The sequence below is a fragment of the Fistularia commersonii genome, chromosome 1, assembly GCF_037954325.1.
Source record: "Fistularia commersonii isolate RoL2024-O1a breed Wild chromosome 1, RoL_Fcom_v1.0, whole genome shotgun sequence".
Classification (NCBI taxonomy): domain Eukaryota; kingdom Metazoa; phylum Chordata; class Actinopteri; order Syngnathiformes; family Fistulariidae; genus Fistularia; species Fistularia commersonii.
Genome location: NC_141284.1, coordinates 29,104,717 through 29,338,139, shown reverse-complemented (window position 1 = coordinate 29,338,139; position 233,423 = coordinate 29,104,717). Strand labels below are relative to the sequence as shown.

Sequence of the window (233,423 nt, the reverse complement as noted above, 5' to 3'; positions counted from 1 at the left end):
CTCATCTCCCACACAGATGTTAATGCTGCATGCAGTTTGTGGTTCCCATTTTAAAGACACACACATCCTCAAGTCCAGTAGTCAAGCAAGAAAACCGAAATGTGGTGTTGATGTGCTTGATCAACAGCTGCGGGCTCACACAGTGCGCACCAGAGCACGGAGATAGCCCAAACACACACATACAGGTTATTGAACAGGAAAACCAGAAAGCAGAAAGCTACGTGAAATGAAAAGGGTTTTTGAAGGGAAAACGACAACACGCCAAGTGCGTTGCAGTTGCAACAGAAATTGTAGTTCAGAAAAATGTGTCATTTGCTCCATGTTCACCTGTAGGAAATGTAGAAACGGATCTCCAATTGTGTGTCAAATTGCTAAAAAAATGCTAAAAACGAAAAAAGGTGTGGAAAATGCTCACAATTTGTTTTCAAGGCAATTTATTTGGAATAGTTTTCATTATAAAGTAAATGTTTTTCTTATTCACTCACATCCTTTGTTTGCTTTCTCAATACTTTTACCCGTTTCCTCTTTCGACCAGAGGGGGGGGGACTGATCGAATTTGCAACTGCAAAGACCAGATGATAACTTTAACACTTCTTGGGTCTGCAGGGGAAGCGGAAATTTCCAGAACTTTGAGTGTTAAACTAGTAACCCATTCGAAAGGTTCTGTCTTGATTTTATAATACCTTGATTTAGTTGTGATCTTATCTTGTCGTGATCGGTGTCACGAATGTCGGGGTTTATGTTGTTGCTTGTTTTCTGAGTGATTTTGGGGTGCAAGGAACTCTGTTTGTGTTTCCCTGGAATGGAGCGGGAGCAGAGAGTTGTGTTGCAGGCTGAGGCCAACAACACCTATTGCTTGTTGAACAGACGTTTTACCGTCCCAGGCGTGTTTCCCCGACTAAAACACTACAATATGGAGGCCCAGAGGACAAACCGTCAAGAAAAATCAGAAGGCAAAAGACCGACACGTTCAATGGAAAGATTCAACGTGTACAATATGCATTGTGTTTTCAGGTATGTCGGTTTATTTCAATCTTTTAGAGGCACAACAAGGTGAAATCATACAGCAGTTTCAAAATGAAAGAAAAATATCAAAGGGATGTTCAACTCGCAGTCAATCAAAAAGAAACGTTTTCATTTCAAGCCAATAATCTTGAGTTCGGGATGTCGATTTTGTCATCTTTGGTCATTCCTAACACACAACTGCAAGCCTGAATTCCAACCTTCATAAATAGGCTGTTGATCCAACACAATGCACGTCATTTATAACAAGCAAAATAATTAAGACTGGAGAAATTAATTTGTGAAACAAAAACAAAATATAACAAAGACCTGAAAAATATAACAGACCTTCAAACAATTGCTGGCTGTTCACCTCAAAAACAACGGCTCTATTTACAATGTTTTGCACAAACCGGTGAAAAAATATTTTGATGTAATTTGTATATACTTTATAATCTCTATCGGCACAAATGTTATTTGACGGTGTCTGCAGCTGAATTTGCCCCATTTAATTTCATAGATGTCCATTTATTCTAAACAAAGAGAGAGAACTGATCATGTCATAACTTCACCTCAACCATCTCAAAATCATTTAAATCTAGTTTAGTTCAAAACTCAGCTTCAGCTCAAGTTTCTGCCGTCCGAGTCCCGGCGGTGGAACGCCACCTCGCGGTGGAGCGACGCCGCCGCAGACGGCCGGCGGTGGACTGACGTGCAGGGACACGAACGCAACCCAGGAAAACCAGTCGCAGAAGGTTTGAGGTCAGCGAAAGAAAAGAACCGCTGCCGTCGCAGGAGAATCGCGGTCCGCCGCCGCCCGTCAGACACTTCGGAAAACACAAGGAGGCACCGATCAAATGACTGCGACAACCTTTCCAGAGAGCAAACCTTAGAACTGGGGGACGAAACTGTAAAAGCTACGGACGCCCGAATATTTAACTTCCTTCCCTTTCCCCGGGTCACATGACAGTGATCTCGTCATCGAGAAACAAAACACACTTTCCTCAGATTATAAGAGAACAGATCAAGATGTTTTGGTGTCTTTGAGCTGGGTGGTTGGAACAAAGGGTCGTTTCCTGCGACGAGTGGGTTCTCTGTGGGAGTTCTTCACGTTCTCCTGCCCGGGTTCTCGCTCTTTCTCCCACAGACCCAAAGAATCCAGCAGGTTCAGTGAAGACTCCTCAGCGCGAACCAGGCCGTTTCTCCCCAAAGGCAGCCGGACTGGCTTTCCCTTCCCTTGCGCTGCGGGCAGGATGACCGGTGAAAATGAAGAACAACCAAAAACGTCACTTCTATAAATATAGAAAACCAGGGCCGCTTCCCTCTCTGCAGCGTTTGCGCTTTTTGTGTTGATGACGTTTGTCATTCAGCGTGACGTTTGTCGCACGAGAAGCAAATAAAGTAAACCCGGGTTCATTCGATCCCGATCTATGGCGGTGAGGAGAAAATAAAACTCGTAAATTCATGGTCTCTAAAAAAAGGATGGCGTGTCCTTGAAAGGTTTTAGTCTTGTTTGTACAAAACATTGAGTTCGCTGCCCAGAGGAGGCGGGAAGCTGCTGAGCTCCCGGCGGATCCTCTAGCCCAGGTTGATCTGCCCGGCGTACAAGGTGATCAGCAGGATGATGGTGAAGCCGGTCAGCAGCCCGCCGTTCTGGATCAGGAAGAAGACGATCTTGTCGGATGTTCGCTTCTGTTCGCGTGCGATGCTGTCCATCTCTGGAAACTGGGGAGAAGCAGAAGCGTTCATGTTCAACCTGCACTTCTGTGGAAAGGTTGTGTCACCACAGCACTCGGTGCAGATGTTCTGCAGGTTCCTGACCAACACAAACATCTCGAACGTCTTAAGTCCAGGGTTGACCGTGTTTGTAAGATGTGACGAGTATGATACTTCTTCTTCTCCTTCTCCTGCCGTCTTTCCCCTTCAGGGTCCACCTTCTCCATCTGAACCTGTTCTCTGGATCCTCCTCTCTCACACCAACTACCTTCATATCTTCCCTCACCACGTCCATCCATCTTCTCTTTGTTCTTCCTCTAGACCTCCAATTCCAGCACCCGTCTACCAATACATTCACCGTCCCTCCTCCGTCCATGACCAGACCATATCAGTCTATGTCCAGAACATCTAACATGTCCCTCTGATGGACTCCTTCCTGATCCTCTCCATCCTGGTCTCTCCCAAATGGAACCTCAGCATCTTCATCTCTACCACCTCCAGCTCTGCCCCCTGTCTTCTGGTCCCTGTCAAGTGTTTGTAGATCATCTCACCAGCGTCTCCTCCACCTTTACTTTCCTTCTGGCTGATGTTCTTCTATCTCTCTGAACCCCTGACACTTTTCTCCACCCATTCCAACCTACTGGAACCCGTTTCTTCACCTTCACCTCCACACTCTCCAGCGTCTTCTTGATCTCCAGCGTTCCTCATTCACACACAAATCTTCTGTCTTGCTGCCACTAAACCTTCCTTCCTCTCCTGTAGTGTACTAGTGTACTAGTGTACTAATGTACGAGTGTACTAATGTACTAGTGTACTAGTGCACTAGTGTACTAGTGTACTAGTGTACTAATGTACTAGTGTACTAGTGTACTAGTGTACTAGTGTACTAGTGTACTAGTGTACTAGTGTACTAGTGTACATCATCACTCTTAAAAACATACATGCAGACCTTTTTTTTTGCAGCCTGGATCTAAAGCACATGTTGATATCAAAACCAAATCATTGGAAATATTTAGCTTCTGCTTTTGTTGGTCCAAGCTGTTCTTCCCCCCACGGAGGGACGGATCAACAGAAAGTAACTTTTTAGTTGAAATACTCTTTTATAAACCGCTCTGACTCACTTGTACTCGAGTATTTTACCACAAGAGTCTCTTTTACTTCCCGCCCACTACATTTCAGAGGAAAACACGACTCACTGTTCCACCTGCTGACATTTACTGACAACTTGATTTTTGGACAAACATTTGACGTCAAATTCCAAATATCTGATTGATTTCATGATTTCTTTTTTTATTGTGCTTTTTTCAGCAACTGCGGGCAGCGATGTATTATTTACCTATATTCTGTCGGTGAAATGACCCGCCTCGATCAGAGCGCTTTGCCATTTGCATCGGATTGCAAATCACAGAAGGACCGTTTTTCCAAGCGGCCTTTTCTGGGGGTTCAAGAAGACGTCGGCGGCGTCACTCACCATGTCTGCCAGGGAGATGTACAGGAACATTCCTCCGGCCACGGCGAAGATGGGGTTGGGGGCGAAGTTGCTCCCGACCAGGATGCCGAGCACCAGGCCGACGTAGCAGGACATGGCGGAGAGCAGGTTGAAGAAGATGGCCTGCGGGACCGTCATCCCGGCACTCAGTAGGATGACGAAATCACCTGGAGGCGGGTGTGACAAATATTATCCGGTAAATCCACCGGTGTTTGGAAGGTCCCGCACACCTGCGACGCCACCACAGCCGCTTCGGGACGAAATTTCTCCTGAGGCCGAAACTACGGAAACGTTCTCCTGATAGAAACGGTCCGCGGGCGGCGGCCACGTGCCGACGTGGTCATTGAACGTGGCGTCTCCACGACTGCACTTGATTCATATGTTCATTTTTCACCATCGCTTGACTCATCTTGGTGCTCAAATCAAATTCACCTGGTTGTTAACCTGCCGACTTTAAGTCTGCTGGAACAAATCAACGCCTTTTCATCTCCAATCATTAAAAAGCACTTCTAAGAAAAAAAAAAAAAATCACAGTTTTCACTTTATCTCCTCGAGTTCATTCGAGGCTGAGGACCATGACAGCTTGAAAAAAGCATGAAGCAAAGCGTCTCATAACTCCTTCTCTTTGTGTTTCTAGATAGGTGGTGGAATCGGACACCAGGACTGAGGCGTCCCGGTGGACCCTCCAGCAGGGGGCGCTACAGACCGAAGCCTCTTCACTGTGAATTCCAGACAGACTCCCAGTGACGCCAGAACAAGTTGTCCCTGCGACGCCGTGAACACCGACTGTTTAAAGGACAGGATTCACCGGCGTAAACTACGGCTCATCAAGTTCTAATCCACGTCCCGACATCGAGGAGCGAGTTTGAAATGATTAGAAAGAGCAGATTTCAGCCGCAATTGTTGAACAGGACAGAAAGATAACAAGTGATTAAATCAATTGATTGACTGGTCAGTCGGTCGCGGGGCGATAAGAGGCCGGCCGGTGTTCCAGGCGAGGCCAGGACTTTGAAACGCTCGTCATGTTTGCCGTTGAGATTCCTGGCAGGAGGGCAGTTTTGTGCAAAAAGAAGTTGATCAGACAGGGATGAAAATCCAAGAGGCTCTGGGTGGAATAAAAAAAGGTAATATTCAAGGACATGTTGGTCAGCCTGTAAGGAGACGTCTAAAAAGCCTGAGAAGAAATATACCAAACTCCTTTGCTCTTTGTGACCTGTCAGGTCAAAGTGTTGCGCCTGGCGGTGAACCTGGACGAGCGGATGTCTGGAGCCTTGGCGGCGTCTCCCCGCCGACCTTCTTGTCATCCAGTTTTAACGTTTACACAGCGGGACCTTTGCGAAACCAGGGCCTCATCCGGCGCCGAGCCTTTTCAGTCCACGTCACCCCGACTCATGACGCTTTCATGACCCGAAAACCTCAGCTAAGTTCAAATTTCAATGTCAAAGTCATCAAATGACCCTCAGAAAAGCGTGACGGTCAAATATCTTATCACTTCTGCAGACGTCGGGATCTTTTTGAGTTACCCTTCAATAACAGAACTGAAAAATATCCGAAAGGTCAGGATTTTCAACCCCCTCCTTAAATATATCTATTGTAGTGCTCTATCGTAAGTCGCTTTGGATAAAAGCGTCTGCCAAATGCAATGTAATGTAATGTAATGTAATGTAATGTAGTAATGTAATGTAATGTAATGTAATATCCACGACCCGTCCGATCCGTCGAACCGACCCGCGACCGCTTTTCTGGGCGCTGTGGACTCACCCAGCTCGTGGGGGAACTCCTCACACACGATGGCGGTGGACGTGCTGAAGCCCGCCAGGACCGAAACGGTGAAGGAGGCCCCGATGGCCAGGCCGTCGATGAAGTTGTGCACGGCGTCGCTCAGCGTGATCATCCACGCCACCGTCTTGATGCTTTTGAAGCGCGTCCATCGCAGACACCTGCACAGGAGGAAGGAGTTCTGGGACAGAAACGCATGAGCGAGCGTGAGAAGACGATACAGACGTAAAGTCAAGAGGACCGACGACGATGGCCGTCGTCCGCGGATCGACGGTGCAGAACGATCCATCTATGCGTCCGTCCATCTTCTCCTGCTCTTCCAGCACAGAGACCCCGGTCCTCCTTCCGGGTGAGACGGCCTGAGCTCCTCGCCTGGACGCCTTCAGGAGGCGTCCCGACAAGATGCCTGAGGTGCACCCGCCCAGCGGAGATACGTTTCCTCCGAACTCACAAACAAGACGCTACATGTCCTTCATGGCTGAGATGCTGAGATGTTTTAACTTCATCTTTACATCAACACGGCCGGACCTTTAGTGTTGCCGATTTTCATCCCGGCCACTTCGCCTTCTGCCGCAAAACCACAGGAGTGACGACCGGAGATGGTGGGCAAAAAGCGGAGGCCGTCCTCCCGAGGCGAGCGAGCGACCCCCTCCAAACCCCCGACCGCGTCCAGGACTTCCCTCCGTAAAGGTGACGAACAGAATCGACGGGTTCAAACTGGTTCCTCACAGAGCCAGGAAAACAAATACAGAAAACGAAACTTTGGCACGTTTCTTTATTTTCCTGTTTTGAGTTTGTACTTTGAGCCTCCAAACGGTTGTGTTTGTGTGTCTCATCCTCGTGTCGGCTCGATGTAAAATAGGTTTATGTCTTGAAGTGTTTCCCCGGAGGCTCGGTTTGCTCAAACAACACCGCCGAACGGTAAGAGGAGAAACAAAGCGTGGCGCCGGCGCGGGTGAAACCTGAGCGCCGGCGGACGCGACGCAGCCTGGAGGATTTTTCGGAGGAAACTCTGCCAGATGACAAGCCTCCTCTTTCAGCCGCCGCGAGACACGAACAAGGAGTCTTTGTCCGGCGGCCTGATTATTCCGGCGTTCACCGGGAGGAGAGCGAGCGGACGCCTTCGGCTCGGGCGCCGCTCCTCCGAGGCGACCGACCGGAGCAGCTCGGGTGGAACCAGAACGTCCGGAAAGCTTCTCAAGGTTTGTTCAACCTAAAAGAGCCGCGAGATGCAATTCTTTCCATCTCGGAGGTGGAACTCGGCGTGGATCGTGCTAAGCTAGCTCCGGGTCGCTAAGGACAGGCGTCCCCGCCTTTCACCGCCGCGCCGTCAGAGCAAAGCAAAAACCAAAGACGGGGAGAAATGACGGATCAAAACCGTGAAAGAGGAACAAATCAACGACGAAATAAATGAAGTGTAAAAACCAGAACAGCCGAAACAATCCAAAGGAAATAGTTTAACTACATGTACAACAAAATACGGCCATATGGCTCAAAATGAACAGGCCTTGTTTTGGCCATTATTTCTTTCATTTGTTTCTATTTAGGCGATGTTGAATAATATAGAACACGTCAAAGGTCGCGTGTTCTTCATCCTCGCCGGTCTCTCTGGGTGTTCACGACGTCGCCGTTCATCAATGCTGTTTTTGGATTCTGCTGGACTCACTGAGAAGAGCAGCGATTTCTGGAGCTGGTCGTCGGGCTGCGACGGAGGCGCGGCGAGTGTGAACGCTCTCCCCGCCACAGGGCTTCAGCCACGCCGCTCCATCTGTTTGTCTTGTCCTTCCGTCCTTCCGCCCCAGCGAGACGTCCGGAGTATTGGGTTAAACATTAACGCTGCCGCTGATCACGTCATTCCTCCGATAAAAGAGGCTTCAAAGGAACGGCTTCGCCGGCCGACCCGCCCGACTTCGGGTTTGACAGTTTCTCTGTTTCCTGATATAAACTGGATGTGAAACCAGCGATGGGATGATAGTGGGGGAGTCGGCCGGTCGGAGTCCACCGAGGATCCCGACGGCCGTGTCGCTGATAATGTGGCTCTCGGGCTAATAATTGCCGGCGCAGAGCGATAAGCTGTGGAGGCGGACGGGACGGGAACCGCGAGGGAGGCGGCGTGGGACGGACCCACGGACGGGACCCACGGACGGGACCGACGCCACGAGGAGCGGCGTCCCGCTCCGAGGAGTCCCGGCCTCCGACCAACTCTGACCGATGTAGCGGTGAGACGAACACGTCGGGAATATCGGTTTAAATTATGAAGAACCAAAAGAACACATCGATATGTTTGCTTCAGGATTCAGTGCGTTTGCTTCTCATGGAAGAAAAACTCAAACGGGAAATTCTAGGAGGAAATTCTAGGAGCAGCGAACAAACATTTACGTACGAGGACGAGGGCTTCAGCATTTGCATCGATGTAAAAAATAAAAATAAAAAACAGGTTTAACAACTAAAACGACAGACTTTCTAAATATCTGGACCTGCCGCTGAGGCGGCCCGTTGTTTCTACATGTTTCTACACCGGGATACTTCTGCTGCTCCGACTGGGAGCCAAAACACCCCGACGAAGGCGGCGTGAGGATCCCCTCCAAGAAAGCAATGAAAATGTTTGGACCCTCATTTGGGGACTCTGGGTCGCAACTAGAGAAGGAATACTGAAATTCAGTATTTCTGGCTTGCAAATATTAGCAAAAACAGAAAAAATTCTATTCAATTTGCAAAAAAAAAAATCGCTTAGGAAGAATCAGGATATTCCCCCAAAACTTAGACATCTTTCAGAAAATGTGTTCTGAAAGCGGTGTGGATGGGCTGCACGGCGCTGCACGGCGGCCCGGCGCCGCTCGGTGCTTCGGCTTCAGAGCAGGAAGGACCGCGGCTGGATTCCGACAGGAGGATCTCGGTGCAGTTTGCACGTTCTCCCAGCGGCTGCCTGGGTTTCCTCCCGCGGCCCAAAAAAATTCACCCTGAATCTGCGAGCGAATAGATTGTCTGTCTGTATTTGAGACCCGCCAACTGACTGGAACCAACCAGGCAGAACCCGCCTCTCCACCCCTCACAGCTGGGATAGGATGAAGATTCCACGCACACAGAGTGCACGATAACAGGCAGAAGATGGATGGATGGATGGATGGATGGAGTGGGGTGGAGTGGGGTGAGTGGGGTGAGTGGGGTGAGTGGGGTGAGTGGGGTGAGTGGGGTGAGTGGGGTGGTACCTGGGCCAGGCTGAGGTTCACATCGGACTGGCTCTTCTCGGCGCCCACGATGTTGGCGGTGCTGAGGATGACGGAGTCCTTCCTCCCCAGGACGTCTCCGTTGTGGATGGAGTTCTCGGGCGACGGATCCGGGAAGTGATTGTGTCCGTGCTGAAGACAGATCGCAGAATTTAAACCAAACGTGAAAAAACTAGGATCTTCCTTTGAGACACACACACACACACACACACACACACACACACACACACACACACACACACACACACGGAATAAAACAAATATCGATAATTAAGGTCAAACTTGGAATGGGTCAAAAGTGCGGCATGAGATTGGAAGGATTGATCTTAAAGAGAACAGGAAGTGAGTCCCTTGCAGGACTTGATCTAAACACGGGCCTCTAATCAATGACCAACTCAGCCAATCAGCTGCCAATCACGTTGTCATGAGTGGCTTTTACCGATCGTTCGTTGACTGTCACCTAAGATGTACGTGCGAGCGCGTGATAAATGATTAAACGCCGCCTTGACCTCGGCGACGCGTTCATGTCCTGCGTCCTATCGGAGCCTCCGAATCAGCAAACATCTTGAAATCGTCAGTGGAATCGTTATCAAGGCCTGATAAAAGATGGCGTCTTCGGCCGTGGACCCGATCGACTTGTTATCTCACCTCGTGTTCCACCCGCAGGATCATCTTCAGGATCCTCTCCACAAAGAAGAGCAGATAAAACCCTCCGAATATCCCCACGGCGTTCTTCACGTAGTTGTCCGACTTGGGGTCGAAACCCAGCGCCTGCGGGTCGAACGGGAAAATGATGCCGGAGCGGATTCTCCAAAGATAAAACAGAATAAAAACCGTTGGCCGAATCTCTATGACGTCATCGTTTCGTGACAATTTCTAGGCGGCGCTCATGTTGAGGCCGATTCGAGCCGTCGTTCGGTCGGGACGGGATCTCGGGGTCGGACCTCGGGGATGAGCTGGAGGACGGCGTTGGAGAAGAGGGTCCCGATGGCCAGGCCGATGAAGTAGGTCAGCACTTTGGGGAAGTAAGACTTCCTGGTGAAGGGGATCAGCAGGAGGCCGAGGAGCGACGCCAGGTTGATGAAGGTGACGGCCAGGAACCCGTAACCCCACACTGTCAGGGGGCGACAAGCCGTTATTACACTGTTATTACACTGTTATTACACCGTCGACGATCCACGGAACGGACCGTTTCTCGGACGCCCGTTCGTGTATCGGAACGCTCGCCGAAGTTTCATCCCCGAAGGCACCGTTGGCTCACCTGGAGTGTTTTTGTCCCTGAAGGAGCGTCTCGTCCTCGGAGGGCGGGCCCCGCCCCACCGCCAACGGTAGTAATAACACGCTCATAATCGGCGGGCCAAGATAAACATGTCAGAGCAGCGGTCAGAGTTTATGATGGCCTTAAAATGAGTTCAAGGGAAGCCACACACGTCTCTGTGACCTTAAATCAGCACATAATTACCTGCGAGAAGTCGTCGTTGTCTCGATACGAACCACAAGAATGTTCAAAAATGTCAATAAACAATTTAAAAGAAAAGAATCGTTCCGTTTCCAGTTGACGGCGTCCATAACCAGTTATACGTTTGACTTTTAGAGCCGCCGTAGTTCATGTTTTTACCTGTTTACGCCTGTAAAATTGCACATTTCCAGATGGAGGGTTTTTTTCCTGCGCGTCCGTGGGAGTCACTGTTTTTCTGTCGACTTCGACGACACGATCGCAGCGGTAAACGTCCGGCTGTTGGAAGGGAAAGCGCGGCGCGCATCTCCGAACTGTTCCTTCCTTCCTGTCTCTGCTGCGGCGAGCGCGGCGAGCGTCCCGGCCGCGGAGCTCACCAAGGACAGGCTCGTCTCAAGAGAAGGCGGTCGGTCTTCACCCGCAGCTCTGATTCGCTGGCAGCCGTCTCACGTACGGATGGTCAAAGGGACCTCTTCTACCCACGGATGTACATTTCTGCCGACTGATCGAGACGCGATTTGATCCTTTTTCTAGATCTGGAAATTCAGTGAAGCCAGTTTGAAGGGTCGCGTTACGTCCGGTCAAGTCGTTCGATGACGTTGGCTTGTGCGCTCAGAAACTGCATTCTAAAGCCTTTAAAAAGGCACTTTATGCGCGTCCACGTTGGCCCGGGAACTGTCGTTACATTCCAGGATACTTGAAATGTTTCTTACAGCAGAAAAACCAAACAGACACGTGTATTTATTGTCTGTTCACGAGGCCAGCGGGGAAACAGCAGGCGGCGTGGACAACAACAGGCCCTGTGGGCTGCAGCACACTGAGGACAGGCGTGTGTGTGTGTGTGTGTGTGTGTGTGTGTGTGAAAGGTCAGCAGGACTGGCAGTCAGTCCAGGTCAAAGAGGCAGGATGACCGGGTTTTTGAAAAATAACCTTGGGTTCCTTAACGACGGAAAAATAACCAGGGCGCTGAAAGCGAGCGCTGGGTTTAAAACAAGGGCTGATTCTTGATCCTTCACAAGACTCGGCATTCAGAACAAACCGTGGCGCCAAATGAAAGAAAAAAAAAAAACACAAAAAATCAAACGCGGACCCTGAGTTAGTGCAAACATGATGGAAATTAGCAAGAAAAAATGAAATAAATGTCTAAAGATGTGAAGGAAGAAATCTCTTTAAAAACACAAACAAAGGGTCTTTAAAATGAGCGGAATGTTGGGGTAAATAACGTGAGGGCGTCCAAATGACCGGGGAGAAACTTACATTTCTTGGTGTTTTTTTAGATGTATGAATATAGAATCCGTAACCTCGGCGCGGCGGGTCGGAGCTCGCCGCGGAAGGAGGAAGCCGAGGCGCCGGACGCATTTTGGGACGAAGCGACTCACCGGAATTGTCCAAGGACGGCGCCTCTGTGGGGGGGGTGAAGGGGCAGGAGGGCAGCAGCACCTGGGTCAACACGGCGGGGCAGATCCGCCCCAGGTGGGCCGCCGTCAGCTGGCTGGCGTTGCTCAGCTGGTAGTGGCTCAGGATCTGCTCCGCCGACAGACACTGAGGACGGCGGCATCGAGAACTTTGTCAACGGCTTGGAAGGGAAGCGACGTAACATCTGGAAAACCTTCCGACCCACGTCCGGCGCCGCCCGTCCGTCCCGTCGTACCGTCTTTTCCGTCGACCTACTGGGGTTCTGTTTCGAGACGCCGCGGTCTCCGATCGCCGATCGATCGTTCCATCAACACAAACCTCTAAATCGCGAAACGATCGATTGGCTTTGTTTTGCTCCGTGCACGAGGCTTTGTTCAAGTCCACCTCCAAACCCACACGACTTCTCTCTGGTCCTCCGGCACAAACTGCAACGTACTTTAAGACACTGCAACGCTTCAACAGTCTGTCCAAGAGTAGCTGAGACACTGGTCCCACTGGGAGTGGACTAGGAGTGGACTAGGAGTGGACTTGGAGCGGACTGGCAACCTACTGGCAACCTACTGGCAGCCCACTGGCAGCCCACTGCTCATGGAGCATCCAGGATGGCGTCATTGCTGAGAACCAATTTCCCCACGGGGCTGAATAAGGGATAGATTAAATGTCTGACATTAAAACTAGCTGCTGATCAGTGATCATTTGAAAACACTGAGAAGGTTCCCAGGCTTTGACTTGCACCCGTGGTTTTTTTCTGATGGAGGCTGAGCTTCGAGCCGCAGCCTCGCGCCGGCATCCCTGTCGCTGCACGGCGTTTCTTTGCTAATGCAATTCTACATTTTGAAGCGGCTCAATCATGAGCAGAGCCGCCGCTGCAGAGGAGGAGGAAGGAAGGTAGGAAGGAAGGAAGGAAGGAAGGAAGGAAGGAAGGAAGGAAGGAAGGAAGGAAGGGGAAGAGAAGGAAGGGGAAGAGAAGGACGCAGAGTTGAGCCGAGCCCCACATCGGCCGACTCATTTATCGATTCATTGATTATCTTCTGCGCTCCGGCCGCGGTCCATCCCGGAGTTGAACCCCGGACCCGTCGCCGAGCCCCTATCACGTCCACGCACATCTGACCGTTCACACGGCCGGGGGATTCGAGGTCTCCTGAGAACCTGCTGCTTGTTTCTGGACACGGAGGAACCCAGGCAGACATGGGGAGACCATGCATGACGGGACCTTCTGGGACCTTCTTAGACCTTCTCGCTTACAGCAGCTAAAAGGCTCCTTGGCAGCAAGAAGCTGCTGTAAGAAGCTGCGCACACACACACACACACAAACACACACATATACACACACACACACCATGGCTCACCTGACGGTACCAAGTTGTTATTATGGTTTGCGTGTTCAATTATTGGACATTGTGTCGCCTCTGGTTGCGTGTGTGCAGAACCTCGGACGATCTAAAGGAGGCGCTGCGAGGCCAACAACCCCCCCCCCCCAACACACACACACACACACACACACACACACACTGAAGCCCAGCGCTGTTTGCATCCCGGGGTAAAAGCGCAGTTCGAAGCCTCTTTGCTGTTTTATTCCGGTGGCGGAAGTTTTTTTCAGGTTATAATTCGGGTTAAAGTTAAATTGTTGACTTTCTTCGAGGACACGATATTCAAAGTGGAAGTTTGGCGTGAGTCTCCGTGCGTGGGGCCCCGCGGGGCGGGAAGCAGCGCGCCGTCTCTTTCTGAATGAAAGACAATCCGGTAAAAACCGTGCACAGAAACGTCCGGTCTCCGGTGCACCGGCGGGCCGCGGACGCGCTCACCTCTTTACCGGCCAGCGGGTTGTCGTGCGTGATGGACTCGGGTCTCCGCGCCGCGATCAGCTGCAGCAAATCCTCCAGTTCTCGCGTGGAAATGGACGCATTCTGGCCGTAATAATGCAGAATGTTTTCCAGGAAGCCGCTTTCCAGCCGCGCGTCCGCGTGCCAGCCGTCGGACATCGCGACGCACGCCAGCGCGAAGCAGCTCAGAGCGAACATCGCGCGCGGAAGTCTCGCCAAACTCCACGAGGAACCGAAGAGAAGAAGAAGAGGAGTCATCTAAGTGTGCGTGAGTGACAGCATCGTGCACGCAGATGAAGATCCGTGGGGTTCTTTGTGGCCACGCGCGGGTTCTGCGCCTCCAGCCGCTTAAAGGGCCTTTTGAAGAGGGAGGGGGAGATAAGGGGGGGGGGGGCGTTATCAGACGAGCACGGAATCAAAGGAAAAAAAAGCGGGAGCGGCGGAGGTGAAGGAGCTGCTGAGCGCGTCCACGTCCGCGCGCGCCGGCGTGCACGCGGCGGACTTTCCTCCCGGAGCCGCCGCTTCATCCGGCGGCGGAGAACAAACTGCACGCGCCCGGAACCGGCACTGCTTTGGGTTTTTGTCAGTTTTCCTCAAAGGCAGCCGCGGCGGGCCGGACGGGAAGGAAAGAGCTCGAAGAAAAGCAAAGAAAGAAGGAAGAAAGAAAGATATTTGCGCGAGGATCCGGCGCGCAGGTGTGCGCGGGAAGGCGCGCCCCCTGGTGGCCGCGCGTCACCGCCTCCGCGGGAATTCCGCCCAAGTCAACAATAAATCAGCGTTATTACAACTTGTTCTTTCTAAGAATAAAGGGGATGTGCAGAATTGTGGCAACTATAGAGGGATAAAGTGGATGAGCCATACAATGAAGTTATGGGAAAGAGTAGTGGAAACTAGACTGAGAGCAGAAGTCAGCATTTGTGAACAGCAGTATGGCTTCATGCCTAGAGTACTACAAAGAGTACTACAGATGCAGTATTTGCGTTGAGAATGCTAATAGAAAAGTACACAGAGGGCCAGAGGGAGTTGCATTGCGTTTTTGTAGACCTAGAAAAAGCATATGACAGGGTGCCAAGAGAGGAGCTCTGGTATTGTATGAGGAAGTCTGGAGTGGCAGAGAAGTATGTTAGACTGGTGCAGGACATGTATGCTAGCTGTGAGACACTGGTACGGTGTGCCGTAGGGGTAACCGAGAAGTTCAAGGTGGAGGTGGGACTCCATCAGGGATCAGCTCTGAGCCCCTTCTTGTTCGCAGTGGTGATGGACAGGCTGACAGATGAGGTTAGACAGGAATCCCCATGGACCATGATGTTTGCGGATGACATTGTGATCTGTAGTGAGAGCAGACAACAGGTAGAGGAAAATCTAGAGAGGTGGAGGTATGCTCTGGAAAGGAGAGGAATGAAAGTTAGTCGCAGCAAGACAGAATATTTGTGTGTGAATGAGAGGAACTCGGGTGGAACGGTGAGGCTACAGGGAGTGGAGATCAAGAAGCTGGAGGATTTCAGGTACTTAGGGTCAACAGTCCAGAGCGTAGGAGAGTGTGGAGAAGAGGTGAAGAGACGGTCCGAGCAGGTTGGAATGGGTGGAGAAAAGTGTCAGGGGTACCAAGAGATAGAAGAACATCAGCCAGAATAAAAGGAAAGGTGGAGGAGACAGTGGTGAGACCAGCGATGATGTTTGGACTAGAAACTGTTCCAATGACCAAAAGACAGCAGGCAGAACTAGAGGTTGCAGAGATGAAGATGTTGAGGTTCTCTTTGGGAGTGACCAGGATGGAGAGGATCAGGAATGAGTCTATCAGAGGAACAGCACATGTTAGATGTTTTGGAGAGAAGGTCAGAGAAGCCAGACGGAGATGGTTGGGTCATGGACAGAGGAGGGATGGAGAATATATTGGTAGACGGATGCTGGAATTGGAGCTGCCAGGCAAGAGGTCTGGAGGAAGACCAAAGAGAAGATTTATGGACGTCGTGAGAGAAGATATGAAGGTAGTTGGTGTGAGAGAGGAGGATCCAGAGAATAGGGTGAGATGGAGAAAGTGGACTCGCTGTGGCGACACCTGAAGGGAAAAGCCGAAAGAAGAAGATTACAACTTGTTCTTTCTAACACTCTTCTTGTGACCCGTGGATTTTTAACACGCGTGTTCTTGACCCGGAGGCGATGCTTCCCTCTGGGCTGAACGTCTTTCCAGATGTTTCCAGGCCTTTTCTCTCCCTGCAACTTGCAAACTTGTTTCGGGGTTCACATTTTATCTCATCGTGCTTATTTCTGTAGGGATCGTACCCGTGTTTATGCTGCATACTTTACTTACTATTAGACCTATTTTCATTTTAAAATCAGTTTTGCACTTTTGCGGCTAAATAGAATAAAAGCGGATGAGTCTTTCTCTCAGGATTTAAAAGTCAACTGAAGTCGGTGAAAGTTTCACCGGAGGACGAGGAGGAGGGTAAATTCATTGTTAGCTCAGCGTCAGTAAAATGATCCGGTGTTCTTCCAGCGCGGACCGGAAAATAAATCGACTCAGAAGATCCGTGAAGTCTCAGCCCGTTTGAATGCTAATAAAAACATATTAAACGGCCACAAACTGTTCTACTGCAAGATGCGCCATCAACCATCAGTCACCAATGATCACCCTTTAATTTTAACGTTTTTTTTGAGGCGAGAAAACAAAACAAACCCGGTGTCTCTTGAGTTATTCATTTTTATTTTTACAGTATTCAGTCATTTGTGCTTGTACTTTGTGTCGAGTGAAATATATACATATAATCATGAGTCTGAAAGACGGCCTTATCTTGGAATGATAAGTGACTCAGTGCAAAATGACATCCGTAACGTCCGGTGTTCAGTCTCCGATACCAAAACCATGTAAACAGAAGGCACGTTCAGCACGCTCAGCACGTTCAGCACGCTCAGCACGCTCAGCACGCCGTCCCAGCGTCGCACTATTATCACATCTAAAGTCTCAAGGGCACAATTTGACATTTAAGACCGGATGTTTACAAATAATCAGCGGGGAAACGATCGCGATCGGACGAAAATTATTGCATTCTAATAACGATCGGCGACGACGGCTTTCGGTTAATTCTTATCCATGTTGTCATTCTGTTATCTGTTCCTTCCCTCGTCACGGTCTTTGGCCTTTTAATTGTCTCTTCTATTAATATCGATTGATATTATTGTGCTGCTGTGACAAATTTATTTCCCCTAAGAGGATCAATAAAGCCATTTCCTTTCTTATCTGTTTTCATAAAAGCTATTCCCTCCGTTTAGCAGGTTTGGTTTCCGCTGGTTTCCCGGCCATTTTCATCTGACGTGTAAAAGTTTTATTGAACGGACTTATTTGTCACCACGGCTGTGAGACGAGGCCTCCAGCCTGTGACCTCTGAGACGCAGGGCTCCCGCTGAGCCTCCGGCCGCAGCTTTCAACATGGATTCTGAGGAAGATTTAAGACTCGGAGGACTCGGACGCTTGTTTTGGGACCGTCGGGCACTTAGAAAAACCAAAGCTCCGACCGCTCGTTTATTTAAATCCACGGAACTTTTGACCGGTTGCCTTTTAGGAGCAGCGAAGCGACAGCGGCTCATCTGCGTTCGAACCGGCAGGTTGTAAAAATCAGGTTCGAGACCCTCGGACGGCGCCGAGCGAACGCTCGTCCTCGCCGCCGCCCGGTCAGTACACGTCCCGCAGCGACGTCACGCTCAGGGATCGGGAGAGTTCGTCGACGCTGGTGGGACGCCACGCTTCGAAGCTCACCGTCGTGTTTCTAGAAACCATCAGGAAGCCGTTGTCGCCGAACCGGCCCGGGACGGCGCCCGCGTCCAGCCAGACGAAGGCGGCGACCGAGGAGGAGCGAAGGGTGACGGCGAATCGGGCCGAGTCCCGCCGCACCTCCGCCTGCGTGGGGAAACACACACACACACACACCGCCGACTGAGTATCGAGCCGCGGTCGTGACGCCGGAGCCAAAAACCTACAAAACCAAATTCATTCGCAGTTCCGACAATCCAAAAGCTCGCCGGCTCTCCACCAATCGGGAGCCGGCTCCCGTCCGGACGCTTTTTTTCTCTTGAAAGCGCACGTGATTGGTCAACCCGCGTGGCGTCTCGGTGTCTGCACTGTGTTTCTAAATCCAAATCCTCAGTAGAGACGGCTCATCTTTTTCTTTTTGTTTTACACATATTAATTTATATTTTTTGCGTGTTTTTCAGGAGTTCTGTGTTGTTTCAGTCTGAATTGGTTAGAAGTTGATGGGTAAATAGTTAAAAGTTCTTGTATTTTATAGTTTATTTATAGCACTGAAGAGTTCATATTCTTAATTTTTAATTATTTTATTTTGTTGTTTTGCATTTTTTTCAGGGATTCTGTGTTGCTTGACTTTAAAGTTGCTTAGAGTAAAAAAGTTAAAAGTTTAAATTCGTCAAAAGTTCACTGTAGAGCGAAAAAATAAAGGCTACTATAATATAGTCGTATAATACTTTTTTTAAAATTAATTATGAATTCATTTTGTGCATAATGTTATATTATCATTGGTAATATGTCGATTAAAGCAACCAAAAAATCTGAAGAGCCGTTTAGGAGCCGAAAGCGTCGGCTCTTTATAGCGAGCAGAGTCGGAAGAGCCGGTTCTCTCAAAAGAGCCGGAATTCCCGTCCCGACTCGCGGCTCCTGGTGCAGCCACCAACGTCCCAACGAGGGATTAATAAAGTATGAATAACTATTATTATTATAGTTCTTATTAAATCCATATATCTAAGGATTATTCCCCGTTTGTTGTGAACACGTTTGTGAGACACGACTTCAAATACAATCCCTTCGGTCCGGGTGTCGGGTCACCCCAAAAAGAGGCGTGCGCTGCTCCGCTGCCAACGGAGACAGGAAAGGATCGGCGAGCACGATTTAGTCAAACGTAATTGATTTCGGCTTTCGTATGTTCTACGTTTCCGACACTTCTGATATCCTTTTTCTATTATTCTTGGATGTCGGACGCGAGCGCGCACGGCGATACGGGATTAGAAATCCATCTGACCGTGATGTTGGCTTTCTGGAGCCCCTGCGCGTCCTTGGGGGAGGACAGGAAGTGGTAGTTGGAGGGTCCTCGCCGCCGCCCGCCGTCCTCCAGGTGGTAGGTGAGCAGGCAGGTGAGCGGCGTGCAGCGTCCGCAGCCCGCCAGCAGGCCGTCCACCGACCCTTTGAAGACGGGCGCGGCGCTGCCTCCGCGCACCAGGAGCGGGTCGGATTTGAAGGAGCACACGGGGTCCTGGTGAGCCCAGGAGTAAACGGATACCTGGCCCACACAGCAGAACATGCCGTTACACAGAAAAATAAGAGAAACGATATACTTCCGACAGCAGCTGGATTCCTTCCTGCAAGGAGCCTTTCTGCGCGGCGTCTGCCTGGGCTTCCCCCGGACTCCCCGGCTTCCTCTCGCCGTCCAAACACACTCAGAAGGCCCTTTTGGAAAACTTGGGAAAATGTCCTTTTTGCAGGTCGCCTCTAAATGTGGCGGCGCTACTTTCAAGTCGGCTTCTTATCGACGAATGACATTTTTTTCTTGACCGATGACGCATTTTTCAACTCCGTTTTACGCCCTTGATTGCAATTTTTATGTTGAAATCTTCATCCGGGAAACATCCAAAAAGAAAACTAACCGCAGCCTGGAGCTCCAGGTCCCGGCTCAGGTCCGAGACGGCGTAGATGAACAGCGTGTCGTCGTCCTGGAAGCTGACGGGCAGGACGGCGGCGAAGAACCTCCGCGCAAAATAATGCAGCATTTTCCACTTCCCTCCAAACTCTGCAGACACACGGAGCGACGGAGATGCCGATCGGTGAACGCGACTCGCTTCACCGCCGCAAACACTTTTTCTGCATCGCAGTTTTTAAATCCAGACTCTCAGCAGTCGTGAAGGAGCGGCAACATTCAGGAGGCCGTGATCGGACGCTACACGGCTTGAAGTTAAAAATAAAATCACAAATAAATAAACCCAGCTTGGCAGCTGAGGTGTCCGAGCGTTGCTCCACAAGTCATTTGGTACCGGACCGCAAAGAAAACCCGTCTTGGTACAAAAGATAGCTTTTTCATTTGACCTCCTGGATCTTATTTAAAAACCACAGTTTCCGCCTTCGCGTCACAGCCGCACTTCATGCTGTAATGGCGTAATATAAAGAGTAACGGCTGTATTCAGATTAAATACTGTGAACTGACAAAACCGGCGCGTCTAAGCGGTCGATGAAACATTTTCATGTATAAAACCGGTCACTGATTAAAAAAGGTTGAGGACGACAATATTTTCAAATCAGGATTAGGAATTATTTTTAAGGTAAATGTGACAAAATGTGTGTGAAACAAGTATCTGACGGGTAGCTGGAACAATGGGACTTTTGCCCGTAGATTTGGACACTTTGCCAATTTGTGAGGAAGGAAAAGTAAAACTTTATCTGAGCTTTCACACCAACTCTGCCTCCACACATCTGATCCTTAACAAAATAAAAACCCGACCCGTTGACGGGATCCTGTCGCTCACCAAGAGAGGACCAGGACGGCGCCTGCCAGATGTCGTTGAGCTGCCAGTAGAGGGCGCCCATGGTGTGACCTTTGCCCTCCACGATCTCGCTCCGACTCCGGCGGTAAAACTCGGTCTGAGCCTTCACACACTCGGCCTGCATCACCTGCACAGCGCAGACGGCTCGCTGACGCCTCCACAGAGAGTCTCGGAGGCCGTTTGTCTTGGCGTGGCCGAGACGGTAACGGCAAGTTAACAACAAAACGACAGTGTGTGTGAGCGTGTGAGTGTGTGTGTGTGTTCGGGGAAATAGAACCGCCCTTTCCGGGGCCTCCGTGGACTCCGGCTCTGAAACCGCTGTATTGTGCGCTAATTCCTGGTTGAGGGTTCACGTGTGCAGACGTGCGTGGCGAGAGGCCAGTGTGTGTGCGTCACCTGTGTGAGGTAGAGTGTGTGTGTGAATCTCCTGAGCGGGTCTGAGGCGTCGGGCAGGTGGAAGTGCAAAGCGGCCTGCTGCAGCATCTGCTGGTTTCCGTGCACGTGGTGCTGCCGATGGGACGTGAAGTTACTGTCGTAGCTCCAGTCTTGGCTGGTGGAGACCTGCGGAAGCACCCGCGCCAAGGATTACACGTCGCACTCTCCGGATCGCTTCACTTTTCCCGGCAATTCAAGTTTCTTCACATTAGCCGACCAGATATCGATGTGTCACAGCCGCCGTGACAAAGACGCTGCGTTGGAATCACCTTCCGAGCAGACCGTTTGAGGGTAAAAGCCCTCAAGGTTCAAACTTCAAGGTTCAAGAGGCCGTTTTTCCAGCGGAAAAGTTTCCTGTGATTCCCCTTCTTTCCAAAGAGGTTTTGTTATATTTAACGTATTCACGTACTCATTCACTGAAATGAAAAATGCAGCGTAAATCCATGGTTGCAACTGCTCTTTCATACTGCCATCAAGCTTTTTGCAACTGCACTTTAAAAATCAAACCCTTCAATTTCTACCTCCGCAATACTTGTCGTTGCTCGTTGTTCTGTGACAAATCATTTCTAATGTTTTATACTTTTGCACCGTGGGTCTTAGAGAAACGCTATTTCAGTGCCTTGTATGCGTGAACACACGGCAGATTGACCATAAAGTTGACTTGGGATTTTTTGGGACTAAAGTGATGTGAAAAAAAATGTGTGTGTCTTGTTCTGAGTGACCAGGAACGCTGCGTGTTTGTGTGTGTTCAAGGTTTACTTACTTTTTCTAAAGTGGAGAAGGAAGGCCAGGACTGGAAGCCATATTCGGAGGCGAAGCGGGTTCGAGGGAAACGTGTCCAGTCCCGGCAGTCGAGGTCGTAGCTGTAGTAGTGCGTGTCCCCGTAGCGCGGGTCGTAAGGGTTCGCCGCCACCCAGCCCTCCTGCGCCGACTCGTCCCCGTTGGTCGGGCTGGAGACGATGAAGGGCCGACTCTGGTCCTCCTGGAGGACAGAATGGAGCGGCGGAACACCTTAGCCTTCCGTTTGGGACACATTTCAGGGATAAACAGGACGAACGCGGGGAGTTTCGTTGCAAAATGTTAGCGCGTCGGCTAATCGAGAAAGAACAGCCTCTTCGTTTGACTTCGGCTTTCACGAAGACCCCGTGAGAATCATGTTTTCATCGCTTTACGACGGATTCGACACCGTCCGTCCGGCCGGACCGGGTGAGCGGACGCAGGCGGACTCCGCCTCGTGTCCTGGATTGGAGACGTGACGGGCAGAAAGCAGCACGGCGGCACTGGGGACGTCCTCCCTCCTTCAGCTACCGCGCACACACCGCTCACCTCCACAGGTTTAATGATCACTTGGTGGCGGTTGGACGGATCGGCCGGAGCGACCAGCTTGGCCGGACGACTCGGTCGCGTGGCGCCAGCCGAACCGTCCGCGGCTCAATGAGGCAAAGACGAAGCTCCCGGCGGTGGAGCTGAGGCCCGGCTCCACTTCTGAGGCGTCCGAGGTCCTCTAGCACCTGTAGAACCATGCTCAGACGGCTCCACGAGCCTGCGGTGGCCAGCGGCGGCCTCAGGACACGGGACGTCTTTCACCGCAATGTACGAATGGACTCAGGTGCACTCAGCCCCTTCTGTGCAATAACCAGGTATATACAGTATATCTTTGGAAATAGAATTGTATTCACACCTCATACATAGTTTACTTTCCTTTGTTTTTAATCTTATCTTGAGTTTTATTTGTGTTCTTTCATGTTTATATTTTGCAATTTCCCCCTCGGGGATGAATAAGGTATTCTGATTCTGAACTTCGAACCACGAATCGGCGCCCACCTCCTGAACGATCGCCCTTATGTTGTCAATGTACAGCGTGACGTAGTCCCTCAGGTACGTGGGCCGCCGAGACACCGGGATGTCGAACCAGTCCGTGGCCAGAGCCGCCTCGTTTTCATTGTTTCCGCTCCAAACGACGATGGAAGGGTGAGACTTCAGGCGCCGGAGCTGAAGACAAAGATGGAATTGGCGATCAGACCGCGAATTACCGGTCGTCAGGGTCATTAGCCATTCATAAACATGCCTTCTAATTGTAGCACGTTTCACTTGAGAAGCAGAAATACACCGATTTAAAGCGAGACAAAATGCGGAGCGAGTGACGGTTCTGTCCGGACCTGCGGCCTGCAGAGACCTTATCTCTGATAAATTGATGGAACGGATACGTTTCATGACAATCACTGCTTTGGACAGAGAAAGACGCTCCTCCACTTGGTGAGACAAGATCCTCACTCAGTCAAGACAATCACAGGCCGGCGTGACAGCAGAGGCCGAGATACCGAGAGGACAGAGATACAGAGATACAGAGATACAGAGATACAGAGAGGACAAGATGGCAGGACGGCAGGACGGCAGGACGGCCTGCTGCAAAAGACAGAGGGTCGATGCAGAAAACCACGGTTTTAAAGACGAATGGACGCCTCATGCACTCTGAAAACATGGCAGGAATTAAACGTGGCGACACGAAGCACGGCTCTTCCATCGAACACGCGTGTTCGGCGCGACATCGTGCAAACCAACGGTCGCTGAAGGGGTCGTGGATTTGCGGGCAACGTGAAAAAGGAAATGATTAAAAAAAGAATTGAAAGAGAAAAGCTGGTTTTCAAAGCTCTGTTTTCATGTTTCCCTGAAAACAGCCACTTTTTATTCCTTGTTTTCTGAAGACTTTTTTGACTTGAAAAGAAAACTTCTGTTTTTTGATGCTGCGACGACGCTCTTTAATAAAAAAGGAGAGGAAAGCGTTTAGCCGATGCTCTTTTGGCACCTGTTCTTTCCCAAAAGAGACACTTTTTATCCATTATTCTCTGAGGATGTTGACGATGTCTTTAATTTAAGAGGAAAAGGGGTTATTTGGCTCTGTTTGCACTTTTTAAATCTATTTATTTACATAAAGGCCTTAAATTCCTTGACCCGGAGCAACTTTGACTTATGATCCAAATCTAGCAGTTGACCGCACTCCGTTCAAAGATTCCTGCATTGAAAATCGACGACACGTTGTTAAAATGTGGACACGGGGTGTGTCGGCCAGGAGACACCGGCTCCTCGCACGGACTTCGGCTCCGACCTTTTACTTCGAGGAGATTTAGTAACTTCTGATTGAACAACCTTAAATAAACAAAGAGTCTCCCGACCTGCTGGACGACCTCCTCTCGAACCGTCTGAAGGAAGTCTTCCTGGGTCGGATACATGGCGCAGGCAAACATGAAGTCCTGCCACACCTGGAGGCACACGTGACACTCAGACACACTACCACACACTACCACACACTCCGACACACTAAGAGACACTCCGACACACTACCACACACTAAGAGACACTAAGAGACACTAAGAGACACTAAGAGACACTAAGAGACACTAAGAGACACTAAGAGACACTCTGACACACTACCACACATTCCGACACACTACCACACACTAAGAGACACTCCGACTCACTACCACACATTCCGACACACTACCACACACTAAGAGACACTCAGACACCGTGGGACAGGATTCTGCAAAGCCATTAATCCATCAGCAACTAGAAAATTGACACGTGGAAGGTTTGAGAGGAACACGCTGACGGACTCGTCATGTCACACTGGACGTTCAGAGGGTTTGTTCCAGATTCTCCTCGATCAGGAAACTTCTGAATATCTTTCAGCAGAGGATCATCTCCCCTACTGGGTTTTTTGTTTTTTGCCCATGTGGAAACAAAATAAAAAGGAAGTCAGAAATACATAACGCACAGAACCGCAGGCGGGTTTGTTAAATTCAAAACAAGCTGAGGTGTTTACGTCCTGGTTTTGGTGTATTTTTCCAGAGTTTTTGTAGATTCCTATCGATTTTAATCTCATTGTTGAATGGATTCTTTTTTTATTTGTTTTTTTTTTTTTACAAACACACATATCACAGCTTTTTTTTGGGAGTGAAGGAAACTTTAGAACTTAAAATGAACTTCTGAACATCTTACGGATGAGGAAACCACATAGTTGTTGTTTAAAGGATTTCTGTCTTCAAACCCGACTCTCTTCTAGATCAGGCTCAGGAAAAGCCTCCAAAAAAAGGACAGACTGAGATATAAGCTGGGATATTCACTCTATTTACAATCACTGGCACAAACTCATTTGGCCACATTGTGATTGACCGCTGTAAGGATGTGTGTGTGTGTGTGTGTGTGTGTTACCATGATGCCCATCTCATCGCAGGTACTGTAGAAGACCTCCTGCTCATAGATTCCACCTCCCCAAACCCTCAGAGCGTTCATGTTCGCATCCACTGCGGATTGCAATAAGTTCTTAATGCTGCAGACACACACACATACACACACACACACACACACATACACACACACAGAGGGAATATTCATGTCGCCATGACAACAACAATGACTGTAGATCTAACCATCTGATGAAGCAAAATACAAATATTCACACAGTCGTGTGCCTTAAATCATATCCAGGGTCTACTTTCATACGCCGACCTCTTTTTCCTGCACCTGAGCTGAAGTATTTTCAGGCCAGCACATCACAGGGAAACACAAGCCATAGAATAAATTTGCCGAGATGTCCCACTCCAACGTTAATCAATGCTCTGAAGAACCGGCCCAACAGAAATGAAAGGGCTCACGTGTCGGGGGTGACGCGGTCCTGGAACGAGTGGGCCGGGATCCAGTTGGAGCCTTTGAGGAAGATTGGTTTCCCGTTGACCCGGAAATAAAAGCTGAGGCCCGGAGAGCCGGCGACGGGCTCCTGGACCAGCTCCACCCGACGGAAGTACACCTGGAGAAGATGCGTCCGTCAGATGAGGCCACGGTGAACCTGCTGCCGTGAAGGGCATGATTGTTTACAGTTTTCTTTGTGGTATTTAAGGCAATTTTTGGTACATTCCTTAAATTTAAAGGTGATCTGAACATTTGAATGGGATTTTTTTAATGGTTTCTTTATATTTACAACTCGTGCCTTTTGATGCGATTTGTAAAATATTCCTTTGTTTAATTTGCTCAAGCCATTTTGAATGTTTTTCCAGAACGGAAGTCAATCTATTTGGATAGACAAGGATGGAAAATTGGTGAAAGTGATGACGGGATTTGCTCATTATATCCCGACAATTCAAAATAAAAGAATTACACCGTGAATCAAAAAGCGGAAGACAGAATCTCATCATCCTCTTAAACACACGGTGAAACAAATCCGATATCCACTGACCTTTGCCTCTGAGCTCAGGAGTAAAGATCTGTGTTGGAGGCCGCTGACGGCCAGGCGGTAGGACGGCCGGTCTCCGTGACCGTTTGGCCACCAAAGCGCCGGCTGGCTGCTCTGGAGGAAAGGCTACCGTTTTAAAACCCGCATGATCTCCGTGTGGAAATTCTTCTCTTGGAAATCCCTTTCCGTCCGCCGCACCTCGTTGATATGGAGGACGAAGGTGTTCCTGGTGGTTCCCGGGAGGAACTGAACCTGGAGGTCCTGCTGTGAGTGCAGCTCGGGGACGGAGAGCCTCAGCTGCACCGCCAGCGTCCGGACGGCGTCCACGTGGAGCTCGATCTGGACCCGCCAGCGAGAGGCACCCGCATCTGGACAGGTGGATACCATGAATCAAGAATAAAACTAAATGCCCCGAGGGATAATTCACTGTCTGGATAAATAACTTCTCGTCCAAACCCGAGGTTTTGCATCCTGAAATAAGATGTCATCGTCAGGAAAACAAATTTCAACTAGAAAATGCATCAATTCAAATGTTTTCACTGTAAATTGTCTGAATGTTTCTGTAATTGATCCATTTTCATTTGAGGGGATTCCTTCTTTTAATAACATCCAGTGAGTCTGGGGGGGGGGGGGGTTATTTTCCAGGTCTGAATGGCGAGCCTGTGGACAAGGGACGTTTTGCCAGGAAATAAAAGATGAGGACTGTTACCATAGAGAGGAACCGCAGAGACACGGAGGAGCCGCAGCACGTCAAAGGCCTCCAGACCGACGTCCTTCCACAGCCCCATGGTGGGAAACGCCGGGCCCCAGTCCCAGCTGAAGGAGCTCTGCTCCTGCAACGGAAAACAGATCGGACCGGTCCGACACCTGGGAGCCCCAGGAATATATAGGAACGCCACATGTTCAGACAAATGATGGGATCAAAACTGAGGAAAGTGACAGAAATCGTCCCAACGAATGGCTTCGCAAAGGAAAAAGGCGTCCGTGACATGATCTGTAGAAGCAAGCATTTCCATATTTTCTACACTTTAGCCTTATTTTATCCGCCTGATGAGCGTTGCCATCAACCCACAGCTTCACTCCCCTGCAAAAGGATGGGAACGGTGAGGCTAATTCTTAAGGCTTTGCCGTAAACTAGAAACTTTTGGTTTTAACATCGAATGTATTTTAGACAAGAGAACAACATTTGAGCTTTTCCTTCCAAGTAATTACATCTGGATCTGAAACAAAACTGGAAATATGAAATGTGAGGTGATTTTAGCCAATCAGACACGTCTCGTTACATTACCTTGTCAAAGGACATACAGTGGGTTTTAGCCGTGCACACGGCATTTAATTCTAGCTCTGTGACCCACGTGCAAATCCGGCAGATGTCTTTCAGTGATAGATAAGTAATTGTGAAGATGACAGAAAGAAAATCAGTCAGAGCTGTTGCATAAACATAGGTATCCCAATCTGCTGTTCACAGAATACTTGAGGAAAAGGACGGCGACGGCGTAGCCGCCTCTCGGCCAATGACAGGCGAGCGCAGGGAGAGGAAAAGCGCTGAATAACGGATGGGTTGGATTAAATTGTCCATCCAGTGGCTGATATTTCCCCAGGCTGTTCAAACAGGTTTCAAAGTGGGAAAAACAAACCACAGAAGCCCAGTGTTTTCATTTCATGTCAGACGCTCTCACCGCTGGCTGTCCAAAGTCAGCTCGTACTCACTTTCCTGATGAAGTTGACGTGACACTGCCCTCGCTGGACGTCTGGAGGACATTCAGGAGGAACTCTGTACGCAGCATGAGCTTCCCTGCGTTCGGACGCGTAAACCACCGGGGACAGAAAGGCCACTTCCAAGATGTTGTCGCCATCCTTCAGCAGGTCCCTGACAGGGAACTCCTGCACGGGGAAAGAACCGTATCATTCAGAGGATGCAAGCGTGAGGAGAACGTGCGGCGAAGGGACACGTTGCAGGCAAACATACATATCGGCGGAACATGTTGTCCGTGTTGCCTAAATGGACTCCGTTGAGCCGAACGGCGGCCACAGTGTCGACGCCCGCAAAGACGAGGACCACCTTCTGCTTCTGCCTGTTCACGTCACATAAAGACATCCTCATTAACTTCTTCTCAATGCTGGTTTCATTTACTTGGAAATCAAATTTGTCTTAGGATTTGCTTCTCCTGAAGACGTGTCGTGTGTGACGCACACATGCGAGAGCTTTATGCAGTTATCATGATGGGAGAATAATGGTCTGCCAGGTGGTTCTGACCTGAGCAGGGGGGACGCAGTAAATACGGTCGTGTACGTCCAGTTGTCAAGAGAAATCCACGCATACGACACATCGTTGAATCGGAAATACGGGTCCTGGACGAAGAAAAAATAAACGATAGACGCGAAATTAGCTCACAGGAATAGCAATGAATTCAATATATGCTTGAAAAAGAGTTGAACATTTCAAAAAGGGGGATTGCAGCACTCAGGTGAAGAGTCTCAGACACGGTGGCATGAACAGGTGCGCCATCTACATTTTGTTCACTTTCTCCACCAATAAAATCAATGAATTAATCCTATGATATGGATCACACAACATCCTAACAGTGATTCAAACACACATAACTAAAGGTACATTTAATTCAGATCTCATTGCTGTGACTTTTGAATATACAATTTAAAATATGCAGGCCTATTTTTTCTTGAGGTCGCCCCAAATGTTTAGATTTTCACAATCTAAAATCTACTTTAATTTCTGCACGAGTTTTGTAATGCATGATAACCAATGCATGCATTAGCAGTCAAAAAAACAGTGAAAACAGAAACGATCTCACATTTTCTAACATGAGACGTCAATGTTGTCACATGATCATCATGTGACCTGAAAGGAAGAAAAACAAACCAAAACAAAAAAGATTGGCTGCAATTCAACATACTGTCAGCAAACATCTTCGGAATTTCCTTGCTGAAAATAAAAGGCAGTTTCACGTGTTGGAAAGAGGAAAAGTAAAGACATGAAGTGAAATAAAGCGACCTGGATGATTTTTTGCAGGTGAAGAGCGGAATGGACACATCCGGGAACCTCCGCCGCCACGGACACGGACCGGTTACCGTTGAAGAGCGACCATTTTCCGTTCAGGCTAACGGACGTCTGATGAAGAGCACAGGGAAACACACCAAAAAACAACAAAAACAAACAGAAGAAGGCTTCTGGAGCCCCGGAGCCTCGGGAGCGCACAGAAGGCATCCTATCTTCGGGTCTGCCGCTTCCTGTGCGCTTCCGGCTCTATGACGTCACTTCCCCCGGTCACGTGTCCGGCGCTGGCGCCTTCAGGCCAGATGCTGGCGCGGGAAAGTTGAGGTTTAGACACTTTCGGTTTGAGATTTGAAAAAGTAAAAGCTTTAATGACAATCCCTTTCAGCTCGTTTAGTTTAAGGAATAAAATCTAATTTATGAGGAACGCGTTTCCTGTGAAAATCCAAGCTGTAAGCAAAGTATCAACAATTCAATCTTACACATCATCTGTGTTTTGTTTTAAAAGTTAAACTTCTCTCTCTCTCTCTCTCTCTCTATATATATATATATATATATATACACTCACTGGCCACTTTATTAGGTACACCATGCTAGTAACGGGTTGGACCCCCTTTTGCCTTCAGAACTGCCTCAATTCTTCATGGCATAGATTCAACAAGGTGCTGGAAGCATTCCTCAGAGAGTTTGGTCCATATTGACATGATGGCATCACACAGTTGGCGCAGATTTGTCGGCTGCACATCCATGATGCCAATCTCCCGTTCCACCACATCCCAAAGATGCTCTATTGGATTGAGATCTGGTGACTGTGGAGGCCATTTGAGTCCAGTGAACTCATTGTCATGTTCAAGCAACCAGTCTGAGATGATTCCAGCTTTATGACGTGGCGCATTATCCTGCTGAAAGTAGCCATCAGAAGTTGGGTACATTGTGGTCATAAAGGGATGGACATGGTCAGCACCAATACTCAGGTAGGCTGTGGCGTTGCAACGATGCTCAGTTGGTACCAAGGGGCCCAAAGAGTGCCAGGAAAATATTCCCCACACTGTTACACCTCCACCACCAGCCTGAACCGTTGATACAAGGCAGGACGGATCCATGCTTTCATGTTGTTGACGTCAAATTCTGACCCGACCGTCCGAACGTCGCGGCAGAAATCGAGACACATCAGACCAGGCGACGTTTTTCCAATCTTCTATTGTCCAATTTCGATGAGCTCGTGCAAATTGTAGCCTCAGTTTCCTGTTCTTAGCTGAAAGGAGTGACACCCGGCGTGGTCTTCTGCTGCTGTAGCCCATCTGCCTCAGAGTTGGACGTCCTGTGCGTTCAGAGATGCTCTTCTGCCTACCTTGGTTGTAATGGGTGGTTATTTGAGTCACTGTTGACTTTCTATCAGCTGGAACCAGTCTGGCCGTTCTCCTCTGACCTCTGGCATCGACAAGGCATTTCCGCCCACAGAACTGCCGCTCACTGGATATTTTTTCCTTTGCGGAGCATTCTCTGGAAACCCTAGAGATGGTTGTGCGTGAAAATCCCAGTTGATCAGCAGTTTCTGAAATACTCAGACCAGCCCTTCTGGCACCAACAACCATGCCACGTTCAAAGTCACTCAAATCACCTTCTTCTCCAAACTGATGCTCGGTTTGAACTGCAGGAGATTGTCTTGACCACGTCTACATGCCTAAATGCACTGAGTTGCCGCCATGCGATTGGCTGATTAGAGGTGTACCTAATAAAGTGGCCGGTGAGTATATATATATATATATATATATATATATATAACTACTGCTTTAGAAAAGAAAAACATGAGCAGAATCAAATGGTATGCAAAGATCAAGATCTGGAAAACAAGTTTACCCCACTGAATATTTTTTTTAACATTCTCACGTCACACTTTTTGTCCATTCTGAGGGCTCATTGTCTCAATCTCTGTCTGACTTTTTCTTGAGATTCATGTGAGTGTCAAAGCAGCTGGAACATCCATATGGTAAACCTACTGGTAATTACATGACCGGATAGCATACTTAAGTGTTTAATACAACTTTTAAATACAGCACTGAACCCGCAAATCAAACCACAGCTTGATATGACTTATAAGGACTTTAAATTACAGATTCTCCATCCATGCAGGAGTTATATTCAAAAAAACAAGACCGGCTTGTTAAACAAAAAAACTAATATATATAGAAATCAGTCACAAGAGCTTGATAGAAACTATAGTTTGAGAGTTGAAACTTGGAAATGAAAACATTATGGAATCAGCAGATATCTGACCTGTATTTAAACATTTGTCAACAGGTTATTTTCAGCCAATACTTCAGTTTGACAATCAGTTGCGCACGAGTTTGATGACCGAAAAACAGCGACTGACTTCTAGTGAGATATAAAACCAGCTGCACATTAAAAAGGTGGGGAGGTGATTAAAAAGTGTCCAATAAGTGGAGGTCCACATTTGAAAAGGTTGGTTACAACAGAATATTAACTTTCAGCAAGAACGTGTTGGAAATAAAGATCAGGATATTGAATTTATAAGCCACATTCAAAGGCTTATCAGGACCCAGACATTCGTGTCCAGGTATGCCTGTCTGTTTGCAAATCTGTTAGTAATGTATTTAACAGTGTATTTCTGTGAGATTACGCAAAAATCAGCTGACTGACAAATCGGTCGGGCTCAAATGCACTATGTTCAGTGGGTTTGCAAAGAAAAGCTCAAACACAGCGTTTTATAGTTTAAGTAACTTTATTGAAGGGAGAACTAAAAACAGAGCCACAAGTTGATTATCAACCATGAGCTCTGCATCATTATTTTAGGGCTACAAGAAGACAGTGTTCATGTGGGCATAAAACTAAGAGCTCAACTACTGGCTTCTAGGTAACAAAAGAAACAGAAAGCCTTTGAGGGGAACCAAATTCATCCAGCTGTTCAACCTTACAATGCATTTAATTTGCAGAGACATCAGATATAGTAGCCTACCTTTATTAACATGCATAAAATACAACATTGAAGTTCATTATATTTTGCTTCCTTAACATTGATATATAATGCTGTGCTTCTCTGTACACACACTTTGATAGTGGAATAAGATACACTTCTTTCCTCAGGTATAATAGAGTCCTATACTAATGATCAGAAGAACATCACCAGTCCAGGAGGCAGAGACAGGAGCCACGAACCAGTTTCTTAAAACTTCCAATATTGGCACGTTCCCATTCACCCAATTTAAAACAGATCAGATCTTGCTAGATGGACAGCGGATTTGATTTTTTCTTTTTAGAAATTGAACGGTTCGGTGTGAGCGTTCCATACGTAGAGAAACTAAGCCTACGATAAGGTTATGAACCACCTCACAGAGTCCTGCGAGATTTCCTACGGGACAACTGGAAGTGACCAGAGACCGGCTGCATCAGATTCTACAAAGTGTGTGCAGAGTAATGACTAGAATTCCACTGGTTTAAATGGCTGACTGGGGCATGCTGGAGAGTTTACAAACTACGGTGACCTTTGAGACTTCAGAAACTGGCACGTGTCCTGAGAGAAAACACTATCTTCTTATGAGCGCAGAAGTGGAAAAAGGAAGGGGGGGAGGGGTAATTCTGATTAACCGAGAAAAAAAAATAAAAAATAGAGAGAGAGAAGGGGAGGGGGACCAAACAAACAAACAAACAAAAAAAAAAAGAAAAAGAAAAACAGAATCCCGGAATTTTAAGTTTGAATCAGCGACAACATTTTTTGTCCACCATGTTTTTCAACAATGCCATCACATTGCATATTTTTGTGTCCATTCTTTTGCCATTCTGGTGTATCTGGGGAAGGAGAATAAAAGAAGAATTAAAGTTTCCATCTTTAAAAAAAAAAAAAAAAAAAATCTGCATGACCAAATGTACTTGCACTCTCATCTATGAGGTTTTAAAATCGGAGCACATGCACTTAAGCATGTTGCCACATCAAAACAACATGGCAAGCTGAGTTAGCATCCAGACACACTGTCAGTACTCGGGGTGGAAGTGTTTGCTTTACTCATCAGTCCGACACTATTGCACTTTGTAGACAATACTGTGAAAGTACTGCCTCCTGATGCATGCACTTCCAGAGGAAAACATACTAAAAGCAAAAGTCAAGGCCATTTTTGGTGCTTTTCGGTTTGCAAACAAAACACCACTATTTGGATAAAACATGACTTGAGAGCTTTGCCATGAGAGGACTGACACGTCCACCGGAAAGAGCATATTGACGCTGCCAGCAGGAGGGGGAATGAAAAGCTGCTTCTGAAACCATGCCCCTTCTGAATCAGATAAAATATTCTATTCAGATTTGCTGGGGGGGTTCAGGGTTTGGTCAAAGTGCTTTAGTGGCACAAAAACATCCCCCTTCATTGACACCACTCGTAACAACATACAAGGAGAACTTCTAAGACGCTCTGAAAATCTCTGACTTAAATTGTGTTTTCCATACTGCGGCTGTTTTTAAGTAGGCATTGAGACTTAATAATTTTACAAAACCAAACTACATTTTTTAATCTGCACAGGTAGGGGATTAGATAAATGTATTCTCCCAATTCTAGGTGGAATCTTGAGGCAAAAGTTCGATTTAACAACGTAAATGAACATTTGAAAATCAGTAAAATGAAATGATTATGAACTGAACCCCCAACTGTGTTCCACCCCTAGTAGGTACAGTAGGTGCACAAAAGCAACCCTTTCAAGAAATGGCACAGTCATGTAAATTCTCAGGCATCTTCCACAGCAAAGAAGTAAAAAAAAAAAAATCATAACTTTTTTTTTGCAAGAAAACAGTCCTTTTCATGCTGGAGATAGGGACTACATCTGGATGCAAAGAGAAGACTTACTGAAATTACATAAGTTTTGGGTCACTTATATATTCGCTACTGTAAAACACAAGATTGTGTTTTTCTTCCTCAATTAGAAATGTAAATTAAATATTATACACTGCTCTGGGATATGGAGTTGATTGATTTCCCCTTTGCCAGGGCCTCCCTGTTGTCTAATCCTACATTAGCACGATAGGACGAATGGGGCACATTGAAGAGAAGCAACAACATGAACTACTTCATCGGTATTACGATGATTAACCATACTCCAAAGAAGTTTGATGCCAGGCTTCCTTATTCACAACATGTTTAATGTTGTCTGGTTACCAACTTTTGACTACCTTATTTTCCGCACCATAAGGCGCACCTAAAAGCCTGTAATTTTCTCAAAAACCGTCATTGCGCCTATTTATCCGATGCGCCTTACATATGGATCAATATTGGTTAATTATGGCTACTGTAGTCAGGGGGCGTCGCCGAAGTAGCAGCAGTAAAAACGGTAAAGGGGAATTCCAGTCCCACACCACTTGTGTGTGTAGAAAGACCCCAAAATGGCACCTTTCAAGAGACACGCTTACAACACAGAGTTCAAACTCAAGGCCATCAGTCACGCAGTAGAACATGGGAATAGAGCAGCAGCGAGAGAAGTCAACATCAATGAATCAATGGCATGGAAGTGGAGGAAGCAACAAGATGACCTGCGCCGAGTAAAGAAGACTACACAGAATTTCCGAGGGTACAAAGCGAAACGGCCACAGTTGGAGGACAAACTCTAACAGTGGGTTGTTGAACAAAGAGCTGCAAGTAGATGTGTCTATACAGTCACTATTTGAATGAAGGCAACAGCGCTAGCAAGCGACATGAACATCAATGAATTTAGAGGCGGTCTTTCTTGGTGCTTTTGTTTTATGAAACGCTTGAAACTGTGACAAATAGAGTTGGAAAAAAATTGTTTTCAACAAAGGCGGCGCAAATACCGGCAATACACTACGTACGGTGCCGTATTGTGAATCCACTACCTTGTTTTGGGAGTGAATGGAGTTGTCAGAACGTCGGTTTGTATTCTATTAATGAAGTTTGACTGACTTCTCTGACTGTTGTTGTTATTCCCTTTAGCGCAGCTTCATCTGGTGGATGCATAACATAACCACAATAGTTTTATTCTATGCTCCTTATAGTGCAGAAAATACGGTGAGTAAAATTATAAGTTATTTAGGAAATTCGCCTTAATTTCTTTTGAAAAACATAGTTGAAAATATCACGGTCTGGCATATCCATGTGAAACCTTGACTTGCACTTAAAGGGGAGACATGTGAAAAAGGGGACTGATTATCAAAACATTTGCACTGAATCCATGGCATGCAGTCATTCATGCTTATTTCAAGACGATTGTGGAAATCGGTTCACATTAGAAAAAAAAATGAACGTTAAAGCTTTTTCCCAGTAGTATAAGTCATGTCAAAACGCTCGAGGTCAACATCAGCCTCAACTGTGATATTTCAACACAAGCTTGCGTTATACTAAGTGTTTGCCCGAGTATCAAACATCATAGTTTTTGAATCGTGGGCTTCTTGGCAGCTGTCTCTTAGCGTGTCCTCGAAAGCACCATGAGTAACATTTTTCAGAGTGGTCCCTGCTGACAACTGCCTTGCTACGCAATAGCGGACAAACCATTATGAATTACCCATCTGAAGCATAAGTCACTGAAAGTTGACTTCTCAATCAAGAATGACTGCGTCAGGGAGTTCAGCTGTGTGCCAAATGTAAACTCAAGAGAAAAAAAAACAACTTTCCAATTATTCTGTTTGTCTTCCAAGTTTCATTGCATTAGGCATCTTTGAGATTGATGCTGTTTCTTCATTTTGATGGCTCTTTTTGACAGCACAGCCCACAACCATTCTACTGCACAACCGCTTTGGCTGTGGCTTAGACCAGCGCAGGGAGTCTATTACAGGGTTCCCGTCATACATTTCTGTAAGAATACATTGCCATGGCTATAAAGCAAATTCACATGACCATATTCTTTGCATATGCAAAAATGTAACTATTTTTTGTTACAGTAGTTTTACAATTAATGAGCAGTTAGCTTCAGAAAAAAAAAACTACATTTGATTAGTTTATTTTACAATGAAGGAATTCAAGTCCAGTTGCCACGACAAGAATTCAACATGACCTGGATGACTGAGAACCTCCACAGACATCTAAATTTGGATGCACCAACTTTTTTTCCCCCTCAGCCTTATATGTTCTGTAAAAGAGATGTTTGTAGAGCTTTTCCTCAAACTTTGTCTTTACCCTTAGTGGAACTTCTCGCCCTGAAAACTGTCACTTTTAAATTCCATGACACGCTTCCTACACGTCAAGGATAATTTTCAGCAACCATAAACATTGGTTGAAATGAAAGGATATGTTCTTTTCTGTGACAGTGCAGTAGATAATCTTAAGTACCAGCTATTTATTAGAAAACATTTTTTTAATTTGTACTGGTAGTTCATTCTAAAAATCTTATCACACCTGGATACACCTGAACCCAATTCACGCATTTTAACTTTTTTCAAACACTAATTTTACCATTCACCGAGCAAGACCCATTGAAAATCTCACCCGAAAGTATCAGTTTTAAGGAAACAATATTTAAATACATGGAAAAGAGTTTTCCCAAGACATTTTATATTCTTTCATTTGTTTGTATTCTTGCATTTGTTTTGTGACAAAGAAATTCAAGGTCTTTTCTGACCAAATAAACCCTATGAACAATGGCTGCTGCCTGCAGGTTGGCAAGATGCATTTCGATGTTTAAGTCAAGATCTGAGAAATGCATGGAGATAATGAGCTAATGGAAACACGGCAAGTGATTAGTCAAACAATAAAAATTGCATCCATGTGTTTCGTAAGATGGCTCAAGGCTGAATTTTTGCCACGGAGCATAACAAACACACGCACGATGCAGCACTGGTTCCTGGTCTTACCCTAAAGCATGGCGTACTTTGCTGTCCACTCCTGAGCTAGTTTATTGTACCTAGTAGAGTGAAACTGGGTCACACCCTGCATTTAAGTAATGTTTGCACGCTTGAATGTTTAAATCTCTTTCAAACCATTTAATCTAAGAAAAGTTTACTTGGGGGGTGGGGGTGGGGGGGGTAGCAGTCCCTTTTGGAAAGAACAGATTTTCTGTATGATGAATAACAGACATGGAGCACAGACTTACTTCTGACTATCTGTTTTGTAGATTCGTGCAATCTCTGGCACTAGTGGGTCATCGGGGTTGGGGTCACATAAGAGTGAGCAAATGGAGAGAAGAACTACATGGGGAAAAGGAGCAAATTATGTTTAAACATATCACTGTGAAATGACGTTTGGACTTCCATGAAATACTTATAACCTGGGACCTAATGAAACCCACAACTTGAGACAAAAAAACCTAGTTAAATGACAAAATTGATAGCACTGTAACCTACGACATACTTTTCCTCGCATAACATTTAGCGGCACATTTAAATTTTGGCCAGTTAGAGAACATAAGAAACAGGGTATACACATCACAGTTTAGCCAATAATATTTCCAAAGTGCTTCGCCAACTTGGCACTATATTTGAATATCTGCTATGCTGTTTAGGAACATCAACAAAAAACAAGTTATTTATTCCCTACCTTTAGAAATAGTAAGTGCAGGAGACCACTGTGATCTGAGAATATCCAGACAGATACTGCCGTTACTGTTAATATTTGGGTGGTAAATTCTTGTTGTGAATGCAACCTGAAAATGAGACAAAGGGAGGGAGGAGAGGAAAAAAAAAATCCAGTTGAGAGGCTTGCTCACAGGCAAACACTTGCAACAGTTAACAGATTTAAAGCTCTGACAGGACATGGCATAAGGGGACATCAGGTGGGAATACTGACAGGCATGACTTAAAAATAAGACCAGCTGCATGCAAACATTAAGAATGACAGACATGTTAATTTAAGATATGTCTGTGAGCAATGAGCATTTTTCTGTTTAACATAAAACTGATCATAACAGTACTTAAAATTAAATGTAGTGGAAAATGTAGCATTTATGTCAAATTAATTCTCAAAGAATTCAAGTAAACGGAAGGCTTTGTTTTTGGTAATATAGACCTTATCCACTTACCTTGGGTGGTTTGAAGGGGTAGTCTGTGGGAAAATGAATAGTCAAAAAGAAAACACCTCCCTGATATGGACTGTCACTCTGAAAAGCAAGAATGACATTTAAGAGGAAAAGTAAAGCCAAACAAACCTCTTGCTTCCCTTTATAAAAAAAAAAAAAAAAAAAAAAAAAAAAAAAAAAAATCAAATTTAAACCTTTATTTTGTGAACTCATTACAGCAGCTAGCAACATAACTTCAGACCTGTTGCAGTGCAACGCTACTTTTAAGACAATAGAGTAAGGATTCTATTGAAGAATTTACTTACAGGTCCCATGATTGTTGCCTGCCAATGAAACACTGTAGACAAAAGAAAGTGAAAGTGGCCAAAGGTTACAGATGTACCAAAACAAGAGGATTACCTTCATGACAAGATGAACATTGGCAGCATTCGGTTTCAGGCATAATGATGTCCTGTTTTTTGTTCATTGAGTAACTTTTGCCGCAGCCTGATACACACCTGTTTTACCTTCAGTATAATTTTTCACTTGTAAAGTGTAAATTAGGATCAACGATGAGAAAAAAATATGTTACGAGAGGTTTATGTTGAGAGAAAAATAAACATTTAAAATGTTCCACAATTGTTGGCAACCTCCCATACAGAGGCAGTTTTCCTTTGACCTTCACAAATATAGATTTATAACCGTTATCAAATGGCATCTCTTGACCAGGAACCAAAACTCAAATGGCTGGAATGGTTGAGGTTTAATCTCCTTAGTGGCAGTGGAATACATTTTACAAGCTTGGCACCTAATCATCAATTTTGGCGGAATCATTTAAAGTAAAATATGCTATTTATTAGATAAGCCTAGACAACTCGACCATTATTTCTTAGTTTCTATTACCAGAGAATAAATGGCTATTGTCTTCTTTGCCAAAAGTGTTGATTTGACCATGAATGTCATTTTTTTTTAGAAATTAGCCAACATTGGTCAATTGCTTGACCCTCAGCTTAAAAATAGAGTCAAGCAATTGTCTTATTTCCCCCCTTCTCTATTCAACAGAGCACACGCCCCAAAAAAGATCATAAAAAACAAATTTGTAGCTTGCCACTTCAACTGGCCGGTGGGTAATGGGCTGATAAATTTGTCTCATCTATGAATTATAAATACCCAATTAAAATACCCAATAAACTTGTCTAAAGAAGATTTTAACAATTTAAGTGACTTAATCGATCAGACTCGAAACCAAAAAACATTCGCCACATACTTCAATATGCCAAGAAGTGCTGGGCAATCTTGTGCTTGAATTTTTCACATACCATTACACAGGTATGAGTGGCTGAAACATTGACAGCGATTCTTCAAAAGGTTGCAGAATGTGCGTTGCTATCGGCATCAAGGGAATGTTTTGCAAACGGCTTGGTGGATTTTGATCATTCGTGGCACCAGGCAAGCCCTTCAGTTATCAGAGCCTTGGGTACATGTTTGCTTTGAAAAATATACGTAAATTCTATGTTCCGTTGAGCGTACAATTCCCTGCAAATCAACATTAAAGGGCGAAGACATGTTCGAGGAAAGGGGAAATAAAGATGGCCTGTGATAGTGTGGAACAAAAACAGCCTAAAAAATCGTGAGATGGCGCTTTCAGTCTGACTACCAGTAGCCGAGGCCTCTGAGAGACAAAGGATTTCAGGTTTAAATAAGGGTGATTTGATTTATGGGTGAAAAACATGCCCAGCAAGAACACCAAAGTCACAAAACAGTATGAAGAGCATACTTTAATTTGTCAGACATATCTGAAAAGGAAATAAAGACCCCCAGGCTTCATAAAGGGCTTCAGCATGAAGTTTATATGTGCCTAACAGTGAGGGTGGAAAAAAAAATTAAAGATAAAATAAATAAATTACTTTTACCACCATTTCCAATTTTATTATTTTCAGGGATAGCCTCATTAGTCTTAAGTTGGAAAAACAGGTGGGGGATTTTAAACTGTTGCAAAAAGCCCAAGATGACAGCCTAAAATCTGCACCCTGAACATTTTCAACTTGGCGCCTTGAAAATGTTCAGGGTGCAGAGTTCATTTCTTTTCATTTGTTCTAATTTGACAAGCTGATACAGGTAAAAGAGGGTCATTTTCAAAGGTCACCACCCATCAATGAATCATGGCAGCCTCATTCTAAAATGTTACGGGGATTATGTGATGACTCTTCTCTAGATTGTTGAAACGGTTGGGCAGGTCAGGAGAAACTTACTGTCATCACCTACAGGACCGGCCGAGCACTGTGCCGGAGGGTCACGGGACAGGTCGTTCAGCTCCTGAAATAAAAAGGGGTTTGTGAAAAACACCAAACAAGATTCAGAGTGACATTTAAGAAGTGGCCAGAGAGGCGGTGGACACTCCGTAATTTGGATCCAGGTAGCAACATGCTACATGGCTGCCCCGGTAGTCTGTGTGCACTTTCACTTGTTTCACAACTGCCTCCCGTTTGTGTTTTTATCTCCCCGCATTCAAGTTGAGCTTTGCAGGGGCCTGGAGGAGGCATGGGGCCAGCTTGTTATCGTTAGCAGCAAGATGAGACCTGAGCCTATAACATTAAACACACACACACACACACACACACACACACACACACAGGGCAGCCTCCACCTTTATTTTTAGTACTACGGCTATTTTAAAGTGAGGTGGGGACGACAGCCCCACCCGTCCCGCTGTGACAAACACTTTCTCAACCAAGTTGAAGGATTTCTTCGCAACTTAAATGGAGTCCGTGGCAGCCAGGAGGTTTAGTTGTAAAGTCTGCCGAGGTTTGACTTTTACTTGCGTTTTCGACCGACAGACAAGAAGAGGATCCACCGCGACGTGAACACAGAACAAACACGGTTACATACCAAGGAAATGTATCATGACCGCAGCGTTGACGTTCAACGCAGATCCAGCGATATGAGTCATGGGTTCTCGTAACACCAAGTGTCGTGACTTTAAAAACTGCGTTTTTGAGCCATTCGATCGATCTTTAGAAGATCACCAAGCCCCTTATAGTGGCGGGGTCAGTTTGCGCGGTGACCCGGCGGCATTCCGATAGATGTGCTCACGAAACCGAATCAAGTGTTGGGCAATTCGTGCGGCCTTTCTGTCGTCAATCCACTTGGACGCGAACACTGAACCTGTAACCGAAACTACCGTTAGCATACGGAGCCCCACCGAATCCTGTTGGAGTTGTGTTCAACTACGGTAACTGTCGAACATCGGACAAATGTCGACAAACAACTCAACGTGCGACACGCAGAACATTCACACGGGTTCGAATGACGTGCGGACGGATTCCCCCGAACACATTTGGCAGGTTACGAGAAGCACAAACAGCGTTATATTGAAAGAAGCTACACGGCTAGCCAGCGAGCTAGCAAGCTAGCTACCGAGCGAGCTAGCTAGCAAAACGCTTGCGACATTTTTCTTACCTTGTGGATCCTTTTCAAAGCCATCCTCTTTCGGTGTTCTACCCTGTAAGTTTTCCAATCCGAGCGGCGACGGGCGAGCGTGATATGCCAGGATGAGTCGCTACTTCTGAAATAATCGCCGCGGTCAACTCGACGGCCTTTTTCTTTCGGAGCTAGCGCAGTTAGCTCAAACTACGTATGCGCGGCGTCGCGAACGAAGCTAGCAAGCTAGCTAGCTAAGGAACCCAGCCTATTCTCACCAACGAACCGCGCTCGGAAGGGTTTTTCGCTCCCCGATGCGGGCGGACAATTCGCGTCCCCGCTAAAGAATAAAACAATCCCGGCCGAGAGAAAAGGCGGCTCCTCTCGTCCGTCGACGCCGTTAGTCAGTAGCGGTCCTCGACATGGATTTGAAGCTTTCTGACGCGAAGGCGGCGCAGCAGCTCGCTGACTGACGGGAGGATGTGATGGCAGATTGGTTACAAGCCCGTGGAAGGAGGGGAGAAAAAAACAGAAAGAACAAGACGGAAGAAGAACTGCGAGTGTCGGAGCTGCAGGGACGCTCCGACACACTCACAGAAAAACACGCCTAACACACTCCAATCACACTCTTTCTCACTCCTTCTCTGTCTCACACGGCTCACTCAGGCGTTGGGATTATAAAAGAAAAAAATAGAGAAATCAATTATTGATTAGGAATGTAAGGACGCGCTCCTGATATTTTCTTTCTGTTTTTTTGTTATGAGCGTGAACACAATGTTGGGAACCGGCCGGTGATTCAAACAAGTGTTTCAAAAATTAATCTTAAAAAACAGCACAGAAAAGCTTGCAAATGAATCTTAATCAGCGAGGGATTCCGTGAAAGGGATGGAAACATGGAGTGAAATGTGTGTGAGACTGCATGAAGGGACACAACACGACCCGAGGGGTTGCACATACTGTAGGATCGAGGATTGATGCGGAAAAATAGAAATAAATTACCTTCACTTTGACCAATATTTTTAGGAAATGTCAAAAATCAGTAAGCCGTTCTTCACATGTATAAGAGATGTTGTCCTCTTTCGTGAGAAGATATTATATTTTTCAGTACAAACGCACATATAAAGGCCAAAGTATAGATTCATTTTCTTTAGCATTTGATTTATTCGGGATTAAGCATTCAAATTCGAGTAAACTCTTTACTAAATAAGAACGGCATAAGTTTTGTTCCTCCATGTACTAATAACATATTGATTTTATTACTGATATTGCGAGACCTGTAAAACATCATTGCCATAATTCATACCAAAATTTGGATCACTTCACATGGTAACTACCCAAATAACCTCATTTCCTTTCCTATAGTCTCAAGTTGAGTTAGAGTTCTTTGTGGCAATATTTGTTTTTCCTCCTGGTTTTAAACTCTTTACACTGTGTTTAGAATAAGATAAGAACAACTTTATTTATCCCGAAGGAAATTGTTGTGCCAGAGTTTCAAGCAAAAACATAACAATAATAGATAATGGTAGGAAGGAGGGAGACTAAGCAATACAATAAAATATAAATTGTCAAGGTTTAGGCTATCAAGTGTTTTAAGGTCTTAAGTACAAAGATTTGAAGATTCCCTGCGGCTGAAGGAAGAGGAATTAAAAAGTCTGATAGCCTCAGGTAGCAAAGACCTCCTACACGTAAACCTTCAAACTTCAATGAAATAATGAAAAGCGCTTGAATTTTATTTTCCTTGTGATTTGCTGCAAGTCTCCCCGCTTCAAAACGTCGCTATTGAAGTAGTTGTTTTCAGGAGACTCCTGTCTGTGAAAAAGAAATAAATAAACCCTTGGAAAATGGCTGTTTTATCTGTCAGTTGTTCAAGGGGATCCCCCGACCTTGTGGACGGTTTCATTGATACACACAAAAAGTAGCGACCCAGGTATATTTACTTAACCCTGAAGTAGAAAGATTATTTCTTGGTCTAACTTTGACCCATCTCTTGGTTTTAGCAGACACACTCAAACACTGTCCTCTAGCTCTGTATATTATGGCAGATGTACGCCGATCAGTCAAGGATCTGACCGATTTATTGTATCGACCCCTCGGCCGGACACCGTCATCGTTTAGACATTTATGTTTGGTGGGATGTAGATTGTGATGACGCGTGGACTTCTGCTGTCAATCATTTACTCCAAAGTCCTGAGGAAGCAGGAACCTGATATTGTATAAAGTTGTGTTATTAACTAACTGTAACACAGCCTCTGCACAACATGTCATTTTGTCAACTTCTGACACCGACGCTCAGAAGGTTTGACATTTAGCGTCTGATTTTAGCGTCAGTCTCCTCCCGCAATGTATTTCAAGTATAAAGAACATCAGACGAGATGAAAAGAAATCCTCGTTTCCCTTATCGAGTTTCGATTTATTTTTTTTGCAAGGTTTTTATACAGCCATGTTTTAACATTGTATTAATGAATGAGAGATCATAGATCAGAATACTGAGCATTTACGCATGTATCTTGTTATCAAATGACACCTGCCTCATGATTCTATTCTCATACCGACTTCAGAAAATAAAAGTTCATATCTGTAATTCAACACTGTTATTATTTGAGGTACAAAAGTCCGATTGATGACCAACCAAGAGAAAAACATGATTTTCTTGCTTTTTTGCCACTTTCTTTCCTTCCACATGAATCTTCGAAGGACAATGAAAACCAAGTCCAAAAACGGGACTCTTTGCAACCTGCTGGCATGACATAATGACTGGAGCAAGTTAAATCAAACTGATTTTTGCATGTTTTTAATCATTTCTGTACAGATGTACATTTTGAAACCACATCATTTAGTCTCTAGATGCAGATACGTTACTTGCCCAAGTGAAGCACATTCATCGACGCCCACCGGTAGAAGGATATGTGATGTTCTTCGCGGTTCAGGGAGAAGGCAAATGCGTTTCTATCAACCTGTCAAGGCACTGATCCGGGGCGTTCGCTCGGTGCGGTCCGTGCTTGTGCAAGAAGAGAAGGAGGCGCCCGAGGACCACCGAGTCGCTCCGAGTTTGAAAGTGTGCTGTCGTGACTTTGATCGCTGAGTTCTGAGCTTCCTGGACGTGATGCGACGGGCGCGGGGTCGTCGCCGGGACTGAAACCCGACGCGACAGTCGCGCCGCTTTCCTTATGTTTGACTGTTCCTCCTGATTCGGAGCTGCCCGCTGAGTCCGGCGTCCCGACCCGGCGGTTTTCTCCCACCGAAGGTAAGGGGGAGGAGGCGCTGTCGATGACTCCGTTACAGTCAGGTCTGCGCTGCTCGCTCTCCTCCCCCAGGGAGTTTAAAGTGTGGCAGCTCCGGCCCTCTCCCTCTGAGGAGCCGTCCAGCGGGCCAACAGAGCCCTCATGGTCTCCTCTGGAGCTACAGCCCGGCCCCTGGACGGCGTCTCCGTCTTCATCCGACTGGCTTCCGTCAGCAGCCCCCCCGGCTCCCTCCTCGGCGTCCTGTGTGTCCTCAGTTTGGGGTACCCCGTCACCCCGCGTCCCACCGGGCGCCCCGTCGTTTGCCCCGTCGTTTGCCCCGTCGTTTGCCCCGTCGTTCGCGCCCTCTCGTCCTTCCCGTGCAGCCCGATCAGGTCGGGGTTCCCTCTGAGGCGGCGGTGGCGGATCCTCCCCTGCGTCCGGGCCCGGGCTCTGGGGCGAGGGCTGGACCCTTTGGTGGCACATGGGACACGTCTCCTGAACGTAGAGCCACTTGCGGAGACAGTTGCCGTGGAAGAAGTGGCCGCAGTGGGTGATGACTGCGGATGTCATCTCCTGGAAACAGACACATGTTGTATCAGACGTACCAAAGACGCAGCTTCCAGAACCTCTGCGATGCCGCTTCGGCCGAGGAACACTCAAGTAATGATAAACGGGTTCTCTAAAGCTCTCTGACCAAACTTCTTGACGTTGCCGCCAGCATTCCAACATATAATAAGAGTCATTTATCCTTTATTGATCCCTGTGGGTAAATTGCTTCTCTGCAATGAAGCCATCATGGATGCACCAGGAGCAGCGGCTGCAGGGCAGCAGCAGGGCTTCAGCGTGTTGCTCTGCAACACTCGGACACACTGGGAATCCAACCGGGAATGTTCGGTTCCAAAAACAATCGCTCGACCTCCTGCGCCGCCACGCCGCCCCCAAATATCCGCCCAAATATCTCACCACCTGCTGCGACACGTGCCATCGGCTCAGTCCAAACATCAGATTTGACCAAAGTTTTACCGTGGTAAAAATACTTTGACTAAAGTGCTACAGTTGGTTTCGAAGAGGACAAAATGTGGAATTTTCACCCATCTCTTATCGCATTTTTCTTTTACATTTCAGTTTTACATTTTCTCAAAAATTCAAGTCACGTAGCATTAAGGTAGTCATTCCGTTTATGGCTGTTGTGGAATTAACACGTAACTTTACATCCCCAAGCTCTGCTTGTGATCCATATAGTTGGAAAACCATGTGCTCCTGAACATCCTGATCATTTGTTTCCAGCAAATCACTCAGATCTACTCCACTTGTCAAGTTTTTGGGACAATTTGGGATTTCTGGAAAAGTCAGCCGCCATTTTTAAGCCTCTGAATAAAAGTGATGCTAATAAAAAGGGGGGTTGTTGCCATGATGTGCCAGATTGTATTCAACCCGGGCAGTAAATCATCTGTTCCATGGAGGTGAAAAACGGCAGCCCTGCTCGCCGACGCACCGTCGGTCGATGTGGTCATTGCGACGGAGGCCGACTCGGCAGCGCTGATGAACCCGATGTGACGCGGCTGCAGGAACCACCAACAGGAAGGGAGAGGATTCAGAGAAGGAACAGAAGGCACAGCTAACGGACAAAGGCAGAGCCAAACTGGAAAAACTGGCCGAACGGGGATTTTAAGCGCTGAAACGCAGGGCTGGATGTCACCGGCTCACAGACGTCAACATCAGGAACATCGCAACGCAGCATTCTTTCCACTCAAGGGCCTTGTCATGGGTTTGAAAAGTGATTTTTTCCTTTCATATAAAGTTGGAACTAACATCTTTAATCACAAGCTATTGTCACTTGTAAATGTAGGATGTTAAAAGAACGCTTTGACCGTTCCTTGTTCTCTGGATTTAAATCTAATGTCCTTTTTGTTTCGTGTTTTTTTGCAGTTCCTATTTGATTCCTGGGAACCACCAGGAGTCCCAGAGTGTTCGGCAAGTTGTTACATAAATACATTTTTCCATGAGCAGACGTTTTCCTCAGCAAGTCTTGCAGGTTTGGTTTCTTCCGGCATGACAACAAAGTAGTGAAAATGCCCATAATAATTTGCGAGCGTAGAAGCTGCAGAAGGGCGGTGCGTGCCCCGATCAACACGGTGGAGACGGCGGGGTTTTGTTTCGGGGCCAGACCATAATTTGGTCACAAAAAGGCCTCCCGCACTTCAGTTTCTGTATCATATATTAATATATATGCATCATATGTTGTTTCATCCTCCGCCGAGGAGTGAAACTTAAACACGTTAACATACGGGCACATATCAAACTTTGGAAAAAAAATCTTGGAAAAACCTTATTTGCCCTGGAATTGGTAAATAGAGACCTTTTTTAAAAAGTCATCAACGGGAAATGATCAGTAAACAAAAAGAAATTCCCCAGTAAATCATGAGGATCTTACCTACAACCACTCTGGAAACTGCGAAGGCAATAACTGACAATATACCTTGAAAAATCATCAAGATACTCCTTATAAATTAGGAACAAGCGTTTCTGACGTTCTGATTTTGTGAGGGTTGTTTTTTTTTTTTTTTTTCCCCAGAACTTCCCCCGGCCATCTGACCTATCTTACTGACAGCGTGTCCTCGGGTCACGGGACGCACCTGGAAACAGATGGCGCAGACGTCGTTGTGCTGCCGCAGCTGCTGATCCGAGGCCCTGGGCAGGGACTTGATCTTCTTGGCCGCTTCTTGCCTGAGCAGGAAGCTCCTCCAGCCGGACTGAGCCCTGAGCCAGACGTTGAAGTACGAGTGGATGATAATGACGGAGGCGCCCATCCAGCTCCACTCTCCGAACAGCGACTCCCAGGTGCCGTAGGCGACCACGCACAGCGCCACCACGAACTCCAGCACCCTGCTGACGGCGTTGACCCAGTAGATGACCTCGTCCAGGCTGTCGATGGGGTCGCGACACAGCAGCTCCACCATGAAGAGCGAGTAGATCAGCATGGTGCCCGTAACCTGGACGCACAGCCGCCCGTTTAGCACTTGATTTAAGCATCCCGAACCTCAAGGGTGACCGACCAACCGTCACCCCTAGAGATAATGGATTAAGCCAAAAGTTAAAGTTAAAGCACAGGCCGTCAGCAATGTATGAGGGTAAAAATGGTGCTGACTTTGAGTTCAAACCAGAAGTAACTAAGTATTCCGAGTAAAACGGATTCAAAGTATTTTGGCTATTTTTGTGTCATTAGTAGTTTTAGGAGTGCAAATATTTCAGACTTAAATCTATAAACGTCACTAAGGAAATATTATCAGCAAATGATAGAATTCGACCCGAACGCGGTATCATCAGAATCCACCCGTCTGATATGAGGAAGATGTCCGGCAGGCGTGACGTTTTGTCTGGCAACGATAAACGGGAGGAAGTCAAAGGCCACGCTGAAACCTCATTCAGCACATTTCTGTTGACGCGTCAAACTGGAAAGACTGGGATTGGTAGACGACCGGGTTTCAGTGAAAAGCCGAGGATACCGATCAAACACGGTAAGACCTGATATCCCTGACTCCCAACGAGGGACCGAGGTAATGGTATGTTGTGACAGACCCTTTTAAAATGATGTGAAAGTGACATTCGAAATGTAGCCGAACCAAATGAGAGAAACTGTCAAATGTCAAAACTGGACTGAAAACCAAAAGCGTGTAAATTGAACATCGGACGTCACAAGCCTTCATCAAGCGCCGACCGCCGACTCTGACATCAGGGACATCGAGACGTTCGGAAACATTTCCTCCCAAAGGGGAGCGGAAAAAATGATTTGGTCCTGTTGCCAAGGCTAGAAAAGCGCTTGTGTTATTTTGAAGAGGAAAGGAGGCCCGGCGTGGGCGTTTCCTCCTACCTGGAGGGAGGTCAGCACGCAGCTCGACACCAGGATGAGCAGCCAGAAGTCCATGTGGAAGAACTGAGAGATCTTATAGGCCATGAAAAGAGGGAAGGCCAGCAGCAGGAGACACATGCTGATGCCGCGGAAGTGTTTCCACAGACTCCTGGAGGCAAATAAATAATAGCGCTTAAAACACCGGAGGCCTTTTCTTCTTTTCTCGGGGGTCAAAAAGCAGGGTTTCCACTTTATATTTGGAGTGGGCTTGCCAGGACTTTATCAACAACACTCCGGCTGATTTATGTCCCTCCTACCGGTAAAATGTTCCCCTTCTCTCTCAAGTTAAAAGTTACTCCTTCATCGTTTTCAGATTTTTCTTTGTTTAGGTTTTTTCAACTCTCCGCTGCCTTAAGTAAGTCAGCTCTTTTCAAGCTCTTCATAAGCTTTCGAGGGAGTGACAGACAACACCAACAACAACAACACGGATGTTACCTGTTGCGGGAAGCGCCCAGTGCCAGAATGACAGGATCTGTGATCTCTATCATGGACTGCAGAGTGGAGGTGACCACGATGAACAGGATGATGCTGAGGAGGAAGGTCCGCTGAAGGGCCTGCATGTCCAGCAGTCCCGTCTGGAGGGCGAGGAGCAGCAGGGTGACGCCCTCGGTCACGCCTCTGCTCCCCGAGGCCACAGCATGGAGAGCAGGAGGAATGAGTTACAACGACGGAACCACGCTTCCACGTCAGGCAATCCAAGAAATGATGTTCTCTGACGATCTGGACCAAAGCTCACATCGGCCTTTTGAAGCGTGACGCGTTACTACATTATAATGACCTCGCCTTTTCAACTCATTAAATGGATAATGAGAAATACTTTATACAGAACTGACAGGAGGCAAGCCTCTTAAGCCTCCTGTTCTTTCTTGGAAAAAACAACAACTAGTTAAACTTTGAAAACTTCTTTTATCCGAGATCCATCAAGTTATGGTTGCAAATCTCTGAGAAGAAAACAGTGCATATTTCTCGAACTGGTCAATATAAGGTAAGAATGCACATGTTAAACTCTTCTATTGTAATGTTTATATATCTTGTTTTTGACGTTGATCGGTACGAGTAAGTTGAAAGGAAAGTGTTGATCTGGAGAGAATTCAAAGGATGGCTGAGGCAGCTGATCCTCTCAGCGCTGGGCTTTAGCACCGTCCTGTGGTCACAGGGGCGACTGCAGCTCAGCGGGGAAGGCTGGAGGGTCAATCCGTTTTACGGAAGCAATGAAGGGGCGCTTTCATATTTTGCTTACTCATGTCGTACTGTTGCACGGGCGTCAAACACTTGCTCTGGGTTGTAAATACCAGCTCCGTACGGTAAATGTTTTTATCACATTGAATCATGCAGGAATCTGACTGGGAAACAACCAGTGTGAAGAGATTGTAAATGGTATGATGGTATGATACCGTTGGGGCAACTTCACCTGTGCATGACGTTCTCATTCTGCACCGCGGCGTATCCTCCAAGGTAGAACTTGCATAGGTTGAGCAGCCCGAGAGCCAGGTAGGAAACCACGAAGGTCAGACCCAGGAGAGAGTAAGGTGTGGCGCAGCATTCGGAGACACTGCGGAACACACACGGCCAGCTCGGGGTCAAAAGGTCAAAGGGAGGTGGGGTGGCGGGGTAGACGGAGGGGCCGGCAGAGCGCCCGCACCTCGTGAGCAGGAAGAACATGATTCCCTGATGCACTGTAGAGGCGCCGCCGGACATGGCGTCCGAGCACAGATGGACGGTGAACAGGACGAACCAGAAGACGCTGAAGAGCACGGGGACCGCAAACTGGTTCCATAGGGAGATCCCCACGGCCAGCAGTCTGTACAGCTCCATCACCTGCGGGACAGGAAGCAGACGGGACCAACGTACGCCTTTACCCAAAGCCTGTGTCTTCTCAAAAATGGGTTTTTAATTCCGCGCGGATTCGGTCCTTTAACCCACGGAAGTGTTTGTTGATTTAGTGAAACCCAGGACATCCACAGGTAAAAATTGGTTGGACAAAAGATAAATGTGTTTGTAAATCTGTGAAAACTTGACAATCTGGAAATTTGCAGGGTACAAGCATGACAAAACAGAGAAAATGATGTGTGGATAAATAGAAACATTGATTAAAAAAGCAGAAAATCACCTCAAATGTGCAAGCAATTACCTTTGTATTACCTTTGTAACAACAAAGAGATGATTAAAAAAAAATGGGATTTCTAGTCAATGTTAAAGGACCAAAAAGTTTTTTTTTAAAACGACCTAGATTTTGTTCCAAAAAAAAAAAGAAAGGCTCCCGAGAAATATCACAAAATTAAGACAAACATGAGAATCTCCCCGCCGAGGAGACGGCGTCGCACCTCCAGCTGCAGCAGCTCCGAGTAGGCGGCCCTGGCGAGGCGATACGGCACGAAGAGATTGGAGAGGAGGAAGGCTGCGATCCCGGCTCCCGTCAGCCCCATGGAGAAGGTGTTGACCGTGACCAACGTCGGCGGAGGAACGGCACAGAGCCGGGCCAGGAGAGGAAGCATGTGAGCGGAGAAGAGCCACACCTTTCTGGTCTTCATCAGGAAGGCACACAGCGTGCTGAGGATGATCTGGCCTGGGAGGAAAGCAAGTGTCCAAGTCGATCATCGACTTTCAGAAGTTTAGACAAACTAAAGGAGGAGGCGCGCACACCTCCTCATCTTTGTTTTTACGGATGATGGGAAATGATGTGTCGCAGTTTACTTCAGTTGTCACATTATTTCAGACCAAAATCTGGTGTTAATCTAAAGTGATGGCTTCGGATCACGTGTTGGAAAGCCTGATTTTCAACGTCATTTTCAAAATCCTCGATACATAAAAGACAACACTCGTCACCGGATTCCTAAGAACGGTGCTTCCCGGTTTTGATTCCCGTGCAGGTTTTAATACTTTTGTAAAAAGATTTCAAAAGCCTACACTGAACAACCAAATCGATCATTTCAGTGTGTTTTTTCATTCTGACTGAGAGAAACTGAGAAAAGATCGAAGCGCGTCTCCTGGAGAATTGGGAAATCTGAAACCTCGGCTGAAAAGGCCACGCGGCGCAGATGACAGATGACAATTTGCCCTTTGCGAAACTCACTTGTCAATGCGGAGAAAAATCTGTTGAAAGCCAGAGCATCAAGGTACGCCGCCCTTTCGTAGCCGTACTGCAGCTCCTCGCGGACATAGTCTCTGGGAAGAGGCAGGAGAGGGAGGCGGGTCAGATGTGTCATGTAACAGAAGGTTCCCTCTGGACAGTTGGAGAACATATTGATGATATTTAGGGAAAACATTGTAAAGTACAAAGATTGTTGATATTCTTGACGCAAGTTATTTCCCGACAATGCTGCTGGTTGGTCAATAACACAGAGGGAAAAGGTATCGCCTCTCCGACACAGGAGGGTTTGGGAGGCTCTTTTCTCACATTTCCTCCTCTTTCAGTGAACTTCATTTCACAGGAAAATTAGGATTTCACGTTTGCTTATTTTTCCACTCCTCTTCCATAAAGTCACTGAAGCTGAGTGCCCAAACCCCTTACAGATATCAAACTAACATTTTGTTTGATCATTTGATCGAACTTTTAATTCACCTGACATTTTTCTATATCTTTTTTCCCTTAATTTTCCACTCTGTGTTTTAAGACAAAAAAAAAAAAAAACACACAAAAATTCCAAGGGAATCAAAGTTTCTATTATTTCCCCGTTAAACTGTCTGAGTTTGTTAAACTTCAAGTCATTAAACCTGTGTTATTATCAAAAATGATTGCTATTATTAAAAATATCATCAGTTAGTAATGATAACAGTATAAGGTGTATCAGTACAAATGGGTGGTAGCAGGAGTCGTGGTTACAATATGAGTAGCTGTCACAGCATCAGTGGCAAAGTCCGTATTAGTTGCAGTCGTCGTCGTCGTTGTATCCACGGCAGTAGCGGGTGTGGTTGCGTTATTCGTACTAGTTGGTTGAAGTAGCAGTTCCTATAGTACTAGTCACAGTATTGGTCGTGGAAGATTTATGAGTCGTGGTAGCAGAAAGAGTGTTATCAGCAGGTGGCAGCATCTCACTTGGAGATCTGGTGGCCCATGTAGAGCAGCAGGGCTGCCAGGATGTGGAGGTAGAGCGTCACAATGTGTCTCAGTGGCAGAACCAGCACCACGGCGTTTAGCAGGTGACCTGGAAGGAAAACAGGCCCGTTGGCGACTGGCTGCTCTCCGAGGCTTTGAGGAAAATCATCGGACAACGGTCAGACAACTGCCCTCCTCTCACACCGGCTAACTTCATGTCCAATACACGATCCCATTTAAAATGTACCGCACTACTGTGTTGTGCAATCTGAATCACGTTATTGACACTTCATATTCATACTGCATCTGATGAACTCTCAGCTCGAGCGTGAAAACCCCACTTTAAATACATGCTCGCACAGGTACTTACCGATGTAGTACATGTTCCAGATGACATACTTGTATTTGAAGAGCATGTCCTCATTTTTGGCCTTGAGGTGATCCGTTAACCCTTCAATGTCGCATTTGTAGAGCAGGTCCAGCACCAGGATGCTCGGCACCCTCAGCGCCACGTTGGCCAGCTCTTCCAGACGGGGCATCGTCGAACCGGACTTGGTTTGTGCAGAAAGAGCTGAGGGTTTCGGTCGTCACATGGTGTTTCCTGGCAGTTTCGACGCATCACCTGTGAGACAAACAGGCACTCAGGTCTCGCATCCATGAACAGTTAGCAACCTATATGGCATGGAAGGTATAAAAATGTTGTAATAGGGACCATCTTTCAGTAAAATTCCCTTGCTTTCTGTCTAAGTCGGCCAAGAGACACACACACGAAAAACAAACACAATATATGACCTTTGAACCCATTTTTACTATCATCTATAATTCTGTTGTTAATCTGGTGAGTTATTTTGTATGTCGCAGCATACGCCATGGAAAATGAACGCTTTTTAACATGGGCTTCTGAATATCATGTTAATCTCATTCAAAGTCATCCAGTCCTGAGCGGTTCTGATTTCAAGAACCCATGGGAGAGCAGTGACATACCTTCAAACTCATCAAGAAAGGATCTGAAAATTGGAACAAAATGTAAAAGAAATAAAATGTACGGTGAAAAGTCATCACAGACATTTTTGCAAGAAACTGAGCGTGAAAGCTGCAAAAAAGAAAACGCAAAACAGCAAGAAATGCCACATGACATAGAAAATGTCCAAGAAGTTGGGTTGGTGCTTCTAGAGAACACTCGCTTTTCTGCAACACCCCTTCAGAAATGAAGCCACTTCTCCCTGTTAAGTTGTCAGCGGCGTAAAGGCTTCAAAAGCACAATTTACCGCCGAGGGACATTGAAAAACGAAGTCCTAAATGTGTCAAAACGTTGAAGAAGCGATTGTTCCAACGGAAGCTCACCTCCCGAGCAGCGACGCACGGCGCAGCCGAACAGCCATATGCTAGCTCGTAGCAGCTGGCTAGCTTTCACCGCGGATACAAACATGTTTTCATGGCTTTGCGAGAAATTTATTTCCCATTCCTGAATCCTTGCGTTTCGCAAATACTTATTCGTGGACGTCACGTTGAAATTGGGAGTAAGACATCCATGATTTCTGCCGATAAGGCGATTGAGAGTCGAGGCATCAGAGGCAATGTTATGATTCCAGCCGCCTGCGTGGCTACTTCCGGTGTATACGTCACGATCAAATGGACCAATTAGGTCGCGGAAGCACTGGTCGAAAAATAGAAGCATTATTATTATTATTGTCACTACTATTATTATCATTGTTATTGCTTCTTTTTCTTTTTCTTTTTCTTTTTCTTTTTCTTTTTCTTTTTCTTTTTCTTTTTCTTTTTCTTTTTCTTTTTCTTCTTCTTTGGTCTTTCCCCTTCAGATGTCGCCACAGGGAATCCACTTTTCCATCTCACCCTGATCTCTGAATCCTCCTCTCTCACACCAACTACCTTCATATCCTTATTACTGTTATTGCTATCAGATAATAATCACAAATTGGGTAGAATTGTATAGCATATGCTTTTTTCCACATTGGTTGAAGACCTCCAAAAACTTCAAGTTGTACTATTTTCTTTGACACTTTTTTTTTGTGTGAGATTTTGAGTTAGTTTTCCAAACGTCAGTGTATTTTGCCTCTCTTGATTGTTCAAAAAAAACAAAGATGTCGTGCTAAGAAGCAAAACCTGCAAGTATTAATCTGTGAATCACAAAATACGTCAAGACATTTAGCCCGCAAGAAATCAGATAAATAGGAGCGAGATTTTAGCATTTTAATTGAGAATGCATATAATTTTGAAAATACAGCAAGTAGTCAATAAGTATGTCCAAGCAATAGGTGGTAACTAGCCTGTTTGGAACTAAATGAGAAAAAGACCTGTTATTTCAGTTGGAAATATATGTTTGGGACAGTCATACTCTGAATAGGAATCTTGAAATCTGAATGACAGTCAGTTAAACAGTTAAGTAGATCTAGAGCTCACAAGACAAGTATGACTTAAATAAGACATTTCTAGGCAACATCTACTACTCCTGCCGTGTTCTGATCTGAGACTTAAACTATAGGTGTGATAAATAGTCCATGATTATTCAGATTTAGTGATTTCTCATTTGACATTTACTCAGTTACATTCTGCTTTATCAAACAGGAGACAGTGTTTTATTTCAGTCCATGAAAAGGCATCGAGAGGATCAGGTTGACAGTTGGAGGGTCACCAGGAAATGCTTCTGATACACTTTCTGAGCAGATTTATAATTTCCTATCACCCTCCAATTAGTTTTGTGAAGAAAAAAATAACAGATAATACTCACAGAATCTGTTGGATTAGACTTTTTGTCAGTTGATACTTTCTGCAGCTGAGAGATGGACTGATATGAAAGAAATGCACTTCCTGTGTTGCTGGGTGAGCAGCTGCTTGACTCACTTCATCTCAAACTGCTTTTTGTGCATCATATTCTTCATGCTGGGTTCCATGGTGCTGTCCTCTATCAAAATACAGTAAATTTCAAACCCAAATCAAAGTTGGATTAGATCTGGTAAGAGCTGAGACTGGGCTCTAGACTCAGAGGGCAGGGGCCAACCCATGAGAGCAAGAACTGAATCATTACAATATCTTTTCTTTAAAATCACCGTTTAAGGGAAGCCTCTATTAGTGCAACAAAGAAAAATCACTCCATAAGATTAAACTTAAACGAGCCATCCAAACTGTACAGCCACCCACCATCCATCCATCCATCTTCTACCACTCATCCTTATCTGGGGCGCGGTGGTACAGGGGACCAGCACTACTGCTTCAAGTCCAAGTCTAAAGGAAAGAACCTCAATTTTATCCTTTTAATCACTGAGATATTAGCATGTGGAAATTTTTTTTTCTCAAAAACCAAACTTTACCCCTCTTAAAAGCCCCACCAACAGTCATAAACTCTAAATACCTCAAAGGCCAAAGTCTCAAAACAGTTTTTGTGATCAAACCTAAGATTTGATATATATAGAATTGCGTTATCACGACGCGTCCCAGCACCACCGCAACAAAACACACGTCTGTAGACGACAGATAAAGTGACGCGGGAATGAGGACGGGAGCGTTCATTTCCTCATCCCAGTCACATCTGGGGTGTGAGCACCTAAGATATGTTGGGGGCCAACTGCTCCGATGCCTACATTCACCATGGTTATTCACCATGTATAAAAATAAGCATCATTTCAAAACCCTCAAAACGGAAGAAAATTCCATAATATTAAATCAAATGAACACGAAAGCGGTTGCACAATTTTGGATGTATCACATTTTGATGCCCTACATTTCATTTTTCACTGCCGTCACTTCAACAATGTTCAATCACTTAAATGCACTCCTTCAATAGTCTTTTAGTAGTAGTTTTATTAAACATGTAAAAATGATGTAAAGCGCGAGATGTATTAGTATTGAGAAAGTAGGTTGCTATGATGTGAAATGCAAAACCCACTTTAAAAAATAAGTCTTCTGCCTCTAACCCATGCAGCCGATGAGGATCCAGTGTAGCGTTCTAGTTGTTCTCACACAAAACTTGTGAGATTGTAGAGTTTTCGAAGCAATAAGTGACAATAATGCACGTGTTGGAGCCGGGCTGTAATTGTTTAAACCATAATCCCTTTTGGAAAGGCTGCAAACCTCAATGCCCACATATGCATAAATGTCTATCGGCATTCATTATTTTTTGCTTTTTCTTGTTTGTATAGTTCCCTCTATAAAGGTTTGGGATGTATTTGGAGATTGAGGTATATTTACGGAAAACTGTAGCACCTTGTTGACTCCTTGTGTGTCTTCCCTGCCTCGTGGTCTTTCCCCCCCAAAACTATCTGTCAGGGGGTGCGAGATGCCTTATTGTACATCCAGTGAAGGGAAGGAAACTCGGGATTAAAATGTAGCCTAATCCCCCATCAGTGTCTGGAAAGTGAAATCTCAAGGGTTTGTGTTTTTAAAAAAAGTGGTCAGTGGTGTGTGTTCAGTATTATACACACAAGGAAAGTTCTTTAAGCCGGTGATACCTTGGCACCACCATCAGGGCAAACTGTCAAGGTGCAGAGTAGCAACCCGGTCCTGTTAGCCTGCTGATACTGCCAATACCCCAAAGTTACATTTGACCCCGCTGAACTGGAGGGGAGACGCTGGCTTGTTTTTATAACTGCAAAAACCAATGCGTCTGTGCCGCTGTCAGCCAAATATCAAGCGTTGCAGTTATTCACATTATTTAACAATCCTAGAAATTGTACGGAATTGTCCCCAAATTCCAAATTATATGTATAGAATATGTTTACATACATTTTACATTTCATTATTTAATAGTTCATAAACTATATGATCATCTGATAGATAGATAGATAGATAGATAGATAGATAGATAGATAGATAGATAGATAGATAGATAGATAGATATACAATAAACGACAAACAAAAACGCTTGAGAATTACAATTGAAAGAGAAGTTGTCCGTCCAGAAGAAAAGCCCTGCAGATATTGTATAATGCTTAGATGCAATCTGTTATTAAACATTTGGCAGGAAATGGCTGTGTATTTTTTTTTAACTTTATATCTGACTAAATCCCAGGCAGGCGAAGGAGGATATGATTCACGGGATCACTCCGAGTTTTAGAAAACAGAGAGGATCCAGCCGGAGGGGAGAGTCGACCGCTGATATCGTGTCAAACTGAAAATTCCCCGTTTGTAAAAGAAAGAAAAGCATGGAAATGAAATCCTTCCTTCCAAACACACCTGTTGGAGATTATCTGGAAGAAACAGTGTCAACTCCTCTCAGCTGAAATGCAGGAATGTTTGAAATGGATTCCACTTCCTGAATGCCAAGAAGGATCCAAGTCACAAAGGAAAAAGATAACATTGTGTGTTTATAGATATTTTTGGGTTCGAGGGAGGTCCACTGCAGGCTCCAAAAAAAGCATAAAAAGCATCTGAAAGGTTGCAGGGAGAACGTTGAGGTTACAGAGAGTCCAGATAATGGACTCATTCCTGATCCTGTCCATCCTTGTCACATCAACAAGTTACCGCCATTCTGCACATTATTCTTAAAAACATATCAGCACAGATCCTCTCCATTCCTCAGGCATCTTCTCACTCTCTAAGATCCTGTTGAATAATCTAGTCAGAAAATCTACCGCTGCCTCTCCTAGACACTTCCACACCTCCACAGGTATATCATCATCAGGACCAACTGCTTTTCCACTCTTCATCCTCTTCAGTTCCTTCCTCACTTCACTTTTACTAATCTCTGCAACTTTGTGGTCTACAATAGTTGCCTCTTTCATTTTCCACATTCATCAGCTCTTCAAAGTACTCTTTCCATCTTCCCATCACTCTTCAAGCATCTGTCAATACATTTCCCTCTCTGTCGTTAATCACCCGGACCTGTTTGTACCTCCTTTCCATCTTTATCTCTCTGTTTCACCAACCTGTATAGATCATTCTCACCCTCCTTACTATCCAACCGAGCATACAAGTCTGCAATTTCCTTCGGGATTAATAAAGTTGTTCTTATGCTACGCTCTTTGTTTTGCCTTTGCTACCTCTATCTTTACCTTTCGCCGCATCTCGCTGAACTCCTGTCTGTTCTTTTCAGTCCTCTCAGTATCTTCTTTGCTAACCTCTTTCTCTGTTTACACTCCTGCACTTCCTCATTCCACCACCAAATCTCCTTATCTACTTTCCTTCCAGCTGAAGTACTCTCCTACCTGCCTATCTGATCACACTAGCTGTTGTTGTCCAATCATCTGGAAGCTCTCCCTGACCACCCAGAGCCTTTCTCAACTCCTCCCTTTTCAGCTTCCACCATTTTGTGCTCTGCTCCTCCTTTGTCCTCTTGATCTTCCTTGACACCAGAGTCATCCTACAAACCAGCATGCTATGGTGTCTGGCTACACTCTCACCTACCTCTGCTTTGCATTCACCCATCTCCTTCAGATTACATTGTCTATACAAGATGTGGACGATGTGTGTGCTCCTACCTGGGTTCTTATCAGACTTGAGGTAGGAGCTACATTTCTGCCATTTTTGGTCAAAACAAATGAACTACAGCAGTTTCCATCCTTGTTACAACATCTAAGTGTCTCGCTTCCTTTCCACCTGGTCTCCTGGACACAGAGTATGTCCTCCTTCCTTCTCTGCATCATGTCGACCAACCAACTTTTCCCGTCGTCGTCCAAATACCCAAAAGTCTTTCCTTCCTCTGCTCTCTGGAGCAGCCTTGTTTCCACCGCCACCCTTTAGGTCATCGGCACCGGCGGCGGTCGTGGTTTAGCCGGGCCTCCGCCGAGCCGGGACGAGAGCCATAGGTCCGATTCTCATATTTGGTTTTGCCGCAAGATTTACGCTGGACGCCCTCCTCGATGCGACCCTCTGCACTTGTCTGGGCTCGGAGAGACGCCGGCCCGTGGCCCCCGAGGCCCCCGAGGCCCCCGAGGCCCCTGATGACCCCCGAGGCCCCCGTGGCCACACTGGCTGGAGGAAGACCGAGGAGATTTATGGACGTGGTGGAAGAGGACGCCAGGGACGTCGTGCGAGGGAGCAGGTCGGACTGAAGACGTTGGTTCACCGAAGGCGACAGTGCTGAGGTGAGAAGAAGAAATACCAAAACAGATCAAAATAAATCAGAAATAAGAAGATATTGTCAAAAAAATCACCAAAACCTGAAATGAGCAACCAATAATTACATTTTAATACTGAAAAAAAAAAAAGTGAAAATATTTTCCGGAATTTAACGTTCATGAAAAACGTAAGAAATGAAAGATATTTTTGCAAAAAATATGGAAAAAATGAAAAACCAAATGGTGAGATGCCTTTTCAATGAATGAATGACTGCATTACATTTAAATGTAAAAAAGGGATAAATTAATGGGAGCAGAAACGAGCCAAGTTAGTCCTGCAAACTCGTCCCAAAAAGCATCGAAAAACAAGGAAAAGTTCCCATGAGATCAGAACGGATGCAAATCTCATGAGGGGCAAAAATGGGGGGCATTTCCTGCAGAGGGGAGATGAAGTGTGGAGGGTTTGAGGGCTTCGGGAGGAAGAGGAGGAGGAGCAGCGTGGGGAGGAAGAGGAGGAGGAGGAAGAAGAAGAAGAAGGAGGAGGAGGAGAAGAAGGAGGAGGAGAAGAAGGAGGAGGAGGTCTTCCACGGCGGTCCCGCTCCCTCCCGCCTCAGACCCTCCGACGGCGGCGGGATGGACGGGCCTCTGCTCCTCACGGCGGCTCTGCTGCTCCTGGCCGCCGCGGCGAAGGCCCAGGCGGACCACAAGCCAGACCCGCTGGCCGCAGAGCCGCGGGGTCGAGCGGGACCCGGACCGGGACCGGGATCCCTCCCCCCCGCCGCGGACGACCGGGAAAACAAGGAGGCGAAAACTGGCGAAAGCAAAGAGGAAGAAAAGGAAGAGGAGGAGAAGAAGGAGGAGGAGGAAGGAGAGAGGAAGAGGAAAGCGGGTAGGAGGGAGAGGATCGGAGGGAGAGGATCGGATGATCGAATGATCGGATGATCGGATGAGCGAGTTCCTCCGCCCGGTTTAAGATGCAAAAAATGGCAATTATATGTGTTGTGTTTGATTTTAGTGGGAATCCAAAAGCAGTTTTAAAGTCATTGCAGTGACTTGCAACTTATTACTAAGTATCTCTTACTTACTTAGTTAAGAAAATTTAGTTTTGTTTTTTTTTAAAAATCCGTCTTTATGATAGTTCTTTCCATGTTTTTATTGTTATTTAAGGTGATCTCATAATGGATAAGTTGCAGTTTAATTGATCGAAGCTAATTGCTCGCTAATTGGAAGCTGTGAGAAACTGAGGCAACAACATGAGAGATGAGATGAGATGAGAACAACTTTATTTATCCCGAAGGAAATTGTTGTGCCAGAGTTTCAAGTAAAAAACATAACAGTAATAGATAATAGTAAAAAAAGGAGGAAGAATAAGAAATATAATGAAATATGAATTGTCTTAACTAACTTAACATGTGGTAGAAAGACGTCCTGCTGTGACACCGAGCCTTTTTCCTTTCCCAGCGAGCGTCCGTCGGCCGTAAAGGCAGCAAATGGACTGTAATCCATCCTGACCGCGACTCGTTCTCCAGCTGTTCGCCGACAATCCAGATGTTGCGATAACGACGACAAAGGAGTCGAAGGCTCGATTCTTCCCGAGCCGAATCCGTGTCCCGGTCGTCCCGGCCTGCGGCTCATTGTCTGTTTGTGTTTCATGATCGGATCTGCTTTTTTCTCTCGCCGGCTCTCGCTCATTTTGTGGTTTTAAGCCGGAACGCCGGATCGAATCGATCCGGACCGAATATCTGGAGAAACAAAGGCTTTTATTCTTCGTAGAGGAAAAAAACCGACCCGCTGATTCGAACGATAAACACAAGTCAGTCTTGCCTAATTTCACCTCCCGATGAAAAGTACTTTCTATCCCAGAGAAGTAAAACAAACAGTAATATTGCAAAACATTTGGCGTCAAATCCGAGCTCAGCGGTGAAGTTCAGTTTCGTGGGTTTTGCCGGTTTCGCTCGAAAATCACGAGAAAGAAAAGGGTTGTTTTAGTTTCCCTCCCTCCCCGGCGTCGGTCATCGCTGTTTGCCGAATTCAAAAACCGAGATGGAGGGAGGAAGAAAAACTAATGGGGCTCTGCAACAGGGCGAGTCAGAGATCCTGACCTTTCACCTAAAAAGACGGATTCAGGGACCCGGAAACACGTCCCGCGATGCCGTCGAAAGGAAACGAAACGTGTCGCCATGAGACTTTTGGCGAAGACGGCGGCGGCGGTGGACTTCTGAAATTAGTTGTGCAAAAAGCTTGGAAAAGCAAAAGATATCTAATGGCGTGAACGCGGTTGGTGGTCGAAAGGGAGCGCACACCAAGACAGATGCATAGTTTACATGGATTTATGGTTTTTTGTTTATTTCCATCTGAACAAACCTACAGTAGATGTGTGTGAGAGGGAACACGTGAGCCATGTAGCGCTCAGGCTGGAATCACCCTGGTTTACATCATCTATCAAAGGGGCAACTTGTTTAAGCCCCAAACGTGTTCACTTTGTCCAGCGTTTGTTAAACCTGAACCTTATTAGCCGACAAAGTTTGTCTTTAAGACGAGGCTTTTGAAAATGTTTATCTTGTTTATCTTTCCCGATGGACGGGACGATTATCGGTTGTTCTTCAGAGCGGCCGTTTCTCGGCTCGGCTTCAGACGCTCCGTCTCAAGTTACACCCAAAGCCTCCTCGCGATCCTCCATCTCCCCTCCCAGTTTCCTGCGGGGCCTCCTGACCCAGAGCGAGTCCGGCTCTCCGGCATAACAGAGAATCTCAGATGACATCGCCGGTGTTTTTCCAGGAAACGAATGCTTCTCCGCTTCTCCAGGCCTTGGAACTGCAAAGGTTTCACCTCTTCCAACCTGTTTTCTCCTTGCAGACTGTCCGCCCCTCGGCCTGGAGTCCATGGGGGTGGAGGACAGCCAGCTCCAGGCCTCGTCCTTCCTTCGGACGGGCCTGGGTCCCCACAGGGGCCGGCTCAACATCCAGGTGGGTCGGATTCGGGTCAAAGGTCAACTGCGGAGGAACGCCGCTCCGTGCGGAGGTTTAACCCCCCGGATGTTTGGGCTCCTGATGTCACAATGAACCGACAGGATGGAGATGACGTAAAAAGGAAAGGAATTCATCAAATCAGAATCGACCGCTGCGATCGTGAAATCTGGATTGGCGCTAAAGCTTGGTCGTCGCTTTGAGAGACCGCGTAGTTTTGCATTTCTCAGACAACCGCCGTTGAAATGTATGTCGTGGCCGCCGGCTTCATGGGAGCGAGGAGGCGCTGGACTTCCTACTGTACCGCTTTAAACGAGCCCAGATAAGATAAACTTTAGCGATACGGCAGCGGGGAAGTTCAGTTGTCACAGCGGCTTTGTGAAAGTAACAGTTGTCGTCCTGAGAAAAAGCACAACATGTAACTAAACACAAGCGTCGCACAGATGATGAACCACAGATTATGACACGCTCTCCTTTTGCTGATCGTCCGACTGAGCGTCCGTTTCTCTCGACTCAGCGGCGAGTCGACGCGTCTCGATCCGGTTCGGTTTCGCCGTCACCCGCTGCTTTTTGCCCCCTTTGCGGTTTTCTGTTGACCGATCAGCTTGGTATTCGGTTCTGTTTGGAATTCCTTCTGAGCTGTGAGTCTCACTCCACGTCCAGATAGAAGACGATATTCCAAATCTAGCGGGTACAACTGCTCTTGAGAATACGCTCTCGGCGATGGCCTGCCTCAGCCTGCAGAGAGCAGGGAAGCATCAGAATGCTTGCAAACACCAACACGCCAGGCTCGAAATCAAAGGATCACATTAGGTTTTGTCTGCGACAGGAAAAAACTTTTCCTCGAGGCGTGATTAAAACATAAAAATAGATTGAATGTTGCTAAAGATCCGCCTGGGCGCCAGATTCCGCACAATCAGCTCATCGGTTAATCCTGAAGGGGTTTGATCATGAAGAGTCCACTTCCTGCTGCGCCGCTTTTTAGCCGAGCCCCTAAAAACCATGATAGCGGTTCTCCTCGCGTTCAGAACCGAGTCATTTTTGACGTGCGTGAGCGTTGCTGACATTTCTCTGGTTTCTGGAAAGAAATGCAGAGGGGGAACGGCCGGCTGAAGGCGATTTCATTTTTTTTAAAATAATAACAGCTTTACGGAGCAGCCACGGAGGAAAGCGCTGAGCCCGACGTTCAGCTAAACCTTAAGAGGGCCTTCGCAGAACGTGGAGGAAACCTGAACTGTAAAAAGAAAACACGGAGGTGGCGGCGCTGCACTCACAAGAGCGTAATATTATCCGTAAAGAGCGGCGCCCGCCCTCCCCCGGCCGGCCGGCCTGCCGTCCAGGAGCAATTATCCCATAATCGGGTCACGAGCGGCAGGTTACGCAACGCTTGGCGCTGAAGCCGAGCCAACCGCTTTGAGTTCCCTCAACTCTGCTGGCTCTCAGAAAAAAAAGAAAAAATTACTTTTTTTTTAACAGTCTGGCATCCAGGACGGCGACGAGTACGACGGCGCCTGGTGCGCGGATTACAAGGACCGCCACCAGTGGCTGGAGGTGGACGCCATCTACCTGACGCTCTTCACCGGGGTCATCTTGCAGGGACGCAACTCCATCTGGAGGTCAGGTAGTGTCTGAATCAGTAAACCCAAGGGGGTTTGTGGTTCCCTTCCATTTCAGGACATCGTATAGAGACACACACACACACACACACACACACGGTCTGTCCAGTTTTTAACTGTGGAAAAAACAGCCTGATAAAGACAGTGAATTCATCTTTTCAAGTTCACCAGAAGTTCCCGAATGTTAGATTTGACGAGGCGGTGAATCGTCGGCGGCCGTCTCCTCGGGGTCGTCACCAAACCAGCTCGCTCAACTATTTTTATACAGTCAGGACTTTTTTCCAAAGTGTTGTTGCTGTGTGTTGCTGCAGCTGGGACTGGGTCCAGACCTACAAGGTCCAGCTGAGCAACGACTCTGTGAAATGGCAAACCTGCATGAACGGGACCAAGGAAGCGGTAAGAACCCGCCTCGCCGTCGCTCCATGCCAGCGCATGGCGAAAGCGCACGCCGCTTGAAAACATATTTTCCAAGAGTAACGTGCGCGTGGAAGGAACGGTTTGTGTCAAAAAGCCAAAGGAAAGAAAATTAAGAGAAGGCATTGCGCTTTATGGTTGCGATTATAATAGTTTTACTGTCTTTTGCAAACTTTTTTATTTTCCAAATTGAGTTAGTTCATTTTCTCCCAAAAGGAATGCCGTGTGTATGTGTGTGAGTGTGTGTGAGTGTGTGTGTGTGGGGGGGGGGGAGGAATTTTTGGGAAATTGTACTTTTCTTTTTGTGCTTTCTTCATTGGAAGTCCTGGCTGCCTGCTGAGGTTTGTGTGTTCATAGAAATGTTGACACACTGACTCAACGGACGATCGGAGGCAGGAAAGGGGATTTCTGATTATTGCAATACAGATGTTGAAAGAAATCCTGGAATTTTCCACCAGTGTGTGTTTGTGGCTGATTCACGCTCAGATGTAAAGTGCAGAGACTCATGGGTTTTCAATGCTAACAAACAGTCTATCACTAGTAGTCATTAGTCTGCATGCAAAGACCGCTCATGTCAACGCGCACCAAAAACAGAGGGGTTTCAGGAAAATCCAAATATTCGAGCAGATGCCGGCAGTCTGTCCGGTGCATTTTGGAATTCATATTTTTAATTGTCTTGCACTCGGTTCTCTGGCTTGGAAAATCCCAACACCTTGTCCTGTCATGACGAGACGTCACCGAGGAGACTCCTAGTGACTCTTAGTGACTTCTTGCTTCGTCTTCCTGCGCAGATATTTGAGGGGAACAAGGATCCGGAGACGCCGGTTCTCGGGCTGCTTCCCGTTCCCACCCCGGCCCGTTTCATCCGCATCAACCCGCAGACCTGGTACCCCAACGGGACCGTCTGCCTCCGGGCCGAGATACTGGGCTGTCGCATGGAAGGCAAGTAGGACGACGCAGTGACGCCGGCGCCGGGAGCGGGAACGGATTTAAATGTTAGCCTGGCAGATACTCAGAAAAGGTATAGAAATGACTCGGTCACTTCTATTCTTCTATTCAAGCCAACCCGGTTGAACGGCGGAAGCTTCCGGTGACCACAGTCAATGTCGGGAAGTGCGTTTTGCCGCTGCGCCGCAAGGCTCGGGTGTTTGCTGAGGATAAGCTGAACGCCAACACCCGCCGCGCCGCTAACGCCGGTTAGCCATCGGTTATGGATTCGACATGTTTGCTAACTCAAAAAAGTTTGAAGACACGAGGAATTTCTCCGCGTCTGCACGTGGACGTTTCCTCGTGTTGAGTCCCGGCGCAGGAGCTGCTCTGAGTCCCCATTTATTCCCCCGACTCAAACGTAAGCCGCTGTACGGATGTCTTGGTCTGCTTGGAAAAAAATGGAATCCAGCAGGGGGGGTTCTGAGGATAATCCTGAAACCTGAGCAGCTGGCAGTTTGTTGGTTTGCAAATCCTAAGAGGCCAAACCCTGTCCCCATAGATGCCAGGGACGTCTTCTCCCCGGGAGGGATTCAGGGCTCGCAGGACGGCCTGGACTTCAGGCACCACAATTACAAAGAGATGAGGAAGGTGAGGACCAGCCCCCCCCCCGTCCTCCTCGCCGCCCAGCCGTTCCTCCTCAGGCCGCTAACAGCCCCGCTTATCTCCCCCGAACCCCAAAGCTGATGAAGGCGGTGACGGAGCGGTGCCCGGACATCACCCGCATCTACACCATCGGGAAAAGCTACATGGGCCTCAAGCTGTACGTGATGGAGATATCGGACAACCCGGGGAAACACGAGCTCGGTGAGATCAATGCGGCGGTAGGCCAGGACAGAATTACGGAAAAAAAGTCAACGTAAACAAAGCAGGAAAATGACATGGAAGAAATATCCGGAGGGGATACGAAAACATATCCGCGAAGCGTTACCCAATAAAATGCTGACTTTCTGCATCTACTTGGAGATCAGGACTGTGAATCAGCTAAATCTGGCCACGAGTCACAGAAAGCAGGTGAATTTTCCACATGTGGCATTGAAGACGTTAATTCCCAGTCGCGGCTCGGCGCTCATGTTCCCGCTGTCTGAACTTACTCTCCTCATCAGGCCAGGGTCGCAGAGTTCAGGGGCCCTGCTGTAAAAGTCCAAGAGGACCGAGTTCACTGCCGAGCAAAGGGCCGATTCCAGGCGGGGCGGGGGGGCAGATCCAGGACGGGTGGGGGAGGGGAGTCGGGTTTTACCGCCGGCCTTTTACACGCCGTTGTTACTCAACACAATGAAAAAAAAAGCGTTTATCCGAGAGATTTAATGCGTTCCCGATGTCTCTGTCGCTTCCCGCAAATCCAGCTGCAGTTGTTCCTGGATATTTACTGGCTGACAGAAAAAAGGGATTTTTTTATTTTGCTGACTTTGGAAAGCGGCAGATGCTCTGAACATTTTCGGACAGAGATCAGCGCTGCGGGGTTTCTTATTGCCTTCTTTCAAAGAGGACAGGGAAATACCACGGCTAAATTTGGAGCAAAAAAAGACACCTTCCAAACATTACTTAGAAATAAAGGGATTTTATCCGGGCGGGATCAAAACATCACCTTAAAAATTGACAAAATATGACCTCAAAATTAGCCAAAGAAATCCTCAAATAGATTCAAATTTATCAGAAAGTCTAGCCCATCATTTTAGTTCATATTTTCTGCTATTAAAAAAAAATAGACAGCATCAACCCCAGGGCCCAGAGGCTCTGCAGCCCGAATTCACGGCCCAGGATGGCGCCAGCAGCTAGAGATTCATTCATTCATCAGAAGCGTAAATAAACCCGCATTTACAAAGCTATTGATCGTGCGACCGACCGTCCCGGCAGGTGAGCCGGAGTTCCGGTACGTGGCCGGGATGCACGGGAACGAGGTTCTCGGCCGAGAGCTGGTGCTCAACCTCATGGAGTTCATTTGTCGGGAATACAAGAAGGGCAACAAACGCATCGTCCGGCTGGTGACGGAGACCCGGATCCACCTCCTGCCCTCCATGAACCCCGACGGATACGAGGTCGCCTACGAGAAGGTACAGTTGCCGTCGGGCCGAAAAGGCGTCGTGTTTTTTGTGTGTTTCCCGCCGGCTGGCCGTCCAGAAGATGGAGAAACAGCCGTTTGTGCGATTGCCTTTTTTAAACAGGTGAAAATGCTGAATTAAAAGAATTCATTCACTTAAAACTCACTTGAAACAAACGGTTAGAAAATGAAAGGAAAGGAGATCCAACCGATACGACTAAAACCTCCGCGGGCTGCGGAGCATCGGAGCCTCCAGCCGACCGGAGGAGAAGCAGCTTTGTTTCAGGAAGTGCATCACTATTAAAGGCCTTCAGAACGGCAAGGAAGGACCAACGCATTTTATTTTGGAAACATTTGTTTAACCCTCATGCGATCTTAACACTGTGTTTACTCCCCTTGTCCTACAGGTCAAAAATGACCCATAAGACAATCTTTGTACCCTCGTGGTGTACAGCCACCATGGAAACAGAAACAAAAAAGAAGTATCACTTTCTCTAATTATGGGGTCTCTCTAGGAAAAGTCATAAAATTTCAAGTTGGAAAAAAATAGGTTAAGGTGTTTTTTCTACAGCTAAACATGGCAGTGGGTCACTTTTGACCCGCAAGACACCACCAGGGTTAAATATTTGGGTGTATCAGCAAACTAAGTACTTTAGTTATACTCTTTATAGGGCGGGCTGATTTTTATATCTATGTATATTTCCGTGGTGGCTAAACGGATTGGCTGTGTATATGGATTTGTTAATAATAGTAAAAAAAAAAAAACCTCCTCGTAGGAGGTCAAAGGTCACCATGCACGGCGCCCCACGCGCACGGAGACGAAAAAACAGAGGTAGCTTCGTCAGACGAGACGCGGCTCACGAACATCTGGAGAGGTTGGACAAAATAACCAAATAAAACGGGAAAGTGACGGACGGCGGACCGACACCGGAGGACAAACGAGATCTGTTGCTATGGTGATATTTTAAAGAATAGTCATTATTCTAGTGGCACGTGAAGCTAAAGTGTCGCGGCTTTCTGCTCATTTACTTTATAATAAACGCCAAACTTCTTCATGTCCGACATGGAGAGGGGAAAAATAAAAGATTTCTGATTGAGCCAAGATTTAATAAAAAAAAAAAAAGAAAGCCAACAGTCTAAAAGCGGGACAGTTTTGACCACGTCATTATTTATCATTTGATTTAAACATTACCATACCTTTGAACAGATCACTGAGGCGACTTTTTAGATTTGTTTCATTTTCGTTCGTTTGAATTGTGAGAAACAAATCAATCGCATCTCCTTTTTGGCGGGTCGGTCAGAGACTTTTAAGAGGTTTTGGAGCGCCGGCGTGCGAGACGGAGGGCGGGCAGGTCGGAGGTCGTGGCGTCGCAGGTCACTCACGCCACGATGCTCCCCAGGGCTCCGAGCTGGCCGGCTGGGCGGAGGGACGATACACCGTCGACGGCATCGACCTGAATCACAACTTCCCGGACCTGAACAACATCATGTGGGACTCCCAGGAGGCGGCGGCCGACCCGTCCAAAGTGGCCAACCACTACATCCCCATCCCAGAATACTACACCCAGGAGAACGCCACGGTGAGGAAACTGATCGTCACGCCTTTATCATCCTCACCGCTGACACAAATATCACGGTGAATGGATCGATTCCACCGATCAGGTCTGATCAGAAGAGGCTCGGCATTGAGATTCACTTTGTCCATCTTGGTTTTTAATTTCACTCATGGTTGTTGCTTCTTCTTCTTCTTCTTCTTCTTCTTTCGTCTTTTCCCTTCAGGTGTCTCCACAGCGAGTCAACTTTCTCCATCTCACCCTATTCTCTGGATCCTCCTCTCTCACACCAACGACCTTCATATCTTCTCTCACGACGTCCATCCATCTCCTTTTTGGTCTTCCTCCAGACCTCTTGCTTGGCAGCTCCAATTCCAGCATCCGTCTACCAATATATTCTCTATCCCTCCTCTGTCCATGACCCAACCATCTCCGTCTGGCTTCTCTGACCTTCTCACCAAAACATCTAACATGTGCTGGTCCTCTGATGGACTCATTCCTGATCCTCTCCATCCTGGTCACTCCCAAAGAGAACCTCAACATCTTCATCTCTGCAACCTCTAGTTCTGCCTGCTGTCTTTTGGTCATTGGAACAGTTTCTAGTCCAAACATCATCGCTGGTCTCACCACTGTCTTGTACACCTTTCCTTTCCTTCTGGCTGATGTTCTTCTATCTCTTGGTACCCCTGACACTTTTCTCCACCCATTCCAACCTGCTCGGACCGTCTCTTCACCTCTTCTCCACACTCTCCTACGCTCTGGATTGTTGACCCCAAGTACCTGAAATCCTCCAGCTTCTTGATCTCCACTCCCTGTAGCCTCACCGTTCCACCCGAGTTCCTCTCCTTCACACACATCTATTCTGTCTTGCTGCGACTAACTTTCATTCCTCCTGCTCGTTGCTCACACTTAATATTTGTTTCCACAGATTCTAGGGGTATTTGTTGGCTGTTGCCATGGTGACTCGATATATGTGTGTGTGTGTGTGTCAGGTGGCTCCAGAGACTCGTGCCGTCATCAGCTGGATGCAGGACATTCCCTTCGTGCTGAGCGCCAACCTCCACGGCGGCGAGCTGGTGGTCACGTACCCGTACGACGGCACGCGGGACTGGGCCCCGCAGGAGAACACGCCCACCGCCGACAACGACTTCTTCCGCTGGCTGGCCACCGTCTACGCCTCCAGCAGCCTGACGCTCTCCAACCCCGACCGCCGCATCTGCCACTACGACGACTTCCGGCGGCACAACAGCATCATCAACGGCGCCGCCTGGCACACCGTTCCCGGCAGTGAGTTCCCGCTGCAGCCACGCAAGGCGGCGCTTCCTCTACTTTGGATAAAAAGGGAACGTCATCGGCGTTTAAGACAATCGTGAAATATGATCTTAAATCTGGACGCAGACCGCGGTCTTGATTGTCTGCAGGAATTCCTCCTGCTTGTTTCGGACGGTTCCTCACTAAATGTTCCAGAAATGTTCTTTTTCAAATTCGACATCGCATTTTGGTTTGGTCAGTAAACGATCTTTGGAAAATAAGTTAAAGAACAAACTAAGAACAGGCTTTAAAAACATGTTGTGATTCATTTAAAAAAAAACAAAACATATATATAAATTTATATATAAGGAAAATTGGAAGAAAGCATTGAATGATTTTGAAATTCACATGAAAATGAGTCAAAATCAGAACAATATTATTGTTAATAATAGATGTAAAAGGAAAGAACATGGGATATTGTCAAACAGTTGAGATGATCCCAGTTCTCTCTCACACACACACACGCACACACACGCACACACACACACACACACACACACACACACTCACACACACACACTTTTCCAAACTTTCCCTCCGTCTTCCAGGCATGAATGACTTCAGCTACCTGCACACCAACTGCTTCGAAGTGACGGTCGAACTCTCCTGCGACAAGTTCCCCCACGCCAGCCAGCTGCCCGTCGAGTGGGAGGTCAACAAGGAGCCCCTCCTGCTCTACATGGAGCAGGTCAGTGTATCTGACACACACACACACACACACACACACACACACACACACACATGCCGTGACTGTGGCGTTCTCCGTCCTCAGATCCACCGTGGGCTGAAAGGTGTGGTGAGAGATAAGCTGAGCAGGGAAGGGATCGCTGACGCCGTGATCAAGGTGGACGGCAACGAGCACGACATCCGGACAGGTGAGGCCCGAGATCAGCTCGTCTTTTAGACACTTATTGTGAGGAACTGGAGACAAAACTGGTCCTCAACTCACTGCTGATGGCTTTTCTCAAAGTACTGGGTAAGATATCCACAGTATTTTACACACTTGTACAGCTAGGATACTACAAGTACACTTCCTTACACACTTGTACAGCTAGGATACTACAAGTACACTTCTTTACACACTTGTACAGCTAGGATACTACAAGTACACTTCCTTACACACTTGTAGAGGTAGGATACTACAAGTACACTTCTTTACACACTTGTACAGCTAGGATACTACAAGTACACTTCTTTACACACTTGTAGAGTTAGGATACTACAAGTACACTTCCTTACAAACTTGTACAGCTAGGATACTACAAGTACACTTCCTTACACACTTGTACAGCTAGGATACTACAAGTACACTTCCTTACACACTTGTACAGCTAGGATACTACAAGTACACTTCCTTACACACTTGTAGAGTTAGGATACTACAAGTACACCTCTTTACACACTTGTAGAGGTAGGATACTACAAGTACACTTCCTTACACACTTGTAGAGGTAGGATACTACAAGTACACTTCCTTACACACTTGTAGAGGTAGGATACTACAAGTACACTTCCTTACACACTTGTAGAGTTAGGATACTACAAGTACACTTCTTTACACACTTGTAGAGGTAGGATACTACAAGTACACTTCTTTACACACTTGTAGAGTTAGGATACTACAAGTACACTTCCTTACACACTTGTACAGCTAGGATACTACAAGTACACTTCCTTACACACTTGTACAGCTAGGATACTACAAGTACACTTCCTTACACACTTGTACAGCTAGGATACTACAAGTACACTTCCTTACACACTTGTAGAGTTAGGATACTACAAGTACACCTCTTTACACACTTGTACAGCTAGGATACTACAAGTACACTTCCTTACACACTTGTACAGCTAGGATACTACAAGTACACTTCCTTACACACTTGTAGAGGTAGGATACTACAAGTACACTTCCTTACACACTTGTAGAGGTAGGATACTACAAGTACACTTCCTTACACACTTGTACAGCTAGGATACTACAAGTACACTTCCTTACACACTTGTAGAGTTAGGATACTACAAGTACACTTCTTTACACACTTGTACAGCTAGGATACTACAAGTACACTTCTTTACACACTTGTACAGCTAGGATACTACAAGTACACTTCTTTACACACTTGTAGAGGTAGGATACTACAAGTACACTTCTTTACACACTTGTACAGCTAGGATACTACAAGTACACTTCCTTACACACTTGTAGAGTTAGGATACTACAAGTACACTTCTTTACACACTTGTAGAGGTAGGATACTACAAGTACACTTCTTTACACACTTGTAGAGGTAGGATACTACAAGTACACTTCTTTACACACTTGTAGAGTTAGGATACTACAAGTACACTTCTTTACACACTTGTACAGCTAGGATACTACAAGTACACTTCTTTACACACTTGTACAGCTAGGATACTACAAGTACACTTCTTTACACACTTGTAGAGGTAGGATACTACAAGTACACTTCTTTACACACTTGTACAGCTAGGATACTACAAGTACACTTCCTTACACACTTGTAGAGGTAGGATACTACAAGTACACTTCCTTACACACTTGTACAGCTAGGATACTACAAGTACACTTCCTTACACACTTGTAGAGTTAGGATACTACAAGTACACCTCTTTACACACTTGTACAGCTAGGATACTACAAGTACACTTCCTTACACACTTGTAGAGGTAGGATACTACAAGTACACTTCCTTACACACTTGTAGAGGTAGGATACTACAAGTACACTTCCTTACACACTTGTAGAGGTAGGATACTACAAGTACACTTCCTTACACACTTGTAGAGGTAGGATACTACAAGTACACTTCCTTACACACTTGTAGAGGTAGGATACTACAAGTACACTTCCTTACACACTTGTAGAGGTAGGATACTACAAGTACACTTCCTTACACACTTGTAGAGGTAGGATACTACAAGTACACTTCCTTACACACTTGTAGAGTTAGGATACTACAAGTACACTTCCTTACACACTTGTAGAGGTAGGATACTACAAGTACACTTCCTTACACACTTGTAGAGGTAGGATACTACAAGTACACTTCCTTACACACTTGTACAGCTAGGATACTACAAGTACACTTCCTTACACACTTGTAGAGGTAGGATACTACGAGTACACTTCCTTACACACTTGTAGAGTTAGGATACTACGAGTACACCTCTTTACACACTTGTACAGCTAGGATACTACAAGTACACTTCCTTACACACTTGTACAGCTAGGATACTACAAGTACACTTCCTTACACACTTGTAGAGTTAGGATACTACAAGTACACCTCTTTACACACTTGTACAGCTAGGATACTACAAGTACACTTCCTTACACACTTGTACAGCTAGGATACTACAAGTACACTTCCTTACACACTTGTAGAGGTAGGATACTACAAGTACACTTCCTTACACACTTGTACAGCTAGGATACTACAAGTACACTTCCTTACACACTTGTAGAGTTAGGATACTACAAGTACACCTCTTTACACACTTGTACAGCTAGGATACTACAAGTACACTTCCTTACACACTTGTACAGCTAGGATACTACAAGTACACTTCTTTACACACTTGTAGAGGTAGGATACTACAAGTACACTTCCTTACACACTTGTAGAGGTAGGATACTACAAGTACACTTCCTTACACACTTGTAGAGGTAGGATACTACAAGTACACTTCCTTACACACTTGTAGAGGTAGGATACTACAAGTACACTTCCTTACACACTTGTACAGCTAGGATACTACAAGTACACTTCCTTACACACTTGTACAGCTAGGATACTACAAGTACACTTCCTTACACACTTGTAGAGTTAGAATACTACAAGTACACCTCTTTACACACTTGTACAGCTAGGATACTACAAGTACACTTCCTTACACACTTGTACAGCTAGGATACTACAAGTACACTTCCTTACACACTTGTAGAGGTAGGATACTACAAGTACACTTCCTTACACACTTGTAGAGGTAGGATACTACAAGTACACTTCCTTACACACTTGTAGAGGTAGGATACTACAAGTACACTTCCTTACACACTTGTAGAGTTAGGATACTACAAGTACACTTCCTTACACACTTGTAGAGGTAGGATACTACAAGTACACTTCCTTGCACACTTGTACAGCTAGGATACTACAAGTACACTTCCTTACACACTTGTAGAGGTAGGATACTACAAGTACACTTCCGGCGCGACGCCAGTCTCGGTACAGAACTACTGCACGCAACTGGCTGTATACTCAGACTAGCAAGCCTCTTCCAGTACACAACTCTGCACGTCGTATAACGTGGCCGGCCGGCGTACGCTCAATAGTACACGGCTAAAGAACGCCCTAAACCGATGCACTCCTCGCGGTACTTACCTTCCAGAGAAGTGCTACTGTTACACCATTTAAAGGGTACTTTAAAAGTAACACGTGCCCATCGTGACCCTCGAAGCTCCGAACGTTGTACCTGCGGTTCTTTATTAGCCGACAAATAATCGTGTGACTTTAGCCAGGATACACCGCGAGCTGCATTTTGCTAATGCTAGGCTGAGCAGAACATTACCGGAGTACTTTTACCTGTGAGAAACCACCCAGGTGAGAATTTTCAAACTACGATTCTTGACGCCGGGCTCCAAACGTCACCTCTTTACCGCCGTTTACCCGGCGGCACCCTCCGGCCGACGCCTCGGATTCGTCTCGCGTATTTTTCGATTCGGTTCCGAAACTCCAGGCTTCAAAACGGGACTTTTAGCCCTCCCCTGCCCTGGCAAATATGACAAATGTTTGCATTCACATCCCGCAGCCTCCGGCGGGGACTACTGGCGCCTCCTGAACCCCGGCGAGTACAAGGTGGTGGTCTGGGCGGAGGGCTACCTCCCCGCCGTGCGGCACTGCTATGTGGGGATGGAGCCCAATCCCACCATCTGCGACTTCACCCTGATGAAGACCCCCGTCCAGCGGCTCAAGGAAATCCGAGCCAAAGGCGGTAAAATCCCACAGGACCTCCAGCTGCGTCTGCGCGCCCTCAGGCTGCGCAAACTGCGCGCCAGCACCAAAGCCATCAACCGGCGGCGCGAGAGCCAACAGCAGCGTCTGCAGAGGAGGACGGCCCGGGCCTCCGGAGCGCCCAGGTCATGAGGAGACCATCCAGCGCCGGCCGGTCTGTGAAACACATCCCTGCTCCGAGGACACGCTGCCGCATCATCCACGCCATCTGGTGTCTTCCGCATGAAATCCGGCAGGTTTGCCATCCTGGATGTCCAGAGGACTCAAATATATATGTATGTTTTCATGGCTGGACGGACGGACGGATGTTTAGACACCAAAACCAAAGCGATGAAAACGATGTTTCAGCCTTTTCATGCAAACAAAATGTTTCAAGTGTCAGACGAGTTCAGAATTCCACAAGTTTGAGAATCTCACAGGTTGTTTTGACACAAAAAAATGGGATTTGAAGTTTTTAATCAGTATTTTTACCACAAAGATGATTTGGACTGGTGTCATTGGTTTTGCCTGAAGTTTAGTTTCATCGCAGAGTTGTTTTATTTCCCCGTTTGAAGCCTCGTGGTTCGCCGGACGTGACGGCTCCGGCGACGAGACACGGCACGAGGAAAAATCCAAATAAAAACGGCGGTTGGATTTAGCGAGCACTGAGATTTACAAAAACAGGGGAAGTGAAAAAAGATCCCGTTCGAACTTTCAAGCCAGAACGACGACACGTTCCGAGTCACTTGAATCATGTTTTTTTTTGGGATCGTTTCCCGTTTTTAATATGTATGAACTCCCACCTTTCTTTGTGATCGTCCTGCAGTTTGTATAGTTTAATTGTAGTTGAAGAGTCAGCCGGTCTGATGTACCTTTGAGACTGAAGCCCCGCAGGAACACCGACATTTGAATAAAAATCATTTTCAAAAATGTCTATATTATTGTTTTGAGGGAGCGTAAGGGGACGGGATGTCGCTTTACGGTCAAACAAAGATGAGGGCAGTCATCGGTGCAAAAGAAGCCGCTAACCTTTTTATTGAAGTTACTTTAAGTACCGTTTTAGTTCCATGGTTGTGATCACTCGCTCCGCCGAGACGCCACAAAACTACAGCGCTAACAACACCGTTTGGTCCCGCCCTCCTCCGGCTGCCACAAAGCCATGGATCCGCCGGCAAAATGCACAAAACACACAATTAAACAAAAAGAAATAAAGCATAAAAAAAGAGAAAAATAAAATCACCTCAGAGTGAAAAGCAGAAAAAGACACACAAACACAAGATGCCAAATTGAAAGTTATCATGTTTTTTCATTATCTATGGGGGACCTGGACGCGACATTAAATTTTCATATCATCTTATTAAAATAAGTCAAGAGTAATAAACCGCAGTTAAAAGAAATTCAGATATTAAATTAATTCTCTCACATCTAGAAATCAAAACCAATAGATTTCAATTAAAGGTTTAGGTCGGTCTTTATTATTCTTAATAATATAGTCCTCAAAATCGCTTAAATTCGGTATGTGAATTTGATCCGACCAATCCAAGGACATTATATATATATAGATATATATCTATATATATAAAAGGCTTGAATTATTTTCTGTTTTGAATTTCTGAATGTCGCTTTTTTTTCTTTCTTCGAAAAAGCAGAATTTGGAAGAAGAAACCAAAAAATGTCAAATCTTTTGTTCTTAAATTAAAAGACAAATATGGCCGTGGCTGAGACGCCAGTGAAGCGAAACTCGTTCCTCGGAAGAATCAGGCGACGGCGCCGAAGGCGACTTTAAGGCCAAAAGAGAAAGTGGAGATCCAGCAGGGTCGCTTCTCAGTGAAAAAGAATGATGTGAATTTAATTGGCGATGCCACTTTACCTCCATCGCTGTTATTGATATGTAATAATAGGATTATCATCATTATTAAAATCCGTTTTAAATATTCCATGCATGGTTAAGCATAAGGAAAATGCTATTTGTGCTCCGAATAAGATCTTTAAATTTCCGAGGGCACCGTCAGATATTTCAATTTCGACGGTTCACATGTTTCCGAAAAAGCAAACATTTCATTTGAAAAAACGTCTGGCCTCTACTTTCCTGGACGAGCACATTTTTTTGGCTATTTTTAGGCAAAATGCTGTTTTTTACAAGATTATTGTTGTTCAAAGGTTATTTCTTCATTAGCGTTTACTTGAGTCCTAAATATATTATTTCGATATTGTAATCTTTTTTTTTACAAATATCATTTTAGTGATACATTCCTACTTATCACAGTTCATTAAATCCATGTTTTATTGAATTTATAATTTTGGAATTTTGCGTACATTCTAGGTAATTTCTCTTGATGCAGTTTTTTTAAGGGTAATTTCTAAGTGTTCTTGCTAAATCTCATTTTCAAGTCCATTTCAAGAACTTACTCATCTCAGTGTTTTCCAAGGAAACTGGAAAAGTAAGAGGGGGTTTGGAGGAGGAGGAGGAAGAAGATGGAGACGCTGCTTTTCTCTCGTCTTTCTCAGTGGAACCAATCCAAGGTGCCGACGGGACCTCCACGCAAAACTAAAGGAAAAGGAGACGTGGGGGAGCGAGGAGGTCCACACTGAGGCGGGGAGGCGCTGGCAACGAGGGGTCAAAGTTCAGATTGTATGAGCAGCAGAAAGCAGCACCTGTGTGTGTGTGTGTGTGTGTGTGTGTGTTTTAGCGGTCAGAGTGGACTGAGAGACAAGAAGCGCCTGCTTCTCTTTTGGTCCAATGAGGACTCCATATTTTTCTGTCCTGCTCGAGTCCGTCTCTGGAAAACAAGCCTGACGGGCGCCGCCGCCGCCGCCGCACGTCTCTCAATCGAGAGCTTCCTGGTTCTGCTTCCCGTCTTTCGGCCGGTGGTCAGTGTTTCTGTCCGGCCGGCGTCACGGCTGAGCGCCTGGCGAATGAGTCTTTTTGAGATTTCTTTGTCCCGCCCGCGGCCCGGACGGCTGGGGTTCTTTGCCGCAGCCCGCCGCCAATAAGACGCGGCGGTGGCGCTGACATCCTGCCGCCGCTCCGGCGCAGAGAGCACTTTGACACAAATGCCGAGGGCTTCTTAATCAGGGTTCCTGCACATTGTAATGCTTTGTTTTTCGGCGGAGTTTCATATTTGAATGGCTGATCTTGAAACTGCGATGCGATGTTTGAGGCGACCGTCATCTCGGCGTCCAGAGTCTCTTTTTAATCAAAGACTAGAAAAGGCACAGGCAGATATTTGGCCTGATCACAACCACGCTGGCGGAGACGCAAGGAGACGCACATCCATCTACTGCAGGTCGGCTCAGCACACAGGATGGAAGCCTACGATATCTGTGACACACAGATCTTCCGGGTGCTCGCACACTCCCTCCGACAACACAAACCTCTCTTAAGCTCACGTTGTCAGTCTGCCATCAAATAACCAGGTCGGAGCTTTCCTTGCCGGAACTACTTTCTCGACAAACGTCCGGGCGGAAGCGGCACGCCGGCGGAGTGGGGAAGACAAGCTCGCCGGGCGGAGAAAGGAAAAAGACGGAAGCGATGCAAAAAGTCCAAACGGCGCAATGCCGAATTCTATTCGACGTTAATTACTGATCTGGAACGGCTGAGCGCAAAACAAGAGGCGCACGACTTTCAAATCGCTGGATTATCGAACGGAATCCAAACGCTAACAAGCAAGAGACGGCGGCGCAGAAGGAAAGTGGAGCGCAGAGATGAGGAAGAAGCTCTGTGGCGTCCTCTGCTGCAGGATCATGGCCACAAATGCTTCACCTCCAAAATTGCAAACAGCTTTATCGAGGCGTTTGCAGCCAGTTCTTGCCAAAAAAAGGAGAAAAGGAACATGGACTTCATCATGTCTAGCTTATAATCTGTTAGCAGAACATCTCTGCAGCACCAGTGCTTTACTTGACTTTAGTTTTGCCGACTCGCTCGCCATCTTTCAAAAGCATCGCTCCTTCGAGACGCTTGAAAAAACACGAAAAAAATTCCTACCGCAGTTTCCCATTTCGTCTTCTATCCGTTTTTGTTTAGGTTGTCGTGCGACGCTGTCGGATTTGTGCAGGAACCCCGATTATGTAAGCGCCGCGCGCTCGGGTTTCCGGCGCCTCCGACTCGGAGGCTAAAACTTGGGCTGGTAAAGAGCCACGCGGCCGCTGAGGCAGCCGGAGGCGAGCTGGCAGTGCGTGGGGGAGAACTTGGTGGTGAGGACCACGTCGCTGTGCGAGTAGATGGAACGGATCTCTCGGAGGCAGCTGGTCTGGACGGGGAGGCAGTCCTCCAGCTCGCCGCACTGCTCGTCGAAGGCCAGCAGACGGACGCCGTAGCCGTACGGGGAGCAGATGAGGCGTCCGTCGGGGCTGAAGCACAGCTCCTTGATGTAGCCTCGCCCCACGTTGGCCTCCTCGATGTAGTGTGTGAGTCGCAGGGAGCAGCGCGGGGAAACCAGCGGGCGGGTCGGCGCTCCTTCCTGGAACTCGTACACGCAGGTCCACTGAGGGAACCGGGAGGAAGGAGGCGGTGAGGCGGCGCTTCATCCAACCGGTAACAGATCAGCGCGCCGCTTTGTACGCAGTCCTAACTACCGGCGCGACGTCGGACTCCGTATTTGCTGCCGCGCACGTCCAGACTTCAGCGGCAAGATTCGGCTGAGGCTTTTCAGCGTCAGTGTCATTAACTCAGCGAAATAAAACGTCTCCCAAACGTCCGGACATCGTTTATATAAACTTGTCATATAAACACACAAGGTGTATATCGACTTTCGATACTTTGTGGGTGAAAAACACGAGCCGTAAATTCCGGCATATAAGCCACGACTTTTCACACGAGAACTGCGGCTTTTAGGACGACGCGGCTAATTTATGCAAGTGCAATTTCTTTTTTCTTTTAAAAATGAGCAGGTGCGGCCAATATAAAGGTGCGCTCTGCTGTCTGGACTTTACGGAATCTGTATTCTATCGAATCTCACTGCTGGTGATTTACGATCATATCGCTGCACGCGACGCAAATGTCTTCAGGCTTCGTTCTATTGGGTTGCGACCACGTTACGATCGCTGGACTTTGAATGCGTGATGGCGGCGGTGCGGGGCGTCCTGCGTCCTACCTCCTGGTCGTCCATGTTGCTGGAGCAGCGGATGAGCGTGGCCCAGCCCTTGGGGTGGAGCTGCAGCGAGGTGATGCAGTTCCCTCGGTCCCTCTCCCCGGGGATCTCCGGCGTCAGGACCTCCAGGCTGTTCCTTGGGGACAGACCTGCCGGTGCGCGGAGCGTTAGCAGAGGTCACGGAGGCGAGGCTCCCGTTTCCCGGCCGCTCGCCGCTCACCTTCTCGATGTGGGTGGAGTTTGCCGGAGTCGTTTCCCTGGCGGGGGGTTCCGGCCGACCTGGACGCCGACGGGCCTCCGTCTGACGAGAAATGAAATACATCTGTGAATCTTAACGTCCCGCGGCCGGCGCGGCGTGTTTACAATCCGGCCACGATCGTCTCGTCAGACGCCTTTCAGGCACTTCCAGTATCGTGGAATCAACCGAACGGAGGGATGGAGGCGGATGTCGCACCTGAGCTGAGCGGGGTGCGCCGAGCTCGCAGCATGCGGTAGCTGCCCACCTCCAGGGACTGGGTGAGGTCCAGGTCGTGCAGGATGAGCAGGTATCCGGAGGAGGTGGAGATCAGCATCTTGGAGCAGTCGGGCGTCAGACGCATCCTCATCAGGTACCGGGTGTGGAAGAACTTCTTGTGCGGGCAGCCGTCCTCCGTGAACCTGCGGGTCAGCGGCCCACCGAGTCAGCGACACGGCGAGTCTTTCCTTTACGACGTCCGTCCGTCAAACGCAGAGCTGCCGGATCTTTCTGTCGCTACCCTTTCGTTCCAAACAGATGCGACTCCGGGCCGGCGGTCGCGGGAGGAGACCGACTGCGCCCTCTTGTGTCGGCGTTCACCCGGCACGCCGGCGGTAACGTGGAAACTGCGTTGAGCGGAGCGACGCTCCGACGCCGGGGTTGTGCCGTGACGCACGGGAAATCGAACCCGCGACTTTATCGGACGCCCCGGGCGAACGACGAAAAATGCAAGCGTCGGAGCACCGACCTGTTGGTGTCCCACGTGATGACGTTGCCGTCGAAGCCCGACGTGACGAGGAGGCGGGTGTTGGTGTCGTACTCGATGTTCTTGACCCAGCTGGCGTGGCCGTGCAGCGAGCAGACCTTGGAGCTCAGCTTCCTGAGGTCCCACAACGCGATGGTGGTGTCGTCGGAGCAGGTGGCGAACAGGCGATTGTCCAGAAACCTGCCGAGGGCGGGAGCGGTCCACGTCAGGCGCGCGTCGGGATCGCGGCCGGCGCCGACGACCGGCCGAATGTAGTTCTGGACGTCTGGCGTCGATCGTCACGCTCAGATCCCGACTACAGCGGCCGCTGTTTGTCTATTCAGGTGTGAGCATTTGTTTCTTGAAAGCGCTGACGCGTCGCTGGTTCGGAGACCTACAGCTAAACTTCAGCCCCGCTTTTTCCACTTCCTGCTGAAATGCAACATCAGGTCAAAGTCAAACGGCTTTTTAACGCTTGATTTGGACGATATCCCTCTTCTTTTACGTTCTAAAACCACCACAGCAAATCATCCCCCCCCGCCTCCACATCATCCTCTCCTCTTCATCCACACCGACCACCTTCAGATCCTCTCACAGCATCCATCAACCTTCTCCTTGGTCTTCCAGCATGCGTCTACCAAGATATCCACGCTCCCTCCTCTGTCCGTGACTCAACCATCTCAGCCTGACCTTCTCTCCAGATCACCCACCATGAGTCCTTCCTCTGATGGACTCCATCCTGATCCTCTCCATCCTGGTCGCTCCCAAAGAGAACCTCAGCATCTTCATCTCTGCCTCCTGTCTTTTCCTCAGTGCCGCTGTCTCTCACCCCTTCCACGTCGCTGGTCTGACGAGCATCTTCTACACCTTCCTTTCTTTCTGGCTGATAGTCTGTTCTGCAACATGAGCCCTGACACTGTTCTCCCCCTGTTCTAACCTGCAGGAACGCAGTTCTTCCCCTCTTTTGCGCTGCTCCAGGCCGCTGAGAAGTACGTGGAATCCTCCACCTTCATCACAAACCTCGCCGCTCCAGCTGTCTTTCCCCCTCCCTTCCAGGTCGTTCCACCACCTGCACCTGCTGTCACTCCAGATCACGACATCCGCTGCAAACCTCACGGTCCGCTAGCGTTCCGTCTCACCTCTTCTGACCAGCGCCACCGCAAACAAGGGTCTCTTTCCATTTCTTGCTCATATGCACCGTCAGGCAAAAATAAAACATCATATTAACATTTGATTTTTCTGATATACTCATTTTTAAACGACAAACATGAGTGTGTGTGTGTGTGTGTGTGTGTGTGTGTGTGTGTTCACTAACGAAAGAAAATCAAGTACCAGTCAGGCTCTACTCAAAAACCTCCTCCTCCTTCTAAAAACAGGATATATATAATATGAAAACATTGTTGTCTGTTGTTGTTCTGATCTGGAAAGAGGTTTTGACTCATCTAAACCGCGATGATTCACAGAGAAGATGGAAAAGAGCACCTGATGTTGTTGACACAGTCCTCGTGGGCCTCCGTCAGGGTTTTGATGTGTCGGGACGAGACGGGGTCAAACAGCAGGACCTCGGTCTGCTCACAGGCCACCGTCAGCACCGATCTGGAGACACACACACACACACACACACACACACACACACACACACACACACACTTGTGCGTTGGCCCCTGCAGAAGCTTAAAGCTGATAAACAAGATCAGTGGGTGGAGTATCAGTTCGCTAAATGTAATATCACATTTGAAACAGACCCAAATCTAAATGTATGACTGTATTCCAAGGAGGAGCTCAAAAAGTGACAAACTGCAAATGTAGATTGGACAACAAACATAAATACACATATATATTCATACACACATGACACTATTAAAATAAATAACGATAAATTGTAATTTAGTTTCTCCTGGCCTGGTTGTCCATCTTTTCATCTTTACAATGAAGAATCAGTGGAGAAAGTGCTCTTTACACTGTGTGCAAATACTTCTATCTATACTACTATCATGACAAAAGCGTTTGAGCGGAGGTGTGTGTGTGTGTGTGTGTGTGTGTGTGTGTGTGTGTGTGTGTGTGTGTGTGTGTGTGTGTGTGTGTGTGTGTGTGTGTGTGTGCGTGTGTTGGTTCCCGCCGTGTTTACCCGTCAGGTGAATACTCCAGGTTGAACACGGCTCCGTGGGTCTTGGTGTTGAGGTTGAGCGACTCCACGGCGGGGTTCATGGAGCAGTAGAGGCTGGTCATGGTCCTGAAGTTGTCCCGGGCGGGATCCACCGCCACCCCGCGTCTGATAGTCCTGTTCCGCAGCCAGGAAAACAGGCTGCAGCGCCGGCTCGCCTCCGCGCCGGAGCCCCCGGAGCCTCCGGAGCCGCCGGAGCCGCCCGGCGTCGCCGTGCCGAGGCCCGCTTCCTCCCCGCTCCGCCGCGGTCCGGGCGGCGGGGAGCTGTCCGTCCTCTCCGGCGGGGAAGCGGAGCGTCTCCGGGCGGTGTCGTCTTCCTTGTCCGAGTCGCCGTCTTTGTCGTCGCCGCCGCCGCCGCCGTCGCCGCCGCCGCCGTCGGGCCTGTCCCGCGACTCGTCGGCGTCCTCGCCGTCGCTCATCGCGGCCGCTCCGGCGTCCGCCCGGCCGTCCGTGGTGTCGCGGCCGCCTAGCGAGGAGCCCCCCGGCCCTTCACGCCGCCGCGGCGCGGTCGCATTCGGGCTTCGCCGGCCGAGGATTCGGTGGTCGGACTTTGCGGCGCTAAACCGCCGCGCGTCAAGTCAGACGAGACGAGCCGTGGCGCGACCGGAAGTGCGCGGAGGCGTCCTTCAAAATAAAAGCCCGCGTCCTCAGGCCGCTGCGAGTTGGGCCAAAGAACGAGAAGGCGTGCGTGTAAAGATGAGCGCTCGCAAACGTCCTTCGAGACGAGGGAGATCTTTTAAACGTCGGCCGCCGCCATTCTAAGGAGCCGCCCCATCCCCGCACGGAGTCAACACCGCCACAGGAAACCACGCTCTCATCACGGTGCACTTGACACTTTCCTGCGGCCGTAAACAAATACAAAGGAAAAAGAAACGACGAAGTTCCGCTTCCTCGTCGGGTCGCCACGCCGGGCAGCAGGCCCGCTGCCGCCCCCTGCTGCCTGGAGCTGCTGCGTGGAGCTGCTGCGTGGAGCTGCTGCGTGGAGCTGCTGCGTGGAGCTGCTGCGTGGAGCTGCTGCGTGGAGCTGCTGCGTGGAGCTGCTGCTTGGGGCTTCCATGCAGCTTCTCAGTCCTCCAGCTCTTGTCCAAGTCTTCTTGTCGTGGCAACTGGACTTGAACTTTTTCACTTGAACCCTGAATCCCTTTTTCCACAATTTTGTATAGTATTTATATTAAGTTATGGGAATCCGTATATATTATTTTCTCTCTCTATATATATGTATATGTTATTCTATTCTCATGGAGAGGATCAGGAATGAGTCCATCAGAGGAACAGCACATGTTAGATGTTTTGGAGAGAAGGTCAGAGAAGCCAGACTGAGATGGTTGGGTCATGGACAGAGGAGGGATAGAGAATATATTAGTAGACACTGGGATGCTGGAATTGGAGCTGCCAGGCAAGAGGTCTGAAGGAAGACCAAAGAGAAGATTTATGGACGTCGTGAGAGAAGATATGAAGGTAGTTGGTGTGAGAGAGGAGGATCCAGAGAATAGGGTTAGATGGAGAGAGTTGACTCGCTGTGGCGACACCTGAAGGGGAAAGCCGAAAAAAGAAGAGGAAGATATGTTATTCTATTCTTATTATATGTTATTCTCTTTTTTCTTATTGATTTTTTTCATTTTATTCTTGATGTTTACATACATACATACATACATACATACATACATACATGCATGGATGGATGGATGGATGGATGGATGGATGGATGGATGGATGGATGGATAGATAGATAGATAGATAGATAGATAGATAGATAGATAGATAGACAGACAGACAGACAGACAGACAGACAGACAGACAGATAGATAGATAGATAGATAGATAGATAGATAGCCCTGCCAGGGCTGCACCTCCAGGCTTACTAGCAGCCTACTCGCTGCTCATGTTCATCCACGATGGCTTCATTGCAGAGAAACAATTTCCCCGTGGGGAATAATAAAGGATAAACAATAATAAGAATTATTATTATTATTATTATCAGTTCATGGTGAATGACAAGGCCTCTGTAACACCGGTGGTGCCGTGATACTGACAAGTTTTTAAGAAAAGTTTTCAAAGACAATACCTTTATCTTATGACGTTGTATAACATCACAACAAATACTTTAACAAGTAACACTAATAAATAATTGTAGTCATTGTAGGGTGTTGGAAGGGGGGTTGACTCAATGAGCAGAAAAGACCAGAAAGGTTTCAAACGTGTACCAATATAGTACTGAGCGAGCGAGCGAGCGAGCGTAACCAGTATTTTTCCTCGGTTTGAGGCGTCCAGGAGCGCTGGCCTTTCGCCGCCCACCTCTCCGATGCGCTCCGGTCAGGAAGCTTCCCGGCCTCTGCTTCAGCTTCTGCTCCGGGTTCTACCGGGAGCGTCGCCGCGTGGTGAAGTACCTGACGGTGAACCGGCGGCGGCGGGACAGCAGCGAGCTGGATGCGTCCCCGTTCTGCGGCGTGGCGGACCTCCCCGACCGGGACTACCGCTACCCCCGTGTCCTCAGGAGCCCCGGCCTCAACCGCAACCTGGGCCAGGTGGACCCCGAGGGCTGCCGAGGCCCCGCCGACAACCTCAGGGACCCTGTGCTGATGCTGCACAGCAGAGACGACAAGTACCACATGTTTGTCGCCGAACGTGTCGGCTTCGACGGACGGCAGGCGGCTAAAGTGACTGGAGCGACTGGAACGGGCCTTCCTGGACGTGAGCAGGGAGGCGCTCGGGGACGAGCGGGGCTTCCCGGGCGTGGCCTTCCACCCGGCCTTCCACCCGGCGTACAGATGCAACGGCCGCTTCTTCATCTGTTACTCCAACCTTGTCGACCTCAAAGCCCAGAAGGTCAGAGTGAGCGAGTCGAGTGTCCAAACAAGACGTGAACGCGGCGGATGCTCTCTGAGAGGTACGAGCGTCGGCTGGGGTTTTACAACCTGGTAAGATTGGCTGACAACTTATCTCGGCGAGCCCAAAGACAGCAAAGCCCTGCGCGGTTTTCACCCGAGGCTGTGAACGCAAAGCAGCCTGCATCGACACGCGGCGTCCTCCGTGCGCTTTCATACGCGGCGTGCGCTTTGAAAAGCCATCTGAGCACACGAGCGCCATAAAAGCCAAAAGACTGACTATTTTCATCTCACAGATTGAAATCCATTTCGACGAAAAACTGGGAGGGATCTTGGAAATAAAGGCCCCAGAAATGAGCTGCGGAGATCATTCGGCGGTAGCGCGCGACGTGCAAATCCCTTGAATTTCCCGGCGTTGTCGAGTCACTACAGCGAACTAATAAAAGATGGGCTGAAGCGATCAGGAGACGGGATCAGTTCTGCAAACAGCCGGCACCGACGTGCCCGCAGGAAGTCCATTCTCTCGGTTTTTATTGACTAATCTGCTCCAGTTGGCCTGCAACGTTGTGTGTGAGTGAGTGTTTCCAATCAAACTGACAGCGGGGGGGAAAAATAAGAAACAAACAAGCAAGAAATCCGCCTCCCCCTCGTTAGCTTAGCTTAGCTTAGCACGATGACTGTCTGTGGCCTATGGTATCAGTAGGCTAATAATCCTCAAACGTGCGCGCCAACCGTTTCCGGGCTATACTTAATCAATGTTTTGACTCGTGAGAAATGAAAAGATATTTTCATTTTCAAAGTAAATAAAAGTGACTGGATCTCCTTCTGTTTTACTGGACGCAGAGTCGCTCAAAATCAAGCATTTGTTTGCTTCAAATATTCATCCAAGCTCCTTTTCCATTTGTTTGAAAGTCCATTTGATATTTTTATTATTTGAAAAAGGTAGGCAAAGACGCTCTGAGCTGACATGACGGCGGGCGTCCAGCCTCCTTTCACCGATGGAGAAGAGTAGGGCATCCATCTTCTGCCGGGAATCATGGCGAACTGAAATATCCCTCGTTTCTTCGACTCCATCCTTTACATGTCGATTTCGGGGTCACGTTAGAGGCCGAGGAGCCGGGCGCCGACCACAGCGGTGGCCGGCTGCTCTTCGGTCTGGATGGGCGTTTGTACATTTTCACCGGCGACGGCGGAAAAGCGGGGGACCGTTGGGGAAGTACAAGTAAGCTCGGTAACCTCGGGTATGTTTGACGCGCCGCCTTCTCTGACGCCGCAGGGTTTGCGTGGCCCTGCACAGCAGCGCAACGCTGGGAAAAGTGCTCGACAGGGATGAGCGAGATGTTTGTTTATGGCCGGTGGTGCTTTTGTTAAAAAAAGGTGCTGCCTTCAAATCAAGTGTTTTCTTTCTGTCTTCATTTCACCGAAAACTCAGCGGTCGGCCCGAACGACCAAAGATCGCTAATATAACGGGTCGGGACAGCGACTCCCATGTCAGATGTGGAGCCGCCGTCCCCCATGGCGGCTCCAGACGCCCCAAACATAAATAAAAAGACAGCGAGATCAAGCCGGCACCGAGGAGGAAGCTGAACACGCAGCAAAGGGAGGAGGGTTACCGGAATCAAATACTCATTTTAGGCAGAATCTCTCCAAAGCGAAACAAGCGAACACCGCAGGGTGGTTTACACCGGGGTCTCAAATAAGAAAAAATACAAAGAGTTAAATGTGAGCACCGGAGCCAAAGCGGCAGGTCCGTCTCGCAGGTTCGCAGCGGCCCGGCGGCGCCTGGCGCCGCAGCCTGCAGGTCGGCTGGCTCGCGCCGACACATTTCCCTCCGGTGTCGTCCTCCTCCAAGTCCCAAGGCTCCGGCCACCTGTCCGTCCCGGCGCTTCTAATCTGCTCCGGATCAGATCCAGTCAGTCTTTTTTCAAATTTCCTCTCCACCAGATGACACCCTCCCCATGCACGCGTCCAGCCACCACGTGGGGGAATCTGTGACGGGGGGTTTGAGTGCCGAGGATGCGCGTCACACCATCTGAACGGGCTGTACTTCACGAGTGGGTAAGATTAGCTCACCGCGACCGTTTCAGAAGGGAAGACTTGGGAGTGGAGTTGAGGTGAAGGTCAGAATAAAATAACCAGCATTTCAAAAAGGCCTGGTCCTCTGAAAACAGTTAGTCGGCACAAAACGTCAGCAAACACGGTTATCATTCAAGCTGAGAGGGTGACCCCCGGTGGGAAGCAGGACTCCCCTCCTTCTACTAAAGATCAGATTTGGAGTTTTCTGCGCTCAGGTCATGCGGGGTTTAGCGCCACCTCGTGGCGGGGCTGCAGATTGCAATGTTGTGCATATAAACAGCATATAAACAACATCAGACAAAGATCATAGTTTACGTAACAATGTCAAACATCAGTCTGGCATTCCATCGGAATTCTTCTCACTGTTATAACGGATCTATTCACTGTTTGATTTTAATTTAAGAGATAATCTGTTGAAATGGACTGATTTCACTTTACCGATCGTGATCTCCGGCCTCTATTTGGACAAAGAGATCAAAAGAGATTGAATGACCTACTGAAGCTGAATCTTGACGTTTTAGTTATTTTATTGTCCTATTTTTTCATGCAAATCTGTTATTTGCTCTTTAAACAAGTGTTTCACTCAATATTTCTCACCCTCTTGTTATATGGGTTTATACGTTTATATGTCACGAGTAAGAACCTGTTATGCATTTGGTAAAAAAAAAAAAAAAAAAAAAAACCAACAAAAGCCCTTCATTTAGAAACATTATTGTCTTTTATTCAAGACTTATCATGGATCAGACTTATTTAAACATTATGAGCTGTGTTATTGTTTGTTGGAGGAGCGGTGATATTCCTCTTGTGCAAGATAAACATATTCTAATAAAGAAATAACTGTTAAACTATCAATACAAGCATTTTTCAATGTCTTCAATGTGTGTGTGTGTGTGTGGGGGGGGGAGATATTGTCATATCAATTATCCATTAAAAATATGTAAAAATGCAATCCTATTGGTTTTCCCATGAAATTCATGAAGCAAATATTTTTTGTTTTTGACTTCTTTAGAAATGAATGACGAGCACCAGGATTCCAACTCAACCAGTGGGAAAACTAAAAACATGATCTCAAAAAAGGAGTCTGGTGTAATGAAATATATCACACCTTGCGTTTATTAAACACCGTTTGGTGACCGAGCGACTTCACAACATTGTTTAGCGAGCAGGACGCAAACCTTTCCACGAGGGATCGGTCAGCAAGCGCCGAGACAACGTTGCGTGTCTTCAGCCAGCTGTTTCTTTTCCCTCCATTAGTGTTTCGCCGTTCTTTTCCGACCATCCACAAATAACGGCGTCGGACCAGGTCGTGCCGAGACATCAAAAATAATTAATAACCAGCCGGGACACGAGAGCTCAGTGGACTGCGTGCAGCTTGTAGGAGAAAATACATCTTCAATACATTCATGCATGTATTAAACACATTAAACCCGACCTTTTAACCTCAGTTCATTAGCTCCGTGTATCTGAACGATCCATTTTAAAGTGCTACTTTTCCCCGTGCACAAATTGGAAAAGAATTATCGATAGGGGCCATTTTTATACCACGTAGGGTTTAAGTGCTTTTGTTCGTGTGCGGCTTCAGCGCTCCTTACAACCACCTCGTCTTCGACGTCTTCACCTCCCCGGCCCGTGACCTCCGGCGTTCAGCGGCTGATCTTGAAGACCTCGTCTCCGACCCGCAGGACCCCCGTCTTCTTCACAGAGAGCAGCTGTCCGAACAACGGCGCCGATTTGTAGATGTGCTTCTCGGACGGTTTGCACAGCCGGTAGCTGCGGTGGCATTGGGACGCAAAGTCAGGCCCGATAGCGGGCGGAAACAGGACAACTCAGACATACTCGGTCATGAACATCTCAGGACTCTGCATCTGCGCCGGGACTTTTGACATTTTTATTTCTATTTCCTTTCGTACTATTGCCTCATCCATTGCACCTTCGCCGCAATATTGCATGTGCGTTTGCGTGTGTGTGTGTTGCAGAACAAGCAGAAGCATATGGCGCCCTCTAGTGGTCTGGAGGACCGCTCGCTCACGTGGCTGTTTTTCCAATCACGACACAGTCGATTAATAAATCCACTTTGTCGTTCGAGCGCCAGAATATTTTTTTTTTTTTCCAAGTTCACTTTCATTATCATTCAACGCGGGGGGATGACGATCTCCGAAATGCCCCTTAAAGAGATTAACAAGTAAATATTGTACCTTTTCAGCGTTTCCAGGGGCTCCTTTCTGTTTATGATACCAGTTTCGGGGTCGACGGTGGTGAAAATACACCTGGAAAACAAACCAAAAAACAGAGCGCGGGTTAGATCGCAACCACCGAGCCGCACTCAGACATAGAAACGTTTTGTGTCGCCAACTCCTTTCCGGGCCGGTCTGCCGGAGATGAAACCGCACATGGCGGCGGCCCGGGACTCGCCGAACGGTTGGAATACGCGCCGCATTACCTTCCACACGACATTACACGCTGCAGCCGCACGCCGCCAATCTGGATGAGCTCCCACGAATCCTGAGGAAACAGAGCATTTGGTTGATGAGCTGGGAGATAAAATTAGCCCGAGCCGCTCGCAGCTGAAAAGGGCGAGGTATTAGTCAGCGCGCGGTGCCGTTCTGACTCCTTCTGTTTGGAGATGCACGAAGGCGGCGCGCGGCCCTCCGTCCAACACAGTCTAACAAAGATATAGAGCCGGAGGTGGCCGGGATCCGTACTTCGTCGAAGGCTTCGCAGTCGCTGACGACGATGTTGGGGCGGAAACGTTCGGCGGTCACGTCGCCCTCCAGCTTGCTGCTGAGGTTCCTGACGGAGGCCTCGGACAGAAGCATCACGGGTCCGGCGTCTGGGTACGCCACCTGACGGGGGAGGCGGGGAACCCCACGACAATTATCAGACAGAAAATACAGCCGTGGGTTCGGGACGGGTTTTGTTCCCGTGCCGCAGGGGTCGGGAACCGGTTTGGCCTCAACAAACAGTTTTCTCAAAGGTGTTTTTATCCAGTCTGAAATGAGTTCTATGTTAACGACTCCCGTCCCGGATGATTAACTGTACTTTTATATCTTTCGTGGTATAAAAATGTGGGCCGTGCCAGACTTCTACTTTGATTGATGAGCCAGATTCAAACAATCTCTCGTCAGTAAATCCTCAGATCGCGCCATACACAGCTTCCGTCACCATGGCGACCTGCAAACGCAGCCTTTTGCCGGTTCGGGCCGAGCCGCGGGTCAGAACACGTACCGTGTTTAAGTTGGAGGCGTTTTGAGTTCCATCTGAGCCGAACGGCGGACCTGCAGTTTCCCCTCCAATGACAAACAGACATGACGGGCTGCGGGGGAAATTTACCTGATCGGGCGAGAAGGGAGGCTCGCTCTCCATCGGCCTCCTGGTCTGCATCTGGGGCTCGAAGTGCACCAGGCGAAAGGTTTTACCCGCCGCGAGGTACCGGCTCAGCCAGAGAGACGCCTCTGCGCCGCAGTCTCGGCCCTGGATGTCGGCACCGAACACCCTGCGGCCAAAACACAAGCGTCGGAGCGAAAGGAGAACGACCTTCTTATTGACTGCGGATTTTAAAGTTGGATTATTCCCTGAAGAGCTTCACATTCTATCCGATTCAATGTCTTCATAGTTTTTGGAATTGTTTTTGCTTTATTTATTTGAGGATTGTCTTGCTTCCTTGATAACTCAAAGGGGAACAAAACAAATCCATGAAGTGATTTCGATATTTTACACACACGTGAATCTACAGTTAAAACCAAATATCGATCTTTTAACAGCGGTGTGAGATCCCGAAGCCGAACCTGCAGTTGAGGACGGGGTTTTCGGGCTGTGTGATTGGAAAACTCAGCTCCTCCATGCCGGGTCCGTTCAGACACACCTTCCTCCCCGTGCAGGTCAGAGAGACCAGCACCAGCCGGGGTTCCTGCCGGCCCGTCACCATGTGACCGTCCTCCGTCACCACCAGCCAGTGCCTGCCGGTCAAACGCCAGTCACTTCCTGCGGCCTCCGGGTCCGAAATGCCAAACTCTCACACTTCCGGCAAAGTCAACACGGGCGTTACGAAAAGGAAAGGGAGCGGACGACATCGCGACCGAATCGTGCTGAAATCCCAGGTTTGCATCTCGGGTTGGACTTTCCCGATCGGGGGTCATTTAAGCGGGAACCTGGCCGAGAAATTAAAACAGATGTTTGTTTCCTTCATCAGTTTTTCCTGGGATGAATCTTCACTGCGATACAGACTTGGGTTACGTCCCCTCTTAGCGTCAACACGCTTCGCAGTTTATGTTACTTACTTCATTGTTATCTTAAATGGCAGAAAGTTCAGAGGAGTTTCTCTATGGAGCTGCAGATGTGACGAGAAACCGTCCAGGTAGGAGTTAAAAACAACTGACGATGACAACCAAGACCTTACTTTCCAAATTGTATTTCTAACGGTGCTTTGTTTGTTTGTTTAGAAGTTTATTAGGACAGTGTACAAATACATTAAGCACAGAGGCAGAGATGTTTGTACCAGATTATAGCTCATAGCTAATTTCCATCTGTAGTCCTGGGCAATACAAATATAAAACTGTATAAAATAGACAATATATATATAAAATATACAGATAAAATAACTATAAAATATATAAACAGGCAATAAAATATGTATTTTGCAAGTTGAAAGTGCTATTGTTGTGATATTGTTACTTTGGTCATCCGGGGGCCATCAGATGTTACCTTCTGGGTAACATCTGATCTCTTTGCATTTAACTGATCTGACAGAAGGCTTTGGCTTATTTTTTTCCCAATATATTTTCTTGATAACTTTAATTTGAGCGCCGACGTCTCTATTTCACAGCACTGACGGTTGGTGTCGCGTCATCGCTCCTCCTCCAGGTGCATCCTGGGATGTGCAGTTTTCACGTCCCGGTGTGCGTGAACGGAAACCACCACGGTCACCCCGCACGCTAAACGTCCCACGGGACTTTTTTTTTCCTTTTATGACAGCTTTGATACCGTTCGCCATGGGCTTTTCACGCCGTCACTCACCGATCCCGCAGCTCCCCGCACGCCAGGCCGAGCGGGCGGCACTCCGCCGCGGACACCGACAGCGCTTTGCCGGACTTGAGGGGGTGGACGAGGAGCTGCGACACGACTCCCACTCGGACCAGTTTTTCTGGCGTCCTAAAGTATTTATATCCGAGTCCCAGCCCCAGCGCGGCGGCCGCGACGAGCACGGCGGTTTTGTTGTGCGCCAAAGCGCCGGCCAGCGTTTCTCTCCCGGCCATCGAGACGGAGAGCAAAGTTTGTGCGCCCGAAGCTCCGCCCCGTCCAGTGGACTTCTACCGGACAGGCCACGCCCCCTGGCTACACCACGCCCCCGGACAGGCCACGCCCCCAGACAGACTCCGCCCACAAACGTTAAACTTCCGGTTCGAAAAATCTGTTTCCCGGCAAAAAAAAAAAAAAAATTAAAAAAAGACAACATACACTTCTATCTCGTCTAACTCTCATCATAATGAATGGAAAACGTTTAAGAATAAGAATAAGAATAAGAATAAGAATAAGAATAAGAATAAGAATAAGAATAATGTAGCCGAGTTATTGGGGGAAGTGGCCTGATTCAATGAATCCACAAAACAATTAAAGCGAAGACTCCAGAGCTCTCTGGGGTAACGATCCCGTCTCTTTTTATTCTTGTTCAAGTCCGTTGCACCGTCAGTTTTCCAAACCCGCAGCATGCCACACTGCCGCCCTCTCTTAGGGTTTCACAATAAGAGCCCTAAGCATCTATTGTGGTTACTGCTTACAATCGGAACAAGAAAAGAAAGATATGCTACATTAAGAATAAGAATAAGAATAAGAACAACTTTATTTATCCTGAAGGAAATTGTTGTGCCAGAGTTTCAAGTAAAACATAACAATAATAAATCTTCTTCTTCTTCTTTCGGCTTTTCCCTTCAGGTGTTGCCACAGCGAGTCAACCTTCTCCATCTCACCCTATTCTCTGGATCCTCCTCTCTCACACCAACTACCTTCATATCTTCTCTCACGACGTCCATAAATCTTCTCTTTGGTCTTCCTCCAGACCTCTTGCCTGGCAGCTCCAATTCCAGCATCCGTCTACCAATATATTCTCTATCCCTCCTCTGTCCATGACCCAACCATCTCAGTCTGGCTTCTCTGACCTTCTCTCCAAAACATCGAACATGTGCCGTTCCTCTGATGGACTCATTCCTGATCCTCTCCATCCTGGTCACTCCCAAAGAGAACCTCAGCATCTTCATCTCTGCAACCTCTAGTTCTGCCTGCTGTCTTTTGGTCATTGGAACAGTTTCTAGTCCATCCAGCATCGCTGGTCTCACCACTGTCTTGTACACCTTTCCTTTGAATAACTTTATTTATCTCGAAGGAAATTGTTGTGCCAGAGTTTCAAGTAAAACATAACAATAATAAATAATTGGAGAAATTGTATGAGCAGTAAAAAAAAAGGGGGGAGAAAAAAAAGTCAAGTGTGTCTGTAATGTTATCAACCCATGATGGGTGAAACCAGTTTACCACCCAAACAATTGTTTAAGCTGTACCGATTTTGCTGATATACATGAATTAATTCATGAGCATGTCACTCTGATTGTAACTAAGTATATAGGAAACTATCAGATACAAATTAAATGTTGGTTTTTCCCAAACATCAAACCCTGTATCAAATCTGCACAGATTTTTTGATTTACTCATGTTTGAAGCATCTTCTTCTCCTTTGGTCTTTTCCCTTCAGGGTCTCCACAGTGAGTCCACCTCCTCCATCCAACCCTGTTCTCTGGATCCTCCTCTCTCACACCAACTACCTTCATATCCTCTCTCTCCACGTCCATCCATCTTCTCCTTGGTCTTCTTCTAGACCTCCGATTCCAGCATCCATCTACCAATATAGTCCCATCATTTATCATTTATTCATTGTAAATTAGTTAACACTTTAAAAATTGCACTTTGAGCAGAACACAGTGAAAAACCCTGTGAATAGATCAAGTGTCCAACACAGCAAGTGACATTTTTGCAACGTCATGTTTTCACAAATCTCATCTTTTCAGGTGTCACCTGAATGTCCAGATTGGAAAAATTTGATCAGGAAGAAAAGGTCAGTCTTGGCACTTCTCTCATTTTGTTGTCCATCACCACAGTCATTGTTGCCTTCTTCTTTTCTGTAAATGAAGAACATGGGGTGTTAATAGTGATAGTAATGTTGTGAGGATTATTTGGATATATCATGGCGGGACAAGGAAAGATACAGAATGCCAGAATAACACAACACAGTGCTACTTTAGAGTGCAATTTCCTGTCCGAGGGAAACAAAGGGAGCGATGTAAGTCATCAGCGCTCTCCAAGGGAAAAGAAGAGAAGGCGGGGGCGGGAAATATCCTGTGGAGGTTCCAAACTTCCTGCCGACCCGCGGCCGCTCGCTCGCCGCTTCCCCCCGGACGCATGTGACGCTTGAAGGAGGAGCTGGAAGAGCTAACGGGCGCTGCTACTTTTTCAGTCGATATGTATAAATGTATATATCTATATATATATATATGTGAAATAGGTTGTTTTTTTTTTTCTTTTGTTTTTTTTCAAAGTCATCTTTCAATGACACATTCAGGGGATTGAAATAATAATCTATCCTTTATTAATCCCCATGGGTAAAGTGTTGGTCCTCAGTGAAGCCATCATGGCTGAACATGAGCAGGAGGCTGCAGAGGAGCAGCCACCGCTTCAATGTGTTGCTCAGCAACGCTCCGACACGCCGGGAGGAGCCGGGAATCCAACCAGGAATGTTCACTTCCAAAGGCGATTGCCGAGCCTCCTGCGCCACGCCGCCTCCATGGCGTTTCTACCATGGTCCTAATGTACTAAAAATTGTAAAAATAATAAAAGATGATTAATAATATCACAGACAACAGCACGTTATGATACAGGGGTGGTCCACGGTGCAGGCTTTGAGTCCGTGGGGGTCTGTAGCCCTCGCCACAGCCTGGGAATGTTTAAAACAGTGTGCGATCCTCCTTGAGGACTGACTCCGAGTCTCTGAGTCTCTGAATCTCCAAGTATCTGAGTCTCCGAGTCTCTGAGTCTCTGAGTCTCTGAATCACTGAGTCTTTGAATCTCTGAGTCTCTGAGTCTTCAAATCTCCAAGTCTCTGAGTCTCTGAGTCCCTGAGTCTCTGAAACTAGGAGTCAGTTAGTCTCTGAGTCGCCGAGTCTCCGAGTCTCTGAGCCGCTGATGAACCTGCTCCACACAGTCCTACTTTGCACCTTCTGAACTCGGAACAAACTTTCATCGGCTTTGTTTGCTCTGCGAGGGGAAAGAAAACAAGCCCAAAAGCTCTGGCACTTCAGCAGAGGCTCTCTCACATGCATGCTCACACACACACACACACACACACACACACACACACACATGTCCGCTCAGGGTTGTGACTTGTAGGCTTCAAGTACCTGTTTTGCATTTGCATACTTTGTATGTCAAAGTCTTGGCTAACATTGTTTCTCCTCAGTGAAGCCCAGAAGAATGTGGGGAAACATATTTAGAGGGAAAGAACTTTAATAAGATCAAGTGAAAAGGATCAAACCGAACCGGCCCGAGCTTCCACAGTCTGTTTGCTGGCTGCGCCACCTGACGGACACAATCTTTTGAAACCCCGCGAGCGGTGACGTAATGGCGCCGCCGACCTTCTCGGGGGAACTATTTCTGTCCTTGACACAGATACCCGGGTCCGAGGCCCGAGTATAAACAGCAGATGCTCCGGACGCGGGGGGTCAATACAGGGATTTGTCGAGTGGATGCTCCTTCTGTTTCGGTTCTGAGAGCGTCTAATGGCCGGAGGCTGATCTCGGGGCGCCCGGCCAGGCCTCGCCAGCTGGTTTGATGTTGCGGTGGCACACACATTTTGGATAACAAGATATAATTAGTCCGTTCATTCTCTGCAAGGCGTGCAGGGCGGTCCGGCCCGTGTGGCTCATCCTCGCTCGTCCCTGGCGTATTATCTGTTTAGTCATTGGCTCGCCGCGAGCCCCGGTCCGGTTCAGGCGGACGGGCGAAGCCGTCCTGGCGATGAACGTAACGCGCTCCAGAACTCAGAGTTGGACGGTGGGTCTTTTATTTGTGGGTCTTTTTTTTTTTCTTTTTTTTTTGGATGCCGTCTTTCTTTTGAGCAAAAGTTCTTGCGGGTTTTTTATGACTTTTATTCCCATTTCTATCAGGGAGCTCCACACCGGCCGTCAGAACTGGGAAAGCGTCTGGAGGAGGGCTGAAGCGTCTTCAAGTGAACACATTTGAGAAGATTTTTCAACAAGAAACCCCGTTTAAACTCAAACTCTTGCTAGTTTCTGGCAGGAATGGGATTTTCTTTGGTTTAAAAATAACTTTGGTGATTTAATTTTCTTGTGAGTTTGATTTTTTAAACCGCTACAACAAAGATAGTGAGATAAGACAAATATCAACTTAAAATAAAACCGAACGTTTCTCCCCGTGCAGCCGACATACTTTATCATTTCAGCGAAATCAGACAAAGCAGCTTCTTCCGGTTCTTTCGAATCTCGTGCGTCCCGTCGCCGCGGAGGTCCTCGGTTCACCACGAGCAGTTTGGCATAAAGTTTGCCATTAAAAAGGAAAACCGAACAGGTAATCCATTACACGAGTTCCAAAAAGCAGAATAACATGATGCTGCCAGAGTATTATTGGAAGACAATCATTCTGTAGAATTTGCCATTTTTGTGGGTGAGCTCAACAACAGGGACAGGCTTTGTGTTTGCTTCGGTCCTGTGTGTGTGTGTTTGTGTGTGTGTGTGTGTGTGTGGGCGTGCGTGTGTGGTGTGCATGTGTGTGTGTGTGTGTGTGTGTGTGATGATGGAGACTATATGTTCTGCCACAAACTGACACACCGTCACTCTGAAGCCGTGACTAACCTGCTGTAGGTCGTCCGGAACTGGACCTCAGACAAGCTCCCCAGGTGGGACCATCTGGGCCGGCCGGGCTTTTCTATACGTTCTGCTGCTTTTTCTGGCCCGCCTCATGTTTCCGAGCTGCCGGAGCCCAGCGAGAGAGCAGCCGCTCCCCGATGTCTCGTGTGGAAATTAATTTTAGAAGGCTTGCATGTGGATTACGATAATTATAGCCGATGATTAGTCGAAGGGAAAACGACAATAAAACCCAAAAGCTGCTATGCGGGTCACAGTCGTTGACATTTTTTGGAGTGATTAGAGCCGGTCGGTGAGTTTATAAGCGTGAGGCGGTGATTTTGTTTAAAATCGGTGTAGTTATGGCTAAAATGGTGACAGAAAAATGACTCGCTGCCTAACATTCATCCTTTATGGTCTTTTTTGAATGCTTTTCCTCATTTTCATTGAATTCTATTCCTTTGCCCTCATCCGTGTTGTTTTCAAAGACGATGCTGTACAGCAGGTCACCGGGATGGATATCTTGCTGGGTAAAGAAAACATCGCTTGGGTCGATGTCTTACGATTGACACGTTCTCTGAGATTTCATCAAAATGTGCCAAAAGATGCTTTTCAGTGAAGGTCGGTGTTACTCGGAGCCGCGCACGCGCACGTCAGTGAATCCTCGGTGGGGGGAATGTTTCGGCTTCTGCGTACATTCCAGTAAAAAAGGAAATATCTAAAAGAATGATTTGCTGGCGGTCAGAGTCTGTGGAGGCATGATGGCCTCCGATCGACGGGCAGATTCTGATCGGCGGTGCAAAAGAGGTAAAACCCTCCCATCCGCTCGCTGCAACGCCTGCTAAAGACACCCCGAGTCCCGTTTGACCTAGATGCGACTGGAACGGCTCCGTTCGCCCGAAATCCGAAACGCCCGTTTGCCCGCCGTCGGCCTGAGAGTCGTCTCTCCTGCTCGGCGGGTCGCCGGGCCGAACCCGGCTGACACCGGGCCGGAGGTCAGACGTAACCCGGGCGTTCACAACTTCATTCTGGCCAATTTAGAGACTTCAAGGAATCTGCGGACTGTTTTTGACGTGTGGGAGCAAAACAAGGAAGACGCCATGAGGGCGGGACAAGAACATAGAGAACCCGGACACAATTCAACCCAGAACCTGCTCGCGGCAAAACCAGCGCCTTCGTCAAGGTTTGGCTCACAAACTTCTCGCTGCTGTATCTTGGGGTCGGACGCAGAAACAGGAGAAGCCGCGCCGCCAGAGTACAACACTATGATGCATTTGTGCATTGATTAATTAGTCCGGTAGTTTTGTAATGTTATTGCAGCCGCCGTCCAAACTTATTTCTTGGTACGTTCCATTTCCCTCAATTTCCAAAAAGCAAGAATAATGATTTTGTAATTTTGCTAAATCATCTGATTTGCAATCTGAGACATCCGTCAAACCTCGCCGCAAACTTTCCGGTCTCCCGTCATTCAGAAATATTTGACAGCAATCAGAAAAGACGAGAACTCCCCCGCCTCCTCCTCCGCCAGAGAGGACGTGCGAGCCGACGAACCTTCGAATACAATTTAAATACAACGATGGCGGCGCCGACAAAGGTTTGCCGTCTTGCCAAGTTTGGACAACTTTTCATGATTTGCTTCTTCGTAAGCGTTTCGATCCGGTTTCTGTATCCTCAGTGGCGGCTCGGCTCTCCACCCCAGTGGCGGCTCCGCTCTCCACCCCAGCGCCCACTGACGAGTAAAGAGCTAAAGTCCCGCCCAGATGGAAACCCTGAGGATCGACAGCGACCGTGAAGCTGCTCGCCGTGCTTTTGCTCCAGTAAGAGGCTTCCACTAGATCTTTTATCAAGAGAAGACAACGGCCGGTGAAGATCTCCCGGAGTCCCCCTGCGCCCCCCTGACCCCCCGACCCCCCCGACCCGCCGGAGCTCCTCGCATTGTAGGGAACCTCAGCGACCGGCGGCGAGGACGCCCACGAGGCCCGCTGGAGGGCCTGAATCATTTCGGCACAAGTGCTTCGTCACGGCGCTGAGCAAAGACCACGTGGTGTGTGTGTGTGTGTGTGTGTGTGTGTGTGTGTGTGTGTGTGTGTGTGTTCCTGAGTGTGTACTCGTGATCATTGTAGTTCTTTACTGATACAGATTTTTTCCCTCCTTCTCAACTTTCCACGTTACATAATTTAGCACTTTGTGACTGATTACCAGAAGAGGTAGCAACACCGGTGAGTCAGGTGAAGGTGCAGGGTTTGTGTGGGTGTGTGTGTGTGGGTGTGTGTGTGTGTGCATGTGTGTGTGTGTGTGTGTGTGTCAGAGTCACCATGTGAGTGTAAGGCAACTTAAAAGTGCTGCATTAGTCACCGCTCTGCTGGACTGAGCCAGAAAAATTCGAAAATGCTAAAAATAACATAAAATTTCATTTTGTTCCTTTCTGGCTTTAAATGTAATTATTGCTGTCGTATCGTTTAAGATGTGAAAATAGTAAAAATCTAAAGAAACCAGCCTGCCAGTTCACTTCCTGCTTTCTTATTTTCTCGCTGATGTTTTTCTTCCTTCTTTATTTATGATTTTGTCTGCCTTGCTTGTTGAAAATCAAACTACAAAAAATAGAATAATATAAAGCAACCAAAACAACTTCTGAAGACAAATGTAAGAATCTCAAATGAGATAAAAAGTTGTTGTTTTTTTTTTTAACTTTTCATTGTATTGTGTAAAAAAAAATCTCTTGAACTTATTTTTATAATTTCCTGGCAACTTAGTTGAAGCTATTCTTCTTTGCCTGAAAAAATGACATCAAATTAAACAAACGCAAAATCTAAATAATACTTAAATAAACAAAACTTTTATTTAAAAAAAACCTGCTGGATCCGGTAGTGGAACAGTTAAACTGCTTCTCTCCTCAGCCGCGCCGGCGACTTACGGCCCGTCACGGGACGCCGATGTTGCCGGCGCGACCTTTGACCCTTGACCTCGAACGCATGGCTGGAAAGTCCGGCGTTCCAGCCGACGCATGCGCCGCCTTGCGCCGCCTTGCGCCGCCTTGCGCCGCCTTGCGCCGCCTTGCGCCGCCTTGCGCCCGCCTTGCGCCGCCTTGCGCCGCCTTGCCTTCAAACCTGGCCGAAAAAAACCTCGGCTACGCAAACGCAGGTCACGGCGCCTGCGCACACGTGCACGAGCGTTCATTTCTCCCTGGCGTTTGAGACGATTTAGCACCGATTGCTTTGAGCGGTCCGGCCCCCCCGCCCCAGCCTTCTGTGGTTGAGGTTCTCTAGACGGAGCTGCGCCTCTTGAAGACCCTGAAGGGGGACAGGAAGTGGAGCCCCGACGCGATGGAGCCGACGCCGGCGCAGCGGCGCGGGCCGCACACGCAGCCCGTGGACGCCGGCTCGGCGTAGAGCGCGTCCCGCGGCAGGTAGGGGTCGGAGAGGGCGAGCTCCGGGGGGGTTCCCGGCGAGCCGCGGGCGCCGTCTTTGCTGCGGTACCACAGGCAGGAGCAGATGGTCTGGAAGTGGAGCACCTCGGTGTAGGCGCCGTGTAAGTCCCGCGCCTCGGCCGGACCGGCGCGCGGCGCGAGCGGCACCAGGCGCGCCGCCTCCCCGCCGAAAGTCTTCCCCGCGGCCGCCTTCCGCTCGGCGTCCCGCGCCTCGTCCTCCGCGTTGATGGTGAGGAAGCGCAGCACCACCAGGTTGAGGAAGGCGCCGATCACCGTCAGGCCCGTCAGGATGTAGACGAAGCAGAAGGCCACGTAGCGCGGGTGGCGCTGCAGCGCGTCGTCCCGCTGCAGCGCCACGTAGTCCCCGAAGCCGATGGTGGTCAGCGTGATGAAGCAGTAGTAGAAGGCGTGCAGGAAGCTCCAGCCCTCGCTGCGGGAGAACGCCGCCGCGCCCACGCACAGCGTGCTCAGGCAGGAGAAGAAGCCCACGGCCACCATGTTGGCCATGGAGACCTCGGTGTGGCGCAGGCCCACGCACCTCTTGGCCTGGTGCAGCAGGTGCCGGACCAGCGTGTTGATCCGCTCGCCGAGGCTCTGGAACATCACCAGGGTGAGCGGGATCCCCAGGAGGGCGTAGAACATGCAGAACACCTTCCCCGAGTCCGTGCTGGGGGCGGCGTGGCCGTAACCTTTGCACACACACACACACACACACACGCACACGTCACACACACGTCACACTCTTGCGATCAGCTGATCGGATGAAAGAGGTTGACGCTTGAGGAGGGGATCCTTCCGCACGCCTTCCTGACTGACATATTGTCACACAACATGCAAACTGAAAATAAATAACTCGATCAATCGACCAGATGGCTCAGAGACATGACCTAAAAATGTGGTGGGGAAAAAAAAAGATAAATGAAATTAAGCAGAAAAAAGGGTTAAAAAGTCAGTAAAATTGATTATTTAAGAAAAATTAAATTAAACCTAAAAAACAGGACTATTGAAAGATAAATGTTTGCAAATCACTGTAATTTAAAAGATAAGGCTAAAACGTCGCGCCTCCCAAAAAGACAAGAAACGTAAAATGTAAAAAAAAATCACCCAATTTAAGAGGAAAGCAAAAAAAACAAACATTTATAAAGACTTTGTCTAAAAGCAGTGAAAGGGTTTGAGTCTTGATTTGAGATGACTTTCTACAAATGAACACGTAATCACTTTATTAAATGTCTCTGTGATTCAATGCAGATCCGGGAAAAATAAACCTCAAGGGATCCATTTGGCAACACAGGGGTTAATTTACCGTCCATTTTTTAATTAATTGATTATAAGCATTTTGTTTAATGAATGTCACCCAAATTCGTACCCGATTTTTCGGAAGATTTCTTGTTGACGTCGATGTTAATTTAAGATCGGTATCAGTAAATATTGGGTCATCGAGTGCAAATATCAGAATCGGAATACACTTCGCTTATCCCCGAGGGGAAATCGGACAACGTATTTTTTGCTAACACATATGTGGGAGGGTTCAGTGAGTAAATAGTTTAAAATAAATAAAAAGTTTGAAAAATCCCCCCCGGGAAAAATGGAAATCTTCTAAATGTCCAGCTTTTTTTTTTTAACCTCAAATTAAAATGGCAAATATAAATTCATCGATAAGTAAGCCAACATTCCTTACTTATTTGCAGTGCTTATGTCCTCTATTGTAAGTCGCTTTGGATAAAAGCGTCTGCCAAATGTAATGTGATGTAATTTGATGTAATGTAATGTAATCATCGTGGGAAGAAAGACCCCCGACTATTTCAAAATGAAAAATGAGTTAAAAAGAGGAAAAAAGGCTGAGCAGAAATGACTGTCACCGACAGCAGCTCGGAACACATTTTCCAGACTATTTGCATCCGCAAACAGACGAGCCTCACGATTCAGCTTTTCCAACTTGAAACGTCAAGTTGCGGAGCTGTACCCCCCCGCCCCCCCCCTCGCCGGGGTCACCCACCTATGGTCGTGATCACCGTGATGGCAAAGTAGAAGGAGCCGGCGAACCTCCACTGCACCCCCGCCTTGTGCGGCTTGAGCTGCAGCACCACCTGCTCCAGCTCCTCCAAGCCCGTCCTGCTCAGGTTGTACCTCCGCATCAGCTCGGACCTCCTGGCGTCCAGCCTCCTCTTGTGCGCCTCCTCCTGCCGGGACTCCAGGCTCTGGAACACGGCGGCTCCCACCACCAGGTAGGTGAGGATGCTGACGATGAGGGCGAGGGTTCGCGCGTTCTGCCTCTTCATCCTCTCACGCGCTCCTTCCTTCCTTCCTTCCTTCCTTCCTTCCTTCCTTCCTTCCCCCTCTTTTTTTTCCGATTCCGCAGCCGAGCCGATCTTTCTCCGGATCCGGCAGAGGAGAGTTTGGAGACGGAGCCGTTCTCTCGGCACCTCCCCCTCAGCACAGTTGGGGTCGCTACTGTATTTGGATTATTTGTCACCGGTTTATATTTAGAGGCTGCAAAAAAAAAGTAGTCATTAAACGGTAATAACAGGGCGATCCCGCAGATTCTCATCCAGGCTTCCTTCTGGCGCTCGCCTTCTCTTCCGATGTGGCCGGGTCGGGCTCCCGGATCAAATGTTGACCCAGGAGCTATTTAAACAAACTTAGACGCTCGACCGGCTTCACAAGTTGTCTGGCAACCGGGGGGACGGCCATCTTTTCTCCTCCGGGTAAATATTTAAAAGACGCCGCCTTCCTGGCAGCATCCGAAGACACTGAGAGGGAAGTCGGCAATAAATGGCAAATTTAGAGACGGAGACAGAAAGGTGGATAGAAATTAAAAACTCAGTTCACCTTTTTCACAAAATGAATGGATTTAACACACAAATATCAATACCATATATGTTGTGTGTGTGAGTGTACGCACATATACATATATACGCACACGGTATATAAACACATACATTATTGACATCTCATCTCACACACACACAAAGTGTTTGTTGTCATGCGCGGAGAGGGAATGTGTTTCCCTTTCCAATGGAATTCTAACTATCATTTCCACAGTGCAAGGTAGGAGATTATACTTTGTTGTGATGCCATATTTTATTTATTCATTCATTTTCCCCTAAGTATAGCAGATATAATTGACTGGAACTTTACAATTATACATCCCACACCTATGTGTGTGTGTGTGTGTGTGTGTGTGTGTGTGTGTGTGTGTGTGTGTGTGTGTGCGCCCCTTTTATTTGTCCCTCTGGGAAAAATGCATCGATTTGAATTTAATGGAAGATGCACCATCGCACCCAAATGCCTGAAACTTAAAGATAAACCTAAATGAATCAAATGAAACAAAGGGAATAAATTCATCTACATGTGGGTGCTGTTGAGTCTCTGGGTTCCCCGCCGGTCCGGAAGCCCTTCGCTCACATGACACACACCAAAAATGTTTCCATAAGCAAATATTGAGAAGGCACGTCGTTGCGCCGTCATAAAAACACAGGAGAGCGGAAAGGAGGCCAGATGTTTGCGATTCTTGACACGTGATCGGATTTGATACGACGCCGATATCCTGGAAATGCGGGCGGATCGAAGGACGGCCCTCCGGCGTCCTCGGCTCCGAGGGTAAATATTTGAATTCAAAGAGAAACGGCAGGAAATCCGCAGTAAAAAAAAGTCATAACGGGCGATAAAAGTCGTCCAGAAAGTCCTCCTGACGTTTACCGGAAACCTCGGCAGAGTAAACCATACACAAGGAAAGGAAGGCCGCTGGGAAATACGCCTTTACATTTTTCATTGACTATTTCTGGAAGTGGCGGAACTTATTTCGGTGTCATTCATTCCCCCCCGACGACAAAACCGTCCTACTTATTTATTTACTACCAAAACTGGTGTGGAATGTGCAAAACAAATGGAAGAATATCCAAGAACTATTTGCTCCTGAGTACATCTGTATGACCTAAGAGGCAAGAAATATCATTATCAATAATTCTGATGGAGGAAATCCCTGCTGTTCGCCGCCCAAAATCACTTTTTGGGTGTTTTTTTTTCCCCTCTGCAATACTTAGACTTTTCAAAGACAGAAAACCCACGTTTTCCGGGAAACTTTTTAACATTAAAAATTGATTTATTAAAAGATGAGGAATAATAGAAACCCGGACGGCCGATTCGGTTTGTGTTTTTTTAAATTTTATTGTGTTTGTACAGTACTGGCTGCTCGCACTCTTGGAGCCGCAGCTCCCTGGAGATGTTTAAGTGCTTAAGGAAGTGAAAAACAAAACAGAGCACTTTTTCAAGAGAAACATTCAAATGTGAAACTGCTGGAATAAAATAAAATAAAAACATGGCGGTGCCGTTTTAACACTTTTACACCTTTTTTGTTTATTTTAAAGCTGTGACGGGCCGGCGGGCCGGTCAGGTGCCCGAGGCGGCCGGAATTTCCTTACAAAGCCTCGAACTCGTCGATCCTCTGCTTGGTGTTACCCATGCGGATCTGGCGCAGCGTCTTGTACTTGTCGCGGCCGACCCGGACGTTCTCGGCGTGCAGCAGGTCGATCTGCGTCTCCTTGTCGTCGTCCCGGGCCTGGGCCAGCTCCGAGCTCAGAGCCTGGGGACGGAGCAGCGCTCGGTTACCGGCTCGCCCTCCGACACCTTAAAGCATAGCTTGCAAACCGCAAACTCACAAACTGTCAGCGACGGGTCGGGGGGCTGAAATCCACCTTTAACCCTCGTATTATGTTAAGGGTCAATTTGACCCATTGGGTCAATGGGTGAAATGGGTCAAATTGACCCTTAACATAATACGAGGGTTAAAATCGACTAAATATAAACTAAAATACCAGGGAGAGTCCAAAAAATGATCACGATATTCCGCTGTCTTGTTGCTAAAAGCGTAAGAAGCGCTAGCCTAAATATTAACCGAAACATTTAGTGAGGAGTTGTCCTTAGAAACACAACCATGACAGCACGTGAAATAAACATTGAGAGAAAAATAACACTATAGCTCAAAAAACACTACAAAAAAATGGGAGAAATGTCTAAACTGTGCAAGAAACTAATTTGATTTAAAACAAAGGATGAAATCGGCGAAGTCGTCCGACCCGATTGCAATTTTTACAGGCCCTAAATTCAAACTCTTTGTTTTGCCAACGACCTTCTGTTAGCAAACACTGGAAGCGCCAAAAACCACCCGAGCGGTCGCGCTCGCGGACGATGTTCGGAGGGGAGCGTAACCACGGTAACCAAAGAACCGAGTCGCTACTGCTTTTACAGAGGTCATTTTGGGACGCGGCTACTTTGACCATTCAAGTGGAAAGCCTGGAGGAAAGAAAGGGAAAACCCCAGACGGGCTGAAAAGCGCAGGACCTTCAGCTGCTTCTGCAGGCGCTCGTTCTTCTCGGCCTCGGTGAGACGCTCCTCCTCCCGGCGGTGGTCGGCGACGCCCTGCGTCTGCAGCTCGGCGCTGTAGGTGCTGTTCTCCTCGCTGTGCTCGTGGTCGCTCTCGCTGTCCGAGGAGGACGAGGAGGAGGCGGGGGGGACGGCGGCGGGGGCGGCGGCGGCGGAGGACATCACGCTGTGCAGCTCCTCCTTCGTCTTGAGCAGGTGCTCCTCGACTTCTTTGGCCTGGCAGGGAAGAGGAGACGGGGTCATTCAAGGTGAACGTCTCAGAATGATCTCCATCCAGACTTCTGGCTTCTTTGAACTGATCATTTCATTCGAGCGCCTCTGAAATGGTCCGTCGGAAGTTTCGCCGTCCGTAAACGTCTCATCTGAGCCACGGAGCTAACTTTAGCAACCACATCTTCTCATCTCCCCTTAATTCAGCTTATCCACTTTCCTAATTTCAACTTGATCTTAAAGCCGTCACATGCAGATATAGAGAGATTTCCTAATCCCATCTTCTTAGCTCAGCTTATGCTCTTGTTGTTTTTAACCACATAAACTCATTGATCTCGTCTTAACGTAGCGTTGAGATATTCTTGTTTTCAGCGAACAAACCCATTAGATCTTATCTCACCTCAGTTGTCATTCTTGTTTTCACCAAACAATCTCTTTCCATCTTCTCTTCCTTCAGTTCCTTGTCTTCATATTCTTGTTTTTACCTGATCAGTCACCAGATCTGTTCTCACCTTACATTCATCTTATCTTCCCTTGGTTAGTTGTCAAATTGCTGTTTTACCTGATTAGCTCATTCAATCTAATCTTCCCTCTTGGTCCTATTTGAGCTTCTTATCTCCCCTCTATCCCATCACCCCTTCGACCTCCCCTTATCCTCTTCTTGCGTCTTTTTCTCCTCTATATTTCCTCTTATCTCGGCTTCCTCGGTATTTTTCCTTTCGGCCTCTCGGTATCTTTTATCTTTCCATCCTTTCTCCTTCCCTCGTTCGTTCATCAACGCGACTCGGGCCTCGGGATCGAAATGATCGACGTCCGGAATCCCGACGACCTCGCGACCTCCGTCCCACCGAATACCGACGTCCGAAAAGCCGGGTCGGTTTACGCGACGAAACTGAAAAGATGATCGTCTTTTCCGCGAGGACGGCAGGATATTGCGGCGGTGGGCGTGGCGGCGAGAAGCCCACCTTGCTGTGCCACGTCTCCGCCTCCTCCTCCTTGACCTTCTTGGCCTCCTCCAGCAGCATGATCTTGGCGCTGTACTCGGCCAGCTCTGCAGCCTGCAGGAGGACACACACCTTCATATCTACGCTCTCGGTTAACACCCCTCTCGCTCACACACATTACCGAGGGAAAGAATACGGGAGGAAATGCAGGTTCAAGACACGGCGGGCGAAAAAACGAAGAAAAATATAAAAACACGGATTTGATCAAATCTTTTCCAATGTTGGGATGTGTTTTTATACGTGTGTGTAACTCAAACAGACATATGACATATGTGTGTGTATATTATATACACACACATATAATATATACACATATTATATGTGTGTGAATGAGAGGAACTCGGGTGGAACGGTGAGGCTACAAGGAGTGGAGATCAAGAAGCTGGAGGATTTCAGGTACTTGGGGTCAACAGTCCAGAGCGTAGGAGAGTGTGGAGAAGAGGTGAAGAGACGGTCCGAGCAGGTTGGAATGGGTGGAGAAAAGTGTCAGGGGTACCAAGAGATAGAAGAACATCAGCCAGAATAAAAGGAAAGGTGTACAAGACAGTGGTGAGACCAGAGATGATGTTTGGACTAGATACTGTTCCAATGACCAAAAGACAGCAGGCAGAACTAGAGGTTGCAGAGATGAAGATGTTGAGGTTCTCTTTGGGAGTGACCAGGATGGAGAGGATCAGGAAGGAGTCCATCAGAGGAACAGCACATGTTAGATGTTTTGGAGAGAAGGTCAGAGAAGCCAGACGGAGATGGTCGGGTCATGGACAGAGGAGGGATAGAGAATATATTGGTAGATGGATGCTGGAGTTGGAGCTGCCAGGCAAGAGGTCTGGAGGAAGACCAAAGAGAAGAGTTATGGACGTCGTGAGAGAAGATATGAAGGTAGTCGGTGTGAAAGAGGAGGATCCAGAGAATAGGGTTAGATGGAGAAGGTTGACTCGCTGTGGCGACACCTGAAGGGAAAAGACCAAAGGAAAAGAAAAATTTGTCACAGGGGTGCAGGACATGTATGACCGAGATAAAGTGATGATTGAGATGGTTTGGACATGAACAAAGGAGTGTTCATGGTGAAAATCTGGGTAGAAGGTTGCTGAAGGTGGAGCTGACAGGCAGGAGGTCTGGAGGAAGACCAAAGAGAAGATTTATGGACGTAGTGAGAGAGGATATGAAGGTAGTTGGTGTGAGAGAGGAGGATTCAGAGAATAGGGTTAGATGGAGAACGTTGACTCGCTGTGGCGACACCTGAAGGGAAAAGCCGAAAGAAGAACTCAAACAGACACACACACACTTCCATTACACTATACTACTAGAAATAGATGGGGTAAAGAGGAGAAACCCCAGGCGTCCTCCTCCCTCACCAGCTGCTCCTGGCTCTTCATCTGGAGCTCAGCCTGCCTGGCCAGCTCCTCCTTGGCGATGATGGCCTCCATCCTCTCCGCCTCCAGCCGGGACGACTCCTGCTCCACCCGCCGCCTCTCCTCCTCCAGCCTCAGCGCCCGGTCCAGCTGCTCCTGCAGCTCTGCACACACACACACACACACACACACACACACACACACACACACACACACACACACACACACACACACACACACACACACACACACACACACACACACACACGTTTCTACAAGGTACCCAAGAAGTGTGCACTTGGCCTGAATCTTGTTTTTTCTTTGTTTCTCTTGATGTTAAATACGGTTTGCGGTTAAGAGATCGTGCTGTTTGTGGCAAAACATCTTCATAAAACAAACTGCTTTAGCGGCAATTAAGACAAATCATGACAGAATTCAACATTCAAATTCCAAGACACTTAACTGCACTTTTTAAAAACATTTCAAAGACATCAGTGCAGTTACTCTTTCTACTAAAACAAATGTTTATAATAATAGGATTGAGGCGTATTCAACAATAATTTTACGGCACATCAAAAGTCATTTATAAGTGAAATATAAGATGTTGGAGAAATTCAGCCATTTGAATGTGAGTCGTTCAGGTCTCAGTCATCAGTCAGTCTGTTGGAAATGTGAAATGACGTCAATCTTTTGAATCAAATGCAGTTCTTTTTCTCTTCTTACAGCTGCTTCGGAAAACCAGACGCGAAACCAAAAGACAAACGTGTTAAAAACGTGCATCTCGGTGTGACTGTCCTTCCGGTGGATGAACAGAGGAGGTCAGCAAGCCGTCGAGTTTGAATCCTCCTCTCTCTCGACATGGCTGAGTGTGGTCTCGGATCCGCCCTCGAGCCTTCAGACCTCGCCGTCCGAAACATCTGACTCGCTCCGTCCCTCCGACGGACTCGCCTGAAGAGAAGCTCAGCATCTTCATCTGTGCTTCTTGCTCTTCCTCGATGCCACGCAGCGTCGCCGCTCTCACCTCCTTCTTCCTCGCCGTCACTCTTTCATCGCCCGTCACCCCGACCCTTTTCTCCGGCCATGTCCGTCCGCCCGCCGCCACGCTCTCCGTGCCTCTCCGCGGTTTATCGGGAATAATTCAAATCCTGCATCTCCTGCAGGTCCGCTCCCTGTAACCTCAGCGTGTCGCTGGGGTTCTTCTCGGTGCCCTGCATGTTTTCTGTCTGGTTGCGGCAAACCTTCATGAAGGTCGAAACCAGGGGTCGGGAACCTTTGACTGGGAGAGCCGTAAAAGCCAAATATTTCTTTATGTTTCATTGAGAGCCATATGGTATTTTTAACGCACAAAAAATGAAAAAGGTCTTAATTTAATGCGACCTCTGGTGCTGCATGGATTTGCTTCTTTATATTTGACCGTTTCATCCATGCAGTTTTATCACAGCATATTAGACGTACCGCAGATCCAAATTAAATTCCTCCGTCCAGCAGCCTGGAACGCACGGTAAGCATCGTCTTGTCTTTCTTTGTCGCCATCTTTTCCCTTACGAGGGTTGATGCGGATAAACTAGTTGGCGATTTGATCAAATGAATTTCTTCCCCTTTACAACGGCCCAGACGTGCTCGGAAGCCAACGGTTCCCGACCCGACCGACGGGCGAAATTTATCTTCAAAACTAATTTCTGTTTACTTTAAACTGACACGGTATTATGAAGAAATCTTCTTCTTTGGGCTTTTCCCCTCAGGGGATCAACTTTCTCCATCTAACCCTAAAATTATTATGAAGGAATATCACAAGTATTTTAAAATCAGTTCCAAACCGATATTTTCTTTTTCAACTCAGAATTGTCAGGGAGCCGTACGGCATCACCAGAAGAGCCGCAGGTTCCTGAGCCCTGGTCTAAATGCTGACGCTTCATCCGGTCGAATTACTTTTTTTTCTTTAACAGAAATAAATGAAGTGAAAAGTGGAATAAAAATGTGAAAAAAACACAGTGTTTTGTTTGTTCTGCCTTTTGGCTAATTTTCCGTGCTCGTCGGGGAAAGCGAACACCCCGATCTTTCCTTCCAGTTCTCCCAAGGAGAGAAAAAGGACGGCGTCCTCGGCTTTTCCTCGGGCGGAAGGGTTTTGTGCGGTTGGACGGAGGCTGTGGAGCAAAGCCTCACCTTTCTCTGCTCTCTTGGTCGTCTCCTCATACTGCTGCAGCTTCAGCATCATCTCCCGCTTCTCCTGCTCCATCGCGTCCTTCTCCTTCTCGATGGCCGCCCTCCTCTTCTTCTCACTCTCCAGCTGCTCCCTGCAGGACGGCAGGAGACCTTCGTTACAAAGCTTCCTTCAAATATTCAATGTGAATCCAAAAAAAACCCAACAACCTGAGGAAGCGGCCGCTTTTTGCCCTCAAGGGTTTGATGGTTTCAAATGGAACGCCAGCGTTCGTTGCCACGAAACCCCATCGAGAGTCGATCGACGAGCGGATGCACATTTCAACAACTATGTTGGGCTACATTTGTTTTGCGCCGCCGTCTGTCTATTCTCTTCGAGACTGTTGTTGCCACGGTTACTCGGAGAGTTCCTAAAAGCGTTGTCACGCTCCGGGTGTGTTGCTCCGTCTGCAGACGAGCTAGTAAGGCGGCAGAACGTCCCTCTCCATCATCTGTGGGACTTGCAATCGCCACGGTAACCAACATGGGCTCCAGCATTTCAGGGCGGCTAAATGAGGTGAGGCGAAGATGAACCCCGTCTATGAAAGCGTGGAGACGTCCTCCTCCCCCAGGACCAGGGTCCCGGCATTCCTAGTCGAGTTTCCCGTCACCACCCCGGCCTGGACCTACCGCTCCAGCTTCTTCTGCTGGCGCTCCTCTTTGGCCTGGGCCTTCATCTGCTGGACCTCGATGGTGTCGGTCTTGCGGCGGCGCATGTACAGGTCATGGTTGCCCATGCAGAGCTGGAGGATGCGCTTGTTGACGCGCAGCCGCGGGGCGTAGAAAATGAAATCCTGCCAACGACACGTCCGGGACAGCGTGTCATCATCGATCATTGTCATCATTGATCGCCACAACGTCCGGGAAAACATGCGGTGGAACAATAAGAATAAGGATGATAAAATAACAGAGGTGCTTTGTTGTCGTGAAGCTTCTTTCCTTTCCTATAATTTGGTTTCGTTGATGCAAGAAGAACAAAACCTTCCTTCAGGGGACCCGAGGACTCGGGAGAAATTAGGTCAGAAATTTTTCCTGCCAATATTTATGGGGACGTTCGCTTTTTCATATTCTTACATTCCGAAAGTCTTTTCCAAACGCTGTAGAACTTTTGTTTTTTCTTTTTCGTAGAACCAGCATCTATTTTCTGTGTTTGAAAGACTCCTCACAAATGAATTCTCGTTAACTCCGAGGGTTCACCGTACATTTCGCAGTCAAGTGCATCCGGGAATGTTACGATTTGTCCACATCGTCACATTTTAGTGGCGTCTCAAAATGTGAGGTGAATGTTGTTCACACATCTAAATGATCAGGATAAGGAACGGCTTCGATCCAGTGTATTTTTTCAGTGCACTTTTTAAATCTGATTAATCCCAGAGTCACTGCGGATTCTTTAGATCAATAACAAATGTTCGTTTCTGTGTTTCATCTGACGAGGGCAAAAGACGAATGTAGAGGGTGATAATTATACACTTAATGCACGTTTTATCAAAACTAAACAGATGTGGAGTCCAGATTGCAAAATAAATAAAAAAAACAGTTAAAAGAAAAGATGCTAATTGCACCATATTTACCAACCACATTTCTTAACACCAAACAAACAATCATCCATATTCCCATGTCCTTTTAGCCAAACTCACGAGACAGCCTGACTTGTTTAAGTGTGTTAAAATTGCCAATTGCATAACAGTTTTTAATCAAATTAGCCATTTATATAAATGAATCTGGACGAACGCGTTCGTGTGAAGATTCCGTCATTTCCGAGCGCCGATACTCACGGGAGCCTTCTTGTCAATCGGCTTGATGGTGAATTTCTTATCGCTGAAGGAAATGTTTCGGATTTCGCTCCAGGGGAAACCGACCTTGGGCGTCAGCCTGGCGGATGGAAGGAGAGGTGAGCGGACGGCCTGAGAAGACGTCCTCCACCACGGCTACGTGACCGGCAGAAGATTACAGATGACATTGGAAAAGTAGCTTCTTCTTGCTACATGCAGGCTCTCAGCGTGGGACGGACTCAGTCGCCAGATTGATACGAATACCAGCTTGTGAAAGATTAACGGCACAGTTTTATTCTCCAAAGACGGGTTTGTAGCACGTCTACTCTTGACCGGTCCGAAACGTTGCTTGGATGCCATTTGGTTAAATGTAGGTCCCGACGTGTTGTTGACCGTTTCGTCGAGATGCGACGACAACGGGGTGTTTTTAAACGAATTCACCAAAATGAAAGATTCAATAAAACCAGCAGCAAAACTGCCGAAAAAGGAGACTAAATGGAAATAACAAAAAATAATAATCCTCAGTCACCACTGCTTGATAGAATGCGGATAATTAAAGAAGATACTATCTGTATGGGTGTCGGAGAGCAGTAATCAGATTACACGGCGGCGCTTGTGATGGAGACGGCTGATCTGAGGAGAGGAAGTTGAGGCGGAATCCCAGGAAACCAACAGCCTGGAGGTCGAGATGTTACTTCAAACGGGAAGTCGAGTCGGGATTTTGGCCGGTTTGTCAAAAGCCTGGTGGTCTTACTTGTCCGACTTCTCGTAGATGTTGACTCCCAGCGCGTCCACGCCCAGCCACAGGTCCGTGCCCTTTTTGTTCTTGATCTCAAAGTAGTTGACGCCGTACATCTCCAGGTCCTGGGTGATCTTCAGGTACTCGAGGATGGCGTCCTCCCTGTGACCATCAGACACGCAGGCTGGATTCCAAGCGACCTCAGATGTTTTGTGTTCACTTAAATATTTTCTAATAACGAGCCATAACGTGCCGGAAAATCAGTTTCGTGAAATGTTCTTTGCATTGTCGACGGTCGATAGCTCAAGTTTTGTTGAGGCGGTTTTGAAAACCAGCAGCAAATGTTTTGATTCTTTCCTTGTTGGGGTTTTTAACCGCCTCCCTTTGGACTTATGTTAAACCCAATCGAACCCCGAGGAACGCGGTGGTACCACTCGGGTAAAATGTCCAGTTTTGACCGGACGCAACATTTCTGCAATAAATGTTCGGACTCAAAATCCAAATGTGCTTCAAAACTAAACACCGTACGGTTTGGACGTTTAAACGAACAAAAAAAAGCATTTGTAATGGTTGACTTACTTGAGCATGGACCTGTGCTCCTTGTGCCAGCCCTGGATCCTCACCTCCCACTCCTCCTTGGTCAGATTGTGCTGATCCAGAACTCTGGGGGGGAAACGACGTTTCGTCAGGAACCCGGTGAAAATGTCAACAGCCTGCCTGAACAATCTGCGCTAAAACAAACAGTCCTTTGTGTCGGTTATCTGCGGGTGTGAGGACGTGCTACGACTGGGTAAGAAATGTGAGTTTCCCAGAAGGTCCAGCTCTTCGTACGTCATGAGCTCCGCATTAGAAAGAAAAAACTCTTTCCAACCGTTGGCCGCTTTTCCAGCTTCGGCGCCGACAAATTGCAGGTTTGCAAATTGCAGTAATGCATGCATACTGTAGAATCCAGCGCACTTTTTATACTTGTTTCGTATTTGCTTCACAGTTCAAATAAAAAAGCGTATGAATTTAAAAAAACAAATCCTACAAAGACGCACACACACACAAACACACACACACACACACACACGGTGTATACAGTATAAACACAAAATGTTTGACGGCGGGGCGCTTAAGCATCTCCTCTTGATTTGCTTCTGTTGATTATATTTTTGGTGAATGTACAATTTAAGTATGTCACTTAAATGCAAAATATTTATTGACCGTTATAATTCAGGATTATGTTGGGACATTGGTCAGATCACAAATACAGAATCTTACATTATACATTAAAAAATGTTGACATCTTATCGTAATGCCGTCCTCCTCTCACGACCTCCATACAAAATAGGGTTTTAAATAAATCGTTTATCATAAGTGCAGCTTCTCGCATCTTGTCGATCTTTTTACGCCTGTTTTCAGATATTCGACATTCAAAAATGGATTTTTATTTCCCCCTGGGGTGTTTCTATCATTTCACAGCTTCAGGTTCGTGTTTGGGTCTCAGTTGCCGGCCGGTGCATTCGCACCGCAGCGGTGAAACTGGTGCTGCGATATCTGACCATCCTGCAATCAAAGCTCCCTGTATGGCGTCCGTCTCGTCACCCAATTCCTGCGAAAAAGAGGCGTCGGCTCCGACCGGGCGGAGAGATCGTGACCCCGAAGGCGTTCCTTCCTGTGCTAAAAGCACAAGGCTGCTCGTCTTCAGAGGGAAGAAGTACTGCAGCGTGGGGTTTCTGGAACGGACCGCCTCATAGCTTAGCATCGGAACCGCAGGGCGAGAGTCACCGGAGAGGTCGGCTTACTTTTTGGCCAGCAGGCGCTCATCGGAGAGGAACCCCGGCTGCTGCTCCGCCTCGTCGTAGTCCCCGTGCTTGGCCTGCACGGCGTAGGACGCCAGCAGCACGGCGGTTTCCGAAGGACAGAAGACCTCCTCCGCCAGGATGTCCTCCTTCACCTGCAGGAAGAAGAGCTTGCGGGTGACGTCCTGGATCAGCTCCTCCGTCACATCCTCCGGGTAATACTTGGCCCTCAGCTTGAACTGCAGCGGGCTCTCCTTCTTCACGTCCTGGGACATGACCTGAGCAGCACAAGAGCGGAGAACCGGCGACGGCAAAGTCAAATTACACAACAGATAACATTTAATACTACTTAAATAAACTCCTGATGAGTTTGACCCAGGACTGTTTTTTTGAGACAACCTTCAGCAACTTTGAGGTCATGACTTAGAACTACGTTACGTGTGAGGAGAGTAACTCGTTTATTCGATTCCGTACGAGGTCAAAAAACAAAGAACGCTTAACAAATGAGTGGCTGTAAAACAAAAGTTTCCGCACTTTACTTTAAAAAATCCGTTAATGTGAAACCAAACGGTTCGGCGCGGTGACGGGCAGCTCTGCAGATGCGTGAAGATGCAATACAGAGGTGGGCAAACTTTTTGTCTCAGGGGCCGCATGGACTTTTAAAATTTGACAGACGGGCCGGTTCAGCACAAGAGACGCTACATAGAAAAAAAAAAAAAATCTATTAGCAATACATATCAGACTCGTCTGATATCTGCTTTGAAAATAAACCCAGCTTGGTTTTGAAGGCTCTGACCTTTGCTTGCATTTCATGCACAAACTAGTTTTTCCCTCGTAGCTTCACGTGCAGCTCATCCATGTGTGTCCGTACGTCAACAATAAAAGGCTAAATCACAAGGTCAATCTGTATTATTCAGCTCAGGAAAAGTAGCTCCAAAAATGAAATTATCTCATGTTTGAATTCTGCACCAATCCGGATTAACAAGACCAATGGGCCGGATTTGGCCCGCGGGCCGTAGTTTGCCCACCTCTGCGCTAGAATTTTGTTGTTACTTCACATCGTCCGATGTCAAAAGGGCAGGAAAAGCTCACCTTCTTGTCGTTGTTCAGCCACGTGAGGAAGCCTTTGTTGTCGACAAACTGGAGCCCGAAGTACCAAATCTCACGGAGTCCGATGGTCCTGGCCACCTAAGATGGGAATTATTTAGTTGAAAGTCTTGGACATTTTCAAATTAGGTCCTACTTTTATGAAAGAAACAGATCCTTATCATTGGGATGAGTCGCATTCCTGTGTCTGGATCACCCGCTCAAGTCTTTACATGAGCATAGAAACCCCGAGCTACCATGATAGAGGCTGAGCAGCCCTGATAGCCGCCCCGACTTTGGATTCTCCTCCAATACTGAAAGGGCTGCTCTTTGTTTTACTTCTCATTTCAACTCCCCTGCATGAAAAGGCTTGTGGATACTTGGGTGGATGCGTGACAAACCCGGCTATAAATAAACAGAGGCCCCATCGTGGACCCTTGAGGTTCGCCCTCGCAGTCTAAACGGACTCCAGGCCATTTATTTCCATACAATTTGACCTCCAAAGATACATCCAACCATTTGAAAAGTGTGACTTGAGTCTTAAAAGATAATATTGTGCATTCTAATGTTTTTTTAATTCAATAAATGCAGACTGACACCTTTTTCAGAGTCTTACAGTTTCCACACCTCAGGGGCGTCACCTGGCGTGACCCGTCTAGAAAGCAACCGGTTTGATCCGGTCGTCGAGGTCAGGACGTCGAAAAGCCACAATTATCTCTGGAAGTTTAGAAAAGAAGGGCAGTAAAGTGGGATCCTTAACTCGGACTCGCCCGTTAAAGATTTCTCCAAAAATGTTAGACTTGTTTGAAGACGCGGAGCTCAAACAGTCCTGACGAATCTTAGACAGGCTTGTGTTTAGTGACTAACGGGCTGGTAAATGTTTAAATCGCTCTTCCGTTTTTCGATCCCGGCAGGCTGCTGACGTTTTGCTTTTCGCCACGGCTTCAGAGAAACCGCCGTAAAACCCGGACGAGAGCCTCGCTGGCAAACGTGGGGCGAGAGTTACACTTCTCTCCATTCCCGTCTTTTTGAGGGGGCGTATTTGTGAGACGCCTGGTGGGAAACACCACGCCGTCTTCCTGTCCAGGGACAGAAGGTTCAGGTGACCCAAGACCTCCAGCTCCAGGGAAGGAGGGCGTTCATTGCCTTCGTTGTCGCCGTCATAGTTTAGCTTTGCTCCGACACACGACTCCTCAAAACTTGTAGCCTCGCGTTTGGATAAAATGAATAAAAAAAGGCTTTGTTGAGTGAAAATCTAATAAAAAAATGCTCCTTCTATTGCTTGGCTTGGATGTACGGCTCATTTCTATAAAAGATCATCTCGGGTGTTTTTCCCATGAAAAGATTCCTGATTGGGTGCAGTTATTGGATTAATATGGTTGATTTATTAACCCCTGAGCCATATTCTTCAAACACTGGTCCAAACCTTGTGGTGAAAACATTAATCTCCAGGTGGTCACGCTGCCAGAAGACGGGAGAAAACCAGAACACACACTTTTGACACTTACAATGATTTGTCCTCTCGCTCTCCGTCTCCTCAACTTCAAGCTACGTATGTTTTGGTTGCTGCATCTACCAAATTATTTGACCTTTATTTCAGCTAAAATTTCAGAACCGACACAGATTAGACACCACACACACACACACACACACACACACACACCTGGTCGTAGAGCTGTTTCCCGGTGGTGTTGGGGTGGAAGGAGAACTCCAGCTCTGCATCCATTGTGGTCACACGAACATTGACCTACGGAAAGTTTCAAACAAAAAGAAAAACAAATAAGGTAAATTGGTCACGTGATGAGGTGGCGGTTCTTCCTTTGGGTCCACAACACGTGTCTGATGTCACACTTTTGATACATTTTATGGAAATAAATAGTCATGCAACATGTGAACGACGGACAATTAATGTTCGCATTTTATCGGCCGACAAAATAAGACATATTTGACCGATCAGATTGAGAGTCCAAAATCTGACTGAGCTCGTCCGTTGAAAAAAAATTGCGATCGATGACGGCTTTGTCTTTCCGGGGAAGCGAGGCGGGTCGGCCGCTCCGGACGTATCCCTTTAATTCTTCCAAGCAGGGAAGCGGATTGTTCATAAACCATAATTGCTCACTATCTCATTCGACTTTGGACCAACTTTGCAAGGTGCCACGAGGCTGCGAGCACAGATTGAAATATCCACACGTTACTTCGGACGCCAGCGATAACGACCAACGGAGAACATTTTCAAAGAGCTGAGATAGTGCAAAATCTCATGTCCTGGAGGGAACTTCTCCTGGAGATGGAGTTCAACTTTAAAAAAGGGGAAAAATAAAATAAAGTCTAATGAAGGCCACCCCCCCCCATCCCCCTTCTGCAAGGCACCTGAGTTTGTTGCAGTTTCACAATGTTTTTATGAAGCTAGATCACACCCCAAAAGTCGTAAAGATAAAACCCACGGAAACACCAGCAACAAAATAAAACTCTCGGTCACAAACACTCATGCCTCACATCTCTGTTGCGGCGGAAAGAGACAATTTCAGCGTTTTAGGGTTTCGCTGATGATTAAATGTGCTTTAAAAGCTGCAAGATCTCAAAAAACATCTTACACATTCAGAAATCACAAAAGCATGAGAAACTTTTTGCATTTGCATTATATATGGATTAGGTTTCCAGAAGGTCTCCAGGACAAATGTTCTTCGTCGATACAAAAGAACGAGGACCACGATTGTGTTAATAAGCTGAAACATCTCACACGTCATGGCAAGGATTAATGAGAGCTAAAATGTCTTAATAAAACCGTAGGAACGGACATAGTGTGCGTGATAAAAATGACAGTTAGGGTGAATAAATGCGTCATGTGCTTATTTGCCATTGGATCAGTACAAAACCTGTTTATATCCTGCTAAAGAACCTTGATAAAATATATGCGAGTATAGGATTGCATGGCAACTTACTAGATTTTTTTGGCATTATTTTCAGTTATTATTTCGAAGTGCAATAAAGCCCCTCCTTCTCCTTATTGATGCATCTGTTATTGATTGATTGTCCATTGATAAGCTTGACGAGGCGTCCAGGTAACACAGCAAACGCAGAATAAATAAGTGATGTCACTCTGCTCGTCCCCGTATCAGCTGCGATCAGTGTCAAGAGAGGAACTCTTTATGGATCCGGGATCGATCGATCGATCGATCGGTCTGGATGGCGTCGTCCAGAGGTCGGCGGCGGGTCGACAGCCGACGGTTCTGTTTTAAAGTCGTGTTATTAAGCAGCCAAAATGCGGGGAGATTTCCGACTTGTTCTGATGTTTTGTTTGTTTTTAAGTTGAACTTTGGATTTCAGCCCGTGCTGGATTCTACTTTCCGACCAACACGCGACAGCTGTCAGACGTCGAACCAAGGTTTTTTCTCCTGACGTCTCACCTGCGTTGAAATGCCGCGACTCCGCTCAGCTTTTTACGACATCTGGATCGGGCTCAAATTTCAGCTTTTTTTATTTGACTTTTTTCTAAACTGTCTGGATTTTGATTTTAATTCCAATAACTCCATCTTTCCGTTCTCAGAATCAACTTCTTGTTGATTCTGGAATGCGTGAAGCTTTATTTTTCCAGGTTGTTTGACTTCAGACTCGTGCGATACGGGACAGACGTCAGAGTGACCTCTCCAGAAAAGCTTTTCTCCTTGGGAGTGTCAACACGAGGCCCGGTCGCCTTATCGCTTCCTCGGACACAAAGAGTCCCGGACAGACTTTTCAACGACTTCCTTTCAGCAGAAAGGCTGGGAGGGAGCGTTCTCAGTGTCACCGCTGACATTTAATGGACAGACGACGAGACGCTGAAGGTAACCGTGGCGTTATGGCGGGCGACGCGGGGCGACGGGGAGCCCATCCCATCCCGAGATCCAAAAGAGGCCCCTTTGTTTCTCCATCGCAGGAATGCGAGCCTTTAAAAAACAAACCGCTCCACGTTTTAGTTAATCAGTAAAATATCCCGAGGGTCGGCTCCTCTGACGACGGGATTCAGATGAAACGCAGAGAAGCAAAAGTTTGAGACGATTTCCACGCCGCCAGGAGGGAAGGTTAGAAAGCGAGCGTGAATTCCGATTCAAAGCGCCGAGGACGTTTGGATGAAGAGAAGGTGTAGAAATATAACAACGTGACCGGCTTACCGTTCTGGGCATCTCGGCTGTGGTCAGAGGCTGAGCTTCACCGGCTGAATGAGTTTCCCAGGCTTCCTCCGGCTGCAGTGAGCGACGTCCTGCAGAACCCGCGCCTGATAAAGAGCGCAGAGTCAACTCCTGCCGGCGAGCTCAAGGGCAGGGCCGCCGTCCTTTGGACTCGCCGTGACGTCGGGGGTTGGGACTCGGCTGCGGCGGCGCGGGCCCGACTCCCGCCGCGGTCGACGCCTCCAAACTCCAAGATGGAGCTGCGTCTCCGGGCCGCCGGGGGCGACCTTTGAACGGTGCGGGTTCGGAGGTGACGGCGGTGAGTCACGCCGTCGTAAAGACATCATGATAAACGCCTGCGACCTGGAAGACGGAGCCATGGAAACGGCTCGCTCGCAGGAGACCTTCAAGAGCTTCATGCTACATACAAAGATCACTTTTACATTAGGAAAAAGTACAAATAAAAAAAGGATATATTTAATACATATTTACCCTTACTTTGTAAATGAACACACACACACACACACACACACACACACACACACACACACACAGGCTCCCCTTAGGGTTAATATGAGGCGCGTCCACCCTTTGCAGCCAGAGCAGCTTCTCCTCTTCTGGGAAGTGTGTCCACAAGGTCCAGCAGTATCTTTACGGCAATTTCTGAGCGTTCTTCCAGAAGAGCATTTGTGATGTTGGACTGGAAGGCCTGGCTCTCGGTCTCTCCTTCATCTCGAAGGTGTTGAGTGGGGTTGAGGTCAGGACTCTGCGCAGGTCAGTCAGTTCACTGGCCTCCATGTGTTTCTGGATCTTGCGTTCTGCACTGGTGCTCAGTCATGTTGGAAAAGGAAGGGTCCAAATCCAAACGGTTCCCATGGAATCGTCCAACATGTCTTGGTGTGCTGAAGCTTTTGGAGTTCCTTCCACTGGGACGAAGGGGTCAAAGGTAAGACGCACCATGAGCCCACCATGCACCATGCAGTCATACAAGTAACGCTCTCCTGGCGACCGCCAAACCCAAGTCTGTCAGATGGCCAGATGAAGAAGCAGGATGGATCACTCCAGAGAAGTCGTCTGCACCGCTGGAGTCCAGTGTTGCCGTGCTTTCCACCGCCGCATCCCACGCTTTGCATTGCACTTGGTGATGCTCGGCCATGGAGAGCCATTCTATGAAGCTCTCTGGGCTCTGTTCTCCAGCTCACCTGAAGGACACATGAAGTTTGGAGGTCTGCAGCCACGCTCTCTGCAGAGAGTGGGCGACCTCTTGGCACGATGCGCCTCAGCGTCTGTCAGTTTACGTGGCCTAACACTTGGTGGCCGAGTTGCTGTCGTTCCCAAACACTTGCATGTTCTTCTGATCCGGCGGACAGTCGACTGTGGAATATTTCAGCCTGGATTTGAAGTGATTGGAACACCTGGTTCCCATTATTTGAGTGGATGAGCAAATACTTTTTACCATATATATATATATATATATATATACACACTTTGCATTTCAAATTGTATAACTTTTGGAAAAAAATCAGTGAAGCTTTTACTGAGTTTACATATTAAGCTGTTTTCATTTGTGGAAATAGGTTTCCGCTGCGTCACCTCGTAAAAAAAGGAAGGTTTAATAATCTTAATGCAAACATCTTTTTCTTTTCAGAATTCAAATGCAGTTACTAAAATAATCGAAGGACTGCCTTGTTGCAGTTTTGCAAGGAACTATTTTTCTCTTCAGGTGAGTTTGCTGATATATACACACAAACATACACACATATATATATATATGTAAATGTATAAATATATAAATATATAAATATGTGTATGTTTTTTGTTACATACAGTGACATACATTTCTATCTGCTCTGATCTACCGCTTGAAGAAAAACTGAAAATAAATCCATTAAGTAATGAAGCATCAGGGAGTTTAATCATTTATTTATTTTGTTGTTTTGTAAAGCACTACAGGTTTTTCCACAGACTGAAAGCTCCATTTAAGACCTTTAAATAAGTTTAAAAAAACAAACACAATCAATGGCATGTAGATATATATTTAGATTACGATAAATCAGATTCGGATTAAGATTTGTAAAAAAAGGTACGAGAGTTGGTTTGTAGTTGATTATTAAAAATAACTATTTAAAGAACTATATAAATACTTACTTCAAGTAGGATGCAGAAAATATTTCAGTGAAAAGCATTTTGCTCACAGCCAAATTGTTGAGAGGAATCACGAATAAATACATTTAACTGATAAAATATAAAACCTCTGAAAACTGCATCTGAGAAAGCGGCAAAATGAAGGCCGGGGAAAAAGTCTCCCGCTCCCTTGAGAATAAAAACATGATAAATGTTGTATTTCTCTTAACATGTTGCAGCAACTGACAGCGCTGGCAAAGAAAATGAACATATTACCACTGTTATGTGTCCAGCTTGAGCTCGACTGGATGAAAAACCCAGCTGTGACCTGCGAAGCGTCCCGGCCTGTCGGCGCCCGGCCGGGACTCCCGTTGTACGAAGAGGAGAAACCGGATCAGAACTCGTCTCTGATGCGGAAGTGAGGCTGGTCCTCGGGCCTGAAGTCTGGGTCGGGGCTGCCGTCCTGGTTGAGGATGCGGGAGGCGGTGTAGCCCACGATTGGATACTTGGCCTTGTAGGTGCCTTCAAAAATGTTGTCCAGAGACGCCAGCTGCTCCTCGGTGAGGCCCATCTGACGGACGGACGGACAAGGTACCTTTAACCATCGGTTATTGATTGGAACCGGAGCGGCTCAGACGGCGCCGGTGTGGCACCTAACCTAGGATGACCACAGGTATTGGGTGATTTATGTCGGTTTCCCTGTAAGAGTGGGGGAGCGGAACGTTCGTCTCTCTCTCGGGAGCAATAAAAGGTGGGAACTTCCGCCGCCTCCTTAGATGTGATGCGAGAGAGAGAAAACAATTCCACGCTTCTTGACTTCCGTTCTTCCACCTGCTTAACACAGGAAACATTTTTGCTACTGTGGTCTCCGCACGTGAGACCCGTACCACCAGCCGTGCGCTCCCGTCGCTGGTGTTTCTTAAAAGCCAGAGCTTTGAGCCTCACCGGTTGCCCTCGGTCTTCCCCGATCGCTCCCCGCCACCGCCGCCGCTGTAAACCCCTGCATCCTGACGGGCGGCAGCTTCCGCCTTGGCCGCCTCCCGACCAGGCCTCCCGTCACTGCCCGCCGTCCCTGCGTTCCTGCTCGGCGTCCCTCGGTCTCGGCCTCTTTCCCGGCCCCGCCGCCGCCCCACCGAGCTTCCCCTCGACGGCGAACGCTAGCGCCTTCCGCCCGTTCCCTCCCTGTCCTCCCCGGCCGGTCTGCGTTTCCTGTTCGCCGCTCTACGTTAACTAGCTGTTTCAAACCCAGTCCGTTGTGGTGCAAACTCTGACAGGTCTGAGGATACAGGTATCTCATGTCTGGATCTATCAGGATCTTGACCTACTGGCTGCTTTTGGACGGATAGCCTGGAGAGAACCCAGGCAGGTGAGGCCAGAACATGACAACTCTGTCATAGAACCAAGAGGTGACGTCGCATGTGACTCACGATGTCCGGCGTCAGGTCCTCCGGGTCGAGGGACATCTTGGCGACAGCTCGCGTCGAGTCCTTTCCCACCAGCGCGTTGTACGGAGCGTCTTTGCCATAAAACTCTGAGGTTGGATTCAAAAGATGACATTAAATTCAGCGCTTATGTATTCAGAATGCAGCTTCATGGCACAGAGGGAAGTCATAGAGCAAGTCAGGCAAAGGTAGCAGCAACGTTAGCAAGAAAATTCACTCATCGTGCAAAGATTTCAAAAAGAAAGTTCTCCAGGAGCAGTGAAATTCTATGAACGCTAGCAAGAAATGGTAGCATAACATAAAATTGTAAAAAAAAAAGATTGATAAATAATTGACGAAATAGGAAAAAATAAATTAAAAAAACACATAAATATACAAACACACACACACACACATATATAATTACTTATTGTAAAGTCTTGTTGTGGCAACCGGACCTAAGGTTAATCTTATCTTATCTTGCTCTTGAAGATGTTTCATCATCGTCTAACAAACCATGTCGAGTTTCCTGAAGAAACAATGTGGACAAAGTTGTTGGTACCCCTTTGTTCATGAAAGAAAAACCCACAATGGTCGCTGACATAACTTGAAACTGACAAAAGTAATAATAAATGATTAAAAAAAAAAAAAGAGTGAAAATGAACCAATCAGTTAGACATTGCTTTTTAATTGTGGCTCATGATAACTGTTTTTAAAAACCGACCCATCAAACAGACCCGGACAAAATGATGGTATCCTGAGAAAAGATTGAAAAAAATGTGACCATATTTGACATGTTTCCCTAAATCGGCCTATTTAAAGCGAGACGAGTCATCGCTGTGCCCTCTGGTGACGTGGCGTCTGCCATACGTGGACCACCGATGTCCACAGAAGGCCACGGAGAGAGTTGCCCTCAGGAGATTATGGAGAAAATGACAGAGCAGCATGGGAGATGTAAAGGCTAGAAGACCGTCTCCAAGCAGCTTGGTGTCCCTGTGATTACAGCTGAAACATTATTCAGAAGTTTAAGGTCCAGGGGACTGTAGCTAATCTCTCCGGAGGCGGCTGCCAGAGGAAGACTGAAGTCACGTTGAAGGGACGGACAGTCCAAATGGTAACCAAAGAGTCCCGAGACATTCAAGGTGAACTCCAAGGTCGAGGTAACAGCGTCAGATTGCAACATCTAGTGGAGAACCGAGGAGGAGGCTACTGTTGAAAGCAATTCCCGAAGAGCCAAACTGGAATTTGCTACAATCCATCTTGACAAAGCTTGTGGGAGGATGTCCTTTAGACAAATGAGATGAAACTGGAGCTTCACAGAAAAAAATGAAGCATACCAGCACAAGCACACTGTCCCTCCTGGGCAACATGGAGGCTCACTTCTGTTTGGCACAAGACCATCTCAAGACTAGCAAGGCATTCTGGAGTCCAGAAAGCTGGGTTTCAGCCGCAGGTCATGGGTCTTCCAGCGGGACAAAGACCCCAGGACATCCAGGAATGGCTGAGAACAAAACATCGGGACGATTCAGAAGTGGCTTTCCATGAATCCTGATCAAAATCCTGCTGGACGTCTGTGGAAGGAGCTGAAACATGCCGTCTGAAGAAGGCCCTCTATGAACCCGGGGCAACTGGAGCCGTTTAATCAAAAAAAAACACAAAACCTGTCGAGAGGTACAGAAGTCTCTCTGACGGCTTCGGAAATTATTTGATTGCCGTATTTGCCTTAAAAGATTGTTAAACAAAAGTAAAAGTTAAGGGTATTGGGGATTAAACCGAGGCCACGCTTGTTTCGTAATTTCCTGGCTTACTCGTGCGCCCTCAAACATACCCAGTGTTGGGTTGTGACAAGAAAAAGAAGAGCAGTAAATATTTCCCGTTGTTTCTTGGGTGAGTGTGACAAGATGAATATCCACAGCGTTGTAGCACCGAGCACGAGTCAAAACGGTCCGTACCTTGTACTTGGCAGTGAGAAAGGGAACATCTTCAAGAAGAAACACCAAGTCCAGTTGCCACGGCAAGATCTGAGAACCATCGACGATGACCGAGGTGACGGGGGACCTTTATCTAAGTCTTCTTTTTCCTTCGGCTCCTCCCTCCAGGGTGGCCACAGCACCTCGCCGGCCCGGTGGTCAGAAACCTCTGCTCTACACCTTTCCTGCCCCACATTTCATTCGCTCTAAAATCATACATTCCCCCTGACACTTTCCTCCAGCCGTTTCAGCCTGCTTGGACATGTTTCTTCACCTCTTCTCCACTCTTTTCATTGCTCTGAACTGTCGACCCTCAATACTGCAATACTTCAAAAAGATAAATACTGCCAGAGTCTCTGGGCGCGAGGGCACAAGATGCCTCGCCAACGGTCCACAAAGCAAACGACCCATTGATACGACGGTGCGACGAAGGCACCCCTGCCTTCTGCAGTGACTGAGAAACAACTCTTACGTCCGTTGGAGAACTCAGCAAACACTCTGTGCCCGGTTCTGGTCAAAGTCCTGTTGCGGTGTCTTCCAGACAGAGTTGACTGTCCCTCGGGAGGACGCCATAGGGGAGGCCTTTGAACGGAACAGTCTGCGTCACTTTGACCTGGTGGCTGAGGCTACAGCAAGAGGTTGGAAGGCCAAGGTTGCCAAGTCCACCACAAGGTTCCTGAAGGACTTGAGGATCGGGGGCAAGCCCTCAGAAATCCATCAAGGCACTTTGTAGCACGGCAGAAGGAAGCAGGCAGTGGCTCTGGATTAGAAGGAAAGATCCTGTCGGGGCCGCTGGGGGACTCACCCACCCCGACACCGCGCCGCCGGGGGACCCACGCAGGAACCGAGGCAGGAACCGAGGCAGGAACCGACCTCTCCACACACCCTGGTTGATCAGCTCGCGCTGGGCCGGCCTCCCTCAACTGAGGGTGTACGCCGGTAAAAGCTGGAAACACACAATGAAATGGCCGTGCACAAGTAGAGCACAAGTCCCTGTGGTGAGTCTCGCTCTTTGTGGCCTCGGCTTGGACGAGGAGACCGTCAAGGACCGTCCAGTCCTAATAATGAACTTAAAATCCTCCACCTTCTCAATCACCACTCCCTGTAACCTCCACGTTCCACTCAGGTTCCTCTCATTCACATACACGTCTTCTGCCTTGCTGTAAGTAACCTTCATTCCTCTCCTGTCCGGAGCATACCTCCGCCAGCTCTCGCTAAGGATCACGAGGTCATCTGCGAACGTCGCGGTCCACGGAGGTCCCTGTCTAACCTCCTCTGTCAACCTGTCAGAGCTGATCCCTGATGGAGGCTCACAGCTAGCATACATGTCCTGCACCTCTTTGACATACCGCTCCGCCCCTCCAGACTTCCTCATGCAGTGCTGTAGTTCCTCTCTCGACATCCCGTCAAATATTTTTCCTAGATGTCCAGAGAGCAGCTCCGTCTGAGCTTCTCCATCCACGCTGGAGCTCCTTCTGCTCGATGCTCTCGCTCCACTTCAGTTGCTTCCCATAACTTTGCTGATCGTCTCATCAACCGCAATACAGTGCTGTACTCTATAGTGCCCACCACTCTGCAAATCAGAACCTTCACACACACACACACACACACACACACATATATATCTTTATCACCTTTTCCTTTCGTGACGTCAAACACGACGCCTTTCACCGCCATGTAAATGGGCACTCCTTCCTAGGACGAGAGAGAGGGGGGTCACGGGGGTCACGGGGGTCACGGCGGGAACAAATGTCTCTTTTCTATACGCTGATACGTGACTCTGTATCCACGCGTGGAAAGCGTCGGGCTTCCTTCCTCCCTCCCCACGCAGTGACCTCACCTCGCTGCCGTCGAACTTCCCGAGCTCCTCCTCCGTGAACAGACGCACCGGTTCGAACCGGCCTTTCCGTTTTACTTTGGCGTCCTGCGCGGCGGCCGGGACGAGCAGCGCCAGGAGGACGCAGGCCGCCGCCGCCGCCGCCGTTGCCATGACGGTGTTCGGGACGCGGACGCTTGTTGGCGTGTCTTCCCGGGTCTGGAGGAAGACGTGATGCGTTCACGGTCCGAGGAAGTTATGGGACGACGAGGCTGCCCCCCCCCAACACACACACACACACATTAATGAAAGTAAAAACGACAGCTTTCTAATCCCAAAGTAAAGGTTAAAGGTTCCAACAAAGTAAACGTTCCCTCTAAGTAGTTTTGCATTTCGAACCCGTTTTGCACGCCAAATAAGATATTCTATATTTTTTTGAAGAGACGAAAAGAGTGTGTTTCCGTACTTCCTTTATTTTAACAAAAACCTCCCGCCTTTCAGTTCATATTTCGAGAGCGATGATGAAAATACCCGCTTGTCTCTCACGGCGCCGTCCACTCCACTCCGCTCCGCTCCACGCCAGGGAGCGGAGCGGAGCGGCCGCCGCGGCCTCTGGAGGCGGAGGGAAGGGCGGAGGAGGCGAGGAGGCGAGGAGGCCGGGCTTCCCCGCCTTGGATCGCGGCCCCGCGTCTCCCCGCAGAGGGACGTCCTTCCGTGCGTGTGTTTGCAAAGTGTCGGGCTCCTCGTCGCACTTCCTGCTTCCTCGGCGGCCGCTAGACGGCGGCCCACGCTTGTCGCGCCACGCGTGTCGGTTCAATGAAGACCTGAGCGGCTCGTTGAGGCACCGGGGCTTCGGCGGGCGACGGAAGAGGGATGCCGGGACGGGACGGCGCGTACCGGGAGGTAAAAGCGGACGGTTCCGGTTCCTTGGAAATGGTTGAAGAAGTCGCGCTGTCACGTGACCGCGCGCTTCCTCCCGACCCTTTTCTGCAAATAAAACACAACAAACACTCGGTGACACTCACAAGTTTATTCTTTGTGACACCAAGTGTGTTATTCTTTGTGACACTAAATATTTTATTCTTTGTGTCACCAAGTGTTTGTTGTGTCACCAAGTCGGCGTCCATTCGGGGTCGCGATTCAACTTTTACGCGTTTCTTCCAGAGGTTGGACTTCAGTTCTTCTCACCCAGGATCTCATCCGGAAGATGAGAAGGTCGCCTCTGTCTGGCTGACATCATGTTTCTGAGGAAATGACCGGCCGTGCACGCCGTGCACACGGTCACCTCGCGTTCATTTTTATGCGCGGCAAACCCGTCATCATGTGCGTTGAGCAAGTTGAAAATTGCACTTTAAATATCTGGATTTTTGGGCGTTTTATTTCAACTTTAAAATCATGAATGATAATATAAATGCACTGACCTTATTGTGAATACGATCATTCGCACAAAATCAAACAAAAGGAATAAAGAAGGAGTTTAATATTGATTGAAAATTCTCCTTAAAATATCCAAAGAAAATGTTTTGGCGGCCGGATAAAAAAGCAAACCGGGCCGGACGTAAAAGGCCCGGGTCCGTTCTATGTCCTGACTCCGGAAAGGTTGATTTATTTCTATTTGTGGGCAGATACCCCTGATTATTTTACTAGAATCAGGACAAAAGGTTACAAATGACTCAAAATGAGATGACCAAACATCCATCCATCCATTAGCTATCGCTTATCCCGCAGCCGGGGCACCAGGGATGCCGCCGCCTCTCCCAGCCGGGGTCCGGGATCCGGGGTCCGGGGTCTGGGGTCCCCCCTGGACCCGTGGCCCGTCCGTGGCAGGGCGGCGCGTGGACAAACCACCTCGCACGCCATCGTCGGCACATCCGGGCAGTTTTCCGGCGTATTCCGACCCGCCGCGTGTGTTCGGAGCCCAGAAACCAATTGTGAACATGAAAGTCCTGAAAATAGCAAGATGTTCCCGATAATGGGGGAAACGCTGCCGATTGCCATCCTCACGTGGCGACTGCTTATTCTGTTGCAATTTGCAAAATGGATTAAGCTATAATCTCCCGTTTGAGATAAAGTGTGTTTAAACATTGTGTCACGTAGTCGGACCTTTGCCGTCTTATGGAGCAAAATTGACCGACTGATATTCTATCAAACCTCTGTTGTCTCTTTTCCCCCGGCAGTTAATCGACGACGAAGACGAGCGCCCAAAGTCTCCCGACTTTTACGATGAGGCTGTCAAAGAGCAGGAGCGGGAGGCGTCCGACGGACTCATCTCACAAGGTGGACACGCTGAGGCTCCTCCGCCGCCGCCGCCGCTCCACGTCTGCTTATGGATTATATTTTTAATAAAAAACAGATGAAAATACAGATGAGAATGAAAGAACCCCGACGTAGATCGAGACCTAGAAATAATTCTATTTTAAATTCAACTTGAAGCGAAAGAAGTTGGGCATCGGAAGGCGTCTCTGTAAAGAAGCCGCTCCTCATCGGCTTTCCGATAAATTACTTGTAAGAACGGTTTCCAAAAGATGGCTGAGATATTTTCAGAAAATGCAGAAAAAATGAACCGACGTCGTAGCGGGACGTGACCTTCTGCTTGTCGATTTGAAACAACCGACGTCCTTTAAAACGTGCCAGAAAGAATATTGTTCCTGATTAAATGGAGGCGGCTTAGACTCAAAAATGAGCCCCGAATTGTCCTGTTTGTTTGGCCGATGCAGAGGATGACATGGGCGCAGGCGGCCTGTCCGTGAGGTTCAGCAAGACGTGCCTGAAGAACGTCTTCACGGTGGTGCTGATCTTCATCTACCTGCTGCTGACGGCGGTGGCTGCTTTCCTGGCCTACCAGACCATCTCCGACGTCCTGGAGAAACTCAGCAACCCCGTCATGTCCGTCACCTACAACGAGGTGGACGCCTTCCCGTCGCCCGGTGCGTAAGAGTCATCGGCGGGGCGACGGCTGAGCGGCGAGCGGGTTTGCCCCCCCGGGGGGTTGAAGGTGAAAAAAAACAAATTCAGAACTCTCATGCGTACTGGAAGACTTGGTGAACCTCCAGAGGGTCGGAACGTTTACCAGCAAAGCAACACATAGAAAAGGAGGGAAAATAGGAGGTCTGTGAAAACAGTTCATGTACATTAGTTGGTTACGTCCTGGATATCTTGGATTGATAGCGGGTAAAAAACACACGGGGAACGGGTTCGTTTTCCCAGCGCAAACCAATTTACCCGCGGTGTGACGAGAAGTCGGCATACACGTTTCAAATTAAATTGGGGTACGTTGGAAGCTTTGCAAGAAATGAGTAAATATTCAGAAAATTTCTCTTGAGACCAGAAAACACAGCAAACCCTGCAAACAGCCGGCGACACGTGAGGACGTAGATGAGAGAAGAGGCGAAAGGTCTCGGAAAGTCTTGTATTGTATTTGTTGTCAACGGGAAATCACCTGAAAATGTGTTAATCAGTAAATATATACACACACACACACACACACACAAGACTTAGATTACTGGAAAGGTTAAAATTATGTGATAAAAACAAGACATATTTTGTTATCTTAAAATGACATTGAGATATTGAAATTTGAGAATAGGCTCAAATGAAGTAAGTAAACTGCATTAATGTGAGATCGGGAGCAGCAGAATGGATCTAAAATGTTGTTTTTTCTTTGAAACAAAAGAAATCAGTTATCCTTGAAAAGGAGCATTCTGACAAACTGAAGATGAACAAGTTCTTGCTTGATTCAGGTGCCGTTTCATTTTCAATTTGATTGGTTTTAGTGCAGCCATCATAGCGAGCGCGGGCCGGCGCCACCTGCTGGAGGCGGCGCGGCGGCGGCCGGCGGCCCGCCATGTAAACGCACGTCTTTGTTCGACCTGGAAAGACCCGCTGAGAACGTCGATCTCCTTTATTGACCTGCCATTGTGTCTGTGATTACGGTGAACAGGAATCGCTCTGTATCTTGGCAAGGCGGAGCTGTTGAGCTGTCGCCATCATTACCATGACGACATCCCGCCATTGGTGGACCCCGGCACGCCCCAGGAGCTGGACTGCATCTTCAGGGACGTGACCTACGTCGGGCCCTTCGACAATCAAACGCAGGTCAGTCGGGACGCGACGAGATCGTCGGGCGACGCCTCCAGAATTTTTCAATCGATCGATTCCGATTTATCTTTGACGAAGCGAATATTCGCGCGTCCGCGAGCTGAACGACAAACGGGGGGTCTTTTCCCCCTCGGGGATCAACGAAGCATCCGGGAGTGGGATTCCGAGAGGAGGTTGTGATGTGAAGAAGCCCCCAGTAGATGTCAGCGACGCTGCACCTTCACACAGGACCTACATTTCTTACTTAATCCACGGGAGTTGATTCAGAGCGCGAGTGTGTCGGCGGGCCGTGCGACTTGGTGTCATCGCTTTATGTCACCGGAAACTGAAATGGGAACTGGGTCGATGACGGTTAGATACCCAGACGTGGTGCGATTCTCCGTCTGCTTCGGACGCCCGCGGGCGTCGCGAGCTTCCAAGGCGACGCATCTCTGAACCGCACCGTCAAACTTCATCCTCACAGAGAAAAGCTCTTGTGGTCCGCGGCCCGTCCGACGTGCGGAACAAGGAGCTGATCTTCATGCAGTTCAGCCAAAACAAAACCGAGGAAGACTTCAGCGCCATCACCTACATGCTCTTCGCCAATTTTAGTGACTTGATCGACAGGTAAGGTCTCCTTCCACCGTTGTCTTGTTGCAGCGACTCCTTTAAAACCAGTTCTTTTCAATCGAGCCCTGAAGTGAGCAGGACGCCGTGCCGCCTTCTAGTCCATTGACAAAAGAAGCACATCACGTCCACGTGCGCGTTCGCTTACCCCGAGCGCTCGGGTGGTTTTCTGGCCCCAGCGGCGCAAATACTTCCGAGTTCATGAGGGACTGCGAGAGGAACTACTCCACCTGGACCTTCTCCGGAGGATTCAGGACCTGGGTCAAGATGTCTCTGGTCAAGACGGCGGGGAGGAGCAGCGAGTCCGTTGAGTTTCGGCAAGAGGTACGAGTGACCGGCCGCGGGGTTCGCGCTTCTCGTCACCTGCGCAGAACCTTCTGAGGGTTGCTTGCTCCTCCGCAGTCTGCTGTGGTGAAGTTCAACGACAAAAGGTCCCAGGAGGAGAAAAGCAATCAGCTCTTCTTTGTGGTCTTCGAGTGGCGGGATCCTTTTGTGCAAGAAATACGGCTGGTAGGTTTCACCTCATTTTAAATTTTTGAACCCTCCATCGGCAGGAGAGTAACTGCAGAGTCAACCTGTAAGGAGAACATTTAATGCAACTTCTCTCTGATTTGGAGTCATTTATTGTTAAATCTTCTGCACGTGTTTCCGATTCTCTCTGTTGTAATGTCGAGAGATGAGGTACGGTAGCGCAGGGCGGCGCCGCGGTTTGGCTCACCGTCCGTCCTCGTCCTCCTTCCCAAACAGATCGTGACGGCCAACGCCTGGAGTTCGGCGGCCATCCTCTGCGGCGTCTTCATGGCTCTTTTCAAGGCGGCTCATTTTGCCAAGCTGACCATCCAGTGGAGCATCAGGATGAGAAAGAGGCATCTGAGGAATAAGGCCAGAGAGCTGAACCAGATAAACTGAAGGCAAAAAAAAAAAAAAAGTTGGTCATTTTAAGTTTGAGAAGCGCCGTTCAAGCTACTCTCTTCTCCGCGTGCAATCACCGAGAAGATCTGACAGCAGAGAATGTTTGGTTTAAAAAGAAGAAAAAAAAATCCTGTTTTAATTTGCAGTTCCTGAATGTCAAAGAAAGTCAAATAACTATTTTTTTTTTTTTTACAAATTTTAATAATTGTATACTATGCATCCCTCTTTTTTAATCACATTCATGTCCATCTTTTTTTAAATTTCCATTCACTTTAGTTCAACGGATGCCATTTTCTGCGTAGGACAGTGTTACATGTGATTTCTCCTGCGCCAGCACGCGTTTCTCTTCTCATGCTGGAGGAAAACAACTGTGCCGCTGCATTTCAGGGCCGCTTCTCCCGAAGGAAGGGAACCTTGCAGTGTTTGAAGAGAGTCCTGTTATTTGCATGAGCAATATCACATGATTTCAAAAGGTGTGGTCAGTCTGTTCGATCCCGGCGGAGAGAAGAATCCCCGAGAAGCCGAGGCAGCATTCTGATATGTGATGTCAGCAAATAGTGCCTGGAAGGTTCCCCCCTCATTTCTCTGGACAGATGAGCCACGATGACAAGAGAACACTGTCACTTCCTTATTTAGTCTTGGAAGTGCAATAGAAATTGAATCTGAATCTCGCCACGTCGTCCTCCGTTACAAAGCTGCTTCTTACTCTGTGAAATTCCCTGTGCGTCCTTCCTGGACTCCTGTGGATCAGCTGACTCTGTGCAGCTCCAGGCTCAGGCAGGATCGGTCCTGTTTTCTCTCAATACTTCCTCCACGCTGCAACCAAACAAGTCCTCCCACCTGGACGGGATCTGAGTCCACGTCTCAGGTTCTTTCCAGAATCCCAAAGACGTTGTGGTCGTGGGGAAAGCGACACTGGACTGGGTTTCTTATTTCTCAGGTATACGGGCTGTCTGCTGTAGAAATGACTTGAATTTGTGGACCGATTGACGAACGGAGCCTCGTCGAAGTGAAATTTGATGGCTTTTTTTTCCGATTGAAACATTTGAATCATAAACATCTTGTGTCCTGTTGACTGTGAGGGTATTGTGTTATTGCCTGTTCTGTCTGTTATTGGAAACAAAGTTTGGTCAAATATGGGACTGGCACAATGCTCAGCGCTGTACGTGGCATCTTTTAAAAGAATGGAATATTCCTCCGATGGGGAAAGAAAAATAGATCCTCAGCTGTTTTCTGATAATCCAGGCACGATTATCGAAATCGTCAGTCATCCAAACAGCGTGGAAGGCGGATGGACCAGTAAACCAACGTGAAACGTAACATGAAAACCGAATCCTGGAATCCTCATTGTTCAAAGACCTCTATTCTTTGACGGTAAATTTATGTTATACTGGAAGGAGACATCAGAACAAGAAAGTTACTCTTCTTTCCAAAGGTGTTTGTCAGAATGCGTTGATATTTGATAACAAAACGTATCTGCAGGAGTGACCCTTTACCCAGTGTTTCAATCCTTCATGCCCGTGACTTTTAAAAGTGTAACTCACTTGCAGATTAAATTCCCAGTCTGATGGTGTTTCCCCCCAAAAGGAGGAGGCCTTTGTTTTGAAGGTAGAAACCTTTGCCAGCAGCCCGAGAGACAAGGCGATGTGTTCAAATCAACTTTTAAGGTGAAGTTGTTTGTTCTGTAGACAGACATGACCGAGACACTGGATTGTCACAGTCATTGTCATTGTAATTGTAATGCAAAGTGAACCACCGCCGGAGAGGTGGAGTTGTGTGAGTTGTGTGTTTTCCCACCGCGGCCGAGGCCCGTGAACGCAGCTTCCGCCCTCGTTGTTGTGTTTGTGGGCGAGGCGGAAAAGCGACGGCTACCTGTTAGCTGCGGCGGCGGAGGAGAAAATGCCCTAGTATTTCTCACAAACACGGATGAAACAAAGGTAGCACGCAGTCGTGTTTCAGTTCACGGTGTCTACAAGCGTTGTCTTTCAGTGTGAATCGTTTCGTTGTTATTTCACGGCTTTATTAGACCGGCGGCACGTTGGCGTCTTCCTAGCATGCTGCTGCTGCTGTCCTTGCTAACCTGCTGGTTCTATCGATCAGCCTGTGCTGGGAGTTAACATTTACTACGATGTCTTTGAATTTTCTTTTGGCCAGCTATTGGTTATTGCCAAGAAGTTGTACACCTCGTCTGCTTTTTGTGGCAAAATGAAGTGACCAAGGGCGCCTTGAGCTCAGCGGCTAATGAAACAGCTCGCTGCAGCTAAGCTAACAACAAACGGACCACCTCAGGGTAATCGATAAAACGAGCAACAAGAATTTAAAAGCAGCTCGACAAGTGGTTTGGATAAACTTGGCTCATTTTGCAGGCTGTGTTCGATATTGGTCGGCGTTAGTTATATTTTTAACGTGACTTCCTTCACCGCACACGCCTCCCACATCACGCTATCTTTCTGCAAAGACGTCACCGGCGTGGACGGAGGCGCCTTTTTTCCGCTGCGAATTGAAAAACAAGCTTTCGTGTTGTCTTGTGTTGTGTTGTGTTGTGTTGTGTTGTGTCGAGGTCTTTCCCTCTTCCCTGCACACCTTCAAGTCTTTGCTTTTCGAAGCCGGTTTGTAGTATCTTCCGGCCTCTGAACCCATTTTCCGTGTCAAACAAGTGATTGTACCAAGGGCATCTACAGCCTTAAAAACTGAACATAGACAGAAGTTATTGAGGTAAACAGCGCTCCTGCCTCTTCGCCCCTGGAGATGCAGGAGAAGGAATAAGACCTGATGGATCATCGCTTAATAATATTAGCCTCCCTCTGGGCGGACAGAGTGGAACGATAAACTGCTATGGATTCATAGTCATATTCAAAATATTCTCTTAAAAGTTTGCTGTTCACTGGGTGGGAGGTTTTTCATATACCAGAAGATAAGACACGTGGATATTTGATTGCAAAAAATCCAAATATTTTTTTCCTTTTTGTTCCCAATAATCTCTTGTCTATTAGTTAATTTATGGAATTATAAACTCTGCACCGGAAATCATGTTCCCCCTTCGTCGGTCACTCGATCTGCACGGTCTTTGGGGGAAAAAAGGATCTGACCAGCAGTAAAGACAAAAACAACATATTCTTGATTTGGTCGGGTAACATGTGTGATCAGGGAAGCTCTGCAGCACGATCATATTTCATTAAAAATTATACTTTCATGCAGATTTAATGAGAAAATAAGCCTTTCTGTGTTCTAAAAACATTTCCAGGCTGGATTGTCAGTTCAGTGAAACAGTAATTTATTGCACTGCCATAATAGTCCAATCACATCCCTATCAAGACCATTTAAATCAGATATTTGATCCAAATATTGATCTTTAAACAGTTGTGAAAATGTGATCTTTTTCTTCCTGTCATCCCACTCTTTAGATTAACAAACACCAGAGGGATTTCCCTTTTCAGCAAATGTTGTTTCTAATTCTACACGAAATTTAGTTTGCTCTACTTTAGAATTACACTTGTCCAAGTTTTTATCGCTATGACTTGCGAATGAAATATGTCACTCAAAGTTTGAATAAAGGCGAAAATGAAACAATAATATATAATATGAACACTGTCTAGAATTGGTTTGTACCAATATTTTTAGACCGCTGCTGAATCATTATGGTTAATGTTTTTTACATATCTTTGGTCATTATATCGTCTGTTTTTCACAACTATGGCGTGTTTGCTGGACTCTCCATGTATTTTCATTGAAATCCTTTTTGAAAATACGAAAGTTTTTTATTTTCTTTAGATTATTGAGAACAGGGTCTCTCAAAGGCATGTAGAAAGGCTATTTACTCTTGGAGTTTTTGTGAGATACTGAAAAGAGTGAAGTCAATTTATGAAAGAAAAAAGAAAAAAACTTTAAGAGAACACTGTATATCACAGGTGTCTGTATCGAAACCCACTTCCAGTCTATTTGTAGTGCCTATTGGTTTATTGCCCAAAGCTTCTCGTCAGCTGCAGAGGGATAGAGCGTCACCAGTGGGTCAACTCAAATGCTGAACTCCACCCCTGTTTGTGAGCGTTCAACAAGTACAGACATAGTGGTGTTGCGGCTCTATGGGACCGGGTCGCTCCATCAGCAAGCTGGAATTAGACCAGAGCCCAGCTTGAACCCTGCGCTGGCATTTGGCTGTAACATCCAGGCATGTTGTTGAAGCGCTAGGTGGGGTTGTCAAATGACCCAGCCTCCTCTTGCATTGTTAAAAAAAACAAAATCTGAAATCAAATCAATGTTGCATGTAGGGCAGGTTCACTGTGTGGATATACTGAGAATCATCCATGTCAATGTTTAAAGTGTTTCTTTTTTTTCCTTTTGCAAATTTCACCGTTCACTGTTTTCCTTGCAATTTCAACTGAGTGATTGCATAAAAAATACCCTTAATACTGCTTTCTAAAACTAAGAGGAATTTACCCTGCAGAAAATGTTAAGTTTAACACAGAAAAAAACAAAACAGACAGATAGTTGATCTAAAGTTATGGTGAAATTCGCAAGCAGTCTGAGAAAACTGAGGAATTAAGTGGGAAAGTTTCTGATCATTCAGGGAAAAACCTTTTTGCAATTATTTCCAACTTCTGAAATAATCAAAATAAATGACATTGGACAAAACATTCTCAGAATTGTGAATATTGCCTACAGTAGTTCACGCACTTTTAAAATAATCTATATATATATATATATAAATCATGACGGTATTAAAAAAGCTCTGTAATTTCTTCTCCTTGGACAGTTATGGGCGAATTTCCACGAGTCAAAATGTCGAGAGACAGGAAGTGCATCCTCTGCGAGACGGTTCACGCCTCCAAGCAGGTATTTCTGGAACAAATCGGAATTTACTGTGGAATTTTGTGAATAAACTGCCATTTCCCTTGATGAATTCTTTGAGGTGCCGCATGTATCACTGATGTTGTTCTGTCCGGATCGCCACGATCTGAGGCATGATATTAAAAAAAAAAAAAAAAAAAGGTTTTCCCGTGGTCGTCGCGCAAGGAGAAATGTGTCGGTGGATTTGAGAACCCAAACTCTTCTCTGGTGTTGTGAACCTGCAGGAGATGGACGAGCACATGAGGAGTATGCTTCATCACCGCGAGTTGGAGAAGCTCAAAGGCCGGTGAGCTGCTGTCCTCCCCTAAATAACCAGCCCGTTGGTTTAAAGCCATAGATTTGATGCTCCCTCGGCGGGCGTTTGGAAAAAGCGCAATTCAATTCCTTGGCTTTCCTTCATCAAATTGGAATTGGGCGTCACATGACCTAAAGCCGCTCCTTATCTATGTAGCCGCACTTGTTCCGCACCTTCAGGATGTTCCCCGCGCACCGGCGCTTGACTTGGATCCAAGGGTTTCGGTCAGATGCATTTGGGTCACGAGGCACGTGCACGCACCGCCACGTGCGCTCCCCTGCCGCCGGGCGAGTGGATATGAGGCATGTATTTTTAGTCGCATCCTCTCCGGAACAACAGGCCGACCCGGGCAGCTGGCGGTCCCGTTCTGTCCCGTGACTCCCTGTAGATTCCACAAGTATGCGGCCTGTCGCAGCGGCAAGTGAGCCGGCGCTGCAGTACTTCTTAGGTTACTGCCGTGGTATTTCAACTTGGATGTGCAAAGTGTTAGTCTTTTCATCGGAGATGTGGGCGCCGAGCGTTGACCGCCGTCCGTTATTGGTGAAGGAGAAGCGACGCAAAGGTTTTAGTTTGGAAATCATCTGACCGAGTTTAACGCGTCAAATTAAATGACTGTTTCAAAAACAAGGGGATAAAAAATTGTGAAACGGCATTCTATGAAAAAAAAAAATATTATAACCATTAAAATAAAGTACGTAAAATGTCTGGCTTCTCCTGGAAGTGTAAATTGAAGGAAAGCCGCGGTAAAACTTAAAAGTAGGTCATCAATAAATAATTATCAGTCGTCATATAGTACGTGCGTACATGCGTTTCCTTGCAAGGGGATTTAATGGGACATAATTCAGTAAATGAACTGAAATGAGGTTGATTTCGAAGGCCGAGAACAACTTTCTGTTTTAAAAGAGACACAAAGTTAAAACCCATTTTTTTACCCTTAAACGTTGCCTTGTTGTCCAGTATTTCTGCCCTCGGGATACCAGGCCACGATGCTGCTTGTTTAGCAAACTTTACAGGACAGGCGGATATTCATTCAGTCTCGAACAAAACACATGAAGCGCTCTTTCGTCACCAACGTGTACAATTTGAATTTCACTTCTTAATGACATTGATCACATCCCTGGATTCGGTGTTTTTTGTTCTTGTTTGTAAGGGTTAGTGCCACAAAAATCTCACGGGCTGCTTCTCCTTCATTTTGATTCTCCTTGATTCCAAATGTGAGTGTTTTCAGAGGTTAAAAGTGCAACGTTGGGCACACGCCACCAGCACATGAGCGCTCGCAGGAGGCCAGAACCAATCAAGGGTCTGCGCTCGCCGCCGAGGAATTCATCGCCGCGGGTTTCCAAAAAACTAGCTAATGGACGGAGAGTCGGCCAACCGGGGTCACGGACGCGGAATGTGACACAGATTTGAAAAAGGCAGTTGACCGGGACCCGCTGGCTGGATGGGAGTCACCACATGACATACTTGGGAGAGGTTCTGAAAGAGGGGGGGGTTCGAGCAGCTGCCGGCTCCGGTTGCACCGGCTCCCGTCCTCATTGGTCGGCCGGATCCGGACGCCGGTTTTAATAACCCACGCCGGGGCCGGAGGGGGGCCGGGTCCTGGCTCCGGGACACGGGCGGCGAGTCATATCCAGACGCAGGTCTGAGACGGTGTCAGAGTGCAGCGGACACCATCATGACGGCGCTCTAGGCTGAGGGCTCCTCGCCTTCCCAGCCCGCCGCCCCGCATGCGTCTGGGCCGCGCCGCTCGCCCGGCTGGACGGACGCCGCTAGATTAGCATGCTGCCCGGGTAGAGCCGCTCCTCCCGCCTCGCCACGCCACCCGCCGTCTGCTGGAGAAAGGGAAAATACGATCAGGAAGATAAGAAATTTCAACTTTTTTTTTTTTTTGTACGAAAGAAAATTATAAGTTAGTTACCTCCTGATCTATCGCAGATAGAGAAATTTGGACAAGCTGTTTTTTTTGGAAGGATTGTGGAGTATTCTCCTTTCCTGATTCTTTGAAGTAACAGACAGTAGAGCCCAAAGCTCTGCAGACCATTTCAGAAAGATGCCCGAAGGAACAATTGAAAGCCCGCTGTCGGCTCTCCTTCCCAGGGACTGCGGCCACGAGTGCAGAGTGTGCAAGGTCACTCTGGCCAGCCTGACCGATTACGCCGGACACATTTCTAGCGCCACACACAAGCAGAACGTGGAAAAAAGCCAGGTTCAGGACGGCCACGATGAAGACTACTTCAACCCGGCCTTGGTGGACCTCGTCGAGAAGAGAAAGGAACAGAGCCGGTAAGATGTTTACGTCATCAATGTGAAAACTCACTCCATTTTCTAATTGTTTTGCAATGATGGGATACGACGTCATCCTAGTTCTCACTCGGATCCAGGAAATACAAATAGCGCTTCCAACGCTCGAGCGTTCTTCTGTCGAGAGCTGCGAGGAACGAGCGATTCCCTCCGACGGTCGGCGAGAGCCGGCGCGTCAGCACTCGGCTAATATCGTACACGTGAAAAGTCTGATAAATCCCAAGCGACCAAATATGACTCCCGGGTGTCCTGGAAGTCCAACTGTGTGACAGCAGAGGCTGCTGTTGTCACTGCACAACATCTGGGTTGTTTACTCTTAACTGTAAACAACTGGAAATACATGATTGTATTTATTGATCGTATTATGATTTTAAATGATTTACTTTGTCAGCCTCACTGGGTTGAAAGTTTTCAGTGATTAGCATCAGTCCTGGTTTATTGCTACACAAACACATTTTTTTAATTTATATATATATATATATATATATATATATATATATATATACGTTATGATTTCTCCAGAGTTGTTGAAGGAAAGAAGTGCTCACGAACACGCTTGTGTTGGAGCGTCTGCCATCTATAGTCACATTCTGCTTGGCAGCGCTCAGCAGCCCCTTTTAGCCACTGCTTCACCGTGAACCCGCCCGGGGTCATATGTCCGACCCCCAGCCTAAAAAAAACATGACCGCTCGCGCAGAGTTCAGCCTTCAGCTGCCCAAGATTATCCAAAAGCCATCAAGTGGGCGTCCGACAATGAAACACACTGTTTGGCCTCAAATGTCAAAAGTCAGTTAGGAAGTTTTTCCCTTTAAAAGGGCTTTTCGGATCTCTAGGGAAGCTCGTCACTCGGCTGATTTCACACTTACCTCTGAGACCAAAGTCCCGATTCCCAACTCAAGCTTCTGAATTTGTCTAATATTGTCCTCCACAGCTTATTGTCCCCGAGGTGAGGACGTAAATCCGATTTAAAATTTGTTTTGAATGAAAAACAGAAGCCGTCACTGCCGGCCCCGCTGTGTGCCGGCTCGTTCCACGCCCGCCGGTGTGGCATCGCGCCATTTAACTCTGGAAACGCAACCGAGTGCACGTCAGCATGCACTCTTTTCTAATGCATGAAAAAGATTATTTTTCCAGTTTAGATAATGTCAGGTGGACTAGCACAAACGCCGTCCACCGTCCAGAGCTACGTTGGTGCTGGTTGATTTTATCACTTTGTGCTGCTACGTACAAGTTCAATGAAAGCGATGCAGCCCGATCAGCTAAGCTGCTGCTCTTCTGCCCATCTTCTTGCAAAGGATGGAAACACTTTGAAAAGTCTGACTAGAATGGGGACCTGTGACACAAAGCCATTGTAGCTGCAGCTGTTAAGGAGGAACAACAAATGTCAGAAAGAAAAATTTCAGCCTTCGTGTAGAAAACCGTAAACTCAAATGATGACCCTTTTATCCACGCGGGATGGAGTTTGTTCTCGTCCTAGTCGGTGTCTACAGACAGACAGACAGACAGACATCTGATGCAGCCGTGGGCTTAAGACCACCTCGGCGTGAACCTGGTATCACCTGGTATCGCATGACACAGCCGCCGTCACGCGGATGCCCGGGAATGTAACCGAGAGATGCTAAGTAGTAACGAAGCAGGGAAACCGGAGAGTATCTGTTGTAAGCCGTGTCTGAGGGGAAACCTCACAGCCTTGGACTCTGTTTTTGGGTAAAATGTGTCTGATGACGACACGGTCCTTCCATCTGTATCTGCCTGTCTGCAGGAAAGAGGAGGCGGCTGCAGCGAAACTGGCCAAAGAAGAAGGAGAACGAAGGAAAAGGGAGGAGTTCCAGCAGAGGCTTAAGGAAGCGAAAGAGCATTTTCAGCTGGAATGTGGTTGGCGCCCGCCGTCAGACAGGCCCAGGCAGCACAAGTCTTGGTACAACGGCAGGCAGGATGGCGTCAGAGCCGGGGAGCCTCAGCCCTGGCACCAGGGGAACCAGGGCAAGAGCGCCACCTGGCACGCTCAGGCGCCTCCCGGCTTCCAGCGATGGCCCTCCGGGGATTTGCACGACAGGAGCTTTAATTCTCAAGAATGTTGGGGAAACCCGGGCTCGTTTTCCGGCGGCTCCCAGGGTCGGCTGCCCTGGGTCAGCAGAGGCGGCAGCAATTACGGGGTCTACGGCAGAAACAACGTTTCCCACTTCCCACCGAGGAACGGCCCGCTCAGATTCTGGGGCCCTCCCGCGATGTATCCACGTCCGCCACATTTCTTTTCCGGTGCCGCTAATTCAAATAATTCGGCCCATCCCTACGGTCAGCGTCCCGGGGGGATCTGCAACGGGGAGGACCACAATCCCGAGGGCGATCACAAGAACTCCAAGACTCTCGGTAGCAATCCAAAGCTGGACAAAAGCTGTCGCTGGTCTCCTTATCCGGTCTCAAAGGGCTTTGATTCTGCACTCCACAAAGATACCGCGCCAGAGAAGTTCCCCAAGAAGCAGGACAAAACACCGGAGTCGAGCGCTTCGGGCCGGCAGTCCAGACCGGAGCAGAGGAACGATCAGCTCGCCTCCGGCGCAGAATGTGCGGGCAAGAAAGGGAAGTCGAAAAAGAATCCAAAAGGCAAATCCAGAGATCGGAGTAGCAGCGGCAGCAGAAGTGGCAGCGCTCAAAACGACAAAATGACATCGACGGCGCACGCCAATGTCAAGGCGGCTGTGCCTTTGCCGCAAGACGCTAGAAAAGTCCCCTCGGCTCAAGTCGGTAAAGCCTCCGGCCACGTGCTCTCGCAATCCAAGTCCACGGCGCCCGGCGGAGGCAAGGCTCCTTCTGTCGGGCCGCTGCAGTCGAGGCAAGGACAGAAGCTTCCAGAAACGTCCAAGAAGGATGTCGGAGGTGTTCTGGACAAAAGTAGCTCCTTAAACACCTCCGGTAGCGGCAGGTTAGAGGAGGCTTGGCAAAGTGTTGAGGAGCGGCTCAAGGATCAGGCACAGAACCAGGCTGCCGGCGGAAACAAAGAAAACACCTGCAGACAGAATGCGGCCAAGCCATCCCTTCCCGACTCAGGTGGAAGTTCTTCTAGCAGAGACGGCAAAGAAAAGCCTTCCCCGTGTTCAGACGGCAGCCGGTTCCTCCAGTCGCTTCACGTCAGCACGTCCGCCGCGGGGCCGGCGGCCTCCGGCAGGGCCGAGGCGGGAACCGAAGCGGCGGGCGCGGCGGAGGCCGCCCGGGCCGGCGAAGCTCCGCTCGGCTCCGAGAGCGACGCCTGCAGGAGCGACGAGGCCAACGTGTCGGGTCGGTCCAAGCTCAGCCTCCCCTCCGCCCTGAAACGGGACCTGACCAAGCACATGGTCTCCAAGGGCAAAGCGGGCGCCCGCGAACCCAATCTGAACATCGCGAGACGGGTCCGCAACCTGAGCGAGTCGAGAAGAAGCGACTCGGAGAAGGACTCCGGCCTCAAACCGACCGTGCGCCAACTCATCAGCTCCTCGGCCTCTCGCCGCACTGTAAACTGGGAGCAGGTGTATCAGGAGGTTCGGAAGAAGCAGGACAAAGCCAAGGGCTTGCCCAGGTGAGACGTCCGACCGCCGCCGCCGAAGCTTTTAGTTTTTAGAAGCTTTTAGTACCCGCACTTAGAAAGGTACTTCGAATTTACCTGCGCCGCGCTCGGTCTCGTCTGCCTCCAGGTTTGGGATTGAGATGGTTCCTTTGGAACAGGAGGACCAGAGCCAGGAGGAAGATGACGTCCCCCTGCTGGAGGGTTTCCAGTGGGAGTCGCTGATGGACAGCTCTTCTCCCGCCGCATCTCGCAAACGCTCCTTGTCAGAGAGTAGCATCGCTCCCGCATCCGCTCGCTCGCAATATCCGGCCCGGGCGTCCGAGGAGACGCAGCAGAGCCAGAGCTCCGGGCCGCAGAGATCCTCCCCTCCCCCTAAAACCATAGCCGCCAAAGACAAAGCGATGCCGTGCCGGCAAGACGTGGAGCAGATTCTGGGCCGGGCCGCGATCAAATCGGAGGTGCAGCCGGTCGGAGGGGCGCCAGAAGCGCCGAAGGCTGTCCGGCGGCCGGATTCGGCGCTCGGGGACAGCAGTTCGGGAACGGAGCAGCTGGACGGTCAGGGAGCGGGGAAGAGGCGGCGAGCAGCCGGGGTGAGAAGGAGATGCCGGGAGAAGTTCTGAAGCTTTGGAGCACAAATGCTAACAGATGACAAACTATGCCTCCTCCTGTCCTTCCATCCCCAGGATGCTCAAAGCCCAGAGGCCTCCGGACTGGAGCACGATAACAAAAGAAGAAAGATCAGGTCCAAAAGGGGTAAGTATATACCGTCGGAAGATGAACGCTCTCCATCGTGCACGGATGGATTTGGATGTCGTGGCTCCGCCCCCGCTGATGCGTGCCTCCACCCCGGGTTTGGATGCAGAGCGTCTGCACATCGACAAGCTGCTGGCGGTGTCCCTGCGAGAGGAGGAGCTGAGTCGCTCCCTGCAGACGGTGGACACCAGCCTGGTCCAGGCCCGGGCTGCTCTCCAGGCAGCCTACATGGAGGTGCAGCGCTTCATGGCCGTCAAGGAGCAGGTGGGTTGAAGGTAGAAGCTGGCAAACACCGATGACTGGAGCAGGAGAATGTTGCTGTTTAGTGTCTGCTGGCCAGGGAGCGACGGCAGACATTCTCTGCATTGTAAAATGTTCAGGTGACCCCGTTCCTGTGTGCGTCTCTGAATGAATTCCTCCTCCACCGCTTCCTTTTTCAGATCACGGCAGAGATGAGCACGCTCAGGAATAGACGCATCGAGCTGCTGAAAGGGATGCAAGGTAGGGACCCGCCGTGATGTGACGTGGAGGTAACACGAACGCTGCCGCCCGGTTGGGAGTTTTTGCAGTGAATAAATGTTAGTACTTTCAAAACAGTGCCGGCGTCTGAACCTTCTCGCTTTGGATGCAGGTACTTTGGAAATGCCGTCTGCGGTGGAACTGAAAGAAGAAAAGATGGATTCACCGGAAGCCGAGCGTCACGCGCCCTCCTCTCTGACCTCCTCGTCCGTCCCGGACGCCGCTGGCGAGGCCGGTCTGGGTGAGCGTGTCGGCTGCGCCTCCCCTCTCTCCAGCCCCGCTACCGCCTACAAACCCGTAGCCATCAAGGAGGAACCCCAGTCTCCAATCATGGTCAGCTCGGCCTCGGACGCCGGGGACAACAACGCTTCCGCCGCCGCACCTCCCACCGGTATGAGATGAGATGAGAACAACTTTATTTATCCCGAAGGAAATTGTTGTGCCAGAGTTTCAAGTAAAAACGTAACAGTAATAGATAATAGTAGGAAGGAGGAAGGATAAGAAATACAATGAAATATAAATTGTCTTAACTGTTAACTACAAAGATTTGAAGATTCCCTGCGGCTGAGGGAAGAGGAATTAAAAAGTCTGATAGCCTCAGGTAGGAAAGACCTCCTGTGGCGTTCAGTGGAGCTAGTGGAGTTAGTTAGTGGAGCTAGTGGTCATGCTAGTTTCTGCACAGTTCATTTTCCCCCATGAACTCGGTCCACGAAACGGCGACCGATCAAACCGTGATGTTTGTGTGGCACCGCTGGATGGAAATGGTCCTCAATTTTTCTGTCTTGAGGAAACGGTGCGAGAAAAGTAACAAGAAATCGACGCGTTTGTATAGAAACCCATTGACGAAGTAAATAAGATGAACGGTGACATCAAGCGCAATATTTCTCATAGGATTTATAATCCCGTTAAAACAAATGTCGTTCTCACCATTTTCCCGATGTGCCATGTCGATTAAATCGACATTGTCTTTATCTGCATTTTCTTCAGATCTCGCAGACCCGACCCTCGACCTCAAGCCGTTCTGTGTAAGAAAGTGTGACTTCTATCAGGCCCCAGGAGAGCCTGCCGGCTGCAAGGAGAGCCGGTCGGGGCCGCTCCAGAAGACGGAGGTGACCGTCCGGGCCACCAGGAACTGCGCCAGCCCTCCGTCTGACTCCCAAATCCCCCCAAAGCTCTCGGCCAGCAGGAGGAGCTCCGCGGTGGGCGGCCTCGCCGAGAGTTCGGGCCCCCGGTCCACCGAAGCCCCCTCGGTCCAAAACGCGCCGTCCTCTCCGCCGGAGCTGCGGGGCGGGAAGAGGGTTAGGAAGCTGAAGAAGCGGAAGGTGCTGAACAAGGCTCAAGGCACGGCGCGGCCCGAAAGCAGCGACACCGAGCTGGACGCCGAGACCTCCAGGCCGAGGTGGCTCCGACCGCGCAGGAGGCCCAGCGGCGGCTCCCAGAGCGGCGGCGCCTCCTCTCCGCCCAGAGAAGACGACGAGGCCGCGGAGGAGCACCGACGGGCGTCTCTGCAGAAGGCGGGTCCCGAAGAGCTGACGGGGAACTTGGACTCGGAAGAATGCATGGAGGTCACCGCCACGTGTCGGCAGGCCGCCCGGATCCCGAACACCTCCAGGCAGGAACCCCACAACCTGGCCTGCAATGAAGTCACCTCCACCAGCGACATGGACGTGTGTAAATCATCCGGGAGGTCAGTTTTATTCTTGTTCATCAAACGTTCTTTAATGACAATCTAGGTCGCCATTTATTCTTGAGCATCCAGAAATTAGGTTTAAACTACACATGCGGTTACTTTTGTCCTTCCATCTCAATTTGCAACACGTTCCAGATCACCGTAATAAGAAAACTAACTTGAAATCATCGGGAATCTCAATTAGAACCAAATGTTTCCCAAAAAAAAAAAAAACACCAAGAAAAGGGAGACACTTGACTGTATCCTGTAAATATGTGGAGAATATTGACTCCAGCATGTCAGAGCTCGAGGAGACAAAGTTCTGGGGGATATGGATAAAATCCACAAGACGCAAATGGCCAGACGCATAAATTCCCTCGATGCAAGAAGTGCTCTCATTTAACAAAGGTGTTTTGCTGAGAGCAGCGTACAAGGACTGCTTCTAGCATGTGTGTGTGGGGAGAATTCTGTAAACCATCCTCCCTCTCCTCTGTCTCAGTGAGATGCCGACGCCCGTCACGACAAAGACCTCGTCAGGTGAGATTCTCTGCGCAGACGTCCACGCCGAGCCGAGAGCCCGGCCGACGGTCCTTGTTTGGTTCCTGGTCACAAAGCCTGCAAACAACGAAAAGCGGACGCCGATGCTTGTGGAGCATCTGTCGAGTCCCGTCCTGGTCTGCAGGGCCAGAATTACAAGGCGTCTTTTTAGGGCAAAGATATTCATGGAGCGCTTCAGTTCACAGAGACACCGCTGTGAGGAACACGATGACTTCGACTTATGCGCTGGGCCTCTATTGATTATTAACCGCAACACACTGAACTGGTTCAATCTTAGGTTAAACTACTTTCAGGAAAATATGCGGTGACAAAATTGAAACGCTCCCGTTTAGAAGCGCACTTTTTGAAACCAGGTCATCTCAGCAACTTTGTGTTTCAACATCAGCAGCAGTTTGAAAAGTGATGCTGCTGTCCGGGTCACTTCCGATGGTAACCAGTCGGTTTGGTTGGATTTTATAATCGAGTACTCAGTATTGATTACTGTTAATCATTAAAGAAGACTAGTTCTAAAGTAGACTAGTATGGAGAGGGAAAGCTGGTGTCCTGGAAAAGGTTTGCGGTGGAACCCTGAGCTGACTTGGGTCCAATCGAAGACGGTGAGATGCTGAACATGAGTTTGTTGTGACTGTTGCGTGCAGGCGCTTACTCTGACCGCTTCGAGGACGACGTTCCCAGCGAGGGTGTGTTCCAGGGCCACCAGGAGGCGGTGAACGCCATGCAGATCCACAACGGGCTGCTGTACACCTGCTCCGGAGATCGCACCGTCAAAGCCTTCGACCTGGTGGTGAGTGCGGACCGAGGCGCCTCCCGCCTCCCGCCTCGCCCCGAGCCGAGGCCGCGGCGGACTCGGCGTCACCTTCCCGCCCGTGTTTTCCTCGCTTCCAGAGCCGTAAATGCGTGGCGGTGTTCGAAGGTCACAGCTCGAAGGTCAGCTGCCTGTGGGTCTCGGCCGCCCCCTGCCTGCACTTCCGCCTGTACACCGGCTCCAGCGACCAGACCGTCCGCTGCTACAACCTCAAGGTCCGTCACTTCCCGCTCTGTGCGCGCCGTCCCTGACGCGCCCAGACCGAATGTCTCCATCGCGCTCGATTATAAAGTTGATAAAGCCGATGACCTCCGTGTGAAATTGTGGACGCCGTTCCTCCACAGACGCAGGAGTTCGAGCAGCAGTTCTCCGTCCCGGACCGGGTCCTCTGCTTCCACAGCCGCTGGAAGTTCTTGTACGCCGGTCTGGCGAACGGCACCGTCGTGACCTTTAACCTCAAGGTAGGTGTTGACACGGCGCAGCATTACAGGCCAATCAGCCGCTGACGGAGAGACAAACACGACACTTTAAACTCCTCTTTTGAATTGGCTTTTTTGATTGGCGTTTCAAAGCGCCCTCTCGTCCTTTTGTGTTACATAAGTAATAATCGGAGGAGGTTCCACCGTGTCACCACAGCGATATGTTTGAGAGTCACTCGTATGCCGATCTTTGGTGACCTAAGATGGAGATGAAGGTCCGTTAGAGGTCGGCGATGCCCGTCTCCATCAGTGCGTCTTATCTGTTTGCCCCAAACGGTCTGGTCTCAGACCAACAAGCAGACGGAGGTGTTCGAGTGCCACGGCCCGCGGGCCGTCAGCTGCCTGGCGTCCACGCAGGAGGGATCCAGGAAGATCCTGCTGGTCGGCTCCTACGACAACACCATCAGCGTGAGGGACGCCAAGAACGGACTCCTGCTGCGAACGCTGGGCGGACACACCAAGAGCGTCCTCTGCATGAAGGTGCGCCGCCCATCTACCCACTAACACTGTATGGTCCAGGGGCGGGGGGGCAAACCGCGCCCGCCACGGGCCACATCCGGCCCGCCAAAGATGGGAGCAGAACTCAACAGGAGATTATTTCCTCTTTTGGAGCTCCTTGAGAATTTTCCTGAGCTGAATGACACCGATTGGCTTTGTGATTTAGCCTTGAACGTGGACAAGCTGGACGTGAAGCTACGAGGGAAGAAGCGGTTTGTGCATGAAATGCAAGCAAACGTCAGAGCTGGTTTTATTCTCGAAGCCAATGTCAGACGAGTCTGATATGTTCTGTCAACAAATGCGTTTTATATGTATCGTATCTTGTGCCGAACCAGCCCGTCTGTCAAATTTGCAAAGTCGATGCGGCCCCTGAGCCAAAAAGTTTTCCCACCCACTACTGGACTAGTCCAGGGGTCGGCAACCTTTAACTCCCAAAGAGACATTTGGACCCGGTTTCCTCGGAAAAGAAAATACTGGGAGCCGCAATTACTTTTTGACGTCTAAAATAAAGGTACCACTGTATATATTGCTTTTTATTACCTTTACACTTTGTATAAACAAGTGTGAAGTGTGTTGCTTCCGAAATTCACAAAGTATCACAGAGAAAATTAAATTTTATTTATGTCATGAACTCATTTTGAGCTTTGGGCTTTCAGAGCGTGTAGCGGAGCCTTGACCTGAATTTTATAAATAAATTTGGAAAAAATCACTGTGTCAGTAAACAATAAAAAATAAATATTTGCAAAATATCTTCATAAATATTTATTTTACCAGGTTTATGGGACTTCTGCTCCTGAACTTCTGCGCACAGCATCTGCACATCGGGACTTTACCGGCCGGCGGGTATACCGGCTTCCGCCAGGGTTATTTTGAGCGGCGAAAAATAATAAATATAATTTTATTTTAATATTTCAAGATCACAATAATCTTCCAACTTAGAACTAAGAGTTAAAAAAAGGAATTAACGCAAATGAAATATACTTCAATTAAATATTTATAATTTATTTTCCCAAGCCGCTCGGAGCCGCAGTGTAAGGAGTCCATTAGTATCAATATGTACACACACACACACACACACACACACACACACACCGTCGGGTAACAACATGGCGTTTCGGCTCATGTTAAATTTAATACCAACTTGAATTTTGACATTGGCAAGAAACGGCCGCCTCTGAGGAAACTGGCGGGTGAAGTGTTTGTTTGTGACGGCTGATCTTTCCCTCTCTCTCTCTCAGGTGGTGAACGACCTGGTCTTCAGCGGCTCCAGCGATCAGTGTGTTTACGCCCACAACATCCATGTAAGTGTGTGTCGTCAGTCAGTAAGTGGTGTTGTGTGTGTGTGTGTGTGTGTCCCGTGTTGACCTTCTGAGCCCTGACTTTCAGAGCGGAGAGCTGCTGTGGGTCTACAAGGGCCACAGCCACGCCGTTACCGTGGTGACTGTCCTGGGAAAGGTGATGGTGACAGCCTGCCTGGATAAACTGGTTCGCGTCCACGACCTCCAGGTCCGCCGCCGTCAACCATTACTGTGTCAAATGAACCGTATAATCCTTGACCTTGACAAAATTACAAAAAAGGAAAAGAAATCAAACAATTCAAAGTACAGGACTGTCTCAGAAAATTAGAATATTGTGATGAAGTTCTTTATCGTCCGTAATGCAATTAAAAAAAACGAAAAAATGACTTTTTTCATGATATTCTAATAATTTTGAGATAGGATTTTTGAGTTTTCTTAAGATGTCAGCCATAATCAGCAATATCAAAATAATATTCCAATATTTCAGTTGATTTGTAATGAATCCAGAATGTATGACATTTTTGTTTTTGTAATTGCATTATAGGAGATAAAGAACTTAATCACTTTTTTCTGCGTCAGTCGTGTATGAGCTTTAAACCAGGAGAGGGAAGGAAGTATCATGTCATTTCATCAGGCCGTTGTTGACGGTGTCCCGGAAAAGACCTGCAAACGTCATTTCTGTTCTTTGTTGCGCCCGACCTTCCCGTCGGCCTCCGCAGAGCCGCGAGCAGCTGCAGGTGTACGGAGGACACAAGGACATGGTGATGTGCATGGCCGTGCACAGGAGCATGGTGAGGCGGCGTCTCCTCGGACTGAAATCACACACCATGTTTTTAAGGCTAAAGCTGTCGCTTGTCTTTGAAATCATACAGACAGAAAATGTAATAATGACTTGATTGTTTTATTTGATTTCACCGTGCCTGCCTCTGTAGCCACTGGGTGTCTGTGCGGTTCTTCACATAGTGTGTGTGTGTGTGTGTGCGTGTGTGTGTGTGTTCCAGATCTACACAGGCTGCTATGATGGCAGCGTCCAGGCGGTCAAGCTGAACCTGATGCAGAACTATTGCTGCCGGGTAAGAACCTGACACGGTCGATGCGGTCCGGTCCCTCACACAGCGGTTGACGGCGTGCGATGGTCCACAGTGGCACGGCTGCTCCATGGTGCTCGGGGTGATGGAGCACCTGCAACAACACCTGCTCCACGACCACGTCGCCTCCAACTTCCAGACGCTCCGGTGCCGCTGGAGAGACTGCGAGGAGGTTTTCTCCGCCCGCAACAGCTCCAAGCAGGTGCTCCTCCCAAACACCTACGCCGGGTTCCACGACGTCGTCGCGCCGCCTGAGATGTGATGGACTGATTTAGCGATTCTGCTGCTGTGAAGGAACAATGCTGCCATTGTTTTGTAGTGGAAAGACACACAGAGCTTCCATTGGCCATCTTTAAATCAGTGTTTGAGTCACACACAGCACATTGAGAGCGGGACACTTATCGGGGAAAACGGCTCCATGATATTTTTATCTTTTTCAGTTTTAATTCAGCTTGTCAGGTGTAGACCACAAAATTACTTCTTTTTGCTTCTGGATGGAAGCGGTACTGCATGTATCGTGTCCCGATCTCAGTGGTTTTTGTGCGCGCGTGCGTACATGCACACGCGCGCATACTCCTAATGGAGAGACAGGGTTTAAATTCAATTCAAAATGCAACTTTCAACCCCCAGGTATTGACTGGGTGTAACGGTGTGTCCCTGCAGGCGCTGCTCCTCCACATGCAGCAGCACGCCGAGGAGGAGGCCCTGCTGGAGCCTTGAGGGCGTCTCCACCCACTTCCACCTCCCATATTGGGGGGGAATCCTCTCTGGACGCCGCGTCCCTCGACTCCATCCTTAATGTTCAGTGTTGGAATCCAACCATGTGACAGGAACCAAAAGGAGGGTTGGTTGTTGTTCTTTTTTTTGTTTTTCTCCTCTTAAACTTGGGACAAACACGCCATCCCGTCTTCCTGACTGACCACGAACACACCGCAGCTCCTCTCTTTACTGACCAAAGCAGGACTAGACAAAAAACAAAGGTATTCTTTTTTTTTTTTTTTTTTTGTAATGGAGGGAACTCCAGCGTTGCCGGGGCAGGAGGGAACGTCATGCATTTCCGTTGAAACTGCCACTGAAATAAGAGCCAAACAACCAGGTAGAGTTTTTGAGATGGTTGGGCTCGGCTATGGCATGGGCTGGAGGTGTTCTTATCGTTGTCGCGCAGCTGTGACATGTTTGATTTTTCAGAGCAACTCAGTAACCCTCGATTAGATCTGACTGATTAGTCATGTTTTCAAGGCGTTAGGAGTTTTTTTTTTCTTTTGAATTAAAAAAAAACAAACTAAAAACTTTTGTTTTTCTATGTGGATTCTTTTCTTTCTTTTTCTTTTTTTCTTTTGGTAGTTGCTCATCAATATAAAGGTGTAGAGGGATTTTGATGCAGTGTAATGCGTCTTGGCTGTTTGGAGAATTTACATTTGCAGTGACGGAACCGATACATGCCGGTGGTGTGTGTGTGTGTGTGTGTCTGTGTGTGTGTGTGTGTGTGTGTGTGTGTGTGTGTGTCTGTGTGTGTGTGTGTGTGTTCCTACAGTTTTTAAATGTTAATCTGTGAGTTTTTCGTCCCTTGAAAGGTCCCAGAGTCCAGAAGTGTTTGTTGTGTTTTCTTCTTCAATCCCCCCGAGTGAATCTAAAGTGAGTCTGTTGTTTTATTTTTACGACACAAGTTTGAAACCTGCTGTGGTGAAGAATATTTGGGGCGGCGAGAAAGAGAGACTGTCGGTGAAGGATGAGTTGCGGAGGTGTTTGATTGAGGCGCCCCATGCCATACCTCACCCCCCTCCCTGAGAACAGCCATGAAAATATAAATATATACACACAATTGTAATCACTTGATTTTAATCTAACCGGGGCTCTTTGTGTCCCTCCGAGGGTTAATTAACATTTTCCCGGCCGCCATCTTCCAAACTCTGAGGAAAGCATGCAGCTCACCTCCTACCCGCTGGGCCAGAGTTCCCTTTTTTTTTTTTTTTCTTCAGTTGTTTCCAAAGCTGTTGATTTTTTTTTTTTTTTTTTTTTTTTTTTAAGTGCAATCAAAGAAGTTTCATAATAACAATAATTATAATTAAAAAATGCAACATAATGAGCAATGTTTGTTTGTTTGGTGGACTTGTGTCAAATAAGCCATCTGGGAGTCGGGGCAAAGCTGGGAAAAAGAAAAAAGATTTTCAAAAGGCATAAATCTATGAATTAATGAGATAAGTGGAATGATACGTAAGGCCAGTCTCACAAGAATAAAATCCTACTTTAATGCGAATGAAGTCACTATTTCAAGAAAGAAGTAAATTTATGGGAAAATAAAGCTTGAAATAAAGGTTTAATATATCAGAATTAATGTGGAGACAAAGATGCTACAGCAGAATTGAGTTTTAAGGAGAGATGTCAGATATTTATGGAAAAAATGGTGATACTGCAACAAAAGTGTTTCCAATTGAAGAGAATATTTTAAAAACAATTGAATGCAGTGGCCGAGTTATAAGTAAGTTAAGTATTCTTCCCGAACGCTGCTGGATGGCGCCGATAAATGAAGGGAGAAAAAAAAACCCACGCCTTCACGTCACAACTATCCGGGGAACGCATTCAAACCAATAACCAAATATTTATTTAATTTATTTGGGTAAAATGGTTAAAAATGCATAACACTCATTTGACCAAAGCCTTCATTGGGAGAAAAGAAAAGGAAAAAAAAATAAAAGCACAAAAAAGCTGCAGTCCAACCCGTCAGCCGTATTCTCTCAAATCCTTTTTTTTCACCTCGTCTGAAGTTTGTCGTCCTTTGACGTGCAGAGCTGAAACGTGGGCAGCCCAGCCTGGACCGGGGGGGGGTCAGGGGTCAGGGGTCAGGGGTCAGGGTTCGAGCGGGGTCAGACTGACATCCAATGAATTTAGAGAATGAAAATGAAAACATTGGAATACTGGAAGAAGAAAGCCGTAATATGAGAATAAAGCATTTTTTTACCAGAAAAAAATCCAAATATCAAGTGTTATTTTGAACTAATGGTGAGACAGGATACTTGAAGTACACGCAACTCTTTACGTTACTCTTTTTCTTGGAACATCACTTATTTTAATCTTTTTTTTTTCATATTTTCCAACTTTATTTGTATGAGAATAGAGCTTAGTTTGACTAAAGACTAAATAGCCCAAGCAGAGAAAAGACCTAATATGACAAGTCCCATTTAAAAAGAAAATGCAATATTCTCATATTTCATATGTTGCCTATTTTTTTTTTTTTTTTTTTTTTTCCCTTTTTTTGTTTAAGAATAAAATAATTCAGTTTCGGGAGAAGAGAAGAAGAGAGGTAGACAAAATATGAGAAGAAAGTTCAAAAAACACATTCTCATAATATCTTTTTTCCCTCTAAATAGAAATATCATTTTCACAGCTTTTCCCTCATAATATTGTATGTTTTCTTCCTCTTAATATAAGCTGAATTACAAACTATTTGGTTAATATATTCTTTTTTTTTTCTCAATTACTTATTTCACCTGACTTAAGGATACCATGCTCCCGATCTCTCACTCTCTCTCTTTTTTTTTTTTTTTTTTTTTTTTTTCCATTTATTATTTTTTTTTAAATTTTTTACATTTCCCCTTCTGGTGCGGCTCCGGACAATCGGCCCCCGGTACCTGGTGGTAAATTGCATTTCTAAATGGGGAAGGGAAGGTTTGATCCGCAAGCCGATTCCTTCGTCCGGCAGAGAGCCGGGCTGGAACGGCGAGGAGGGAAAAGATGGCGGTGGGAAGGTGGGTGAACGGAAGCGGGAGGGACAGAGGCGTGTTTTGTCGGGAGAAGCTCTGTGAGGTATCGTGACAGAAATAGAAGAGGTCGTGTGTGTTTGATGCCTGAGAAAAGTACGGTACGCTTTGTGGCAGGAAAGGGAGTCTTCGCGAGTCGGAAGGAGGCTCGGGGAACCGGAAGGACCGACTCGCACCTCGGCGATGGGAGGACGAAGGGATGGGGGGGCCGGGGGAGCAAACTGGGGAGAGGAAAGGGAGAAGGATCGTGAAACCGGGGGGGGGGGGGGAGCCGGCGTGGGTGTTTTTGCCGGAGCTCACCTGGAGGAAGACGGGACTTCCTAGGCATACATGGTCAACTGGAGCCACTGAGGACGAAGACAGACGCCGTTTAAGGAGCTTGCCACGTTATCGGAGGCCTTCACTCGCTAACGTGGCCGTCCTGGTGTATGAGTTCCAATCGGAGCGCGACATTTAGGCTTTCTTACCTCCAGGACACTGAGTCTGATGGTTCCGTCTCCTTCCTGGTCGAAGGCCTGGAAAGCCCCTGCGGAGAAACAACAGCGAGCTGAAATGAGCGATCGCGGGTGGCGGTTTGGGGGGACGGGACGGAGCGGGGAGGCCGGGCGACGCCACGGCCCTCGAGGGAAAGCGGTAGAATCTGAAGCTGAAATGGAAGGATCACAATTGCACTTTGGTACCCGTGTTTCTAATTTCCCGGATAAACGCGGCGCTCGCAGACGGACAGGAAGAAGGACGGATTCGTTGGCTGATTTGACGTCGAACCGTACGCCCGCCACCAGCGTCTTGCGGCCACTGCATCCCCGCTTTGTCTGTCCGAAGACCCGTTGGTGTCCGAAGATGCGTTTGAGGCCGGATTCAGGAGGGGATAAATGGCAACGATATCAGGACTTTGTGGGAACAAAGCTGTTTTTGGACGACTTTGGAGGTTTAAAGCGTCCGGCAAACGCGGGCTGAGCGCAGGACGGTAGCCGTAGGACTTGACACTCACTGAACATGGCTTCGAGCCGGACCAGGCAGCTGATGAAGCTGTCGAAGTCGATGTTCATGTTCTCGTTGGCGTAGCGCATGGTGATGATGTCGTACAGCTGGTTGTTGAGACGGAAGCCTGGGCGGGACACAAGACACATGACTGTACAGTGACAAGAAGATTCAGAGGGTGAGTTCCAGCTTCGCTCGGCCAACTCCGGTTTTGTGTTTTTTTTTCTTCCTTTCATTTTTTTCCTCTCTTTTTCTTCTTCTAAGAGTCCCGCGTGTCCGGCGAGGTTCTTACCTGCATCGTTGACCGCGTTCCTCATCTCGTAGCTGTTGATGCTGCCGGACTGGTCCGCGTTATAGTGCTTAAAGATTCCCTGGAAGAGAGCAGGCGTCAGTGCGTCCGGCGGGGCGTCGCAGCGGCCGAGGCTTTGCGCCGTCCACACCGAAATCCGACGGAATAAAACCTCCGCCCCGCGTTCCCACCTGCCACTGCTTGATCTTATTCCACAGATGTCTGAACTCCTGCAGAGTGAGCCTTCCCGTCCCGTCCATCTAAACACACTCAGTTAAGACCAACATCCGTCTCCCCGGCGTCTTCGGAAAGCTCCGTCGCAAATCTCCTCTATTTTGTCCGTTCCAGTTATTTCACGCTTCGACGTCACCGTTTCAATGAGCGTTTTCATCGTCCACGCGGTTCAAAGTGGATCGAAAGACTGGAGGAAACTTGTGCGTTGAGCCGTTAGGCGACCAAGAAGATGAAAAAAGCGGTTAGAAGTTTTCACACATTTAGAAGCAAAAGTTGTTTTTGTCGCTACGTTACGGCTGAGACGTCTTCGTTCAGAAAACAACCGCTCCAGATCGTTTCCACTTTGGAAATGTACACGTTTGAATGCTGTCGTGCCGCACATGATATTATAAGTGTAAATCTTAAATCATGACAAACGTAAGTGGCGTGTGAGTGAGTGAGTGCGTGTGTGTGTGTGTGTGTGTGTCAACCAAACGGCGGCCAAAAACGATGATCTACACGGAACATATAAAGAGCAAAGCTGGTGACGAGACACAGAGGACAAGGACTTTGTCAGGTGAGATGAGGTGAGATGAGGTGAGATGAGGTGAGATGAGGTGAGATGAGGTGAGATGAGGTGAGATGAGGTGAGATGAGGTGAGATGAGGTGAGCATCCACTGACCCCCCAGGGGTCTCGGCGGGTGGTGCCTCCTTCGGACCCACAGCCGGCCCAGTGCACTCGATACAAAGGATACGTCCATCAGAGCTATCATGCTCCTGCAGCTCTCCAGGCTGAAGCCCTCCGTGTTCATGTCCTTATCTGCGGCAAAACACACACACAGGCCGGACTCAGCCACGCAACCGCAGGCAAGTCAACCCCGAGGAATAGGATCGAGCGTACGTGCGCGAGCCAGACGCATGCGGCGCTTTTACCGTGAAAGCGGCGGTTGGGGTTTACGCGCCTCCGACACGGGCTCTCCCGCGACGCCGGCCCGCTCACGTAAATGTAAGTATACGCTTAGAAGCGTTTATTCCCCCGCTGCCGTTACCATGGCAACGGCACCGCTCGACCGAGGACGTCCTCGCTAGCGTCGCCGGCTTAACCGCAAAGCTAACAAAGCTAACGCGCCCCTTTTGCTCGCGTGATGTTCCGGAAAGAATTTAAAGCCAACAGTTTGGTAGAATCTGCCGCGGTGATGTGCGAAGCGCGTCGAAGGAAGACGCAACTGAGAAGGAAAGTAGCTTCGGTTTCAGCTTTCATTCTTCTTCTTCTCTCCCGTCAGCCGTGGACGGCCGTGCGGACGAGGTCGCTCGTCTTTGTAGAAGGTAAACAACTCGCGTCTGCTCTTTTCTGCGAGGCGGGTATTTAAGATACTGCAATAGAATGGCATTTCCAGCAAAACTAAATTCATCGATATGTCACGATGCATTTCCATCCGTCCGTTTAAGCTTTTCTCTGCAGAGTTTGCGCGCCGGTCACATGATCGCACCGTGGAGCGGAAGAGGAGAAGCCGACGTGCGAACGGTCGTGTTTCTCAGACGGAGAAAACCGGCCACGGAAACCAGGGAGCCGCTCAGCGTGAGGCGGAAGCTCGGATCAAAACGGTAAATGTGCTGTTTTCTAAATGAGGTTCTGGAATTGCAATGATGACTTTGGTTCCTCCAAACCCTCATCAGAGAACAGCTTCAGTTTAGCTCGATCTGCTTTTGGTGTCAATATGTATGTTTATATCAGAAGTTGAAAAGTAAAGGGCTAAAGTAGTGGGGGATTCGGGCGAAGGAGCGACTCACGTTTGGTGATGACTCTGTTGAGAACGTTCTTTAGTTCGTTGGCTGTGATTTCCATGTCCTGAAAGGAAGAAGGGAAGTTCCGGAGGTTAAAAGTGGTCGGTCGCTCGGCGCCGTCCCGCCTCCGGCCCGCCGCCGTCCCGTCCCTCCATGTACTCACATCACCGGCTATCTCCTGAAAAATAGTCCGGAACTGCTGGTCCTCCTCGCTCTCCTCCCCCGCCGAGGCCGGCGCCGGCTGCGGCGCCGCGGCGACCAAGAGACAAAGGTGACAGAATGTGTGAGGAGATCAAGACCGGCTTGCAGGAACTTTCAGAAAAAACCGGGCGATCGTATCTATGAGCTATCGGTTCGCGTTGGATATCCGTCCATCTCTGTCGCGCCGCGACGGAACCGCTAACATTTGACCGGTTAAGTCGTCGATGAAAATAACTTTCAGGTCAGAGGCAACCGCTTTAAACATTTCATATTTTTCTGACTTTAGCGATTTGGATTGTACGCTTTTATTTCGTAAATTCTCATTTATGTTAAATTGGGAAGAAAGGATTTTATGAATTAACCTATTTCTATCTTCTCTTGCGGCAATTAATTCATGTTCAAAGACAGAATAGCTTCCTTTTTGGGGTGTGTGTGTGTGTGTGTGTGTGTGTGTGTGTGTGTGTGTGTGTGTGTGTGTGTGCAACTTAAAGTCTCTGTTACCATTTCCCCTTTTTGTTAATGTATGTAGATATTTTCCTTTTGTAGAATTGTAATAAGTGTGATGAAATTAAATATTTCAAAGATTTGTTGGGTCGACCAAAACCAGAAGAAAAACCTCATTAGTATTTAAATGAGTGGATTTGGTCCATTACGATGTAAACGATGGTGTTCTTTTCTTCCTGCGTGTTGTTTTGGTGATGAACGTCACACTCGTGCTGATGTGATGTGATGCAAATCACATTGTTTCCTTCATGTGTCACGAGACTTTCCCCAGCAGGTGAGATGAAAACGTATTTAAATGACAATTCGGAAAAAAGACGGGCCTCTAAATACGGTGCGGTTTTGCCGGTCCCGTACCGGCCGGGTCCGTTCGGGAGCAACACTTACCACGGGATGATCGGCCTCGATCCTGTTCTCTATCTCCCTGGGAGGAAGACGAATAAACAGCAGTCACCACGGTGACAAGGACATCCCGCCCGGACCGCAAGCCACCCGTCATCACTCTCGCCAGATCGGAAAACAGAGGCGGGTCTCCTGAGCGTCGCGTCCGTCCAACTCATACTCACATCTCACTAACACGGGGAAAAACACCCGAGCGGGCGGCCGCGCTGGAAATAAAGGGGTTATTTCACGGCGTCCCGGCGCCGCCTCGGAGTTTCTCCCCGATTCTTCCACGAGTCTTTGGCGTCCAGAGTCCGGACGGGATCTGATACAAACCTGCGGCTCGTCGCGCTCGCCGGGATGAACCTGCTTCCCGTCGCACTTCAAGACACATCTCTTCTTATGGGTGCGCGGCGAGGCCCGGCCCGTACTGCCCGACCCGTACCGTCCGCCGACCGCACCGACTTATCCACCTTCATCGCTCCGGTACGCCGAACGTCGGCGGCAGGTCGGCGGCGGATTCCTAATCTCCCGGAATTCCGCGCGACAGAGTGAACGGTTTTCTCTTTGCCCGCGGCGACCGACCCTCTTGGCCGATGACGTCCGGCGCTGAGGAAAGTGCCGGATCCGCGGTTCAGACGACGCGCGGACGTTCCGGCGCACGCAAACGGAGTTAGTTTGTCGCATCTACGTTCCCGGACGGACGGCGATATTTGCCCGGACGTCGGCCGTGACTCATTGACGCGAATCCCGCCGATAGTTTTTGAATTTGTGAAGACGCGGCGGCGGAGGTGAAGGGAGGAGCCGCCGCAGGCGAGGGAAGGAGATGCCGACGCCGCAAAGCAGATTTTAATTTGCGGCGGTTATCTTTCCCGCCCTTCCTGCAGCTCGTCCGTGATCCGTCACGGGGCCACGCGCACACCGGATGCTTTCTTTTGTGCGGCACGTCCGGGCCGTTCGGGGTCGTTTCTGGGCGCGAGCGGGAGAACGAACTCCGCCGTCCGGATCCGACCGGAGACCCTGTGGCTTCGAGGCGCCGACCTCCGACATTTCAATCGACCTCTAACTCTTACGTGAATCAAAGCGGCGTCTCTCCGAGGAGAAGAAGAAGCGCTAAATCCGACCGATCCGAACTCCGCGGGCACGTCGTCCGAGCCGAAAACCTCTATCTTACTTGTACGGCGCGGCTATTTTGCCATTTTGACGCTCCGGTCACGCGCCGCCTCTGAAAACGCAGCGTCGCCTCGGGTTCCGGCGGCGCCTTAATGGTGGAACGAGCGACTGAGAGGAAAGAAAAACACTACTGTTTGCCGAAAGCGGGACCTAAAGCCCAGACGGCGACACTGAGCCGCTGGCCGAGCGCCTCCGTCCCGGCCGGGTCGTCCTGGGGTCCTCCGGGGGGCAGGAGTGGGGGGGCGGGGGCGGGTGCGGGGGTGGCTTTGGAGGTCGCTGGGGCCGGCCGGGGCGTGCAGTATTCAGTATTTTCTGAACGTTTACCGGAGCACGCCCGAATCTGACGTGGCTTGTCCTAAAAAAGATTCCATAACAGCTTCGAACTGGGGCCGGTTTCTTCCAGCTCTACAAATCAAATCGCCGTTAAAATTGTTTGTTCTTATTTTCTTTTCCGTCCCTCCACCCCCCCCCCCCCACCCCCACCCCCACCCCGCCAACAGCAAGCACACACACCTGTATAATAACACTATGATGCACACACAGATTGACCTTACTTGTAAGCTACGTACTTCCTGCTCATTCAGTCACAGTAACAGGAGGGCCGGGTATGGCGAGGAGGCCCCGGGTTTTAACGCCAAACTTAAGGGGAAAAATTGGACTCGTCGGAGTTTCGTCCGAGTCGAACGGATCGATCCGGGGAAACTCGGCAAACGTGTCGCGCTCGTTCGAGTCGATCGCCTTCCCGAGAGGGAGCACAATGTCCCTTTCGTTTTTGTCGTAACTGTAACATAAGACGGCGCTTCGGACTGGCACGGATGTGCACGTGGGAAAATAAATAAAGCGATAATGAAAAGGGTGCGGATGGATGTTTTACTCGGGGCTCCTCACAGTTCGTCCCCTTCGGGAGCGGTAATGATACCCGGCCTGCCGTCATCAAGCAGTCTGAGCCTCGCATTCTGACATGAGTAGCAAAGGAAGCCCCGCTCCCTCCTCGGGCGGCCCAAGCGGCCGCCGTCGCCGCCGCCGCCGCCGCCGCCGCCGCCGCCCTCGCCCACTCACTCTGAGGTGTTCTTCTTCTCGGAGAAGACGCGCAGGATGAACTCCCCCTCCTGGTGCGGCTCGTACGTGGAGGGCACGATGACGTACTCGCCCGGCGTCAGGCGGAAGCGTTGGGTCACCTCGCGCAGGTTGATGTAGGACTTGCAGCGAGCCTTGGAGGAGTTGAAGAGGAAGAAGTCCTTCTGCATGTGCTGCTTGTTGCCGTGCATCTTGAAAGAGCGATTCACGCAGAAAGAAGGCGGTGAGAGGGAGGAAGAAGAAGAAGGCGCGCCAGAAGCTCCGCCGCTCCCCGGGGGTTTCGTTCGAATCCGTCCTCACCTCTCTGGGCACCTGCCGACGCAGACCGACCGATTCAGTTTCGCCGAAAACCGAGAGCTCGGACGTTTGCGGGAACGCGTCCGGAAGCCGGACGTCGGGAGGCGACGGCGAACCCGCACCTCGTATATGGCGAATCCGATGGTGAACAGGTTGGCTCCCATCTTGCGCTCTTTCCGCCTGTTCTTCTGCATCAGCGCCACCACAAAGGTGCAGCCCACCTCGTTCTCCTCGGGGTCGTCGTCCTCCTCCAGCAGACGGAGTCGGTACTGAGGGTTGGTCCAGAACGTGTCTGCGTGACAGCGGCACAATTTTTCACCGTCATTTTCGGAGATTATATTTCGAAAAGCGTGTGAAACGGCGCTTAAGCGTCCGTCCGGTTCACGTAGAGACGGTGTAGACGTACAGCTCGATCGATCTGGTTATATAGTAAAGTAATAAGTGAGCACATGTTAGATGTTTTGGAGAGAAGGTCAGAGAAGCCAGATTGAGATGGTTGGGTCATGGACAGAGGAGGGATGGAGAATATATTGGTAGACGGATGCTGGGATTGGAGCTGCCAGGCAGGAGGTCTGGAGGAAGACCAAAGAGAAGATTGATGGACGTCGTGAGAGAAGATATGAAGGTAGTTGGTGTGAGAGAGGAGGATCCAGAGAATAGGGTGAGATGGAGAAAGTGGACTCGCTGTGGAGACACCTGAAGGGAAAAGCCGAAAGAAGAAGAAGAAGAAGAAGAAGAAGAAGAAGAAGAAGAAGAAGAAGAAGAAGAAGAAGAAGAAGAAGAAGAAGAAGGAGGAGGAGGAGGAGGAGGAGGAGGAGGAGGAGGAGGAGGAGGAGGAGGAGGAGGAGGAGGAGAAGGAGAAGGAGAAGAAGAAGAAGAAGAAGAAGAAGAAGAGGTGAGCGCATGATGGGATACAAGGCAAAAACAGACAAAGCCCTGACAGCCCAAGGCTCTTAAATCTGCTGATTATTAGAAAAAAAAAAAAAGCGGCAAAAAATATTCCAAGCAAAGATCTGGCCTTGGAAACCAGGGCTTTAGCCGCTGAAAACAATTGAGGCTATTTATTTTTCATTTCGGCTCTTTGGCGACGCGTTCACGGGCAAAGCCGGCGTACCGGGGTAGTTCCTGCAGCCTCCGGCCGAGCAGCCCCTCACCCAGCGGCCCTCGTTCACCGACACCGTCCACTTGTGGATCTTGTCGTCCTCCAGGGCGTCGGGGGTGAGGTTGCAGATCTCGATCTTGGTGTAGTTCTTCTTGAAGTCCTCAAAGGACATCCTGCACGGGGAGGCAGGAGACACGGCAGATGAAGACCATCCGAGGACCGAACGTCTTCTCGGACGTCGGCATTTTGTCTTTAAACAGCAACGGATTTGCGCGGCGGAGTCTTCTTGCCGTCCGAACACTCCGAATACCGAAGCGCTATTTGTAGTGCAGGGGGAAAAACACGTGCGTACATAAAGTCAATTGTTTGTGCTAAAAAGCCAAAATGCACGGAAGCCGGCGCTGCTGCCCGTCCTCAAAGAAGCCAACTCAATTTTAAAAAAGGGTCGGCTCTGATGTTCGCGGTCCGATGAATTGAAAATGAGTAAAAACGTCGGCGTCGACGGGCGACCGGCCCTCACGAGGAGGACCGAAGCCGGTGAATTTAACGGGTAACGTCTGCGTGTCTCGGGTAGCGGACGCTAATCTCCTCCGGGTACCAGAACTCTCCGTCCTCTGCGCTCTGGTGCTGGAGCTTCTCCTTCTCGGTCTTGGACAGCTGGACCCACTCCTTGGAACTGCGGCAGAAACAAAACAATCATGTTGAAACGCTAACGCTAGCTAGCCTACAGACCTAACCTACAGAGTTCGTCCAAGTTTGAGATGGTTTTGAGATTTGAGATGGTTTTGAGACGACCTCAACCTCGCTCACGACACTGGGATCATTTCAGAGTCTTGGTTCGGACCTGTTGTTCTTAAAAAAAGGACAGACGACCGACAAGAAAAGCGCTTCGGTGAAATAATAGGTGAAAACCTGTTCTTGTTTATGCAGTTTTATCGACCGTAAAATTTGACTAGAATTTCTTACTCCTGAAATTCTGCGATACGTACAAATCTATTTCAGCGCGTATTCAGTATTTGACCTTAAATTCTAAATGTAATACAAAAGAAAAGGCAAAAAAAGAAGCTTTGGAGTTCAAGACCATCGAAAGACGTCACACATGGCGACACTTCTTGGTCGGGACGCGGAAGAAGGCGAAGACGCTTCATTTGAAATGAGAACGACGGACGTGCACCCACTTGTCACTCCAAGGCCCGTTCCACTCCACTTGACCCCAGGGGTTCCTCAGACGCACCAGACGAACTTTGGCCTCCTTGTGCTGCGACGGTTTGCACTGCGGAGCACACGGCGCGTTCAGGGAGCTGTTCCGGATTCCGTCGGGATGCTGTCGTTGGACTGAACGTTCGCGGCAGGAACGGGACGAAATAGCGAGCCGGCACGAAGAGGCCGTTCAGTTCCAGGCGCAGCGTCGGGCGCAGATCGTAAAGAGCCTCGGTTGGGAGAAAACGTCGGCCGAACGGGCGAATCGAGCGCGATAGACGATGCCGAAGGATGCGTAGAAAATGTGCCTTTATGTTTTAAACGCAGTTTGCGAGCCACGGGCCGGAGACTCCTTCGGCGAGCGTTTATTGTGCCGTGCTAAGCTAAGCTAAGCGGCGCGACGGGAACTCTTTCTTCGCCCGTCTTTTAAAAGCATATCCGAGATAGTTTTCCCGACGACATTTGATTGACAACAATAATGACATAACGTTTTTTTAGCGCGAGAGCCGTGCATTTTTCCGGACTTGTTCCTCCTACGCTCCACGCTGGGTTTGTAAACCCTTGTTCAGCTGAACACAGATTGAAAGAAAGAACCGTTTGCACTTCAACGAGAAAGCCAAGATGATGGCGAACAAGGAGCGCGAGCGCCTGAAGGATCGGCGAAGAGGAGAAACTCAATGGAAGAGCCGCCTCCGGCCCGTCTTACCTCCTCCACCGCCGTCACAGAGTAGGCGTGACCCTTCACCAGACCCGTCACCGTCCGGGTCTCGAAGCGAGCCGGAACCAGGGACTGCGGAAACAGAGCGGCATCAACTGCGCTGCGCTTTTCCCCGGAGAGAACTCCTAAGACCTGGACAATAAAAACACCTGAAAACCACGGTCCGACTCACGTCAATGGAGCAGCCCATGAGGGAGCCTCGCTCCAGGGCTTTCTGCATGATCTTGTAGAGCTCCTTAGGTGCCTCCTTCATCTCGTAGAACTCGGTGACGCCGCCGGTGAAATCCTCCATGGCCTCCGTGGTGTTCCCGCCCTTCAGCGCCTCGTAAGAGCCGTGAAGTCTTGACGCGGCGCCAGACAAAGAGAGAACGTCCTTTGGCTTTTCACGCTGGCGATATGTTTCTTTCAAACGGTCGATTCTTAGCGATTCAAAAAGCAAGCCGTACAAACTTCGACCGAATATCGGTGATCGCTAAATGTTTTCTTCGACCCATAATTCTACAAACTTGCCAGAGTCCCATTTCAAACTGTTTCACCATTTCTAAAGTCAAGTGAAAAAGTCCAAGTGTAAATTTGAGAGACAGCGATCGTCAAAAAGATCACAATAAGCTCGACTTACGAGCCGCGGCCGGCGGGTTTCCCGAGATACGAGCCGTCGCTCGGTGGATTCTTCGCCTCGCGGTACGAGTCGAGATCTGAGCTACGAGCGAGCGTTTGAGCGGCGCTGGCCGAGAAGTGGCGTTTAAAGAAAGGCGGAGGCGTCGCACGCCGCCGGGCAGCCCGGACCCAGGAGATCGATGGAAAACACGAGCGAGGACGCGCCATGACGACTTCTACGCCAGGAGACGGAGCGGTTGCCGTTGCTGAGATGCCGCCGCCGTCTTTGTCTGATCTTCAAGGTGCGCAAAACGAAACCAGCGTATTTCTTTATATCGCCTTTCACGATGGATCGCTCATTTATTGTCGATGCACTCGTCATTTAAAAAGTAGAGTTTGGATATCTGTCTGATCCCAGCGGTGAGCACCCGATCGCCTGCCCGTAATCAATACCTCCGCCGGCAAAGATCCCATCTGTCTCGAATCTACGCTCCCCGCTGGTCGCCCGCGGCGTTCCGTCGTCGTGAAACCGGCGTCGGGTCTTCCGAGGCGCGGTTTGATTGAACCCTGACAAAAGCTGAGGTTGATATTGTGACGTCTTCATGTTCGCTGTTAACCAACCAACATCCAGAGTTACATCCTGGTGGTTTCAAGCCCCTCTGGAGGTCAACTGAAGCCTCACTTGTATCTAATCAATGTGCGAAAGCGACGTCACGTCAAGCCGTTCGTTTTCAGCCGGTCAACGCCAGCGTTGGCCGAACGGACGGCTCCTCAAATCCAGATGAGAAGACCAGCCGGAGAGAATGGCTGTCAAAGCTTAGCACTCACTTAGCGTAGGCCTTCTCCAGAAGGGCGCTCCAGAACTCGTTCCTCTCGGCGGACTTGGTGAAAACCAACTGGTTGTTGAAGGTCGGGATCCGGTCGTCGATGATGACGTCGACCCAGTCGCCATAGCGCCAGAACTGAAGGAGACAAGGACACGACACTCGAGAAGCGAACGATGCTCCGCCGGCCGCCGGATCGGGTAAAAAGAGCAGAGGGACAGAAGATGGTGGATGGTGTCGACGCCACGTCCCCACCTGGAAGTGGAAGATGCCGGCGTAGCCCTCGGAGAAGCTCTGGTCGGGAGGGACGACTCGGTAGAGCAGCTTCTCGTTCAGGGTGAGGCAGGCGATGGCGGCCAGCAGCCAGCAGTCTCCTGCAGGCGGGGAACCACAAACACTGCTCAGGACCAGCACTGGGACTCTGAGCTCCTCCAAGTCCAAACCGAGCAGTTGGCTGGAGGCGCTGCAGCAAGCGCTTTCTGATTCTTTAAGGTGTGTGACAGGGTGTGTGTGTGTGTGTGTGTGTGTGTGTGTGTGTGTGTGTGTGTAGGGGGCGACGGGGGGTGTAAGTTCTCCACCAGGGAAATGGGTAACAGTGTCTGCCGGTACCTTTGTGCCGGTCTGTGCCTTTTATTATCGGTGCTAACCTGACAACAATGAGAAGTGCTGCTGATTGAATTCCCTTCCAGAAGAGTAAGCACAACAAGCGGAGGCCCCTGCAGGCGCGAGGCCGTGGGTGGGGATCGCCGGCTTATGTTTGCCGTCCCGTCACCCCCGACCGCGGGGATGAAAAGTGACAGGTAGCCATCTCAATTTGTAATCTCAGACTAGTTCTGGAGAAAATAGCGGTGCCACATGTGAAGGCGGCCGCGCGCTCCTTCCATCCGTCTGTCATTGGCCGAGAGAGTTTTCATCCGTGTCGGATCAATATTTCACATTTAAACGTCCGACGTGTGCGTAGCGTCGTTTACGCTCTTAGCGCGGCCGCGGGGCCGGTCGACCGTTGTTTGCAACGTCAACATCGATGTCGAACATTCAAGTCGGGTCCCGGCGACGGCCGCCGGCGACACCCGGCGTCTTCCAAGTGTAAACTTGGACTCGAGCGGAAATTTTTCATCGTTTAAAAGACTTTAAAACATCCAAGTGACGCGTTTCCGACCCGAATCCACACGAAACGACGGTGAGCGCTGCAGTTTGTGGAGGTTAGCGGTGTGTTAGAGCCGGCCGCGGTGCCGCGGCGTCACTTAGCCATCATCCGGTAACACGTGGGTCCGGCTGGAAAATGCAAAGGCCCGGGAATTACCGAGGTCTCCCTGGCAGATGTCTGTCCTGCTGGCTCCTCCGACAATGAACTGAGGGTTCTCGCATATTTCCTGGGGAGGAGGAGGCGGCGATAAACACACAGAGGATTCAGGGTCGGCGTCGGGTTCACATTTATTGCACCACAATAACCAGAATCACTCTTTCGCGGCCCGTGTCGTCTCGAGGCTCGAGCCGCGGGCCGCGGGCCGAGAGCCGAGAGACGAGTCTTCGGAAATACGACGGACGCGGCGCCTCGCCGGGACGCGGAGCCGCCACGTACCGAAAACCCGACGTCCCGCGGTGTGACATTAATCCCCCCCCCTTCATTTAACCCGATCAAATGACCATGACCATGTGACCCCCCACCCCCACCTCCGCCCCCCCGCCGGCACCCCGATTGCCCCTCCCTCGTACCTTGGGTCTCTTCCAGACGATGTTCTTGACCTTGTTGGACTTGTGTCCGAGCTCCTTGAAGCCCAGCGACTCCACGGTGGCCGGGAAGGTCTCATCCTCGAACAGGGCCTTCTTCTGGATGCACTCCTGCCTCAGGACCACGAAGTCCTGGGTGTTGAAGCGGAGGGGCTTGTTCAGGGTCCCTTCCCCGTCTCTCCTCTCTCGTTCCCGGATCAGCCGGTCGCAGAAAAAGCCAGACGGTGTATAGGGCATCTCGTCCGAGCTGACTTTTTTTTTTTAAAGAAACCCTGTCTTTGGCCACTTGTGCTTAAGTTTTACGGGCCTAAAAAACCCTGGCAGGAATCCAAGCGTCCCGATTGGCTCCTCGGCGGCGTGACGTCCCCCTCCCCTCCGTCACCCAGGCAATGGAAAAGCGAGGATATGAAAGAGAGATTCGGTTCCACATGCGCTCACCTTTGCATAACCGCACACGCACACACACACACACACACACGCACGCGCACACACACACACACACACGCATACATACGCAAAGGATATCACACATGACCCAGACGTAGGTTTGCGGCGTCCTCATTGGCCGAGGGGGACAAAGCTCCTGCCCCGGCTGTGGTGCTCCGGTGCCATCATTGTTGGGTGACACAAAGGCCAGCGGGCCACGCCGGAGGGCATGTAAAGAGTGGGGGGGGGGATGCCCTGCCTCAGCAGAAGGCATTCAAGCCCTTTAAACCTATTCTAAATGGAGCTCAGCATTGAGCAGTCTCAGCATAACCACGGCAGGCTATGCTATGAAGAGGAGTAGCGGCTATCCATTGTTAGCACGCCGATGAAAAACCCACCCGCGGTATCGAGCTCACGGCGGACGCTTGGCCTCCCGGGCCGAGACACCCGGGAGGGACGGAGCCGCCGCCGCCGCCGCGCCGGGCCACACGTCCGATAACGCATTTTAATTTGCATTGGTGGACGGTGAACATCTTCATCGCACCCGGCGTTCTGTGACACACACACACACACACACGTGCAGGCCTCGGGTGTGTTTACAGAGGACGGGACGGCTGACATTTGCTGACTGATGACATATTACGTCGCCACCGAAGCCTTATTTTGGATTAAGGTCGGCTGTTACGTGATAATATTTATACTTAAGCACCTTTCTAAAACAATTCAGAGCTTCATCAAGTCAAATCCTACATTCGGTCAAACATCTACTTATTGCGTCTTGCCTCCCCGGGGCTTATAGAACCGTCCCTGTTTATTTCACTAAATGTAGCGCTTAGAGAAACCAACGTTTTTCAGCTCACTTCCCCAAAGTGGAGTGAAAACTGAACTGAGGCTGGTCTCCGTCAGCGGGAGGATAAAACCATTTGTGACGGCCGGATGTAAACAAGATGCGCATCTTTATTCTAGGATGAACGCAAAGGCGGCAAAATACCAGATGGTACAATTGCGGTTTTCTAAAAATCCCCCTTGTGACTATTTAATCACAAAATGTAAACTTGCGTATAAACTTTTATTCCTGACTACCATGGCTTTGTCTGGAGTAATAAAAATATGAAGCGGTGGTAAACTAGATTTATAATTTTTTGTCCTTTTCTTTTAGAAGCCGCATCACAGCGGGATAAATCACTCGTGGTTCCCACGTTTGGAGCTCCGCTCAAATCCAGGGAGCTCAGAGGACATTTCCATTTAAATTCAACTCGTGGCATTGGGTTCTTTTGCTGAATCTATATTTATAAACTCAGTACTAAATAATTGACTCTAAAAATGAACTGAACCTGAGGGTCATTTTAATGAGCCTTCTTGCTATGAAGCTGTTGAAACGGGGCTCTACATATGGATCTTGATTTAAAAAAAACAGCATATTTCTATTTTTAAAGTCCCATTGGCTGATCCAGAGAGATAAAAGATGCCCGGTTAAAATAAAATAAAAGATCACGGCGAGTAGGATTGAGTTTACTGGACCTGTAATTTGAGTCATTTCACTCATTCAGTCAGAAATCACAACTGCTTTGTTTATTTGTCACACGACAAATTTAAGTAGCAAAGCAGCACAACACAAAACCAGTTAGAAGACTTGAAATAACTACAAACCCCTCCAGAATAACAAGAAAAAAAAATAACACCTTTGTTATTTAAACTTATATTAGCCATTCTTATTGCATGAATTGGTGTCAGGAGGCTTTAGACGGTGAGGTCACTCCAAAAAAAACAACACTGCTGAACAAACTATCCTTTTCCGCACCTGCCAGGTTACCATGACAACAGGTTTGGTAAAAAAAAAAAAAAAAAGACGGAAAAAGGCGATAATGGAAGTTGCTGATCACTGCAACGTTTATTCAGCGGCAGAAGCATCAAAAATAACTCCAGTCTTTCGGCCTCCCCTCCATGTTTTTATTTAGTAGGATCGCGTGACAAGAAAGAAGCCGACAGGTTTGCTGTCATTTGTCTCAAATGACCACAGATGAACCACCTTTGTTTGGTTCTTCTGCGGCGTCACCGCAGTTTCCTCGCCGCTGATGCGTGTGTGTTATCTTTATCTCCCAGTCCTCCGTCGCCCTGAGCCGCAGGCCGCTCACGCTCAGCCGGAGGCGGCGCTCCTCGTACTCGAACCCGACGGGAACGTCACCGTCGCCTGGCGGCAAAGACGGGAAGTCGTGCAAAATTGTTTGATTCTTGCGATAAACATCATTTTCAAGCCAGCCGGTCACCTTGTGTTTGCATGGAAATGAAAGAAAACGCCCAGAAGCGGCGACTCGGCGCCGTGATGCCCAGACCAGAGCATCATCTTGATAACGCCGACCGCTATTCTTGGCGCTAAGCTAACTGGCGTGAGGTCGGCGAGCTTTATTTCCCGTTCCCTGCTGTGACGACCGAAATTCAAAAGTCCCTTTTGGTCGCCGAGCTCCTCACCTGACTCGTGAACAAGGACTGCGTCCGGTCTGCTCTTCATGCCCAGGATGGTGAGCGAGTCCAGGATGGCGCCGCAGCGGTGCGTCCCCGCCGCACTGGCAGAACTGAAGAGAACCGCCATGGATGTCATGCTAAGCTGGGGACATCGACTGTGACAAAGTCAATTTAGAGCTCATTTGATATCCGCTCAAGAAAATCTTCAGCGATCTGATTTGATCCGCAAAAAGTTTTCTTTCCCTCCGGTAGCAGCGTGGAAACGGTTTTCGCCGAAAGCTGCAGAGACAGGGACGGTCCACTAGGCGGCGCCCCCTTGTACTCACCGGCAGCGCAAGTTGCCGGAAGTCAGGCTGAGGCCCCGAACGCAGAAGTCCTTCTGGTCGCGGTAGCGGAAGGAGTGTCCGTCGTCCAGGTACAGCTCCCCCTCGGCCGACCCCTGCGCAAAGAGGGGCGGCCGGGACGGAAACGGAGGATTTGAGATTTGAGAAAGTGAAGGGTGACCCTCCGTCCTGACACTGGATCAATGAGCTCAGCCAGACTTTCCTCACGCGCGACACTTTCCACGAAGAGCGGGTCCGGACCGCGCTCTTTCTAAGATTTACAGAAACCCGACTCCCCTGCCGGCAAACGCGAGCCGAGCTCCGGGCGGCCGCCTTCGGCCTCCGCCCGCCAAGCCAGAAAGAGCAATCGATAGAAAGCCAGAGTGTCAGAGAGCGAGGAGGGACGGGAGGGACGGGAGGGACGGCTGCAAAGCCCTCACACCGTTAGCTGACACCACACGATAATAGCTTTAATATTCCAGTAGAAATAAGACCGCAGGACGTCCGGCCCGACGGAGCCGCGGCCCCCGGGAACCCGAGAGCCGCCTCTGGCCGACACGCCGGGTTATTATCCTGCGGCCATGAGAGGGTGAAGGCGGGATTGGAGAGTGGGAGGAACGAGCGTGGTGGACGATCCTGCAGAAGAGCCGGGCCTCGGCCGTGAGCGTCCTCACAGAGCCAGGTTAGCGTAGCGTGCGGGCAGCGTCCTCAAACGTCGCCTCCGGGAGGTTGGCGAGACGTCGTTCCGCCGAGACGTCTTTCACATTTGCGGCTTGATTTTTCGGTATCGTTATTTTTAGTTTCACTTTTTTTTATGCTTTTTCACGGGGAGTCGGAGGTCGTTTCTCCACGATTTCATGACCTGAATTGAATTTGTTTTTTTTCTTTTGTTTTCCCCCAGGGCCCTCATGTGCTTTCAATGCCCGCGGCGCTCTTCTAACACGGCGAGGAGAGCGTCAACGGTCCACGGCCATCCATCTCGCCAGCGGACCCGTGGAGTCACCAGCCGTGGTTTTCGGAGGTTTGAACCCCGACATGCTTGTCAGTATTGGCCGGGCCGCCATCTTCCACAGCAAGGTTAGCGTTAGTGACGTGCACGCCACCGCCAACATATTTGACACGGTCCCAGAAGGGCTCCTGTGACATGCAAATTCCTTCCCGTGTTAAAAACACAACTTTTGTTTCTTACATCTAAATTGATAAGTAATAAATAACTCTAGGTGAAGTTTTTGATACCATAAGCGTCTCAAAGCCAGAGCAGAGTCGGAGCCCGAGCCGAAACCTCCACCGACCTGGGAGTCGAGAGCCGCGGTGACGGCGAGGGGGAGCCGCTGGACGTCGGCCGCGCACGAGCCGCTTCCCGTGGCCCTGCAGACGAGCGTGCCGCCGCGCTGGAACAGCGGCACCTGAGCGCCGGAAACACACGGGGGTTACAGGTCGGCGCCGCCCGCCGACAGCAGCGATATTACAAACAGCAGGACGCTGGACCCGATGACAAATATCGGCTCAGTGGAGTTCAGATTGTTTTTTGCCTTTTTTTTGTTTGTATTCAATGCAGATAAGATCTTTTTTTTGGCAAACCTTTACTATTAAAGATAAGAAATGGACATTTTTAGAGTGGAAAGACATGAATTGAGACGGAAATAAAGAGAATGCAAGTTAAAAGAAAAAGGTCGGCACGTTCTAAAAAAGTAACGCTGAAATGCAGAGACAAGATACATTCGTAAATTTGAATGGATTATGCTTGATTTGAGGGTATGCGCGCACACACACACACACACACACATACACACACACACACAAGCTACTTTGTAATTCAGATAAAACCCTGACCGTGTCCAAGGTCACTGGGAGACTCCAGGTCTTGCCTCCTTCGTATGTCTTTGCAGACTGGACGTCGTACCAAATCTAAGCCACATGGATGAAAGTCCTCATTAAAAGCCGTTCATTCAGCTGCGTCGCCAGCGAAGCCTTTCACCAGCGGGTAAGTTACCTCGTCGGAACCGGGCAGAAAAACTTGGATTTCTTTCAGGCCCGGGTCTGTTACGGGACAGGCCAGCAAGGCTCCTCCTGCATCGAGTAGGAGGTTTTCCATTCAGAGAACAAACACACAAAGAGCAGCCAATATGCAACCGCCATCGTTACCGATCATGTACTGGCTGTCCAGGCCGAAGGTGCGGCGTTCTTGTGGGAACTCCACCCAGAGAGGTCTGAAACGTTTCAGGGATAAATCAACTTTGTTGTCATCATTATATAAAAAAGGAGATTCCCCTGGGCAGCAGAGGGCGGCAGAGGGCGGCAGAGGGTAGTGGAGGGCAGGAGAAGGCAGCAAAGATCTGCAGAGATCTGCAGAGATCTGCAGAGGGCAGGACACTAACCTGAGGACGGGCATGCCGGAGGTGTGAGCCCGGTGGAAAAGAGTGTACCAGTACGGCAGCAAGCGGTACCTGAGCGGAGACAGGAGAGCCGTAAAAAGGTGTTCTTCATCCCTCGGAACCCCCGGCGTGATTCCAACCTCTGTCGGATGACTCTGGCGACGGCGGCGGCGACCTCCTCTCCGAACAACCACGGCTCCCGCCGCTTCGTCCACTTGGAGGAGTGGCCGCGGAAGAAGGGCTGCAGGGCGCCCGCCTGGTACCAGCGCACCAGCAGCTCCGGCTCGGGATCCTGGAGGAACCCTCCCACGTCGGCTGGGGCGCAGAAAGAGCCGGAATTCAGGACCGAAGCCGCGGATTCTCGTCGGCGTCGAGAAAACGAGCTTTTTTTTTCCAAAGACGTTCTATCTGGAGAGCTGCCGAGGGCTCTGCGCGTCACTCGCCTCCGCAAAACGCGATGCCCGCGACGCTGAGAGACAGAAGCATGGGAATGGAGATCTTCAGATGCTCCCAGCTGGCCGTGTTGTCTCCCGTCCAAACCGCTCCTGCAACGAGTCGGCGCCCTCAGCGTGACGCAGACGCAACGGTGCCGGACGGCCCGCCGAGCAGCGTACCCAGTCTCTGAGAACCGGCGAAGAAGGAGCGGGACAACACGAAGGGTCTCTCGGAGCCTCCGGAGCGGGACACCAGACCCTCCGCCGTGGCCAGGTGCTGCCACAGCGGAAATCACATTTAATAGAAATCTATAGTAACATTTTGGGGTCCGGATTCATTCCGTACGTTCGATGGCACAGTGAAGGCCCTCACCTGGTAGAAGCCGTACAGGTTGTGCAGCTCCCTGTGTTCCCAGCCCCCGTCGTGCACCGCGTCCTTCGGCATGGTCTGCTCCGGCCCGCTGAACACCGACGGTTCGTTCATGTCGTTCCACACGAACAAGGACGGCGTGGATCCCTGACACAGAACACACAGATTCTGATTCGCTGCTTATCATTTGTAATCTTGTTTGACTCTGAGCAGTAGTGAGACAAACTGAGGCTATAAAGGGCCGGACTGGTCAGGGGAGGGGAACACTTTGACCACACCGTGACATAAACAGTTGTACACACACACAAACACTCACGCACACACATTCTATTTCAGACAAATTCAGATTCCAATGTTATTTATATGCCGACCACCGGGTGGCGCTGTTGCATCACATGATCGTTATTTCGCCTAGATACCCTTATTTTGCCTGAGCCGCCTTGTGTTATTTTTGACAGAATGTGTTTTATGAACACGAGTTGTGTTGTTTCTTTGCACATTCCCTTGATCCGCTAATTTTATGGTAAACGTCCTCCGCAGATAAAGCGCTTGTTCCTGCGCCTGTCGGTTTAAAAAGCCCTTCACGCCGAGCAGCCGCGGACGGTAAAGGACCGGCATGCAAATGTGCCGTCACGCTACCGACTCTTTGTTTCCGACGGCTGTGGAGTTCTTGCCTGGTACTGGTCCAGAGCGAAGCACCGGGAGTACCAGGCCCGGGTGTCTTGGCTGCTGAAGTCCAGGTAAGAAGACTCTCCTTCGGTGAGCGGACGTGGAAAAAGAAACACGCGTTTTCAGCCGCCGTCCGGAATGTTCAAGAAGATGGAAAATGTAAAAAAAAAGGATTACCGGGCCAGCAGGTGCCCAGGAATATCTGTCCATCCCTGTCCTTCACAAAGTGACCTTCGTCGCGGGCCTGGCGGTACAGCGGCCAGTCGGGATCCACCTTGATGTGCGGGTCGTTTATCGCCACCAGCTGCAACGGTTCCAGACAATCATGGCACCGACGAACCTCCGCGCAGATTTATTACGTCGGACGACCGCGAGCGACCTTCCTGTTTTTGCTCTCCAGGTGGTTCAGCAGGCGGCTCGGCTCAGGAAATAACTCGGGGTCCCACGTGAAGTAACGCTTCCCGTCCGTGTGGTCGATGTCCAGCCAGATCACGTCGTAGGGGATGGCGCGCCGATCGAATCCGGCGTCCACGGCCCTCACGTCGGCGTCGTCGCGGTAGTTCCAGCGGCACTGGTGGTACCCCAGGGCGAACAGAGGGGGGAGCGCCTGGTATCCTGACAGGGGAGACGGAGGAGAAGGACAGTCGGACGGACAGGGAGGCGGTCGCCGGGGAAACAAAACCTGAATGATTTGACTTTTCAAAGGTAAACTTCGCTGCATCGCAAAGGACATTTTCACACCGACGACACGTCTTTTTCACACTTCTGCCGCCACGGAGAAGATACAGGATGGGCTTTCCCTCGCGCTGTCAGACTAGAAGTTTTTCTATTTACTGTTTAGCTGTTTTTTTTCTACTAAGATGGTTACTGTGCAATAATCGAGGCACTGGCTGTGCTGCTTTCAGTATGTCTGCAAGTTTTTAATAAGTATATCAATTTCATTAAAAAAAAACATCAGGAAAAATGTAAAAAACAAAGATGTATAGTTGTACTGATCTTTTATGCCGACAAATATACACACTATGAGTTATAGTACAAATAAACATAAAATGGAAAATATATGTGATTGTTAACCTAGATTTGAAAAAGCATTGTATTTTACCTGAAAAAAATTGATTCTAAATTGAAAAACAAAAGGAAATGTTAAAAATACCCTCCCGGTCATTTTTTCCAATTTTTTCAAAATCGTAAAAACCCCAGTCGCCGTCCACGCACACACTCACCGGTCAGCCGGGCGTACTGGGCAAACATCTGCGCCGGACCGGGTCCCGGCAGAACCCTGCAGTCGATGACGCCGCTCTCGGACAGCCAGTGGACGTCGGTCCGCCTCCCGCTGTGTGACGGCGCCGGCCCGGCCTGGGGAAGGACCGCACGTTTCCACCATTCACCTCGGCGGCCAGAGCCACTTTCGCCGCGACGCAAAGGCCGGTCACCTGTCCGTCGGCGGGCCGGTAGTGAACGTTCACGAAGGTCTCGGAGGCGTTGAGCCAGAACACCCCCAGAGTCCGGTCGGGCCGGTGGGCCACCAGCAGCGGCACCGAGCCGTACAGGCCCAGGCGGCCCCGCGGCTCGTAGCCGCACACGTCCAGGTTGAACAGTCGGTACGGCTCGCCGTCTCTGAGGAGACACGTCGCTGCAAATAAAGGAGGCGCGGGGCGGGTGACCGGCGGGCGCCGCCCCGGCCAACACACACCTGGTGTCGGACAGCAGGAGGCCGTCGGCGTGTTCCGGAAGACCGTAAACGTGGCTGAAGCCATGAAGGGAGAGGTCGAGCCCCACGCCGCTCGGCCCTGCGCACACAACATCACCTGAAGACGCCGATGACGCACACGTGCGCGGATCAATCATCTCGCTTTTCAAAGAATCAACAGGTTAAAACACGCCGGCGTCAAACTGAAGTCATGACACGTGGTCGCTCCCATCTTGCCTGCTGTCTATTTATTCATGGATTTTTGGTTCTGTCTTCTGCCTCTCTATTCATATTTATATTCCTATTATTTCCATTTTTTTGGACATTATAACTGTTACGCTGCTGTGACAAAGGAATTGGGATCAATAAAGTTTAACTTCTCTTAAAATGGAGGAGAACAATTTGGATTCTGGACAGCAAATCACCCGGGAAGAGTGAAGCCCCGCCATCGTCCGCCAGCCGGTCCGGGGTGTTTTAGCCTTTTTTTCAGCTTTTCGGTCCAGTGTTGGGCTTTAAGTCATTTTTATTTCAAAAATGACTTTCTACGGCTCCTGAGCTCGGCGTCGGTGCCATTTAAAGACGACTCTTACGGACAGACTTTCCAGGATTCGAGTTGAACACGAGCCCTATCTGGCATAGCTTCCACGTCGGCGCCGACCCTTTGACCTCTGTATCGCCGCAGATACCAACCGTTGGCTTTGACGTCCACAAACTGTCCGTACGTCTCCCTCCACAGCCCGTCCTCCTGCGGACAGAACAGCGTTACTTCATGCCGCCGAGGCCTCGCCGGTCGGGCTGCGGTCTCACCTCGTCGCCGTGAGACATTTCCCTGGGGGCGGAAACCAAGATGGACGGTAATAATTTACTTTTTCAAATTTTAATTTGGCTGTTTTACAGAGAAAAACCCCAAAAAAAAAAAAAAAAACATTGTTGAGATCCTGACCCGGGTCGATCCCCCGGCGTCTCGAACCACAGCTTCCTTCCGGCGTTGAACGTGACGGCGACTCTGCCCTCGTACAGGACGACCAGCCGGAACGGGAAACGCTGCACGCGACACGCGTGAAGGCCGGACGCCCAGGAGAGGGTGACGGAGTCCTGCGTCCGGATCTCCAGCCTCATCCTGACGCACAAGCCGGCGGGGCAAAGGTCAGGCACGAAGAGGGGCGTCTTCTCTGCTCGGGAAAAAAAGATTCTCCAGAGAAATACATTTTTCTTTGTCTATTGAATAGCTTTTCATTGCGGTCACTGTTTTGCCTCGATGACGCGTCGATTAATAGAATATACACTGCTCAAAAAAATAAAGGGAACACTTAAAAAACACATCCTAGATCTAAATGAATGAAATATTCTTATGAAATACTTTGCTCTTTACACAGTTGAATGTGCCGACAACAAAATCACACCAAAATGATCAATGGAAATCAATTGTATCAACCCATGGAGGTCTGGATTAGGAATCACACTCAACATTAAAGTGTAAAAACAAACCCCAGGCTGATCCAACTTTGATGTAATGTCCTTAAAACGAGTCCAAATGAATGTGTGTTGCTTCCTGAGTGGACACGATGATTTCACACGAGTGGGATTGACTTGGAGTTACATTGTGTTGTTCAAGTGTTCCCTTTATTTTTTTGAGCAGTATATTAGCGTTTTATGAACCACGAGCACAACCGCAAAATCTGCAGGGAAAACGATCCACCGTGCAAGCGCGTGCACACACATGCACACACATGCACACAAGGATCGGGGGGGATTCTTCTCACGGCTGGGACGGCGCCGCCCCGGTCAGCACGTCCGGGACGCGGTAGCGAGGCTTCGCGGCTCCGAGCTGGTCGATGAGAAGCCGCAGGGTCCCGTCGGCGCAGGGCGACACGCAGAGCAGCAGCCGGGCCTGCGGGGACGGCGAGAGGAAACTCACACTTTAGGCAAACTAACAGGTTACCTGCCTAACAGGTTAACAGGTTACCTGCCTCCTGATAGGTTCACTTTGGCAGGTTCAAGCATTTTCTCCTGGATTTTAATACAGTCGATTAAAACCGCAGTTTGTCTCGATGCGTTCTTTTTGAATACAATTTTCGATTTTGTGTTTTTTTTTTAAATTTTTTTATTTATTTCTCCATTAACTTAAAATCATTTTCATTTTATAGTTTTCGCCTTTGCTCGTTCTTTTCCGTGTGTTCACTTTTACCGATCTTTTCTGATGTCATTCTAAATAATGCTTGAGCTTCATTCTGGCTAAAGTGCTCCTGACAAGTATTTGTCAATAAAGCTGACGTTTTTGACTTTTTGACTACTTTTTAAAGATTTCAACAGCTTTTAAGCTTCTTGTCCAATTTCGGATGATTTGAAACTGATTTTCGGCTGGTTTCTCCCTCAAACTCTTTGGTCATCTTTAACACCAGACCAAGTTTCTTATTGTTTTTTTTGACGGTTTGATCATTTTCACTTTGTTTCCGGCGACGTTCTCGCTAACGGGCCGGCATCGACATACCTTTCAGGTTATCGATTGTTATATATACTAAAATAAAAAAACAGCAGAAGCTGTTCCGATGTGTTTCGGTCCACCTTTTCACGTGCTTTCCCGGACCGGACCGGACCTCCCGGCTATGCTCGTTGTCCAGGTCATGAGAGCGGCGATAGACTCAAAGCCCCGGTTTTTGCCGATCTACTTGGAAACCCTCTTCTAAACGGCCTCCCGTCCTTCTCGTGAGATCTTCCACTCATTCCTAAAAAGCAGACCCGTTGTGTCCGTCTGGGCGTCGCTCAGCGGCCAGCGTGAGGCCAGTCAGAAGAGGGAGGAAAAAACTTTTATTCTATTCACGTTTTATAAGTGTGTTGCTTTTCTGTTAGTGTCGCTTTGACGCCGTCGATGTTTATCAAATGTCCCTGTGTGACAATGAACCGCCCCCACAGACTGAAAAGGATGATAAAGGCGTCGTTGTTCCTCTTGTGGAAAGGTGAAACGGCGTCGGTTCGGACCTGCGAGTCGGGCTGGCAGAGCTCCATCTGAGCGCCGCTCCCGCTGAGAAGCAGGGTGTCCAGCAGCGCTCGGTGCCGCGAGGCCGGAGCCGCGACCTGCCGCCTGCGGGAAGAAGAAGAAGAAGAGGAAGAAGAGGAAGAAGAAGAACAACAACAACAACAATGCATCAGGACACGAGCAGGGAGGACGCTCATGAAGGAGCTACTGAAAAGCACGTGCAGGATTTTAAACATACTGGGGGAAAAAAACACATTTAAGTCTCTTTTGCAACAAACCAGCCACAGGATCCACCGTCGGTACGATCTGGACACGTGCATCCACACATTGAGCGGGAAAAAGGCACCAGACGTCACAAATAAATATTACATTTCTAACATGGAAGGCCAGCTCACCTGTAGAAGGCAACATTCTGGCTTTTCTTGGGTTGTTTCCCTGCAGGGAGGTCACTGCGGGACGGAAGGAGACACACACACACACACACACACACACACACACACACACACACACACACACACACACACACACACACACACACACACTCCAAGTAAAGCTGGCGGTGACTTCCTGTCAGTCACTGATCGATACGTTTCCGATCCACAGTTAGATCGGTGACGTCACACGAGCTGTACACCGACTCGGCTCGGTTCGGCTCGGTTCGGCTCGGCTCGGCTCGACGGTACCTGTCCGCGGCGGCGGCTGCTCCCGCTCCCGACATTCCGTCGCCAAACCCGGCTGGCAAAGACCGGAGACCGAATACCGGAACCGTCCGCTCGGTTTGTCTCCGCAAACGTTTTCTGACACGAAACGCGTCCCGCCGCGGATCCCCGTGATCCGGCTGGCGGCCGGACCTGCACCGAATGCGCTTCCGGTGTCAGTTTCAAAATAAAATCAGCACTAAAACACGAAAAATGATTTCACTTTTCGGGGGTCGAATCGGTATCTATGAATTATTGACTCATTAAAACACAACAAAACGGATTCGCTGAGAAATGTCGAGAAATGATCAACACAGCTTTAAACTGAGACAAAAAGTGAACTATTTGCTCACATTTCAGAGTTTGTTTCATTTGAAGAACACAAATACCGCCGGTTTGAACAGTTTAAACTCCCAGAAACAGTCTCTTGTTCATTCAAGGCAATATTTAAATGTCCAATTGGTCTCTGATAGTTCATACACGTCAGGTCACTTTCCTTAAAACTCTAAAAATGCAATCATTTAACGTGTTTTTCCCCGCTGAATGGGTCACTTTGCCAACAATGAATTATTTACTGATTTACACTAATGATATAAATTTAAACTCTTGAGAAATGATCAACACCGCTTTCAGGTAAATTTAGAGAACAAGCTGAATAGTTTCTCAAATTTCAGAAATGGTGCTTCATTTGAAAAACACAAACACTGTCAGAAATGTGAACATTTTAGGAACATGACCTTGTTTATTTATGGGAATAGTCAAATTTCAATGTCTATAGAGTGTACAACTTCTGTCGATGACCCGGATCGGAACGGATTCTGGTCCAGCTAATCCAAGAAACGTCTTCAAGAGAAGAAATTCAAGACGAGAAGATTTCCACGCGTGTTCGCCGTGACCCGGATCATGGAGAACTTCCACAGACGTCCTGGGTTCCCGAGGACCTCCACCGGTGCCGCTAACCTACAACACGTCTAACTGAGAGGAACCTAACGTAGAACTCATGGAATTACTCCTTAGTGTGAAAGAAGTCATTCAAATCCCAAAGGTTCCTGGGTTTCCGTCCCAGGTTCTAAGACGCCTTCCTCGAGAACGTAAGGATCTCCTTCCCCTGCTTGTTCTGCTCCATCAGCCAACTGGAGGAACGTCCTGGAGCGAGCGCGTCGGTATATAATATATAATACTGGGAGCGCTCGCCGCCTGGACGACGCTCAGATATTAAAAGCAGCCCAAAGGATGGCGGCAGATCGGTCGGCATCAAGCGGCGGCCGACTCGAAGGTCGACCTTCGTCCCCGGAGCCGTCCGACTCCTCGCTTTGCTTCCCGGCGGCCCCGCAAAGCCCTTATGGCCACGCCGACCCCCCCTGATGTTCACAACCTGGATGCTGCTGCCCCACGCGCCCACACAATCGCCCCTCAGGGACAAATCAAGTTTTTGTGATGCTGATCCATCTTTCTTGAAACAGCCTTCCATCCGCATCCGCTTTTCTCTCTCCAGACATTTAGGGATCCTCTGCCACCCCGAGTGTGTGTGTGTGTGTGTGTGTGTGTGTGTGCGTGTGTGTTAACTGTCTCAGGTTTCGGAGCGAAGGCCTCTGGGGGGGCGCGCCTGCACACACATCTTATCTAAAAATAAATCACATATTTAAAGTCCACATGATGGGCCTGAGTTGTGGGAAATGTAGTTTATGGTCAATAAAACTGCTGCAACTCCCTCCTCGCCGGTGACCATCAGGCCTCTGGAGCTTCTTCAGAAAGCATCATCTCGCCTGGTGTTCCACCGTCCCAGATTCTCCCACACACTCCCCTTCTTCTGTCCCTTCACCGGCTCCCGGTAGCCGCCACATCAAGTCCAAGACCCTGGTGCTCGTCTACTGCCCGGTGAATGGGACGGCCCCGTCTTATCTCCAGGATATGGTCCGGCCACTCGTCCCTACCCGTCCCCTCCGATCCGCCGCCTCTGGGCGACCGTCCACCCCGTCACTCAGAGCCCCGGCTGCAGATCCAACCGGTCTCGGGTCTTCTCGGTCTCGGCTCTTCAGTGGTGGAACGAACTCCCGGAAAAGGTCAGAACAGCAAGTCGCTGCCCATCTTCTGCTGAGAGCTAAAAACATACCTCTTCACCAAGCACTACCCAACTAAACGCACTTAACCCCCCCCCCCAAAAAAAAAAAAAACAAAGAAATGAATGTATGTATGTATATGGTTTTGAGATGGCTATTTGGTAGGGTGGTAACTTCTGAATAATGACTACTGGTGCTTTGGATCTTCAGTTATTGAATCGCAAGTTTTGTAAGTCGCTTTGGATAAAAGCGTTTGCTAAATAACTAATGTAACGTGATGTAATGTAATGTGATATGATGCCATGTAATGCAGGCGTCGGACTTTTTGCTCTCAGACAGTCGGACCTTTGCCCCGAGACAGTGACCTGCAGGCCTTGGCTTTGACCTCTGTGACGGCAGGTGGAAAGAAGGAGGAAGGAGGGAAGCGAGTTCACCGGCAGAGAGGCGGCGTGGAAGAGGACCGGGAGGCGGTTTGTTGGCGGGAGGAAGGAAGGGGAACGACCGGGAACAACCGGGAACGACGGGGAACGAGTTCCACGGACACCGGAGGTCCGTGGCGGCGCTTTGCCGCCCCCTTGTGTCGGTCGGCGGGCGCTGCGCGGCGGGGAGTCCGGATCCGAAGCCAGTCCTCCAGGCGGACGCATCGGCGGACGAAGATGCCCGATGCGGCGGCGCGTTGCCGGTGTTTGCTGCTGTTGGCGGCGCTTCTCCGCACCGGCGGGGCGGCGGAGGTTTCCGTGTGGAGCGTCGACATCAACTCGGTGAGCGTCGAACCTCCGCGCCGGTTCGCCTTTTCCACTTCCAACTTCCAAGGTGAATCGGTGCGGGGCTTTTGACGGCGGGCTAGTTAGCCGAGGTGGCTAACCGACCGACCGACCGACCGAGCGACCGACCGACCGCCCGGCTGTCTCGGCTCCTCCTGCCGGGCGGCCCCTCGGTACCGACCCGTAAGGAAGGCCGCTCTCCTGGGTTCCGGTCGCGGCTCCGGCGGGCGAGGACGCGGACGCGGTGCGGAGCGTCGGTCCGCCCGGCCGCCCGCCCGGCCCACCGGCCGGAGGGAGCGGCAGGGCCGGGCGGACGGCCGGGCGGGCGGGACCGGCAGCGGCGGCAGAAGCAGCCGCCGAGGGAAATGTGGCGCTCTGGATGAAAAATGCAAGAAAAAGAAATCGATGTTTTCGTTAAAAACCGTTCGTCATCACCGGGATCGTCCAGGAGACCCCGGGCTCGCTTGCATGTTTGCTGGCTTTGTTTTGGCCCAACATGGTCTTGGAGTAAGAAAAGTAAAAAAAAAACAAACAAACAAATCTTTTGGCCTTTTTGCCTGTTTCCTTTTTGTGTTGGCAAATTCACCTTTTCTTGTTCATTTGAGGCGAGGATGTCAAATATCCTCCAATAACTTTGGTGCATTTTCACCCGTTTTGGATTTGTAGGTGGAACATCTGGTCGGTTCCCGGCTCTCCGCCGGTTCGTTTTATTGTAGCATAAACTAATACACACATGGAAAATCTTGTCGCTGTGAAATAATGTTTCAAAGAATATTTTCTTATTCCAACATAAGAAATTCAGCCAGAAACCGCCGCGTCTTTTCCGTCGTTCGCCGGTCGTCCTGCTCGTTCCAGGCGCCGGTCCGACCGGGTGTCAAAGAAAGACGGTGTTTATTTTCCCGTGAAAGAAACGCATGTTGTAGAACAGCGTGTTGGCGGAAACGCAACAGGTTCGACCGGGCGACCGACTGACGGCTCTGGCTTGTTTTGCAGTCGCAGAACGTGGTTTTCCGGAAGACGCTCTACACCAACACCTCCATCTTCATGAAGTGTAAGTGTCTCCACCGAGTCATTTTTAACTTTCACACACTGGACATTTACTGGCAGAAAGTTCACTTCTGGAGGGAAGGAGGTCCTTCTTACCTCAGGCTGTGGCCTGCGGCCCTTCAGCCGCAGGGAATCTCAAAATCTTTGTACTTAAGACACTTTATAGCAGTGGTTCTTAACCTTGTCGGAGGTACTGAACCCCACCTGTTTTACATGCGCATTCACCGAACCCTTCTTTATTGGATGGAGGATCGGTTCGTTGATGGTACAAAGAACAGGCGGAGGAGCCTTTTCATGGAATCTGGCTCCCTTCACCTTGAATTCAGCAAGCGCTATGTTCTTGTAGCTCCCATCTCCATGCAGCTGAAGGAAGCCTTCCCTTAGTTTTGCCGGTGCCGGACTAGAATTGCTCACCTTGTCTTTGCAAATCATGCGGTTAGGACATCGATTCCAATCGCGTTCCGTCATACGCGTGAATCCGTATTGTACGTGTTCTTCCGACCGCTTTCTTTATTTGCCCGACATAATTAGTATGAAGGGATTAAGATATTAAGAAAGAAATCACATGACGTACCATCGCGACAGTCACAAGTTACTACAACTGATCGCGCCAAAATCCCCGCAGCACGGATAGGCCGAGCGATGTGGCGTGATCACCTGCGGCCGGTGATGTCATCACCAATGTGTGTCTTGACCTCCGCCGAACCCCTGGGGTTCGATCCAACCCAGGTTAAGAACCATTGCTTTATAGTCTTGACTTGTTACTTTGACACTTAATAGTTTTATTTGTATTTCTTATTCTCACCCCTTTTTTTTATACTGTCTATACAATTTCCAACTATTATTTATTTTTGTTGTGTTTTACTTGAAACTCTGGCACAACAATTTCCTTCGGGATAAATAAAGTTGTTCTTATTCTTAAATCACGGGTCCATGAAAGCGTGCCGGACCGGCCGGGGCAGCTTCGGCTCATCGGCCCGGTATGAAAATTGGGAACCGACCGGACCTCGAAGAGTGATGCTTGGCGGACGTTTGTGTCTTAACATTACATTACATTACATTACATTACATTTGGCAGACGCTTTTATCCAAAGCGACTTACAATAGAGGACAGAAGCACTGCAAATAACACTTGCAAATACAAGATGCACAGGAAATATACAGAACAGTACGCTGGGGTTAGTTTTTTTTTTTTTTTGGACAAAGACGTACACAAACGTACACACACACACACACACACACTGCATAGCCTAACTTGGTGCCTAACCTGATCTGGGGCAGCTCAAGCATCAGCGCAGTGTCTTTCAGAATCAGAATGTGTTCACGCTGAAGGCAGGGATACTTTTACTCCGTCTCAACGTCTGCCTGTCTGTAGACTCGGCTAAATTCATCGGGCTGCCGATAACGTGTACATTTTTCAAATGACAAACAATGTTCTGAAAAAGGAGCAATAAATGATCTGTATATTAAAATAGCGTGTATTGGCCCCAGCAAGAAATCACTTCAAAACGGTCAAGAAAAAAAATCAAAACAGTTGGCAACATTCAATTAGGCGCAAAAATAGAGATTAAATTCTTGAAGAAATTTGCAATATTCACCTCTCCAGAAAAATACATTAGCAAAATAATACATTTATATATGTTTTCAACTTCATTCTGGAAGGAATTTTTCCATTTATTTGAATCTTTCAACAAAGAGAACTCTCCAAACAATTGACATACCGCCGTCCTTCTGTCCCATCACAACTGAACCCGGCATTTCCGCTCTGACGCCGGATCTCCGGCCCGTTCGCCTTCTGATTCTCATTCATCTTCCCCTCCTGCAGTCCAGGGTGACGCGGGGTCATGTGACCGGAGCCTGGCCTTCAACGTCAGCTGGTACCTTCGCTCGTCGGTCTGCTACAACGAGGTCTTCAACACACCCGTGAGTACCGAACGTCCAACCCCTCGGTGGGACTTCCTGTCGACCGAAAAGGTGACGCGAGCAGGGCGTCGCAGAAGAAACCTCAGCCTGAGGATCCACCTGTGGAGGAATGGAAGGAGGTTTGTTTAGGACAGATGGACGTTTGTTTTGGTTTTGACTAAGTCATTCGACGGGATCTTAGCGAGAGAGCGGAGGCCTCAGGAAGGAGGAATCGTGCGTCAGTGCGGGTTTCTTAACAACAAGGCTGACGTGCAGAGTTGTTGTCGCCACAGAGGGATGAAGTCGATGAGCCTTACAATGAAGTTATGGGAGGACAGCGAGGGCAGAGGCGAGCTCCGCCGGCAGCCGCGAGCTTTCATGCCAAGAACGAGTGCGACGGACGGCGGTGTTTGCTTTGACAATGTTGACGGAGAAGGTCAGAGGGAGCGGCGCCGCGCCGCCGTTGATCTTGGAAAAAGTATGACACGGTACCGAGGGAGGGACCGGAACCGAAAGACCAAGTCCGGCTTGTTTGGGCGGCGTGAGACAGCGCTGAGGTGTTTACGTTGGAGGCGGGACCACGTCGTGGATCCGTCTGAGCCTCTTCCTGTTTGCTGAGGTTACAGAAGGACTGACGGTCGAGGTCAGACAAGAACCTTCACGGACAAGGATGTTTGCAGATGATGTCAAGATCACTAGTGAGAGCAGGGAGTAGCTGGAGGACCATCTCGAGAGATGTGTGTGTGTGTGTGTGTGTGTGTGTGTGTGTGTGTGTGTGTGACGGAGAGGCACCCAAGTGAAACTGTGAGGCTTCAGGAAGTGGTGACAAAGTAGGTTGCCTCGGGCCAACGGAGAGATGGAGTGGAGAAGAGATGAAGGTGTGCAAGCAGGTTGGAAGGAGTGGAGGAAAGTGTCGGGGTAACGGGCGGTAAAAGAGTATCATCCAGAATGAAAAGAAATGCGTTGACGGTTGAGAGACCAGCGATTGTTGTGAGCTTTAGAGACCGCGGGATTGAGGAAAAGACATGAAGCAGAGCTGGAGGTGGCGGAGAGGAAGATGTTGATGTTCTCTGGAAGGAGGAGGATGGAGAGGATGTGGAAGGAGCCCGTCAGAGGGACGGCGTATGTTGGATGTCTGGGAGATAAAGTCAGACTGAGATGGTCTGGAGATGTTCCGAGGAGGGAGAGGGAATACAGTAGAACCCCTGCTGATGAATGTTTCTGGTCCTTTGGTTCCGTTCGCGAGCCGAAATGTTTGCAAACTGAATCGTGTTTCCCTCTGAAATCAATGTAAGCTCCATTGATCCGCTCCTCAACACCAAATACATTCTGCACTCTTTTCAAACTTTTTATTGTGGTGAAAATACAGAAAGGAATTTAAGATCACCTCGACCATCGATGCGTTTCTGGTGTTCCTTCCAATCTTAGCGGCACTTGTCCTCGCCGTTTCCTTTGCTTCCTTTCCGTTGCGTACGAGTCCCTCGCTAACGCCGTCTCCATTAATCCAAACTAAACATGAACTCCTCCTTGTTTTCTCTGTCACCCCTTTAAGCCACATCGGCCGCCTTGAGCACATCTTTGTTCTTCGGGCTCGTACAGATGGTCGACTTAGCCACGCCTTTGTGCACGGCTAATTCTCAAGTTGAGCTATCATTTCCTTCTTCAGATGGACTGAAATTGTCAACACCACTTTTAACCTTCTTTGGGAGCCATGAGGAGGGCTAACTTTCCGAACAAAAGCGTTGTAGCAGTAAAACACAACCATGAACGATCGGTGACGATCATAACAACGCATGACTGCCGCTAGGCTACACGCTAACAAGCCCGTCAGTTTGTTAGCGTGGTCAGACACCGAGGCTTGTTCGCCGCTTCATTCGAAATTTGACCGAAAACTCCGCGCGTGGACTGATTTGACCCTCATTAGGGGCGTTGGCGAGCTGAGGTTCTACTGTATTTGTTTAGGAGGACGCTGAGGTTGGAGCTTCCTGGCAGGAGGACCAGAGGAAGCCCAGAGAGGAGAAGGTCAGATGGAGGGAGGTGATTTGTGTCGTGGCCGAAGGGAGCCGCCCAAAGGAGAACAACAACAAGGAACCACTTATCAATCAGCTGATAGTAAATTGCCTTTTAAAACTGAAGAGCCCTGAGTTGCAGCTTTTAGTCTCTACATCTCAGAGCCACTGACAAGCATCGGTGTTCCAGCAGACCTTTGGAAGGTCTTGTTGATCCCCGTCCCTCCGTTCCGATCGATTATTGGCAGCTGAAGCTGAACCCGAGCTCCGTCCTGGCGGGGCTTTGCTTTGAAACTGATAGATGGGTTGAGTTGGGGCACTTTTCGGACCTGGTTCTGAAAGGCCGCGAGACTCCCTGCTGTGACGCCTCGCTGACGCTACTTTTCCTCCGCTCTCCCCTCAGGACAACAAGGCGATGAACATGTTCGGCATGGACCACATGCTGAAAGACGGCTGGAGAGGCTTCTACAGTCAGGGCTACATGTACTTCGACAACTGCTCCGCCCTCTTCTTACCAAAGGTGTGCGACGCATCCGCCTCACAGGGACACCGTGTGTTGAATAAACCGACGCAGGAAATACATCTGAGAACTCGGGTGTTTTCAAAATGACCCCGGGAAGCCATCCCGTGGTCAAAATGAATACTGCAACGGGAACTGAGCCAAAGCTGCCCGAAACAGACCACAGTCGTCTTTCTGTTATTAGAAAGACGCATGTTTTTTTTTGGGGGGCTTTACAAAATATACCTGTTCCCTCAACTTTTCTTCTCTTCCAAGGTTTATTATGGCGATTTCAATCCATATCAACCGCTGTCCAGCCCAAAGGTAACTGTTCATTACAGTGGTTGTGTGTTTTTATTTCATTTACATTTTTAAATTAGATTTAGGATTTTGTCATGTTTTTATTGCATTTTTAATTTAATGCTTATTTTATGTTATTATTATTATTTTTTTTTCTATTTTTTTTCCCCCTCCTGTACTCATCCCAAAGTTTTGTTGTCCTCTCCAGAGTGACCCTTCAAACCAGAGCCTGGTCTGGCCAGACAAGCCGGTAAGATCCGTCACTCCGTTTCACAGAAACATGTAGAAACATCAGAAGTAGCGTATGGAGACACACCTGCAGAGCTCTTCAGCTTTGCCCAGTGGCCCGGCGAGTAAATAAGGCCGTGACGTTCTGGGTCCGAGAGGGTCGAGCACAGAACCTTCAAGGTTTAACGCTTTTATGTCGGGCAGAAAAAACGCATCGCCTGGATTATTTTTTCATGTCCGGCAGTAAAAGTGGCGTTATGGTTGTTGTTTGGAGAGCTCGTGAAGGCTTTGTGCTGCAGGACCTGAGCGCGGTGGCCAAGGCCTGGGAGGACAGCCCCTATCTTTTCATCGTGAGGGTGCAGTACTTGTTCCGCGGGGTGGAGGACGAGGACGTCGGCGGCGACCAGCTCAGCTTCGCCTTCACCAGTGAGACGGCTTGCGCCGCCGCGCCGAGTGACGGCGGGCCGGAAACTGACGGGATGCTTTTGCTCTCTCCTCGCAGTGAAGGTAGAGATGAAGGGGCCTCATGACTACTCCTCTCCGGCCGACTGGCCCCAGATGATGGTAAGAAACGCCGTCCCGACGCCCAGGAAGGTCTTTCCTGTTGAACGTCTCAGCGTCCAGACACGCTTCCAGTTATTTAGCATTACATTACATTTGGCAGACGCTTTTATCCAAAGCGACTTACACTAGAGGACATAGGGACTGCAAATACACTCGCAAATCCACGATGCACAGGAAATAGACGGAACAGCAAGCCTGGGTTAAAGGGTTTTTTTTTTTTTTTTTTCGACAGAGACACACAAACACACACACACACACACACACTGCATAGCCTAACTTGCTGCCTAACCTGATCTGGGGCATCAGCGCAGTAAAAAGTCCTGAAAGAGAAACGTTTTTACCTGTTTCTTGAAGGTTGAGAGAGATGATGCTCGTCTTGTTGCTTCCGGAAGTTTGTTCCACCACTGAGGTAGTAGAACGGAGAACAGTTTTGCCTGAGATCGCTTAGAGCGAGCAGAAGGTAGTTATTTATTATTATCGGTGATTCATATTAGCGACCTCCTGCTACTATGAGTGCCGTCCACCTCCTTCAATGACGTTGAGAGGGCGGCGTGGCGCAGGAGGTCCGGCGATCTGGAACCGAACGATCCGGTTTGGATTCCCGGCTCCTCCCGGTGTGTCCGAGTGCGTCGAGCGACACGCCGAAGCTCTCGCTGCTCCCCCGGCGGCCCGCTGCTCGCCGCTCATCCACGAATGCTTCGCTGCAGAGACACACTTTACCCACAGGGATTAATAAAGGATAAATTACCATTATTGTTATCACAATGGTTTGCATGAAGGGCTTTTTGCCGACCCAGAGAATGTCTGTGTCCTCGCAGTTCTTCATGATCATGTGCATCGTGTACGTGCTCTTCGGGGCGCTCTGGCTCTTCTGGTGCGCCTGCTACTGGAGGGATCTCCTTCGGATCCAGTTCTGGATCGGCGCCGTCATCATCCTCGGCATGCTGGAGAAGGCCGTGTTCTACTCCGAGTACCAGAGCATTCGCTACAAGGGAGACTACGGTCGGTGTTCTTTGTTTGTGTTTTCTTTCCCCGCGCCTCGCCTCTTCACTTGATTTTACCGTGCGTGTTGGCGTCGCCACAGTTCAGGGCGCCGTGATTTTCGCCGAGCTGCTCTCGGCGCTGAAGAGGTCTCTGGCCCGGATCCTGGTCCTCATCGTCAGCCTCGGCTACGGCATCGTCAAGTGAGTGCGGCCCCCCCTTTGCCGTCGTTTAAAGTTTTCAAGTCAAGTCATCTTTGTTTTGCGTATTCTGGCTTCCTAGATTTTGACACGTCCCTCCCCCTCGTATCTATAATCATATTTATTTCACTGAACAGGGAGCATACCTCCAACTCTCTAGATTTTCCTCTACCTGTGAGAGCAGACAACAGGTAGAGGAACATCTAGAGAGGTGGAGGTATGCTCTGGAAAGGAGAGGAATGAAAGTTAGTCGCAGCAAGACAGAATATATGTGTGTGAATGAGAGGAACTCGGGTGGAACGGTGAGGCTACAGGGAGTGGAGATCAAGAAGCTGGAGGATTTCAGGTACTTGGGGTCAACAGTCCAGAGCGTAGGAGAGTGTGGAGAAGAGGTGAAGAGACGGGTCTAAGCAGGTTGGAATGGGTGGAGAAAAGTGTCAGGGGTACCAAGAGATAGAAGAACATCAGCTAGAATAAAAGGAAAGGTGTACAAGACAGTGGTGAGACCTGAGATGATGTTTGGACTAGAAACTGTTCCAATGACCAAAAGACAGCAGGCAGAACTAGAGGTTGCAGAGATGAAGATGTTGAGGTTCTCTTTGGGAGTGACCAGGATGGAGAGGATCAGGAATGAGTCTATCAGAGGAACAGCACATGTTCGATGTTTTGGAGAGAAGGTCAGAGAAGCCAGACTGAGATGGTTGGGTCATGGACAGAGGAGGGATAGAGAATATATTGGTAGACGGATGCTGGAGTTCGAGCTGCCAGGCAAGAGGTCTGGAGGAAGACCAAAGAGAAGATTGATGGACGTCGTGAGAGAAGATATGAAGGTAGTTGGTGTGAGAGAGGAGGATCCAGAGAATAGGGTGAGATGGAGAAAGTGGACTCGCTGTGGCGACACCTGAAGGGAAAAGACCAAAGAAGAAGAAGATTTCACTGTACAGGGAAACTGGTTTCTGCGCTGTACATGTGACCATTAACGCTTTGAATCTTGAATCCCGCTCCGCCTGCAGGCCCAGGCTGGGCACCACCGTGCACCGGCTGGTCGCCGTCGGCCTCCTCTACCTGCTCTTCTCCTCAGTGGAGGGCGTGCTGAGAGTAACGGGGGTGAGTTGGCATTTCATTTCTCATTTCCCCAGACCTGCAGAGCTGACCCTCGTGAGCAGACGTTTAAAAACACCACAAAGAAAACGCCCCGGCCTCGGGAGACGCTCCTCCTCCTCCGATCCCGGCCTTGCAAACCTGCCGCTCGCATCACCGCAGTCCGATCTCCGTCCCCCTGAATATTTAACGTGGCCCAAAATAAACGGAGCGGAGTGACGGCAGGGTTGTGTACGCCGCGCTTCCCTCACATGACCCTCCGCAGATCCTCACCCACCGCCAAACCTCACGGAACAGACGGCTCTTAGGAATGAATTTGTGTGTGTGTGTGTGTTTTACCCACACTGAATACATGTGAATGGTTCAAGTGATTAATGCGCTATTAGAAATAATACATAACAAAAGCATGATAAGGAATCGCTCCCTGCAGCCGAGGCGTCACCGCACCGCGTTCCATCATCATTCAAACAAACAAATCCACACGGCGCCCTAAAACAATCCGCTCGCAAAGGCAGCGGCGCTCGCAAGGTGGAAAAATACTGACAATGCCAACAGGATCCTTAGTGTTCCTGCTCGAATGCGCTCCATAAATACAGCTGGCAAGCAGCTGCACACACACACACACACACACACACACACACACACACACTGATGGAGTCGGTAAAAAGAGCCACTCCGCCCTGGAAAAGGAGCGCAGTCAACAATATTAAGAAGAGATTTATTTACATTTGTTTTCCCTTCCCAAACCCTAATTCATCACTTCCTGTCAGCGGCGATGAGCCTCTTCCAGGCGGAAACACGAACCCCCTCACATTTCCACTCGTCCAGATGGGACTTTATCTCCCACAGCCTCCGCCGGCTGATTGAAGCTGATAGCGCGTTGCCATTTTTACATAAAAACGGCGGCCGGCGCGGCTCTCGAGGCTCTCGAGGCACTCGTGAGTAAGTTTGATTTGAGCCGAGGTGACGACACGGCGCGAGCGACGGGGGGGGGGGGGGGCTGCGTCGGGATCCCGTCCCTCAGAGGCACGAAAGTGAAAACGATAAAGGATGACAAATTTGAGTGACTTTTTTTTTAGTTTATCCCCTTTTCCGAAAGCAGCAGGAGACGCTCAGTCGAGAAAGTCAAAGGAACACGAAGGTGCAAAACAAAGAAGATAAGCGAGGCGGTGCGAAGGACGGAGGTTTTGTTCAGGAGTTTATCTCAGGTGACCCGCTGCCGCCGAGGTCATTTGTTTGGTCGTCTTCACACGCGTTCTACCACCTCAGCCGTCAGAGGCTGGCAGCGCCCGCCGCCCCCACCGGCTCCTACTTTCATGGAACGGCGAAGAAGGAAATGTGTGGGAGAATGTGGGTTTGAAGGACAGAGGAATGAGGTCAGATGTCGGCGACCTGAAACACTCAAAAGAGACAATTCCTCAAGTATAGAAAACACCGGGCGCCACAAAACCCTTTTGAGGAGTAAAATGAGGATGCCTTTTTTGTCTCGTTTGTTTAAATCTTGATGCGATAAATACAATCGTTACAGCGGGTTGCAATTCTGGAATCCAACTGCGACAGTGGATGCAACTTTTTATTTCTCTGCGCAACAAGAACGTTGTGAACTCCAAGGGTTGGAGGAAAACTCAGTCTATTTGAGTCGTTCTTGTATTTAGGAAATCTAAGCCAGGCTGTAGTTACTCACCTGTAAACCAAATATGCGTCACGTGCGCTGTCATCATCATCGTCCTCATCATGGTGAGTCCTGGAGCGTGCAGTCAGCCGTCAACCTGGATAAAATGTCACTGAACAATGTGAAATATATATTGACCAACTAATAGCCCATTCATATGTTAATTTATCCGATTAATGTGTTGTTTTGCTGGTGAACCTCGGCGCACGGCGTCTGCGTGTCAGAGCGGGAAAAGGACGCCGGCGGGTTTTCGGGGGTTGTGGTAAATATATAGTCGAGCCACATTAGAGTTGGACACGTTTTATTTGACTGTAACACCATCGCCGTGATGTCATCGTTAGACGACAAAACACAAACAAACTAAAAGAAAATCCTCTTTATTTTCCAACGCGGCGTTCTGCGTCTCTGTGGTCGCCTCCTCTGCTCAGGGTCCTGCCGGTCGTCGGTCAGGGTCGCGTCGTCCGAGGATTCCACGCCAGCTGGCCGGCGCCGCTGTTCGGGCATCAAGTCTCCCTCAATAATAACCAAAGTCTTCTCCGTTCTGCAGGGGTTCTACGGGACGGTGGCCCTGGTGGCCAATCTCAGCCTCTCCCTCATCGACTCCTGTGTCATGTGGTGGATATCCTTTATCCAGCTGGAGGAAAACATGTCGCCGTCATCGCATTCATCTGTAGTCCACGTGCACGTTCTCCTTATCTGCCGCCCACATCTTCATCAGTCTGTCTCAAACCACTCGCCTCCTGAAGCTACGGAGGAACGTGGTGAAGCTCTCCTTGTACCAGCACTTCACCAACACGCTCATCTTCTCTGTCGTCGGTGAGTGTGTGTGTGTGTGTGTGTGTGTGTGTGTGTTAGTAGCACGGTGTGATTACAAAAGGAACTGACTAAAAAACTACTGGAAATGCATTTCATAATTACACTTATACAGTGACATTTGTACAGACCAGGGGTCGGCAACCCTTAACACCCAAAGAGACATTTGGACCCGGCTTCCTCGGAAAAGAAAACACTGGGAGCCGCAATTACTTTTTGACGTCTAAAATAAAAGCACCACTGTATATATTGCTTTTTATTACCTTACACTTTGTATAAACAAGTGTGTAGTGTGTTGCTTCTGAAATTCACAAAGTGTTACGGAGAAAATTCAATTTTATTTATGTAATGAACTCATTTTGAGCTTTGGGCTTTCAGAGCGTGTAGCGGAGCCTTGACCTGAATTTCAAAAATAAATTGGGAAAAAATCACTGTGTCAGTAAACGATAAAAAATAAATATTTGCAAAATATTTTCATAAATATTTCTTTTACCTGGTTTATGGGACTTCTGCTCCTGAACTTCTGCGCACAGCGTCTGCACATCGGGACTTTACCCGTGAGTGTGACGTTATTTTGAGCGGCGAAAAATAATAAATATGATTTTATATAATATTTCAAGATCACAGTAATCTTCCAACTTAGAACTAAAAGTTAAAAAAAGGAATTAACACAAATGAAATAAACTTCAATTAAATATTTCTAATTTCTTTTCCCGAGCCGCTCGGAGCCGCGGTGTAAAGATGGAAGAGGAGCCGCGGGTTGCCGACCCCTGGTTTAGGCCTATTCTTCGGTTCATTCTAAGCTAAGCTTCCGTGCTATTGGATCTTGAACTGTGGTCACCGTGGCAACGAAGAAAAGGTGCAACGGTGGTCGAGGCTTGTCAGCTTTGGCTCTTGACTCGTCTTCCCCATTTGGGCGCGGGAAAACTCTGGCCCGCTCCTGAAGCCAGGAGGTTTTGGCGGAGATTTCCCGAGCAGATCTTCAGAACGACCCGGGTGGTTTTATTTACTTTTTTTTTTCCTCTCCCTTTTGTCCGCAGCGTCCATCATCTTCATCATCTGGACCACCAAGGTCTTCCAGCTGGTTGACTGCCAGACGGTCTGTTGGTTTTCATCTTCCTGATTAATCGTTGTATTGCGTTGCCGCTGGTTCTGTCAGCGGGACACTCTGTTGTGTGTGTGTGTGTGTGTGTGTGTGTGTGTGTGTGTGTGTGAGTTCAGAGAGGAAAAAAACCCTTCGGTTCCAATAACGTCGGCTGCAGTGTGGTAATCCTTTACTTTCCGCGGCAGGGCTGGAGGGACCTGTGGGTGGACGATGCCTTCTGGCGTCTTCTGTTCTCCACCATCCTGCTGGTCATCATGGTGTTACTGCGACCTTCAGCCAACAGCCAGAGGTCCGAGTTTGTCCGGAAAACAAAAAGCAATAAGAAACATGGAAGGTCACATCAGACACGAAGATGACAAAATGATAGAAAAGCGCAGACGGACAGCGAGATTATCCCACACGCGTGGTCACTTCCCATTTCCAGTGGCTCTTTATTTAAATGAGTATCTTTTTGTTATGTATCCTGCCATACGTGCACAGCACAGACCCACAGTATGTACACATAAGACACTTAAGATAAACTTTATCGATCCTCCATAGGGGAAATTCCTTGGTCACAGCAGCATAACAGTTAAAATCTCAAAAAAATGAGATAAATATGAATATAAATATGAGTATAGATAGAAAGGCAGAAGACAGGATATAGCCAGACAAAAAAAATCCACCAATAAAGACAACACTCACTATGTATTCATATCTAAATAACCTTTAGGTCCAGCTGGGAACAAAGGTAAAACAAACCGATCGGCTTTTTGACAGCAGGTATCAATTTGATGGGTAACTGGTAGAGTACTGGTCATGCCAAGTAGCTCAATATTTGCTACACTTTTTATTGAGTAACGGCATTAGTAGAGGAGATGGTAAAGGCTCAGTGAGAAGATCAGGAGACGAGAAGCTGTGTCCTCCCCGAACCTCTGAACCCGTGCGTGATTAGAATCCTGCTGTGTTTTGCACTCAGGTTCTCCCACTCGCCTCTGATTGATGAGGACGACGAGGAGGAGGAGGAGGCCAAGGAGCCCATGCTGAACGAGGCTTTCGGTGAGATGCCCGACCCGCGTTGATCCAAGTGCTTCCCGTTCACCCGCGCTCCCGACGTGCTCAGAATTGGAATAGGGACGGGGGAAAGAGTTAGATGGGGCGTCTTTGAACCGGAAGACCGAACGAGAGCAGCCTGGCTCCGAGAGTCCGACGGAATGGGAGGAAAATGATTTCAAACGGCGAGGCGAGCGTCACGAGCACGTCCTGTTTGTCGCATCGGCTCGTTGCCGCGGGCCGGACACTCTCCGGCCCGGGGACGGACGTTTCCACGGCCGCCTTCGTTCCCCTCGGCCTGGAACGGACCTTTTCACCAGAGAAGAAAACAAGCTGTTTCAGGGAGACGTCCTCTGCTCACGGAGCACATTGTTCTTTCCACAATTTTTGACTGAGGCAGTTATTTCATTGCTGGAAGTGTTTAACAACGTGTTAGAATTTTCTTTTATACACGTTCATGTATCCATGTACAGATATTGTGTTTTATTCATTTTTTTTTTCTAGTGAAAATTAAAGGAGTCTACATTTAAACAAAGTTATTCGTGTAAAAGTATGAAATTGAATAGAAGCGGCAGAAGGTGAACACGATATACGTGCAAAACAACAACAAAAACGCGGAGAACTTGCAGCAAAGAATTACCTTCGGAGCCTAAAATAATCCGAAAATATTGAAATACCTTCAATTGATTTTCTGCCCCTCCCCGGAACTGGAAAATCTTGAAAATCTTGAAATGACTCAATGAGAGCCAACGCTTTGGAGTAAATCTTGTAAAAGACGTGAACCTAAACAGCCCGGTGGAAGTCGTGTATGTGGACGCCACAAGGTTGAAATCAAATTCTCCATTTATTGTTTCTTAAAGAGGGCATGAAGATGAGGGGGTCCAAGCCCGACGCCAACAGCTCCCAGAAACTCTTGAGCAAAGAGGCGAGTCCCCCTCCGTCCTGTCCTTTTCATCTCGCCTTCACTTCCTCGCATGTTAGAATCCCGTTGTCGTCATTTTCAATCCAGGATGAAGATCTGAAATGGGTAGAGGAGAACATTCCCACGACGGTCGCGGATGTGTAAGTAAAGCTTATCTCATTTAAATCTTCACGCTTTTAATGAACAAAAACATCTTTTAACATTTCCCATTCAACTCAAGTTTCTTTGAAAGGAGAATCCGTTTTTATTCCGTTATTTGTCCCAAGCCACGCGTTTGCTAACGCTCCTCCATAGGTTGAATTTTAATTTCAAATGTGGAAAGCGTTTCTGAATCGGACCGCGTTGCCAGTGACGTTGAGTCAGGTTCCTGGTAACCATGGGAACGATGAGCAACTGCAGAAAAAAAAAATCTCATTGTTTACTTTGGCCCGCTTCTCCTAAAGACACAAATGCCATCGGCCCGACTGGGACAAATGACCTCCCGTTTTTTATAACCATGGCAACAACAGCAACAACAATCAGGCTTGAAATCCCTGAGCAAAGAACGGGGAGTGGATCCGAAAGGCGGCTTCGCCCGTCGTCTGCAACAAGCAGCTGCCGAGTTTGAAGTTTTTGTGGAAATGTTCTTGTCGTCGTCAGAGCTGTTATTACCGATGCTATCAGCACCGCGGCCTCGGTGGAAGCCGGGGTCCTGAGGGATCAAATACTCTGCGAAAGCAGAGCTTCATCTTCTGGAATAGGTTTTTTGGATACTCCGGCACGCTGCCTTGGAAATAACAACCTGCTTAACGTCACGCCGTTATGGGGAAAGTGATGTCAATACATGTCAGGCTGGAGTTTGTTAGCGTGTTGCACGTAGCTGGTAGTTTTCGGGGTGAAGGACGGCGGGAGCAGGACGCGTCTCTCCTTCCACTTGTCTGGAATGGTCTCGTCCGGCGCGGAGATCCGACGCCGCGATCGGACGGGAAGCGGCTGGCTGATGTGAACCGGGTGGAGACAACAGGGGATTCAGATTAGCGGGGAGAAGCTGGGTGCCCTCCGGAGCCCAGGGTCGCCGGGTCGCCGCCGAAGTAAATGGAGCTCGTGTTCCTGTGAGCTATTTGTGGATGCGGCGTGATGTGGCGTGATGCGGCGAGGCCGTACGGAGGGGAAGAAGGCGTTCTCTCTTCAATCATATCCTGGAAGACATCCGCTTCAAATCAGATGTCCCCCACCAAACATATAGAAACTGATTTTCTGCTACTTTTATTTCTTAGCAGGTTCTTTCTTCTGATTTGGTGTTTTATTTTTCTAGTGAATTTCCATTTTTTTTTATCCAATTTTTAAAGAAAATGCCTTGCGGGGTTTTGGCAGTTTAGCTTTTTGACTTCCATTTCAGGATATACAGTTGCTAGAAGATATTTAAAAGGCAAAAGATAGTTTACTAAACATTTGACTTGTTAAGAAAAGATGTAAACCTGTGGAGCCGTAAGCTTCTATACAGAAGAGCCAGAGAAAGTGTGTGTGCATGGTTCCTCCTCTCACCTTCTCTCCATTGTCTCCACAGAGCTCTCCCTGCAATGCTAGACGAGGAGGAGGTAAGGGGTCTCTTTCCTGGATTTAAAAAATAAATACATTTAAAGGTAACAACAATGCACACACGTTAAGGCCTGCTGCCTTTTTTCTTCCCAGGAAATCCTGAAAACCAAGATGGAGAGATCCAAAATGGAGTAGAGTCGACGAAGAGTGTCGACGGGAGAAAGGAAAGAGAGGAGAAGGTTCGCCGAGGCAAAGATGAACGCGTTCGGAGCGATCCGATTATTAGACGGGCGTTGGCGGTGGCGAGGGGGGGAGGGGAGGCGAGGCAAAAACCCAAAAGAAAAGAAAAGAAAGCAGAAAACCCCGGCCTAGCCGGCCACTCTTCATTGGCCTTTTCCCAATTCGTGTCACACAGCGGGGCGGTCGATGTCCACTCTGACACAAATAACAGCCCCTTCACTGATTCTCACAGAGCACAGGCACGCTGGATGCCCTCGTACTTGAAAACACACACACACACACACACACACACACACACACACACACACGGTCTCTCGTCGCCTGGTCGATCCTAATCATTTAACATTCACTGTATTCGAAGGTGTGTTTTCTTTAATATGAGAGTAAAGATCACGTTTGTCTTTGCGTACACTTTGAGTTGATTTTGCGGCGCACACACACACACACACGTATACACAGCTTTGGCTTGTAGGACTGGAAAGAAGGTGCGCATCCTGTCAATGTTTCTCACCGAAGCCAAACTATTCGGCAATGTTGGCGGGGCCATAAAGGGAAGACGCGCCCGGAGCGCCGCTGTAGAATTTTCGGATGGAAGTTGCTGCATCTTGTTACAGAAAGCTCTTCCAGACATGTGTTTTCTAGTTACGTGAATTAAATCATCGATTACAGAAAAGAAAACCAATCAAATCCCAGGCAGGGGCTGCTCAGTGCGCCCCCTGGTGGCCAGTGATGGAAATGAAAGCGTTAAGTGACAGCAGAGCGAGAAGTCTGGAGGGAAGAAATAGAGTAGACATTTTGCAAGTCAACACCAAAAATGAGCGAGACATTCAAGGAAACGTGGAGGAAAAAATAGCAATTGATACTCTACTATTGATAAAAATGGTTTCCTAATCAGTTAATGGATCCGTGTAGAGGTTAGAAATATGAAGACCGTCTTCATGTACCTGTTGACAAAAAAGTGATGTTGTGCCTCCTTTGGCTTGGGAAGAGGTTTGAGAAGGTTTTATTATTTTTCTTAATTTTTGTTTACCATCAAACTGCACTTCTTATCAAGCATATACATTTTTATTTAGGAGTGATACTTGGGTGAATTTGTTGTTTAAGAGACAAAGACGCAATGTATTATTAACAACTTCAGTGGAGGAACTTAGTAATACCTTGTGTTTCTTGAACTCACAACCAAGGGAAAAATGCCCCCCCCCCCCCCCCCCCCCCCACATTGTGTTCATCACGTTGTCATCTGGTCCCTGAGCTCACGTGTCAGAAGGGGTTTTTAAAACGATGCTTCAAAAGCTGCGGTTGCACTAATCGAGGATTGTTACCTTAGGTTGCTGCCCCCCCCCCCCCCAGGCTACAGTTTCAGGACCACAATCCGTGGTTCACATATACTCGGATCTCACTCAAGATCAGACTCCAATAGTTTCACGATTGTTCTAGTAACGACAAATCGACAATTTATGGACAAAGCAATACAACTCTTGAACGTACCATTTTGGTGAGAAAATCTTGGAAAGTCCTGAAAAACTGCTTTAGGTGCGCGTCCGCCCGCTACTACCTTGCCAACTGCTAGCTTGATGATTCCAGATGTGGCAGTTGTATAGTCATTGAACATTTTTGTCCACTGTTTTGTTTTGTGGCAACCCGCCTACCGCACAAAGTCCAGTTTCAAAACCCTTGAAAGTTTTGATGCGGAAATAAGGGATTTTTATTTAGAGCTCAACAATTGCAAAGTTCTCAGAAAATGAAGCGCCAGTAGTCGTAGTTGGTTTTAAGCTTTTAGCTTTTTAGCTCACAGACCTGCTGACAAGTCGACCCTGCCGCTTTCTTGCCAGCCTCCAAATTGCGGAAACTATTTACATGTGAGTCCTGGTTTACTCTGTCTGTAGTCCTTTCCGTTCGAGTCAGAGTTGGTTTTGGTCGTCTTCAGTAGCACGCTGGAATGGCAGCAAACTGCACACGATCGATCTATTTTCTATCTGTTTTGAATCGTTCGGTTGATTCCTTTGCGCCTGCTCTGGGCACACGGCAAGAATGAGCTGAGATACACCCTCGTCCCTGTGCAATCTACTGCAGTATGTGTGGATAATCTAAATTCCTTTTTCTAATTTATGTTGTTTTTTTGTGTTTGGATGATTTGAGAAACTTAATTTCAATAGAAACGCGAAAGATCGGTTCCTGGGTGTGAGTCTGCGTTGTAATGTGAAGCTAATGATATTGTGTGGCTTTTGCGTACGTCCTGCAAATAAAATTTATATTGAGATGGTTAAAATTTCTTTCTGTGTGTCCTTCCCGCCCTACTCTGTCTGAGGATGATTTTAACAACAGGAGTCATTTTCAAAGACCCTTCACCAGTCATTCCTCTTCGTATGTCCGATGATTTTTGGCAGTTTTCTGAAAAATGTATTTAAAATAATAATAAAAGTAACAAGATTTGAAAGTTAATATATTAGTGTGCATTAAGACAGTATTCTTATTGCTGCAGATAGTTGAAAGCATTTTTCTCAGGTGACGAGGTAAAAAAAAGAAATGAATATTAAATTTTTTTTTCTGTTTACAACTCCTTTGAACATCACAGGGAAAGCTGTGAGTGAATTGGCTCAAAAATGAACAATAAGAAATATTAGAATGAAAATCACTTCCAAAACACCCTCATAACCTAAATACTTGTGAACGGCAGAAAATTTTGAGCTGAAAAGACTGACATTGAAATCAACAATTGAAGAAGAAAACTTTTATACGTGCTTTAAAAATCATTTCAAGGCAAATTTACCCTGTTTCGTGTGATCTTGTGTCCCCTCATCTCTGCGCCTGGGTTCCTGGGCTCTCATTTATTATTTGTTTGATGGAATATTAAAGCTATAATTGTATCATCACTTCCTACCATGTAACTGTCAGTGTTTCTGTTACAATTACAAAATGGATCATTTGTGCCAGTCTTACCCATCCCTCTTACACCCTCGGTCTCCATCACGCTCTTGCTTTCTCTGACCGAGACGGAAGGCCACCCACAACGAGCCGGGATCTGTCTGAGGTTTTTCCCCGCCACTGTCGCCAAGTGCTTGATCATGGAATGCTTGGCAACTGGGAATATATTTTTTATAAAGTGCAGCTCAAACTTGCTCTACATTGTTCCACTGTATGTGTCGTACCCGGAGGTTTTTAGGTGAGCGCTCGGATGTACCTTTTGTTCTGAAGTTAAGGGGTTGAACGCGTCAGTGTGCGAGCGACTAACGTAAAACATTCATGTAAAGCAGGGGGAGGCAATTATTTTGGCTGGCGGGCCATATTTCTTATTTAATTTTTATGCACTGGCCAACTAGGTATCATGCAAATTGAACAAAATGAAAATTGCAATTTAAATACTGTCATTTTTTGGCATTTTATTTCAACTTTAAAATTATTCATGATCATATATATGCACCAACATTCTTGATTGAGAATACTTATTAAAATATTAAAAGAAAACAGTTTGGCAGGCGGGATAAAAACGCAATATGTGGCCCGAAGGCTGTAAAACGCCCAGGTCTAATTCAAAGTGTAGTAAGACAACTGTGTTATGATCTGGATATGGTGCTAATAAGGGCAAGGTCGTGGGTTTGACCCCCAATACATTTAAGACAAGATGAGATGAGATCAACTTTATTTTTCCCGAAGGAAATGGTTGTGCCAGAGTTTCAAGCGAAAACATAACAGTAATACATAATAGTAGGAAGGAGGGAGAATAAGAAATACAATAAAATATTAATTGTCAAGGTTAAGGCTATCATGTGTTTTAAGGTCTTAAGTACAAAGATTTGAAGATTCCCTGCGGCTGAGGGAAGAGGAATTAAGATGTGATAGCCTCAGGTAGGAAAAACAGAGATAGATAAACAAGATAAACATTGATCCCCATAGGGGAAATTAGTTTCTCACAGCGGCCTAACAGTTATAATGTCAAAAAAGTCAAAAAGACATAAATAGAAATACATGAGATTACTTGACATCCACGAATAAATAGGACAGCAGACAATAATAATAACAACAACAACAACAACATCAGGTATAACGATGGGACACGTCAAGGAACAGCGAGGGGGGAATTCCAACCAGAACTAAACGACACTATTAATACATTTCGGGGTTCTAGTATAAAAAGAAATAAATGCGTATCAATAAAATGTGACCTGACTTTCCTTGATTTACGAATGTAAATATATCAATATGGTTTGGATATTTCCCATGGAAAAGTCTAAGCGGTCCCGGAAGTGTGCGCTTCAATCCGGAAGTGGTGAGCACGCGGGCCCTCCGCAGTCACTGCGCCTTTAATGCGTTTCTCGTGAGGAGGCGCGCACCAGTCACGTGCCTGTCAAACGGCGTCGCCTCGCGCAGCCCGAGTCAACACAACAGAGGAAGTAGCATGATGCTAGCAGGGCCGACCCACGCAGAACCACGCAGAATCACGCACCGTTTCGCACAACCGTGACATAATCGTCCCGCACGGAGTTACCCGCCGACGTCGCTCCGCTTCCAGCCGCCGCGAAGGAAGAAGTGACGATGTTTAACGGCGGCGGAGGTTCTTTACCAACTTCTTAGCTAGCTAGCTAGCTAGCTAGCTAGTCAGCTAGCAGCCGTTGTTTTGGTCGTCGCCGGGAGGAAACAAGTTAGCGGGCTAACAAGCCGAGCCGCGCCGCTCTGCCACCGTCAACCTGGCGACATTTACCGGACCGGTTTTCGCGTAGAATCGTTATCAATGGCGACGCCGTGACAGCTTCAACCGGGGGTCGGTCGATCTGAGAGCGTCCCGACTGGCGCTGACATAACGCGGAATCGATCCGTCAGTATCCTTCCAAGATGCACGACGCCTACGAACCAGTGCCGATCTTGGAGAAGCTTCCTCTCCAGATCGACTGCCTTGCGGCCTGGGGTGAGTTGTGTCGCAGCCCGGCCGCCTCCGCTCGGGTTTGGAGACCCGCTGGCCTCTACTGGCTTCTTCTCATCATGGAAACATAACCTGACGCCGCTGCTATTTGAGCAATGTTTAAATGCCTTTTAAAAGCTTATTTCAACCATCTCATTGCTGACTAAGAGAAGATAAACTCTAATTATACCCATAGGGGAAATTCTTTTGGCACTGCAGCGTGTTACAGATCATAAGTGACAAAAATAAACAGGAATATCACTATAAATAGAGGGACAAGTAGAAAACCCAAGACATCCACAGATAAGTAGACAGCAGAGAGAACAATAACAACAACAACAACCTCATCAAGGAAGACAGCGAAGGTGACACGAGACAACCAGAAGCAAATGACAACATAAACAGACTGACAATCGTAATAAGAATAAAATAAACAAAAATAGGCAGGAAAAGACAACAGAGTGAGGGCACAACACATGAAGGAATGGGAGAGGTAGTGAGGTTGTGAAATTGAATGGTCACTAAGACAAATCTCTGGTTAATGTCAGGAAGGCGCTGAATTTACAAGAAACATATCTCAAAATTGTTGTTGTCATCCATCATCTACCAGTTTTTTTTTTCTCTCTCTAAGCCCAGAACGGCGTTCGTCAATGTCACTAATTGAAAAATAGTCAAGTGTTATGAAATGCTCAAGGAACCAGATGTGCAGATTAGCACAGGTTTGATGGGTTTTTTTTTTAACGTACAATGAGTCAACACCGTTGAAGTTCAAGCCAATCCGACACCAAGAAAACATCAGCTTCATGTCAGATAGATACATGTGGGATAGGTTTCACATTTTTGGTGTGAAAGTCAACAAATGATCAACCTGAAAGTATTGGTTGTCTTGACAATAATATTTGGATGTTGGTAAGACGTTCTGTTTTGGTTAGTGAGCAACATTATAGCAACACTAGCTACTGCCATGATCTAAAATCCAGTGGTTGACCTCAAAACCAATGGGAATGTAGCTGAACCAGACTGATCGGGTCTGAAACGGATGAAATGTGGATCTTTTAAACATACCAGAACATGCAGTGCCACCGATAGATCAGTGGAAGACAGTTGAATCCAATGACAGACAAAAACAGCCGGCCTGCAATTGATAGTGCGGAAACATGAGAAGTGACTGTGAGCTCCTGTGTCCACAGAGGACTGGCTGCTGGTCGGGACCAAACCAGGCCACCTCCTGCTCTACCGGATCAAGAAGGACGCAGGTAGGCGGAGACGTGGGCAAAACAAATGGAGTCTGGTACATTTCTTTGTGCTGAATGTGTCACGTCTGTCTCTAGGAACTAACCAGTTTGAAGTGACTCTGGAAAAATCAAACAAGAACTTCTCGAAGAAGATTCAACAGGTCGGATTGGTTTTTCTTTTTTTGTTTGTTTATAATTTCATTGTTTTGTTTTGATTTTTGTTTGGTCATTTAAGGACATTATTTACACTTTCCATTTACATTGCTACTGCAGTAATTTAGGCTTTTCTTTTAAATTGCCTTTTCAAATGCAATTTTTGTCATGTTTTTGTACTTCAATTTTTTCTGCTGATTTTGCAGGTATTTTTGCCATTTCATGTAATGTTTGTGTTTTTCTTAAATTTCGTGTCTGCTTCTTTTTTTTACTTTTCCTGATTTGGGGGACTTTTCCTTTGACTTTCTAGCCACATCACATCATCGCCGATTTGACCCTTACATATAACGCTTAAATAAATAAATTTAAAAAAAAAATCAAAATTCTTGTTGCCCGCATTCAATCTATTCATCTAGTCCATTTCACTTGATTTTTCACTTTTTTCACTTTCACCTGATAATGACAAATGAGGAGGAAAAATTTACTTCACATATTAAATCAGGAGGATTTGCGCTTTTCACTTCATTTGGATATTTGTGTGTCCGCTGTTCCACAGCTTTTCGTCGTCTCACAGTACAAGATCCTCGTCAGTCTCCTTGGTAAGTTTCTCTCCGCTGGGTCTATTTATTGTGAACGTTGTGTGTCTGCATTATTTTCGAGCGGCCATCTCAACCCCCCGCTCTGTTCCCCAGAGAACAACATCCACGTCCATGACCTCTTGACATTCCAGCAGATCACCGTGGTGTCCAAAGCCAAAGGAGCCACGCTGTTTGCATGTGACCTGCAGGTAAGCCCCTGCAGGGCCGTGCTTCACCTAACTTCACGTGTTTCCTATGTCTCTTATGCCATATTTAACAATAGACAATATTCTTTTTGTCGTTCCTGATTCCTTAACTCCAGAAACCCTCGATTTCCTTCCTGATGGAAAGCGCTAGAAATGCTTGATACCTTCAAGACATTTGAAGGTATCAAATGTCGGCGTTGTTTAAATATGCAACGCAAATACTGCAAGATACCTGTGGTTTGTAACCAATTTGATAGAAAATGAAGATAAGAAATCTTTTCGGTTTCCTTTTTCTGACTTGACGGCTAATAAAAGTTCAGTCTGAACGGTACTGTTTTTCCCCTCTATCACGCTCTCGGTTTTTCCTGTTTAAATCTTTACGGCTTGTATATTTTGTTCTCTTTCTGTCTCAGCAAAACAGCTTGGGAGAGGAAACATTGAGAATGTGTGTGGCGGTGAAGAAGAAGCTCCAGCTGTATTACTGGAAGGGCAGAGAATTCCATGAGCTGCAGGTAAAAATAAAATTCATCGTCGATATGACTCGGCACAGCGGACGCCCAGTTTGATCTCCCTCCCTGTTTTGTTTTTTTTAATCATCTATTGTTTTTCTCCGTCTGAAAGGGGGACTTTGGAGCACCAGATATTCCAAAGTCCATGGCTTGGTGTGAAAACTCCATCTGTGTGGGCTTCAAACGAGACTACTACCTCATCCGGGTAATTTGGCCTTGCCTTTGAGTCTCAGTCAAGCAGGCATTTTTCCGCCCTCTTCCGTCCAAGTGCAAGAAAGCCAGAGCGGGACAATAATCAATCTCTCATTGCACGCATTTGGTGTTTTCCATCGGCGACATTCCAGACGCAGACAAGATGAATCAATAATCCTGGTTGAATTGATGAATCCTTATTTCCCGTAAACCGTATGAATAGTTTTCATCGTGGTCTCCCGGGGCGTCCTCCCCCCGATGTGTCGGCGTCTCACCCAGCCTCTCCTTCCTGCCCACCAGATGGACGGCCGCGGCACCATCAAGGAGCTCTTCCCCACGGGGAAGCAGCTGGAGCCCCTGGTGGCTCCCCTGGCGGACGGGAAGGTGGCCGTGGGGCAGGATGACCTGACCGTGGTGCTCAACGAGGAGGGCATTTGCACCCAGAAGTGCGCGCTGAACTGGACCGATATACCGATAGCAATGGGTAAGAAAGGAGCACGGAGAATGGGGTTTATTACCGTCTTAAGAGATATTTGGACACAGCGAGCTCGAAGCTGCCAAAACTAGGGAAACAATATACATCCTGCAGGGAAATCGTTTTGTGGATTTCATTCTAACCCTGAATATTTCATATGCAATTTTTTTAATATACATCTGTGACTCATTTTATATTATTCAGCTTAAATTGCGTTTTATTTTTCAACTGTGAAACCATTCCAGCCATTCTGTCGAGCAATGAGCCAGTAGTTTCTAATTAATGCAGCCAATCCTCAATTCTTATTTTGTGAGAAAAACGGCACAATCGAATTTGCAGTCGCTTTTAAAAAGTCAGTATAATGTCAGCTGATCGGCGAGTAATAAGTGGGAAGTCGCAGATGAATTAATTACTAAATTTAGCCAGAAAGTAATGGAAATGATTGCAGAAATTATGGAAATAAAAAGAGAAATGAGTCAAATGTCAAGCCACTTCCTGGTAATGTCTGCTGATGTCTATCTGGCATATTTAAATAGAAAAAGAACTTTTATGTCCTTTTCTTTTTTTTTTTCGACATTTCCATATTTCTCTCATTTTAGACGCTAATTTGTTCTGCTGTTCTTTCAAGTCACGGAATTGAAAGAACATTGTATTCTTCCCCCATCCCTCTCCCTTTCTTCCTTTCTTTTTCTCTTCTTCTTTCTTAATTTTTTGCCTCCAATGTTGTGTAGCTGCCGGGGTCGAGCTTATATTCGACACCAATAGGAAGTGACAGCAAAGTCAAAGTGACAGGAGAGGTTTTTTCTGTCATCCTGGACAAAATGCCAGAAACATACAAAACCTATGGCATAACAGAAACTGGACATCCTGCTCTCAACAAATTCTTCCCTTTTTAAATTTTTTTTTTTTTTTAACCAGAATCATAAATAAACTGTATCAATGAAAACTTTTCAGCACACTCTGGCTGGTGAAGGACAGCGCCGCAGAACTGACCGTGGATCAGTAACAAATGAGGAAGCTGGCGAGAATGATTTGGAGGTCATTCACAACAATTTAGCTTCCTCTTATTTTATTTTATCTTATTTTGAACTTCCCCTCTGAATGTCAGAAGCTGTTGAAATGCAAACGGCTCTTGGTGTGCTTGAGAGAGACTGCTAAGCCTTCTTTGGATAACGCTAGGAGAAAACAAGACGTTCGGTATCCTTTTAAAATGGGTCAAAAATCTGTGGCAGAAAACGTTGTTGATTGAAATATTAATGAATATAATACTTTATCGATTCAAATCGGCTACGATGGACCAATAAACATTACCTGTACCGATTGCCTTCGACAATAATAGCCTGCTAAGCTTGTAGACCTGCTCCCATTAGCCTGGAGTTTTCATAATTTACCGGGAAATTTGAATTTCTCTGGGAGGCCTACAATCGAATTAGAAGAATGGCACCCAAAAATAGTGGAAATACAAGACTGCCAACTGTCCACTCAGTCATTTGGTTCTCACCAGATTTTCAGGGAAACAAAGAAAACAAAAGAAGCCGGTCTCAGTCCTGTCGTTGCATTTCTTTCTCCTCCTAATCCCTCCTTCTGTCACTCAGATTGTCTTTCCGTGCACACTGTGTTTATTTATAGCTGTTCTCCTGATTTCCATTTGTTGGTCCAGGAAACACAGTTTCAGATCATCCTGTTTTTTTGTTTTTGTCTAACCCGGGAGTGAGAGCACCTGACTGTCCAGTGTGAGTCAGAAGACTCTTCTTCATCTTCTCCCCGTCTGGTCCTCGGGGGAAAAGGGTCAAACCGGGCTCGTCGTTGCCCTGGTGCACCCGGATGATGTGATGAAGGTCACAGGGGTCGCCTGAGATGGTGGGACAACAGGAGACAGATGTTCGTGACCGCTTCGGGGTGACGGGGCACGATCACGGGATACTGCTCGGCTTAAGAGACAAGCTCTTATCCTTGAAAGCTTCCTTCACTGCTGGTTCCATTTCTAGTTGACCGTTTTCCTGCGAAGGTTTCCAATGACAGCAGGTTTTGAAAGGGTCCTGCGATCTTCTTGAAGTCTTTTTGTTTTCATTTTTTTTTTAAATGTAAACCTCAACCAGTTCACTTCCACGGTGGCAGCCGTCTCGCCTTTGCACAAACGACTCCCTCCTCCAACTCCCCCCCAGCCAGGGGGGGAACCGCCTCTGATAGGCCACTCCTTTACAAATCCCCTTGCACATCAACAGATTGGAATTAAGTTGACAAACACTTGAAGCTGCTCATTGTTTGTCCTTCTCCATTGAGGGGTGCAGGGACTGTCATGCAGGGTTCTTGGGTGCGCGCCCAGTCTGTCCCGGTCAAGTGGACATATGGTGGTTTTGGGACGACCCTCTTCTCCTGCCCGCCTGCGCTGTTGAGAGTTCAGTCTCGGTCTTTCAGCTATTTTCACACGTGTTCATTTGGGATATCAACATGCTTAGCTTCTGACTTCTGGTACACAACCTCGGTTCTCGTGGCCCAGTGGTGGTTCTGCCGAGTCTTTCCTCTCCCCTCCGTGACGTCCATTCATCCGTTGTCGTGGCACCGATCTACAAAGAGGAATTGCGGTTTCAGACCAGGGTTTTGTGGGCAATGCGGCCCCTCCTGGCAGTCGCCCGAATGCCAAAAAGGAGCAGCAGGAGGGGAAATGAAGCCTCCGACCGGCGCGTCTCGCAGGCCGCAATTTCCTCCTTTTTGACAGTCAGCGCTGCAGGGGCTTTGGTGGGCTACATCACAGGGACGGGAGCAGGTCCACATCCCCCCGCAGACATGGTTTCAGTTTGATGCCCAAGGAGACGAGTCTGGACGACAAAATGCGGCGCCTGTATTTTTCGGACCCATCGATTGCAGTCGGTGCATGAATTTACCGTTTGACAGATGGCATGGCGCTCCGCTCATCTGAAATTCCTCTGGTTATCGTAAACACTTCATCCCGGGCAAGAGCTGGTTCAATCTTTCGGGTCAGTCCGACAAATTAAATATTCTAGACTCTCCGATGTACATTGTTCAAGACATAGTACCGAAACCTGCGTTTGAGAATCCAGTAAACACAGGCCTACTTATTTGATCAACAAAACCAATTGCAAGAGGCGGGGATAACTTTCTGAATGTACGAGCGTCGTGTAGAAACAGAGTAAAATAAACTCTTCGAATTTTGGCCACTTGAGAGAGGACGATCTAGAGAATAGGGTCAGATGGAGAAGGATGATTTGCTGTGGAGACGCCTGAAGGGAAAAGCTGAAAAAAAGTTTGTCAGTATGGACATATGCAATAGATAATATAAGTAATGTGATATTCTACCATCTCAAACGCAAATCAGTGGCTAATGAAAATGCAAATGACACCGCCGCCTCTCTTTGTACCCTTCCAGAGCACCAGCCGCCGTACATCATAGCGGTTCTTCCGCGCTACGTGGAGATCAGGACACTGGAGCCGAGGCTGCTGGTGCAGAGCGTGGAGCTGCAACGGCCTCGATTCATCTCCTCGGCAGGGTGAGCCGCTCCGCCGTTTCAGTCGCACCCTGACTTCTGCCGAGGATGCGGACAGAAGCGACGGACAGGTTTGGCATGGAGACGGAGCTCGCGGCAGCTCCCTGGAAGGGCAGCGCCTGGGAGATTTGGAACCTTGCTTTGAATATCCACATATATGCAGCCGCTAGACACACATTCAATCCTGCATCCGCCCGCCTCTAATTGGAAAAGTCGATGGTTTCCACAGAGAAGCCGAGGCGTCACTCACTTCCCTTCTGACCACGTGAAATGTGCCCGATGTTGGATTCCTGACGTTCCACTGCCGCTTAAAGCGATTTCCGGTCGGTGACGTGATTCGTCCCGTCGGCGGTTCGGAGACACGCTTTCGCTCAGTCCTTTTTTTTTTTTTTTTCTTTTTCTGTCCACCCTCCATCCAGGCCGAACGTGGTGTACGTTGCCAGCAACCACTTCGTGTGGCGCCTGGTTCCCGTGTCCATCGCCACCCAGATCCGGCAGCTTCTCCAGGACAAACAGTTTGAGCTGGCCCTCCAGCTGGCGGTGAGCAGCACAACCACTAGCTTCACTTTTCAAACCTCAGTATAAAATCCTCAGAGGATCACCTCCATGCTGTTACTTATAAAACTTCCCCATATTTGGAGCAGGCAAACCATTACACCCTTTACAGCCAGCCTCGGTGTGTGTGTGTGTGTGTGTGCGTGTGTGTGCGTGTTTTTTTTCTATTTTCGGAAATGTAAGCGTCTGATTTGCGAAGCGTCTGATCTTCTCAAACACTTCAGTGTTGCATGATGGACTCTTTGTTTTGGGCTTTGTCTCTTCCTGCCAGAAGATGAAGGACGACTCGGATGGCGATAAGAAGCAGCAGATTCATCACATTCAGAACCTCTACGCCTTCAACCTGTTTTGCCAGAAGAGGTTTGACGACTCCATGCAGGTTTTTGCCAAACTCGGCACAGGTGGGACCCGTTTTCTCCTCATGCGTTCATTTTTTAAAAAATACTGGACAGACAGATTTAGGTAAAACAGTACGCTTGCACGATCTAAGACGTTACACTAGAAATCAGAGGGAAATCAAATAGCCAGTAAATCGGCAGGAAATTTCCTTAAAAAGTGGTGGAGGTTTTTTTTTTTGTCTTTTTTTTTAATGCTTTTAATGCTTTTTTAATGAACCAAATGCTCTGCAGACCCCACCCATGTGATCGGGCTCTACCCGGACCTGCTGCCCGCCGACTACCGCAAGCAGCTGCACTATCCCAACCCCCTGCCCGCCCTGTCCGGGGCCGAGCTGGAGAAGGCCCACCTCGCCCTCATCGATTACCTCACACAGGTGTGTGCGTGTGTGTGTGTGTGCTTTTAAGAAAAGCAGTTAAATCCCATTGCTAGTTTATTATAAACTTACAATCCATCAATAAAGTCAGAGCTCTTAATCTTGGATAAATAACCGTTGGAAAATCCTGGCTGGCTTACAAGTGACCGCCTCCCTCTCAGGAAACACAGGGGATTGAACTGATTATATACTTGAACTCTCTTTCTCACAAAAACACACACACACACACGTTCAGCACCTCAGATCAACAAAGTGCCCGAAGGCCCGAAGAGTTCATCGCAGTTCATCTCGACAATTCATTTAGCGCTCGTTCCGTCATCGCGACAGATGTTCGGGGGAGAATCTGACGCCGGGTCATGTGTTGTTGTCCCTCCTGCTCGCAGAAACGCAGCCACCTGGTGAAACAGCTGAACGACTCGGACCCTTCCACCACCTCGCCGCTCATGGAGGGCACGCCCACCATCAAGAGTCGCAAGAAGCTCCTGCAGATCATCGACACCACCCTGCTGAAATGCTACCTGCACGTAAGGCCCCTCCCGACGTGTTCGGACCACAGCTGAGGAAGGACGGTTCCGACGGGTTGAATCGGTGGAACAGTAGCTGATCTTTTCCCCCCGAATGCCTTTCACGAGTTGTGATTTATCATTTTCAGGGAGTTTCCAGTGAAAAAAAATACTCGCACACCTGTTTGAATGATAAAACCGTCACGCGATACTGTCCTCGCTGCCGACAGGGCGCACCGATTGCACGCCGGCTAATCGAAGAAATTATCAAAGCTAATTCGGGGCTTCGGTTTCATGTCTTCGGCGGCGGCCGGAGGGGGGATCCGGCGCTCCGGCTGCTCCCCGCCGTTTCCTGCCCTTTTGGTGGATTCACTTTGAAGTCGTGAAAGTGGAAACACCGGACAAATCAGGTTTAATGTGGGGCGCCGAGTTATTTTTAATGGCCGCCTTCAAAGTGGGTCCGGTCGACATCTGCTTTACGAGGATGACTTATCAGCAAACGTGTCTTTTTAAAGCCGTCCAATCGTCCCATTTCTCCAAGAGGTATTTGGGTTACGAGCGCAAATACAAATAATTTTGTATTAATGCTCGGATAGATCGAATAAAAGCTGAGCTGCATTGAATTGACGTAATTGTAGAGCTGATGGTACCGTTTAATCGTCCGTGACGACCGGCTTCGTAAAACGTAAGATTAACGACCCAGAAAGTGAATTTCGACGTCAGAGACGTCCATTTGATTCCATAGCGGTCGACTGTCGAGTAAGGATGAATTTGAAATTCAGGGCGACATCCAAAAATGACGGACTTCTGGACCGTAAAACTCAAACAGTATGTGCGTGTACATCCAGCAGTCCGGACACACCTCATAGCCCCCCCTCGCTTCCTGTCACCGTGGACAAACGCCAGGTCGGCCTGTTTTTGGCCCAAACGCAGCCAGGTGTTTCCATCGCAGCGGTCCAAAGGAGCGGGACGTCTTCAGAAGGGGCGCCCCGGGAAGGCTCGTGGGCCGCTGGAACCGGCACAACGGCGGGGAGACTCTGCAAGAGTCTGCTATCCATTATCCAAACAGTAAACACATTGTGAGATCCGAGAGGAATGAAAAAATCAGCGAGGGTCACCGGTCTGTGCGGTCTCAGGCCAGGGCTTTGAATGGAACCTGGGCTTCTCAAATGAGCTCCTGGTCCTCCTGTGTTTAGACCAACGTGGCCCTGGTGTCCCCCCTCCTCCGCCTGGAGAACAACCACTGCCACATCGAGGAGAGCGAGTACGTCCTGAAGAGGGTCCACAAGTACAGCGAGCTCATCATCCTCTACGAGAAGAAGGGCCTGCACCAGAAAGGTTGGGAAGATCTCGCTCGCGTGCGTCGCCACACTGAACTGATAGAACGCCAGACACCGTCGTCACATTGTGCTCATCCTGCATGTGAAAACCTAGTTGAGGACGACACACGGTTTGCTAAACTTACTTCCAAAGAACTTTGAAGGTTTCCCCCTCCAACTGCACAAGTGGATGGGGCTTGGCGTTGAAAAAAGCCCGCGCATGGGTTTTATCATGCGCAGCCCGATTCCGGCGGTTTTCCTCCTAATTAACACCGCATTTGTTAACAGGTCTGCCGATTTGGCAGAAAAAGCGCCGTCACACCGACTTTGGGTCGGTGCCGACGAAAACAACCAAACCGAGACATTTCAGTTCATTTGTGACGCTGAGCTCGGCTGATGAGGAGTCGTTCCTTCTGTCTCGGGCCGGCGCTTCCTCTCTCCAGCCGCGAGCTCGACACCTAAGCTTTTGAAAGGCGCGCAACGCCGAGCCGCTCCACGCTTGTTATTGAAAAAGGCAGTTATTTGGAGCTTTTTTTGATCTCCTAATTAGCGGCAACGCGTCAGGCGAAGTGGCGCGTCAAGTATAAACAGCCCCGACGCCGCCTCTCGTCCGTGCCTCCACGCATAAATCAGGCAATTAAGTTAATTTGGGACCCGGCGCTCAAAGCTGAAGCGCAGCTACGTGTTTTGTGTTTGGCCTGATGGCGGGGGGGTCAGACGGAGTCAGATTGTCAAACCTCGGCAGAGATTTTGACTCAGACAGATACGGTCAACTTTTTGTTTTTTTTGATTTGAATTGACCGCAGGATATTTCCCTGACCCCTCACAGGATGGAGTGGATCCGTCCGAGGGTCAGACAGCAGGATCAGATGATGGGGACAGGTTTCTGGATATGTTTATCCATCTGATGCCTGATAGAAAATATCTTGGGGCAGAAAGACACAATTGGTTTCTGTGGGTACGACACCAAATTTTGCAGGTGCTTTGAACACAGTACTCACACACCGAGGGACAAATCTGAGTTCAAGTTGCAATAACAGATAGATGAAAAAGTGAAACATTCGACGTCACGGTGGAAAAGTCAGGAAACAAAACCTCTTTCTCACAGTGACATTCGTTACATTTTAAAAGCGACTCAAATCATTAGTTTTCCTGTGAAAACAGTCGGAGATATTCAGTCACTGACAACCAGTTTCAACTCGGGGAAAAAAAATCCCACATCTCGGCCCAGAGAAACTCAGCCTATTCAGAGGGTTGGATTTGAAATCCCTCTCCAAATTAAATTCCACTCGGATTACAGCGTTGTTTTAATTCTAATGCCTCCACTTGACAACGGAAGCGCATAACAACTAAACACACACGTAACTGCTCCCGATTTTATTCTTTAATATCGGACATATCGGACAACGGAGCCGTTTGTCAGCAGTTGCTCAACAGCCGCCGCCTCCTCTGCGTCTCCTGTCCACATCTGATTGGTTTAGGCTGAGGGGCCGGCGCGGAAGGTGTGCCCGGGCCCCGGCCTCGCCGCGGGGTTTTCCTCTCCCAGGAGGTCTCCCCTCGGCACGGGGGGGGTTCCGTCATCCTCCCAGATCACCGCAGCCTTAACCTGACTCGGCTCCGCCGGCTCAATTTATCCATTAAAAATCTGGCCTTTTCTCACTGCGAGTGAGTCTGGTTTTAATCTTCTTTTTTTTCGCAATTTGTGCTCGTGGGGTTTCGCTGCTGAAGCCTGTTTCTCTTTCCCCCCCGCTGCCAAATTGGAACCGGCTGCTCGCGCGCTCCGTCCAGATTCTGCCGACGGAGGAATTATGTAACGCAGCTCGATGACATCTTGCCTCTTTCCGTGGCTCGGGCTAATCCGGCGTTCCCCCTCCTCACTGTCACAGCCCTGCAGGTTCTGCTGGACCAGTCCACCAAGGCCAACTCTCCGCTTAAGGGCCATGAGCGGACCGTGCAGTACCTGCAGCGGCTGGGTAAGGATCCGCCACACCTGTCTCAGCGGGGGAGTGCGGTATTTCATGCATTTGGAAGGGACTCCGTTTGTTTTTGTAACGTGTGTTCAGTTATTAGCATGTGTCTTCAACAACCAGTGATGCAAAGATGAACGTTCAGGACTCACCGGCTCTTGCAGACAAAGGAGTCTGGGTTTATTTCCCCTAAATCAAGAGGAAATTGTAGTCATTTCTCTGTAGGTCAGGAAATCCACTTTGTTCCAGATGTCTCGGTTGCAAGTTTTTAATTTGGTCACAGAATTAGGTGTTTTGTCGGTAGCGGGACTTGTCTATTTATTCTTTTTTTTTCCCCCCCACAACAAAAGCCAATCCATTTCCCAAATGCCAAAATAGGTAAAACGTCCCACAAAACCTCATGTCACGCCAATTTCTATCTTTATTTTGAACAGGAGAGAAATTAGCAGTAATTTACCTAAGGTTTGGGTTTTTTTTTTAAAGACTAAAAGGAAAATCAAAATCCTTTTCATAATTTTCCCCCAGAAATTGGCAGAGAATTAGACAAACATGGGTTTCCCATTTGCTAAAATCAAAAACATACAAATTTGATTCCAAGTAGAAACATAACCGCCTTGAAGTAAATAAAGTTTGACTCACTTTATTCTGGATCCGATAAAAGAAGCACACTCTTACCAGATGTGAAATACACCTTGTCATAGGGTTTAATCTAAGCGGCGTTGGCGTATTCTCGTCCAGCTGGCCGATATCAAGACGTTACCGTCTTCTGATTTGTTGATATTAAACTTGTTATCCCCGCACAGGGGTGGAGAACCTCGGGATCATCTTTGAATTTTCTCCCTGGGTCCTAAAGATCTGCCCTGAAGACGGGCTGAAGGTGAGCACCTCCTCATGCCGGTAGGATTTCATTATTTCAGAAGTGCTCCTGTCCTTAGGTTTACCTTCGTTTTATAAAAATCCCCCCCCCCCCCCCCCCAACCTTCCAGATCTTCACCGAGGACCTGCCGGAGGTGGAGACTCTGCCCAGAGACAAGGTGCTGAACTTCCTGAAGGACGGCTTCAAGGAGCTGGCCGTCCCGTACCTGGAGCACATCATCTACGTGTGGGACGAGAAGGGCCCCGAGTTCCACAACGTGCTGATCCAGCTCTACCTGGAGAGGGTCCAGGGCCTGATGAAGCAGTACCTCAACTCTCTGCCCGAAGGTACAAACCACAGGAAGCCGTCCGATGAGCTCCGCTCATTTTTAGGAAACTCCCAATAAAAAAAAAAAAGTTCTGTCTGGCTTGTGAGCTGAGACAGTAATGCGTTTTTAGAGCGGTCGCTCGACAGTCGGTAGTGAGTCACTGTGAGCAGGGTGTTACAGCACACACACACACACACACACACACACACGCACAAACCACGGTGTGCACAGCCTGCTGTCTGAAGTCCTAAGGTCTTCTAGGAAAACTGCATCCAGGAAGAACGCTAATTCACATTTTCATGAATTCCAAAATACTTCAATTCAGTCATGTGATGTACCTGGATCCAAAAACACGTTTCCAATTGAAGGCATTAAGAAATAAGTGTCTGGAAAATAGAGCCGGGAGTCATGATCTCGTGAAACGACCCATTTGACAGTCCTAATCCGATTTATTTGGTCCGCAGTCCACCAAGTCTTGGGGGAAAAAAAAACCCGACACGTGATTCAATAATTTTATTGCCACTCGAGCAGCTGAGGGCAGGAACCGATGTTAGCGGAGTGTGGCTTTTTTCTTGCTTTATGGAAGCATAACATGGAAAAACTAACCCTAGGATTTTCTGTTTGTTTGTTTAAACAAAAGTCACCGATGAGCTTTAAGATAGGAAAGAACCACTGATTTCACATTTGGTTGCTTCTGGCTCTGCCTTTTTTTTTTCTTTCCTACATACATCGCAGGAGTGGTGCCATTTTGAAAGCACGTTAATGTCACGCCAGTGACTTGTCCGTTTAATAAAGGCCTTTCTATTGAGCGTGTCGCTGGTAGAGCGCATGTGAGGCATGCCGGATGTACTGGGCTCAATCCCCAGCATCTCCACTGTAAGTCGCTTTGGATAAAAGCGTCTGCCAAATGACTGTATTCTATTCTCCATCAAAATCTTGGAAAAAGTAGAAATGAAATACTGTCGGTGATACGAAGTTTGTGTTTGGGAAGCCGAGCGCCGTTGCTAAAAATCCGCTCTGCGGTACGGCGCCACCGATGATTGGAAACGGGGCGTGGCGCTTTCCGAATAATCCGCTACGTCTTTATTTTGAGCCACCGTGCCTTCGCAGCTGTTTTCAGCATGTTATGGAGCAGCTCCCGCCAAGATTTACTGTCCGGAGCTGCGGGCTCCATGTATCAGTCCATCCATACGCCGAGGCTTTCAGAGAGATGTTTTGGTTAGTTGTCCCGTGCAAAAAAAAAAAAACATCTGCTCTCCCACAGTATGAAGAAAAAGGAAAGTCCCGACTTTGTTCGGATCCCGCGGGGTGGAGCCGGAGAAAGCAATTATGTTCGCTGTCGATCTCAGGTTCAATCCTTGTGTGAATTTACGGCATGACAATTGAAAGCATTTAAATATTAGTATTTATGAGTATTAAATATCGGGACCCTTAGTTGACATTTGTTTTCAGATAAGTCAAATACTTCAATCTGTTTTTCCGCCAACATTTCACCGTTTGACCGGCCCAGTAATGGAGACTGGGCTTTGCTAGCGTCTCGAGGTGGGCGTCGGCCGCCTCCACGCGCTGTGCGTCGAGTGCGAAGTCACGCCGCGCCTCTTCTGGTTTGTCATAGATCTCCGGGCAAGTTGTTGTGCCGTGACTCATCCTATCTGTACGCGCTGTCCCTCCGGCCATCAGGCAGAGTGTCTACTGGATGCCTCTTCAGCGCACGAGTAAAGCCACTGACCACATCAATCCAGGTTTACTGGCTGGATGCATCTTGTGAAGCACCCCAGTTTAGATACAGATACAGGTTCTCAACCGGGACTCTGATATTTTCAGGAAGCTGCTTGTAATAATGATCATATAACCTGGAGATGGATGAATTTAGCGGAAACAAAATGTTTTCTGTGGCTCCATTTCAGTCGAATCGATTTAACGCGACGCGGGCCTCGGACGGGCGAGGAAACCGCTAAACTCAAATGTCACGATGCTAACGCCGCAACCAGATGTCAACATCTGAACCATGTCAGTGTTGCGTTGGGAATTTATATCCAGTAAACCCTGAAGCAAATCACACATCCATCATCTTATCCAATCTGTAATTGGCTCTTAACATCACCCGGCCTTGGAGACCGTTTTGAAAGGACCTCATCGGAATAAAGTTTCCCCTGGGGAAGAAAGGAGGGAGGGATTCTCAGATATTGTTTCGCTTAAGAAAATAATTGGCCGACCAAGCGGTGAATGAGCACAGCTGGCTACATTCCCTCTTTCCCCATACAAATCTGAGCAAGCAGCGAGCTGTTAATCTCAGCTGCAGCATGCTGTCACACACACACACACACACACACACACACACACACACACACACACACACGGGCTCGCTGAATTACTTTTTTTTTTTCCTTCGAGGCATTTGATGTCAAGAGATTCACACAAAATGGGTGTTGTGGTTTGCCGCAGGGGTGGCAGCCGTGGCCGCTGGGAAGGAGAACGGAGAGCTGGGAGAGTTCAGGAACAAGCTGCTGTCCTTCCTGGATATTTCTACCAGCTACGAACCGGAGAGACTCATCAGCGACTTTCCTTTTGATGGTGAGAGTGGCGTCAGCGCTCACGTGACGTGTCACACACACACACACACACACACACACACACACAAACAAACGCACGCAACGGGTTCAGGTTGTCAAACTAGCTTTGTGATCTGGCAGAGGATATGATGTTCTGATGTAATAACAATAATACTAATCATAATAATGCGTTTAATTTAAAGGCGCCTTCCTTGACATGAAAATATGGAGGGGGAAAAACCTTTGTGTTGAACACCTGTGCACGTTATTTATTGGAATAGTTATCCCGCATTCTCGCCTTGAGGAAAAAAAAAATAAAATTTTTACTGAGGGGTGTAACTTCCACCTTTGACCTTGTCTTTGCCTCCTCCCCGAAGGGCTGCTGGAGGAGCGAGCCCTGCTCCTGGGCCGGATGGGCAAGCACGAGCAGGCGCTTTTCATCTACGTGCACATCCTGAAAAACACCCGCATGGCCGAGGAGTGAGTAACCTTGCCGAGCGGGTGGCGCTCGGTTTCCGCTCCCTGCTACTTGGCGGGTTTTCGCGAAAGTCAGCAGAAGTGGCTTTTTATTCTTACGCTGTTTTTCGGGGGTGGCGGGTGTGTATTTTTGTTGCCGAGGTTACCTAAAACAAACATCATTGTGCAACACCACCCAAGTGAGATGTCTCATCCTCGCTCCGTAACAATTTTTCATTTTTTTTTAATCGCACGAGTCGTCAGATCTTTATCGGGACGATCATTTGAATAATTAAGGTTTGACCTCATTCTGGCACACGTTTGCGTACGGCACCAGTAAACGGGAAGCAACCCGAAAGCGTGGAGATCTGTTGTTGCTCAGTGTTATCTCTCTGTTCAACAGATACTGTCACAGCCACTACAGCAACTCGGTGGAAGGAAACAAAGACGTGAGTATGGTCTCGCCCCCTGCGTTCCGTGGTGTTTTGCTACTTTGAAGCCGTCTATCCTCCTGGGTTTTCATTACCGTGCCGTCCCGTTTGCTTTTCTAAACGGCAGCTTTTAAATTAGCTGCGCCGCCTTCGGAGAAACAAACAAATAAATTGCATTATTTACGTCCCTGGGCTCGTCGCCAGTCCAACTGAACGCCCGATCCCTTTACTTTTCCTCTCCAACGAACTAGAAATGGCAGCTTTGCCTCACCCTGTGCGTCCGAAACGCTGCCGGACTCTTCTGTAAGAAAAAAAAGAAAGAAAAAAACTGTTGGGTTTTCATTTCATGTCCGATCCTTTATCTAATCATTTATTCCAAAGCAACCCAGATCCCGCTGGCGTTTCCCACAGCCGTTTCTCACGCTTAGGTTATGAATGGAATTAGAAGGCGGTTTTCAAGGTGACTCGGTCTTCTGCAGGTTTATCTGTCATTGCTGCGGATGTACCTGTCGCCTCCCGACGTCCACTGCCTGGGGCCCATCAAGATGGAGCTGTCTGAGCCGCAGGCCAACCTCCAGGCCGCCCTGCAGGTCCTGGAGCTGCATCACAGCAAGCTCAACACCACCAAGGTAGGCAGGGACACCGACGGGCTCCCGTTAAAAAAAAGCCTCTCCTGACATTTGCAAAGACACGCGTTTTCAAATCTCCCCTGGAGACCGAGAGTGTCGGCTACGTGAAGCCGAAAACCCCCAAAACAACTTTCTTTAAAGATACAGAGGCATGTAGAGGTGATTATTACAGCCTCTTTGGCAGAGGGACATTTTTGGCGGGGACTTTCTGTAGCCGAGCAGCAACCGAGGCAGGTGGGGGGGATTACCTCGGCAAATCTTCGCCGAGGAGCGCGACACAGACGTAGATCTACTAACGCGACCGAGGGCTTCTCTGAGACAAAGGTAGTCTTGTGTACGCAGAGTCCGCCGACTCCTCTCGGCTTCCAGTCGTCCGAGCCACGTCGGCCCGTCTACTTTCAGTTAGTTTTCTTTTTCGGGGACAGCAGACGCCGCAAGAGAGAGGAACAGGGGAGGGATGTCTGTTTTTCAAAATTGTGTAAAGACAGAAGGGGACACAAGGAAAAGCTAGACCTCGCTGGAGTTGCAGCACGCAGCCTTTAGTCTTTGAAACCGCAGCTGCGAACGCTCAAACCGCGCAATGCCGGCATTATGCAGCCGGCAGTCGAAACACTGGTGACGCAGCCGATGATGACATCGCAACACTCTGGATGGATTTGGACCTCCACACCCATCATCAATAAAAAAGGGGGAAAGAATGGAGGAAGACGGCCTTGTCCACAGGCTACAACTACAGATAGCCACCGCTAATGTTAGCTTATTTCATGGTCACAGAGGGAAGATGCAAATTTGTAAATAGCCTCTCGTCACTAAGCAAAGACATTCAGAGGGGTTTTATTCATCTTTTTTTTTTTTTCTCTTCGATAAACATTTATTTTCAGTTTTGAGCTGAGCTTAACCTTCCCTTTGCTTTTCAGTTTTTGTTTTTTTTTTTGCTTTTGCTTTTCAGTTTTGTTATTTATTTTCGTCAAACGGCGTTTCAGAGCAGCTCCCAGGGGCGAAAGATCTTGGGTGCTCCCGTCTTGACTTGATTTTTTTTTTTTTTTCGCCTTTTGGAAAAAGCCAAGCAAAGCGCCTGGAAACGAGGTCAGGCAAAGCAGATAAACCGCGCGGGGAAGGATTTATAAGGCTGTCCGGTTCCGTGTGCTTCGGTAAGGTTGAGCTGCCAAGTTTGAAAGAACTCTGAACACACACTTCACAGCAAGGAGCAAACACTTGCATGTTCTTTGTTCTTTGATTAACTAAGACTGGGCAGCGACTCAGGATATATCCAGTATCATCTTCTAAAAGTTTGAGCTGTATTTTTAGCCTGCTCCCTCTCTCCGTTCACCTCGTCTTCTCCAAGCAAAGTGTGAAGCAACCAGAAAAAAGGCCTCACTTGCATATTAGAAAAACAATCATGCCTCTCAAAATGCAGAAAAAGATTTGAAAATCTGCACAGTGAGCGATAGAGTAGTCACAACTTTTTAGTTTTAAAAACTTGTTGTTTCTTTTTTCTTTATTAATTTGACGTATCTGTGCATGTGAGCCCGTTGGCGAGGCCTCCAGAGATGATGCCTTCAGGTACGCGTGAAGAGCGCCAGCACCTGAGACAACCCCACTATCACTGAAGAATTACGTCACCGATGAGTTATTCATTAGCGTCGTGTCGAATCCACCAAAGCACTGCTATGGTTTTCTATGTATGTAGTAAACGTGTAGTTTTCCTGTGTAGCCTGGACCGGTTCTTGGTTGAGGAGAGACTCTCCCAAGAGGGTTTAGGGTGGATGCAGGAGGACCGGGTTCAGAAGGAGCCTCGGACCCCGAGGGCCTTCGGAACAGGCTCCCCCTGATGTTCCTTTGGTGGGTCCGACCGGTGCTTCTCCACCCGCCTCTCGCTGAACAGTTTCTGAGGGCGTTTAGTCCTCCAGATGCTCCTGGACACCAACCATCTGGTGTTTGCTGTGTGTTTAGAGGAAATCCTCACATTAATTGCACTGGTGACTTTTGTTTTGTTTTTTTAATGGGCCTCAGATACACATCCCTCCCGCGTGAAATGCTTTCATTTGGCTAATGGTTGCCAAGAGGTTGGAAAAATAAATAAAAAACAGTTTTCCAGATCGTAACGGTGGAATAACTGTTGCAAAATGGAGCTGTTAATTCATTTTTCCCTTGAAACAAAATTTGACGACATCTCCGTTTACGATCGGTTGCCTCCTGACCTGTTGCCATGGCGTCAGGACTAGTTTGGACCAGGAGCACTGCTGAGAACAGGAACCGGAGGGCGAGCGTTTCGTGGCAAACCTTGTGGCCAAGCTGCCGCCTCCGAGCTCAGTTTCATATTCGAACGTCCTAATGACGGATGAGTGTCGGGGGTAGCCGAGACTTAATTACTTTGAGAACGTCCTCATCTGAAATCTTCTTTTTTCTTTTTTCCCTTTCCCGTCTTCGCTCTGAAGTCGGCTCTTCGCTTCATGTTTCATTGCAACGCTGGAGAGGAAATTATCTCTTTGAACCGCTTTCATATGATTTCAAAGAGCCACAAACTTATTGGATTTCAAATAGGATTCTTGGGCATATTGTGATCTTCCCACGTCGTCAGCAAACGGCTGAATTCTAGTTAATAAATGATGAATAATGCCTTTATTAAACTTAATAAGGATCGTTTCACTTGGGATTTGGTAGCAGTGAAAATAACCAATAGCGCTTTCTTGTATTAATTATGGACTATTCTATTTATATATAAAGATACATAAGAATTTTTTTTCATCACGGTTGTTACAGTTAGTAATCAATAATTGTTGTGTTTATAATGCCTCTTTTACAAATACGTACATTTACCATCCTGGTGAAATCATCTGACGGTATGGAGCACCAGCGTTTATTTTTCTTTTTTTCTGCCCAGGCTATCAATCTGCTCCCAGCCAACACTCAGATCCGTGAGATCCGGGTGTTCCTGGAGAGCGTCCTGGAGGAGAAGGCCCAGAGGAAGCGCTGCAACCAGGTGCTGAAGAGCCTGCTGCAGGCCGAGTTCCTCAGGGTGAGCGCCCCCATCCTCCGCACGCCGCTTCAGCACCTCGGACATGCCTCGGTCGGCGGCTCGTAAAAATAGCGATCACGTATGAGGAATATCCGCTCCTAGTTATTCCATTTATTGCATATGTTGTTGTTCAGAATTGTGTTCACGCCAAACACCTTTACTGCAGTTTGACACGGTAAGCAAAAATTGTGTACAGTTGTAGATGAAGATTAAAAAGAATAAGGGACGGCAAAGTAACACATAGAAGGGAAATGTAAATTAAGACTGTTTTTGTAAAATGCAGCAGATACTGGTGTGAAATGTCCACATTTATTACAACTGAGCTGTATAAGTGCCCGACTAATGTATAGTAATAACAGTATGATAGGAAATAACCGCACAACTTGTCGTTATCTGTTATTATTTGCCATCGCCGGATGCCATGTAAACATTTTAAAACACAACGGTTTTGTCCCTAAAAGCAAAACGACATGAAACGAGTACGTCGGCATGTTTTTTTTTCATGCTGTTTTTCATACGTGTTGTGTTTTAGGTGCAGGAGGAACGAATCTTCCACCAGCAGGTGAAATGTGTCATTACGGAGGAGAAGACCTGCAGGGTCTGCAAGAAGAAGATCGGAAACAGGTGACAAGCTAACCCCAGAGAAGACGATCAATAGGATCGATCGTCAGTTGATAGTAGAAAAAAAAAGGGATGTTTTTCTGAAGCCTCGATGAAATGTGATTGACAGTATAATTCCAGCTTTATTCCAGCCGTATACTGATGAATCCTCTGCGTGACGTTTAGAACAGTAGCAAATATGTGTCAGTTAAACCTAAAATGCACCGAAACGCCGGTTAAACGTCCTCTTTGTGCCGCTATGATGTAAACATGAGTTACTGTGAGATGCTTATTAATTTATCATTTTGTTGATTAATTGCAATGCCATTCTCATGACTGATCAAGTCACGTATGCTAAAGTATAACGACATAATCCGTCATAAAGCGTGAGGTAAAAGTAAACCGAATTGAAGCAGAATTGAATCGCCGCTAACGTTCCACGGCAGTGGTCATCGAGTCGTCACATTTAAAATACAAGTTAACATCTGAACCTCGGGAAATTTCTCAATTCTGAATTTCAATTTGTTTGTTTGCAGCCTGAAACAGTGTTACCGCATTGCAGTTCCTAAACTAGCTCTTGGCTCAGCATTCAATATGCATTTGCTATTTTGTCCTCCGTAGAAAGGTACCCTGAGATGTGTCATTGGATGTCGGCTGATAGTGAATGGATCGATGGTTGCAAATTTAAAATTCCAAAAAAGGCTTTTTACTAGTTTTTTTTGTTTTTGTCCGTGACGTCGTGACGGACGCCGTGTCTCCCTGCGTCTCCCTGCGTCTCAGTGCGTTCGCCAGGTATCCCAACGGCGTGGTGGTTCACTACTTCTGCTGCAAGGACCGGACGGCGTGTCCCACCGAGCAGTAACGCCTGGGACCCTCGCCCCGCCGCCTCCTTCCTCCCGACCCCCCGACCCCGCCGACGCCCCGATGACTCCGACGCACGGACGCCCCTCGGAAGCAAAGCAGTTATATAAAAAAGAAAACCATCCGGGATCCGCAGCCTCTCCCAAGCACATCATCCTGGCCGACGGACTGTTGACGCCGTCTGCAAGTCAACTTGGAGATTGTACTGGCGTCCACGCCTGGCGACTCTTCAAACTAACATTTTACCGCTTTGTTTGATCTTTGTTTACTCATTTTTTTGTTTTGTTTTTATTTTTTTTGTTTATTAGCAAATTGTTACAGCCTTAGGACTCCATCCATCCGCTCCTTCACGCATTACTCACGAGCCACGTGGAGGGGGCGCACATATTACAAGATTAGAATGGTAACTTTCACTCAAAAGTAGAAAGGAAGGTGAGGTACGACTTTTCCTTTTTGGACTTTGTTTGATTGTCCTGCCCCCCCCCCCCCCCCCCCCCCCCCCCCCCCCCAAATTATAACTTTAACAATATTTAACCTTCATCCTAAATCAAGTTGTCCCCGCTGATCCTGGGCCACCACTGGACGGATGGCAGATACCTTATCACCCAAGGGTTAGGGTTAGGGTTAGGGTGTGTGTGTGTGTGTGTGTGTGTGTGTGTGTGTGTGTGTGTGTGTGTGTGTGTGTGTGTGTGTGTGTGTGTGTTCACCGTCCACCTGGGGGAGGAAGTAGGTACAAAGACCTGCCTCTGCATGGCTTATTTTTATCTCTGCACGTCTGAACTGTTTGTCATAAGAGTTGTATCATTTTCCTGATTGTGTGTTTAAAGGCCTCCTCCTCCTCCTGTTCATCAGCTCCTCAACGTTTGCACACGTCCTCCGCTCAGACTGTTGACTTTTGTTTTTTTTGGGGTGGGATCGTTTTTGCACCGCCATGTTTATACTGTAAAATAATTACTGACAATGTTAATATTGAATAAAAGTTAGAGAGGCGATGCAGCGAAGGACGCCTGTCTGCCTTTAATTGGTGTGTGTGTGTGTGTGTGTGTGTGTGTGTTTCCTGGTGACAGCAACTTTCCACACAAAGAAAATTTGGCCTTGAAAGGCGTCTAGACGTTCCAGACTGTTCTGTAACCGGACAAGTTGATGCACATGTGGAGACTAAACGTTTTCTGGATAGAATAATAAAAAAATAGATGATTGATGTATATAATATAATATAATATAATATATAATGATGTTACAAGTACAACTTTATGTCTTTTCCCTTCAGGTGATGCCACATCGCATCAAAATGAGCTTAAAACTGTTGAATGGATTTCTGGAATATTGAAGGAAAAGAAATAGTTGTATAATTGAAGATGGAAATCATCTGGAAAATGGCAAAAAAAAACATTGACATGAGTTGAAATGAACCTGTGAATCTTCTTGTGGCAACTGGATTTGGATTTCTTCTCTTGAAGACGTTTCCGGCCTCATCTCAGAGGCTTCTTCAGTTGTGGTGACCTGTGGCGAGAGTCCCAGTAGAACCACCGGGGTCTTGAAGGTCCAGGTTATAGTGGCTTGTTTAGACAATGTAAGAGTCGTAGGGCACGAACTAGGTGTGAGGGGGTTTAGGCTCCGGTGGAAGTAACCGGGGGCTGCTTCTGGTGATGGATCTTTCCTGGTTTGAAGGGTGCAGGAGGTCCCGGTCCGTCTTGGTTGATGGCTTTTGTGTTTTGTCAGACGGCTTCTTGGACTCCGTCTGCCTCCTCTGGCCGGACGTCGCCGTCTTGAAACGAACGTCCCTTGTCCCTCAGGTGGAGGTGGACCTCGGAGTCCTGCCCTGAGGTGTCGGGCCGTCTGCTTGTATGGAGGTTGTTAGATGTCTCCAATGTAGACGTCATCACGAGTCTCAGCAGGTGAGGGCAGACAGCAAACTCTCCATCAGGGTGCACCAGTCTTTGCTTCAGGGGGTTTTGGGGTTTGAAATGTACCGGGAGTTTCTCTGAAACACCAGCAACAGACGCTTTTTTGTCGTCGTCTTCTTCCTGTTCTGCGTCCCGGTGTCTGGTGGTTTCTGAGCTGGTGAAGGTCTCAGGGCTTTCCTAAAGCGCTCTGCATTGGATCATCGGTTCATTTTCAGAAAAAAATCTGTAAACTGCAAAGACATATCAGTTAACTCTTAGAATTTCCTGGTTTTATCAGACAAAAAATCAAATTTGAATTTCCTAGAAAATACAGACCGGGGGAAAAAGGTCTTGTAAACCAACAGAAGGAATATTTATATATACATATAGTGTGTGTGTGTGTGTGTGTGTGTGTGTGTGTGTTTTCTGCTTCTTTGAGGGTAAACGTCAAAGGGCTGTCATTCAATCCCCTCCAGGATTCGGGCTGTTCAGGAATTACGGCCGATTATTGAGCTCAAGGGCCAATATGGAATCAATATCAAAATTCAAAATATCACACCCCTTTTAAATTTTCTCTCCGGTCGTATTTTTTTTCCAATTCATTTGAATTAAAACATTTTGTTGTCCCGTTCCCATGAATGCCGCCCCCCTCTTTCCCCCCTTATCCGGTTCTCATCTGGAAGTCCTTCCCCTCCGTCCCCAGGGCCGAGGAGAATACCCACAGTGTTACTTGTCCCGCTGTAATGGACGACCTACCCCGAGCCCAGCCAGCTGGGGTAACACAATCACAACAGGCCCCCTCTGCTTGGCAACAGAGTTACACGCACACACACACACACACACACACATGCTCAGTGAAGCCGGCCAACTGCTCTCTACATGGGCTTCTCAGATGGATTCTGATGACTGCACTTGTACAAGAGGGAGGGGCGCGGTGGTAAAATTGGATCCTGAGAACAGGAGGCCCTGGACCTTCAGATTAAAAGCAGCAGAGCCCCCCCACCCCAAACACACACACACACACACACACACCTCACTGACATTGAGCAAAAAGCCTGATAACACGGAGTAACATGCTGAATGATTTAATCCATTCCAGATTGTTGCAGACCGTGTGTGTAAGAGTGATGATGTGTGCATGTGTGTGTGTGTGTGTTTTACAGGGATGCTGTCATGTCTTGGAAAGGTGCACCGCCAATGCGCGAATGGAAATGATGTTCCACTTGGAGGCAGCGGAGCCGGTTTGCCCGTGGAGGAGCTGGCAGCGGGGGGACGTCCTGGTACCGCGGGGCCGCAAAGACAAACTTCCAGACTGAAATATTTCGAGGTCCCCGCCACCGCGGTGTCTGCTCCGGGACGGGCCGAGACCGCCATTCTCATGACCTCAGCGTTTGGCCGAGGTCTCGTCGAGTCTCTTTCTCCCGCCCGACCTGACGACCGCCGCTGAAAACATCCAGATAAACCTCTTGATTCGCTTCACATATTCCGTACATCAGTTCTGCCTCGGAAATCTGCTCAGAGCACAAGGAGTTGTTTTTCCGAGATCTGATATGTATCTGCTAACTAAGGATGGCCTCGGTCGGTCACCAGGAGAGCTGCTATCATCTGGGTCGGAAGGAGCTTTTCCCTTTTTTTTTTTTTTTTTCAAAAAAGGGCTGTATTACAAAAACCTAGTGGGAAAAAGTTGCCGAAGATATTTATGATTTTAATTTCAGGATAATTTGGTCAAGATGCAGAATTTTATGGGCGAAGTCTGCAGGGAGTAATATATCACAAAAGCGTATATGATGTAAACACACTCACACACACACACACACACACACACACACACACACGCAAGAGACGGACCATTGTTGCTTCACTTTTGTAGATAAAAACGCAGCCGAACCCCTCTTGTATTTTGGCCTGAGGGTCAAAACATTTGCTGAACCGGGTCCTGATTGGTGCAGATAAGCATTAGCATGTTAGCGCTGTCACTCCCTGCGGAGGGTTTCTTATTTTCCTCCGACCAGCAACGAACGCAGCGGGAAATCAACACGCATGTCGTTTTTCTAGAAAGCCAGAGTTTTAAAAACAAGCGGCGCCTCGAGAATCTGTTTCCTTTTGTCTTCAGATAATGAAAAATTCTTTATGGACATCTGGTTCAAGTCTTATCCTACACAGTTATGATTATCTCCCTGAGTGTGTGTGTGTGTGTGTGTGTGTGTGTGTGTGTGTGTGTGTGTGTGTGTGTGTGTGTGTTTTCCCTCCTTGGGAAAACGGCTCTGCAGCTCCCAGCAGCCCAGACAACCTTGCTCTGGATCTGGGCTGGATGCATTGGTACTGCTGGTGACCCAGCACAGTGCAATACACTGATGCAGTGCGGTGTGTGTGTTGTGTGTGGTGTGTGTGTGTGTGTGTGTGTGTGTGTGTGTGTGTGTCAGTCATGTCTTGGATGGATCTGTATGTAGCTCTATGATTAACTGGTGATCTGACACCCCAAAAAGTCTGAAATGTTACCTTTTAATTGAAAAATCCCTTGGTTCCTCTTCTCTTCTATCCTTTAATCGTTTGTAGTTTCCATGCAGTCACGCGTTCGGTTCTTATTATTTTGTCTTATTATTTTGGTCGATGTCCTCACTTATTTTGGTGGTTCCACTTCTTCCTCCCACCAGCTTCTTTTACTTCATGTTGGTTCAGCATCACCTGTCCCCGAAGCGTTGGCCAATGCGTGTGTGTGTGTGTGTGTGTGTGTGTGTCTTGCTTTTGTTTTCCTTCTTTATTTCCTGAATCGTCCAACGCTGAGCTCTGCGTGTAGCACATGTAGTCCACGTATGCTAAGCTAGCTGTGAAGAGGGATCAGTAAACCTCGACTCACCGTGTTGTTTTTTTTGTATGTTTTTCTTTTTCCTTTATTTTGTTTTGTGTTTTTTTTACCGTTTCCCTCACGAGATGGGAATTGCTGGTGCTTTTACGGCTTTTGCTAACCAACATCCGCTTCAAATTTAGACTAATTGTGCTTTGTTTTCGAGGGGGTCGGTCTCTAAATCAACTCCAACTGGACCGATCAAACTCGAAGGGTAAAATATGGTCGTTTTATAATCACACCTCCACACCTAACTGAGACGCCGTTCAAACTGGATTATTTCTTCATATTTTTTTCACAAACCCTGTAAATGCCTCCTGCTCTGATGACGCCAGCTGTTGGATTTTGTACATTTTCGATCAAACGAGACGATATTTCGCCTCAGAGCTGCAAAGCAAGAAGAGTCCTGTGAACCAGCATCACTGCAGACGAGCCTCAGAAAAAGCCTTCGTCAGTCAGTGGCCCATCTCTAGCATGCAGCAACCAAATGCTGCTCACGCACACACACTTCGCATTGACAGGTCTTTGTGTGTGTGTGTGTGTGTGTGTGTGTGTGTGTGTGTGTGTGTGTGTG

At 48.2% G+C, this 233,423-nt stretch overlaps 16 protein-coding genes and 3 long non-coding RNA genes across 31 annotated transcripts; 7 read left to right on the top strand and 12 right to left on the bottom strand.

Annotated features, from left to right (window-relative positions):
• Nucleotides 1–1,002: 1,002 nt before the first annotated feature.
• slc39a8 (solute carrier family 39 member 8) lies at nucleotides 1,003–14,097 on the bottom strand. 2 transcript variants are annotated; one of them, XM_086159560.1, is made up of 8 exons: nucleotides 13,891–14,097; nucleotides 12,049–12,211; nucleotides 10,158–10,327; nucleotides 9,862–9,984; nucleotides 9,196–9,345; nucleotides 5,969–6,167; nucleotides 4,190–4,374; nucleotides 1,003–2,727 (listed from the first exon to the last, which is right to left on the bottom strand). In XM_086159560.1, the coding sequence occupies exons 1-8, from the start codon at nucleotides 14,065–14,067 to the stop codon at nucleotides 2,581–2,583; spliced, it is 1,314 nt and encodes a 437-aa protein (XP_086015686.1). In that variant the 5' UTR covers nucleotides 14,068–14,097; the 3' UTR covers nucleotides 1,003–2,580. The 2 variants fall into 2 exon arrangements, with proteins under 2 accessions (XP_086015686.1, XP_086015695.1); XM_086159569.1 differs by lacking the exons at nucleotides 12,049–12,211; nucleotides 13,891–14,097 and adding an exon at nucleotides 10,403–11,012.
• A 2,492-nt stretch (nucleotides 14,098–16,589) lies between these two features.
• manba (mannosidase, beta A, lysosomal) lies at nucleotides 16,590–29,353 on the bottom strand. Of its 2 annotated transcripts, none has more exons than XM_086159541.1 (17): nucleotides 29,127–29,353; nucleotides 28,308–28,465; nucleotides 28,083–28,188; nucleotides 27,824–27,997; nucleotides 26,823–26,946; nucleotides 26,312–26,481; nucleotides 26,117–26,227; nucleotides 25,539–25,690; nucleotides 25,096–25,213; nucleotides 24,057–24,143; nucleotides 22,708–22,875; nucleotides 21,647–21,865; nucleotides 20,845–21,009; nucleotides 20,431–20,575; nucleotides 19,558–19,700; nucleotides 18,936–19,193; nucleotides 16,590–17,803 (listed from the first exon to the last, which is right to left on the bottom strand). In XM_086159541.1, the coding sequence occupies exons 1-17, from the start codon at nucleotides 29,337–29,339 to the stop codon at nucleotides 17,579–17,581; spliced, it is 2,736 nt and encodes a 911-aa protein (XP_086015667.1). In that variant the 5' UTR covers nucleotides 29,340–29,353; the 3' UTR covers nucleotides 16,590–17,578. The 2 variants fall into 2 exon arrangements, with proteins under 2 accessions (XP_086015667.1, XP_086015675.1); XM_086159549.1 differs by having other exon boundaries at nucleotides 28,371–28,465.
• Nucleotides 29,354–31,850: 2,497 nt separating this feature from the next.
• On the bottom strand, nucleotides 31,851–42,177 carry LOC147238133 (ubiquitin-conjugating enzyme E2 D2-like). 2 transcript variants are annotated; one of them, XM_086159521.1, is made up of 8 exons: nucleotides 41,526–42,105; nucleotides 40,319–40,382; nucleotides 38,393–38,424; nucleotides 38,091–38,168; nucleotides 37,610–37,715; nucleotides 37,167–37,260; nucleotides 36,928–36,977; nucleotides 31,851–32,933 (listed from the first exon to the last, which is right to left on the bottom strand). In XM_086159521.1, the coding sequence occupies exons 1-7, from the start codon at nucleotides 41,547–41,549 to the stop codon at nucleotides 36,929–36,931; spliced, it is 447 nt and encodes a 148-aa protein (XP_086015647.1). In that variant the 5' UTR covers nucleotides 41,550–42,105; the 3' UTR covers nucleotides 31,851–32,933; nucleotide 36,928. The 2 variants fall into 2 exon arrangements, with proteins under 2 accessions (XP_086015647.1, XP_086015656.1); XM_086159530.1 differs by lacking the exon at nucleotides 36,928–36,977 and having other exon boundaries at nucleotides 41,526–42,177.
• A 1,692-nt stretch (nucleotides 42,178–43,869) lies between these two features.
• Nucleotides 43,870–58,725, bottom strand: LOC147238131 (RING finger protein 145). 5 transcript variants are annotated; one of them, XM_086159469.1, is made up of 12 exons: nucleotides 53,998–54,254; nucleotides 53,638–53,660; nucleotides 53,024–53,275; nucleotides 52,654–52,762; nucleotides 51,691–51,782; nucleotides 50,942–51,183; nucleotides 50,260–50,435; nucleotides 50,029–50,169; nucleotides 49,053–49,235; nucleotides 48,579–48,726; nucleotides 47,344–47,700; nucleotides 43,870–45,280 (listed from the first exon to the last, which is right to left on the bottom strand). In XM_086159469.1, exons 3-12 carry the CDS (start codon nucleotides 53,190–53,192, stop codon nucleotides 44,444–44,446), a joined length of 2,454 nt encoding a protein of 817 aa, XP_086015595.1. In that variant the 5' UTR covers nucleotides 53,193–53,275; nucleotides 53,638–53,660; nucleotides 53,998–54,254; the 3' UTR covers nucleotides 43,870–44,443. The 5 variants fall into 5 exon arrangements, with proteins under 5 accessions (XP_086015595.1, XP_086015605.1, XP_086015612.1 ...); XM_086159479.1 differs by lacking the exons at nucleotides 53,638–53,660; nucleotides 53,998–54,254 and adding an exon at nucleotides 58,662–58,725; XM_086159486.1 differs by lacking the exons at nucleotides 53,638–53,660; nucleotides 53,998–54,254 and adding an exon at nucleotides 57,844–57,918.
• LOC147238132 (uncharacterized) lies at nucleotides 45,603–47,485 on the top strand. Of its 2 annotated transcripts, none has more exons than XR_015107106.1 (3): nucleotides 45,603–46,484; nucleotides 46,637–46,681; nucleotides 47,283–47,485. It is a non-coding gene; the product is annotated as an uncharacterized LOC147238132 (long non-coding RNA). The 2 variants fall into 2 exon arrangements; XR_015107104.1 differs by having other exon boundaries at nucleotides 46,637–46,742.
• A 1,485-nt stretch (nucleotides 58,726–60,210) lies between the features above and the next one.
• On the top strand, nucleotides 60,211–76,502 carry cpxm1a (carboxypeptidase X (M14 family), member 1a). Its single transcript, XM_086159435.1, has 13 exons — nucleotides 60,211–60,555; nucleotides 62,523–62,632; nucleotides 64,109–64,248; nucleotides 64,560–64,644; nucleotides 65,454–65,604; nucleotides 66,152–66,240; nucleotides 66,333–66,456; nucleotides 67,507–67,703; nucleotides 69,091–69,270; nucleotides 70,236–70,530; nucleotides 71,103–71,242; nucleotides 71,327–71,429; nucleotides 75,391–76,502. Exons 1-13 carry the CDS (start codon nucleotides 60,300–60,302, stop codon nucleotides 75,723–75,725), a joined length of 2,205 nt encoding a protein of 734 aa, XP_086015561.1. The 5' UTR covers nucleotides 60,211–60,299; the 3' UTR covers nucleotides 75,726–76,502.
• Nucleotides 76,503–76,582: 80 nt separating this feature from the next.
• On the bottom strand, nucleotides 76,583–84,373 carry dcaf10 (DDB1 and CUL4 associated factor 10). Its single transcript, XM_086159448.1, has 7 exons — nucleotides 83,771–84,373; nucleotides 83,125–83,238; nucleotides 81,646–81,843; nucleotides 81,117–81,319; nucleotides 80,883–80,963; nucleotides 80,666–80,811; nucleotides 76,583–80,056 (listed from the first exon to the last, which is right to left on the bottom strand). The coding sequence occupies exons 1-7, from the start codon at nucleotides 84,223–84,225 to the stop codon at nucleotides 79,685–79,687; spliced, it is 1,569 nt and encodes a 522-aa protein (XP_086015574.1). The 5' UTR covers nucleotides 84,226–84,373; the 3' UTR covers nucleotides 76,583–79,684.
• Nucleotides 84,374–89,796: 5,423 nt separating this feature from the next.
• Nucleotides 89,797–93,992, bottom strand: marc1 (mitochondrial amidoxime reducing component 1). The gene is made up of 7 exons (XM_086163021.1): nucleotides 93,721–93,992; nucleotides 92,493–92,663; nucleotides 92,038–92,200; nucleotides 91,410–91,550; nucleotides 91,148–91,209; nucleotides 90,903–90,974; nucleotides 89,797–90,477 (listed from the first exon to the last, which is right to left on the bottom strand). The coding sequence occupies exons 1-7, from the start codon at nucleotides 93,957–93,959 to the stop codon at nucleotides 90,351–90,353; spliced, it is 975 nt and encodes a 324-aa protein (XP_086019147.1). The 5' UTR covers nucleotides 93,960–93,992; the 3' UTR covers nucleotides 89,797–90,350.
• Nucleotides 93,993–101,712: 7,720 nt separating this feature from the next.
• On the bottom strand, nucleotides 101,713–104,541 carry kcnk3b (potassium channel, subfamily K, member 3b). The gene is made up of 2 exons (XM_086162890.1): nucleotides 104,030–104,541; nucleotides 101,713–102,722 (listed from the first exon to the last, which is right to left on the bottom strand). The coding sequence occupies exons 1-2, from the start codon at nucleotides 104,310–104,312 to the stop codon at nucleotides 101,869–101,871; spliced, it is 1,137 nt and encodes a 378-aa protein (XP_086019016.1). The 5' UTR covers nucleotides 104,313–104,541; the 3' UTR covers nucleotides 101,713–101,868.
• Nucleotides 104,542–106,180: 1,639 nt separating this feature from the next.
• On the bottom strand, nucleotides 106,181–121,853 carry ezra (ezrin a). The gene is made up of 13 exons (XM_086159377.1): nucleotides 121,713–121,853; nucleotides 119,225–119,308; nucleotides 117,568–117,663; nucleotides 116,479–116,753; nucleotides 115,271–115,354; nucleotides 114,707–114,853; nucleotides 113,956–114,052; nucleotides 112,811–112,974; nucleotides 112,145–112,275; nucleotides 109,985–110,145; nucleotides 108,591–108,683; nucleotides 107,374–107,631; nucleotides 106,181–106,615 (listed from the first exon to the last, which is right to left on the bottom strand). Exons 1-13 carry the CDS (start codon nucleotides 121,722–121,724, stop codon nucleotides 106,451–106,453), a joined length of 1,767 nt encoding a protein of 588 aa, XP_086015503.1. The 5' UTR covers nucleotides 121,725–121,853; the 3' UTR covers nucleotides 106,181–106,450.
• On the top strand, nucleotides 120,921–124,260 carry LOC147238125 (uncharacterized). 2 transcript variants are annotated; one of them, XR_015107097.1, is made up of 3 exons: nucleotides 120,921–121,385; nucleotides 123,358–123,432; nucleotides 124,127–124,260. It is a non-coding gene; the product is annotated as an uncharacterized LOC147238125 (long non-coding RNA). The 2 variants fall into 2 exon arrangements; XR_015107096.1 differs by lacking the exon at nucleotides 120,921–121,385 and adding an exon at nucleotides 121,939–122,028.
• nenf (neudesin neurotrophic factor) lies at nucleotides 123,626–129,616 on the bottom strand. Its single transcript, XM_086159402.1, has 5 exons — nucleotides 129,507–129,616; nucleotides 129,065–129,312; nucleotides 128,859–128,919; nucleotides 125,261–125,364; nucleotides 123,626–124,404 (listed from the first exon to the last, which is right to left on the bottom strand). Exons 2-5 carry the CDS (start codon nucleotides 129,212–129,214, stop codon nucleotides 124,228–124,230), a joined length of 492 nt encoding a protein of 163 aa, XP_086015528.1. The 5' UTR covers nucleotides 129,215–129,312; nucleotides 129,507–129,616; the 3' UTR covers nucleotides 123,626–124,227.
• Nucleotides 129,617–129,684: 68 nt separating this feature from the next.
• On the top strand, nucleotides 129,685–135,737 carry pacc1 (proton activated chloride channel 1). The gene is made up of 8 exons (XM_086159390.1): nucleotides 129,685–129,943; nucleotides 131,218–131,317; nucleotides 131,758–131,967; nucleotides 132,981–133,135; nucleotides 133,602–133,744; nucleotides 133,924–134,068; nucleotides 134,147–134,254; nucleotides 134,492–135,737. Exons 1-8 carry the CDS (start codon nucleotides 129,914–129,916, stop codon nucleotides 134,651–134,653), a joined length of 1,053 nt encoding a protein of 350 aa, XP_086015516.1. The 5' UTR covers nucleotides 129,685–129,913; the 3' UTR covers nucleotides 134,654–135,737.
• Nucleotides 135,738–135,859: 122 nt separating this feature from the next.
• Nucleotides 135,860–155,391, top strand: znf106a (zinc finger protein 106a). Of its 2 annotated transcripts, XM_086159333.1 has the most exons (22): nucleotides 135,860–136,593; nucleotides 139,410–139,489; nucleotides 139,729–139,790; nucleotides 141,897–142,082; nucleotides 143,863–145,653; nucleotides 145,769–146,231; nucleotides 146,325–146,394; nucleotides 146,504–146,658; nucleotides 146,835–146,895; nucleotides 147,026–147,304; nucleotides 147,901–148,600; nucleotides 149,082–149,119; nucleotides 149,779–149,924; nucleotides 150,026–150,160; nucleotides 150,290–150,406; nucleotides 150,713–150,904; nucleotides 152,161–152,223; nucleotides 152,309–152,428; nucleotides 152,940–153,011; nucleotides 153,222–153,293; nucleotides 153,364–153,510; nucleotides 153,972–155,391. In XM_086159333.1, the coding sequence occupies exons 2-22, from the start codon at nucleotides 139,412–139,414 to the stop codon at nucleotides 154,026–154,028; spliced, it is 5,004 nt and encodes a 1,667-aa protein (XP_086015459.1). In that variant the 5' UTR covers nucleotides 135,860–136,593; nucleotides 139,410–139,411; the 3' UTR covers nucleotides 154,029–155,391. The 2 variants fall into 2 exon arrangements, with proteins under 2 accessions (XP_086015459.1, XP_086015467.1); XM_086159341.1 differs by lacking the exon at nucleotides 135,860–136,593 and having other exon boundaries at nucleotides 136,732–139,489.
• LOC147238122 (uncharacterized) lies at nucleotides 140,609–150,006 on the bottom strand. The gene is made up of 2 exons (XR_015107095.1): nucleotides 149,787–150,006; nucleotides 140,609–141,631 (listed from the first exon to the last, which is right to left on the bottom strand). It is a non-coding gene; the product is annotated as an uncharacterized LOC147238122 (long non-coding RNA).
• Nucleotides 155,392–155,997: 606 nt separating the features above from the next.
• Nucleotides 155,998–170,518, bottom strand: capn3a (calpain 3a, (p94)). 2 transcript variants are annotated; one of them, XM_086159357.1, is made up of 22 exons: nucleotides 170,123–170,518; nucleotides 169,710–169,779; nucleotides 168,662–168,780; nucleotides 168,411–168,544; nucleotides 167,158–167,326; nucleotides 166,974–167,057; nucleotides 166,246–166,340; nucleotides 165,666–165,743; nucleotides 165,080–165,240; nucleotides 164,088–164,257; nucleotides 163,969–163,980; nucleotides 163,651–163,859; nucleotides 161,425–161,461; nucleotides 160,499–160,576; nucleotides 160,342–160,399; nucleotides 159,297–159,370; nucleotides 158,528–158,596; nucleotides 158,340–158,418; nucleotides 158,058–158,174; nucleotides 157,534–157,592; nucleotides 157,367–157,413; nucleotides 155,998–157,287 (listed from the first exon to the last, which is right to left on the bottom strand). In XM_086159357.1, exons 1-21 carry the CDS (start codon nucleotides 170,372–170,374, stop codon nucleotides 157,387–157,389), a joined length of 2,151 nt encoding a protein of 716 aa, XP_086015483.1. In that variant the 5' UTR covers nucleotides 170,375–170,518; the 3' UTR covers nucleotides 155,998–157,287; nucleotides 157,367–157,386. The 2 variants fall into 2 exon arrangements, with proteins under 2 accessions (XP_086015483.1, XP_086015491.1); XM_086159365.1 differs by having other exon boundaries at nucleotides 159,306–159,370.
• A 1,913-nt stretch (nucleotides 170,519–172,431) lies between these two features.
• Nucleotides 172,432–182,710, bottom strand: ganc (glucosidase, alpha; neutral C). The gene is made up of 25 exons (XM_086159272.1): nucleotides 182,548–182,710; nucleotides 182,260–182,313; nucleotides 181,867–181,969; nucleotides 180,651–180,778; nucleotides 179,831–180,007; nucleotides 179,695–179,716; nucleotides 179,578–179,632; nucleotides 178,891–178,987; nucleotides 178,631–178,814; nucleotides 178,421–178,553; nucleotides 177,577–177,812; nucleotides 177,375–177,501; nucleotides 177,203–177,282; nucleotides 176,532–176,675; nucleotides 176,339–176,435; nucleotides 176,168–176,269; nucleotides 175,865–176,039; nucleotides 175,728–175,796; nucleotides 175,495–175,559; nucleotides 175,343–175,419; nucleotides 175,183–175,257; nucleotides 174,642–174,755; nucleotides 173,353–173,465; nucleotides 173,033–173,136; nucleotides 172,432–172,754 (listed from the first exon to the last, which is right to left on the bottom strand). The coding sequence occupies exons 1-25, from the start codon at nucleotides 182,580–182,582 to the stop codon at nucleotides 172,570–172,572; spliced, it is 2,751 nt and encodes a 916-aa protein (XP_086015398.1). The 5' UTR covers nucleotides 182,583–182,710; the 3' UTR covers nucleotides 172,432–172,569.
• Nucleotides 182,711–185,204: 2,494 nt separating this feature from the next.
• Nucleotides 185,205–203,788, top strand: LOC147238118 (Golgi-pH regulating cation channel-like). The gene is made up of 20 exons (XM_086159319.1): nucleotides 185,205–185,383; nucleotides 186,380–186,437; nucleotides 188,259–188,356; nucleotides 190,748–190,864; nucleotides 191,120–191,167; nucleotides 191,352–191,393; nucleotides 191,671–191,797; nucleotides 191,874–191,935; nucleotides 192,754–192,937; nucleotides 193,020–193,119; nucleotides 194,130–194,223; nucleotides 196,437–196,510; nucleotides 196,599–196,705; nucleotides 197,743–197,801; nucleotides 197,993–198,096; nucleotides 198,766–198,845; nucleotides 199,700–199,764; nucleotides 199,849–199,901; nucleotides 201,308–201,338; nucleotides 201,433–203,788. The coding sequence occupies exons 1-20, from the start codon at nucleotides 185,279–185,281 to the stop codon at nucleotides 201,472–201,474; spliced, it is 1,650 nt and encodes a 549-aa protein (XP_086015445.1). The 5' UTR covers nucleotides 185,205–185,278; the 3' UTR covers nucleotides 201,475–203,788.
• A 2,101-nt stretch (nucleotides 203,789–205,889) lies between these two features.
• vps39 (VPS39 subunit of HOPS complex) lies at nucleotides 205,890–229,119 on the top strand. Of its 2 annotated transcripts, none has more exons than XM_086159292.1 (24): nucleotides 205,890–206,422; nucleotides 207,607–207,672; nucleotides 207,748–207,812; nucleotides 208,361–208,403; nucleotides 208,497–208,591; nucleotides 209,002–209,100; nucleotides 209,210–209,302; nucleotides 209,590–209,773; nucleotides 213,153–213,273; nucleotides 213,690–213,810; nucleotides 214,100–214,226; nucleotides 214,455–214,597; nucleotides 214,981–215,121; nucleotides 216,297–216,438; nucleotides 218,306–218,392; nucleotides 219,190–219,263; nucleotides 219,373–219,589; nucleotides 222,016–222,144; nucleotides 222,500–222,602; nucleotides 222,982–223,027; nucleotides 223,489–223,638; nucleotides 226,523–226,657; nucleotides 227,190–227,281; nucleotides 228,038–229,119. In XM_086159292.1, the coding sequence occupies exons 1-24, from the start codon at nucleotides 206,350–206,352 to the stop codon at nucleotides 228,117–228,119; spliced, it is 2,628 nt and encodes an 875-aa protein (XP_086015418.1). In that variant the 5' UTR covers nucleotides 205,890–206,349; the 3' UTR covers nucleotides 228,120–229,119. The 2 variants fall into 2 exon arrangements, with proteins under 2 accessions (XP_086015418.1, XP_086015410.1); XM_086159284.1 differs by having other exon boundaries at nucleotides 205,891–206,422; nucleotides 214,097–214,226.
• The last annotated feature ends 4,304 nt before the right edge of the window (nucleotides 229,120–233,423 follow it).

Excerpts from the sequence above, each read along its gene's own strand:
- slc39a8 (XM_086159560.1), bottom strand. The coding sequence starts at position 14,067 with ATGTCCGACGGCTGGCACGCGGACGCGCGGCTGGAAAGCGGCTTCCTG. Across the intron at positions 12,212-13,890 it reads ACCCGCTGGCCGGTAAAGAG|TGTCTGTCGGCGGAGCAGAT; the intron begins GTGAGCGCGTCC and ends CGCCGTCCTCAG. Across the intron at positions 6,168-9,195 it reads TGAACCTCAGCCTGGCCCAG|AACTCCTTCCTCCTGTGCAG; the intron begins GTACCACCCCAC and ends TTTCTGTCCCAG.
- manba (XM_086159541.1), bottom strand. The coding sequence starts at position 29,339 with ATGCCTTCTGTGCGCTCCCGAGGCTCCGGGGCTCCAGAAGCCTTCTTC. Across the intron at positions 20,576-20,844 it reads ACACACTCTACCTCACACAG|GTGATGCAGGCCGAGTGTGT; the intron begins GTGACGCACACA and ends TGCGCTGTGCAG. Across the intron at positions 19,194-19,557 it reads ACCTGGAGCTCCAGGCTGCG|GTATCCGTTTACTCCTGGGC; the intron begins GTTAGTTTTCTT and ends TGTGTGGGCCAG.
- LOC147238133 (XM_086159521.1), bottom strand. The coding sequence starts at position 41,549 with ATGGCTTTGAAAAGGATCCACAAG. Across the intron at positions 37,716-38,090 it reads ACCCCTTCAAACCACCCAAG|GTTGCATTCACAACAAGAAT; the intron begins GTAAGTGGATAA and ends TCTCATTTTCAG. Across the intron at positions 36,978-37,166 it reads TACAAAACAGATAGTCAGAA|GTACAATAAACTAGCTCAGG; the intron begins GTAAGTCTGTGC and ends TCACTCTACTAG.
- LOC147238131 (XM_086159479.1), bottom strand. The coding sequence starts at position 53,192 with ATGCCCCGTCTGGAAGAGCTGGCCAACGTGGCGCTGAGGGTGCCGAGC. Across the intron at positions 52,763-53,023 it reads CTGGAACATGTACTACATCG|GTCACCTGCTAAACGCCGTG; the intron begins GTAAGTACCTGT and ends TTTTCCTTCCAG. Across the intron at positions 51,184-51,690 it reads ATTTTTCTCCGCATTGACAA|GCCAGATCATCCTCAGCACG; the intron begins GTGAGTTTCGCA and ends CTTTCCTCCCAG.
- cpxm1a (XM_086159435.1), top strand. The coding sequence starts at position 60,300 with ATGGACGGGCCTCTGCTCCTCACGGCGGCTCTGCTGCTCCTGGCCGCC. Across the intron at positions 62,633-64,108 it reads GGGGCCGGCTCAACATCCAG|TCTGGCATCCAGGACGGCGA; the intron begins GTGGGTCGGATT and ends TTTTTTTAACAG. Across the intron at positions 66,241-66,332 it reads ATTACAAAGAGATGAGGAAG|CTGATGAAGGCGGTGACGGA; the intron begins GTGAGGACCAGC and ends CGAACCCCAAAG.
- dcaf10 (XM_086159448.1), bottom strand. The coding sequence starts at position 84,225 with ATGAGCGACGGCGAGGACGCCGACGAGTCGCGGGACAGGCCCGACGGC. Across the intron at positions 81,844-83,124 it reads GACTGTGTCAACAACATCAG|GTTTCTGGACAATCGCCTGT; the intron begins GTGCTCTTTTCC and ends CGCCCTCGGCAG. Across the intron at positions 80,812-80,882 it reads ACTCCACCCACATCGAGAAG|GTCTGTCCCCAAGGAACAGC; the intron begins GTGAGCGGCGAG and ends GCGCACCGGCAG.
- marc1 (XM_086163021.1), bottom strand. The coding sequence starts at position 93,959 with ATGGCCGGGAGAGAAACGCTGGCCGGCGCTTTGGCGCACAACAAAACC. Across the intron at positions 92,664-93,720 it reads TGCGGGGAGCTGCGGGATCG|GCACTGGCTGGTGGTGACGG; the intron begins GTGAGTGACGGC and ends TTTGACCGGCAG. Across the intron at positions 90,478-90,902 it reads CCCCTGGAAACGCTGAAAAG|CTACCGGCTGTGCAAACCGT; the intron begins GTACAATATTTA and ends ATGCCACCGCAG.
- kcnk3b (XM_086162890.1), bottom strand. The coding sequence starts at position 104,312 with ATGAAGAGGCAGAACGCGCGAACCCTCGCCCTCATCGTCAGCATCCTC. Across the intron at positions 102,723-104,029 it reads CACGGTGATCACGACCATAG|GTTACGGCCACGCCGCCCCC; the intron begins GTGGGTGACCCC and ends GTGTGTGCAAAG.
- ezra (XM_086159377.1), bottom strand. Across the intron at positions 117,664-119,224 it reads GGAAACAGCTCTACGACCAG|GTGGCCAGGACCATCGGACT; the intron begins GTGTGTGTGTGT and ends TTCCCATCTTAG. Across the intron at positions 112,276-112,810 it reads CAGCAGAAGAAGCTGGAGCG|GGAGCAGCTGGAGAGTGAGA; the intron begins GTAGGTCCAGGC and ends GCCGTCCTGCAG.
- nenf (XM_086159402.1), bottom strand. The coding sequence starts at position 129,214 with ATGGCAACGGCGGCGGCGGCGGCGGCCTGCGTCCTCCTGGCGCTGCTC. Across the intron at positions 125,365-128,858 it reads TGACGTCACGAAAGGAAAAG|AGTTTTATGGCAAAGACGCT; the intron begins GTGATAAAGATA and ends ATCCAACCTCAG. Across the intron at positions 124,405-125,260 it reads AGGACCTGACGCCGGACATC|ATGGGCCTCACCGAGGAGCA; the intron begins GTGAGTCACATG and ends TCCGTCCGTCAG.
- pacc1 (XM_086159390.1), top strand. The coding sequence starts at position 129,914 with ATGCCGGGACGGGACGGCGCGTACCGGGAG. Across the intron at positions 129,944-131,217 it reads GGGACGGCGCGTACCGGGAG|TTAATCGACGACGAAGACGA; the intron begins GTAAAAGCGGAC and ends TTCCCCCGGCAG. Across the intron at positions 131,318-131,757 it reads CGACGGACTCATCTCACAAG|AGGATGACATGGGCGCAGGC; the intron begins GTGGACACGCTG and ends TGGCCGATGCAG.
- znf106a (XM_086159333.1), top strand. The coding sequence starts at position 139,412 with ATGGGCGAATTTCCACGAGTCAAAATGTCGAGAGACAGGAAGTGCATC. Across the intron at positions 149,120-149,778 it reads CACGACAAAGACCTCGTCAG|GCGCTTACTCTGACCGCTTC; the intron begins GTGAGATTCTCT and ends TGTTGCGTGCAG. Across the intron at positions 152,224-152,308 it reads TTTACGCCCACAACATCCAT|AGCGGAGAGCTGCTGTGGGT; the intron begins GTAAGTGTGTGT and ends CCTGACTTTCAG.
- capn3a (XM_086159357.1), bottom strand. The coding sequence starts at position 170,374 with ATGCCCTATACACCGTCTGGCTTTTTCTGCGACCGGCTGATCCGGGAA. Across the intron at positions 164,258-165,079 it reads AGGCTGCAGGAACTACCCCG|ACACGTTCTGGACCAACCCT; the intron begins GTACGCCGGCTT and ends GCTGTCACGCAG. Across the intron at positions 159,371-160,341 it reads CAACAGAGTCATCACCAAAC|ATAAGGACATGAACACGGAG; the intron begins GTGAGTCGCTCC and ends GTTTTGCCGCAG.
- ganc (XM_086159272.1), bottom strand. The coding sequence starts at position 182,582 with ATGTCGGGAGCGGGAGCAGCCGCCGCCGCGGACAG. Across the intron at positions 181,970-182,259 it reads CAGAATGTTGCCTTCTACAG|GCGGCAGGTCGCGGCTCCGG; the intron begins GTGAGCTGGCCT and ends TTCTTCCCGCAG. Across the intron at positions 178,554-178,630 it reads ACCGGCCCGCCGACGGACAG|GCCGGGCCGGCGCCGTCACA; the intron begins GTGACCGGCCTT and ends GTCCTTCCCCAG.
- LOC147238118 (XM_086159319.1), top strand. The coding sequence starts at position 185,279 with ATGCCCGATGCGGCGGCGCGTTGCCGGTGTTTGCTGCTGTTGGCGGCG. Across the intron at positions 191,798-191,873 it reads GCTCAGCTTCGCCTTCACCA|TGAAGGTAGAGATGAAGGGG; the intron begins GTGAGACGGCTT and ends CTCTCCTCGCAG. Across the intron at positions 199,765-199,848 it reads AGAAACTCTTGAGCAAAGAG|GATGAAGATCTGAAATGGGT; the intron begins GCGAGTCCCCCT and ends TTTTCAATCCAG.
- vps39 (XM_086159284.1), top strand. The coding sequence starts at position 206,350 with ATGCACGACGCCTACGAACCAGTGCCGATCTTGGAGAAGCTTCCTCTC. Across the intron at positions 207,673-207,747 it reads CCGGATCAAGAAGGACGCAG|GAACTAACCAGTTTGAAGTG; the intron begins GTAGGCGGAGAC and ends GTCTGTCTCTAG. Across the intron at positions 208,592-209,001 it reads TGTTTGCATGTGACCTGCAG|CAAAACAGCTTGGGAGAGGA; the intron begins GTAAGCCCCTGC and ends TTTCTGTCTCAG.